Here is a 243,793-nt window from a genome sequence, read left to right on the forward strand (position 1 = left end):
ATAAAATCTAGCTCTATCTTCCTAGTGTCTGCTTCAGTTCAGTCAAAATACCTAAAGAGTTAAAAGCCAGCTGAACTCAGCATTTGTTCTACATTCAATGTCAATACAAATGTTGCTGGGATTACTGTTCAATTGCTTCTGGAGTGTTGGCTTGAGGGAGGAACCAATTCATACAATTCAAACACAGAATACAGCACGATCGCTCGGTCATATGTCTGTGTGGCGGTTCTCCTTTTGAATCTGGCTGACAGTTATTCAAATCCACAAGCCCCAGTAATTGTTCTCTGGGGTATTTATTAGCTTAGTCTGCACACAACAGGAAGCCGGTCTGGATTTGCCATAGAGACAAGGTCAGAACAGGTAGATCCTCAATAAGATGATAAAGGATTTAGAAAAAAGCAATATATATAGAAGTTAGCCATAAAATACAAATTATTTTAGAGATTGTGGACAATATTCATTGTTTATCAGCTTCCTTGATGGTAGCACAGTGTAACACTTCTGTTACATATATCAATGCTGTTATTATTACTGTTATTTATTGGCTTGTTTGCCCGTTGTTCAATAAATTGGTTTGACAGTAAAGGCCTAGAACAAGGTTTGGTGTTGTGCTGCTGCTCCTGAAGGTTTCAGAAGAGTCCTTTGAAGTTCCAGGGTTGATTCAGGGGCTGAAACAATCTGCGGAAAATGTCTCTGTTCATCCTTCTGGTCGAGCTGGTTATCAGGGCAAGTGAAAATAATCTTACAGCCATGTAAGACGACTCTGAGAGACTCGAGCGTAAATGGTGACGAGAGCAGGTCAGAGTCTGAGAATTCCGCAGTGAGTAACTCACCTCCTGACTGTCCATCTGCAAGGCACAAGTCAGGAGTGTGATGGAATACTCCCCACTTGCCTGGATGAGTGCAGCTCCCACAACACTCGAGAAGCTTGACACCGTCCAGGACAAAGCAGCCCACTTGATTGGCACCCCACCCACAAACATTCACTCCCCCCACCACCGACGCACAGTAGTAGCAGTAAGTTTTTAACTCATTCATGGAATGTGGGTGTCGCTGGCTAGGCCAGCATTCATTGCCCACCCCTAACTGCCCTTGTTTGGAAGGCATTTAAGAGTCAACCACATTACTGCGGGTCTGGAGTCACGTGTAGGCCAGGACCGGGTTAGGAGGACAGATTTCTTTCCCTAAAGGACATTAGTGAACCAGATGGGATTTTTACGACAATTGACAATGGTTTCATGGTCATCATCAAATTTTTAATTCCAGATTTTTAATTGAATTCAAATTTCACCATCTGCCGTGGTGGGATTCAAACCCAGATCCCCAGCGCATTAGCCTGGCTTTCTGGAATACTAGTCCAGTGACAATACCATCCCTAACACCGGCTCCCCCCAGTACATCTACAAGATGCACTGCTGCAAGTCACATGGCTCCTTCCAAAGCCACGACCTCTACCATCTAGAAGGACAAGGGCAGCAGACACATGGAACACCACCAGCTGGAAGTTCCCCTCCAAGCCACTCACCATCCTGACTTGGAAATATATCGGCCGTTCCTTCACTGTTGCTGGGTCACAATCCTGGAACTCCCTCCCTAACAGCGCTGTGGGTGTACCTACACCACATGGACTGCAGCGGTTCAAGAAGGCAGCTCACCACCACCTTCTCAAGGGGCAATGAGGGACAGGCAGTAAATGCTGGCCCAGCCAGCAATATTCAGGTCAGTGAACGGATAAATTAAAAAATCAAAAATGAAATTGTAAAGGAAATAAAGAAGGTACATTTCTGTAGAGCCTTTCACAATCTCTTGATGTCTCAAACCAGGTAATTGAAATGGGAAGGGCACTAGGACCTGATGGCTGCATCTAAGAATGCTCAGAGCAGTAAAAGAGAGGCTGGAGGAGGTTCTGATCACAATCTTTCAAACAACCTTAGTACTGGTAGTTGTGCCAGATAACTGAAGGGTTTCCCTTCGTTCAGCAAAGGAACAAGCCCCAGGTATCTACAGAACCATGAGTCTAACGCTAGTCTTATATGTAACATGTCTCAGGGCCAGTTGTAGCAAGAGGTTTCAGTGGATTGTGTGTGAATTGCATACACAGGGTTCTCCTCCAGATTCTTATCTCAGATCAATTGGGTGTTGAGTCCAGTCATATTTGCCTTGCCAGTGGGGGAAGGACATATCAGTGCGTTACACTGAAGTATTTCTACTTCTACATTCTGTGATGGGAGGTCATGGAGATGGGATGCAGGATGTTGCTTCTCCACAATGCATGGGCAAGGAATGACCAGATGTGCATTTGCAGGTGTGGTTCTCAAATGTTGAAATCCCTACTTCCTAAAGTTCTTCAGAAGACAGACAGGATTTTGAACAGGAAAAAAAGGAATAGCAGGAAGAAAATATACTCTTTAAAAAATATCCAGTTAAGCACCGATGTTTTTCTCTATATAAAAAAACTCACACTCACACCCGTCACACGCTCACACTCCTCATACGCACACACTCCTCACACTCACTCCTCACACGCACACCCTCACACACTCACACCCCTCACACTCAAACCCCTCACACTCACACCCCTCACACTCACAATCCTCACACTCACACCCCTCACACACTCACACTCCTTACACGCACACCCTCACACGCTCGCACCTGTCACATGCTCACTCTCCTCATACTCACACTCCTCACACGCACACCCTCACATACTCACACCCCTCACACCCTCAAACTCCTCACACACACACCCTCACACACTCACACCTGTCACACGCTCCCACTCCTCACACGCACCCACTCCTCACACACTCACACCCCTCACACACACTCACACCCCTCATACTCACTCCTCACACGCACACCCTTACACACTCACACCCCTCACACGCACACCTTCACACACTCACACCCCTCACATGCACACCCTTACACACTCACACCCCTCAAACGCACACCCTCATACACTCACACCCCTCACACACAAACCCCTCAGACACACACCACTCACACACACTCCCCTCACACTCACACTCCTCACATGCACACCCTCACACACTCACACCTGTCACACGCTCCCACTCCTCACACACTCACACCCTTCACCTACTCACACCCCTCACACACTCACACCCCTCACACACACCCCTCACAGACACACCCCTCACACACACACACCCCTCACACACACATCTCTCACACACACACACCCCTCACAGACACAACCCTCACACACACACACCCCTTACACACTCACACCCCTTACTAACTCACACACACACACCCCTCACACTCACAACCCTCACACTTACAGTCATCACACACTAACACCCCTCATACACACACCCCTCACACACAGACCACTCACACACACATCCCTCACACACTCACAGCCCCTACACACTCAAACCCCTCACAATCATACCCCTCACACACACCCCTCACACACTCACACCCCTCACACACACACTCCTCACACACACACTCCTCACACATGCTCCCTTCACACACTCACACTCCTCACACACTCACAGTCCTCACACATACACCCCTCACACACTCACACACTCACAGCCCTCACACACTCACACACTCACACCCCTCATACACTCACACCCCTCACACACTCACACCCCTCACACACACCCCTCACACACTCACACCCCTTGCACACTCACACTCCACAAACACTCACACCCCTCACTCACACACACACACACCCCTCACATACACACCACTCATACCTCACACCCCTCACACACACACACCTCACACACTCACACCCCTCACACACACACCCCTCACACACACCCCTCACACACTCACACCCCTCACACACACACACACCCCTCACACATGCACCCTTCACACACTCACACACCTCACACACTCACACTCCTCACACACACACCCCTCACACACACTCATACCCCTCACACACTCACACACCTCACACTCACACCTCTCACACACTCACACCCCTCACACACTCACACTCCTCACACTCACACCTCTCACACACTCACACCCCTCACACACTCACACTCCTCACACTCACACCCCTCACACACACACACCCCTCACATTCACACCTCACACACTCACTACTCACACACACACCCCTCACACACACTCACACCCCTCACACACTCACACCCCTCACACTCACACCCCTCACACTCACACCCCTCATACACTCACACCCTGCACACACTCACACCCCTCACACTCACACCCCTCACACACTCACACCCCTCACACACTCACACCCCTCACACTCACACCCCTCACACACTCACACCCCTCACACATACACACCCCACATTCACACCTCACACACTCACTCCTCACACACACACCCCTCACACACACTCACACCCCTCACACACTCACACCCCTCACACACACACCCCTCACACTCACACCCCTCACACACTCACACCCCTCACACTCACACCCCTCACACTCACACCCCTCATACACTCACACCCCGCACACACTCACACCCCTCACACTCACACCCCTCACACTCACACCCCTCGCACTCACACCCCTCATACACTCACACCCCGCACACACTCACACCCCTCACACACACACACACCCCTGACACTCACACCCCACACGCGCACACCCTCACACACGCACACCCTCACACACTCAAACCCCTCAAACGCACACCCTCACACACTCATACCCCTCACACACACATCCCTCACACACACACCCCTCACACACTCACACCCCTCACACTCACACTCCTTATACGTACACCCTCACACACTCACACCTGTCACACGCTCCCACTCCTCACACACTCACACCCCTCACACACTCACACCCCTCACACTCACAACCCTCACACTTACATCCCTCACACACTAACACCCCTCACATTCACACCCCTCACACACACACCCTTCACGCACACACACTCCCCACATACAACTATATCCCTCCCCTGTAACAGGGAATATGATGACTCTGGCTTTTTGAGATGACTCCAGGGAGTTCCTGAGCAAGACGATGCACTGTCGGAAAGAACAGATGCTGTTTCCATGGCAACTCATAGACCTTGTTGGCTTCCAATTGCCACGTTCAAGAAAATTTCTCTAAATCTTTGACATTTTTTGTTTGTGAAGAAGTGACCTATAGGAATATTATAAGCTTACAACTCCAAGTTGAGAGAAACCTGTTGTTTTTACAAAAGACAGACAACCCCAATGCAGGGTTTCTTCACCTTTTGCTTTTCTGGTGATTGCAACGCTGTGGGAAATGGTGAACAGAGGGAAAAGGCCAGGACAGGAGGCTGATCCCAAGCATCAGAAGGACTGAAGCAAACTGGAAATCCAGAAAAAAAAAACCCTGGACTCCCCAGCCTCAAAGGAGCTTATCGCAAAAAAAAAGTCCATTCAGCCTATCATGCCTGTGCCAGATCCAATTAGTCTCACTCCGCCCTCTTTCTCCGGAGACTTGATTTTTTTCTTTTCTTTTTTCAATCATCGATCCAATACTCTTTTGAAATTTTACTGTTGAATCTGCTACCCCTGACCTTCCCTACAATTCTCTCCGAATAGCAGAACCCTTCATAGGGCCAATTACATCAGGTGTAAATATTCATCCTGAGCATGGTTTTGAGCTAAATCATGACTGCAGGACTAGGTGTCGGGGGGGGTGGGGGGGGCGGAGAAGTGCGCAGATTAGGGACAAGCTGACATCAGGAGGATAAAAGCAAAAAACTGCGGATGCTGGAAATCCAAAACAAAAACAGAGACAGACACAGCGGGAAAAGCTCAGCTAGTCTGGCAGCATTGGCGGGGAGGAACACAGTTGACGTCTCGAGTCCTGGTGACTCGAAATGACGAGTTCTGTTGAAGGGTCACGAGGACTCGAAACGTCAACTGTGCTCCTCCCCGCCGATGCTGCCAGACCAGCTGACCTTTTCCGGCTGTTTCTGTCTCTGTTGTTGCTTTGACATCAGGGACCCCCTATACAAAGTGAGGAGTGAGCGATATCTGAAACGGGCCTTGACAGCGGGAGGCAAAATAGTCGAGAGACGGTCAAGATGGGCAATCTGCAGGTTTGCACAGAACGATGGGTTGAATGGTCCCCCCTTTCCTTGCAAATTTTATTAGTGAGTTTTATTCCACCACCCGCTGCACACATGTAAAAACATTTCCTGAAAACATCTGGCGAGCAGCCATTGATTTCCTCACAGCACAGCTTTATTTACAGGACATTCTGACTTCAGATGGTTAGGCAGCTGGCTGGCTGCTCCAGAGGTGTGAACATTAGCATCGTCACAGGCGCCACACAAATTATCCATGGGCTCCATCCAACTTGTGAAGAACAAATTGAATAAAGCAGATTCGAATGCCACCTGTCAGCTCGGTGAGAGTGTGCAGCTAAGAGCTTGAATTTAGGCAGCAACTTCCACGCCCTCGGTCCCGAAGCACTTTACAGCCAATGAAACACTATTGATGGGTGGTCACCGGTGAAATGCAGCAACCAATTTGCACGCAGCAATGGGGCTATTTATTTAGCGACTGCAAATCCCGGAACCACGCGATAGCCTTCCCCGTTTGCTGAATTTAAGGTGATTCATCCGCCCTTCAGTCTGCAGCTGGGTGGGTGGGTGGAGGGGGGAACACGCCTCGGTAATGGGCAGCATTGCATGCGCTTCTCCGCAAGTGCACCAGGGTTTTGCACTGTGGAACCCCCCCCAGCAATGGAGGTAGGCTGTGCAGGGGCCCTGGCCTGTCCTGTAGCTGTTTAGCAATACCCACCGTGCCGATAGTAGCTCAAAACCTTGCCATTCGACAGGTGGGGCTTGTCACAAGGAACCGGTGAGTGGCTTCCCATGTTTCCCACTCCTTGATCCAGAAGGATGTCTGTGGGTAGATCTTGCTCGGGAAAGGCTGCTCCGTTCGGGACACCAAGATCGAAGGTAGACAACGAGGTGATAACCAGATGTTCTGAAGTCGGCTGAGGCATAAACATTGGCCGGGACACCGGGGAGAATTCCCCAGCTCCCCTTCGAAAATTTTTACCCTGGGATCTTTTCCCATCCACCTGAGAGGGCGGAGCGTGCCCTAATTCGAAAGATGGGTGATAGTTACAAACAGGAGCCAGTGCGCTGAGTAGTAACTCTGAGATCTGGGCCTTGTGTGAAGATTAACACACTAACGCCCCAGACTCGCACAAGCCACTTTCCCAGACATTGAACGGAATCGGCCGTGCCCACCAGCATCGGGCCTGCTCAGTGGCGCCAGGGGGCGACATGGTGAAAATCGGCCTCACCACGTGTGAAAGCTGCTTGCGATCGTATGCTCAGCTCGTCAACAGGCCGGGTTTCCTGCCATTGACGTTAGGAACCTCATTGTAATACATCTGCATGTCACATTGACGCGAGGAACCTCATTGTAATACATCTGCATGTCACATTGATGCGAGGAACCTCATTGTAATACATCTGCATGTCACATTGACGCGAGGAACCTCATTGTAATACATCTGCATGTCACATTGATGCAAGGAACCTCATTGTAATACATCTGCATGTCACATTGATGCGAGGAACCTCATTGTAATACATCTGCATGTCACATTGACGTGAGGAACCTCATTATAATACATCTGCATGTCATATTGACGTGAGGAACCTCATTGTAATACATCTGCATGTCACATTGAAGTGAGGAACCTCATTATAATACATCTGCATGTCACATTGACGTTAGGAACCTCATTGTAATACATCTGCATGTCATATTGACGTGAGGAACCTCATTGTAATACATCTGCATGTCACATTGGCGTGAGGAACCTCATTGTAATACATCTGCATGTCACATTGACGTTAGGAACCTCATTGTAATACATCTGCATGTCACATTGACGTTAGGAACCTCATTGTAATACATCTGAATGTCACATTGGCGTCAGGAATCTCATTGTAATACATCTGCATGTCACATTGACGTGAGGAACCTCATTGTAATACATCTGCATGTCACATTGACGTGAGGAACCTCATTGTAATACATCTGCATGTCACATTGGCGTCAGGAATCTCATTGTAATACATCTGCATGTCACATTGACGTTAGGAACCTCATTGTAATACATCTGCATGTCACATTGACGTGAGGAACCTCATTGTAATACATCTGCATGTCACATTGGCGTCAGGAACCTCATTGTAATACATCTGCATGTCACATTGGCGTCAGGAATCTCATTGTAATACATCTGCATGTCACATTGGCGTCAGGAATCTCATTGTAATACATCTGCATGTCACATTGGCGTCAGGAATCTCATTGTAATACATCTGCATGTCACATTGACGTTAGGAACCTCATTGTAATACATCTGCATGTCACATTGACATTAGGAACCTCATTGTAATACATCTGCATGTCACATTGACGTGAGGAACCTCATTGTAATACATCTGCATGTCACATTGATGCAAGGAACCTCATTGTAATACATCTGCATGTCACATTGGCGTCAGGAATCTCATTGTAATACATCTGCATGTCACATTGACGTGAGGAACCTCATTGTAATACATCTGCATGTCACATTGACGTTAGGAACCTCATTGTAATACATCTGCATGTCACATTGACGTTAGGAACCTCATTGTAATACATCTGCATGTCACATTGACGTTAGGAACCTCATTGTAATACATCTGCATGTCACATTGACGTGAGGAACCTCATTGTAATACATCTGCATGTCACATTGACGTGAGGAACCTCATTGTAATACATCTGCATGTCAAATTGACGCGAGGAACCTCATTGTAATACATCTGCATGTCACATTGACGTGAGGAACCTCATTGTAATACATCTGCATGTCACATTGACGCGAGGAACCTCATTGTAATACATCTGCATGTCACATTGACGCGAGGAACCTCATTGTAATACATCTGCATGTCACATTGGCGTCAGGAATCTCATTGTAATACATCTGCATGTCACATTGACGTTAGGAACCTCATTGTAATACATCTGCATGTCACATTGACGTGAGGAACCTCATTGTAATACATCTGCATGTCACATTGACGCGAGGAACCTCATTGTAATACATCTGCATGTCACATTGACGTGAGGAACCTCATTGTAATACATCTGCATGTCACATTGACGCGAGGAACCTCATTGTAATACATCTGCATGTCACATTGACGCGAGGAACCTCATTGTAATACATCTGCATGTCACATTGGCGTCAGGAATCTCATTGTAATACATCTGCATGTCACATTGACGTTAGGAACCTCATTGTAATACATCTGCATGTCACATTGACGTGAGGAACCTCATTGTAATACATCTGCATGTCACATTGACGTTAGGAGCCTCACTGTAATACATCTGCATGTCACATTGACGTGAGGAACCTCATTGTAATACATCTGCATGTCACATTGACGTTAGGAGCCTCACTGTAATACATCTGCATGTCACATTGACGCGAGGAACCTCATTGTAATACATCTGCATGTCACATTGACGTTAGGAACCTCATTGTAAAACATCTGCATGTCATTATAAGGCCAGCCCGCCCGAATCATTCCCCCCCTACACTGGATCGTCCGCCCACATCGGCGTGATTTCACCACAGTGTATAAAAGGACAGGCACTCGGCAGGCTGCACTTTGAGGGGATCTCTGGGGTGGTGGGGGGGGTGTGGGTGAGCGCACAGTAACGTTGTGCAGCACTTGCCCGGGTTGCCTGTTCTACTTCAAGGTGGAGACATGTTGGAGGCAGGGGAGGCAAGGCCTGCCCTGTGGGTGTGGCACATTGGGGGCATGAGGTACAAGGGATGCCCTGCAGCTGAAGGTAGTGCACAAGCACATGCTGGGTGGTGGGGGGGGGGAGTGGCCACGCATTAGGGAAACCTTGTATAAAGTGACCATCCCTTCACAGCTGAGACCGTTCGGACCCAGCTACATTGACATGTGTGGAGTTGGTCCTCTATCTTATCTGCCCCCTCAAACAACACAGAGGCATAAAAGTGCCACCAAGTGCTCCAGAGCTTCTCACCCCTCAGACACTGACTGCAAAGTCATTAGTATTTTAGTGAACTGCAGATCAGCCGGGTGACTAGGCACATTGTACAATCTCCGTGCTAAAGCTGGACATGGAGCAGTCACTGCTGGAGGCGCTCACAGGCCCTTGCCATGTCAGCATCCCGGTTTGGAACAGTCTCCCCCAGGGTTCAAGCTAACACAGCAGCCTTGCAGTGCGGGTTAGGAGAATGCCTGCACCTGAGCTGAGAGCACAGCCTGCAGTCCAGTGGGCAAAGCTGTCACCAATCGGTCGGGTGGAGTGGGGCGGAGGTGGGTGGGTGGGGTTTCGGGCAGTCATGCAGCGCACTGAACTCTGACCGTCCCAGTGGTGACCGGCAGCCATTGTGGGCTGCTGAGAGGGTGCGTTAAGGGGCCTTCAGACTTAACCAAGAGAGGTTCTGAGAACACCAAACTAACACAGGCGTCTCTCTCTTTCATTCTGCAGGGGGAGTACATCAGGAGCATGGAGCCTGGTGAACTAGCCGTGTGCCTCGTGGCGTACAGAGAGCGGACACGACGGGAAAGAGCGTGGCAGAGACGCCTGGCAGTCCAGGGGGAGGAGCAGCACCCTGAGGAAGATGGGGCAGCTGGGGCTCCCGCACACACCGCTGAAGAGCCATAGCGAGCTGTTGCTGGTCTGAGCCTAGCGACACCCAGGGTCTATAGACGCCACCTTTCATTCCTGCAGATGACCAAAAACCAATGTCACCAAAGACTGAGCATGTCCAGGGAACTGGTCAGTCACATCTGCCACCTGCTGTAGGACTTGGCGCCACAGGGACAAGGAGGGCATCCACTGCCAGTGGCTGTGAAAGTGACCGTGGTGCTCAATTTCGATGCCAGTGGCTCCTTTCAGAACTCCACAGGTGACCTCTGTGGGGTATTGCAAGCCTCCACCCGCAAACACATCCATGAGGTCATGGATGCCATCTTTACAAGGGTACATAGCTTTGTGCTTTTCACCCGGGGCCAGGAATGCCTGGATTCAGGAGCGCTAGGATTTTCCCAGATTGCAGGCTACAATCGACTGCCCTCACGTGGTGCTCAGATCTCGAGTGCAGCAATGGATCAACAATGTCAACCGCAAGGAGTTCCAGTCACCGAATGTGCAGCTGGTGTGCGACCACCACACACACACATCCTGCAGGTCTGCACACGGTTTCCAGGGAGTGTCCACGGCTCCTACTTTCACAGTCGGTCACAGATTCCTGACGTCTTCCAGGGTCCACAGAGGCTGCAGGGATGAGTCCTCAGAGACAAGGGTTACCCACAGAGCCACCCGTGTGGCTGCCTCAGACTGCAGCAGAGCGACGCTATAAAAAGGCTCTTGATGCAACTCTCAACTTGGTGGAGCAGACCATCGGGATGCTGAAGATGAGGTTCCGGTGCCTGTACCAGTCTGGTGGAGCCCTGCAATATACTCCACAGAGGGTATCACACATCATCGTCACCTGCTGCGCCCTTTACAACCTGGTGCTGCAACAGGGAGAGGACCTGGCTGAGGAGGAGATGAAGGATGGAGGTCTCCTCCAATAAGGAGGAAGTTAGCAATGATGAGGGAGATGAGGCCTTCGAAGGTGGCATGGTGATGAGGCCCTCACACTGGCCAGATGAGGCAGATGCACTTGGGAGGCCCTCATTGCTTCTAGATTTGTGGAGGATGATGACGACATGCAGTGAGGAGACTCCATAGATCTTCACATTGCATCTGAGAATGTCTGACTCCTGTCTGGCCGAGGGCAGCTCACTTGCGCTCTGTGGTTAGGGTCATGTCATAGAGACGCAGCCATGAAACCTTAGAAGCATCTGATCCTTTGTCCGCCTTCAGCACCTGAGCACTTCAGGAGCACAGCATCACTGGTCACAGATGCTGTAGAGATGGGGGGGCCAGCCCCACCTTAAAGGCACTGAGAGCACACAGGGAGAATGATGGAACTCTGTGATACCTGCCCGCTATATTCTGGCAGCAATATCCAGCACCATCAAGGTACAGGCATCAGTAATGTTTCCAGGGAGTGTGAGGCTGGACCATCACTTTGGTCTGAAGGTTACACACTGCACAGGGAAGAGGCCCTGGACTGAGACACCTGCCTTTATCTTGTGCAGAAAGGTTTCACGTCTGAGTGACAAGGACACTGCTCATCAGAACAAGGAGCCATAGGCAGGGAGATATCTGGGAGACCTGCAGTGGGCTCTGGGAGTTTATTGACAATAGTAAACATTATGCACAAGTGATTAACACCCATGCCCAGGCTGTGCAACTACATCTTCTTAACACCCGGTGCGGAAGGGGGTCGGCAAGGAGGAGGACCTCCTCGTGAACCTACTCCTGGGCCTGGCCAAGTTGGCCATTAACAGGTCCAGGCAGCGGGCGATCGACGGGGGAGTCCCGCCCGATTGTTTGTCCCTCTTCCGCGGCTACGTTCACGGCCGGATGTCCCTGGAGAGGGAGCACACGGTGTCTGCTGGCACTCTCGAGGCCTTCCGTGCTCGGTGGGCACCGTGGGGACTGGAGTGCTTTATCGACCCCTTTAATCACATTTTGGTTTAAAGTTTGTAAGTTTCCTTTAAACTTTGTTCTTGGTTTTACAGCTGACCTGACTTAGGGGCTGTGCTTGATTTATCCTAATTTTGTTAATTTAGTATAATTGTTTGAACTCGAAAGAGTTACATCTTCTTAAGCTTCCTAACCCTGCTGCTATGTCTTGGTGCTCCCCGGACATCCACAGTGCAGGTGGAGACAACGTGCTGACCGTAACACCCTGTCTGTGATGAACTTAGTCCTCTAGAGGGCTGAGACCTGGAGGGCTCCGGCCTGCGTTTGGGGTCTGGCTGTGTGGCAGTGGCACCCTCCTCGGCCTGTGGAGCTGGAGCTGCTGGGGACAAAGGAAGAGGGGATTTGGATGGGCCGGGCACTCCCAGAGTCACCTGGATGGATGGGCCCAGGGGGTACACCTGCTGATCCTCTTCCCTATGGGTGCCCAAGGGCTCCTGGGAGATTCCTTGAAGAGAGGGGGAAGCTGGAGTGAGATTGGGCTGCCCCACACCCCTCTCGCATTGACATTGTTGGAGGCCAACTATGATGTCGGTGATAGAGTTCAGTCCATGCTGCTGGGCAGGGACAACGTCCTGGACCTAGGCTCTATTGCAGCTGCCAACCTGCCAGTGTTGACCTCAGTGCATTGGCATGCTGGCGCTATCTCCTCAGCCTGAAGACAGATGGACTCGTCCATCGTGCTTTGCAATCTGAGGAGTGCAGCGGACATCCCTTCCTGATGTTCCCGAGCTTGCCTTTACAGCTCCAGCAACTGAGGTATGACCGAGTCCAGAGGATCGTCATCTGACTCAGACTCAGCAAATATCTGGCCTCCAGCAGCCCTTCGAGCGCCGGACACCTGGGAAGTCCCTGCTGCCGCCTGCTGTGGATCAGGCATTGCACTGTGCTCACCAGATTGTGATCCTGAGGCTACTCCAAAGCTAGGTTCCACCCGAGGTGTGTGTCTCTGTGCTGGTGGAGGGTGTGGGTGACGCTGTGATAGGACTTCAGGGCGGGTTTCAGAGGATTCCTCTTCTGAGCTTCCCTCAGGGTTTGACTGGAGGCCCTGGGTCATGGACTCTCTTGGCTGTTTCCCAGATGTGCCTGAGGAAGCAAGGGGAGATAATTAGTGCATGGCAGTGATCTGTGAAAGAGGACACACCACTCATGGCATGGTTGTTTGATGGATGTTGCACTGCTGGACCCTCACTTGGTAGAGCAGCACTGATCTCACTGTCAGCACAGGACTGGTCCAGATTGTCTCTGGCCAGCTGGATGGCTCTGTTTTCAAAGTCCGTGAGGACCTTGATTTCAGGCATTCCTCCTCCGGTCTACGACCTCTCTCTCTTGTGTGTGCCAGCTTGTTCTGCATGAATAGAAATGGAGAGAGTGTAAGCAGAATGCCAGTCAGGCCAGATGATAAGTATGCCTGGCATGTGTGGGTGGTGAGTGGTCCCATGGATGGGATGAGGACAATGAAGGTATATGTGAGAGAGTGAATAGTGATGTCCCTTGAACTGGCAGTGAGTGAGGTCCCTGTGAATGTGTGATGGGTTTGTGAGTGTGTGAGTTGAGAGTGATGAGAAGAGTGACTTACCTTACCCTAGCAGAATGGAGGAGATCATTCATCCTCTTTCAGCACTGGGTGGCTGTCCTCTTTGGCAGGGTGTTGGTGCTGACCACCACTGCCATCTCCTCCCATGCTGGATTGATGTAGCTGCCCAAACTACGGCCAGAGCGGGGGTAGGGGACATCATGGGAGCCTCCTCTGCATCCAATAGGCGCTTGAGGGACATGTCATTGAACCTGGGGTCTGCAGTCTTCTTGCCTTTTGGAGCCATCCTGTCTTCTGTGCAGCAGTCCTGGGCTGGAAGCACTGAGAGGTGTGCGTGCGGCTGCACTTTAAATGTGGCACCCAGCCTGATGAAGCAGTGGGGTGATGGTGCAGTGGGCGAATGAGAGCTCACCCACCATGGACGGGACGTATTTCCCGGGAATGCATAATTAACACGGGGGGGTGAGAAGTAGCCGTTGCAGCTACCACACTTAGTGCAAATCTGGGTCGATTCCGCCCAGTGTGTTGGGCTTGTGTCTAGAAGTGTCCTTCAGCACTGGCTCTACCTGAATAGACTGTGCAGAGAGCAAGGAGATGGGCCAGCCTGCTCCAGGGGTGTCTCAGTTACTCACCTAGCCCACGCTTGCTGTAAAATTCAGTATCCCTATCTGTTTGCAGTGGGCGATGGTGGGTTGAATCCCCTCAAAAATGGCCTCCAGTGGGCTGCGGTCAGAAAAGAAAACAGTACTTACAATGATAATGAGAGTTATAATGGTTGGGAGTCTAGCTCTCTGACTCTTTATCCTGAGATGGTGCAGATCCATTTGGGCGGCCAGTACACCTCCTCTCACTTGGAGCATCAGCCTCCAAACTTACAGCATGGAGAGATACCCCAACCCCCACCTCCCCACCCTCTCTCTTGATGGGCAGGGGATTTCTGGCGGGTAAAAGTTCCAACACAGGGAGGTTTCTCCCTTCCTTTACCCCACCCAAACACTCTAATTGAAGGCAGGGGCTAATGTATCTAGGACTTAGATTATTCGCCATGGCATCTGTACACTGCCACCAGAGTTACAGTGGGACTGGGCGATGCCTGAAGCCTAGAGCACTTTTGAATAGTTTAAATGGGTTAATGTCTCTGTTAAAATAACATAGGAATTACTTATGAATCCATCAGGCATTCATTTCCTTAATATGAGACTGCCTTAATTTTTAAAGCACCTTACTTCTCCATGGAAACTCCACCTCATTGCGACCGGACCCCATTTATTTAGTTAGTTCATGGGGTGTGGGCATTGCCGGCCAAGCCAGCATTTATTGCCCATCCCTAATTGCTTGGAGGGGAACCTGCAGGCGACGGTGTTCCCATTGTATCTACTGCCTTCGCCCTGCTAGGCGGTAAGGGGTCGTGTGTTTGGAAGGTGCTGTCGAAAGAGCCTCGGCCTGCTTGCCATAGAACTGTAGAAAAGATACGGTGCAGAAAGAGGCCATTCGGCCCATCATGTCTGTGCCAGCCAGAAAAAGATGACAAAGAAACTAGCCGCTCATTTTAATCCCACTTTCTAGCATCTGGTCTGTAGCCTTGCAGGTTACAGCACTTTAGGTGCAGATCCAGGTACCTTTTAAATGAGTTGAGCATTTCAGCCTCAACCAGCAAGTTAGGCCGTGAATTCCAGGTGCCCACCAAATGTTTTTCCTCGTGCCACCTCCAATCTTTCTACTAATCATCTTAAATCTATTCCCCATGGTAATTGACCCCTCAGCTAGGGGGAAACAAGAGTTTCCTGTCTACCATGTCTAGGCTCCTCATAATTTTGCACACATCAGTTGGGTCACTTTTTAGCCTCCTCTATTCTAAGGAAAACGACCCCAGCCTATCCAATCTTTCCTGATAGATACAAGTGTATCTTGGACTGCTGTCACTGTGCGCCAATGGTGGAGGGAATGAATGCTTAAGGTGGTGGATGGGGTGCCAATCAAGTGTGGGCTGCTTTGTCCTGGATGGAGTCAGGCTTCTTGAGTGTTGTTGGAGCTGCACTGGGTGGGGGTTTGTGGCGGGAGAGGGTTAGTGGGGAAGCCCCTTTATAGGGCAACATGATGCTACCTCAGCACCCAAGCAGGCAGATAGGGGCCTCTAAGCCTCACTGGAGCACTGGCACCCCAGCCTGCTGTCGGGTGCCCACTTCCAGACAGTTAAACTGCCCCCATCGCATTGGGAAACTGGAAAACGATTGGGGAATTCCAGTTGGCGTCATTTAATTGGCCTCAATTAGGCTGTGATGAGCCTGATTGGCTACCTCGCCTGCCTGTGGTCACAGCAAGGCTCCTTAGGCAGCACCTCCCAAACCCACGACTGCTACCATCTAGAAGGACAAGGGCAGCAGATAGATTGGGAGCACCACCATCTGGGACGTTCCCCCTCCAAATCACTCACCATCCCTACATGGAAATATATCGGCCGTTCCTTCACTGTCGCTGGGTAAAAATCCTGGAACTCCCTCACTAACAGCGCTGTAGATGTACCTACACCACATGGGCCACAGCGGTTCAAGCAGGCAGCTCACCCACCACCTTCTCAAGGGCAGTTAGGGATGGGCAATAAATGCTGGGCCCAGCCAGTGATGCTCAAAGTCCAAGAATGAATAAAAATAAGGCAGCTGATCAGACTTATCCTCAACCCCCAATCTCCCAAACCCCAGGCAAAGCTCAGCAGAATTGGCTGACTGCAGCCAACAGTCCAACCCGTTAACTCTGTTTCTCTCTCTGGGTGCTGCGAGGCCTGCTGGGTATGTGCAGTCTTTTCTATTTTTATTTCTTATGCTCTTATGTTTATGCAAACAGCAGTGCGACAATTGCGAAAATCTTGAAAAGATTCAAAAGAAATAAAATGTTTACATTATTCAAGCTGCAAGTTGTTCTTGGAATCCCAATGGCTGTTAACTTAGTGATTGTCATTTACCACTCCTCCCCCACTGAGTGTCTTCCTGTCATTGTTTGTTCATAGACTAGCAGCATGTTGTAGATATTTTTTGTTTTCAAATTTAATTTGCCCAGAGTTTTCTGTAACCAATGTTCCTGTTTCCCAATTGATTTGCGTTGAATGGAAGTTCCTCTGACTTGTCTCCTCTTTTGAGAACCAGAGTATAACAAGAGACTTACATTTCTATAAATAGGAACATAGGAACAGGCGGAGGTCATTCAGCCCCTTGAGACTATTCCGCCATTCAACAAGATCATGGCTGATCTGTAACCCGACTCCATAAACCCACCTTTGCTCCATTTTCTTTGATATCTTTGGCTGATCTTCTACCTCGATCTCAGTTTTAGAATGAGCAATTGATCAAGCATCAATTGCCATTTGCAAAAGTGAATTCCAAACATATACCACCCATTGTGTATAGAAGTGTTTCCTAATTTCACTCCATAAGGGTCTGGCTCTAATTTTTAGCCTATGCCCCTTAGTCTTGGACTTCTCAACCAACGGAAGTAGTTTCTCTCTATCTAAATGTTTCCCTTAATATCTTGAAAACTTCAACCAAATTGCCCCTCAGCCTTCTAAATTCCAGGGAATACAAACATACTTTGTGGGATCTCTCGTCGTAATTTACCCTTGGAGTTCAGGTATATCATTCTAGTAAATCTACATTGCACTCCTTCTGAGGCCAATGTATCTTTCCTAAGGTGTGGTGCCAGGACTGCTCGCACTAACTCTAGGTGTGGTCTAACCAGGGCTTTGTATAGCTGCAACATCACTCCTACCCCCTTGTACTCTGGTCCTCTAGATGCAAAGGCCAGAATTCCATGAGCCTTTCTGATTATTTTCTGTCCTTCTTTAAGATATCTTCACAATCTGCTGTGGACTCTTTGGACTTCAATGTTTCTAACTTTTCACTGGTCCATTCTGTCATTTTTAGGTCAGAATGTGAGTATGACCTCACATTCGTCCATATTGAAATCCATTTGCCATAGTTTTTGCACTTTCATTTCAACCATCAATATGTTTTTGTAATTTTACCTTTCCATCTACTCCATTTACAATGCTGCCTATCTTTATGCCATCAACAAATTTGGATATGTAGCTTTCTATCCCATCATCTAAGTCACTAATAAATGTGTAATTAGCAGAGCCCCTAGTACAATTCCTTGCTGGGCAGCACTAATTACATCATGCAACTGGGTTACTTTTCCATTATCCCTACCCTCTGTCTACTTCCACTCAGCCAATTTCCTTACATATCAAAAATCTGCCTTCAATTCCATGAGTTTCAATTTTACTGAGCAATCTCTTATCAGGGAACTTTATCATATGCCTTTTGGAAGTCCGTATAATAACATTTATAGACATTACCCTGCCCATTACTTTGGTCGCCTCTTCAAAAAGTTCAATCTGATTCATCACCTGACCTACCCTATACAAATCCAAAACAAAAACAGAATTACTTGGAAAAACTCAGCAGGTCTGGCAGCATCGGCGGAGAAGAGCAAAGTTGATGTTTCGAGTCCTCATGACCCTTCAGCAGAACCACATTGGCTCTCTTTAACGCTTTCAATGTCCGTTAAATGTCCCAAAGCTTTTCACAGGGGCGTAAAGAGGGCAAAATTTGACAGCGAACTACACCAGGGATTTTGGGGTGGGGGGGGGTGGGTGGCGGGTTGGGGTGGTATGAGGACAGGTGATAAAAAGCTTGGTCGAAAGGTTAGATTTTTAAGCAGAAGAGAGAGGTGGAAAAAATCCCAAATTTAGGTGCAGGGCAGCTGAAGGCAGCTGTGTCTTACATGGTCAGCAGCCAGCAGGTTGGAGAAATATGGATTCAGATCTGTGGCTGCTTATCCTGTTTCCACTTTAATTAGGCAGTAATGGGCAGACTTGTCTGCTGTCTCGTGTGACTCAGGGGTCAGCTGCACGATGAAAGGATGAGAATGAAGGCCAGTTCTGATTGCCCTTCAGCTTCTTGCCAGCAAGGCTGGATGGAGCCAATCACTCCTTTCATTTAGTTGCAGAGAGACAACCACAGTTAGGCTTGGGTGAAAGGTAACTGAATTCATTCTGTTCTGAGGCACCTGAATCGTTTCTTCCCCCACGATCCCAAACGCTATTTGAAGATACAGCATATGGGTTACTTGAGAAACTGCCTATGATAATTATAGCATACCTGCAAGGGAAAAGTCTCCACAGCTGGGGATCTTCCTCACCTCACATCTAGGTTTATTACACAACAACACAAGCATTTATAAAGCACCTTTAGTGTAGTAAAACTTCCCAAGGGCACTTAAATTTTGAAACCAAGCCTCTAGGAGAGAAATGATGAAAGAATTAGGTTTTAATTATCTTTTGGAGGAAAGAGAGTTAGCGAGGCTGAGAGGTTTGGGGCCCAGGCAGCTGAAGGCATGGCCACCAGTTGTGGAGTGATTAAAATCAGGAATGCACAAGAGGTCAACATTAGAGGAGCACAGGTAGCCTGGAGGGTTGTGGGGCTGGAGGAGGTTACAGAGATAGGGAGGTGTGAGGCCATGGAGGAGTTTGAAAGCAAGGATGAGATTTTTAAAATTGATGAGTTTCTCTGACCAGCTGCCAATGTAAGTCAGCGAGCGCAGAGCCGATAGGTGAATGGGACTTCATGTGAGTTTGGACATGGGCAGCAGAGTATGGGGTTGATGCCCCAACTACAAAGGGACTGCAGTGGTTCAAGGAGGCAGCTCACCGAGGACAATTAGGAATGGGCAACTTTGCCAGCAACACCCATATCCTATAAATGAATAAAAAAAATGTTTTAGAATTTTCAAAATGGTACCATGGGATCTTTTATAATTTATATGCACCTGAGGGGGTAGATAGTGCCTCAGTTTAATGCCTTATTTGAAAGACAGCACCTCTGACAGTGCAGCAATCCCTCAGTGCTGCAGGGAGAGAGTCAACATTGACTCCTGGAGCAGGGGTTGGGTATCAACTGCTAAAGCTATTTCTTTGACTGGATCTCAGAATGCCTGGTGACATAAATAATTAATTGCATACTTGATACTCCTGTCAATGCAGCTTAAAAAGCAAAAGCCAGCCATTCTAGAAATGGAGGAGATATGGTTGGACATGTTTAATTTTCTAAACTATAACTTGCAGTGCTGTGAAAGCTATCTTTCAGTGTTTGTAGACTTGAGGTCAGTCACAACGTAGCAGCAATCAACAAAGCAAATAATATGTTATGAATTTTCAGAGTATAAGTCAGGATGTCTTTCTGATTCTGTACAGACCACAGCAGTTTTTGTCTCCTAAGGGGGGGGGGCAGGATTTTTACCTTGTCAGTTGGGCTGGTGTAGCAGATGGACCCAGGAGCAGCCATGAAACTGACAGCCACCTGCGGCTGGGCCCCGATTTCACACTGGCTGGCCAACTGACAGCCAGCAGCGTGAAAAGCGCACTCAGAGCCTCAGCGCTGACGGGTTGGGGGAGGGAGGGGCACGAGCGGCTGAAGTGTGCACATACATGGGGTACACTCAGTGAAAGCCCCCTGAAAGGGAGAATTAACAAGGGGAAGAAATAACAAGGGGAAGAAGCCAGTGGTGGGAGTAGTCTAAAGGCCCCCTAACAGTAGGGCAGAGAATAAGTCAGGAGATAATGAGGGCACGGAAAAAGGCAGTACGTTAATCATGGGTGACTTTAATCTTCATGTAGATTGGGAAAATCAAACTGGCAGAGGTAGACACGAGCAAGAATTCATAGAGTGTGTTTGGGACAGTTTCCTAGAACAATATGTTGTGAATCCAACCAGGGATCAGGCTATTTTGGATCTGGTAATGTGTAATGAAGCAGGTTTAATAAATGATCCCAGAGTAAAAGATCCCCTAGGAAACAGTGACCATAACATGGTAGAATTTAGCATTCAGTTTGAGTGAGATAAACTTGCATCAGAAACAACTGTGCTAACCTTAAATAAGGGTAATTACAATGGAACGAGGGCAGAGTTGGTTGTAGTGGACTGGGGAAAGGAGTTTAGCAAAAAAGACAGTTGATGAACAATGGCAGAGGTTTAAGAAAATAGTTTATGACTCACAACAAAGATATATCCCAGTGAGGAAGAAGGATACTAGGAAGTGGGTAAACAAACCATGGTTAATTAAGGAAGTTCAGGATAGTATCAAATTGAATGAAAAAATGTACAATGGGGCAAAAATTAGTGGTAACCCAAAGGATTGGGAAAGTTTTAAAAACCAACAAAGGATGACCAAGAAACAATAAAGAGGAAGAAAATAAACTCATAGAGTCATAGAGGTCTACAGCACAAAAAAGGCCCTTTGGCCCATCGAGTCTGCGCCAGTCAAACAAGTACCTAACTATTCTAGTCCCATTTTCCAGCACAAGGCCCACAGCCTTGTATGCCATGGCAGCTTTGAGGGTAAACCAGCAAGTAATATAAAAATGGTCAGTAACAGCTTCTTTAAATATACAAAAAGGAAGAGAGAGGCCAAAGTGAACATAGGCCTCTTAGAGAATGAGGCTGGGGAAATAATAATGGGGAACCAGGAAATGGCAGAGGAGTTGGATAAATACTTTGCATCAGCCTTCACGGTAGAGGACACCAATAGCATTCCAAAAATATAAATAATCAAGGGGCAAAAGGCGGGGAGGAAATAAATACAATAACTATTGCTAGAGAAAAAGTATTAGGAAAACTGATGGGGTTAAAGGCCGATAAGTCCCCTGGACCTGATGGGTTGCATCCTAAGATATTAAAGGAAGACTCAGAGATAATGGACGCACTGGTAGTAATCTTCCAAGAACCCTTTCAAGAATCTGGGATTCTGGAAAAGTCCCAGAGGATTGAAAACTGCCAATTTTAACACCCTTATTTAAAAGGGAGGAGACAAAAAACAGGTAACTATAGGCCAGTTAGCTTAACATCCATATTACAAAGGATGTAATAGCAGAGCATTTGGAAATGCATAATATGAACAAGCAGAGTCAGCATGGCTTCAATGGAGGGGAAATCATGGGGAGGTAACAAGCAGGATAGATAAAGGGGAACCAGTAGATGCAATATATTTGGATTTCCAAAAGGCATTCGATAAGGTACTGCACATAAGGCTACTTAATAAGCTAAGAGCCCATGGTGTTGGGGGTAGTTTATTATCATGAATAGAGGATTGGCTAACTAATAGAAGACAGAGAGCTGGAAGAAGGGGGGCATTTTCAGGATGCCAACCTGTACCATGTGGAATGTCACAGGGATCACAATTATTTACAAATATATATTAATGACTTGGATGAGGGAAGTCAATATACTATCACCAAACTTGCATCTGACACAAAGATAGATAGGAAGGTGGTGAGGTTGGTAAGGATGGCACAAAGAGTCTACAGGGGGATATAGGCAGGTTAAGTGAGCGGGCAAAAACTTGGCAAATGGAATATAATGTGGGAAAATATGAGTTTATGCACTTTGGCAGGAAGAATAGAGGAGCTGAACATTATTTACATGGAGAAAGATTGCAGAGAGCCGCAGCACCGAGGGATTTGGGGGGTCCTCTTGCATGAATCCCAGAAGGCTAACGTACAATTTCAGCAGGTAATAGGGAAGGCAGATAGAATATTGGCCTTTATTTCAAAGGGAATTGAGTATAAAAATAGGGAAGTCTTGCTAAAACTCCACAAAGCACTAGTTAGACCACACCTGGAATAATGTGAACTGTTCTGGTCCCCTTATCTAAGGAAAGATGTACTGGCATTGGAGGCAGTCCAGAATCCCGGGTATGGTTCTAGGAACACCTTCGGTCTGTCCACAAGCATGACCCAGACCTCCCTGTCGCTTGCCATTTCAACACACCACCCTGCTCTCATGCCCACATGTCCGTCCTTGGCCTGTTGCAATGTTCCAGTGAAGCTCAGCGCAAACTGGAGGAACAGCACCTCATCTTCCGACTAGGCACTTTACAGCCTTCCGGACTGAATATTGAGTTCAGCAACTTCAGACCATGAACTCTCTCCTCTATCCTCTCCCCTTTTTTACCCATTTTTTTCAATATTAATTTTAATTTTTTAATGTTTTTTTTTATTTTTTATCCACTTATTTTTATTATTATTTATTTTCATTTTTATTCATTTATTCTTTGTTTTATCCCCACCTTTTATCCTATTTTCGACCTTTTTTCCCCACCACTGTCCCCTACCCCCCTACCCCACCTTCACAATGGCCATCTGTCTCTTGTTCATGTTGTACTTTTCAGAGTGCTTACCCTTATCCTGCTATTATCACATTCTGCTTTCTTACATTAACGCCACTATCAGCACATCCTTTAGCCCTTTCCACTACTATTAACACTCCCTTTGTTCTTTTGTTCATGACATCTTTGTCAATCTCTCCTTTGCCTCCACCTATCACTGGCCTTCTATCCAGCTTCACCTGCTCCACCTCCCTTAAACAATATATATTTCATCACATTTTTATTTCTCATTAGCTCTGAAGAAGAGTCATACACACCTGAAACGTTAGCTCTGTTTTTCTCTCCACAGATGCTGTCAGACCTGCTGAGTTTTTCCAGCATTTTCCTGTTTTTGAAACACAGGCTGTTCCCTTGTAAAGTTAAAAAAAAAACTGTCAAAAATCTGATTAATGTTAAATATGCAGAATGTTATTTTGCAAGCAACAGCTTTCATTACTAATGGATGCGATTTGTACCAGTATCAAAGTCTAAATTCCCCTCATTTCCAAACGAGAATGACTCATATCAGAAACCTGGAAGGCAGCACAAATTTACAACACATGGATCAGGAAAGCCCATTCAGAAACATATACATTGGCCAACTACCACATCGTGCTACTGCCTCTTGAATAATTCGAAATGTTTTACATCCACTACCTGAACTAAAGAGTTGTGTTTTAATTATCTCAAAGGAGGAAAGAGAGGCTGAGAGGTTTTAGAGCAGCTGAAGGCATGGCCGCCGGTGGTGGAGGGGTTAAAATCAGGAAAGCACAAGGGACCAAAATTAGAGGAATGAAGATATCGTGGAGGGTTGTGGGGCTGCAGGAGGTTACGGAGATAAGGAGGTGCAAGACCCTGGAGGGATCTGAAAACAATGGTGAGAATTTTAAAATTGATATCTCAGGTGTTATATTAATTTTTTAAATCCTTTCTGTAATGTGGAGACCAGAAATGTGCACGTTAAGTGCAGTCTAACCAAGGTTCTTTACAAGTTTAACTCAATTTTTCAGTTCCATTCCTTTGGAAATGCATTGTTTGCCATTTTTATAGCCTTGTTAACTTCTGTTGCTACTTTTAATGATAGGTAAATCTCTACCCACATTCCATGTGAAGATTCGAAATCTTGTATCGTTTTCAGATGAAACAGAGTTGGAGAGCAGTTAACAAGTGAGCCATGTAATCTCACTTTGAGATCACACATTCTGTCTTTATTTTTGTATTCTCCAACACATATTTCATATAGCAATGAGTCAAATGACCTCCTTCTGCACTCAAGCGACTCTATTTCTATGTACATATTTATAATGGAAATTGCCCATGTAAACACTGCAATTACACCTTCCCATCAGTGGTGGCATGACAGCATTTCAATTGGAAGGAGATTATAAATGTGGACAGAAATTTATAATGATAAAAAATTGACTGGGCACACGCACAGACATAACTATTTTACATATTACTTAGCTGTCATGGATAAAGGAAGATTTCTTTAGTGAATTATAAACTTACAGGAATTTATTTTGTCTGTGAGTTATTTTTCCACTTCATAAAAGGGCTTTTCAGCATTCAAACTGTTAAAATTGCAGCACCATCAAATGCAAAATCTGTTCATTTGTACTGGAGCCTTAGATTCTGAAGTGTGTAAATACGAGAAATTGTTTCAATCACAGGCTGTCATTTCCAGAAATTAATTCTGTTGCCATTTCAAAGGATAAAATATTCTTTTATTCCCATCTTCTTCACATTTACTGCATTTTATTTCCAAGTTATGAAAGCACCATGTTGCCATGGCAATGGAGTGAATGTGCTATTTTGTTTAAAAGATCCAGCAATTTTAGCTTTGGTGAATGCAAACGCAAATACCCATCTCTAATCTCAATTTAATGTCAGTTTGGCTCAGTTGGTAGCGATTCTGGACTTGAGGCCACCTGTGGATTAGGCCAACATTCCATTGCAAGATCAGTTGTTCTCTTCACTGGGTGAGATGTTAAACCAGGGTCTCAGTTTGTCAGGTCCAGTAGCTGCATTTGAAGAACAATAGGGGGATCTACTGTCCCCCGGCTAAGTTTCTAACCCAAAGACGAGCAGGGGGTTTTCCCAATGTCCCGGCCAACGTTCCTATTTGAAAGGACATTACTTAGCCATAGTCCATAAAGGATAGTAGGTTCTCTTAGCTAGAGAGAGATAATTGGGGGGGCATCCTTCCACAAGTGTGGGCCATGCTGAGGAGGCATGCCTTCATGAACACAGCAAGATAAGAAATAGGAGCAGGAGTAGACCATACGACCTATCGAGCCTGCTCTGACAATCATGGCTGATCTTGGGCTTCAACTCCACTTCCTGCCTGCTCCCCATATCCCTGAATTCCCTGAGAGGCCAAAAATCTGTCAATCCCAGCCTTAAATGTATTCAACGATGGGGCATGTGGAACCCTCTGGGATAAAGAAGTTTAAAAGTTCACAAGCATTTGATTGAAGTAATTTCTCCTCCTCTCAGCCCTAAATGAACTCCTAGAGGGATTGAACCAGCACACTTGACATCATTCCTACATCACACTTGAGCTAACTGACCTATTTGAGAACAATCACAGAATGCTCCTAGCATTCTGATAGCTGTAGCCTACATCGCCTAATCAAAAAGCTGAAAGAGAGATTGCAGGAAAACTGAAGGGGGAAAATAGTCCTGGGACTCTCCAGCTCCACCTTTTTCAACTTTTCAACATTGTTTGAATTCCATTTCTCCCCTCTTCAAATATTAGTTGTTCACTGCTATTTTTAATTATTTTTTCGTAAACGTACAGCCGTTCTGGTTTGAACCACAATTCGACTGGTTATATTCTTAGTCGGAGAATATGGACACTCTCAATTTTGAGGCTGGAAATTGTCAAGAACAAAAATGAGTCCCTAATCAAAAGCAAAATAACTAATGGGAATAACTTCATCTTGAACATTCTTTAGTAGGGAATACAAACTTTTTTTAAGAAAAGCTTGCATGAAAAAGCACATTTAATCTAGTAAAACTGTTCACAAGAGTGATCAGCAAACAAAATTTGCCACCGAGCCCCATAAGGGGATATTAGGTCAGATGATAAAAAGCTTGTTCAAAGAGGTAGGTTTTAAGGAATGTCCCAGGAGAGAGAGAGGTACGAAATGCAGAGGTTTAGGGAGGAAATTCCAGAGTTTAGGGCCCAGGTAGGTTAAGACATGGCTGCCAATGGTGGAGTGATTAAAATGAGGGATGTGCAAAAGGCCACGTTTGGAAGAATACAGAGACCTCAGAGGCTTGTAGGGCTGGAGCAGATTACAGAGGTAGAGAGGGGAGAGGCTAGGGACCAATTTGAAAACAAGAATGAGAACTTTAATATCGAGGCTTCACTGGACCGTGAGCCAAGGTAGGTCAGCTAGCACAGGGCTAATGGGTGAATAGAATATGGTGCAAGTTAGGATATGGGCAATAGAGTTTTGGATGAGCTCAAGAAGATTGAAGACTGGCCAGGAGAGCTTTGGCATGGTCAAGTCGGGACGTAACAAATGCATGGATAAGGGGCAGCTGAGGCAGGAGTGAAGTCAGGCGATGTCATAAGGGGTGGCAGTAGGCAGCCTTGGTGATGAAACCCATGTATGGCTGGAAACATATCTCAGGGTCAAACATGGTTCTAAGGTTAGGAACAGTTTTGATCAGCCTCAGACAGTTGCCAGTGAACAGGATGGAATCTGTAGCTGAGCAGCTGAGTTTGTGCTGGGGATCAGGTACATTGGCTTCAGTCTTCCTAGTATTCAGTTAGAGCAAGTTTCTGCTCATCCAATACTGGGTGTCAGACAGGAATGAGACAGGCAGAGTGGATGGTGTTTTGTCATGTGTTCAGGGTCTACATGGGGTCCTTTGGGATTTGTCTACTTTCCCAAAGTAATCTACTCAAGATTCTAGTCTGTTAAAACCATTATCATTCATTTACAATTCTATGGGAACTTCTCCTCCCTCCAGATCTCTATTACTTAGTCATGTGTTATTACATCATAGTTACATCAGTATCACGTGCTTCTCATGTTAACCCTTTACTCTACAGAGAGGTTGTGGGAAGTGATGGTGAGGCAGAGTTGGGTGGCATTAGCATACGTTTAAAAAAAGAGGCTGGATTTTACATATGCCCGCCGGGCGTATTTTCAGGGGGGTGGGGCCCGTAAAATAGAGCGGGTGCCCAGCCCACCACCTTCCCACCCACCCCCAAGTTCACCCCCATAGGCGCAAATATCGGCAGCCCCCCTGCTATATGTAAATAAATAATCAAGGATCAACAGGCCAATTGATCCTGATAATATGCTTCCCATGCCATCATATGGTTGGCGTGGGTAGTCAAGCCGGAGTGAAAATGATTTTAAAAGGGCCGGAAGGAGAGGGGGTTCTATCTTCAGGATGTACCCTTTATGCATCGGGGGGAGGGAGCAGCCCCCCATAAGATAGTACTCCCACTTTTTTCCGACCCATCTACTCTCCAAAAGCCACCACCCTCAAACCCCCTGCCGTCCTCGCTAAGCTGGCCAAATCCTCCGCTCCCAACACCCTGGACTTAGCTCACCCCGGGATCCACTGGGCCTTCGCCTTGGGACTGGTTGCAGTCCCGGCAGTGCCCACTGCCGAGCTCTTGGCGCTGTCGGGGCAGCTGGAGCTGCCGGCCAATCCGATCGGCCGGCACCTCCCCGAGGCAGGACCTCCTCCCCAGTGAGGAGTGAAAGTCCCACTGTGAGACAGCTTAGCCCAGCCGCAGTGTGTGATGGCTGCGGACCGCACTGGCTCGGAGCGAGTCTGCTTCAAGCTGACTCTCCTTCCGGGAGGTGGGAGGTGGGGGTACATATGGGCGAGCCATCCACACACTCTCATAATTGCAGCTGTGTGTTGTGTCAAGCAAGTGGTATAGGGGTATTGTCACTGGACTGGTCATCCTGAGATTTAGGGTAATCCTCTAAGGATCTGGGTTCAAATCCCACCACTATAGATGGTGGAATTTGAATTCAATAAAAATCTCAATTTTTGCAAAAGCCCATCTGGTTCACTAATGCCTCTTAGGGAAGGAAATCTGCCACCCTTACTGGTGGTTGACTCTTAAATGGCCTCTGAGCAAGGGCAATAAATGCTAGCCAGCGAAGCCCACATCCCATGAACGAATAAAAACATAATGACAGATACCGCTGAGGGGAATGGTGTGGATGAGTGACAGGGAGGAGCCTAGGATAACTCCAGAGGTAACTGGAAGCCATTTCAGGTGATTCTCTGGCTACAACTGGACAGATAAAAAAAATGGCATGCCTCTCTCTTTCAAAGAGCAGTAACCACCCATCATGTTTAGTTTGGAGTGTTGGAGGATCAAAATTAAAGGGCCAAACACGTAGTTGGACTATGTTGCAGCTGCCAGAAATCTAAAAATGCTCAGCAGGTTGGCACCTGTATATAGAGTTTCGAGGGAATGAATGACCTACTCCTGTTGCTGTGTTCCTCTGTGAGAGGAGAAAGGACAGCAACAGAGCTCGAGTCAGGGAGGATGATCTGAATTGTGTTCGTACTTTGCCTTTAGCCCTGACTTGGGCACAGAGTGAGTGGCGATGGGAGGCTGAGGGCAAAAATCCTGGAACTCCCTTTCCAACCGCACTGCGGGAGTAGCTACACCACAAGGACTGCAGCGGTTCAAGAAGGCAGCTCACCACCGCCTTCTCAAGGGCAATTAGGGATGGGCAATAAATAGCCCAGTGACGCCTACATCCCATGAATGAATAAAAAACAAATAATGTGATAATGGGGAAGTCACCTTGGTTGAATCCAGTGTGCCATCACGGTCAATTACAGCCTTACTGACTCCAGCCGCCATCAAATAGGAGGGGCTTGGCCTAAATAGCCAAGTGGTTATGGTACTGGGTTTGTAAACCCAAGATCAAGAGTTCAAATCTCACAATGGCAAACTATGAAACAATGCAACTTCATCTGAAACAGATGGAAATGGGTTTGTGCTCGAAAGAGTTACAATATCATCAAATAGGAGGGCAAAGATGGATTTTAAATGCCCTTCCCTGTGGTGAGATTGGCAGAAGGCGGTATTTAAGTAGGCAGGAGGGTATTGGGTGGGGACCTGCCAACTTCCTGACTCCGCCCTAATTAAGTCAGTGGCAGGAAGGCCTGTGGATGGCTTTCCTGCCTCTCTGCCAATTGAAACTGGAGCAACCCAACATCAGGCAGGTTGCTGGTGGGCTCCCGGGGGTGGCAGTGGTGGGGGGGGGTGGTTTGCGGGTCTTGTTCAAAGGCACTCAGAACCTGACCGAGGGACCTGGCATTGGGAAGTTGGGGTGGGGTGGGGTGCTGAGATCGACCTCCTGCCCTTACTGCCGATGCTCCTCCCCCGGTCCCCTGCCTTCCCACAACCCCACACCGTGAAATGAGAGATGGTGGCCCTGACGGCAACGTCCACACCCTGCGAATGAATAAAAAACAAAGCACTCGGATTACTCGTGTGGGTCTTAACATTAGAACAAGAACTGATTTGTGAAGGTGAAAACTGACCCATGAACTGTTCAGTAGCTCCTAGCACTCAGTGTGGTGATCGGCAATGAATGCAGAGTTTGCCAGAGTTGTCCTCAACCTGAGATCAAATGATAGCAAAAAGGCTTTGCCATCTACAGCAGTGGGATTTGAACCCAGGCCCTTAGACCATTACTCAATATCTCAGGATGATCAGACCAGTGACAATACCACTATGCCACTTGCTAGATACAACCTTCAAACACACTGGTGGAGGGGGGGAGTGGGGTGATAAAATTCCTCCCATAGTTACTTTACTACATTACCCGATATTCATTCAATTAACCAGTTAATCCTCTCTCTCTCTCTCTCTCTCTCTTTCTTCATGGTGACAGCTGTTACTCCCTGATTTTCTTTGTAAGAGTGTATATTTCTCTTTATTCTTCTTTATTCCCCTGTGTTTGTTCATGTAATGTTTCCATTTATCATTGTATTAAGCACTCTGTTCTATTCTGGTTTTCTTTCACTCATTAGAGAAATTACATGGTTTAATTATTCATTAATGCTGATAATTATCTTTGCTGACTCTGTTTTATTCTGCCTTCCTCCCACCTCTGTCTCCTCTATTCACCGTTCCCTCTCACGCTCTTTGACATGTTAATTCCCCTGCCAACCTAATCTTTTGCTCTTTTGACTCTTGCCTGTTTTATCTCTCCCTCTCCCCCTCTCTGTCTCTCTCTCTCTCTCTCTCTCTCCAACCTTATAGCCTCAAAAATGGATGAGCAAGAATATGGGGCATCAAAGCCGAGACTGGCACCACAGGTGTTTTAAAGGGAAGTCTAGGAGAACAGAGTTTCTGCATTGAATCACCGGGTACTTGTGTGCAGGAGGGAGGGCAGTGTGAATGGGATGAAAGAAGAGGTGGTTTGAGGAGGTGAGTAACCCAACTGCTTTTACTGGGCAAGCTGGTGTCGGGCAAGAGGGGTAGGGCCTCCTTTGGGGGTCCTCTGCGCCCATTGGAGGCACACACTCTGACGGGGTCATTCTCCTCCCTTTAACCCTACGAACGAGATTGTACCTGTCCCTGCTGCAGAAGAATTGGATGTTGACTTTGAGGGCCAAGAAGAAAGCATGACAGGCATTCACTAGGAAATGCTTGGCAGCGCTGGCAAATGAGCTTGTGGCCAATTGTCCTGAGCGTGGGGGAGTTCAGCGCCAACTTGTGCCAGAGCTTAGCACCGTCAACCTTCAGCCAGTAGGCAGCTTCATGAACCACTGCAATGGAGCTGTCTGCTGAAAGCTCACTGCTATGTAAGATCACACCGCTGCTCCCTTGGCTCTGGGGGCCCACCATTGACAGGGTCTTGCAGAGGGTCACATTGCCCCTGCCCAGAGGGGGAGGAGGACCAGCAGAGTGGCCTCAGACACTTGGGAGCGGGCGTCTGCTGTCCCCCTTCACGGGGCACACCTGCTTTCCGCCACTGTCCACTCTGCCAGGGGACTCGTCAGTGCCAGGCATGAGACTGACACGGTCTAGAATCCAACCGGTGGTGGAATACCACAGTCTAGAGTTGGGCACTCAAGGCCCAGAGCTTCCAGAGGTCACCTGCCATTGGAAGCATCCCCGCCAGCAACATCACTCCCCCCAAGCTGCATCCTCTATGAAAGTACTAGAACAGCTAAACAAGAGAGGGGCTAAAGGTTTCTCACAAACATGATTCTTAATTCTGCAAGTTGACTGGCGCTCAGTAATGAAGTGAGTTTGCAGCCAATATGTTTTTTTGTCTATATTTGGTGTTGACGTTAATATCTTTTTCATTGAAAGCGACAAAATGCCCATGAGACTAGTGCAAAAACCAAACAGATGGTAATTGTGAAGGGAAACAGAAAATGCTAGAGTTACCTGAGCAGCCTCTGTGGGCAGAAGCGGAGTTAAGGGGTGGGGTTTTCAGACCCCACCCACTGCCGGGATCGTCCAGTCCCGCCAAAGGTCAAAGGTCTCTGGGGGGGCGGGGGGGGGGGGTGCGTTCCCTCCCACTCTGGAGCCGGAAAATCCCGGGCGACGTTTCAGGTTTATCACCTCTCGTCGGAAGTTAGAAGTGAAATAGGTTTTGAGCAAGCAAAAGGGTGAATGGCGGGGAAGAAGGACTAAAGGGAAAAGTCTGCAATGGGATGGAAGGCAGGAGAGATTAAAGGACAAAACGTTTCGTGGTACAAAGTCAAAGGGAGTGGCAAATGGAGCAAGGAACAAAAGATGCGCCCAGAGGAGGTGTGAATGGCGGGGTAGCTGCTGTCTGAACGCAAAGTAAAGGAAATAGGAGAGAGCCGAGAGGGAAAAGGGGAAGCAAACCGGCAAGCAAACATGAGACAAAATGGGGCAGGAGTTATGCTCTAATATTGTTGAACACAATAGATAAAAACAAAAAAACTGCGGATGCTGGAAATCCAAAACAAAAACAGAATTACCTGGATAAACTCAGCAGGTCTGGCAGCATCAGCGGAGAAGAAAAGAGTTGACATTTCGAGTCCTCATGACCCTTCAGCAGAACTGGGTGAATCCAAGGAGAGGGGTGAAATATAAGCTGGTTTAATGTTGTGGGGGGGGGGGGGGAGTGGTTGGGTGGGGGGAGAGAAGTGGAGGGGGGGGGGCGGTGTGGTTGTAGGGACAAGCAAGCAGTAATAGGAGCAGATCATCAAAAGATGTCACAGACAAAAGAACAAAAGAACACAGAGGTGTTGAAGTTGGTGATATTATCTAAACGAATGTGCTAATTAAGAATGGATGGCAGGGCACTCAAGGTATAGCTCTAGTGGGGGTGGGGGGCATAAAAGATTTTTAAATAATGGAAATAGGTGGGAAAAGAAAAATCTATATAAATTATTGGAAAAAACAAAAGGAAGGGGGAAGAAACAGAAAGGGGCTGGGGATGGAGGAGGGAGTTCAAGATCTAAAGTTGTTGAATTCAATATTCAGTCCGGAAGGCTGTAAAGTGCCTAGTCGGAAGATGAGGTGCTGTTCCTCCAGTGCTGCATTGTTCCAGTGAAGCCCAACTCAAACTGGAGGAACAGCACCTCATCTTCTGACTAGGCACTTTACAGCCTTCCGGACTGAATACTGAATTCAACAACTTTAGATCTTGAACACCCTCCTCCATCCCCACCCCTTTTCCGTTTCTTCCCCCTTCCTTTTGTTTTTTCCAATAATTTATATAGATTTTTCTTTTCCCACCTATTTCCATTATTTAAAAATCTTTTATGCCCCCCCACCCCACTAGAGCTATACCTTGAGTGCCCTACCATCCATTCTTAATTAGCACATTCGTTTAGATAATATCACCAACTTCAACACCTCTGTGTTCTTTTGTTCTTTTGTCTGTGACATCTTTTGATGATCTGCTCCTATCACTGCTTGCTTGTCCCTACAACCACACCACCCCCCTCCACTTCTCTCCCCCTACCCAACCCCTGCCCCCACCCACCCCCACCACCGCGCCCCCCCCCCCCCCACCCAACAACATTAAACCAGCTTATGTTTCACCCCTCTCCTTGGATTCACCCAGTTCTGCTAAAGGGTCATGAGGACTCGAAACGTCAAATCTTTTCTTCTCCGCCGATGCTGCCAGACCTGCTGAGTTTTTCCAGGTAATTCTGTTTTTGTTGAACACAGTGCCGAGTCCAGAAGGCCATGAAGTGCTCACTTGAAAGATGAGCTGCTGTTCCTCAAGCTTCTTTGGAACACTGTAGCAGACCAAGGACAGAAAGGTTAGAGAGCAGGGTGGAGAATTAAAATGGTAGGTGACTGGTGGTTGTGAAGAGGTAGCTAGAAGGACAGTATGATTGCTGGAGTACTGGGGAGTGGAGTGATGGTTCAGGTGAAACTCCACGGGATCAATTGTTCTCTGATAGTTCTGGCAGTGATGGGCGCTGGGTGCTGCTCCTGCTCCTCATAGCCTGATACAGCACAGAGGGAGGCCATTCAGCCCACCATGCCTGTGCCAGTCCTTTGAAAGAGTTATCCAATTAGTCCCACTCCCCTACACTTTCCACAATTTTCCCTGCAATTTTTCACTCACGCACACATACCCACTTTCTGCCCATCTCTCACACATATTCTCACACTGTCTGTCCCCCTTTCACACACCTTATGCTCATTGTTGTCACCTGTCTCCCTCACTGTTGCCGTCTTATCTCCCTCTCATTCTCTCATGACTGGATTTGTATTCTTTCTCTAGGCTTCACACACTTAATTCCAGTACTGCATGTGTTGGATGCAGAGTAAAGATTACCCTATTCTGTTCCAGTGAGGTGTCTTAACATCTCCAGTGTCTTTAAGAGAACACTCTATCCTGTCCCAGAATGGTACTTGCTATTCCCACATCCCTCTGGTCTCTCTGGCTTGCTTTGATTGAGATTGCCAATTAAAAATCAATTAGTACCTAATTATTTCCCTTAGTATCCTTACATCTGTTATAAGCAGGATGCTTTCAACCTATCATTCTGGGCTGGAATCCAATTCTACTCCCCAAGGTAAAAGAGCAACATGCTAATCGCCTGTTCGACCCAGTTCCATGTTTGTCATCTTCTTGATCTCAAGCCTTGTTCAAGCTGCTAAATCCAATCCTAAGTGGATCAGGAATGACAGGGTTGAACGTACTGTCATCTGGTTATGATGCCCTCAACTTTAGTGGAGGCAATACTATGAAAGACTTGCATTTCTATAGTGCCTTTCACAAACTCAGGGCTTCCCAACATGGTTTACAGACATTGAAGCGCTTTTGAAGAGTAGTCACTGTTGTAATTTAGCAAACATGGCCGCCAATTTTCACACAGCAAGATCCCACAAACAGAAATGACCAGATAATCTGTTTTAGTGATATTGGTTGAGGGGTTAACTATTGGCCGGGGCACCAGGGAGAACCCACCTGCTCGAAATAGTGCCACGCAGCCTGTTACATCCACTTGACAGGGCTGGTGAGGCCTTGGCTTAATGTCTGATCAGAAAGACTGCACCTCTGACTCCCTCAGCACTGCACTGGAGTGCCAGATCAGATTCAGCACTCTCGTCTCTAGAATGCGACAGTGGCTGAACAGGGCTAAATTGGCCAAGTTGTATCCACCAGAGAATGGGAGGGGGGCAAGAGGATGGGGATGGGAGGAACTGATCAAGGATGTGCTCCGTTATATTCCAGACACTTGCTGGGTAACCCAAACCCCTCAATATCACTGCCACAACCATCGCTTCCTGTTACCGAGAACATGCATAATTCATTAAACCTTCCTGTATCCCGGTGGGCATATTGAAAAGGTATCCAAATAAGGGATAGAGCCCTTCCTCTGAAGCACTCCCCTCTCTTGGTGGTGTTTGAATCCTAGATGCGAAAACAGCCTGTTAGACTCAGCCACCTCAGGGGAAGAAGAGACCCAGAAACATACACAGAACAGGAGGTCTTGTGCAATATCAACAACAACTTGCATTTATATAGTGTCTTTGATGTTAAATCCCGAGGTGCCTTCTAGGAACATTATGTGACTAATTTGGCACCAAGTTACGTAAGGAGATATAAGGGCAGATGACCAAATACTTGGTTGAGGAAGTTGGTTTTAGAGGGTGTCTTAAAGAAGATGAAAGAGGTGGAGTTGTGTAGGGAGGGAATTCCAGAGACTGGGGTCCAGGCAGCTAAAGGCATGGCCATCAATGGTAGGACGTTTAAAATCAGGGATGTGCAAGAGGTCAGAGTTGAAGGAATGCATATATCTCAGAGGGTTGTAAAATTGAAGGAAGCCACAGAGATTGACTACCTCCACCCTGACAACCTGCAATCCTCCTCCTAGGTCCGCCAAAGCCAAGCATTGGCCTCATTTCTTCAGGATTCCCCAGTGACGCCTGTGGGACCAGCTCTGGTACTTAGATTAGCCCTGAGGCCAGAAGGCCATTGATGAACGGGGGCGCATACACTGCCAAGGACTGGAGCTCACCCTTCTCTCATAGAGGCAGAAAATCCAGGCCACTGGGGGTGTTTTTTTTTTACACCAAGTAACTTCTTGAAGAGGACAATTGATCAATTACAAACATTTCCCCAGGCATAGATGGTTTATGTTATTCACTGACAATATTCGATGACCCTTTATGGTTCGTATTGCTATTGAATTGTAAATAGCTACCACTGAAACAGCAAAAACACTTCCATAAAACTCCAAAATTGCATAGCCAGCAGGTGCCAAAACAGACCACAAGACTTTCCATCTTGTTTGTCATGTTGGATTGACCAATTGGATTAGCCGTGGCCAGTTGTTAGCTCTTCTGAGTCACAAGGTGAGTTCACGTCCCACTCCAGGGGCCTGAGGACACAAATCGAGGCTCACATTCCGATGCAGTACTGAGGGAACGCCACACTGTCGGGAGGGCTTTGATTTGGACGAGTTGTTAAACCGAGGTTCCGTCTTCCCTCTCGGGTGGATGTAAAAGATCCTGTGCCACAGTTTTGAAGAAGAGCGGAGGAGTTTTCCCCTGGCGTCTTGGACAATGTGTATCCCTCAATCCACGTCACAACAATAAATGATTGTAATCACATCACAATTTATGGGAGCTTGCTGTGCTCAATTGCCTGCTGCTACAAGTGCCCTGGAGTGGGGCATCAATGCAGTTTCCTACCTTGCAGCAGTGGTCACACTTCAGAAGCACTTCATTAGCTGTAGAATGCTTTCAGACAGTTGATGGTTGTGAAAGGCGTCATATAAATGCAAGTCTTTCTCTTTATAAGTAACTCAAGGCTTTGATTGAAACACTGACCTTTCACCTCAGCAATTCATTTGGAATTCCCTACACACACAGAAAATCATGGAGGGATATCCTGCTCCCGTCAAAGGAGGGAAGCCCATTGAGTGGAAATGGTGGGAATTGAAGAGTCACTGCCTATCGATGCCTATTCTCAGATTTAATGAGATGGATTTTCACTGGGATTGAACTAATACTTGGGCTGAGCACTGAAGAGAAAAGTCAACTGAGGGAAAAAGCCATCCATCAAAATTAAATTTGATTAATGTGAATAAAAACAGGATAGTTTGCTCCATGACTGGCATTGGGTCCTGGTCCCAAAGCCTGAAAGTTAAAATCCTCATCCCCGTGTTCAAATTCTTCCATGGCCTCTCCCCCACTCGTCCCTTTCTCTGTCACCGTGTCCAGCCCTACAACCCTCCCAGAATTGTGTGTTCCTCCAATCCTGGCTTCTTGTACACCCTCACCTTCCTTCTCCCCACCATTGGCAACCATGTCTTCATTTGTCTAACCCCTGAATTGTAGAATTTCCTCATCAGCCTCTCTCCTTCTTTCTGTTGTCTATTTTATATATTAGATCCATACAGAGGTGACACTAGTGTTCTTATAATGATATAAGTCCTTGAGTTTATTTGCTATACAAGACACACGGCACCAATCACTCCTAAGAAATTGGGTAAACATGTTGTTGATTCATTTATTAAGACTAGGCACAAGAGAACATTTATACATAGGTATAAAGCTTGAAGACATTAGAGCTGTGTGAGTGTGCTCTGCTCATAGCAAAAGTGGAACTAAGACTGGATCACAGAACACATTTTCCTTCTAGTGATATCATACTACTATCTCATAAAAGCACATTACAACATCCCCCTTTCTTTTTAAAGATACTTTCCCCCTTCCAATGAAGTATAACTATTTATAACACATGTTCATGTTAAGTTATCACTACATGAGTGCATTGAATTGATGAATCTATGAGTCTCTAAAGCATAGCAGTAATCTGCTGGTACCCCCAGATCTTGTAATGGTAACCTTGTCTGGAGATGTCTTTAATTACTCACAGTGATCTGTGGGATTGTCATTCTTGGATGTTGTTCCTGGTTGCATTTGGATCTTGTCCTTGATGCCATAGGGCTGCACGGTGGTTGAGGATCTGGATTGGATCATCTTCTATTTTTACTGGCTTAGGCAATCTGCTAAGTTTTTTAATTCATTCACAGGATGTGGACATCACTGGCTAAGACAGCATTTATTGCCCATCCCTATCAGAGGGGCATTTAAGAGTCAACCACATTGCTGCCTGGAGTCATATGTAGGCCAGACCAGGTAAAGACATCAGATTTCCTTCCCTAAAGGGCATTAGTGAACCAGATTTTTTTTTACAACAATCAACAATGGTCATTAGACTTTTAAAGCCAGGTTTTTATTGGACTCAATTTCCACCATCGGCCATGGTGGGATTTGAATCCAGGTGCCCAGAACAGTCTCTGGGTTCCTGGTCCACAGACAATACCACGATGTCAACACCTCCCCCGAAGTATATCTGATGTGATAATCAAGTTACTTGGCTTGTACCTGATCTTACAGTCGTAACCTTGAATCTTTATTAAGAGACGTTGCAATCTTGGTGGTACAATGGTCCATGGTTTTCACCAAATCATCTCCAGTGGCTTGTGGTCGGTCTCTACCACAAATCTTTTGCCAAATAGATAGGTATGGAAAACACATGATTCCAAAGACTAAAGCTAATGATTCCTGCTCAATATTGAAGTAGTTGGATTATGTTACGGACAGAGATTTTGAAGCAACTACGAGTATTCACCTCTTGATTCCCCAAAGCCTGTCCACCATCTACAAGGCACAAGTCAGGAGTATGATGGAATACTCCCCACTTGCCTGGATGAGTGCAACTCCCACAACACTCAAGAAACTGGACATCATCCAAGATAAAGCAGCCCACTTGATTGGCACCCCATCCACAAACATTCACTCCCTCCACCACCAACACACAGCAGCAGCAGTATGTACCATCTACAAGATGCGCTGCAGGAATTCACCAAGTCTCCTTCGACAGCACCTTCCAAACCCACGACCACTACCATCTAGAAGGACAAGGGCAGCAGATAGATGGGAACACCACCACCTGGAACTTCCCCTCCAAGTCACTCACCATCCTGACTTGGAAATATATCGCCGTTCCTTCACTGTCGCTGGGTGAAAACCCTGGAACTCCCTCCCTAACAGCACTGTGGGTGTACCTACACCACATGGGCTGTAGCAGTTCCAAGAAGGCAGCTCACCACCATCTTCTCAAGGGCAACTAGGCATGGGTAATAAATGCTGGCCTAGCCAGCGAAGTCCACATCCCATGTCGTATGCGTGCTCCCAGACCTTCCTGTGAGGTATCTATCTCCAGGGAGGTTGTCTCCGTAGGATTATAAAATTGCAGTGTCAATGTTTCTGACAATGACTGTTTCAGAGCTTAGAAGGGGTATTGGTGGCCTTCGTGCTGCAAGAAAGGCTCATCCTTTCTCAACGATTCCCTTGGCGATGAAGATTTTTGAGCATAATTGGGAATGTATGGAGACGAGAAATTAAAGAGACCTAGACACCTTCAAAGATCATCGTTAGCTTGAGGATGGCCTTTATATCCTCCCTTTCATTTGGATCGGGACATATGTCAGCACAGGAGTTAATAGAACTGAAGAAATTGATCTGCTGCATGTTGATGTCGCGTTTCAGACAGCTGAACACCAATCCTTCATTACATGCTGCTTGTATCAATAAATACACATTATGGTCGTGTTATTGCCTTGTTCATCCTACAATAGCTATGTCTTTAGAGATGCAGATACATCCTGGTACAGTGCATGTAATGCGGTCCATGTGGGTTTGAAAGAGATCCTGGCCAACAGATAGCCCGAAGGGAAGTTGTTGAAAACAGTATCGTCCAAATGGGGTACAAAGTGTGGTAAGCTCTTGGGACATCTCCACGGGATGTGCTGGCCAGTAACTATGCTTGGCATCAAGTTTCAAGAAGAATTTTGCAGCTGCAAATCTCAGATTTAACCCTTCTAATGTGGGTATTTTGTCAAGACAATGTTTCAAAGCTGTGTATAAGAGTTGTGGATCAAGGCATACACTCAGTAATCCATCCTTCCAAATGGCACGTGATTCAGCTGCAATCTATATGCTCTTGTAGTTTGCTAATGATTCCATCTTTCTCCATTTTGTCTAATTCAACCTTCAATTTGTCTTGTAAGTGGATACTGCGCTTATGTGGTGGATCACTTGACCAAATTTCCTGCAATTGTAATGTCGCAGCTCCCTTGAAATTCCAATTTTAGAACCATAGAACAATAGAAACGTAAGAGCACAGAAGGAGGCCATTCGGCCCATCTCGTCCATGCCAGCCCGAGGACACCCAGATGCCCTTTCTAATCCCACCTTCCTGTACCCGGCCCATAACCCTGCAGCTTACAGCACTTTAGGTGCAGATCCAGGTACTTTTTAAAAGAATTTAAAGTTTTTGCCTCTACTCTACCACCAACTTGGGCAGCGACTTCCAGACATCCACTTCCCTCTGTGTAAACAAGTTCTTCCTCATGTCCCCCCTACACCTTCTGCCACTTATCTTGAATCTATGTCCCCTGGTTATAGAATTCTCCATCAAGGGAAACAATTTTATCCTGTCCACTCTATTTACCTCATAATTTTGTACACCTCAATCAAGTCACCTCTCAGCCTTCTTTGCTCTAAGGAAAATAACCCCAACCTATCCAATCTCTCCTCGTAGCTACACTTTTCTAACCCTGGCAACATTCTTGTAAACCTCCTCTGCACTCTCTCCAGAGCTATTACGTCCTTCCTGTAATTTGGTGACCAGAACCGCACACAATATTCCAGTTGTGGCCTCACCAGTGTTTTATACAATTCCAACATTATATCCTTAATTTTATATTTTATACCTCTGCCAGTGAAGGAGAGCATTCCATATGCCTTCTTTACAACCTTGTCCACTTGAACTGCTGCCTTCAGGGACCTGTGTACTTGTACGCCAAGATCTCTCACTTCATCTACCCCTCTTAGTATATTCCCATTTATTTTGTAATCCCTGTAACTGTTTGACCTCCCTAAATGTATGACCTTACACTTCTCTATGTTAAAATCCATCTGTTGAAACATTCTGGATATTTTGATGTTAGGTTGTGAAGTGAGGTGATAAGAGTAGTTTCTGAGATTGATTCGCCTTGAGATGTCCGACTGGTTCCACGAACTGTTTCTAGTGTGAGGTCACGACAGGCCAGTAGACCTACAATTGCTAGGCCTTTAGTTTCCACACTGTAGAGCCTCTGTGACACCCAGGGCTATAGATCCTGCACGTGGAATTAATGAACGATTGTACTCTGTAAGTTTCTCAGCAGTAGGTTTCGCCATGTCCCTCCACGTCTGTGGATACAGTCTTTTAGAATTCACAGGAGTGGTATGTTGGCACTTGCCCCTGTGTCAATCTTGGCCAATAATGAATAGTTACCAACTTTTTTAGGGCAGATAATTTGAAACTTGGCAAACACTCCACTCAGTGTGGTGGCATCTATGTTTTCTATGAAATTGACGGCATGAAACATTTATCTCTCGTCATGCACAACATCATCATTTTAGTGTCATAGGGTCATAGAAGTCTACAGCACAGAAAAAGGCCCTTTGGCCCATCGAGCCTGCACCAGACAAACAAGTACCTAACTATTCTAATCCCATTTTCCAGCACTTGGCCCATAGTCTTGTATGCCATGGCATCGCAAGTGCACATCCAAATACTTCTTAAATGTTATGAGGGTTTCTGCCTCTACCATCCTTTCAGGCAGTGAGTTCCAGGTTCTCACCACCCTCTGGGTGAAAATATTCTTCTTCACATCCCCTCTAAACCTTCTGCCCCTTACCTTAAGTCTATGCCCCCTGGTTATTGATCCTTCCGCCAAGGGGAAAAGTTCTTTCCTGTCTACCCTATCTATGCCCCTCATAATTTTATACACTTCAATCATGTCCCCTCTCAATCTCCTCTGCTCCAGGGAAAATAACCCCAGTCTATCCAATCTCTCCTCATAATTAAAACTCTCCAGCCCAGGCAACATCCTGGTAAATCTCCTCTGCACTCTCTCTAGTGCAATCACATCCTTCCTATAATGTAGATTCCAGAACTACATGCAATACTCTAGCTGTGGCCTAACCAGCGTTTTATATAGTTCCAGCATAACCTCCCTGCTCTTACATTCTATGCCTTGGCTAATAAAGGCAAGTATCCCATATGCCTACTTAACCACCTTATCTACCTGTCCCACTACCTTAAGGGACTGGTGGACATGCACACCAAGGTGCTTCCGACCCTCAGTACTTCCCAGGGTCCTACCATTCATCGTGTATTCCCCTGCCTTGTTTGTCCTGCCCAAATGCATCATCTCACACTTATCTGGATTAAATTCCATTTGCCAGCCCATCTGACCAGCCCGTCTATATCCTCCTGTAATCTAAGGCTATCCTCCTCACTATTTACCACCCCACCAATTTTCATGTCATCCGCAAACTTACTGATCAACCCTCCTAAATTCAAGTCTAAATCATTTATATATACCACAAACAGCAAGGGACCCAATACTGATCCCTGTGGAACCTCACTGGACACGGGCATTCAGTCACAGAAACACCCCTCGACCATTATCCTCTGCTTCCTGCCACTCAGCCAATTCTGAATCCAATTTGCCAAATTGCCTTGGACCCCATGGGCTCTTACCTTTGTTATCAGTCTCACATGCGGGACCTTATCAAAAGCCCTGTTGAAGTCCAAGTAGACTTAGACTTGATTTTTCAGTCCCTTCATGTATATGTTTCCGTTTGTCATTCTTATTGCTTGAAGGCACCTGTTGTGTATGGTCTGTTTGGATCAGTCCACGGCTCTTTGTAGCTGCATCAGCCTTTGCTCTAGTGTCAATGGTCCTTTCTGCCATTGGGCATTTCCTTGCTGCATGTGGAAGATCACATCTTCCACTTGTCTTGGTAGATTGGGCTTTCTATCGAGTGCATCGGCAGCTCAGGTTGTACTTAAGACGTGTAAGCTTTGTCAATACGTAAGGATCGCATCGTCAATAGGTCCATCCTTGAGTAGCTCTTTATGTTTTGGGTTCGCCTAGTAAGTATTTGTGGAGCACTTCGATGGGAATGGATGTGGTTGCCAACTCAACAATTCTGTCTGTTTGCTCTGCATTTGAAAAATCATAGTACGTGATGAATCTGCTGACGATGTGGTCTATGGATTCAGCTGTTGTCGAAATGACATGAACTCCAATTAGTGAATACATAAGTTTAACCTGATTCTGAACTGGTTTTCCAATGGGATCATCTTCCAACTCGGCACTTTACAGACTTCCGGACTGAATATTGAGTTCAACAATTTTAGATTATGAGCTCTCTCCTCCATCCCCACTCCCTTTCCAATCCCCCTTTTTTCCAATAATTTATATAGATTTTTCTTTTCCCACCTATTTCCATTATTTTTAAATGTATTTCCATCCATTGTTTTATCTCTACCTTTTAGCCTATTTTGATCCCTTCCCCCAACCCCACCCCCCATTAGGGCTATCTGTACCTTGCTCCTCCTGCTTTCTACCCTTAACGTCACCTATTAGCATATTTCTTAGCTAATATCACCACCTTCGACACCTCTTTGTCCTTTTGTCTATGACATCTTTTGTCAATTTCCACCAATCACTGACCCTCTACTTGTCCCACCAACCCCCCACCCCCTTAAACCAGTTTACATTTCACCTCTTTTCTATTTTTCCTTAGTTCTGTTGAAGAGTCATACAGACTTGAAACGTTAACTGTGTTCCTCTCCGCAGATGCTGTCAGACCTGCTGTGTTTTTCCAGGTATTTTTATTTTTGTTTTTGTTTTAGATTTCCAGCATCTGCAGTATTTTTGCTTTCATGCTCATATCTTTTGGGGATCCTTTAGCTCTTTTTCTGTTAACCCTGATGTTTTCAGCATGTATAGATCTTCATTCCTAATTGCTAGGTGAATTTTTATGGCTTGCTTGTCTGGTTCAGACACACCTGAATCGAGAAACCAGAGCTCTGTATGTTGTTTAAACATTTTGAATTTGGATGGTGGGTCAGCTGCATCCCAATTCAAACTGGGGAATTTTGTGGACATTTTGACAATATCCCTTTGACCTCCCTTCTCCTATAATAGCTGGGATGAATGTCGCTGTAGCTGCTTTCACGCGCTTTTCAGAATATAATCACAATCTTCTCTGGCCTGATCTTAATGGCAGTTTATTTTTAGTTTGACAGCCCCTCGCTCACTAATGGTCTGGCCGACATGTGGGTCACTTGCCTTTCCTGACTGAGCTAACCCAGTGCTAGTCGTCTCGGTGCGCTGTCTCACTCACTGAACCAACAGGCTATGATCTGCAATCTCACCACGAGAGATCCTTCTACTTACCAGCTCTCTACTTGTCCGCTAGCTGCCACCTGCCTCTCACCACTGCTGATCACCATGTCGAGTTATTATAATGATATATAATGCTTTCAGCTTATTTACTGTACAAGACACAAGGCATCAATCGCTCATAAGGGATTGGGTAAACACGTTGTGGGTTCATTTATTAAGTCTAAGCACATGGGAACAGTTAGACATAGGTATAAAGCTTGAAGGCATCAGAGCTGTGTGTGTGTGCTCTGCTCATAGCAAAAGTGAAACTAAGACTGGATCACATGACACATTTCCCTTCTGGCAATGTCATTCCACTATCCCTTAAAGGCATATTACAACAGTTTCGAAGTGTGTAACATAGTGCTTTAAAATGTCTATTCCATGCCTCTAGCTCTGGCTCCCAGCTCTTTCTGCAGCTTTTCTTAGTTTTCTCTGAGTCCACACCCAGGTTTAACTAATCAAGAACAGCAAGCATCAATAGTAAACAGATTCAGATAATCAAGAACAGAACAATTAAACACTACACCCTCCTTCTTTATGTTGCTCCACTTCGGCCAAGTTTATGGTCACTTGTCCTAAGACCTCTTCATGTGACTCAGTAACACTCCTGGGAAATGGCTAGGAATGTTTTACTGTGTTAATGTTGCTATATAGGTGCTGTGAACATGCTGTCCATCTCCCCAATTATATTCTATGTTACTTTAATACCCAGGTGATATGTTCACAAGCCTGTAGTCAGTTTGGGTGAAGACAACGTGAGTGAGTTGAGGCCTGGGTGTTCAAGGAAGTGTCACGTACAAAGTGAGATACACAGAGCCTTCTCTGCTTATTGTTGCTTTAATTGTAGCCTCTTAAGCATCCTTGATTTTAACCATTCCACCATGGATGGACTTGTCTTTGGCTGCTTAGGCTCTAAGCGATTGAGTTTTCTTCTTAAACCTCTCCACCTCTCTACATCTCTTGCTTTTTTAAGATGCTCCTTAAAATTGACCATTTTAACTCAGCTTGTGGTCACCTGTCCTTATATGGCTTGACGTCTTTTCTAACATTCCTGTGAAGCACCTTGTGATGTTTCATTACATTAAAGTCACTATAGAAATGCCAGTTGTAGTTGTTGTTATTACACATGCTCCAGGTCCAGGTTTAACCCCCACTCGCACTGAGGGCGAACAGTTCTTTGATATGGTTATTATTTTTAATTGTTTTCCTTTAGGCTTTCTCGACAACACAACAGAGGTAACAAAGGGAATGACCGCCATTGCGAAAGACTAAAGCAATAAGAAGAGGGGGGAGAAGAGAAAGAAAACCAAACATTCACAATGAAAGCTGGAGCAGAGTCCAGAAGCACAACACACCAATCATAGCAAACTGAAACTAGCGGTGTTCCCCCTAAAGTCATAAAAAGGATGCACGGTGGGATGGTAAAGCATAGGAACTATACATATGTAAGTCAGGTGTTTTGTAGAGGTCACCATGTCGCACTTGGGGCTCAGCAACCTGGCTGCTTCTCAAAGCCTATCTGTGAATGCCCAGTGTCCATGGTACAGGCCACAGTGTAAACAGACAGCTGGGTAATTCTACAAGTAGTGATTCGGTGACGCTGAGATTTGATTTGAAGAGGCTGTAGCCGGGACAGACATGAGGGGCTAAATTTTCCTGCTTTGTGGTGGTGGTCCGAGGGGTGGAGGGGTCAGGAAAGTGGTGGGGAGCCGTGTCAGGATTGTAGCCGGAACTTTCCCGGGATGGGGAGAGCGGGCACCTGGATTAGCAGCCTGCTCCACAGAGGAGGACAGACAATTTACATAGTTCAGACCTCAATTAGGGGCAACTTTACAGCGCCACTGGAATTTTGCAGGGGCTGCAAGCTCAATGGAAGTGGCTCTCCCTGCAGTAGCAGAGCAGGAGTCCCCTCTTCCACAAATATGGGGCTGCATTCATGAAAGGATGTAACTGTGGCCAAGACTGATCCAGCAAAAAGGTTTCCCTCCACCCCGATTCATCTACTTTTCTACACCCCAGTTACTTGATGACTACAGTGCAGCTCAGTGAGGGCGCCTCCTCCATGTTGAGATGCCCTCAGGGTCCCCAACCTGCTCCATCAGCGCCCACGTCTCCTGGTGGAGCTGCCAAGGCTCCAGAGCTATCGGCTCTCTTTTTAGGTTGGCAGCTTCACTATCCTACCCAGCGTCCTTAATAGGACAGCTAGCTCCAAAGCAGCCAATTAGGAAGCCCCATCCCGGAAGATTGGAATGCCAGCCTCGCTACCAGCAAGCGTGGACTCAAGATCCCAGCATGGGCCTGATATCAGGAATCCGAAACCAGTGGAAAAATTATGCCCGATGGGCCAAATTGTTTTCCAGGAAAAGAGGGGGGTGGGGATTAATAAAGAGGCCTGCAGTTTTGAAGTTGAGAGAAAGAATGAGTTGGAGTTGGAGTTAGAGTTAGAGTTAGAGTTAGAGTTAGAGTTAGAGTTAGAGTTGGAGTGAGTGAGAGTTAGAGTTGGAGTGAGTTGGAGTTGGAGTTGGAGTTGGAGTTGGAGTTGGAGTTGGAGTTGGAGGGGCAGAGCAGGGAACCAGAAAGGGGAACATTGTGCTGAATAATGAGTATTGGTGAAGTAGGTTAAAAAAAAATAGTGACGGACAGAGACAGATTGGAAGGGAACTACTTTAGATTAGCTCTGAAGAAGAGTCATACGGACTGGAAACGTTAACTCTGCTTCTCTCTCCACAGATGCTGCCAGACCTGCTGAGTTTTTCCAGCATTTTTTGTTTTTGTTTCAGATTTCCAGCATCCGCAGTATTTTGCCCTTATCTACTTTAGATCACTGGTTTCTTCCTGCAACTTGGGCTGGCTTAATGTCCTGTGGCTCAGATATGTGTAACAGCTCAAACCAAAACCGATTTCAACCCCAATTCCACTAATGCTGACTTGATTCCCCCCAAAAGGAGAGTTAAACAAGCATTTGGGAATTGGTGGTGATGATGGAGAGGTTGGATGCAGGCTAGTCTCAGTAGGAGTTTTTGGAACAGGATCTTGTTTTAAGGAGGTTTTAACATGATGTGGTCAAAGGCCGGTGAGATCAATAAGACCCCCACACCTGCTATCTGCGCATCCAGATCACATAAACCCCATCATTTGTAACCCACCTTCTGTGGGCATAGAAGAACAGTCCCTATTTTACATTACTGGTCAGAGCTAGTATTTTTTAAAGAAAGACTTGCATTTATATAGCACCTTCCACAGCCTCAGGACATCCCATAACATCTTACGACTAAGTAATTTTGAAGTACAGTGACTGTTGTAATGTTTGAAACGCAGCAGCCAGTTTGCGCAAAGCAGGATCCCACAAATAGCAATGTGATAATGACCGGGTTATTGCTTCAGTGGTTTTGGTTGAGGAATAAATATTGGCCAGGACACAGGGGAGTACTCCTCTGCTCTTCACTGAAATAGTGGCCGTGGGATCTTTTACCTCCACCTGAAAGGGCGGGCAGGGCCTTTGTTTAACGTCTCATCCAAAAGGCAGCAACACTGACAGTGCAACACTGCCTCGGTATTGCAGTGGAGTGGGACTTCGCCCCACAACCTTCTGACTCAGAGGTGAGGGTGCTGCCCACTGATCACTGATCCACAGCTGGACAAAGTGGAAAAATAGTGTGCCCAATATTGATTTGGATCCTGGACCCTCAACAAAAGAGCATTCTTTGGAGAAAACTCACATTAAGGCAAATGACAAACTCAAGGCAGACTGGGATCAAACATAAGAACATAAAAAATAGGAGCAGGAGCAGGACTTTCAGCCCCTCGAGCCTGCTCTGCCATTCAATAAGGTCATGGCTGATCTGTTTGTGGCCTTAACTCCACTTTCCTGTCTGGCCCCCACAACTCCTATCTCCCTTATCAATCAAACATCTGTCTAACTCAGCCTTGAATATATTCAATGAGCCGTTCTCCACTGCTCTCTGGGAATGAAAATTCCAAAAATTAATGATCCTCTGAGAGAAGAAATTCCTCCTCATCTCTGTCTTAAATGGGAGGCTCCCTATTTTAGAACTATGCCCCCTAGTTCTAGATCCCCCAACTGCGATTTGTGGTTTAAGAGCCCAAAGTCTTGCAGCTTGACCACCGTACCTTCCTCCAAGAAGTTTCAAAGGGGATTTGTGTACATATTTGGAAAGGAGAATTTTGCAAAGGCTATGGGCAATGAATGAGGGTGCAAGACTAATTGGATAGCTCTGTCAAAGACATGCGATGGGCTGAATCACCTCCAACCATACTCTATGAGCCTAATTAACCAGCCCCCTAAGAGTCAATGGACCCTCTTCCTCACCCAGGGCCCAGCTGGACTTCAAGCTGGTTGTTGCATCCTGGGTGTCAATTTGTACAATCAACCTTTTATCCCAAAGGTGACAATGAAGGAAAACGAACTCAATGGCAAACTATGAAGGAGCCTCTCCGTGTTTTAACATTTCACCTGTTTCACACTCTCCCTTATCTGCTTGAGCCCATTTATCCACAAGGAACCATCTCGCCAGTGGTGGTGAATGTTTTAGCTTTGACCTCCCGAGTCTCAATTAATGCCTTGCCTCTGCTGCAGGGGTGAAAGACACAGAAAACTGGAGCAATCAGACTTATTAATTGCACTGCAACTATGTGATGAAGTATAATTTCACAACCTTTAAATTGTGTCATCCATCTTTCTGAAAGCATTTAATTATTGAAGAGCCAACTGTGCACTGTTCCAATTTTCCTTTACACAATTAGGTAGCTTTGAAACTGGATTTGGGGTTTGCTGGGCAATGAAGGAGCAGTGAGTGGTGATGCAGTAGGGTGGTGAAGCTGTTACTATTAATAGAGTTTACCTGCAGACACTTCTTGGGTGGAAACATTAGATTTATTTACAACACACTCAGTGCTTTCAACTCCAACTCTATCTCTACACTCACTGCTGAGGTAGCCCACGCTACTCTCCTATTGGTTACTACAGGTCATGTGATCTACCTTAACACGTGTTATTCTTAAAGGTACATTGCACACTAAATAAACCCATAATTGCTACATTCCTCCCTCTTTAACTCGGCTATATATATCACATTTACAAGTACATATTTTTCAAGATAACAAAATATTTACACTAGGTAAGGAATTTACAATTTCAGTCTTTCAGGTGGTTTCGTGATACCTGTGGAACATCACAGCTCCACAACTTCAGATTTTTTCTCAGGAACCTCCTTTTCCGGAGTTGCTTGAAGATCAGGTGCAGTTCCGTATCCTCAACTCTTACAGGAACATCAGATGTGGCTGTGCTGGGTTGAGAATCCTCAATAGGAAACACAGACCCAGTCATGATCGCTGGTGGAACCAAATCTTGATGATTTGACTCTCTCTTCCTTAAATGGTCCACATGTTTCCAGATGATCCATCCTTCCACCTCCACGTGGTAAGACAGAGGTCCAGTCACTGCACTTATTTCACCTGGCAACCACTCTCGTCCTTCTCCAAAGTTCTGCACATGTACTGTCTCTCCCACGGTAAATTTCCTCTCACGACTGTGCCAGTCATGTCTAGTTTTCTGGCTTCCCTGACTCCTTTCCAGCTTTCCCTCTAAATTTGGCATTATTAAGCTAAACCTTGTCTTGAGACAGCATTTCAACAATAACTCCACAGGTGTGACACATGTTGTTGTGTGAGGGGTAGTCCCGTAATGAAAAAGAAAGCGTGCTAGCTTGGTTGCCAAGGAATTGCCAGTTAGATTTTTCATGCCTGCCTTGAATGTTTGAACTGCCCTTTCGACCAGTCTGTTTGAGGAAGGGGGGTACGGTGCAGTTTTTACATGAGTGATACCGTTGATAAACCGTTGAAACTCAGCACTCCTAAATGCCATGCCATTATCGGAAACGATTACTTCCGGTAGTCTGTGAATGGCAAAACTTTGAAGTAGTTTCAGCTTTTCCTTGTCTTTATTATATTTGTTTGCTGCCTCCTGGAAAATTAGGCATTGTTGTGTATTCTCTGCCAATTCATTCTTCGGTTTATTCAGAGAAGTGCTCAGTTCTTCCTGTTTCTCTTCATACTTTCCGAGAGGTACAAACTCTGACTTGAGGGAATCTTTTAGCATGTGAAGGTCTTTCAACAGATTTTCTTTTTCACTGCAAAGATTTCTCACTTCATCTCAAACTCTGTCACCAAGCAGGGTCTTCTTGAGTTTCTTCTGCTGTTCTTCCAGGTTTTGGATTAAGACAGGTTGATGAGTCCTTACACACTCCTTTCCCAGAACAGGAATGCTTCCAGGTTCATTTTGGAATCCCAGTGCCAATCAAGGTTGATTTCCCTCAGCCAATTTCGCCCTAGAAGGCTTGGTCCTCTGCCCCTCAATACCAACACTGGCAGCTTTACCAATTGGCTTCCATAATGGACAGTTACTCTGCTTATGCCTTTTACTTGAATGTCACCACCTGTATGTGCTTTGGTCTTGACAGTCATTTCTTCTAAACTTAATTGATGTTCCCCATTATTCAGATATCTGAAGGTATGTTCCCCAATTACTGTAGTGGAAGCTCCTGTGTCCACTTCCATTCTAATAGGTTTGCCATTTACTTTCACTGTGACAATTATTGGTTCTGTCTTTCCAACTTTCAGATTAAACAATGAGTAAATGTCAGAATTTGTTGTTTCAGGCTCTTCTACAGTGTAGATTTCATTGGGCTTCTTCTTATGTTTACAAGCCTGCTTGAATCATCCTCATTAGATGTCCATTTCTGTGACAATAGAAGCATTCGATTTTTTTAAACTGCTAATCACTAAAAGACTGCTTGTTTCTACCTCTATTGAAATTATTCGTCGATCTTGCTGCTATGTTAGTTTGCTTTATTCCTCGGCTAGCGGGGGCTGTTTCCCGCTTTGCGGCAGAGTCTTGAGTTTTCACACCCTTTTCGGCTGGGGTTTCCCGCCCGATGTGGAGGATAGCGCATTTTGCCCACCCTGTATGGCTTGTGAATCTCTTCCAGTGCTTTCCATGGCCAGCGCTATCTCTAGCGCCTTCTTGAAATCCAGTTCCACTTCGGACAATAACCTTTTCTGAATAGTGTCCTCCTTCTCACCACACACTAAACCATCTCTGAGCATGTCGTTCAGAAGCGTGCCAAACTCTCAAATGTTCCATTAGCTGCTTCGGATTTGCCAGGTAGCATGCAATTGTCTCACCCGGGGCTCTATTTCACGAATTCAATCTGAACCTCTGCATCGTGACTGAGGGCTTGGGGTGAAAATGACCCTCCACAAGGCCGACCCATTCATAGACGTTCTTCGATTCTGGGACACTGGGTGCCTCAAACTTCAAATCAGACTGTAGGTTTTTCTCCCGCAAGTACTCAAGAGGATTGCTGGCCTCTTCCCTTCCCCTCTATTCTTGTTCGCTTGAAAAAAGAACGTGAGGCGTTCTACGTAATGAGACCAATCGTCTGTGGCTGGTTCAAAAGGGTCAATTCTCCCAAATTGCGGCATTTTGAGAGAGGCTAACTTCTTCAATTCTTATGGATCTTGCTGCTTAGAATCACTGGATGAGGTACAGTGCCAATTTCTTTTTAACTTCATTTGTTCTGTTCAATCCTGTTTTATCCTTGTCGCCAGTTTGTTGTAAGGGTGGCCAAGTTGCTACTGTTATTGATAGAGTTGATCTGCAGACAATTCTTGGGTGGAAACATTAAGTTTATTTACAATATACTCAGCGGCAACTACACATGTGCTTTCAACCCCAACTCTATCTCTACACTCACTGCTGAGGTAGCCTGCGCTACTCTCCTATTGGTTACTACAGATTATGTGATCTTCCTTAACAAGGATTATTCTGAAAGGTACATTACACACTAAATAAAACCAAAATTACTACAGGTAGCCAAAAAAGTGCAGGAGTCACAATAATGAAGTCACAAGGTTAAATGTGAAGTTTTGCTCTGACCCCTGGAGAACTCAGGCACAAGCGGGACCTATAAGCCTCATGTGACTCATCGCACCTGTCAGGAATGACATTGTGCGAGTGCTTTCCCACGGCAATAGGGGTAGGCCATTCAGCCTCTCGAGCCTGTTCCACTATTCAGTTAGAGCGTGGATAACCTGTATATTAACCAATGGATATTGGTTCCATCAATACCTTTACCTAACAATAATCTATCCATCCCAATTTGAAAATTTTCAATTGAAACCCCCCACCCCCAGACTCAACAGCTTTTTGGGGCAGAGAGTTCCAGATATCCACTACCCTTTGTGTGTTTCCTGACATCAGCCTCCAAACAGTTTTTTAAATCCCCTTTGTTTTGGAATCCCCTCCCAAGGAAATAATCTCTTCCTATATACCCTATCATATTTTTTAATCATGTTAAACACCTCAATAGCCTGGGTGAGTGCAGCTCCAACAACACTCAAGAAGCTCGACATCATCCAGGACAAAGCAGCCTGCTTGATTGGCACCCCATCTGCAAACATTCACTCCCTCCACCACCAATGGACAGTGGCAGCAGTGTGTACCATCTACAAGGTGCACTGCAGGAATTCACCAAGGCTCCTTAAACAGCACCTTCCAAACCCACGATCGCTACCATCTGGAAGGACAAGGGCAACAGCCACATGGGAACACCACCGCCTGCAATTTCCCCTCCAAGTCACTCACCATCCTGACTTGGAAATATATCACCGTTCCTTCACTGTCGTTGGGTCAAAATCCTGGAACTCCCTCCCTAACAGCACTGTGGGTGTACCTACACCACAGGGACTGCAGCGGTTCAAGAAGGCAGCTCACCACCACCTTCTCAAGAGCAATTCGGGATGTGCAATAAATGCTGGCCCAGCCAGCGAAACCCACATCCTATAAGTGAATTTTTAAAAGTTAGATCAGCCCCTTATCTGTTATACTTGTGGGAATATGCCTGCAACCTGCCCTCGTAATTTAATCATTTTAGCCCAGATTTCATTCTTCCTTTGTTTTCTGAAGGGGCTGCTTGACAATATGGTATAGTTCAACTTGGTGTCTGACCATACTTTGGTATCTCACATATCTAACCATTAACATAGGAACAGGAATTCAGCCCTTCTGGCCTGCTCCACCATTCAATTAGATCATGGCTGACCTGAAACTTGACTTCATTTCACCCATCTTTGCTCCATATTCTCTTGACTCCCTCACCAAACAGAAAATCTATCGACCTCAGTCCTGAAGGCTCCAACTGTCCTTCAGAGATTTTATGAAGTGGTCGTGCAGCCTGTTTAATGTTATGAATGAAAGAAAGGACTCGCACTCCCATCGCTCACTATCTCTGGATGTCCCAAAGCACTTGTGAAGTAGCTCTGAAGCATAGTCACTGTTGAAAGGTAGGAAAGAAAACGCAGTCTCTTAATGTGCCACCCTCGGCAGCAGGTAAGTAAGCACAGATGGCAGATAGAGAGCTGTTGGCAGAATGCAGTACAACACTGGTGCTGTTAATCGAGAACACTCCCTTAATTCCAAAGCACCGATACAATACATAACAGGAGGCTTGGTGTCAGAGCAGAGAGATTCCCACTGCAGGGGGCGAAACAAACACCTTTCCCAACTTTTTATTTTCTTCCCCCCCACTCCCCACCCCAGTTTAACCCTTGACCCCCTCGTCTTGCCCTGACACTGTTGGTGCAGCTGGTATCACCCCACCCGTCTTCACGCCATGGTCAAGTAGCTGCCTTCTCTTTACACATCTCGCAGCCTCGCACTGATGACCTGGTCAAGGTGCCCACTCATTCTCAACTCTTGCCGAATCAAGCAATCGCCTCGCATTGCAACCAGGCAAGAAATGAACTGAAAGGCTCATTGTTCAAAACCTGTAATTGCTTTACTTAATGAATCAATGTGTGTCAATGTGATGGGCAATGAAATAGTTGCTTGTGTAATAAATTAGCCCTGTGCTTATCTTAAAGGGGCACCGTGCCCTCAGCAGACAGTTTCATGTTTCTCCCCAGGTCCTTCCTTGCACTGACTGGGAACCTCCTGAATGAAGCTACAGCAATACCTCACCGATCTCTGTGCCGCCTCAGTGCCGATTAGTGGTCATCAGAGTTCTCTATCCCAACCGCAGACCCTTTTTTTCACTTTTTCATGGCAATGTGGGCTAGCAATTGTTGCCTATCCCTAATTGCCCTTGAACTGAATGGCTTGCTAGGCCATTTCAGAGAGAAGTTAAGAGTCAAGCAAATTGCTGTGGATCTGCAGTCACATCTATTGGCCAGACCAAGTTAGATGAGGGCAGGTTTCCTTCCCTAAAAGAGGCATTAGTGAACCAGTTGTGTTTTATGATAATTGATGATAGTTGTCATGGTCAATGCCGCTGAGACATTCAGTTCTAGATTTAATTAATTGAATTTAAATTCCGCCAGCTGCCCTGGTGGGATTTGAACTCATGTCGCCAGAGAATTAGCCTGGGCCTCTGGATTACTAATTCAATGATATCGCTACTACATGACTGTTTTAGGGTATAGTCTAGTGGGGTCCCTTAACCCATTCTCCCCCGACCCTCCCACCCATCCTCTCACCAACCCTCTTCCTCCTCTGGGGTCTCCATCAGCCAATCATTCAACAAGAACGATTTACATTCCTATAGCACCTGCAGACTAATAAAACATCCCTGAGCGCTGGACAGGCACGTTCAAAAATAAAATGACACCGAGCCGCACTAAGAAGGTAAAAGGTCAGATGACCACCAGCTTGGCCAAAGAGATAGGTGTGAATGTCTAGCTCACTAGGATTGGTCAACTATTTGACAACAGGGTACATCACAGTTGATTGGCAGCCAGACAGGGCTTCCCAATAGGCTTTTTCCTACTCCCTTGTGGTTCAGGGGTATAAGTCCATGTCAAGTGCCTCCTGTTTCATCCCCAGCTGAGATCAGTTAGCTCAATAGAAGCCAAGGGATGAGAGCTATTTTGTTCTAATACTTTACATATATCTCTGTCTATGAAAGCCATTCACAACACATGAGAGAATGAATTAACATCTGCAGAGATACAGTCATTAACCCCCAGGGTGCATCAACAATCGCAGTGCTCTGACTGTGAATGTTAATTCAGTTTCATCTCACTGTCAGCTTCTGAAGCTCCTTCCAGCTAGTTCCTTCCATGATGTCCTCATCACTCTCTTTTAATGAAAATGTTTTTTTAAGAAAGTTAACATAGGGAAAAAAAATACCATAAAAATATTCAGAATTAATTTAAGCTCTTTCCTCCCTCAGCATATTGCTGAGTCTTGCTGGGTAGGCATTGATTTGGACACTGCCTATCATAGCTCAGTTGGTATCACACTTGCCTACCAAGTCAGGAGGTGGTGGGTGCTATTCCCGAATCCAATATCTCGGCTGATGATTAATCCCGGTGTGATATTCCAGGGGGTGCTGCACTGTTGGAGGTGCCATTTTATTTTAAATGAGGCATTAAGCCAAGGTCCCACCTGCCCTTCCAGGTTTACCTGGCCAATTTCTAACCAGAAACCAGCACCTACAAACAGATTATCTAGCCAAATCAAACTCTTCTTGTGGGAGAATCTAGAACTAAGGGTCACTGTTTAAAAATAAGGGGTCGCTCATTTAAAACAGAGATGAGGAGACATTTTTTTTTTCTCTCAGAGGGTTGTCAGTCTTTGGAACTCTCTTCCTCAAAAGGTGGTGGAAGCAGAGTCTTTGAATATTTTTAAGGCAGAGGTAGATAGATTCTTGATAAGCAAGGGGGTGAAAGGTTATCGGGGGTAGGCAGGAATGTAGAGTTGAGGTCACAATTAGGTCTGCCATGATCATGCGGAATGGTGGAGCAGGCTCGAGGGGCTGAGTGGCCTACTCCTGCTCCTAATTTATATGTGCAAATGTAATGTTGTTAGCAGACAATTGCTAGGAGGTCTTGTGGCTCAATGGGTAGTGCCCCCTCCCTTTGTGCAAGAAGCTCCGGGTTCAAGTCGTACTCCCGAACTGGATGGCCAAAGAAACATCCATAACGCAGCCAGACAAGTTGAGTTCCAATCAGTAAACCCTTCCAACACATACCAATAGCAGGCGGTAAAAGTGGGAGAGGTTTGCCAACCATGTGATGGAAAGAAAATTCGAGCCTCTAGCATCACTATCCATAGCTCCGGACTACAACATGCGTGTAAAAGTGCCTGTTGCCACAGCAACTTGGACCACAGGGGCAGAGGGGACTGGTCGGCTCAGTTGGCTGGACAGCCAGTGTTGATCAGACTGGTGCCAACAGCACGTGGCTGAATCCCCATTCCAGCTGGGGTTGATTTGGGACCTGGCTCCTTGCCCGGCCTTTGATAAAGGTCGTGGCGCTCCGGGTCTTTGGGCAGAGAACTGGAGAAGGAGCTGGCTGTGTGCAAATTGACTGTTGACCTGCCTACCTTACAACAGTGGCTGCACTTCATAAAAACATTTGGTTGGCCATAAAGTGCTTCGTGACTTCCTGAAGCCATGAAAGATGCTATGTAAATGCAAACGCTTCTTTCTTCCTCCCAAGTGCTTTGCCTGTGAATTCAAAGTATGAATGCCACCGGGCAATCCTTACCGTATTCCAGATTTCCAGCATCCGCAGTGTTTTGCTTTTAGTTCTTGTTGTAGCCCAGTCTGATCCTTTCTGGCAGGACTTAACTTGAAGGTGATCAGCAGCACAAACCCTGACACCCAGGCCAACTCCTTGCCCGGTTAAGGTCAGTCCACGCTAGAGACAATCTGGTTTCTGTAGCTTAAGACAACCTGGGCAATGCGTTTGCCCAAAAAAGCTTTAGGGAGCATGTGCCATGGTGTTTAAAAGTGCTCTGGATGGTTAACATTCCTCAGCCTTTAGATAGAACTTTTCCCTCAGCACATTTTCTAATTAAATTTATCTTTTAATATCCTGATTTTTGGAATATTTTACTTAAGTTGAGTGCATTGACAATGCCAGCAAGAGCTGCCTGAGGGGATGATATCAACTTAAGCAAATATGCACAACTGAAATTATAGTATTGTTGCTGCACTTGATTGAAGTATATAAGATCCTGAACATCCACAGTGGACGTGGAAAGGATGTTTCCTCTTGTGGGTGAGTCCAGAACTAGGGGGCACTGTTTTAAAACTAGTGGTCACCTTTTTAGGACAGAGATGAGGAGAAATTTTTCCGAGGGTTGTGCAACTTTGGAATTCTCCACCTCAGAAGGCAGTGGAGTTGGGAGGGTCATTGAATATTTTTAAGGCAGAGGTAGATAGATTCTTATTAAGCAAGCAACTCAAAGGTTATCGGGGATAGATGGAATGTGGAACTCGAAACACAAGAAGATCAGCCATGATCTTATCAGATGGCGAAGCAGGCTCGAGGGGCTGAAAGGCCTACTCCTGCTCCTATTTCGTACGTACATATGTTCGCTTGTATGTACTTCCAGGTTCATGGAATTCAACAGAATGGGATCTTTCTCTCTGGAGTTTAGGAAAATGAGAGGTGATCACAGTGAGACATATAAAATTCTTAGAGGGTTTGAGAGGGTAGATGCTGAGAGGCTGTTTCCCTAGAAGTAGGGGTCATAGTTTTAAGGTAGAGGTTCAGCCATTTAGGACTGAGATGAGGAGAGATCTCTTCACTCAAAGGATTGCGAATCTTTGGAATCCTCTGCACCAGAGAGCTGTGGATGCTCAGGCCGGGGATTTCTGGCCCCGGTCACCACCGGGATCTTCCAGTCCTGCCGAAAGTCAACGGAATTTTGGCTGGCCCTCTGTATTCCTCACGGCAGAGCCTGGCATGGTAGGCCGGAAAATCCTGGCCTCAGTCATTGAATAGATTCCAAGAATGAAATCATTAGATTTTTGAACTGAAAGGGAATCAAGGGGATATAAAAGCAAAATACCACGGATGCTGGAAACCTGAAATAAAAGCAAAAAAAACAAAATGCAGGAAGAACTGAGCAGGTCAGGCAACCTTTGTGGAGAGAGAAACCAAATTAATGGGCTGAATAATAGAGGGTGGGGGGGTTGGGGTGGGGGGGGAGCATGGCTCAACCCCAACCCTGGAAGTAAAGTCAGGATGGAGACAACTCTTTCCACGCGGGCCTGCCCCACAGCCATAATGCACTGGAGGCAGGTTTAAGAAGTGCCAGGGGGCGATTGGCATGTGATACTAAGCTGTTTGGCTGCAACATGAACCTGCCTTCCTTGGCCATGAAGTCCTGAGGTGGGAGTCGAACACAGAGATGATGGCTCAGAGGCATCAATACTAACCAGAAAGGTGTCCACTTAAATAACACATTAAATGCCTCGAAGCTCTTCACATGCAACAAATCGTCTACTGGCTATTGTAACTTTGCCAGTGTCTCCCTCTCCCCTGTGACCTCAACCAGCGAGAAGGATAAGGGCAGAAATGTTATGTTGGAGCCCAACACCATCGCTTCCAAATCACCCTGGCTTGGGCATATATCACTGTGCCCTCATTGGGAGAAGCATTGACACAGTGGTATTATCACTGGACTAATGTTCCAGAGACCCAGGGTAATTCTCTGGGGACCTGTGTTTGAATCCCACCAGGGCAGATGGTGAAATTTGAATTCAATAAAAATCTGGAATTATAAGTCTGATAACGACCGTGAAACCATTGTTGTTAAAAACCCACCTGGTTCACTGATGCCCTCTAGGGAAGGAAATCTGCTGCCCTTACTTGGGTCTGGCCTACATATAGATCCAGATCCACGGCAATATGATTAGTTCTTAAATGGCCCCTGAATAAGGACAATTGGGGATGGGCAATAAATGCTGGCCTAGCCAGCGACACCCGCATCTCATGAATGAGTGAAAGAGTAGGATCAACACCCTAGAATGTCTTAGCTTGGCCCCTTAGCAGATGAGTGGTTCAGGGAGAGGGCCTGCTTTCCTAAGGCAATAAAAGCCAACCTTGCCAGTGATGCCTGCAACCAAAAAAAAACATCAATTTTGCAGAACAAATTTAAAAATTAAACCTCTCAGTTCAAATCAGATTGGTGATACCTAGAGGAATTCTAAATGAATTGTTTGGTATTATTAAATTTAAATTAAAATTGGATTAGGAAACTTTACTTTCTACACTTTCACTAAAACTCAGGGTTTCTGTTTTATCGTCTGCGTGGAGAACACAACCTCTGATTTTACGACCTCCACTTTATTAATTTCTGCTTGAAGCTCCAGAATCTGTTATTCCTAAATGTGAGTTCTGTCATATTTTTTGTGTGATTGGGTATTAATGTAAATAGCGTACTTCTTTTCTTAATTCATTGAAGAAATGTAATTGCGACTAAGCTCATTTCTGTATGCAAATGAGTCCTGACCGTTCTAATTTTCATTTTCAGACAGATAAGCTTAATTACAATTTCTGATACAGTGCTTTCCCTAAGGGGGTGTCTAAAAAATTCATGAAACAACCCCAAACGTACAATACTCGCTACAGCATTGGAAGGCCTATCCTCCCAGAGGCTAGTGACTTTGTCAAGTCAGAGCGTAGCGAGCGGCTGCACCGTTTGTGTGGGAATACAGTGCTTTTCAAACGCGTTGGTCATTGTAGGGGATGGACAGTAAATGCTAGCCTGGTCAGCGAGCCCCGCATCCCGTAAACGATATACCCACATCGCAATTATTTCCTTTATGTCAAAGAAGCCCATTGATAATCTCCAGCCAATCCCTCACTTCATAGGGCAATCACCCAATCATTTTTAAAATTCTATCATGGGGCGTGGGCATCGTTGGTTGGGCCAGCATTTATTGCCCCTCCTTAATTGCCCTTAAGGAGGTGGTGGCGAGCTGCCTTCTTGAACTGCTGCAGTCGATCATCAACAATAACTTGCATTTATATAGCATCTTTAATGCAATAAAATGTCCCAAGGTGCTTCACGGCAGATACATCAGATAACATTTGACTGGGAACTACAGAATCATAGAATGGTTACAACACAAGAGGAGGCCATTCAGTCCATTGATCCCATGCCAGCTCTCTACAAGAGAAATTCAGCTGATCCCACTGAGTCTTCCTTTCCCCATAGCCCTGCAGATATTTTTCTCTTCATGTGTTTTGTTAATTCCTTTTTGAAAGGCAAAATTGAATCTGCCTCCAACACCCTCTCAGGCCACGCATTCCAGACATTAAGATAGGTGTGTTCATAGAGATAGTTTTAAAATAGCATCAGGGAGCAAAGTGCGAAAGCAGAAGGGTTCTAGCAAGGGAATTGCGGAGTTTAGAGCCCAGGCAGTCAAAGGCATAGCCATCAGTGGTGGAGTGATTAAAATCGGAGATGGGCAAGAGGCCAGAATTGGAGGAGCTCGGATATCTCGGAAAAGATCACAAAGATAGGGAGGTGTGAGGGCAGGGAGAGATTTGTATGTGAGCTTTAATGTATTTTCTTCCCTAAATTGTCATTTGTGTGTGTAGTCCAGCACTTGAGAGTCAAAAGCTCCATATTAGATTAAAGGAAAAGTGTACTCAGACATTCCAAATTTTTGAGTATAAGGTTTGAGTTGAGATTTCTGGCAAAAATTGGTGACCACAAGGGTGATGGATGAAATGGATTTGGCTTCTCCAAGGTCTCAGAAAGTTTGTTGAGTGTGAAGAGGAGATGTTACACTCTCCGATCTCACAATGACCACAGAGACTAGGCTTCTTTTTAACCGGTTTTATTCAAGCATATGCAAGGGAGCAGCAATCATTCCTAAGAATGAAGACCCAGCTCCCGGATTGATTACCTTTCACTACTTTTGTACCTTTTCTTATCATAACACATTTGAGTACATTTGAATACATCCAATCGGTAATCGACACACCAGTTCCATACTAACTTTATCCTGTTGAGTACATAAACATGTGATTTTGCCAACCAATTATTCTAAAGGATATATACATTATTATATTATCCAATCAAAGTTAAAACACGTACGCAAAGACCTTGGTTCTTACAACTCAAGACTGTTCGTGTTTCATCAAAGCCCCCTCTTTGTCCATTGTTCATATCTAAGCTAAAACTATCTGCCCCTTCCCTATCTGAGAGAGGAGTACACTTAATCTAATTTATGTCATACTTTTGTCTCCAGTCTGACTCTCAAGGCTATGCAATGTTCATCTGGTAATCTTCAACCCTTAATATGTTTAGCAGCCATGTCAGCCTGGAGATATTAAGGGGTTTTCAGTAAATTCTTACCATATTCTCTTTTAGCATTTTTAATTTCCCCCTAACAAATGGATGAAACATCATAGATGAGGAGGATTCCACATCTCGATTTGGAGTTAGTGCTGAATTAACTGATCAGAACTCGGGCTGGGAAGGTTCAATTAGACTCAGAGCCCCAGGTTAAGGAGACAAAAATGACCAGGGTTCTCACCCCTGATCATTATCCACTGATGCCTGCCATTTCTCATCCTCCTTTCAACTTTGTTGCTGTCCTGGAGCTCCACACAGGTTTTCCAAACAAAAACAAAGTCTGTGCCCATGTAGCTACTTTGGCTCCTGACCCAACACCATTGCTTCAATTTTAAAATTCTTGTCCCTGTGTTCAAATCCTTCCCTGGCCTCTCACCCCTCCCTTTCCCAGGAAATTCCTTCAGCCCCACAACCCTCCACGATCTGCGAGTTCCTCTAATTCTGGTCTCTTGTGCATCCCCCATTTTAATCACTCTGTTGTAGGGTGTTGGTTACAGTTCGCTATGTCTGAAAAAATCTTCATAGGCATAAATAGGTTAACTGTAAGTCTTTATTAACTCTTAGAGTTATTTACAAATGCAAGCTAGGAGCTAGCTCCATGCTTGCCGGTGCACACGGCTCTGTCCAACACTCAACTGACCCTGGATGCAGGTCATGAGCTCCCTTACATGACTGTGTGGTTGGTACTGTACTCAGTGCCACATTAACTCTATATGTGCCAGACCCTTATACTACACCTTCCCCAAGTCGTTATCCAATTTATTTTAAGAAATTACAGTTTATCTTATGTCGTATATTGTTATTACTATCGTGTATTTACATTGTCATTACTACATTATCACTGCCCCATCTCCCCCCCCTTCAAGCCCTTGAATTCAATGGTTCAATGATCTGGAGACCTTATAACCCTTTCATATCTCATTCATATTACTGTTGGAGGAATGGTAGGCTCTGTCACTGCTGGTTCTTCCTGTAGGTTCGGAGGCTGTTCTGCACCTTAGGTATATTTTCATCCTTTTCTTCCATTCTTTCAGGTTGAAACTCATTTGGTTGGTTCAACTGTTGCCTTGGTCAGCGGTTGCTACACTAACTTGTTCCTTGCAGGGTGGACGCACATTGTGCTCGTCTCCTTTTGATTCTTTCACTTCTTCCATCGTCGTGTGGGCTGTTGCGATAGATGTGAAGGTTTATGTTTCAAAAATGGAACCCTCATTTCCAACTTGTTTCACAATTTGACCCAAATTTTTGGGTGTTTTCTTCTTTTCCAGTTGTTTCTCGAGCTTATGAACCTTTCCATTCAGCTCAACAACAACTCTGTGTAAGTGGAGTTCTTTTTGTTTCAGCAACTGTGGAACTCTAATATAAGTTTAACAGCCTTGTCTGGGAATTCAGTTCTGCTCATGGTCACTGACTGCTTCTTGGACTTTTTCAATTCGCTCGCTAGATCTCCAATCCGTTTCGTAGAATTTTTCATATCTGCTTTCAAAGTCTGGATTGTTCTTCCATATTGTGTATATTAACCTTCATGTTGTTCAGATTGGACCAAAGTTCAAGGTGTTGATCAGTTTTGGTTGCTAGTCCTGCTTTCAGGCAACTGTTCTGATGCATCAGCAATTCTTTCTCCTGTTCTCAGCATCTTGCACGATGCTTTCTAGAGACTTCCGATGCTTGGGGTTCATCAAGTTTTAGTTGAAGATCTATCTTTGTTGAAATTGCCTCTCCAAGTTTGTCATCTAAATGTTTCAAGTCCTCTTTCGGGTGTTCTGCTTCCTGGGAGCGACTTCCTGTGTTCTCATCAATTCTCATTTTCCCTTTACAAACTCACCTTCCATACTTGTAAGTTGGTTCTCTGTGCTGATCAGTTTTTCGTTAGCAGAGCATAATTCCCCTGCGTTATCCTTCACGCTCACATTCTGCAATTGCACTTCTGCTAATTTTTCTGAGGGTCCTTACACTCTTTTGTGAGACGTTCTACCTGCTCTTGCCCTTCTGGGTTATTAATTTTCATCTCTTCAGCTATATCTTTGGAAATGTAATGCTTCCCCAAATGTCCAACCATTTCCTTTAGCTCTGCAGTCTCTCTCTTGTACATTTTGGCTTCTTGCTGGAATATAAAACATTTCTGAGTCTTCCCTGCCAACTGGTTCTTCAGTTCTTTCAAGGCCTTTTGCACTCCTTTGAGTGCAAAGCTTCTTTGAGTGATTTTTCTGCCTGCTGCTGTGCCTGGCTGTATTTCTGGTTGATGGTCTCCCTAAATCACATTTTGATTTGCCAGCAATGAAATTCAGAGTCGTTAGTTCCTCCTGGTATCTTCGTGATGCCTCAGAAATTTGTTTCTTCAGATCTGAACAGTTTGGTTCATTGAAGACTTTAGTCTATCATGCATTTTCAAAGGTATATACTCAGCTTGATTTTTGTGTTTCAAATCTTCCAATTCAGCTTTGATGCAAACATTTTCCAACCATACTTCATTTCCCTTTTGCAAAGTTTGTGTATTTTGGACTTCACCAGATAGCTTTCCTTCATTCATAGTCAGCTTCTTGCTCCACACTGCCACCTGCTGTTGAAGTTCAGGGAACATTTCAGGCTTTCCAAAAAAAAAATATATATATATATACCTCTATGGCTCGTTCGTGTGGTTTGCTTGGCTAAAGTCTTTCCACTTTTGTAGCATTACTGGGGGTTGTCTGTCCCTCTTTTTAAGCTCTGTACACTCCACAACTTGATGATTAAAATATTCGTCAAAGGCTTTTAGTATTGCATTGAAGCTGGTTGAAGATTCATCAGTGCGTTGCATTAGGATTACTTCTTCCGCAAATACACCAAACAGGCATAAGAACATTTTAATTTGTACCTTTTCTGACTTCTGACTTAATCCTGATGTACTCCTGTAATCTAAGCATTCTCTTCTCCAAGACACTCAACTTTGGGTCTGGTTTGGACTTTGCCTTAGCCTAAATTGGTCTGGTAGTTTTAATTTACAATCCATGGCCATTTTCATAAATGGGGAGTAAATCTGTAATTTTGTTCCTTCCAAGCTGGCTCCACAGCAACATTTTTTGTCTCCTCTTTCGCCTTCACGTGCTGGTCGGGTTTCAGCGGGTTCCCGTTGCACTGATATAACCTACAGGAAATTTTTCAAACAAGAGTCCTGGGCCAGCTAGTGGATTTTTAAATCAGAGAAAATATACCGCACGGTGACCTTCAAGCTCCGCCTTCAGTTTTAAAACTATTTCCCCAGGCGGTTAAGGTCAGCCACCATGTGTTATGTGCCGGTTGTGGAGCCCTTGCCACAGCTTTCTGAATTTCATGGTGCCGTTCCCGGTCACTTGGGGCAGAGTTTTCTCCCTTGGCGTGATGGGGGGGGTGGGACCCACACGCCATTGCGCGGTGATGTCGGGTGAGTGTCCCGACGTCGCTGAGCACCATCGCGATATTTTGCTGGGCGTTTGCGTGATGATATCTGCTGTGCGCCTGCCGTTAATTAACGGGCCACTTAAGGCCCTTGACTCACCAATCGACCCTGACTTTTCGGTGCCCGTGCAACCTTCGGGTCAGCGCACGGGCACAATGGGCAGGCGGGTAGGACACATTTGTATAAACCTCATCCACAGGTGGGATAAGAGGGCTCAGTGGGGTGGCAAGTGTGCTCTCTCAACTATTTTGATTTTTCAAAGTTACTGATACTTGCCTGTGTGTGATCTGCAATACTTCAAAACGCATCCCAGCTGCTCGGTCTGGACTCTCAACCTTCAGGTCCGCACTCTGTAATGAGGAATCTTTTCTGGGCTTTTTTTGGTTTCTGGAAGCCTTCCCTTAGCCTGGGAATGGGAGCTGAACTCTCCACTGGAGGCACATCCTCTGAGGAGGAAGGGAGGGCTAGAAGGTGGAGGAGGCCAGGAGTCCACATTCAGCCTCCAGGGGAGCCACCTTTGGGAGGCCAGGCGCAGGCCCAAGGGGCACAGTTCCAAGAGGTTGTCCAAGGTGCAAGGGGCTGCAGAAGACACCGCTATCCTGCTGCCAGGGTATACAGGCGGCGAAGCAGCTACCTCAATATGTCTGAGGTGCAGTACCGAAGGAGGCTCCGTCTCTCAAGGGAGACAGTCAACTATATCTGTCAGATGATTGGGCCTGAGATCTCCGCTGTGCGGGTGGACATCCCATGCCAGTGGCTCTGAAGGTTACAGCTGCCCTCAGCATCTATGCCTTTGACTCCTTCCAGGGCTCGGTGGGTGATCTTTGCGGTGTCTTCCAATCAGCTGTCCACACTTGTGTTAAGCAGGTTACAGACGTTCTGTTCAGGCGGGCATTGAACTTCATCCACTTCCGTTGGGACCAGGCAGGTCAGACACAACGAGCCAGAGGCTTTGCGGCCATTGCTGGCTTCCCCCGTGTCCAGGGTGCTATAGACTGTACACATGTGGCCATCAAGACGCCAGCAGGTGAGCCCGGTGCCTTCGTCAACAGGAAGGGCTTCCACTCTATGAATGTGCAGATAGTGTGTGACCACAGGATGCTGATTCTACAAGTCTGTGCACGGTACCCAGGCAGCTCCCACGACACCTACATCCTCAGACACTCCCAGGTGCCGGGGCTCTTCAGTGCTCCAGCCCGGCTGGATGGATGGCTGCTGAGTGACAAGGGCTGTCCCCTCAGAAGGTGGCTCATGACACCTCTCTGCCATCCAAGAACAGAAGCTGATCAGCGGTACAATAGGAGCCACAGCTCCACAAGGGTTGGGGTGGAGAGAGCCATCGGTCTTCTCAAGATGCGCTCCCGATGCCTGGACCGCTCAGGGGGCGCACTCCAGTACCCTCCAGATCGTGTCTCAGTGATAGTGGTTGCATGCTGCCCTCACCACAATCTGGCGCTGGAAAGGGGGGACACAGTGGACGATGAAGTTGTCGACACAGTGGCTGCGGCTGAACACAATGAGTCCAGCAGTGAGTCCGAGGATGAGCACGCACAGGGAAATGCTGAGGGGGTAGACGCAGACCCGGGCATACTCCAGGGAGACAGGGACCCTCAGGAGGCTTTAATCCAATGAACCTTCAGCTAGCCCAACACATATGGACCTCCAGGACAAGCCTGGGTTGTAGGCTCCATACTCGACACCTAGGTGCAAAATCCGCCAGGTTAGGAACAGTAACTAAGGGCTTTGTTAATAAAGCTGAATGTCCAACAAAGCACTCATTACAGTTTTGGAAACCATCCATATGCAGAAGAAAAGAGGCACTCTCAGCCATAGTCACATGCCTGAATTTAATATCACAAGCAAAGAAACTTAATGAAACAAAATAACAATGGTGTTCCAATTCAAAGCAAATCATAAGGACCTCATCTCGGGCCAACGCAAAAGCACCTGTGAGAAACCCGTGGTGTACCTAAGGTGCCTTTTATTTACGTTTCCGGGCGCTATGTGTTGATGCTGCCCCATCGGTCGGAGTGGTATCTGAGACAGCCTGCTAACTCTGCTGTCCTGTTGGCCTCAATGACCTTGGTGGTCGTCTTCTGGCCCATGGAGCCTGTGCTGGCCCCGCCTGGGAGGGAGCTGCCAGTTCCACAGCTGGCATCTCCCCAGTCGTCGCAGCCTCACCGGATGCTATGGTCACTGGGAGAGGGGTAGAGGAGCTGCTGCCCTCATCCAGAGCGCCCTGAAAGGTGCCCAGAGATGACAGGCTGTTGCTGCACCAACGTGAGATCGCTTTGGACCTCCCTGCTCACCATGGATGGATGGGCACCGAGCTGGGAAACTTGGTGCCCGCAGCATATCCCACACTGGCACTAACCAGCCGAGGTCAATGCCAATGTGAGGGCTTGCTGGTCCGAGCGTGTCCCCAGGAAGCCCTGATGGGTCTTCTGGAGGAGCCTCTCCAAGAGAGTCGCCACTCTCTCCATGGAGAATGCATGGCGCTCGGACATGTGGCTCATTGCTTCGGCGATCGTCCGTGTAGACTCCTCCACCATGGAGACCAAGCTAAGCATAGCCTCATGTATCTCCCCCAGATGCTCCCACACACCCGGCCACATTTCCTGCCCCTGCTGCACTATGGACAACTCCAGAGGCACATCATCAGGCACCGACTGAGCATGTGCCTGGTCCCCTGCAGTTCTCCTGCTGCTGGCGCCATGGGCACTCTCTGTCTCTGCCAGCTCCTCCAGTGACTGTGAAGTGCCCTCACCACTGTGCCCTAGGACACTAGCCAATGTTCTAATTCCCAATGTGTCAATGTCGTTTTGAAGTTCCACAATGTCCTCCTCACAGTTTACAATTCTCCCAAGTTTTGTGTCATCTGCAAACTTTGAAATTGTCCCCTGCACACAAAGATATTGATCATTTAGAAATATCAGGAAAAGCAAAGGCCCCAATGCCAATCCCTGGGGAACTCCACTATAAACCTTTTCCAGCCTGAAAAATACCCATTAACCATCACTGTCTGTTTCCTATCCCTCAGCCAATTTTGTATCCATGTTGCTACTGTCCCTTTTATTTCATTACCTATTACTTTCCTCACAAGTCTGTTGTGTGGCACTGTATTGAACACCTTTTGGAAGTCCATGTACACCACATCAACAGCCTTGCCCTCATCGACCATCTCTGTTATCTCTTCACACAGCTCCAGCAAGTTATTTAGACATGATTTTCCTTTAATAAATCCATGCTGACTCCTTCGAATCAATCCAGATTTTTCCATGTGACTAATAATTCTAACCTGAATAATTGTTTCTAGAAGTTTCCCCACTACCAAAGTTAAACTGACTGGTCTGTAATTGTAGGGCAGATCTTTACAACCTTTTTTAAACAAGGGCGTAATGTTTGCAATTCTCCAGTCTTCCGGCACCTCCCCCAAATCCAAGGAACATTGAAAGATTATGGCCAGTGCTTCTAAAATTTCCACTCTCACTTCCTTCAATATTCTTGGATGCAGTTCATCCGATCCCAGTGCCTTATCAACTTTAAGTACCGACAGCTTATCCAATACGTCCTCCTTATCAATTTTAAACCCTTCTAGTGACTGAGTTCCCTCCTCTATCACGATGGCCCGGGCAACAATTACCTCATAGGTAAAGACAGATGCAAAGTATTCACTTAACTCCTCCGCCATGCCTCTTCCCTCTCTGTGTAAATCCCCTTTTTGGTCCCTAATCAGCCCTACTCCTCATTTTATCAGCCTTTTACTATTGATGTGCTTATAGAATACTTTGGGATTTCCTTTTATGTTAGCTGCCAGTCTTTTTTCATAATCCCTCTTTGCTTCTTGTATTTGCTTTTTCACTTCCCTTCTGAACCTTCTGTATTCAGCTTGGTTCTCAATTGTATTTGCTACCCAATACCTGTCGTAAACACACTTTTTCTTCTTTAACTTCATTTCCATCTCCTTTGTCATCCAGGGAGCTCTAGATTTGTTTGTCCTACCCTTCCCTTTTGAGGGAACCTACATTGAAGGTAGCCCATTGTTTAGCTTCTGTTTTCCCAGACAACCAGTCGATCTGGCCCAGCTCCGTTCTTGCCCCATTGAAGTCCGCTCTCTGCCAGTTGATTATTCTTACTCTGGAATGACCAATGTCATTTTCTACTATCATCCCATATCTTATGATACAATGATCACTGTCCCCTAAATGTTCTCCCACCATCACTTGATCTACTTGGCCCATCTCATTCCCAATAACCAGGTCTAGCAGTGCCTCCTTTCTTGTTGGACTGGACACATACCGCTGTAGGAAATTCTCCTGAACACAATCTAGGAACGCTTGTCCCTCACTGCCCCTTGCACTACCACTATCCCAGTTTTTATATGGGTAATTAAAGCTACTCTATGATGTTTACACTCTCTGTAATTTCCTTGCAGATTTGTTCCTCTATATCCTTCCCATTAGCTGGTGGTCTATATATTACACTGAGCAATGTAATTTCACCCTCCTTATTCCTTAGCTCTAGCCAAATCGATTCTGTCCTTGAATCCTCTGACACATCCTCTTTCTCCAGTACTACAGTACTCTCCTTAATCAAAAATGCCACCTCTTCTTCTGTTTTCCATTTCCTATCTTTTCTGAACACCTTATAACCACGAATATTTAACACCCAGATCTACCCTTCCTTAAACCAGGTCTCTGTTATCGCCACAACATCATAATCCCACAAGACAATCTGTGCCTGTAACTCCCCAATGTTATTAACTGTACTCTGTGCATTCAAATATATGCAGTGTGTAACCTTGATTTAGACTTCATTACTTGCTCTCTTACTCCAACTCCATCCATTAACTTACTATTCTCTATTTTAGTGCTATCTGCCTCTCCCAGCATTCTGTGCACGCTGGTATTATTTTCTAATATTCTCTCCAGGTTCCCACACCCCTGCTGAGTTAGTTTAAGCCCTCCCCAACAGCACTAGCAAAACGACCCACAAGAAACTGAGTCCCAGCTCTGTTCAGATGCAACTCATCCAGGTTGTATAGGTACCATCTCCCCCAGAGCCAGTCCCAGTGACCCAGGAATGTAAAGCCCTCTTTCCAGCCACACATTTACCTCCTTATCCTCCTATTTCTGTTCTCACTGGCATGTGGTACTGGGGGTAATCCCTGGCGATTACTACTTTCGAGGCCCTGCTTGCTCATTTTCGACCTAGCTCCCTGAATTCCGATTGCAGGGCCACATCCCCCTTCCTACTTATGTCGTTAGTATCAATGTGGACCATGCCTTCTAGCTGTTCGTCCTCCTCCACAAGAATGTCCTGCAGCTGCTCTGTGACATCCTTAACCCAAGCACCAGGGAGGCAACAAACCATCCCGGAGTTCCATTGACAGCTGCAGAAATGCCTGTCTGCTCCCCTAACTAAAGAATCCCCTAACAGTGCTGCCCTTCCACTCTTCTTCCCCCCCACCCTGTATAGCTGGGCCACCCATGGTGCCATAGGCTTAGCTCTTGCTGCACTCCTCCAAGGATTCATCACCCTCACCGATATCCAGAATGGAAAACCGGTTAGAGAGCGGGACCTCTGGGGGCTCCTGCGCTACCTGCCTGTTACTCTCGGGCTGCCTGGTGGTCGCCCGTTCCTTATCTGCCCGTTTGCCCCTAACTTGCGGTGTGACCATCTCTCTGAACATGCTACCCACATGGTACTCTGCCTCACAGATGCACCTCAGTGACTCCAGTCGCTGCTCAAGCTCTGAAACACAGATCCCAAACTTGTGCAGCGGCTGACACTTTGGTCATGACTCCCCACAGGCCATACGACAGACATTCTACTTGGCTGAGCTATCCTGCCATGTCTTAACTTTAAACTTTTAAATCACTTTCTTGCTTAAACTTTAGTTACTTTTACTTACTTTAACCTTACTCTTGAACTATTAATTATAAACTGGAGATTAATAGAAAGTAGAAATTCTTCATCCTTACTCACAAATCTGCTCCCTCTCCTGTGCCTATAAATTCTTACTTTCAGTGTGTTTGTTTAGAAACTTACATTTCTGTACCCATGTTGTTTTCAATTCCCAACTGTTTCTCTACTCAGCTGCTTTATCTCCCGAACTCTCGCTGTTTTATTTCCTGAACTCTCCCTGCTTTATCTCCTGAACTCTCGCTGTTTTATCTCCTGAACTCTCGCTGATTTATTTCCTGAACTCTCGCTGATTTATTTCTTGAACTCTTGCTGTTTTATCTCCTGAACTCTCACTGTTTTATCTCCTGAACTGTCCCTGTTTTATCTCCCAAACTGTCCATTTTATCTCCCGAACTCTCACTGTTATATCCCCTGAACTCTCGCTGTTTTATCTTCTAAACTCTCACAGTTTATCTTCTAATCTCTCACTGTTTTATCTTCTAAACTCTCACACTTTTATCTCCTGAACTCTCACTGTTTTATCTCCTGAACTCTCGCTGATTTATTTCCTGAACTCTCGCTGATTTATTTCTTGAACTCTTGCTGTTTTATCTCCTGAACTCTCGCTGTTTTATCTCCTGAACTGTCCCTGTTTTATCTCCCAAACTGTCCATTTTATCTCCCGAACTCTCACTGTTATATCCCCTGAACTCTCGCTGTTTTATCTTCTAAACTCTCACAGTTTATCTTCTAATCTCTCACTGTTTTATCTTCTAAACTCTCACACTTTTATCTCCTGAACTCTCACTGTTTTATCTCCTGAACTCTCACTGTTTTATCTCCCAAACTGTCCCTGTTTTATCTCCCAAACTGTCCCTGTTTTATCTCCCGAACTCTCACTGTTTTATCCCCTGAACTCTCACTGTTTTATCTCCTGAACTGTCACTGTTTTATCTTCTGAATTTTCACTTTTTTATCCCCTGAACTCTCGCTGTTTTATCTTCTGAATTTTCACTTTTTTATCCCCTGAACTCTCGCTGTTTTATCTTCTGAATTTTCACTTTTTTATCCCCTGAACTCTCGCTGTTTTATCTTCTGAATTTTCACTTTTTTATCCCCTGAACTCTCGCTGTTTTAGCCCCTGAACTCTCACTGTTTTATCTCCTGAACTCTCACTGTTTTATCTTCTAATCTCTCACTGTTTTATCTTCTAATCTCTCACTGTTTTATCTTCTAAACTCTCATACTTTTATCTCCTGAACTCTCGCTGTTTTATCCCCTGAACTCTCGCTGTTTTATCTCCTGAACTCTCACTGTTTTATCTCCTGAACTCTCACTGTTTTATCCCCTGAACTCTCGCTGTTTTATCTCCTGAACTCTCACTGTTTTATCTCCTGAACTCTCACTGTTTTATCTCCTGAACTCTCACTGTTTTATCCCCTGAACTTTCACTGTTTTATCCCCTGAACTCTCACTGTTTTATCCCCTGAACTCTCACTGTTTTATCCAAGTAGAAAATTATTTTAGTTGGCCCTACTTAATAAACCTTACCAAAAGGTACTTTATTCGAAACCTTAGGAATAGAATTTCTTCTTATGGTGTCCATGGACAGTCTATGGCCCAGCCAGAACTGGACACATTTTTGCACCTTGTTGTTGAATTTGGCAAGATCTGCAACAGTGCAGGGTTCCTCTAGCGATAGGCATTGCAGGAGATGTTGCATAGTCTGTGGCTCAGTTCCACATTCACAAGTTGTCGGACAGGTTGTATATCCCCATTTGCTTAGTGACACCTTTGCACGACCTACACCAGTCCTAAGTCTGTTAAGGCACTTCCAGGTTGCCCAGTTGCAATTAGCTCCTGGGGGGAGGCTTTCATCCTGTAGAATTTCCATCACTGGGGGTTGTTCGAGACTGGTGAGCCGGTCTTTCCACAAGGCAATGCGGGCTTCAGATGGGGTTGATTGTAATGGAACAACAATGTTTATGAAGCTCTTCCTTGACTTTAGGCGGCTGGGTGTAGGTGTATGACCATGTAAAGGGTGCGTCTCATCTGATGTTTGATGGAGTCGTTCTTTCTTGCTGGCTACTGTTCTTCTTATATCAGGGGGACCGATACCCACCAGAATATATAGGCTGTTGGTGTTTGTTGGTTTTAAAAAACCTGTGATAAGTCGGCAGATTGCATTCAGAATGGCATCCATCTTCTTAGCATTAAATCATTACCTGAGCGCTACAACCTGTTTGCAAAATCTGTCCAGAAAACAGCCAGAAGGAAGATCCCCCGAGGTTGTAGAGCACACTACATCTCTGGTCTCACCAAGGAGAATGCTGAACTCTACTGGGAGTAATGTCTCAATGTTTGAATCTGACCCCTTCTCAGAGGAAACAATATCTACCGGTGAGAGGGTGATGTTAAGTATCTCTCAAGAGCATCAAAACACCTGGGACACCTTGTTAGAGACAACAGATCTTACAAAAAACAGCAAGAAGGCATGGTCTCTCATATCCAAACTTGGAGGCGATCCCAAGAAAGCTGCCCAACATCCAAATGTGTCTGCAAACCAAGTTGCACACCAGTTGCTCCTAAATGGAAAAACGAACAAGAAACAACCAAGAGCACAACTAGATAGGAAGAGGTACAGAGATGACCCTGGCTTCATTGGACCATGCACCATGGAACAGCTGGAAACTGGTATATCTAGTCTAAAACACGGGAAAGCAATTGGTCTTGACAACATAGCAATGGAGCAGATAAAGCATTTTGGACAGCAAGCAAAGAAATGGCTCCTACAATTGTTCAACCACTGCCTGGCAACACACAAGCTACCTAATATTTGGCAGAAGGCACATGTAATCGCATTATTAAAGCCCGGAAAAGATCCCTCAGATCCTAAGAGTTTTCAGTCAATTTCACTGCTTTGCCACACCAATAAGATGTTTGAATGCCTGATACTCAATAGGATAGCACCAACTGTAGGTGGGAAGATCACTCCAGAGCAAGCAGGTTTCCGCCCCGGCAAATCAACAACAAGCCAACTGCTCAACCTCACACAACGTATCGAAGATGGTTTTGAGCAAGGAATAGAATAAACCTTAAACGCTGACCAGATACTCACCAGATACTCACCAAGCAACTAGCTTCTTCTCCACCCAATCAAATTGCTTCTTTCCTGTGAAGTCTTCTTTCCTGTGTTTTCACTCTCCTTTTGAACTCAGCGCGGGCCAGTTCCGATCAGCTGACAGGTCTGCCTCTCCGACGGCTCTTCCCAAAGTTTGGTGATCTAGGCCGCACTCCCTGGGCTGTATTTATTCTCTTCCCGTCCTGTGTACCTCCCGCAGGTCCGCTCCTCCGACCGGTCTTCCCCCCTTTAAGATACTTTGACCAAGATTTTGGTCATCTGTGTCCTAATAGCTCTTTATGTGGTTAAATGTCAAGTTTTATTTGCTAGCATCCCTGTGAAGCGGCTTGGTGTGTTTTACTGTGTTAAAGATGCTACATAAACCTAAGCTTTTGTTGTCTCTGCAGCCTCAGTCCTGTGCCATCATTTTATGTTTATTTAACAATTATTTTCTTACCTGATCCCCAACATCAATTTCCTCCCATTATTTCTAGAAGATTACGAATCCATGGTTACAGTCCTCCTTCAATTCAGTACCTCTCCCGAAGTGACCATTAATGACGCGAGACTGCACACTCCATGCCAGCAGATTATCCGACTGTGGAGTGCATCACAGAAAATCCTGATTTATTTTGTTTCTTCAACTGGCCTGTGCATGTCCGTTAGGAGCTGCGAAACAGTCAGAAGTGGAGCTCCTCTCAGTGACGCTGAAGTCTATTGCAACTCCCCTACCATCCCAACTATGGTGAGATAACTCAGCACAGGACAAATATCAAAGTTGAGATCTTACCGAGTATCAGGACTCAGCTGCTCTGAACCATTAGGGAGCCCAAGCCAATATTTAAGTGTCGATCAGTTCACATGACTGTCAGTAAGCTGGGTCACAGATGGACACAGTTTGGTTCAAGCCATTGCCCTAAGGGGTGAAGGTAGGGGGAAATGCAACATGAGCACTTAGCCACAGGGAGGGAAAATTAAAAGCAGAATTGGCTTCATCAACCTTACTCACTTACTCTGAGGAGCACCAGTCAAAGTTTGATGTGGTTCAATTTGTGGCACTTCTTCCCCTGAGTCACATAGTTGTGTGTTCAAGTCACACTCCAGGGAGCTCCATGGTTGTGTAATCTAGCTTGATGTTCCCACTGAAGTATTAATTACATATTAATTGACCATTTAATTGTGTGCAGGCTGTGGGTATTAACTAGGGACCCAGTCTGTTCACCGGCGCATTGTGTGCACCCTTTTAAAGGGAATTTTTGCGTTAGGGAAAAAAAATATTAATAAAGAGCTGCATATTTGGAGTCAAGAGAAAGAAATAAACAGGAGCTGACTGAAATGGTGGTTATTGGGCTTGTGGTGCACGTTTGCAATGTGTATCTCTGCAAATAAAAGTGTGTGTAAAGATTGGGCTGCTTCTGGATAAACATGCACTACTGAGATAATGCTACACTGTTGGAAGTGCCACTTTGGGATGAAACATTAAACCGGGGTCCTGTCTGCTCACTCAGTTGGATATAAAAGATCCTGTGGAACTATTTTAAAGAAGAGCAGGGGAGTTCTCCCCAATGTCCTGGGCCAATATTTATCCCTCAACCAACAAAACAGATTATCTGATTATTATCACATTGCTTGTTTGTAGGACTTGCTGTTTAAAAAAATTGGCTGCCACAATTCCTACATTACAACAGTGACTACGCTTCAAAAAGTACATAGTTGGCTATCAAGCACTTTGGGGCATCCTGAGGTTGTAAAACGTGTGATATAAATGTAAGTCTTTATTACCAGTACTATGCCAAAGCGACATCTTTCGATTTCCCACACGCGCCTCTCAGTCTGAATATGCCAGTTTTAGTACCAATTAGGACTACATTTGGCCCATTCTCAGATGGAGTTTCACTTTCTAAGTACATTTCTCATAGTTATCAGGCAGAGGGAATGAACAAATCAGTCTGGGCTTCATTTCAACCCAGATACCAGGGGTGAAAGATCAGAGTCTAGCACATTGCACACTCAGTACTCCTTCCTTCATAAAGACAAATTACCAGTTATATGATGTAGTAAAGCCATTTGAGTTGTAAATTCAATCATCCCAGCACTGGGTTACTAGCTTTGTGCCAATTAATGCAATTAATTAAAATGCTTTTCCCTGAAAGATCTTTACTCTTAACTACTGTTATTTCTGAACCAATTTAACCTTCCCATGTGCTATAGTCACAGTGAGATACTCCCTTTCAGCATATCTAAGCGTATAAATGTTACACAGAGCTCTGATGGAATTAAGAACAGAACGTAACAATTGTTTCATTAGGACATGGAAATCCTTCTAATTGCAGTAATGAATCCTGGTAATCTCTTCAACCACTGCAGTGTACACTTCAATTATACTGTCATCCTGGTAATACTAGTGCAAGAAAACCTTCCACTAATATTATTCTTAAATAAAGACTTAATCCCAGGTAATTAACCGGTCCTGCACCGGTCTTTATCACCATTCCTGCCTGGGGTCACCACCATCTGCTTGTCTTCCTTTAACCTTCCCTAAGTGTGTCAGCCATGGTTTAGGGGGGAGCACTCTCTTCTCTGTGTCAGAAAGTTGTGGGGTCACACTCACACTACAGCAACTTGAGTGGATGAGACGTTAAACCAAGAATCCACCTGGTCAAAAACCCATGGCACTAATTCAAAGAAGAGCAGGGGATTTCTCCCCGGTGTTCCTGTCAATATTTATACCCCAATCAACTAGGGTTGCCAACCCTCCAGGATTGGCCTGGACTCTCCAGGAATTGAAGATCAACCTCCAGGACACTGCTGTGTGCAACCTTGGAGAAGAATCATCGGGACATCAAAAAAGATTTTTTTTTGTCATTTACTTTGAACATTTCTTTTTTACTAGGTACAAATATATTGACAGGGGTGGGGGGGGGGAGGGGGGGGTGGGGGGTGGATGGGGGGAGAGGCGGGAAACCTGTTTGGCTGACAGTCAAGCACCATCAGATTAATTAATGAGTTGTTATGATCCCAACTGATGTTACTACTGGACAAGTCAGATCCCAGGGTGGAACCTGGCATGATAAATCCTAACTTTTATTTTTTGTTTAGAATTGTGGAGAGTGGCTACTGAACAAAGTCAGAGGAGTCAGCTGATGAACTTTTAACAAAGAATAAAACATTTATTAAGCAACAAAAGATGAACTATATGACAATATTCCTTCACCCACAACTATACCTTTACAGATATATACAGATACATTAGGATAGCACAAGTTACAAAAGCTATCTTATACTCTAATGTTCACAGTAAGTACACAGTCCATGTGAACCAATCGGCAACTTGTGGCCAGACACACCATGCTCTGAAACCAAGTGACAGACACCACCCCAAACAGATGACCCCTCATCAACTCCGCCCAGATATTTGTTACACCATCAGCCAACTAGTCTCACTGAACTTGTCTTTCACACAAGGGTTTCCAATCTCCACTCTTGAAGAACTTGCTTGGAATCTTTTCCCAAACAATGCTTTCTCTCAGATGCCTTCCACAAGGGTCCACCTCTAGGGTCCAATGTTCCTCTCTCCTGGATCGCCACGTGCTTACAAGTTTAGCCTTCCACGTAATCTCTCTGAGATACTCAGCTGTGCCAGCAGAACACCACTGCTTCACATGCCCATAGTAAGGAGTCACCAACCTTTGGCTCTCTCCTTGGATCTTCTGCCTTTTCGCAAGCCTAGTTTGCCTTGAGTCTGGTTCCTGCAGCTTTCTCTCTCTAAACTTGGAGCCTTCCTCTCTGCTCCATGCTTTCATTTCCACTGAACAGGGTCTTGTTCCAGATTTCTGTCCTTGACCTTTGACTTAAATTATAGGGCTTCTTGGGACCTTTCTCTTTTTCCCTTAGGACCTGCTCCCTGCCAAAGTTGGCAACTCTAAATTCATCAGTGGACTGCTGACAACTTGGTATCTCCCTTGAAATCCAGAACTCACTCGACATTCACTGTTTCTTTAATTTTAGAGCAACTCACCTAAGATTCTTTGACTTATTTTCTTCAGAAATCTGCTAGTATATCAGCTAGAGAGAAACTTAAACTGATTCCTCCACCTTAGATAGATAATCACCAACTGAACTCAAACTGCTTCTGGTTTCTATGTGTCTGTGGGTCCTTTTCTCTGGACCCCTGTTGCTAGGCAGCAGCATGGTTTTTCCACCTTGTGTTCTTGTGTTTGTTTTAACTTACTTTCAAGAGTCGAATTGTCCAGGTAAGCTTTTTAAAATTTTACTCAATTAAAATTGATGCATGGAACATTATAAAAATGTCCAGTTTTTGGACAGCTGGATTTGAGGTATTGTATTGCTTTCACTGTTCATGTTGTGGTCTCCTCTACATTGCGTATATTGGGATTCCAAATCTAGATTGGGTGATTGCTCTGTGGAACACCTGCGTTCAATTCCAAATGTGATCCTGAGCTTCTGGTCACCTGTCATTTTAACCTTCCATTCCACTCCAACCCTGACCTCTCTGTCCTTGGCCTTGGCCTGTTACAATGAAACACAACGTAAGCTCAAGGAACAATGTTGTGTTGTTATAATGATATAAAGGCACCAGTCACTCATAAGGAATTGGGTAAAGACATTGTGGGTTCACTTATTGAGACTAGGCACATGAGAACATTTATACATAGGTGGAAAGCTTGAAGCCATCAGCAACAGAGCTGTGTGTCTGTGTGCTCAGCTCAAAAACCAAACTTAAACTAAGACAGGATTGCATGACACACGTCCCTTCTATTGATGTCATGCTGCTATCCATTAAATGCAAATTACAACATCCCCCTTTCTTTTTAAAGATACTTCCCCCCTCCGCCTCCCAAAGAAGTATAACTATTTACAACACATGTTCCTGTTCAGTTACCATTACATAAATGTGTGGGACTGATGAATCTATAAGTCTCTAAAGCGTAGAGGTAATCTCCTGGCATGTCCAGGTCTTGTAACAGTAACCATGACTGAGGTTTCTTTAATTGCGCAGTGATCTGTGGGACTGTCACACTCAGATGTTGTTCCTGGTTCCTTGTACTCAATGTGATAGGACTGCATGGTGGCTGAAGAGCTGGATTGGATCTGATTTGTCCTTAGTTATGCTTCATTGTTGCACCTTCATGTGTAATGACTTCATTGGGCCTTGGTTCTCGGCTGGTTGCTGCCTACCCTCTGCGGGATTCTGGATGCAAGCATATTGTCCCAACTGTAAACTTAGCAATTCTGTACCTGCGTGTCGGTCATCTTCCCTTGCAGTTTGAAAAGTTATTCTCTAGAGAATAGAATGCGTAAGAGTCAGTAAATTGGTATGCACTGGTCTGCCAAACATGAGCTCTGCAGGGGATGAAATAGTTGCTCTCAGATGTAACACTGCAATGTGTAGATCTTACCTGGTCTGTCTGCATTTGAGAATTGGGGACTTTACCATGAGTCATTCATTCAACTAGGCTGTTAGATCCAGAGTAATGAGGAGATAAGTAGTGTGATCAATATTCCACTTCTCACACATACCCCGAAATGGCTCACCAATAAATTGCTGTTATCCATAATGGTCTCTCCAGGGTTATGATCCCAGCTGAGGTTACTACTGGACAGGCCTGATCCCAGAGTGGATCACAGATTGACAGATCCTAATCGTTATTTGTTTGTTTAAATATGTGAATAGTAGCTACTGAACAAAGTCACAGGAGTCAGCTGATGAACTTTGAACAAAAGGTAAAACATTTATTAAACAACAAAAGATGAACTATATTACAATGCTCCTTCACCCACAACTATACCGTTACAGATATATACAGATTTGTAAGGATAACACAAGTTATAAAAGCTTTGTTATACTCTAATGTTCACAGTGAGTACACAGTCCATGTAAGCCAATAGGAGACTTGTGGTCAGACACACCACACTCTGAAACCAAGTGACAGATGCCACTCCAGACAGATGCTATGGATCTCTCATCAACTCCCCCCAGATGCTTGTCCCATCATGAGCCAACCGGTCTCACTGAACTCCATCCTTCACACGAGGGTTTCCAATCTCCACTCTTCAAGAACTCCCAAACTGACACTTTCTCTCAGACGCCTTCCACAAGGGTTCACCTCCAGGGTTTCGAACGCTCCTTCTGATATTCCCATCCCCTGGGTCACCACATGTATTCAAGCTGTCATCCACGCACTGACTCTCACCGACTCAGCCATCAACAGTACACCATTACTTCACATGCCCATAGCAAAGAGTTACAGACCTTCAGTTGTCTATTTGGACCTTCTTATCGTTTATAAGCTGTTCTCACATTAAATCTGCTTTCTGCAGCTTGAAGCTTTCAACTTGAATCTTAGAGTCTTTCTCTGCCCTCACTCTTAACTTCACTTAACACTTTTTCCAGGTTCCTGTCCTTCCTTGACTAGAATGTTTGCTCAAGACTTTCTCCTGTTCCCCTCCCCTGGATTCTGGGGTCTTTTCTTTAGCTTGGGACTTGTTATCTGTCCCTTTTGCTCCAGTTTCTCCTGGTAACTACTTTCAAAACCAACTGAACTCAAACAGCTTCCATAATCAAACTGCTGTTTCTCTTCTGTGTGTATGTCTGTGGGAGGGGCCTGCCTCTCTGGACCTCTGTTGCTAGGCAACAGCCCAATTCTTCTACTCTTGTTTGTTTAACCTAGCTGCAACAGTTGTAAAAACCTCTTTAGAAATGCAGGCACCTTTTTAAAGTGAAACTAAATCTCAATTTGACCTTCCTTAACACACAAATACAGAAATACGAATCAAACTTAAACTTTAAAGCTAAAACGCATTCCGAATACCCACAAATCTGAATATAACTTACTTAGGCTGTCTCTATTTCCTAACACTAGGCACATCAAATAAATTGAAAATAACACTTAGAGTGTATGCAACAGTTATGCCTGATGTATTGTGCAACTGTTGAATAATGGGTTACTTGGTAAAGTAGTCAGCAATGACGATGAAGTCAATGCCATGAACATGAAAGAGGCTGGATGTGATTTTGGATCAAGGATGGGTAGGGACTTCATGTGGAATCAATGGTTCTTTGTGCTGACTTGGCATATGCTCTTGATATGCCTTGCATTTCTTGATGATGACTTCAATGGAATTGTTCATACCCAGCCAGCAGACTGTTTCTCATATGAGTCTTCTCATCTGGTTTACGCCCATGTGTGAGTGATGGAGTTGTTGAAGAATATCAGGTCACAAAGATTCTGGTATGATGACCTGCCAGCTTTTAAAAATGACTCCCTAGGAGATGCCTAGCTCATCCCAGTAAGGCCCAAATGGTCTCAAACAGTTGTTGACAAGCTGAATTGAATCAGGCCATCCTTCAATGATAGTTATCCACAGTTTCTGTAGCGTGGAATCATTGACCGTTTCTTCCAGCAGATGCTGGAATTTGTGTTGTGCAAAATCTACCAGATCAGTTGATGGACTTGTGTAATGTTGCAGCTCCCTTGAAACTGCCAATTTTATTGAAACATTCTGGATATTTTGATGCTAAGTCATGAGCTGAGATGATAGGGATAGTTTTTTAAGGTTGCCTTGTGAGATCTGACTGATTCCATGGATTGTCACTAGACCTACAAATGCTGGCTCTTTAGCATCCATGATGTAGAACATCTGTGACACCCAGGAGGATTGATTGCACTTGCACTCCAGAACTATGGATCCTGCGCATGGGATTAGTAAACCATTGTACGCTGAAAATTGCTTAGTAGTCGGTTTCGCCATGGCCTTCCACACCTGTGGGATACATGCCTTTTAGAATCCGCAGGGCAAGTTGGCATTTGCCCCTATTTCAATCTTGGCCAATAACAAATAGTTGCCAACTTTGTTAGGGGTGGTAATTTGAACCTTGGCAAACACTTCGGACAGTGTAATGGTATTTATGTTTTCCTCGATATTGATGGTGCGAAACGTGTTTACTGCTCTTCCTCTCATCGTGCACATCATCCTCCTTTTCTGGTTTGTCGATCACCTCATACATATGTTTCTGATGCGACACCGGATGGTCATTCTTATTGCTTGAAGGTACCCATTGTATGCAGTCTGTTTGGATCAGTGCACAGTTCTTTGTAGCTGCATCAGTCTTTGCTCTAGTGCACTGCCACTGCCAAGGGCCCTTTCTGCCTCATGCCTTGCAGAATTGATGGAAAGCTGGGCATTTCCTTGGTGCATGCAGAAGGCCACAACTTTCACATGTCTTGCTAGGTTTGGGTGTTCTAGTAAGAGCGTAAACAATTAGGGTGGTACTTAGAACCTATAAGCTTCATCAACCTATGAAGATCGTTTTGTACTTACATCCATCCTTGAGCAGTTCTTCGATGCTATATGTTTTTAGCTGGTCTGGTAGATCTTTCTGGAATGCTGTCATGGGAGTGGATGCAATCACCAACTCAACAATTCGGTCTGTTATTTCTGCATTTGAAAAATCATAGTACATACTCCTTTCTCTGCATCTGCTGATAAAGTGGTCTATAAATTCTGTAGGCTGTTGTCAAAATAACATGAACTCTAGTCGATGGATATGGAGGTTTAACCTGATTCTGAACTGGTTTTCCAATGTAGTTTATAACTTTTGGGGGCCCTTAAGCTCTTCTGCTGTTAATCCTGACGTGTTCAGCCTGTGTAGACCTTCATTCCTAATTGCTAGGTGAATTTTTATGGCTTGCTTGTCTGGTTCAGAGACACCTGAATCAAGAAACCAGAGCTCTGTATGTTGTTTAAGCATTTTGAATTTGGATGGTAGGTCAGCCGCGTCCCAATTCAAACTGGGGAATTTTTTGGACATTTTGACAATATCCCTTTGACCTCCCTTCTCCTATAATAGCTGGGATGAGTGTTGTTGTGGCTATTTCTGTGCGCTGTACCAAAGCTCCACTCGATAAATCACAACCATCTCTGGCCCGATTTTTATGACATTTTTGGTTTTTTTTTTGTTTGACTGTCCCTCGCTCACTATCAACCTGGCCCACACCCTGATCACTCACCTTTCCCGACTGAGCTAACCCAGTGCTGGTCTTCTTGACACGCTGTCTCTCTCATTGAACTGACAGGCTGGGTGCTGTAATCTCACCGCGAGGAGGTTTCTGCCTGCTTACCAGCTCTTTATTTGAGCGCTGTCCCGGCACTGTCTCTTCAAAGCTTTTCTGTGCAGTCACCACGCTGCGATTTCAGCACTCTCTGACGTTACAAATTCCTTGTGGCTTGACCAAAACATCGAGGGCATCTCATGCCATGTAGCATGATCATCATGTCGCGCCTATACTTAATCTTGCTGCCAGGCTGTTTGACCACCACTGAGCACCACGTTGCAGCATTATCATCATATAAAGGCACCAATCACTCATAAGGAATTGGGGAAACACGTTGTGGGTTCGTTTGTTGAGACGAGGCACATGAGAAGATTTATACATGGGTAGAAATCTTGAAGACATCAGCAGCAGAACTGTGTGTGCTCTGCTAAAAATCATAAGTGAAACTAAGGGGTGGAATCGTCCCAGGTTTGCACTTAAATGCGGTAGCCGGCGGGTAAAATTACATTTTACATGTCAGCCGCAATGGCAGCTTTTCATGCTGTATTGTCCCAAAACCACCGCATTAAGGTCTGGAATGCACTGCCCGGAAGTGTGGAGGAGGCAGGTTTAACTGAGGCATTCAAGAGGGCAATAGATGATTATTTGAATACAAACAATGTGCACGGGTATGGGGAAAAGGCATGGCAATGGCATTAGGTCATGATGCTCCTTTGAAGAGACAGTGCAGACATGATGGGTCGAATGACCTTCTTCTGTGCTGTTAAAATTCTGTGATTCTGTGAACTTTTTTCCAATTTTGCTGAAAGGTCATTGACCTGAACTCTGTTTTCCTCTCTATAGATGCTGCCTGGCGTGCTGAGTATTTCCAGCATTTTCTGTTTTTATTCCTGTTTACCCTTCTATTCCTTTCTCCTTCAAGTAATTATCCAGCCTCCACTTAAATGCATCTAAAGTAGTCAACAACAACAACTTGAGCCCTTAACATAGTAAAAACTCACCAAGGCTTTTCACAGGAGCGTTCTTGGACCACATAAGGAGACATTAGGACATCGAGCAAAAGCTTGACAAAGATGTAGGTTTAAGCAGCATCTTAAGGAAGAAAAGAAAGAGGTGGAGGGGTTTGGGGAGGGCATTCCAGAGCCTAGGGCCCAGACAGCTGAAGCGACCGATGGTGAAGTGAAGTGACGGAAATCGGGACTCGCCTCCATTACTCCACGTTCTAAATACTCAAATAAAGAATTTATTTTGAATCCCTATTTGATTTACTGGCAGCTACCTAATATTTGTGGCCTCTAGTTTTGAGCAACGCCCACTAGTGAGAACATGTTCTGTCACTTTAAAAAGCCTCTGTACAGTCACTCTTCAGTCTTCTCTCTACAGGAAAGAGCTCCAGCCTGTGATTCACTTTATGAGTTGCTGCAGTCGGCTCCAGACCTGTTTGTCTTCAACTGGCGCCACTATCTTGGGGCTTTTAATGCTTTATAACAGCAGTGGCCGGCTCCTTTACAGCTCTGGTTCATCTGCCGGGCTGCGGTGATTAATTATTTACCTTACTCTATCTGTTGTGCCATGCCTTCTGGGCAACACTGTACTGTCACGTTGGGCCCGATTTTAAAAGGGGTTTTGGTGGGAACGATGCCGGGGAGTTTCCGAAAGTGGGCTACACTCCCGGAGAGTTCGATCAGGTGGGGGCCTCGGGGTTCGCAAACATCTCCGTTCAGATGAAGAAATCCTTTTGGATGATTTGATCTCCAGTGTACTATACCCACCCTCTTTCCATGACAGCATTGAACTGTTTCTTAAACGTGCCCAGTTATCCTAAGCTCAACCACCCATCCTGACTACTTGTGGCTCAGCTGGTTACACTCTCGTCTCAGAGTCGGAAGATTGCGGGTATCACGTTCCATGCCAGGAATCTGAGCTCACAATCACTGCTCCGGTCCGGTACTGAGGAAGGGCTGCACCGCGAGATGCGTTACCTTTTGGATAAAATGCTAAACTGAAATTTTGTCTGCTCTCTCAGGCTTAAGTAAAGGATATTTGTGGCGACTGTCACTTTAAGGTCAGCCCAACTGAGTAGGGGGGGGGGGTCACGTGATTTGTTCAACCAATGTGTGGATAGCGCAGGGGAATAAATTACATGATCCCTACTCAGTTAAGCTGATCTTAAAGTGACAGTCATCACAATACTGTGGCACTAATTTGGAGCTGGACTGTATTTCCTCGTGTCCTGGTCAAGTTTTATCCCTTAAACAGCTCATCAGGTCATTATTTTATTTCTGTTTGTGGGACCTTGCTGTGCACAAATTGGCTGCCATGTTTCACTGACATATGAACCCTCCAAATGTACTACAAGGAGGTATTGACACCTCTAATATTTGTGGCCTCTAGTTTTGAGCAACCCCCATGAGTGAAAACATTTTCTGTCATTTTAAAAAACCTCTGTGAAGTCACCCTTCAGGACTTGATGATCGTAGAAGGAAGGTGTGCTCATAATGTGGCCAAACTGGTGGATTATCAGCCTGTAGATCCTTCCAAAACACCTGATGGCAGGCGGTAGGAATTGGAGAGTCTCCTGGTCGGCCATGCTTGATGTGGAGTGATGGCCCTCAAGCTACAGCCTCTGGTTTCAGGCTCGCGATCTATTCCGGAAAAAACAAGCTATGCGGATGTAAACATGTGCTTTGTCTGCCTCATGCATCCCTAGATGTGGATAGTCAAAGGAGAAATGTACTTCCTTGGCTGTCATGTGGTTTGGCACATCCTGAGGTTGTGAAATCACTTTTCGATGGGGGCTGGGGGTGGTGTTGGGTGGTCTGATTACTTGACAACTGCTAAATCTACAGAAGACGACAATTTATTTTAGATCCAGACCAGGAGGAAGCTGGAGATGAGAACTTAATTTTTTTTTAAAAAACTCACGTCTCTTACTAAGCCTTGAGTGACTGGCACCACCGACAAAGACTGAAATATCATAGAGTAAGAAGAAAGAATTGGAAGAGCGAGAGTTGTGCCAGTGAAGGAACTAATTGATAAGTTATGTGTGGTGAATTGTTGCTGGGAATAAATATGTCACACCAGAAGTATCTTAATGGAAAATAAAACAGCTAATAGTTTCTTAGTGATCTTTTGGGAACGAGTGGTGCTGAGTTAGGTATCTTCATGCTGTGGAGTTGACTTTGTCACCATACCCACACATAAAGATTGTGCATTTATATAGCACCTCAGGACCTCCCAAAGCACTTCGCAACCAATTAGTTACTTTTAAAATGCAACATCTATTGATATGTAAGCAGATGAAGCAACTAATTTGAATACAGCAAGGTAGCAATGAGAAAAATTATTAGTTATTCATGTCTTTCGGGTGAGGCTTTAAAGTGAGACCCCCATCTACCTACTTGGATGGGTGTAAAGGTCCCAATGCACTATTGCAAAGAAGGGCAGGGGAGTCCTCCCCAGCGTCCTGACCAATATTTATTCCTCGGTCAACATCGCAAAAACAGATTGGCTGATCATTACCCCATTGCTGCTTTTGGGATCTTGCTGTGTGCGATTTAACTGCCGTGTTTCCTACATTACAACAGAGACTACACTTCATTGGCTGTAAAGCACTTTGAGACATCCAACGGTTGTGAAAAGTGCTATATAAATGCAGCTCTTTCTCTTCTGTTTTGTTACCATGTTGGCTGAGGGTTAAATGCCGGCCAGGACACTGACTCTGTTCTCCTTCAACCACTGGACCTTTTACACCTCGACAGTAGACACCAAAACACTCAGTCCAGTGGCAATGCAGAAATCCCTGAGTGCTGCAGTGATGTGTCAACAAAGATTATTTGTTCAACCATGAAGCAACACTTTGAGCCTGTAAACCCTTCCAACATACTAAAGGCAGGTGATAGGAATTGGAGAGATTCCTGGTCGGCCATGCTTGATGTGGATGTGATGATTGATGTGATGGCCCTCAGGCTATAGCCTGTGACTTCAGGCTCACGGCCTATTCCAGGAAAAGAACAAGCTATGCAGATGTAAACATGTGCTTTGTCTGCCTCATGCATCCCTAGACATGGGTAGTCGAAGGAGAAATGTACTTCCTTGGCACTCTGAGCAGAAAACCTTCAATTCATTCAGGCGGCAGATACAGCACGGGTTTCCAAGGTAAACTAATGAAGTTGTAAAAGGAGAGGTAAAATGGAACAGTGCCAAAGGGGGATTTGAAGATGTTAATGAGCATTTGGAGTCAGTACACAGAGAGGCAGTAAAGCTAGGTTCACAACAGGGCTGATGTGTGTGCATGGCTTTGTGGCTGACTGGGTACAAGCCCCAGAGCACTGCACGAGTTAGAATTTGTGTAGGATGGAGGCCAGAGACTATTGGAGAAATGAAGTCTTAAACAAAGTGTGAATGATAATTTTATTAGTGGTTGGCTGAAGTGGGGGGTGTACAGGTGGTTCTGGAGGTACCAGGAGTTGATCTTGGAAGTGGACCAGAAGAGGTGTTTAATAGGATCCACACCAGCTGATGAAGTCAAAACTAAGATACAGAGACCAAAAATTCTGGAAAATCTCAGCAGGTCTGACAGCATCTGTGCTGACTCAAAATGTTAACTCTATTTCTCTGACTATAGATGCTGTCAGACCAACTGAGCTTTTTCCAGTATTTTCTGTTTTTATTTCATATTTCCAGCCTCTGCAGTATTTTGCTTTTAACTAAGATACAGAGCCTTTCTTTGCTAAGAGAGTTTATTGACTTTGTTCAGTGTCAACACTCCTCACACCCACCCAGTGTCCCAGCTATCCTCTATTTATATGTTTCTTTTTATCCATTTGCGGGATGTATTCTTCACTGGCTGGGCCAGCATTTATTGCCCATCCCTAATTGCCCTTGAGAAGGTGGTGGTGAGCTGCCTTCTTAAATCGCTGCAGTCCATGCGCTACAGTCCATGTAGGTACACCCACAGTGCTGTTAGGGAGAGAGTTCCAGGATTTTGACCCAGCAACAGTGAAGGAACGGCAAAATATTTCCAAGTCAGGATGTTGAGTGGCTTGGAGGGGAACTTGCAGGTGGTGGTGTTCCCATCTATCTGCTGCCCTTGTCCTTCTAGATGGTAGCGGCCGTGGGTTTGGAACTTGCTGTCGAAGGAGTGAATTCCTGCAGTACATCTTGTGCATCACTGCTGCTACAGGCGTCAGTGGTGGAGGGAGTGAATGTTTGTGGATGTGGTGCCAATCAAGTGGGCTGTTTAGTCTTGGATGGTGTCAAGCCTCTTGAGTGTTGTGGGAGCTGCACTCATCCAAGCAAGCGGGGAGTATTCCATCACACTCCTGACTTGTGTCTTGTAGATGGTGGACAGGCTTTGGGGAGTCAGGAGGTGAGTTACTCATTGCACTATTCCTAGCCTCTGACCTGCTCTTGTAGCCACAGTATTTATATGGTTAGTCCAGTTCAGTTTCTGGTCAATGGTAACTCCCAGGATGTTGGTGGTGGGGGTTTCAGTGATCACCTGTTTCCCTTAACAATGTAATTGGAATTAACAAACATTAACAATGTAACTGACAGTAACAAAGCTTAACAATGTAATTGATAAGACATTAACAAGAGGGATTTATAGATTAATTTATCAAGGTTGTGTACCTTCAGATGCAATCTTGGAGCACTCAGGATAGAAATGGAATTGGCACCTGAAATGTTTTTTTCCCAGCTGAATCTGAACAGGGTCTTGCCAATGCTGAAGAGAGTTCTGACACATGGAGGACATCACAGAGATTATAAAGATAGGGCCCTCGTGGAAGCCTAACTTATCCATCACAGCCCCGAATTACCTAATGAGCTATTTTAAGACTTTTGCATTCATTGCTTTATCTGAAGGTTCACAGCCTTTATGTGAGGATGGGCTTTTTGACATCAATCCTGTCTTTGTATTATTTTCGATCTGTTCCCTTGCTTTATAATCAATGGTTTGATGTGAAATAACCTCCCAGGTTCAATCTCTTTATCTTATTTACAGGATCCCTTTCTATTCCTCATGCTTTGTGGCTGAAGTGTCCAAGTTTTTCAAACCTTCAGCCATCACTCAGTGCCCCTGGCCCAAGGGTCTAACCTTGTTACCCTTCTCTGTGCTGCACTAAAGGATCAACATGTTCTATATGCCTCAATTTCTCAACAAAACTCGAGACGGATCATTCTGGCATTAAATGGAAGTGTGAGGTGGGTGGACAAAAGAACACAAGAAATAGAAGCAGGAGTAGACCATTCGGTCCATTGAACCTGCTCCACCATTCAATACAATCATGGCTGATCTCGGTCTTCAACTCTACTTTCCTGCCTGCTCCCCATATCCTTTCATTCACTGAGAGACCAGAAACCTGTCTGTCCCAGCCTTAAATGTATGCAAATCAGATTCCCCTCATATATCTTTTTCAGTTTTCATTTCAATTGACTTCCGATGGATAGCGAGCAGCTGATCCAATATCACCCATATCGCTCAAAATTACCTCCGAGATTACTTTGGGATCCCAACAACCTGCTTAATTAGAACATAACAACATCAGATAAAGGAACAGGAATAGGCCATACAACCCTCAAGCCTGCTTTGTCATCTAATAAGATCATGGCTGACCTTTGACTTCAACACCACCATCTGGAAGTTCCCCTCCAAGCCGCTCACCATCCTGACTTGGAAATATATTGCTGTTCCTTCACTGTCGCTGGGTCAAAATCCTGGAACATCCTCCCAAACAACACTGTGGGTGTACCTACGCCACAGGGACTGCAGTGGTTCAAGGTGGCAGCTCACCACCACCTTCTCAAGGGCAGTTATAGCTAAGAAATAAATGTCGGCCTAGCCAGCGACGCTCATAACCCATGAGTGAATTTTTAAAAACTCCACTTTACGGGTCCTGGACCCTATATCCTTTGATTCCCTTACAGTCCAAAAATCTATCAACCTCAGTCTTGAATATACTCAATGACTGAATATCCACAGCTCTCTGGGGTAGCGAATTCCAAAGATTCACAGCCCTCTGAGTGAAGAAATTTCTCCTGATCTCAGTCCGAAATGGCCGACTCCTTATTCCGAGATAGTGCCCCTGGTACTAGTTTCCCTGCCCAGGGGAAACAGCCTCTCAGCATCTACCCTGTCAAGGCTGCTAAGAGTTTTATATATTTTAATGAGATCACCTCTCATTCTTCTAAACCCCAGAGAATGTAAGACCAATCTACTCAATCTTTCCTCATGGAATAACCTTCTCAGCCCAGTCACCAATCGACTGATCATTTGTTGCATGGCCTCTAAGGCAATTACATCCCTCCTTTGGTATGGGAACCAGAAAATGTACACACGGACTCTTGCCTTAAATCAGTATGGCAACAAATCTTGAGCTTATGAAAAGAATTGAACATGAAAGTAAGGATGTTATGCTTCAGGGTATTGGTGAGACCATATCTTGAATACTGTGTGCAGTTTTGGTCTCCTTATTTAAAGAAGGGTGTAAATGCATTGGAAGTGGTTCAGAGGAGGTTTACTAGTTTGAAACCTGGAATGAGTGGGTTGTCTTATGAGGAAAGGTTGGACAGACTGGCTTTGTTTCTACTGGAGTTTAGAAGAGTGAGGGGTGACTTAGTTGAAGTATATGAGATTCTGAGCGGCTTTGACAAGGTGGACGTGGGAAGGATGTTTCCTCTTGTGGGTGAGTCCAGAACTAGGGGGCACTGTTTTAAAATTAGGGGTCGCCCCTTTAGGACAGAGATGAGAAGAAATTTTTTCTCTCAGAGGGTTGTGCAACTTTGGAACTCTCTGCCGCTTCTGCTCCTATTTCGTATGTTCGTATGGCCAATGACCAAGGCCAGCTACCCGAGGTGTAACCTCTCCCTCTCTGTTACTTTCCCTTGAGGTCACCTTTCACCTGAGCGCCACTTGTTAACTTCTGCCAGACACAAACAGTACAAGACTCAAGCTTCTCAGCTCAGGAATGTCGAAATGGAAACCCTGTACCAGGAGACCTCAACATGAAGCCCCTGAGAACACCATTCTCCTTGGCTCTTATCTTTGTTTTACCTCAGTCCCCGGCTGCTAAGAACTGTTTCTGTGTCTTTACTGAGAGAGAGAGAGAGAGAGAGAGAGGGAGAGAGAGAAAAGAAAACAGCTTTTCTGTCAGGTGGTCTCATACTATGCCTGCTAATTCTATACCATTTCTTACAATGCTACTGCTTATGTTATTCTTAAACCTCCTCATTTAACTCTATCAGCGTAACCCTCTATTTCCTTCATCCTCAAATGCTAATCTAGCATCCCCTTAGATGCATTGATGGTCTTTACTTCAACCACTCTCCCGTGGTATCAAGTTCCACGTTCTCACCGCATTGAGCTAAGCAGTTTCTCCTGAATTTCTATTGGATTTCTTGGCGATTGGCTTATATTGTTATCTCTGTGCCGGTAAGAATTAAGAACATCACACCTTTGTTTTCCACCACCCCCCATCCCCCCCACCTCTTCACTTCCCATCACTTGCAGGAGTCAGTGTTCTGTGCAGAGCACCGATTTGGAAAAGAGCCCAGTAGCTTTAACGTACTTGTTCCAATAGGCACTGGGCTCAGAACAATGCAGCCCCACTGGCATCTGTCATATTACATCTGGCCCACTGCTCAATACTACTGTCCCACAGCCAAAGCTCTAACCTGCTCCATCACAACAGATGTATTTGCACAACAGTGACTGTGGCGACTGCAGCTAAATTTATTAATTACAGTTTGGCCCACAGTAAATGCTTTATTCAAAGCTTCAATCATACGAAGTGACCTTCCATTGCCCCCTTCAAGTAAACTGAGAAAAACATTTTTTTTCTTCACAATAACTAAAGATAAAGAAACAAATTCCGGGCATGGCTCTAAAAAATATTATTTTTTTGAGTCTTCCTCTAAGGGCCGGTATTTTCTTAAAGAGCCATGTGGTGAGGGAGAATGGAGGGAAAACTATCTGTGTGAAGATATTTACTGATGTTGACCTGAACAACAGCAACAACTTGCATTTATATAGAGCCTTTAATGTGGAAAAATCCCCCAGTCGCTTCACATAATCATGAACAGACAGAAAAAAATCAATGGTGAGTCAAAGATAGGCATAATAGGATGCTAACTAAAATCTGGGTCTGATCGACAGTACTGAGACAGCTGACTTTCAGTTTGGGGATGATATTAGATGGATGAGAGGCTGAATTGTTTGTTGAACAAATGGAAAAATAGCCTCAGTGATACTAAGCGGGTTTTGTGACAGACAATTGCAGCTCTAATGGTCTTCCTGGCTTTATCACAAGGGTGTCATTTTGGGGCTGACACATGTTCAATTCCCGTGACAAACCCTCTGCGGAGTTCGGCTATTTTTCTAAGCAGCTAAAATCCACACCAGGGTGAGCCACACAAATACCTCAGGGAGATGAGGAACACATCGGGCGCATGAGGAAGTGACATCCAGACGTCAGGCAATCTCAGTTTAAAATGTAAGAGCTGAAGGCTGGCCTAACTTCTTCCTCAAAGGATGAATCCATCCAGAGCAATGGTTGGGACCAACATAAAGCCACAGCCCCTCCACCTTGCACAACTAGAAGCTCTTAAAGACAAAAGAACCACCATTGTTGCCTCGGATGAGATTGGCAAAGATGAAGGTTGCCCACCTAGGATTGGACGTATTCCATTCACAGCCAACCACTCCGTCCAGTCAACCCGCCTTTCTCCCCATTCCTGATATCATTTTAACAACAACTTGGTAGTACAGAACGTGAGTACTGCTGATAAAAGAGACATGTCTAACCTTTTCTTCTTAGACTCATCAGGACACTCACAAGAATGCCAATGTAAGGGGAAAACAACGGGCGGAGTCATTCCAGGTTTGCACCAAGTGCGGTAGCGGGCAGGTAAAACGATGTTTTACCCGCAGGCTGCGATGGTGGGTTTTCACGCCGGATCGCCCCAAATCCGCCACATTACTTATGCATTCCCGGGAAACACGCTGTTTCCATGGCGGGCGGGCTGTCATTCCCCTGTCTGCCTGCCATCACCCCCACTTCATCACGCAGGGCGTCATAGTTAAAGTCCAGGTGCTCACACACATCTCAATGTGGGTGCCTCCAGCCCACGACTGCTGCAGGGAAGATGTCCACAAAAGACAAGAAATTTGCAGCCCCTAGGATTAGTGACACATCAGTGTCTTTGGACTTTGGACTTGCAGTGAATGAAAGGATATGAGGAGCAGGCAGGAAAGTGGAGTTGAAGACCGAGATCAGCCATGATTGTATTGAATGGTGGAGCAGGTTCAATGGACCGAATGGTCTACCCCTGCTCCTATTTCTTGTGTTCTCTTGTCCACCCATCTCACACTTTCATTTAATGCCAGAATGATCCGTCTCGTGTTTTGTTGAGAAATTGAGGCGTATAGAACACGTTGATCCTTTGGAGCAGCACAGAGAAGGGTAACAAGGTTAGACCCTTGGGCCAGGGGCACTGGGTGATGGCTGAAGGTTTGAAAAACTTGGACACTTCAGCCACAAAGCATGAGGAATAGAAAGGGATCCAGTAAATAAGATAAAGAGATTGAACCTGGGAGGCGATTTCACGTCAAACCATTGATTATAAAGCAAGGGAACAGATCGAAAATAATACAAAGACAGGATTGATGTCAAAAAGCCCATCTTCACATAAAGGCTGTGAACCTTCAGATAAAGCAATGAAAGCAAAAGTCTTAAAATAGCTCATTAGGTAATTCAGGGCTGTGATGGATAATTTAGGCTTCCATGAGGGCCCTATCTTTATAATCTCTGTGATGTCCTCCATGTGTCAGAACTCTCTTCAGCATTGGCAAGACCCTGTTCAGATTCAGCTGGGAAAAAAACATTTCAGGTGCCAATTCCATTTCTATCCTGAGTGCTCCAAGATTGCATCTGAAGGTACACAACCTTGATAAATTAATCTATAAATCCCTCTTGTTAATGTCTTATCAATTACATTGTTAAGCTTTGTTACTGTCAGTTACATTGTTAATGTTTGTTAATTCCAATTACATTGTTAAGGGAAACAGGTGATCACTGAATCCCCCACCACCAACATCCTGGGACCAAAAATTTGGACCCTTTGGACTCGGTGGAGGCCCATTGCGATGTCCTCTGTCCTTGCTCTTGCTGCAGGATGGGCAGCGGCATCGCCAACCAGGCTTGGGGAGGTGGTGGTCAATGCCAACGCCCTCCAAAAGAGGACAGCCACCCAGTGCCAGAAGAGGACGAATGATCTCCTCTGTTCCACCAGGGTAAGTCACTCTTCTCATCACTCTCAACTCACACACTCACAAACCCATCACACATCCACAGGGATCTCACTCACTGCCAGTTCAAGGGACATCACCATTCACTCTCTCACACTCATCATCATTGTCCTCATCCCATCCATGGGACCACTCACCACCCACACATGCCAGGCATACATATCATCTGATATAAAAACAAAAAAACTGCGGATGCTGGAAATCCAAAACAAAAACAGAATTACCTGGAAAAACTCAGCAGGTCTGGCAGCATCGGCGGAGAAGAAAAGAGTTGACGTTTCGAGTCCTCATGACCCTTCGATATCATCTGGCCTGGCAGGCGTCCTGCTTACACTCTCTCCATCTCTATTTATGCAGGACAAGCTGGCACACAACAAGAAGGAGAGGTCGCTGACCGGTGGAGGAATGCCTGATATCAAACTGCTCACAGACTTTGAAAACAGAGCCATCCAGTTGGCCAGAAACTATCTAGAACTGTCCTGTGCTGACAGCGAGGTAGGCACTGCTCTACCAAGTGCGGGTCCAGCAGTGCAACATCCATCAGACAACCATGCTGTGAGTGATGTGTCCTGTTTCACAGGCCATGCACTAATTATCTCCCCTTGCTTCCATAGACACAACTGGGAAACAGCTGACAGAGTCCATGACCCAGGGCCTTCAATCAAACCCTGAAGAAACCTCTGAAGAGGAAGCTGGAGGCTCCTTGAAGCCCCATCACAGCGCTCACCCATACCCTACACCAGCACAAAGACACATATCTCGGTGGAACTTAGCTTTAGAGTAACCTCAGGGTCACAATCTGGTGAGCACAGTGCGCTGTATGATCCACAGCAGGCGGTGGCTGGGACCTCCCAGGTGTCTGGCATGCGGAGGGCTGCTGGAGGCCAGAAATTGGCTGAGTCCGAGTCAGATGACGATCCTCTGGACTCGGTCATGTCACAGTTGCTGGAGCTATAAAGGCAAACTTGGGAATATCAGGAAGGGATGTCCGCTACAATTCTCAGACTGCAAGGGACGATGGAGGAGTCCGTCCGTCTTCAGGCTGAGGTAATAGTGCGGGCATTGCAATGCACCGAGGTCAACACTGGCAGGATGGCAGCTGCCATGGAGACCTTGGTCTAGGAAGTCGCTCCAGCACTGCTGCGCCGGCTGAACTCCATCACTGACGTCATAGCTGGCCTCCAACAGTGTGTATGCAAAAGTGATGCCGGGCAACTCGATCCCACTCCAGCTACCCCTTCCCTTCATGGAGCCAGCCAGGGGCCCTCAGCCACCTATAGGGAGGAGGATCAGTAAGTATAAACTCCAGGGCCATCCATCCAGGTGACTCCAGGAGTGTCCGGCCCATCTGAATCCACTCTTCCTGTGACCTCAGCAGTCCAGCTCCACAGGCCGAGGAGGGTGCCACTGCCACACAGCAGGACCCCAAAAGCAGTCCAGGACCCACCAGGTCTCGGTCATCCAGGGGACACCTGCCAAGGTCATCACAGACAGGACGTAGCAGTCAGTAGGCTGCCTCCACCTCCGCTGTAGATTTCCGGGAGCACCATGTAACAGCAGGGCTAGGAAAGTTAAGAAGAATTAGTTGCACAGCCTGGGCACGGGTGTTGATCACTTGTACATAATGTTCGCTATTGTCAATAAGCTCCCAAGAATGTCTCCCTGCCTATGGCTCCCCGTTCTGATGAGCAGTGTTCATGTCACTCAGATGTGAAACCTTTCTGCACAAGATAAAGGCAGGTGTCTCAGTCCAGAGCCTCTTCCCTGTGCTTTCTGCAGCCTTCAGACCAAAGTGATGGTCCAGCCTCACACTCCCTGGACTCATTACTGATGCCAGCACCTCAACAGTGCTCGTCATTGCTGCCAGAATGTAGTGGGCAGGCATCACAGAGTTCCATCATTCTCTCTCTGTGCTCTCAACAACTTTAAGATGGGGCTGGCCCCCCATCTCTACAGCATCTGTGACCAGTGATGCTGTGATCCTGAAGGGGTCAGGTGCTGAAGGCAGACAAAGGATCAGGTGCATCTGAAGTTTCATGGCTGCATCTCTATGACATGACCCTAACCACAGAGTGCAAATGAGCTGCCCTCAGCCAGACAGGAGTTAGACATTCTCAGAGGCTATGTGAAGATCTATGGAGTCTCCTCACTGCATGTCGTCATCATCCTCCACAAATCTAGCAGCTAGGAGGGCCTCCCGAGCACGTCTGCCTCATTTGGCCAGTGCGGGAGCCTCATCCCCATCATCACCGCCTCCGAGGGTCTCCTCACCCTCAGCCCCATCGGCATCCTCCTGATCAGAGGAGACGTGTAGCTCCTCCAGGTCTTCCTCAGCCAGTTCCTCAGCCCATTGCAATGCCAGGTTGTAAAGGGCTCAGCAGGTGATGATGATGTGTGACACCCTCTGTGGGCTGTATTGCAGGGCTCCACCAGACCGGTCCAGGCACTGGAACCTCATCTTCAGTATCCTGATGGTTTGCTCCACCAAGTTGCAAGTTCCAGCCTGAGCCTCATTATAGCATCGCTCTGCTGCAGTCTGAGGCAGCCACACGGGTGTCATCAGCCACAGCCTCTGTGGGTAACCCTTGTCCCCGAGGAGTCCTCCCTGCAGCTTCTGTGGACCTTGGAAGGCTTCAGGGACCTGTGATCGACTGGGGATGTCGGAGTTGTGGACACTCCCCGGAAGCCATGTGCAGACCTGCAGGATGCGTTCGTGGTGGTCACACACCAGCTGCACATTCAGCGTGTGGAACTCCTTGCGATTGATATAGTTCACCATGAGTTGCACAGGAGATCTGAGCGCCATGTGAGTGCAGCCCATCACACCCTGTGCCTGTGGGAAACCTGAGATCTGGGCGAATCTAATCGTTCTTGCATCCAGGCTGTCCTGGTCCTGGGCGGAATACAGAAAGTTGTGTGCCCTCGCCAAGATGGCATCCGTGACCTCATGGATGCATTTGTGGGTGGAGGCTTGTGAGATCCCACAGAGGTCACCTGTGGAGCCCAGAAAGGAGCCACTGGCATCGAAATTGAGTGCCACGATCACTTTCACAGCCACTGGCAGTGGATGCCCTCCATGTCCTCGTGGTGCCAAATCCTGCAGCAGGTGGCAGATGTGAGTGAACAGTTCCCTAGACATGCGCAGTCTCCAGTGTTACTGGTTCTCAGTCATCTGCAGGAATGAAAGACGGCCATGGGTGTTGCTAAGCACTCTGACTCTTTGGCCCCTTCTTCCTGAGAGTGCTGCTCCTCCCTCTGCGCAGCCAGGCACCTCCGTCACTCTCTCTTCTGTCATCTTCACTCTCTGTAGGCTATCAGGCATACAGCTAGTTCACCAGGCTTCATGATCCCTGATGTCTCCTCCAGCTGGCTGAAAGAGAGAGACACATGGGTTAGCATATGGGTGTACTAAGAACCTGTCCTGGTTAAGTGTGAAGGCCTTTTAATTCCCAGAGGGTGCTGGACACCACTTGGATGGCCAGAGATCAGTACACTGCATGACTGCCTGAAACCCCACCCACCTCCGCTCACCTCCGCCCCACTCCACCTGACCGATTGGTGACAGCTTTGCCCACTGGACTGCATGCTGTGCTCTCAGCTCAGGCGCAGACATTCTCCTAACCCACACTGCAAGGCTGCACTGTTAGCTTCAACCATGGGGGAGACTGTTCCAAACCGGGATGCTGACATTGCAAGGGGCTGTAAGTGCCTCCAGCAGTGACTGCTCCAGGCCAACTTTAGCACAGAGATTGTACAACGTGCACAGTGCCCAGTTGATCTGCAGTTCACTAAAATACTAATGACTTTGCAGTCAGTGTCTGAGGGGCGAAAAGCTCTGGAGCACTTGGTAGTCTTGGCCTCTGCATTGCCTGAGTGGACAGATAAGCTAGAAGCCCGACTCCAATCATATCAATATGGCTGCGCCTGAACTGTCCCTGCTGCAAAGGAATGGTCACTTTATACAGGTTTCCCTAATGCCTGGCCATTTCCCTCACCCACCCCAAAGGCTTATGCGCTATATTCAATGGCAAGGCTGCCTTTGGCCTCTCCCACAAGTTGCCTCAACGGTAGGGCTGCCCTTGACCTCCCCGCGCCAACGGTCCTCAAGTTTGAAGTCCAACAGGCGACCCTGGCAAGCACTGTACATGGTTGCTGTGTACTCACCTCCGAGTTCCCTTCAAAGTGCAGCCTGCCAAATGCATAACTTTTATATGCTGTTGTGAAACAGGTCAGCGTGCTTCCTCACCAACGTGGACAGATGATCCGGTGGGGGAGGGGGTGGATGATTCCGGCGGGCTGGCCTGGTAATGATATGCAGATGTATTTCAATGAGGTTCCCGACATCTGATGGCAGGAAACGTGGCCTGCCATTGGTGGGCTGAGTGGACGATCGTGAAAGGGTTTCAAGCCATCGTGAGACCGATCACACCATGTTGTCCACTCACGCCACCGGACATGCCCGACACCAGCGGGCACGGAAAACCTCAGCCAACAATTTATACTGTATGTGAAGAGAGTGCACCGCCACTTGCCAGCTAATCAGCACTCTCTTCACATTAAGTATAAATTGTTGTTTTCCCCTTATATTGGTATTCTTACGGGGTGTTCTGATGAGTGCAAGACGAAAAGCTTAGACGTGTCTCTTTCTTCAGCAACAACTTGTATTTATTTAGTGCCTTTAATGTAGTAAAAAAATCTCAGGGTGCTCCACTGCTGAGATGTCAAACAAAATTTAACACAAAGCACCATAGACGAGATCAGGGCAGATGGCCAAAAGCTCGGTCAAAGATATAGATTTTAAGGAGCATCGTAAAGGAGGAAAGAGAGGTAGAGGGGTGGAGAAATTTCGGGAGGGAATTCCAGAGCTAAGGGCTAAGGTTGCGAATTGACTTGTTCAGTCTCAGACAGTTGCTAGGAAGAGAGATGGAGCCGGTGGCTAAAGGATGAATGAAATTTGCGGTGAAGGCTGAAGACCAAAAGTTTGGTCTTCCTGATATTTATTGGGGGAAATACCTGCTCACCCAGTACTGGATGTTGGAAAAGCAGCCTGACAATTTGGAGACAGTGGAGAGAGGTGGCAATGAAACGGAGCTGGGTGTCATTAACACGCACGTGGACAGTAACTGATGCTTTGCTTCTGATGATATTTGAAGAGGGGCAGCAAGTAGACGAGAAATAGGTGGGGGTCAAGAATAAACAAATGTTTTCAAAGAAAATGAAACAAAACATACCCTTTTTTTAAACCCCTGTGATTTTTCTCTTGGGTTTTGCTTGCAACACTTAGATCAATTTTTAATTTCTAGAGACTCCAGGACAATCCCGGAGGGTCGACGACATTAAGAAAGACCAGCGAACCAACTGTAGACAGCACTGGTTTATATGGTTTGGTTCCATGCACTGTATTTACCCCACAAGACAAGAGGAGTTCTAACAAATACTTTTCTTTAATAAGAACAACAGCATTTTAAGAGGTTCAGCTGGGCACAATAACTGAAGAACTGGAAGAACAAAAAAGAAGAGTCCTCACTTTACATCTTAATCTCCATAATTAATCCTGTCATTATTGAGAATTGCAATGGGAACAACTTGTACTGAACACAATGACACTTAACAAAAGGGAAAAAAAGATATGTGACAGGACCTATATAGTATATTTCGGTGAGAAATGTAACTGAAGCCTTCATCAACTTTGAAGAGAGTGAAGTGTAACACAACAGTTGCTCACCAATAACCAGCCAATTACATTGGCAGCCTGTGACAGCTTGACATGATACTCTTGAGAATGCGATTTTGTTAGCAATTCACCAATTATGGATGAAAGAAACAGAGACTTTGTTCCACATGTTCATTATTGTTGAATTCATGCTTTTTATCCTTTGACAATACCTGGTGTATAATTAACAGATGAAGATTTGAGCTCAGAGGATGTCTGCATTAACATTATTAGAGGACTCCAGTGGATACCTGTATAGCATATTGTGTACTAACAATAGATCTATACTGGTAGGAGATTTTAGACATCCATAAGTAAACTGTGATAGGGAAAATTTTTGTGGGGAGAAAGGGGAGGTTTTTCTCTGCGATGTGTTTAGGACTGTTTTCTCACTCAATAACAAGGGAGAAAGCATTACTTAACTTGGTTATGGGAATTGAGATACTGAATGTGGTAGCTTGAAATTAGGGGAACATTTGGGAAGCAGTGGCCACAGTATAGTTCAGTTCCTTTTAAGAGTAGAAAAGGGAAAAGACTGAGAGGCAGAGTAAACAAGGCTACTCAACTAGTCAGAAATAAGTGATGGTAAATACGAAAAGGGACCATGAATAGATTAAATAAAAGCAAAAAATGCAAATGGAGCTACGGATTTAAAAAAGGGAAATAGTTAAACTGGAGGCAACAAAAGTACAAATCAAATATATTTCAAGGCAGCAAAGGTGGCAGTATAAAGAATTAAGGGAATAAAAAGACAAACAGAGTCTATGGTTTTGTATCTAAAGACATATATTAAAGCGGTGTAGTTATGTTAAATTTATACAAAACCTTAGTAAGATGTCAAGTGCAGCATTACAAACAATTTTGGACACCCATTGTAGGTAGAAATTAAGAGAGATGAGCAAAGGGTGATATATGGAGTTAGGTCATTGATCAGCCATGATACCAACAAATAGTGGAACAGGCTTGAAAGGCTAAATGGCCTCCTCCCCTTCCTACGTTCCCATTTTCTTAAAGGTGTAAAAGCAATGGAGAGGGACCAGGTTCAAATAGCTGCAATTATGTAGAGAGATCCAAGAATACTTTTACTCAGAATATTTTTGGGATGTGCAATCTTGGCGATGTGTCTGAGAGGCAGCAGCTCTAGCAAGTGACAAGAAATGGACAAAATATTGAACAATTCCATAAACAGACTGCAATAAACCTTGGTGGAAGTAAGATACAAAACCTTCCCAGAGTTGTAAACCATTGTATTTACTGTTGTAGAGATACTTAAGTCAAGTGGATAATTGCCAATATTGTACCTAGAAAATAATGATGGGGGCAGAATGGGAAGGTCAATGGAGCCTATCATAAACACTGGTTTCAGCAGAACAATAAATGATTACTTCTAAAAGGGAAGAAAATAAATATTTGAAAAATTAAGGGTAAGTGCAGGGGATGGGGCTCAGTTTTTCAGAGTTAGGGCAAGTGCAGTATGCTGAATGGTTTCTTCTTGTGCTGTTACATTCAAAGATTCCATTTGATAATTGAGGCTTTTAACTAGCCTGTGATTTTCATTTCCTGATGCTTTACAAATGACAGTCCATTATTACCATTTAAACATAGACTTTAACAAAAGCTTGCAGTAATTTTCCTTTGAATATTTGAAAACTCACCAGCTAGTACAAAATAGCATCAGAGGGTTCTCGATTGGTGTTAATGCAACAAAGGAGAGGTTTGCTCACTAGTCTGTCACATCTTATTATTCTCTGCTATTAACCTGATGAAAAAAAGAATTATTTGCATTTCTATAGTGCCTTTCATGGTCTCAGACTATTCCAAACCAGAGAAGTACTTTTGAAGCGTAGCCAACATCAAAACACTGTTGTAATGTAGGACATGAGGCAGCCAATTTGTGCACAGCAAGGTCTCACAAGCAGCGATTTGATAATACAAGATATTCTGTTTTCAGTGATAGTCATTGAGGGATAACTATCAGCCAGGATACCAAGTGCTCGAAATACTGTCATGGAATCTTTTACATCAACCTCAAAGAGCAGGCAGAGCATTGCCTGAACATCACATTCGAAAGGCAGCATCTCTAACAGTACAGCACTCCCTGAGTACTGGCACTCGAGTGTCAGTCTAGAGTTTGTGTGATGGAGTTGGGCTTGAACACATAACATTCTGACCACCCCCCCACCACACCCCCACCAGCCCCCCCTGCCCCAGGCAAGAATGCTGCCTGCTGAGACATGGTTGATGACTAACTTCACTCAATCAAATTTAATATTCCTGAACACTATGATTAAAAGAGTATCCTAGGGAGAGAGGGTGGCATGGTGGTAATGACACTGGGCTAGTAATCCAGACGCCCAGGCTAATGTCCTGCAGGACAAGGGTTCAAATCCCACCATGGCATCCGGTGGAATTTGAATTCAAACAGTAATCGGGAATTGAAAAGCTGGTCTCACTAATGGTGACCATGAAACCATTGTCGATTGTTGTACAAACCCATCTGGTTCACTAATGTCCTTAGGGGAGGAAATCTGCCATCCTTACCTGGTCTGGCCTACATCTGATTCCAGACCTACAGCAATGTGGTTGACCATTAAATACCCTCTGAAATGGTGAGCCAAGCCACTAAGTTCAAGGGCAATAGGGATGGATAACAAGTGCTGGCCTTTTCAGTGACACCCATATCCCATGAAAGAATAAATTTTAAAAATTGAAGAGATGTCAGAGTTGCCAAAAAACCTCTCCTTAAATAACTATATAAAAGATGTTGGGAGCAAGGAAATGCTGTTTTCCCAACAAACCTGTCTTTGGCCTCTAAACAATTCTGCTTAATTGCTGTCTCACCATCTTCCTAAATTCCCAACTCCCTGTAAATGCATCAATTGTCTCCTGAATCCATTACACCTTCTGCTTCAACATCTTTCTCCAATAAGCATTACCCTTCAGTGAAAAAATTCTCTCCAGCACTCATTCCTAATTTAAACACCCTAATTTGTTTACCTGCAATTTGAACCCTTCCCAGGGTTAACATCAATTCAGCCAATCTGACTTCTTCAACGAACAAATTAAAACCAGTAACAGACTATCACATATGCCAGACCCCAGAGCAGAGGCGAGGTGGCCATTTGGATTGCCCCATTTCCCCAGTTCAGGTGGCCAGAAGTTGAGGACCTGCCCCTCGAAATAACGAACCAGGAGCTGCAACTTCTCCCACTCACTAAAACTGTGGAGCGTGGACTCATCCAAGCTGCAGCCATTGCCAGAGCCTTAAAAAGCTGTTGGTTAGAACTCCTCCGTGCAACTCTCTCCACCCCTCCACCCCAGACCCCCAGTGCTGCAGGGGATGATTCCCATGTATCACAGCGGGGGATGGTGGGGGGAGTTTGGGAATGGGGGAATACCAGCAGATCAAATCAGAGAAATGGAGAGTTGGGAGGGGGTTGCGGTGGTGGAGGAGATAATAACGATTATAGGGAGGGGAAAGATGATGAAGGGATTGAAAAAAAGTGGAAGAGAATTTTAAATTTGCTAGGTGGGGAGCCAATATAAGTCAGGGAGTATAGGGGTGACAGGGATCTGTGACTGATAGCACTCCGGCAAGAGAATTCTGCTTGAGCTGAAGTTTAGCAAGAATGAAGGATGGCAGGTTGGCCAACAGAGCTCTGCATAGTAAGGTCTGGGAGTGACAAAGATAGAATGAGAGTTTCAGTGGCAAATGTGTTAAGGTTGGGTTGTAGGTGGGCCCATGTGACAAAGGTAGAAGTGGACCGGCGTGTGACGAAAGAGCACATATGGATTCTGAAACTCAGCTCTGACTCAAAAAGGGCATCAAAGTTTTCAATAGCCCACTTCAACCTGAGACAAATTCATACTTAAAAAAAATTAAAAATGTACAACTCAATGTAATTTCAATTTTGCCGGGGGATCATTGGCACATAGGTCTGAGATTTGAAAATAACCATCAGAATTGAAAGGCTTTGCAATGCGCTTGTTCCATTTTAATGTTATTTTATTCTTGGTAACATTGAGGTAGCAATGAACTAGGTTTGAACCTGTGAAACACCTCGGGATGTTTTAACAATTCACTAAAATGTTACACATTTGTGTTGCTTTATCTATAGCATTGTAGCTAAGAATGCTCATTTCTGTTCCTGCACTGCATCATTCATCAAGTCACAGCAACATGTTTGAGTGTGCTAGGGGCGACTGACTGTCTCATCAGAATGGGATTTCCAGTAACAGCTTCTTTGCTTTGGGCTGATAGCAGTTGGGTTGACAGAGAAGGCTGCCACTATGAATGTTGTTGAGTTGCTCAGGATAACAATACAGGTATTACCATCAGATATTGCTCTGCTGTAAGTGAAGGGACCAGAGTGAGATTAGTGCAAAGTTCCCTCAGGTTAGATGAAATCAGAGACAGTCAGGAAGATGTTAGTTGAATTTCAAACACCCTCGAATTGCTGGGGTGACATGTGCACTTTTATTTAGGGAGGCCAGTACTGGAGTGATACATTGAGTTTGCTCAAACATAAAGTGCAGAAATAACCAATCAAACCATACTGGTGTTTATGCTCCATACAAGCCTCCTGTTATCCTTTACCCCCAACCACCATCCCCCCTGCCCCCTGCCCCCTGCCCCTCAACAGGGCTATCTGTCACTTGTTCAATCTGTTCTTTCACAGAGCGCTGACCCTTGTTCTGCCATTAACACATTCTGCTTTCTCATCTTTATGCTACTATCAGCACCTTCTTTAGTCTTCACCACTACCATTAACATTCCCTTTGTCTTGTGTCAATCTCTCCTTAGCTCTCACCTTCCATTCTGCTTTACCTACACCCCCCCCGCAACAGTATAAATTTCTTCATATTTCTACGTCTCTTTAACTCTGAAGAAGAGTCACACGGACTCAAAACGTTAACTCTGTTTTTCTCTCTCCACAGATGCAGTCAGACCTGCTGAGTTTTTCTAGCATTTTCTGTTTTTACTCCTCGCACCCTATTTCCTCTTACCCAACCAGCATATTTCCTCTTACCCAACCAGCATATTTTGCAATTCCTTTCTCCTTCACCTCAACTACTCCTTGTGGTAGTGAATACTCTCACGATAAAGGAATTTCTCCTGAATTCTCTATTGGATTTATTAGTGGTTAACTACTAGTTGTGACATTAGTTTTGGACTTCCACATGAATATTTCCTCTCCATCTATCCTATCGAGCCCCTTCATTATCTCAAATACCTCTATAGGGTCGCCCCTCAGTCTTTTGTTTTCAAGAGAAAGGAGCCCCAGCCTGTTCTGCCTTTCCTACGTGAGTTGCTCCGACTGCATGCCTCTCTTCTATGGTCTTTTCCAACCCTTGGGCAGCCCTGCAGAAGGAGATCACAGCGTTCACCAGTATGCTTCCAGCCTCTGCGACTAGTGGGCATGGCAGGGTGACAATGGTTGGTGGATAATGTGAATAATATTGTTATTTAAAGTTCAAAACTTTCCTTTGCTTGATTTTTTTTTACTGATTTTCTTTATTAGTTGTTCCCCTTAAAAAGTCGGGGCGGGGGGGGGGGGTGTGTGGGTGGGGTGGAGGGGAGGTGAGAAACCACTTCTGTTTGGTAATTTTTTTGTTTGATGGCCTTGAAGCAATCTGCTACCTTCTTATAGTTTTTTTCTATTCATTCACAGGATGTGGGCATCACTGGCTGGGACAGCATTTATTGCCCTTCCCTAATTGCCCGTGAGAAGGTGGTGGTGAGCTGCCTTCTTGAACCGCTGCAGTCCATGTGATGTAGGTACAGATACAGTGCTGTTAGGGGGGGAGTTCCAGGATTTTGACCCAGCTAGTGAAGGAACGGTGATATATTTCCAAGTCAGGATGGTGAGTGACTTGGAGGGGAGCTTCCAGGTGGTGGTGTTCCCATCTATCTGGTGCCCTTGTCCTTGTAGATGGTAGCGGCCATGGGTTTGGAAGGTGCTGTCAAAGGAGCCTTGGTGAATTCCTGGAGTGCATCTTGTAGATGGTACACACTGCTGCTACTATGCATCGGTGTGGAGGGAGTGAACGTTTGTGGACATGGTGCCAATCAAGCGGGCTGCTTTGTCCTGGATGGCATTAAACTTCTTGAGTGTTGTGGGAGCTGCACTCATCCAGGTAAGTGGGGAGCATTCCATCTCACTCCTGACTTGCGCCTTGTAGATGGTGGACAGGCTTTGGAGAGTCAGGAGGTGAGTTTGCTAAAACATTCTTGGTCATTATCTCGTTACTCTTTGTGGGAGCTTGCTGCTGTAGATTGGTGACATTCACTATGGTGCAATAGTTTCTCCATTCAAAAGTAGTTCCTTGGCTGTAAAGGAGACATCCTGAGGTATAGAAATTAATGTGGGAAAGGCAGCAACTAATTTTCACACAGCAAGCTCCCACAAGCAGCAGTGTGATAATAACCAGATAATGTTTTGCTGATGTTAGCTGAGGGTTAAATATTGGTCACAGGGGAGAAACTCCCCTGCTCTTTTTCAAATAATGCCATGGGATCTTTTACCTCCACCTGAGTTACAGAGAACCAGAAATTTAAAAAAAAACAGAAAGTGCTGGAAATACTAAGCAGGTCCAGCAGCATCTGTGGAAAGGGAAATAGGGTTAACATTTTGAAATGAATATGAATCTTCAACAGAACGCTCCACACCAAGGTACTTCAGCATTATCCCCCTCCACCGCAGGATGCTACAATACTGTACCCCCTCTCACCCCAAGGTGTTCCAGCATTGTGCCCCCTGCCCCAGGGTGCTCATGTCCTATACGCCTTCACCCCAGGTTGCTCCAGCACTACCCTCCTACACCCCAGTATACTCCAAGCACTGCCCCACCCCCCCACCCCCACCCCCACCCTAGGGTGCCCCAGTACTGTCCCACTGCCCAGGGTACTCCATCACTGTTCTCCCACTTCAGGATGCTCCAATACTGTTGACCCCACCCCAGGGTGCTCCAATACTGTTGACCCCACCCCTGGGTGCTAGAGTGAAGAGGAGTCATATTCCACTCGAAACGTTAATTCTGCTTCTCTTTCAGCAGATGCTGCCTGCTCCCAGCACCAGAGAGGCGGAACCGGACTACAGCTCCCAGCAGCCTCCGGTGCCGGCGCGTAGAACGGCATGACGTCACAGGCGCGGGTGTACACCTGCGCCAGCGCGATGACGTCAGGTTGTCATTGCTCGAGCTGCTGCCTGGAGACGGGAGGCCGGAGGGAGCCTGAGGGGGAAGGTAATGGAGGATCGGCCCATCCGCGGCCTCACTCTTATTTACCCCGGGTGAAGCTGAGGCCTGATGTGTGTAGAGCCCGACTGACCCACTGGGTCTGGGTGGGGAGGAGCGACATCAACACCCTGGGGTGGCAGGGTGTCAGTGTTGGAGCACCCTGGGGTGGCAGGGTGTCAGTGTTGGAGCACCCTGGGGTGGCAGGGTGTGAGTGTTGGAGCACCCTGGGGTGGCAGGGTGTCAGTGTTGGAGCACCCTGGGGTGGCAGGGTGTCAGTGTTGGAGCACCCTGGGGTGGCAGGGTGTGAGTGTTGGAGCACCCTGGGGTGGCAGGGTGTCAGTGTTGGAGCACCCTGGGGTGGCAGGGTGTCAGTGTTGGAGCACCCTGGGGTGGCAGGGTGTGAGTGTTGGAGCACCCTGGGGTGGCAGGGTGTCAGTGTTGGAGCACCCTGGGGTGGCAGGGTGTCAGTGTTGGAGCACCCTGGGGTGGCAGGGTGTCAGTGTTGGAGCACCCTGGGGTGGCAGGGTGTGAGTGTTGGAGCACCCTGGGGTGGCAGGGTGTCAGTGTTGGAGCACCCTGGGGTGGCAGGGTGTCAGTGTTGGAGCACCCTGGGGTGGCAGGGTGTCAGTGTTGGAGCACCCTGGGGTGGCAGGGTGTCAGTGTTGGAGCATCCTAGGGTGGCAGGGTGTCAGTGTTGGAGCACCCTGGGGTGGCAGGGTGTCAGTGTCGGAGCACCCTGGGGTGGCAGGGTGTCAGTGTCTGAGCACCCTAGGGTGGCAGGGTATCAGTGTCGGAGCACCCTGGGGTGGCAGGGTGTCTGAGCACCCTGGGGTGGCAGGTTGGCAGTGTTTGAGCACCCTGGGGTGGCAGGGTGTCAGTGTCGGAGCACCCTGGGGTGGCAGGGTGTCAGTGTTTGAGCACCCTGGGGTGGCAGGGTGTCTGTATCGGAGCACCCTAGGGTTGGAGGGGTCAGTGTCGGAGCATCCTGGAGTGGGAAGGTGACAGTGTCGGAGCACCCTGGGGTGGCAGGGTGACAGTGTCGGAGCACCCTGGGGTGGGAGGGTGTCAGTGTCGGAGCACCCTGGGGTGGGAGGGTGTCAGTGTCGGAGCACCCTGGGGTGGGAGGGTGGCAGTGTCAGAGCACCCTGGGGTGGCAGGGGTCAGTGTCGGAGCATCCTGGAGTGGGAAGGTGACAGTGTCGGAGCACCTTGGGGTGGGAAGGGTGACAGTGTCGGAGCACCCTGGGGTGGCAGGGTGACAGTGTCGGAGCACCCTGGGGTGGCAGGGTGTCAGTGTCGGAGCACCCTGGGGTGGCAGGGTGTCAGTGTCTGAGCACCCTAGGGTGGCAGGGTATCAGTGTCGGAGCACCCTGGGGTGGCAGGGTGTCTGAGCACCCTGGGGTGGCAGGTTGGCAGTGTTTGAGCACCCTGGGGTGGCAGGGTGTCAGTGTCGGAGCACCCTGGGGTGGCAGGGTGTCAGTGTTTGAGCACCCTGGGGTGGCAGGGTGTCTGTATCGGAGCACCCTAGGGTTGGAGGGGTCAGTGTCGGAGCATCCTGGAGTGGGAAGGTGACAGTGTCGGAGCACCCTGGGGTGGCAGGGTGACAGTGTCGGAGCACCCTGGGGTGGGAGGGTGTCAGTGTCGGAGCACCCTGGGGTGGGAGGGTGTCAGTGTCGGAGCACCCTGGGGTGGGAGGGTGGCAGTGTCAGAGCACCCTGGGGTGGCAGGGGTCAGTGTCGGAGCATCCTGGAGTGGGAAGGTGACAGTGTCGGAGCACCTTGGGGTGGGAAGGGTGACAGTGTCGGAGCACCCTGGGGTGGCAGGGTGACAGTGTCGGAGCACCCTGGGATGGCAGGGTGACAGTGTCGGAGCACCCTGGGGTGGCAGGGTGACAGTGTCGGATCACCCTGGGTGGGAGGGTGACAGTATTGGAGCACCCTGGGGTGGGAGGGTGTCAGTGTCGGAGCACCTTGGGGTGGGAGGGTGACAGTATTGGAGCACCCTGTGGTGGGAACGTGTCAGTGTTGGAGCACCTTGTGGTGGGAGCGTGTCAGTGTTGGAGCACCTTGGGGTGGGAGCGTGTCAGTGTCAGAGCACCCTGGGGTGGGAGAGTGTCGGTGTCGGAGCACCCTGGGGTGGGAGGATGTCAGTGTCGGAGCACCCTGGGGTGGGAGGATGTCAGTGTTGGAGCACCCTGGGATGGGAGGGTGTCAGTGTTGGAGCACCCTGGGGTGGGGTGGCAGGGTGACAGTGTTGGAGCACCCTGGGGTGGCAGGGTGACAGTGTTGGAGCACCCTGGGGTGGCAGGTTGACAGTGTTGGAGCCCCCTGGGATGGCAGGGTGTCTGTGTTGGAGCAGCCCTGGGGTGGGTTGGTGAAAGTGTTGGAGCACCCTGGGGTGGAATGGGGAAAATGGTCGGAATGGGGAGGGAGGGGGGGGGGACAGTGTCGGAGCACCTGGGGGCACCATGGGCAGAAGATGTTTGTATCTGGGAGGCATCTTTGGAATTGATGATTTCACTGTCGAGGCATGGATTTCAGCATCTGGTTGTCAGCCTGGAGTGGGGACTTTGAGTCTGAGGAAACCTCTGGGAATCCTGTAGCAGCAGATACCTACGTTAATCTCTGTGGAAGGAGATAATGCCTGGGACATGAATGAGGATGGAAGGATATACCTGGGGCAGACATGGACAGACAGTTTTGGGGCGTGTCTATGATCAGAGAGTTCACAATCCTTGAATTAGTCAGGAAGGGGTTGCTTGGGTGGAGGTGATGAGAGGACTCTGGGGAGTTATTTCTTTTCTATTGTCAGATTGGAGGTCAACTGGTTTTGCTTGAAAGGAATTGGTGAAACTTAATTTTGCAGGAAAGTATGTCATGTGTTTGTCGTTGAAATCTGAAAGAAACTCTTGTCAACATGTATAAAGCAATGTTCATATTTTGTCTGGAAACTTTACCAGAACCTGACAAAGTATCTCTTTGAAAAAATAATCCGCCTTTTCCTTATAAATTTAGATGGGCCTGTTGTGATTTTATAGCCTTTGCAGGTTTTTGTACTTTCTCCCTTTGTTGTTGTCATTGGTTTTTCAGTAAAGTGTAATGTGTGTGGGGGATTGTGAAAATACTCCCAACAGTTTGATAGATTTTGTCTTTACAAACTTGAGTCTGAAGAGAGCAATTTATTGTAATGAAGTACCAGTGAGAACAATTTGAGTTATGTAAGTTGAGAATATTGAACAATAAATGCATTGCCTTTAAAGCTGGTTAATGTTAAGTGTGTTCTATGCTTAGTAACAACAAGAGGCAGACTGTGGTCCTGATCCAGCTCTCTTTAACACTGAATCAAAATAAACCTTAAAGAGGTGTAATGTTATTGTGATGAAGGTTTTGTTTTGATTTTGTTTGTGCATACATGAAACAATGGCTAATTGTGTCCACCACATTATCAGGCTGGGACCCTTCCAACACCTCTCCTTTCTCAAGATGTTTGCAACAGGCCAGTGACTTCAAGTGAAGTTTTTTCAGTACTAAATAATTGACAGCTTCTCTCACCTTTGGGATTTTTTTTTGACATATCAAAATGGAAAGATCTGGTCTAGTGGCACACATGCATTGTTGACTAAGGCCTGTTTAGGTTTTGTTTTTACATTTGTTTTTGGGGTGTGAGCATCTCTGGCAAGGCCAGCATTTATTGCCCACCCCTAAATGCTGTTGAGAAGGTGGTGGTTGAGACGCTGCCTTGAACTGCTGCAGTCTGCGTGGCGTAGAGACACATAAACGTGCATTTTTTTCTGTAGTGGTTTGATACAGCTGAATGACAATGAATGGTAGGACCCTGGGAAGTACCAAGGGTCAGAGGGACCTTGGTGTGCATGTCCACTGGTCCCTTAAGGTAGCAGGACAGGTAGATAAGGTGGTTAAGAAGGCATATGGGATACTTGCCTTTATTAGCCAAGGCATAGAATATAAGAACAGGGAGGTTATGCTGGAACTGTATAAAATGCTGGTTAGGCCACAGCTATAGTATTGCGTGCAGTTCTGGAATCCACATTATAGGAAGGATGTGCTTGCACTCGAGAGAGTGCAGAGGAGATTTACCAGGATGTTGCCTGGGCTGGAGAGTTTTAGTTATCAGGAGAGATTGGATAGACTGGGGTTATTTTCCCTGGAGCAGAGGAGATTGAGAGGGGACATGATTGAGGTGTATAAAATTATGAGGGGCATAGGGTAGACAGGAAGGAACTTTTCCCTTGGTGGAGGGATTAATAACCAGGGCGCATAGATCTAAAGTAAGGGGCAGGATGTTTAGAGGGGTTTTGAGGAGCAATTTTTTTCACCCAGAGGGCGGGAGGAATCTGGAACTCACTGCCTGAAAGGGTGGTAGAGCAGAACCCCTCATAACATTTAAGAAGTATTTGGATGTGCACTTGCGATGCCATGGCATACAAGGCTGTGGGCCTAGTGCTGGAAAATGGGATTAGAATAGCTAGGTATTTGTTTGACCGGGGCAGACTCGATGGGCCGAAGGGCCTTTCTTTGTGCTGTAGACCTCTCTGACTCTATGGTTATTTCAGAGGGTAGTTAAGAGTCTGCGGGTCTAATTACTGTGGACCCGGAGTCACGTGTAGGCCAGACTGGGTAAGGACTGCAGATTTTCTCCTTTTGAAGGGTATTAGTGAACCAGATGGGTTTTTTAAGCAATCCTGTAGTTTCATGTCCATTATTAACAAGACTAACATTTTTATTCCAGATTTATTAGTTAATTGAATTTAAATTCCTCCAGCAGCAATGGTGCAACTTGACGTACTGTTTCTGGAACATTAGCCTGGGCTACTAGATTACTATTCCAGTAACATTACATGGATAGATATAGGGATGGGAGAGGTCTGGAAGGTTATGGACTGGGTGCAGGTCAGTGGGACTAGCGGAATAATATTTTGGCACAGACTAGAAGGGCCGAATGGCCTGGTTTTCTGTGCTGTAGTGTTCTATGGTTCTATTACCTTTTTGGTACCATCCCCTCATGCTTAGAGAGAGGGCTTTTAGACCTTAAGGGGCAAATAGTTTACCTTGGGATAAATTTGCCCTGCATTATAACTAACTCATCATAGATTACATTATCAGTACAGTGTAGCTCACCTACTTCTGGATACATTAATGCACAGGAAGCTTGCCTATGTTAGGATGCATTCACATAGCAACTGTAACCGGCTTATGGTTGGATGAGTTAGACTTAACTACGAGGTTGCTTGGAGTCAGATGAAGTTTTTTTTATTCATTCATGGGATGTGGGTATCTTTGGCAAGGCCAGCATTTATTGCCCATCCCTAATTGCCCTTGAGAATGTGGTGGTGAGCCGCTTCCTTGAAACCTTGAGTTTTGTTAGTGGATTGGAGGGAAGTTCAGGGATTTTAACCCAGTGACAGTGAAAGAACAGTGATATAGTTTCAAGTCAGGATGGTGTGTGACTGGAAAGGAAACTTGTGGGTGGTGGTGTTCCCGTTCTCCTGTTAATCTTGTCTGTCTAGGTGGCAGAGATCACTGGTTTGGAAGGAACCATGGCAAGCTGCTGCAGTGCATCTTGTAGATGGAACACACTGAAGCTACGGTTTGCCAATGGTGGAGGGAGTGAATGTTTAAAAAAGTGGATGAGGTGCTAGTCAAGTGATCTGCTTTGCCTTGGATGGTGTTGAGCTTCTTGAATGTTGTTGGAGCTGATCTAGGCAAGTGGAGAGTATTCCATCACACTCCTACTTGTCTTGTCTGACAGGCTTTGGAGAGCCAGGCATTTGATTGGGGAAATCTGCTTCAATATTTTTTGTTCGACAAACCTCTGTGTTTGGAAGAGAGAAGGAGCTTGAAAAGTTGTTCAGTGTTCCAGTTGTAGGAAATAGGAAAATAGGAGCAGGAGTAGTCCATTTGGCTCATCCATGCTGCTCTGCCATTCAATTAGATCAACTATCTCAATGCCACTTTCCCTCACTATCTCCATATCCCTTGATGTCATGAGTACCCAGAAATCTATTGATTTCTGTTTTGAAGGTGCTCAATGATTGAGCTTCCACAGCCTTCTGAGGTAAAGAATTTCAAAGATTCACCACCTTCTGAGTGAAGAAATCCCTCCTCGTCTCAGTCTTAAATGGCCTACCTCTTATTCTGAGACTGTGTCACCTGGTTCTGGAATTACTATGCCAGGGAGCCATTGAATTCAAATACTTAAGATGCTGCAATTTATTCCACTAGTTTCATATCTTTTTGTGAACAAGATGGGGATAAAACTCAAACCAGACATCATTGCTGTGGAAACCAAGTCCACCATGTTGATTCACACTTGGACTGAAATTTGCACCACGTGTACCACAAGAGATAAACGAATACATTAGGAATATAGCTGAGCTGCATTCAGAAACTTTGCAAAAGAAAGGCCAGTTGTTATGAATTGACAGTACTACACAGCGCAGGTCATTTGGAAAAGTGCAGAATATGTTTAACGACCCATCTTTTCTACTGGTTAGGAACGTAGCTGAGCACACTAAATAAAATACAATTTTTGCTGATTTATGTGTGAGTGTAAGTTTTTTTACATGAAGCTATGAATGTATATAATATTATTGGAAAATATTTTTCTTTTAAAACAGAGGTTTAGCCTGTGGGTGTGTCTTAATTGGATTAAAGCCAGCTAGCCTAAGTGCTTTGATGTGTACTAGTTTTGAGATGTAAGAGAGGTAGAGTGTATTTGCATTTTGTTGAATAGAGCATTCAAGAAGTGGCACCTAGCTAGCAGAGATGAAGCAATATGTTTATATTACTAATAAAATTGGTATTACGAAAGGGGTTTTATTGTTAGAAAAGGTGGTGTTCAAAGGAGCTGGTGATGCAATGAGAATTTACATTCAGTGACATGTACTGGGTGTAACAGAGGGCAGTTTTTGTGTGTGCAGGGCAGAGGCAATGTAAAATCAAAACAGCTGTAAGCCTACAACTGTTTCCACATGAACCAAAGTGAAAGGAACCTCATTTTGAATTTGTAAGGTAAAAATGCTTTGCCTGTATCTGCTGAAAGTCTATGGGTTGCTGTTATCTTAATGGAGATCAGTCTTGGAATTTGTTAAAAGTTATGATAGTAGTAATTTGTAGCCATGTATATGTGTTTAATGTGTTGTAACTTAATAAAATGTTTCATTTAATTTAATATAAAAGCCTCTTGAGAATTGATGGTCTTATTCCTGGATTCAGAGTTGCATCTCAAACATACCACTTAAAAATATGGATTATGACAGTTTTTTTAAAGTTTCCCTCTGGGATTTTTAAATAACTCAGCTTTTCCAACTGCTGGGTCATAACACTTTTCATAAGGTTAGAAGGAATTGAAAAGCTTCAGAATTGGTGTGAGACGTCTTGATGTAACCAAATTGTTATATTATTTCAACCACATACATTTAATTCTGGTTGCTGTCCCATGGCAATGGCCACATTAACTTGGAGGACATGGTTGACGATTATGAAAGACTTAGTGAGTTGGTGAAGTGAAGAGGTATTTTCATTGCTCATGTCCAATACTCAGAAAGTCCAGGTAATTGCTGCATCTTCTAAACTCCCCTGGCGGAGAAGGCAGTTGCAGCTGCTTGTAAATTTTGAGCTGCTGATTAGAAGAAAATATTGAATATATAGTTCTCTTTTGTGGTTGTTTTGCAAATGGCTAATCTAGAGGTTATCCCAGTGCTGCACAATGTAGATGAATGCTTTTTGGTTAGCATCTGATAAAATTTTCCTATCTACAGGTAAGGAACTTGTACTTGGACCAGTACTTATCAGATCAATAGCTTAAGGAAGCTCAAACCTTGTGCTTTTAGAAGAATCATATTCATGATATCTGAAATATATTTTTATGCTCCCATAGTCCTAAAAGGTGCCACATCTATTAAGGAATTTTTCCTGGTCCCGTTGTTTTGGACATGTGATTCTCTCTGTGCCAGTCTCTACAGCAGAAGTTTCCAGCCTGTGGGAGCTGTGTTGTTACCTTGGGCAGCATCGTAACATATGTATTTTTATATAAAATATTATTCAGAAAAGTAAAATGTTAATTCTATGTAGTTACTGTGCAGTTTTGGTGCATGGTACAGGAGAAAACGTTAGCACTTTTGGAAATCTCTCACTCACTGGGAATGATATGCTGTTCCAAGGCCAAGATAATTTGGCAACTGACTCGGGTGTTTGGTTCAGGGATCTCAAAGATTTGTGTAGTGGGTCTTAAAGGATTGGGTTGCTTTCCTCTGTTGAACTTATGGATATTATCTAGCAGCTCCCACTCCTAGTTGAGGCGGTATGTGTCGTAGAAATTCAAGTTATGTTGATTCATAGCCAGTATTTGTCTGGTTACTGAAAGTCTGGTTGCTGAAAATGACAGATTCATCTATCGGAATTTTTAAGTTCTCACTTGCTTGAAGGCTTAGATGGTGAGTGCACAGCTTTGAATTGAGAGATAGAAATCAGGAAAATACCAACTGTCTTCTCTGTCTATGTTTTAAATGATCCAAATCTGGCTGGTATCAGGTACTCAACAGTTACCCTCGGTATCCTAACATGTAAGTGTAAAAAGCAGCAATGATTCCGAGTTCCACTTACTATCCGGTGAGTCCTGTGGGAAGTTGTTCATGTGAGGACAAGATTAAACTCAACCTTGATGGTTGTCATTGCAGAGCAATGAAGGATTCACTGCTCACACGAATGGAATGGTTCAAGTGAGGTACCAGCATGGGTTGAGGAGTGTAGGAAGAAAATGGTTTTGAGTAGGGAGGAGAGTGGGGAAAAAAGTAACATGCAGTTAATGTTTGCCCATATTTGAACCTTGATTGCAATACACATTTTCTTTTGCCTTTGGCACTTCACAGGGATTCATTAACATAGCTTCCTTGCCTATGCAGGTTCCTCAATCTGACATGCCAGCAGAGATTTTTAATAAATAGATTTTAATAATATTGCAATTTTAAGATCCTAAGAGACCTTGACAGGACAGATGCTGAGTGGTGTTTTCCCCTGCCTAGAGGGTCTCAAACTAGGGGGCAAAGCGTTAGCCAAAAGAAATAAATTCCCCCAGAAGCAGAGGGGAGAAAACAAACACAAACTATATTCTCTGTTACTATGGTGCAGTATACCTGCTCATTCTTTTCAAGTTTCAACAACTAGATGGGAGGCTGGCCATAAGAACATTGAAATATTTACATCTGGAGAGTGAGATAATCTGAGGCAAGGAGATGGGATGGAAGTAGGTAATATTAGTGATGAACTGGATATGGAATCAGGAGCTTGGCTAAGGGTTCAGAAAGAATACTGAGATTGCGAGCAGTCTGATTCAGCCCGTGACAGTCAGCAGAGAAAATGGCAGAATCAGTGTCGACGGAACAGAATTGATGATGGTGGTTGACAATAAAGGCTTCAGCCTTCCAATGTTTAATTGGAGGATTGGATGTCGAACAAGCAGTTTGACAATGCGGAGCCAGTGGAGGGATTGAGAGATGGCCATGAGGTACAGTTGGGTGTCATCTGCATTCATGTGGAACTTGGCAGCATGTCTTTAGATGGTGCTGCAGGCAGTTGAGAAATAAGAGGTAGCCAAGGATAGATTCTTGAGGATCAAGAGGCAACGGTGTTGAGGTGGGAAGAGAAGCCATTTTAGGAGATCCTCTGGCTACTACTGGATGTATAGGCACTATATAAATATAAACCGTAGTTGATAGGTAAGAATGGAAGCAGGCGAGGGCAGCCAGCCACATTTCAGCTGGAAAATGGAGGGGAGGTGTGTGGTTTACTGTTCCAAAGGCTGCATTTGGAATATAATTGTGTCTGCCTTCCTTTACAGTACTATAATATAAACACAGCACGTGCCAGCAATAAGGTTAGAATTAGCAGCAGAAATTATTCACACCTCAATGGGTATGGGATGGAGCCACAGCATTCAAAAACACTCCATATTTTAATAAAGGTTAGAATGGTGTAGATTTGATTTCTGTAGAGGCAGAAAATATAAAATCTATTTTTAGCAATCAGAGGACAGTAAAGCCAATAACGGCGAGATAATATTTGCTTATGAAAAGCAGTTATGTCTAACAAACTAACGGTGATTGTTTGACGATGTATCAAAGTTGCTAGAGAATGGTTAATTAATTACTGTAATTTATACATATTGCCTTTAAAGCTTGTCCACAAGAGAATTGTGGCTAAAGAGAGAGTCTTTAAGATAGAGGATGAAACTGTTGATTCACAAATCATCCAGATAATAAATAAAAGTAATAACCATTTATAGACTTCCAAGCCTTAAACTATTGCTGTTCAAAATGTTAAATACTAGTTGATCACCTGTGACACTGCTCACAGTAGGTCAGAAAATGCAGTCATTCAGAGAGTATTTTACCAAGTTGCACAGTGTTTTACTCTCCTGCAGAGCGTAGTTATGTGTAAATTTATGTAAGGCTACACAATGTAATTGCTGTTCCGTTCTTGGGTTGATTCGAAGCTGATTAATCTTAGCATATTCCCAGGTATATAGGGAGCTGGCTACCTTTCTTCATTTTGTGTAGAAGGAATTTGCATATGTGATACCTGAATTTTGATGGAAGTGCCTCAAAACATTGAAATATTTCAACCTACAGTCTTGAGCTTTGTGCCTCCTTAATAGGTAAAATCAGTCAGATGTCCTGAAGAATGAGAAGTTGCATTCCTTACATCTAGACATGTAAATGGCATATAGTATTCAGAACATGAGCTCAGAGGAAGTGAAGAAGTAATATTAATCTCAAAGACATTCTCAACACCCATTCTCCTCAATTTCCTGTGGAGGAAACAAGAAAGAAAGTCTTAATTTTGCTACCTTTTTAAAGCAGCATTGTGAAGGTCTGTCATGAAGATGAGTCTTCCAAACGGAAATCAATTCTTTTCTTGGATGGGTTGAATGACAGATCCAACCAGGCCTTGTTGGAATTGAGAGAAATAGAGATTTTTGACTGGATGTCAACCCTGTTGCCTGAATATAATTAGCCCGAGCTAGAGCTTGAGTTCCGACTAGTAATGAGGTTTTTAGTTGCACCTGATATTCTCTGGGTGGACTAAATGGACCCCTTCTTTAGGACCATAACAGAGAGAATAATGCAGATAATGGAGATTGTGTCAGTTCAGAAGTGATCCAATGCGTGGTTACACTAAGTCATCACCCTCTTGTAGAACCAGTATACTGAATTGGTTTTGTTTTTCTCTCAGTGGGGTTGTCATGGACTGCAGCGGTTCAAGAAGGAAGTTCACCACCACCTTCTCAAGGGCAACTAGGGATGGGCAATAAATACTGGCCCAGCCAGCGAAGCCCACATCCCGTGAATGAATTTTTAAAAAATCACCTGTTGTAGAATTCCACAGGCAGAGTTCTTAGCACTTGAGTAAAATGTAGTGGTGGAATGAGATTTACACACTACTTCTGTACCTCACATGGTGCTACTCTTGGTAAGCCAGAGGATATACTGGAAGTTTATGAAAGGTTATGAAGTAAGCGCATAATGACAATGTTTTTTGATCTGTCAAAACCATCTGGATATGTGGATGGTATAGTATTAACATTTTTAAATATACAGTTGGCATATTCAAGCAGAAGAACCAAAAACAGTTGATGAGAAAACCATGGATAGGGAAAGACATGTTGGAGGAAGAGGTGAAGGCCATGTGTTTGGAATAAATCGGGCGGATTGAATTGTGAAGGATACAAGTGATGGGTCAGTAATGACTCCAGGTTGGGGCCGGCTGGTATTAATCCCAGGCATGTTAATGCAAGTTAAACCATTTATTTGATCATGGACATAACAGGTGTCACACGTTTGTAAGGTGTGACATTGGCTAATTATAGGTAGAAAACGCTGGAAATACTCATCAGCTCTGACAGCATCTGCGGAGAACAGAGTTGTCTTGTTCTAGCATTTCCAGCATTTTCTGTTTTATTTCAGATTTCCAGCATCCACAGTATTTTCATTTTGTCTGATTAAAGATGTTTATTTGTACTGTGGGGGAGAAAACCCAATAACATAATCCTAGATTTTCATAATTCTTCCAAATTTGGGTTGCATTTGGGGAGAGAATATTGATCTTAATACTGGAATGAAATAGCAGTAATTGCATGTTTGTTGTTGTTGGTACCAGGGATGGAAGCAATTTAAGGTGATGAATTAAATGCATTAAGAAACCTCAAAGTGCCTTGTGTTAACTCTAGTGTATTGGTGTCAATATGCTAAATATTGTCAGAAATATTGGAGAATGTTTTCAGAGTGCCCTGAAGATTCAATCTCTGCCTCACTCCAATAGTTTCTCATGGGGGGAATAATGAATAATTAGCTGCTGCAGCATATTAAATCTAGACTTATGTTTCTGAGGCTGAAGTAATCATAAAATTAATTTTGCATCTGGCCAGGTATCGTTAATATTGGGTGCAGCTTGTGGCTAAATGAGATGCTAATAACTGCAGAGCTCATTTATCATTTGAGGTGAGGGTGCCAGCAAAAGATGGAGTCTCTTTATGGGGCCTTTAATATAAGATCCTTGACAGACCTTTGCACTATTGATTGATGATCCAGGTTAGCTGAAGCACAATGCGTTTGGATCCCATTGTTGTTGCTGTAAAAATTTGCCCTGTATAATTTAGGAGAAAAATGCCCAGACTTGGAAATCCTATCTTAGAGCAGTAAAAATTGACAGCACACAGCTTTATAGGCATGATCACTTACATAGCTAGTTCCTGATTTGTTTACATATGTGGAGTAGTGATGAATCATCTCTTTACAGATAAATGAGGAATTAATTGAAGTGCAAGTGAACCTGGAATACACAGATTTGTTTCTAAGCATCAGAGCATAGAATAGAATTTAGGCTTGCTTGCTTTGTCTCAATGAGTAAGTTTATCATGTGAAATGGCACAGAGCTATCTTTGCTTTCAAATCCTTCCATGGCCTCTCTACCCCTATATTTGTAACCTCCTTCATCCCAAAACCCTTCAAGACCCCTGTGCACCTCCAATTTTGGCCTTTTGTACATTCCTTATTTTGATAGCTCCACCATTGACGGCCAGGCTTCCAACTCCCTGGACCCTAAACTCTCGAATTTCATCCCTAAAACTCTGCACTTCCTTGCCTACCTCTTTGACCATCTGTCCTAAATGTCACCTTATGCGGTTCAGTGTCATATTTTGTTCAAAACGCCCTGGCATGCCTCACTATGTTAAAGACACTTTAAATCTGGGATCCACTTGTAGAAAACTAACAATTATAATCTCATAAAAAGGCAGGGGTGTTATCTCTTGTTACTGCCCAGTGTTTAGCTCTTAATCAACATCACTAAAAACAGATTACCTGGTTGTAGAAGTTTGTAAATTGGTTGCTGCATTTCTTAATTATCATAATGATTACATTTCAAAAGTACTCCATTGGCTATCACGCTTTGGGACATTCTGAGGTTGTGAACAGCACTGTAGGAAATGTAGGTCTATCTTCACGGCCTCTGAGTAGGCAGCGGTGTGGACACAGAATTATGGCCTCCATGTCCCTGCACTGATTCTTGATTTCTATTCAATGATTCCTTGAAACAACAAGTGCCTGATTGTTGGCCATGGGCTGCTTGAGGCTCATCATCCTCTGATTTTTGCCCTTTCCTCGGCCCCCAGAGTTGAATACCTTGCTGGCACTGAACATTTAAGCTCTTGCATGACAGAGGAGCACTAAGTGAAGGTGTTAGGGGTCAGCCAGCACCTATAGAGCTGTGGCCCAGTCACCATCAGCAACAGAACATTGAAAGTGATTATGAATGGTGCAGAGAGAAACATTAGCATTACTTCCACCTCCTAAATATTGCTGTTCTGCATCTCTGCTTCACCCAGCTGAAGCTGAGATGTTTAGTGGTTTGATACAACTGAGTGGCTTGCTAGGCCATTTCAGAGGGCATTAACAAGGACATTGATGTGGGTCTGGAGTCACATGTACGCCAGAACAGGTAAGGAAGGCAGATTTCCTTCCCGAAGGGACATTAGTGAACCAGATAGGTTTTTACAATAATCAACAATGGTAACATGATCATCATCAGACTTGTAATTCCAGATTTTTTTTACTGAATTCAAATTTCACCATCTGCCATGGTGGGATTCAAACCCACATGCCCAAAGCATTACCCTGGGAACATCACCACCTGGAAGTTCCCCTCCAAGCCCCTCACCATCCTGACTTGGAAATATATCGCATTTCCTTCACTGTCACTGGGTCAAAATCCTGGAGCTCCCTCCCTAACAGCACATGGACTGCAGCGGTTCAAGAAGGCAGCTCACCACCACCTTCTCAAGGGCAATTGGGCATGGGTAGTAAATACTGGTTTAACCAGCAATTCCCACATCCCACGAATGAATAAAAAAACTCTAATCGGGTGGAAAAGTTGTAAAAAGGGGTGGTGATGACGTACTGGTATTGTCGCTGGACTAGTATTCTGGGGACACGAGTTCGAATCCTGACACGGCAGATAAAAATCTGGAGTTTACAGTCTAGTGATGACCGTGAAACTATTGTTGATTGTTGTAAAGACCTACCTGGTTCACTAATGCCCTTTACGGAAGGAAATCTGTCGTCCTTACCTGGTCTGGCCTACATGTGAGTCCAGACCCACAGCAATGAGGTTGACTCTTAAATGGCCTAGCAAGCTACTCAGTTGTAGCAAACCACTACAAAAATGAAACAGGCAGACCACCTGGCATTGACCGAGGCACTGGAAAAGATGATGGCAAACTAAGCCCTGTCAACCCTGTAAAGTCCACCTCACTAACATCTGGGGGCTAGTGCTAAAATTGGGAGAGCTGTATCACAGACTAGTCAAGCAACAGCCTGACATAGTCAGCCTTACAGGATCATACTTAACAGATAATGTCCCAGACACCATCATCACCATCCCTGGGTATGTCCTGTCGCACCAGCAGGGCAGACCCAGAAGAATTGGTGGCACAGTGGTACACAGTCGGGAGGGAGTTGCCCTGGGAGTCCTCAACGTCGATTCCGGAACCCATGACGCCTCATAGCATCAGGTCAAACATGGGCAAGGAAACTGCCTGCTGATTACCATGTACTGCCCACCCCTTCAGCTGATGAATCAGTGCTCCTCCATGTTGAACACCATTTGGAGGAAGCACTGAGGGTGGCAAGGGCACAGAATGTACTCTGGGTGGGGACTTCAATGCCCATCACCAAGAGTGGCTCGGTATCACCACTACTGACCGAACTGGCTGAATCCTAAAGGACATATCTCCTAGACTGGGTCTGTGGCAGGTGGTGAGGGAACAATATACTTGACCTCATTCTCATCAACCTGCCTGCTGCAGATGCCTCTGTCCAAGACAGTATTGGTAGGAGTCGAGGAGAGACAAAGTCCTGCCTTCATATTGAGGCTAACCCCCGGTTGTGTTGTGTGGCACTATTGCTGTGTTAAGTGGGATAGATTTTTCAACTCAAGACTGGGCATCCATAAGGCACTGTGGGCCATCAGCAGCAGCAGAATTGTACTCGAACACAATCTGTAACCTCATGGCCCAGCATATCCCCCACTCTACCATTACTATCAAGCCAGGAGATCAACCCTGGTTCAATGAAGAGTATATGCCAGGAGCAACACCCAGGCATAGCTAAAAATGAGGTGTCAACCAGGTGAAGCTATAACACAGGACCACTTGTGTGCCAAACAACATAAGCAGCAAGTGATAGACAGAGCTAAGCGATCCCACAACCCATGGATCAGATCTAATTCTGCAGTCCTGCCACATCCAACCGTGAATGGTGGTGAACAATTAAACAACTCACTGGAGGAGGAGGCTCCTCAACTATCCCCATCCTTCTTGATGGAGGAGCCCAGCATATCAGTGCAAAAGATAAGGCTGAAGCAATTGCTACAATCTTCAGCCAGAAGTGCTGAGTGGATGATCCATCTCGGCCTTCTCTGGAGGTCCCCAGCAACACAGATGCCAGTCTTCAGCCAATTCAATTCACTCCACGTGATATCAAGAAATAGTTGAAAGCACTTGATGATGCAAGGGCGATGGGCCTTGACAATATTCCGGCAATAGTACTAAAGACTTGTGCTCCAGAACTTGCCACGCCCCCCTAGCCAAGCTATTCCAGTACTGCTACAACACTGGCATCTACCTGGCTAAATGGAAAATTGCCCAGGCATGTCCTGTACAAAATGCAGGACAAATCCAACCCGACCAGTTACTGCCCCATCAGTCTACTCAATCATCAGTAAAGTAATGGAAGGGGTCAACAGTGCTATCAAGCGGCACTTGCTTAGCAATAACCTGCTCACTGACTCCCAGTTTGGGTTCTGACAGGGCCACTCAGCTCCTGACCTCACTATAGCCTTGGTTCAAACATGGACAAAAGAGCTGAACTTCCGAGGTGAGGAGAGAGTTACTGCCCTTGACATCAAGGCCACATTTGACCATGTGTGGCATCAAAGACCCCTAGCAAAATTGGAGCCAATGAGAATCAGGGGGAAAGTTCTCTGTTGGAAGGAGGATAGATGTGGTTGTTGGGAGATCAACCATCTCAGCTCCAGGACATCACTGCAGGAGTTCCTCAGGCCTAACCATCTTCAGCTGCTTCATCAATGACCTTCCTTCAATCAAAAGGTCAGAAGAGAAGATGTTCGCCGATGATTGCATAATGTTCATCATTCATGATTCCTCAGACACTGAAGCAGCCCGTGTCCAAATGCAGCAAGACCTGGACAATATCCAGGCTTGGGCTGACAAGTGGCAAGTAACATTCACACCACACAAGAGCCAGGCAATGACCATCTTCAACAAGAGAGAGTCTAAGCATCGCCCCTTGACATTCAATAGCATTACATTGTTGAATCCCCACTATCAACATCCTGAGGGGGTCACCATTGACCAGAAACTGAACTGGTCTAGCCATTTAAGTACTGTGGTTCCAAGAGCAGGCCAGCGGCTAGGAACCCTGCGACTAGTAACTCACCTGACTCCCCAAAGCCTATCCACCATCTACAAGGCATAAGTCAAAAGTGTGATGGATTCTTGCCTGAATGAGTGCAGCTCGCTCAACACTAAAGAAGCTTGACACCATCCAGGACAAAACAGCCCGCTTGATTGGCACCACATCCACAAACATTCAGTCGCTCCACCACCGACGCACAGTAGCAGCAGCGCGTACCATCTACAAAATGCACTGAAGGAATTCACCAAGGCTCCTTCGACAGCACCTTCCAAACCCATGACCGCTACCATGTAGAAGGATGAGGGCAGCAGATAGATGGCAGCACCGTCACCTGGAAGTTCCCCTCCCAAGTCATTCAACCATCCTGACTTTGAAATGTATTGCCTGGAACTTCCTCCCGAACAGCACTGGGGGTGTGCTTACACCACACGGACTGCGATGTTTTAAGAAGGCAGCTCACCAGTGCCTTCTCAAGGGCAACTAGGTATGGGCAATAAATGCTGGCCCAGCCAGCGAAACCCACATCCCATGAATGAATCTTTTTTTTAAAAATGGCGTTATACTGCAACAGTTTGTTTAAAATTTATAATGCTTTTTTGGAGGTAGAACTGAGGATAAATTAACTTTACATATTAAAATATATACTTTAAATATTTGATGGCCTAGAATCTTTGTGAGATGTCACTTATAGCCCTCAGGCATATTGGTTCAACGGTTATTAGATTTATCTTGAATTGGTCTTTTCACTTATTTATTACATTGCTGACATTTTGACCTCTAAAAATGTAACTGGACACAACTTATTTTTTGAAAAATTCCCAATTATTTTAGAATTGTGCGGAAGAAAATTGCTGCTGTTAGATTAATTTCCTTCTTGTTGCTTTTTACCAACACCTCAATTAACCTTTTCTGCTGAAGTAATATTAATTCACTTAACTGAAACAACTTTAAAGAAATTGAAGAGATTCTGTTGTTTTGTCAGGCTTTCATTACAGTGAAGTTGTGTTGTTGTCATGTTCCTGCCTGAGCTGGGATGCTTCTGCTTCGCAGTAATGTAGAACCCAGAGTGTGAGTGGCCTGAGGTGCTTGATGTATCATGGAGCATAGGTCGAATGTGGTCTCAAACCTACTTTAAAAAGTCTGGTACCTACAATGAAACTGAGCTTTCAGTAATGGGATATTCAGTGCGAGTCATATAGCATCCACTCAAAATGTGCATGTCACCCTTAGTTGTGGCATAGTGTTTGCAAAGGTGAGAAAGGAAACTTTCCCATACATATGTGACAGCGATATAGGTTATGTTGAAATCCCTTGTGTTACAGAAGTGGCTTTGTAGTGAAAATGATGCCGGGATCTGGTTTCTTTCTGTCTGACATTAGCAATCATCCTTGAGTAAAACCTTTTCGCTATTGCTCACCATCCCCCTTGTCATCTTCCTCCTCGAGCAGGAAGCCAGTCGAGGAATATCAAATTTTCTTGACCTGGCCTGCCATGTAAACAATGAATAATTCATTTTGAAATGGCCACATCTGTCTCTTTGAATTCAGTTGTGAAAAATAATGGACCAGATTTTGCTGTGGCATGGTATCCAGCAGCATCTGCCACTAGTTAGAATTGTCTCTGCACGCTTCATCTTAAAAGAATGCCCACTAATTTGCTGAGCGTGTGAGTTGATAACAGTGCAGCGAGCAACATAGGTCACCTGGAACTTGAGTAAATAGCAACTAACCTTAACCAAAGAGACTTAATTGAGACATTAAAACAATGAAAGGACTGAGAAGGCGGGTGAATTCAAAGCCAAATCAGGTTCAAAAAGAGAAAGAGGGAAAAAAAAGAATGGACTAAAAGAGATATAAAATGATGGAGTAAAAGTAAGGTTTTTTTTTAATTATAAGTTTGACATTTTTAAATTCTCCTAAAACAATTCACAATCTGAAGGGATGTGCCTCTATAGCTTTTATAATTTTTGGTGCCAGAGAAGTTGACGGGCCGTTGCTAACACTTAACTATGTCATTAGAAGGTACCTGCACTTGTAGTTACTAATCCTAATATCTGCGGCTGGCTTAGTTCGTATCTACTATGCAAATACAGCAATTCCTCAATATTGAATGCCTGTTAATGATGAGACAGATAGCGAGACACCATTTTTGCAAAGCTGACGGCGGAGTGGTGCAACTTGGATAGTAGCTTTTAAATGTTGAATGTGTACCCACTCCTTGCCTGAACTTTGTGTAGCATCTATTCACAAATAACAGTAAGTGCGATTTACCTCACCATTGTTTTTGGCAGCAAAACCTAACCTGATAGTTACGTGTTTTCTCTTCCAGATTCAGAATCTGACCTGGTTGTTTTTGAGCTCTGGCACTGGGAGGACAGTACTTGGCAGAATCAGGAAAACATACCCTTTTAGGAAAAAAAGTTTTTTGTAATAAAAACAGAAAGTGCTGGAAAAACTCAGCAGGTCTGGTAGCATCTGTGCAGAGAGAAACAGAGTTAACATTTCGAGTCTGTGTGACTATTCAAAACCAAGGAGAAGTAGAATTGTGATGGATTTAATATTGTTTAAGGCTGGGTGGAGCAGTCGGAGCAAAATGGAAGGTCAGGGATAGGTGGGAGATGAGGAGAGATTGACAAATATGTCATGGGCATAGGACAAAGGGAGTGTTCATGATAGTGTTAAAGACTAAAGAAGGTGCTGAGAGTAGCATAAAGCTGAGATAGCAGAACAAGGGTCAATACTCTATGAAAGCAAAACATAGAAAAAAGTGGCCCTGTGGGAGTGGTGGTGGTGGTGTGTGAGTGTGGGGGTGGGGTGGGGGGGGGGGGGTGTGATGGTGGTGGGTGGAGTGTGATGGTGGTGGGTGGATGGGGGGGGTGGGGTTGGTGGAGGGGGTTGGAGGGAAAAGATTAAAAAAAGAGAAAATGAATAAATCAATAAATATAAAATTATAAATAAATAAAATTGTTAAAAAGGATTTTAAAAAGGGGTGAAGATGGAGGAGTGTCATCTTGGTCTGAAGTTGTTGAACTCAATGTTAGGCTGTAAAGTGCCTAATCGGAAGATGAGGTGCTGTTCCTCCAGTTTGTGTTGGACTTCACTGGAACATTGCAGCAGGCCAAGGACGGACATGTGGACATGACAGCAAGATGGCTGTTGAAATGGCAAGTGACAGGAAGGCCTGGGCCATGCTTGCAGCCTAAGTGAAGGTGTTCCGCAAAGTGGCCACCTAGTCTGCATTTAGTCTCCCCAGTATAAAGGAGACCGTTTTGGGAACGAGGAATACAGTTTGTTTTTCCCTATCTACTCTATCAAACCCTCACATCATCTTCACTTTCTCTGTTCCAAGGATTATTATAATTATCAGTTTGCTTTGTGAAAGGTGAAATGGAAAAAACAATGAATTAAAATGTAGTGTTGGATGAAACTCCTGTTTTAAGGGATTTTTCTGTTCCATTTTCTAGGTCTTACCACACTGACCAAAACTCAAAGGGGGTTTCATTAGAATCTCCCCTCCATGGAGAACATTGGCTGATGGGCAATACTTTGCTCAACACCTGCCTCCTACCTCCTTTTCCATTTCAAACATTGCATTTGCTGATATTTTACACGCCATGGTCATGGCGAGGATGAACCTTATTCCTTCTAAACTCCGAATATGTTCCCATCCTCCTCCTTGGATCCTTACTTTTCTTAAATCAAGCATCACTGTCACAGTGTTAACACTATGCAGCTCCCTCCTCCTCCTATTTGTAGTTGTAAAAACCCAAGCCTGATGTCCCCTAATTACTTGCCGATTAACCCTGCCCTTTTTAAAAATTCTGTCCAGTCCTGATAATATCCTGCACAATGAGCTCTTTATCTCAACTTCAAGACAAGTGCATCTATCCAATTGGTTGCAAGATTTCTGGGCTCCAACAGTGAAATTTGCTCTTCAGTAAATTCAAGTTCTGTCTAGATAGCACAGATCAGATGCTTTCACTTTGTGCATAATCTAAGGTTCTGGGAGCCTTGGATTAAATCAAAAGTTCTTATTAAATAAACTTTAGACATTGAAGATATTTAGATTTATTAAATACTATTGATCTCATGCTATTCTGAAACTAGGTTGCTGTGATTTTTTTTATTTAGCATTTTAACAATAAGATTGCAATTATAATTGTTTGCCCAACTCTCAAGCATTATTCTTATTTAGTGAGATAAAGCACTAATCAGGGGTATGGGCTTAGGATGGGTGCTGCCTAACAATGCAATGACTAATTTTAAAATAGTTAGATATTGTGAAGGTAAAATAATCTTTTATATAGCATCTTATATTGAAATACTGCAAGGTGAATTACTTTCGAAGTGAGGTAATTTGTGTAGAATAGTTGTTTTGTGTTGGCAGTGTTAAAGGCGCTATATAAATGCAAGCTGTTGTTGTTTCCCACCCTGAGCAGCTCGAGAACGAGCTGGCCCTATGGTTTTGTCCTTGGGATGATACCTCCATTAGTACAGAACACTCTCCTGTACTGCACTGGGGTGAGCATGAAGTCTTGAACTTTGATATAGAGGTGACATAAGCACTTCAGGTTAGGGTGGTATTTTGCAGCATTCTTTTAACACATCCTTGAAGCAGAAATAACCTGAGGTTAATAACTGTATTTAGCTCCGTCACTTTATCTAACTTCATACTTTCTGTAAGCCAGATTTCCCCATATCAAATTGAGATCTCACTTATTAAGACTTTTTAGAATGGCTTGTTAAGGAAGGTTTGCCGATGTTACCATTTAACACTGATGTTCTAGCTAAGTTTTTTTCCCTTTGGCATGCATTGAAATGCTGAAGCTATAGATATGCTTCCTGTCCCATTTATAACTTCTGCAAACCTTGGCACTACCATTTATAACTTCTGCAAACCTTGGCACCGTTAATGAATAGAGAGGGATTTTTTTTGTGCACATTACCAGTGCAATATCGATATTACTGAACTAGACTGATTCCAGCATTGTTTGAATAAGTTGGTAAATTTAATGCCTTCTGGTCAAAGGAAATTGCAGTTGATCTGGAAGGTTTTCCAGGAATTTTATTTTGTTTTTCACTCAGATTTTCACCTTATCTGGCAAGTCAGTAAAATCACTCTTCCGTTTCTGGAGAAAGCCTAGTTTTAAAATGTAGAAAGATTCTGAGTTCTGCCCCAAGATTTGCAGGTGGATGGTTTTAGACTATTGCAGGTTGTAAATTCTGTTGTATGACTGGTCAGCAGCTGAATTAAAGACGCATTATATTAAGTGCAACAACACAACATTGATGCAAATGCCTGGCAAGAACAAGCTCAGCATTGGGCAGGCTCACCCACATGCTTTGGAGAGACCATGGAGTTTGTCTCAAAACAAATATCAAAGTCTCTCTCATCGCTTCTGTATGGCTGTGGGGCATGGACAGCATCCTGGCATTACACAAAGCAACTGATTGCATTCCACCTTCGCTGCTCGAGATCTATCTGCAACATCAAGCGGCAGGACTATATCCCTAAGTCGGGGATGCTGAGCATTGGAACAAGCTCATCAGAGCTCAGTTTTGCCATGTCGTACATATGGTGAATTCTCACATTCCAAAGGGGGGTATTCCACGTCCAGCTGAGCAAGGGAACCCACAGCATTGGGTGTCCTAGACTCAGATTCTGAAAGCCAATCTCAGAGCCTGTAAGTTGGGCTCCATGACATGGGGGGGTGGGGGGTGATGGTGGGGGAAAAGCAACCCTGGATAGATCCAAATGGAGAAATCTTTGTCATCAAGCAATCTCAACATTCAAGGAGAACAGAGTCAAGCGAGCACAGTACAAAGCCAGTACCTACACTCACCCCTCCAACAATGAATTCAACCGTATGCAATCAGACCTGCAAATCAATATTTGGTTTAACATCACAAATCTAACATTACCAACCTAGATAGTGAACTGCTGGTCATCCTGACTTTGGTATGTGGGAATCTTTCATACGAATCCATGATCGACCCAGCCAAGCTGAGCTCTATTGAGAATACCCTCTATCAGGTATGTGGCACTTTGCATCCCCACGTTAGGGATTTTCTCCCGCCACCTGATGTTGCAGAAAAATCTTAAGCAGCAAAGGTGGAATGCATTCAGTTGCTCTGTGTGATGCCGAGAAGCTGTCCATGCCTCACGACCATGGAGAAGTGATGTGAGAACCACTGCCTGGAAAAAGAGTCATATTGGACTCAAAACATTAATTCGGTTTGTCTCTCCACGGATGCTGCCAGACCTGCTGAATTTTTCTAACATTTTCTGTTTTTATTTCAGACTTTGATCTTTGTTTTGAGACAAAGTCCATGTTCTCTCGAAGCCTGTGGGTGAACCTGCTGAATGCTGAGCTTGCTTTTGCCAGGCGATGGGCAATTTCATCAACTAATGTGTTTTTTTTATTTCTATAATTCATTGATTTACTATGAGACCCAATATGCAGAGGTAATCAGTATAGCAGAAGCCATGAGCCTAGAGGCAAATTTGCAATCAAGCCCATCTGTACTCAATTTCTTGCAAACACTTGGTCCATCCCTCTAGTCTCCCTCCAATTTTGAGGGGTGACCTTGCCAGTAGGAGAGACTGCATCGCAACATAACTCCAGACTGTAACACAGAATGCTAATCTTCTCAAAAGAATAGCATTTCCATACTTGTCATGAAAGCTAGGACCGATTTGGTGGTGAGCTTGTTTTGTTACAGTTTGACAAATACTCCGACCAGACAGGGAAAGTAGGCTCTTGGTCAAAGGCACCATCTCCGCTGTGTGCCTGTTTACCCTTCGGGGAAACCAAACCATCGCAGCAGGATTCGAACCTACAATCTTCCAATAACCTCCATAATGAAGCTTTATCCATTAGGCCATGCAACCACTATGATGCACTTAATTTGTTAATTCAGCTGCAAATGTTAATTAATTCTTTAATTCAGCTGCTGGCCAAACATACAGCAAAATTTACACCCTGCATTAATCTAATACCATTCACCTGTAGAAGTGATAGGAGAATCCATCGTATGTTCAGCCAACACCAAGTAACGCCATGCATGGTCTGTTGGGGCAATGTAGGAGCATAACAACATAGGAGGAGGGATTAGGCTATTCAGCTAGATCATGGTTGATCTGTAACATAACTCCATCCATCTGCCTTGGTTCCATATCCTTTTAACAGACTTGGTCTGAAGGCAACACAGACTTTCCTTGTGAGTTTTGTGAACAGTTGCTAGACTGATTGACTCGACCTTTGGCCGGTGTGTGAAGAATGGTGCCCAAGTTGGAAGGTGCAAACGGAAAGCATTGTTACAGTTCTACAAAGAGGGTGTCTTGGGAGCTAGCACTTTTGAACACATAGCAAATTGCAGTTAGTTTTGCCATTTGACTTTTGAGTTCTGGATTTGAGTTCTAGGGTTTTCCTGTAAAGAACTTGATGTTACTACAGCTGGTAAAAGGCACCATCACTCTCAGTAGATTAACCGTTAGTTGCTGTAAAATGTTTGCAGAATTTGGAGCAGAGTGAATTCCATGGTTGAACTATAAAAGAATCGTATCTGCAATCAATCTGTCATGACTCGACCTCTCCTGGTAGATGTCTCCTTCACTGGCTTTTCGTAGTTTGTGCTGTGCATGCTGCAGATTGTATAGAATGGCTGACCATCAACCAGCAAACCTGCCAATATTGTCAATAGGACTTTGGGAATGGTTTGCTTGTGAAATTTCATACAATATCCATTCGAACTATGGGGGAATGGGTTGCACATTCCCAGCAGCATCATTCTAGTTTTTATCTTTCCAAATTTGGCTTGTGCCTGAAGAAAATCGGTTGAGTTCCCAACCCAAGGGTGAGGCTTTGTAATTGACTGGTCTTGTCACTGTTACTGGTAGCGGCTGGAGGGAATGAACTAAGAGCATCCCATTGGTAGTGCAATAGATACTGCCGTGTTGGCATCTGCTCCCAGTGTGTGGGTATCTCATGCAGCCAGTGGCAGTGTTGAAGCAACCTTGCCAGATTTGCCAAATCTGGCAGCTTTACTCTAATGTTTGAGTCGTCCTCTGGCCATGTGCTGGGAGCTTGCCACACTGATGTAGCAAAGGCAGCTGTTAAAACCCATGTGCCTAAGTGTGTGTTTTGTTTTCCTTGTGGTCTGTTGTTACCATGATGCCTAGTGTCAACCCTGCTTAAGATTGCTTCAAAGGTCATCTTTAGATGCTACGCCAATAGGTCCTTATTGCAAAAGTCTCTTTTTAATGGGAAGCTACAGTGTTTGTTCCAGGATGTGTTAGAAATTCAGTCATTCAAGGACAGAGGCCATGTCCCAGCAATGCAATAAGTGGAGGTTGAAAGTGTTTTGCTTTGATCTGCTGCTGTTTTACTTTCTAGGTGCAAGGTTAATTCATTTTTATCGATACAACTATAGATTAGCTGTAATTTAAGGAAACATTTGAGACTAAAATGATTCCCTATTGCTAGGAAGAAAGTTATTTGTGGGAAATTATTTTACTGGCACTGTACTAAAATGCTGTAAGTGTCATTCAAAGAATTGTGTATTTTTATCCTTTAATTCTTGACAAAATTTGAAAAAATAGTTTTATGTAAATGCAAGGGACAAGCTTATTTCAATCCACACTCACATGCTATCAGCCTTTCAGTTTTTTCACATTTCCTGCAAACTTGTTGGAGGAAGGGAACCGCAGCAGGACTGCAGTACATGGCTGTCGGAATTATTTATGAGCCCATAAAAATTGTATTGCAACATTAAACGAAATTTGTCAAGAAACTGATGTACGTGAAGCATTATGCAAAAGTTGGAATGTGGTGACCTTATTTTTGCAGGAGTAGACCTTGAGTAAAACATAACCTGGTCAGGGCCAAAACCCTGTTTGTTTTTCTTTTGCCAGTTTTTTTCCCAGCATTCCTGAATGTGGTGAGTCCTCGCTGGAGCTGCAGTTCCACAAGTTCTTTAGCATTTTGATACGTTAACCGTGTTGACGTTGTTCCTGTGCTAGCATTGTCTGTGCTAATAAATTTGTTGACCATGGGAGACTTCATTGTTGATCTGTATGTTGTCACCAAATGATGTCAGTGCTTAACTCCTTAAGTAGGAATCGTTGGCGGTCAATCCTGCCTGATTCTTTCTTACTTTTTCATGGGATGTGGTGTTGCTGGCAAGTCCAGCATTTGCTCCCCATCCCTATTTGTCCTTGAACTGGCTTGCGAGGCCATTTCAGAGGGCAGTTAAAAGTCAACCACATTGATGTGGATCTGGAGCCACATGTAGGCCAGACCAGGTAAGGACGGCAGATTTCCTTCTCTAAATGACATTGGTGAACCAGATGTGTTTTCAAAGATAATCGATGATAGTTTTATGACACCATCACTGAGGCCAGCTTTCAACTCCAGATTTTTATTTATGAAATTGCATTTAAATTCCACCAGCATCGTGGTGGTATTTGACCCCACGTCCCCAGGATATTAGCTTGGAGCTCTAGATTATTAATCCAATGACATTGCCATTACCCCACAGTCTGTCCTAAAAATTAGGAACACAGGACTTAGGAGCAGGAGTAGACCAGTCAGCCCTGCGAGCCTGCTCTCCATTCAATAAAAGATCATGGCTGATCTGGTTGTGGTCTCAACTCCACTTTGCTGTCTCCCCCGATAATCTTTGCCCCTCCCTCCCCGTCCATCAAAAATCTCTGCCTTGAACAAAGTCAATGACCCAGGTTCTACTGCTTTCTGAGGAAGAGAATTCCACATACTAACAACCTTTTGAGAGAAAAAATGTCTCATAATCTCAGTAGACTTCATTCGTAAACTGCATCCCCTCGTTCTAGTCTCTCCAACAATTGGAACCGATCACCTGAAACTAGCACGACCATCTTTGAAGAAATGGCATGACATTTGGCAATGGCATCGAAGAAGGTTATTGGCAGGGTCAGTCTTGTTTTTATATATGTATTAGGTACTGGTACCCACTCCATCAAATCTCTTCAGGATCTTATATGTTTCAATAATATCACCTCATTCTTCTGTACCACTGAGTTCTGCAACCTCTCTCCATTTAAATAGTATACCACCCCCTGGTATATTGTCCCTTCTCCAACTTGAAGGCACTGAGACCAGTTAAAGTACTCCAGATGAGATGACTCTTTGCTGAGCAGGGATTGAACCCGAACCCTATATATTCTTTGTTTCATCATCCATGAAGCACTTGGAGGCAGTTCTCTGTGCCATGAGCTTTTCTGCTCATCACGGTAAGCGATGTCACTGCTAGGAACGGAATCCCTTTCCAATTCCTGTATCATTCCACCAGTTGCTGATGAATAAAGCTCTATGCTGAATTCTAACTTCATAAAGGCATGTGACAGACAGTCCCACTTTTCTGACATCAGCCATCTAGCTTTACTTTGCAGCCTTCTTTAAATGTGGTTGTGGATTTAATGCCAGCTTGTGGGAGTTGTTTTTTTTGCTATAGCCTGTAAGCACTGGGATTGAGGGCAAATAGCAGCTTGTACTTTGAACAACTTTCAAACTCAGTGATGGGGAATATAAATACAACTTATCCAAGTGCTTCATGGATGATGGAAGAAAGAATATACAGGGTTTGGGTTCAATCCCTGCTCAGTGCAGTCATCTCATCTGGAGTACTTTAACTGGTCTCAGTGCCTTCAATTTCGAGAAGGGACAATATACTAGGGGGTGGTATACTATTTAAATGGAGAGAGGCTGCAGAACTCAGTGGTACAGAAGAATGAGGTGATATCCAGTGGGAGATAATTTCATTCAAAGAAGATAATCTTATTTTTATTTTGGCAGTTTACGATATGTATCAACACAGGAAGGTTTACTATTACTGATCTGTGACGTTGTCCAGTACCTTTCCTACCAATTTGGGTGCTTTTGACAATTATTTTACTTCATTGCAGACTACATGGCCTCTTCTGTGTTGTGATCTTTCGTAGGGCTGTGCAATTCATGCTACAAGCCTTGAGATGCTCATCCAAATTGTCATTTCGGAAACAAGTCAGTGTCTGATTCATTGGTGGAATGAGCACTGTCTTCAGTAGCTGTTGGATATTTTTCAAAACTCATATCATAACTATTGAACCAAGCCCCTAAAGCTAGCACGACCATCTTTGAAGAAATGTCATGGCATCGAAGAAGGTTACTGGCAGGGGCAATCTTATTTGTATGTATGTATTAGGCACTGGTTTTTAGATAATTAATCAGGACACATTGCACACTGTGATTTCCCCTTGCCTCTCTGGGGATTGTATTATTGACAATCTTACTGCAGTTTTTGAATGCACTTGGAGAGGGCTGGGTTGTATGTTTCTGGGGTGATGTCAGGTGGTACAGTAACAAATCCTCCAACATTGCATCAAGTATGAAGGAAAAGTGAAATAAAAATACAAAATCTCTGCACTTTTTAGAGCTGAATGGTTTTAATTATATAATCACTCAGGACCTTAATGTGATAGGATTTTTATGATCCTTTTCCTATAAACTGCAAACCCAATAATGCAAATCCCCCTGGTTGGAAGGTTTTGCATCTTATTGAATCCTCCCTTTTAGGTTGTTAATCCCACATTTCCAGTCATCAGCAGTCGTTTACTAACATACAGCTGGTCTGCAACAGAAAGCTAAATGGTGTTTCATTTTCTTGGTGACTGATATCAAACTTCAGAGGAATTACACTTATGTGTTTGTGATAATTATTGACTCTGCTGCTTTTTTGTGTCCTGTATGCATTTATTGCATACAGATCAAAGCTCATAGTGCAGGGCATGAGCAAGTTAACAAAGAATAGAAAAGATGAGATTAATCAAAAGTTAAGTACTTGGGTCTTGGGCTTTATTAATAGCAGCTGTTTTGCACCAAGGCTATCAGAAGTGCAGTAAACCCCTGATGTGAAACCAACTTTTGGACTGGTATCTGACATTGGATGGGCTGAACAGAGTGCAATATAATTCCTGCCTTCAAGACTTGTAGACTATAGAAGGAGTGGTGGGGGTTGGGTGCAGGGAGTTGAGGGTGGGGTGGGTGCTGGAGTGTGACTGAGGTAAATAATTGCAGTTTTGAGATCCCGGGAAGGAAGAAGTTAAAGTGTAGGAAATGGCACAACAAAAACAGAATTACCTGGAAAAACTCAGCAGGTCTGGCAGCATCGGCGGAGAAGAAAAGAGTTGACGTTTCGAGTCCTCATGACCCTTCGACAGAACTTGAGTTCGAGTCCAAGAAAGAGTTGAAATATAAGCTGGTTTAAGGTGTGGCGGGGGGGGGGAAGAGAGAGAGAGAGAGAGAAGTGGAGGGGGGTGGTGTGGTTGTAGGCAAAAGCAGTGATAGAAGCAGATCATCAAAAGATGTCACAAACAACAGGACAAAAGGACACATAGGTGTTAAAGTTGGTGATATTATCTAAACGAATGTGCTAATTAAGAATGGATGGTAGGGCACTCAAGGTATAGCTCTAGTGGGGGTGGGGAGAGCATAAAAGATTTAAAAATATTTAAGAATAATGGAAATAGGTGGGAAAAGAAAAATCTATATAATTTATTGGAAAAAAACAAAAGGAAGGGGGAAACAGAATGGGGGTGGGGATGGAGGGGGGAGTTCAAGACCTAAAGTTGTTGAATTCAATATTCAGTCCGGAAGGCTGTAAAGTGCCTAGTCGGAAGATGAGGTGTTGTTCCTCCAGTTTGCGTTGGGCTTCACTGGAACAATGCAGCAAGCCAAGGACAGACATGTGGGCAAGAGAGCAGGGTGGAGTGTTAAAATGGCAAGCGACATGGAGGTTTGAGTCATTCTTGCGGACAGACCACAGGTGTTCTGCAAAGCGGTCGCCCAGTTTACGTTTGGTCTCTCCAATGTAGAGGAGACCACATTGGGAGCAACGAATGCAGTAGACTAAGTTGGGGGAAATGCAAGTGAAATGCTGCTTCACTTGAAAAGAGTGTTTGGGCCCTTGGACAGTGAGGAGAGAGGAAGTGAAGGGGCAGGTGTTGCATCTTTTGCGTGGGCATGGGGTGGTGCCATAGGAGGGGGTTGAGGAGTAGGGGGTGATAGAGGAGTGGACCAGGAGGGAGCGATCCCTATGGAATGCCGATGGGGGGGTGAAGGGAAGATGTGTTTGGTGGTGGCATCATGCTGGAGTTGGCGGAAATGGCGGAGGATGATCCTTGATCTCTGGTGATGGACTGTCCACCAATATCCATTACAAACCCACCGACTCCCACAGCTACCTCGACTACAGCTCTTCACACCCCGCCTCCTGTAAGGACTCCATCCCATTCTCTCAGTTCCTTCGCCTCCGTCGCATCTGTTCCGATGATGCTACCTTCAAAAACAGTTCCTCTGACATGTCCTCCTTCTTCCTTAACCGAGGTTTTCCACCCACGGTCGTTGACAGGGCCCCCAACCGTGTCCGGCCCATCTCCCGCGCATCCGCCCTCACGCCTTCTCCTCCCTCCCAGAAATATGATAGGGTCCCCCTTGTCCTCACTTATCACCCCACCAGCCTCCTCATTCAAAGGATCACCCTCCGCCATTTCCGCCAACTCCAGCATGATGCCACCACCAAACACATCTTCCCTTCACCCCCCCTATCGGCATTCCGTAGGGATCGCTTCCTCCGGGACACCCTGGTCCACTCCTCTATCACCCCCTACTCCTCAACCCTCTCCTATGGCACCACCCCATGCCCACGCAAAAGATGCAACACCTGCCCCTTCACTTCCTCTCTCCTCACTGTCCAAGGGCCCAAACACTCTTTTCAAGTGAAGCAGCATTTCACTTGCGTTTCCCCCAACTTAGTCTACTGCATTCGTTGCTCCCAATGCGGTCTCCTCTACATTGGAGAGACCAAACGTAAACTGGGCGACCGCTTTGCAGAACACCTGCGGTCTGTCCGTAAGAATGACCCAAACCTCCATGTCGCTTGCCATTTTAACACTCCACCCTGCTCTCTTGCCCACATGTCTGTCCTTGGCTTGCTGCATTGTTCCAGTGAAGCCCAACGCAAACTGGAGGAACAACACCTCATCTTCCGACTAGGCACTTTACAGCCTTCCGGACTGAATATTGAATTCAACAACTTTAGGTCTTGAACTCCCCCCTCCATCCCCACCCCCATTCTGTTTCCCCCTTCCTTTTGTTTTTTTCCAATAAATTATATAGATTTTTCTTTTCCCACCTATTTCCATTATTCTTAAATATTTTTAAATCTTTTATGCTCTCCCCACCCCCACTAGAGCTATACCTTGAGTGCCCTACCATCCATTCTTAATTAGCACATTCGTTTAGATAACATCACCAACTTTAACACCTATGTGTTCTTTTGTCCTGTTGTTTGTGACATCTTTTGATGATCTGCTTCTATCACTGCTTTTGCCTACAACCACACCACCCCCTCCACTTCTCTCTCTCACCCTCTCTCCCCCCCCCTCCCCCCCCAACCACACCTTAAACCAGCTTATATTTCAACTCTTTCTTGGACTCGAACTCAAGTTCTGTCGAAGGTCATGAGGACTTGAAACGTCAACTCTTTTCTTCTCCGCCGATGCTGCCAGACCTGCTGAGTTTTTCCAGCTAATTCTGTTTTTGTTTTGGATTTCCAGCATCCGCAGTTTTTTTGTTTTTATCTTTATGTAGGAAATGGCATGTTGAATCTTGATCGCAACACAAAATGGCGGGGGTGGGGTGGGCTAGGGAAGGTTATTTTGAAGGTTAGAGCAAGAGAAAAAATTTCACAGGAGCTATTACCATAGTCATCTTGGTGAAATAATGGTATTTTGTGATTAACTGTTTTGATCAAATGGAATGTGGTATAATGTCAGTGTAAGCATTTTTAATTTTACGTGTGTTGCAAATTTTAAAGTCATGCTGTGCATTGAATACTAACCTATAGCAGGTACATTGGATTTACTTGTACTTTCTCTCTGGGCCATCTGCCAACTGTGTCCCAGGCTTCTACCAATGTTGTTGTAAATGAGGAAGTTTACAGAAACAACCTGGGAATTACTGAGTGAAATGGTTTCCTTCCTTTCACACCCTGTAGGGAATTCCCTGCCCTGCAAGTGGCTCTTTGCCATTGTTAGGCACACAAGAACCACACCTCAACAGTAAGGATTTCAAGTGCCAACTGTTGTCCTGATACTCTGTGACAACACCTTGGGCTCGCTATTAAGCATCATAATTGTATTTTTTTAAAGTGTTCCTTGCATGTGCCTTGTGGGTCCAGAACCTGATAACCTCCCATCCAATTATAAAACCACAAAGGCTGTACCTTCTGGGGGTCAAATACTAGCTGAAAACTACATATTTTCAGTTTCTTTCTCATTTTTAGCTCAAGGATTTGACATTCAATCCCCAGTTGCCTCTGTCTACAGCTGCAGGAACTGAGAGGAGTCTAGTTTACTCTTAGTTCGAAGTTGCTTCATTCAAATTTTGATGAATTCGATATTTTATTTCAGCATTTAATTACAAATTTTGCTGTCTACTATGCTAAATTCAAAGCTTTCAGATAATCCAATTTCTTTAGAGCAAAAGGCTGAATTATCAGTGAACTATACTGTGGGCCAGAGCAGGTAAGGACGGCAGATTTCCTTCCCTAAAGGACATTAGTGAGCCAGATGGGTTTTTACAACAATCGACAATGGTTTCATGGCCATCGTTAGACTTTTAATTCCAGATTTTTATTGAATTCAGATTCCACTATCTGCCATGGCAGGACTTGAAATCAGGTCCCCAGAGCTCCTGGGCGTCTGGCTTACCAGTCCATCGGCAATACCACTATGCAGTCATTCATTGAAGATCTTTTATGTGTGAATGCTGTCTTTTTGAATTCTCATTCACAACTTTGTTGTTTAGCTCAGTAATTCTACTCGGTGTGAAAGAAAGAGCTTGTATTTAAATGCCCCTTTCAGGACCTCAGGATGTCCCAAAGCATTTTACAACTGATTAAGTACTTTGTTTTTTGAAGTGATGTCAGTGATGTTGTGTAAGAAATTGGGATGGTGTCCAGAGTATTGTTTCCAATTGATTATCATGTGCTGAATTTTCTGAGATACAGCCGCGGTAAAACTCTCCCACATGCCGATCCCTATTAAATTTGAAAGGGTAGAGCATTGCTATTCCAAAGTAACGAGCAAATCTGCCATTGGTATGTGGTCTAAATGTATCTTACAAGCTCCCAGTGAATCCTCAGGATGTCTTAAAGTGCTTTGCAGCCAATTGTGATCGCTGTTCTGATGCAGCAAACCCAGCAGCCAATTTGCACACAGCAAGTCCATTTTTAAATTGATCCCACCCTAAACAGGACTGTTCTGAGCCCCACTGCAACTGTGTGCTTTCTCCATCGGATTCCGTTCTCACCCTGAGAATCAGGCCTCGTATGTCTTTGTCCCTTTATCTTTAGCAGGCACCTCCTTTCTTCATTAGGGCTGGCTTGCTCCAAAAGCTGTTGTCCCAGTAACATAAACACAAAATGTTGCAAACACCTGACAGGTGAAGCAGCAGCTGTGGAGGTAGAAACAGCATTTCAAATACAATCAAATTGTCTTGATTAAAAATTGTTTAACTTGAATTATCTGTTAACATAAATTGTCCATTTGAAAACTTGTGCTGATTTTATTTCAATGATCTAATTCATGGGGGAGGCAGTGGCGTAGTGGTTTTGTCACTGGGCTAGTAATCTAGAGACCCAGAGTAATGCTCTGGGGACTTGAGTTCAAATCCCACCACAAATAATGGAATTTGAATTCAATAAAAATCTGGAATTTAAAAGTCTGATGATGATCATGAAACCATTCCTGAAAGTCATAAAAACCCATCTGGTTCTTTAGGGAAGGAAATCTGTTGTCTTTACCTGGTCTGGCCTACACATGACTCCAGACCCACAGCAATGTGGTTGACTCTTAAAAATGCCTTCTGAACAAGAGCAATTAGGGATGGGCAATAAATGCTGGCCTAGCCAGTGACACTGGCATCCCATGAACAAATAAAAAAATGTTTTTTTCTGTCCCTGTGTATTGCAGCAGCTGGGCACAATACATAGTCATATGTCAGACAGGAATGATCACACCTTATATGTGTGAGACACTGCATAATTATATTTTAACCAAATATTAAATCAAAGAAAATTTGAAATGTGAGCCTTTTCAAAAATGATCACTTTTACCAGTGCAGTGAAGCTTCCAGCTTTTAGCTGGTGGTTTAATTAAAAGCACTGACTTCAGCATGCACAGTGTTCATAACCTTTTCACAGACTCTGAACTGCACATCTGGTTATATGGATCCCTGTCGAACAGAGAGGCTGTATACCTACAGCATGCTTTCTGTATGGCTCCCTAGAGAGCATCTAATGTAGATCTGTAGCTGTAACTGAGACTGATAACGGTCGTAATGTCTCCCTTACGTGGATAAAATTCTGTGAATTTTTAGATAAATACAGATAAAATGTTCAAGTTGCAAAGAATTCTGACTTTGTGATTAGAATAGCTTCTGAGGTTGTTAGCATTTGCTTACATTGCTTTCCTACCACTTATCATGTTACAATCAGTAAGAGCTCCATCAGTTCCAAGGAGGGAGCCTTTATGACTGCATTCTCTTGCCAGTTGAAGACAGGCTGGTGCAGAGCTGTAAAGAATCATAAGCCATGTTAATCTTGGAACATATTTGTAATGTTAAAGAAGTAGAGTAACTGCTGAAAAGCTGGAAAATCCTCATTGTTGTACACATTGGAATTATCTGCTTCCTAAAGTTTAAAAAAAAACAAATAGCTAGGATTGATTACAAACTGGTAATCTGACTGAGGGGTTCAGATATATATATGTGTGTGTCTATATATCACACATAGATCAGACCAGGTAAGGATAGCTGAAGGACATTAATGAGCCCCTTGGGGTTTTTTTTAACAATCTGACAACTTCATGCTCACTTTTGCTGGGAGCAGCTTTTTGTTTTCAGACTTTAAACTAAATTCAAATCCTCAAATTGCTGAATTGGGATTTGAACTCTGTCTTCTGGAGTACTAGTCCAGACTTCTGGATTACTGAACTCGTGACATGATTATTATGCTGCTTGTACCCATATGTGCCCTCAACTCCAGAAGGGACTGACAGATGCTAGGGATGGTTTCTTGGCAGTGGTCATTTTTTATATAATAGATATTGGCAGGCTCTTTGATCATACAATTTGATGTTATTTTACAACAAAATCCCATTCATGTGGGAGTGTTGCTAACAGCACCTGAATTGTCATCAATGGTGATAATCCTGATTGTCTTTTATCTCCCACCCCTGAACCTGTATTTTTTTTTTCAAAATCTGCAGTGGTTGAGTTGGCAGATATGAATATGGATCATCAGAAGTTTCATTGGACCCATCAAGCTATCTTCAGCCAGCAGACCATCCATTTATTAAAAGTTTTCTGTAGGGCACGAACCTCAGTCTGCAAACTTTTCCATAATTTTTGTCACTTTTCTGTCAGCATTTACATTGTAAATTGCTATGTCAAAGTTTCCCATTCATTTTTTTGCTACATCAACCGTCACGCTGTAGTTCTGCACATTAAGTGGACATTTGAAATGAATTTATGCAATCTCCTAACTCCGTCATCTATTTTCTTCAACTGACTGTGGGCAACGCCGCAGGCATTTTACCAGCATACTACTTGGATTTTTTTATCATTTGATCTCCCGACCCAAGTGAATAACTCCAGATAAACGAGCAAGTGGAATTCTTTTCTTAACCTCCCAAATGTAATTGAATGCAAATTTAACATTGTTAACCCAACATAATTAAGTTCACTGATTTACAATTTTCACACAATAAATGGAAGGATTTGTAGAACACAATCCCCAAATTGTAGTAAAAATCCAGTAATTCACTTGTAATAAAAACAGCATTAAATTGAATAAATCACATTAACTCTTTAGCTCTAAATATAAATGGATACAATGAGGTGGATGGTGCCTTGGAATATTGACTAAAAATCCCAGATATCAATTTAATAGCATTTGATTTGGTCAAAAAGCAGGGTTTGATTTGATCAATCATCGTAAAAATGGTCCTAAGTATAAACTACATTTTTGAGCCCCAGTGGTACTGACAGCCTGGAGATGTAATGATTGAGAGGTTGACCATCAAATTTTACATGTATGAACATCATTACCCTCACAACAATTCTTAATCAGAAACACTAACAATATTTTTAATGCTTGTTTCCCTCCCCTCCCTAGTTTTCTCCTGTATTCTAAATGCAAAGAGAGACACTAGACATGCTTCCAGATAGGTGGTTTTTGATGGCTCCCTTGAGTGGCCGTTCTTCCTGTATAAGGCTTTCCAACATTGAACAGGCGAAGACTGAAATCAGCCTGCTCTGTGTGGTTTAGTATTGCACCAGGTGGTGTATTCAATGGGTAACCCACACTTGGGGACATTATTTCCAGGAAGGAATGTTTCATAAGTTACTGCATTGCACCTTGACTTTGCACTGCACCCCAGTATAGTCTTCACATTTCCATTGACTCTCCATGGGCTCCTTCCATTTGTTTAAAGACATTTTTATCAATACTCAGAGTATTCTTTTCATTGAATGCGCCAAACAATGGAAAGGTGAACTCTGTACTGCCAAAGCTATCTGAAACTTAGCTTTGTTTGTGTGTCGGAAGCATCAGGAGATAACACACCTCACCCTCTGGTTCCACAATCACTGGCACACTGGGTAAGCTTAGAAAAAGGGAGAGTGTAAATCTCTGCTTCGCTGCTCCCTTAAAGTGGATTAAGGTGCAATAAAAAGTTAGGCATTCTACTCATAAATTAAACCTACTGTAGTACTACCAGTATCTTTAAAGCAGAGTGCTGTGCTTTGATTATTAATCTAATCAATGCCACTACTGATTATTCTATTGATTTATCACTGAACAGTTTAGTCTTCATTTAAGGGATGAATGCTGATGGAAAATTGAAAATTTGGTGAAGAATTTAAAAATATGTTAATTTTTCACATGCTGTGACTGCTGCATGAACATTCACCTGTTTCATACGCACCCTCCAAGTGATCCTGCCAATAAATATGATCCATCATTAATGCCTTTCTGCAGGAAGTTAACTCAAGTGTTCAGCACTAGTTGGGAGTTGAGGGTTGCACAGAACAAAGTACAATTCATCGCCTTTCTCTGAATAAACCCAGAAAAATCAAAAAAGACCACTTTTTTGTTCCAGCTGTACTTCTTTCTTATCTTCCTTATGTGGGGCTACCTCAGTATTGTATGGCTAGCCACCCTGCTCCCTGCCATCAGTTTAATCTACAACAGTGGTATTCATACACTACATGACAACTATTGCAGTTCATTACTTCATTTCCCTATTACTTGTGACGCCGAGCGGACTTTTGTCTTCTGTGTCTTTGGGGTTCAATTTACAGCCAACTTTGCAGTACGATATTGCTAAAGCTAGGGCTTAATGGTGATGTCAACTCTCTGTCCCTGGCTGTCCAGTGAGACTGAACAAGGGGACACTTGTGAGAGATTGGGACTATCCCATGGCACGAACAAAATGGCTATTTAACAACTTCCACTGTGGTATAGATTGTAATCGAGAATTCATATACACGACATCATTTTTATACATTCTCATTCCATTTGTCTGTGCATGGTATAGCACGTTGAATTGTTCCTGAAAGTGATTCTTGAAAGTGGTCCATCTGAAAGACATTGCTTCCATTTTGCTGTAGCCAAAATTCCTTGTTGGTAATGCTGATCCATTCAGGTTAATTACAGCAAACTTCGTAGAATAAAACAACTGCAAAGCCTATAAGTATTCAGAATGTAATAGAATCAACATGTCTACTTTCCAAATGGCTGTATGGTTGCTAATATATTGATAAATTCCAGAATGGCTTTTTTAAACATTATTAGTCATATTTATGCACTGCTTTGCCAAAGTGTTACTTTGTTCTTCTACCTTGTTCTTTTGGCTCCCTGTTGCCTCTGTGCAATGCTGAATGCAGGTCCTCACTGAGCTGCTGTTCATCCTGTCTAGGTAAATTATATTTACCAGGGCATCAGAGAGCTAGATTATTAATAAAAGTTTAAGTGAGCTGGAAAATTGCTGAACAGTCATAACTGAAGCATATTCTCCAAACCCATTTGGGACAAAATATCTGTCATATCTGCAAAGGTTTAGTGTCTGTCCTTATTCACCAGTGCATACCTATTTGCATGGTACAGTAGATGTCCCTGCAGCCCTTTCTATTTATAGTTAGGGAAAGCTTCCCAGACCTCAGTTTAACAGCTTGCACTTGGATAGTATCTTTCATGTAACAAACATCCCAAGACCCTTGACAAGGATCAAGATTCAACAAGCAGCAAAGTGGGAGAGCGGTTAAGTGAGCTGACAGGAGCATGGCTTGAAGAGGTAGGTTTTGAGGAAACTTTTGAAGGTATGGAGAGAGGTGGGAGGGTTTAAAAAAGTTCCTGATATGTTTATTCAAGGTTCTTCCACTAAATGTTGAAGTGGGGTGAAAGATGTACTGGGGCATAAACTGGAAGAAAACAGCAGAGGCAGGGTGGAGCAAGACCATGGAGCATTTTTAACATATTCCAATTTTCAAAAGCCCAGCATTGGTTCCCACTCAGTACCTCTGTTCCAAAAGGCCTCTGCCCTCTCTACAGGGCATTTCTTGGATCCTTCCATTCCTCCCCGCTTTCTCCTCTAACCACTCGGCTTCTGCGAAATGTTTGTGTTGAGTGCAGCTTTGTTTCTCTGGAGGGTTATTGTCAGAATTTTTATTTCTAAAATGAATGTTAGTATTCGTACAGCATTTTACATCATTTAAAACACCTCAGTGCTTCAATTAATTATTTCTTGGAGTGCAGTATCTATTGTATAGGCAAACGCGTGGCCATTTTGTGCCAGGAGCATCCCACAAAGAGCAAGGAGATGAATGATCAGTTTGTCTGTGCTTTTCTACTGTTGGCTAAGGGAGGAATGTTGAGCAGGAGAACTCCTCACCCTTCAAGTAATGCTATGGGACCTCCAGCTGATCAGATGGAGGAGACTTTGGTTTAACATTTTGTCCAAAAAACGGTTGAGTGTGATCAAATGTGATTGAACGACCACCCAGCACAATTTTCTGCTTTATTATGCTACTTGTTACACTGTTTTTGCTCAGTTTTACACCAACACTGTCTAATGGCATCAGTTTGTGTGCCCGGGTAATCATTTAACATTGTGTCTGACGGGCTACACTTGAATCATGCTGGGACCAATGTCCTGGCAAATCGCATAACTAGGGTTGTAGATAGGACTTTAAACTAAATAGTGGGGGGGAGGGTTCAGTTGCATGGAAATATAAAAAATAAAAGTTTAAGGAGAGGGTAAGAGTGCAGGTTAGTGATTAGGCTGATTACTATCAAAAGGTGAAAGGAAGGGACAGATTGTGTGAACTCCATTTTGCACCAAAGAATCATATAAGAGTAGGGAAAATTGACAATAGGACAAACTTAAAGGCTTTGTATCTGAATGCATGTAGCATTTGGAATAAAACAGATGAGTTAACAGCGCAAATAGAGATAAATAGGTATGATTTGGTGGCGGTTACTGAAACATGGTTACAGGAAGAACAGGTTTGGGAGTTGAATATGCAAGGGTACTCAGTGTTTTGGAAGGATAGGCAGGAAAGAAAAGGAGTGATGTAGCTATGTTAGTAAAGGAAGAGATCAGTGCTATAGTGAGGAATGATATAGGCACTGGAGAGCAAGACGTATAGTCAGTCTGGGTAGGAATAAAAAAAAGCAAGGAAAAGAAGTCCGTGGTGGGAGTAATCTATAGGTCCCCAAACAGTAGTTTAGCAGTAGAGCACAGTATAAACCAGGAAATACTGGGAGCGTGTAAGAAAGGTGCAGCAATAATCATGGGTGATTTTAATATGCATATAGACTGGACTAATCAAATTGGCAAGGGTAGCCTTGAGGGAGAGTGTATTAGAGATTGTTTCTTGGAGCAATATGTTGTGGAACCAATCAGGGAGCAGGCTATTCTGGATTTGGCTTTGTGTAATGAGATGGGATTAATTAATAATCTCATAGTAAAGGATCCTCAAGGGAAGAGTGATCATAGCATTTAGAATTTCAATTTCAGTTTGAGAGTGAGAAACTTGAGTCCCACACTAGTGTTCTGGAGTTAAACAAAGGTAACTACATAGATATGAGGGCAGATTTGGCCCAAGTGGACTGGACAGGAAGACTACAAGGTAGGACAGTTGATGAACAGTGGCAGATATTTAAGGAAATATTCAATTTCTCCCAAGTAAAATATATCCCAATGAGGAAGAAAGATGGTAAGAGGGAGTAAAAGTATCCATGGCTAAGCAAGGAAGTTAAAGATAACTTAAAGGCAAAAACTAAGGCATACTAAATTGTGAAGGTCAGTGGCAGGCTGGAAGATTGGGAAACTTTTGAAGATCAACAAAGGGTTACTAAAAAAATAAAAAGAGCAAAGGTAAATTACGAAAGAAAATTAGTGCAAAATGTAAAAACTGATAGCAAAAATTTCTACAAGTATGTGAAAGGAAAGAGAGTAGCTAAAGTGAATGTTGGTCCCTTGGAGGATGAGACTGGGGAGTTAATAGTGGGGAACGCAGAAATGGCAGAGACGCTTAATCAATATTTTGCCTCAGTTTCCAGTGGATTGGAAAAATGCTAATATTCAAAAAGGAGGGGAGGCAGAAAGTAGGAAACTATAGACCAGTTAGTTTAACGTCTGTCGTTGGAGTAATTGTTGGAATCCATTATTAAGGAAGTATTAATGGGGCATTTGAAAAATCAAAATGCAATCAGAGTCAGCATGGTGTTTTGAAGAGTAAATTGTGTTTGACTAATTTGCTAGAGTTCTTTGAAGATGTGACAAGCAAAGTGGATAATGGGGATCCTGTAGATGTTGTATATCTGGAATTCCAGAAGGCCTTTGATAAGATGCCGCACAAAAGATTAAAGCACAAGATAAGATCTCACAGAGTTAGGGGTAATATATTAGCTTGGATATATGATTGGCTAACCACAGAAAGCAGAGAGTTGGGATAAATGGGTCTTTTTCTGAATGGCAAGCTGTAACTAGTGGAGTGCTACAGAGTTCGGTCCTTGGGCCCCAACCATTTACAATCCAAATTAATGACTTGGACTCAGGGATAGAAGGAACTATAGCTAAATTTGCAGATGACACCAAAATAGGTGGGAAAGTAAGTTGCAATGAAGAAATAAATTTACAAATGGATATGGACAGATTGGGTGAATGGGCCAAAATTTGGCAGATGGAGTTAAACTTGGATAAGTGAGAGGTTATCCATTTTGATCACAAGAATAAAAAGACAACTTATTATTTGAATAGAGAGAAACTTCAGAATGCTTCAGTGCAGAGGGATCTGGGTGTCCTCGTGTATGAACTGCTGAACGCTAGTATGCAGGTGCAGCAGGTAATAAGGAAGGCAAATGGAATTTTGGCATTTATTGTTAAAGAAATAGAGTATAAAAATAGGGAAGTGTTGTTGCAACTGTACAAGGCATTGGTGAGACTGCACCTCGTGTACTGTGCACAGCTTTGGTCCCATAACTTGAGGAAGGGTGTAGTTGAATTGGAGGTGGTTCTGAGGAGGTTCACTAAATTGATTCCAGAGATGCGGGGCTTGTCTTCTGAGGAGAGATTGAGCAGTTTAGGCCTATACTCACTAGAGTTTAGAAGGATGAGAGGAGATCTAATTGAGGTATATATGATGCTAAACGGGATAGACAAAGTAGATGTGAAGCGGATGTTCCTCCTTGTGGGACATTCTAGAACGAGAGGCCATAGTTTTAGATTAAGGGGTTGTAGATTTAAATCCAAGATGAGGAGGAATTACTTTTCTCAAAGGGTCGTGAATCTGTGGAATTTGCTACCTCAGAGTGCAGTGGATGCCAGGACGCTGAATAAACTTGAGGAGGAGATAGACAGATTTTTAATTAGTAACGGGTTGAAAGGTTTTGGGGAGAGGGCGGAAAATTGGAGTTGAGGCTGAAATAAGAACAGCCATGATCGTATTGAATGGTGGGGCAGGCTCGAGGGGCTGAATTGCCTAATCCTGCTCCTAGTTCTTATGTTCTTATGTTTCTTGCTGCATCTAACTATCGAAGAAGAGTTTCAAGTAGCTGTGAGCATTATGTTCATGGTTAGAACAGGTCAAGTGTTTGTCAAAGGCTGCAAGGCTGTATGACATTTTCTTCTTGGTCACAAAAATATTTTTTTTTGTTCCCCAACCAGCTGAACTTACTGAATTGCTATGCAATGAATGAGGCACCAAAACACAGTACCGTACCTTACTGTAAAAGCTGATGAGTTTGAAAACTATGCATTTGGCATACTGGAGTATCAGTAACTCCTGAGGCTTATCATTAAGTTGGAATAATGCAAAATATTGCATAACATTATCACTCCCGTAAAACTTTACCCACCTTCCTAATTCTAAATACAGGCATCATTATTAATCTATTTTCTCTGATAGTATCATGTTTGTGATAATTATCCTTGAATTACCCATAATCATCATCTTCATCAGGAATCCAATAAAATGTATGGATTTTTCATATGGTATGCAAGGCAGTTTTGCCCCTTGTTAATACTGCTGCAAATTCTATCTGTTTTAAAGCTGTGTATTCTAATATCAGAACTTGCAGATTGTGTAGCTATAATTGTACAGCTCTCCTTCGATGTTTCAGCTGCTCAGGTTACTATTGCTCATGCGACCACCCATTTTTTTCCTCCACAAACATGCAAAACCATTTGAATTGTTGCATTTATGGACATCTTGTTAGTTTTAGGCTTGTACATTGATCTGGATTCCTAAAACAAAGTTAGAAAGACTAAACCCCCACTCCTCAATCAGTAGTCTGCTCTCCTCTTGTGCTGTGCTATGCTTTCATAGTGATTGGCCACTTTCTGGTACATTGGTTATTTGGCCAAGCACAGTCAGGAATTGTTGGCAGGCTGTTCTTCAGTGGGACTGTCACAGCCAGGGTGGGCTCTCTTCAAACCCTTTGTCAGTGTGTGAGCATACTCCCAACACTGGGTTAGAGTGAGGAAGGGGAACACTCACCCAGTTTTCATTCATCACTGAAGCCAATTGTAGTGTTTTCAGTATTAAACAATTTAGACTGTCATAACTTTAACATAGAAAAACACCTCAAGGCACTTCATGGAAGCACAGTCAGTCAAAAATTGAGAATGAATCAAAGGAGGAGATGTTAGGGTGGGTAACTAAAAGTTTTGTCGAAGAGATGAGTTTTAAGGAGCATCTGAAAGGAGGTGAGGGAGATAAAAGAGGTGGAGAGGTTTAGGGAGGGACAATTGAAGACATATGTAGCATCTTCCTAAGTAAATGAATTTGTTGTGACATTGCTGCTGCTGCTTGTAGCTACTCCTGACAGGAGATCTTCTGTCAGGGTACGTCATGTTCACCTGTCTTGCGCCATTTTCTCACATCCAACTTGGTTCGTCTACAATCGCTCTGTGATGTCCGTTATCCAATCCAGGCCGAGCCCTCTTTCTGCTGCCCTCCACCTTGCCTTCGAGAAGAGATCACTGTAGTTTTTCAGGTCTGATCAAATGGTCGAAATACTGACGTTTTCTTTTCTGGATGTGACTTTTTAATTCTTTTTGTTCTTGTGATTTCAGGCATCTCTTCATTGGTCTTATGGTCTGTTTATGGAATTATTAACATATGATTCGATGATCCACATTCCAAAGGCCTCTATTTCCTTCCACAGATCTTTTTACTGATAGTCATTAGTTAGAGCAAATTCAAATGTTTGATATGTTATGGTTACATATTTTATATCTGTGCTACAAAATATATTTCCGGATAGTTATCTCAACATTTAGATGATGTTGATAAATACTAACGAATCACTCATTTCATGTCATCTGGCCCTTTTTTTTAAACACATTCCAACCTGAGCATTAGCACATTTCAGCATTCAATGCCCTGTTTGATTTTATTCTCCCAAGAACCATCGGCTGACCCAACTCTGTCCATTTCTACCCCGCAGGTTAGGTTAAAGTGGCCTGTGTCAGGCATGGTTCAGTGGGTAACACCCCCACTAGAGTTTAGAAGAATGAGAGAAGATCTAATTGAGGTATATAAGATGCTAAAGTAGATGACAAAGTAGATGTGGAGCGGATGTTTCCCCTTATTGGGCATTCTAGAACGAGAGGCCATAGTTTTAGGCTAAGGGGTGGTAGATTAAATCCGAGATGAGGAGGAATTACTTTTCTCAAAGGGTCGTGAATCTGTGGAAGTCACTAACCCAGAGTGCAGTGGATGCCGGGATGCTGAATAAACTTAAAGAGGAGATAGATAGATTTTTAATTAGTAACGGGTTGAAAGGTTATGGGGAGAGGGCGGGAAATTGGAGTTGAGGCCAAAATGAGATCAGCCATGATTGTATTGAATGACGGGGCAGGCTCGAGGGGCTGAATTGCCTAGTCCTGCTGCTAGCTTTTATGTTCTCACCTTTGAGTCAGAGGACTGTGGATTCAAGTCCTACTCAAGAGACTCAAATATAAAATCTGTCCGACACTAGTGCAGTACTGAGGGAACGCTGACAACTTACAATCTTTGTACTTTAAGACCTTTTATTTCTATTTTGTGAATTAAGGAACCCTGCATTTTGCAACATATTGTAATTAATGGTATGCTGAAATGATCATAATTGTGCAGTCTTTTTATTTCATACTTTGATTTTAATGACGGTCTATAACTATGTCATGAATTAGGATCATATTTTATTTGTACCGTCATCACAATTTGGCATCTGCTGCCATGATAATTTTTTAGTAAATCAATTATTCATCCATCTAACATAAACGTCCTGAGGTGATACGGGAGCGTTATGAAGCAAAATTTGCCACTTAACTATGAAAGGTGATATTAGGGCCGATAGCCAAAAGCTTGGTCAAAGAGAAAGGTTTTAAGGAGGCCCTTAAATGAAGGGAGATGGAGAGGTTTATGGAGGGAGTTCCAGAGCGTAGGGCTCAGGCAGCTAAAGGCATGGCTGCCATTGGTGGGGCAGTTAAAAATCAGGGATGCGCAAGAGGACAAAATTAGATGAGCGGAGAGATCTGAGTGGTGTGGGGCAGGAGAAGATTGCAGAGATAGGAAGAGGCAAGGCCCAGGGAGAGATTTGAAAACAATGATGATTTTAAAAACAAGGCTTTGCTTGTAGTGAACACAAGGATAGGTGAATAGGAATAAGTGTAAGAATATGGGCAACAAGAGTTTTGGATGATCTCGATTTACAGGGGCACGAATGTGAGAAACTAGCAAGGGGTAGGTAAGTCTGGAGGTAACAGAAGTAAAGATGAGGGCTTTAGCATCAAATGAGCTGAATCAGGGGTAGAGTCGGGTGATGTTATGGTAGAAATAGGCAACCTTAATGATGGCACTGAGTTGTGGATGGAAGCTCGTCTCTGGGTAAATTATGACAAGGTTGCGAACATGCTGGTGAGAGAGAGGGATGGAGTTGGTAGCTAGGGAACAGAGTTTGTAACTGGGCCAAAGATGGAGGGTTTGTTGCTCCCAGTGTTTAGTTAGAGGAAATTTCTGCTTATCCAGTAGTGGGTGCTGGACAAACAATCTGATAATTTAGCAAGAGTGAAGGAGTCGAGAGAGATGGTGATGAGGTGGAACTGGGTATCATCAAAATATCTGTGAAAACTGACAGTGTTTGTGGATGATGCAACAGGGGGCAGCATGTAGATGAGTAGGAAGGGACCAAGGATAGACCCTTGGGAACACAGAGGTAAGGGTGCAAGAGTGGGAAATGAATCCATTTCAAGTGATTCTCTGCCTGCGGTTAGGTAGATAAGAATGGAACCAGCTGAGAGCTGTCCCATTCAGCTAGATGACAGTGGAGAGGCGATGGAAGAGAATGATGATGCCATGATGTTAAAGGCTGCTGACAGGCTGAAAAGGACAAGGAGGATAGTTTACCTTTCACAGTCATATCGAATGTCATTTGTGATTTTGATTGTGTTGTTTCAGTATGAAACAAGTGTCAAAGAAAAGGTATGTATTAGCTTAGAGGGATCTATTTTCCTCAAACTGCGGAATAGTTTGAATTGTAAACACTAGTGTCAAAGTTGCCTTTTGATGCCTGCATCCTTGACTGGCGTCTTCCCATCTGTGAGAGATGATGAGGATGCAGCCTCAGAATTTTGGCACAATCAAATGAGATCATTTTAATGGTCGAACAAGCCGATTCTGGACAGGTAAAGTCTGCTACAAGCACCACACATGAAGTTGTCCTTTTCTGGTGGTGCGGGATGATCTCTGCTGACACCTTGTTTTCAAGGCTGGCATCAGCTTTGGAGCTTCTGGAACCACGTTGTCATGCACTATAGCCCACAGCTGGTGTCGCAGTTTGCATCGGTTGTCAGCTGGAGTCGTGATTCATGCTAAGGGCTTTCAAGTCCCTTTTGACAACATCCTTGAATCGGAGCTTTTGGCATCCTATTGGCCTCTTGGTATAGGCTCAACCCTCTATGGCATACCCTTGGAGATACGGCCATCCTGTGCATCTGCTTACTCTACTGTCCAAAAAAGCAATTAATCGTGTAAAGCATTTGAGATGCTTCAATATCATAAGCCTCTGTAAATATAATTTATATGTAGTTATGTATCGCAATGTATGAGGAATCTTTCATGATATAAATCTGCTATTTGTGTGCTTATTCAAATTTTTAAAAATCAAAATGCTGTATCGTTTCATAATAACAAAGCTCGCTCTTAAACCCCCTGGTTTTAACACACCCAGTGACAAGATCTGATTTTTAAAAATCAGTTGAAATCAGTCCTCCTAAATTGAACACTTGAGCAGGATCTGTTCGGGCCAATCCAGATACAAAAATGGAATTCAAACATAACAGTCATAAGATATTCTATTTTAGTGTGAATCCCGCAAGAACCCACCATCTGCCCACAAGTTGCAACGAGGCAGTAATTGCAATGAGGACATGGTATGAGTCAACTGCAGCCATGTATTTTTGCGGAACTTCAGTGAAGGGCTTAGCCCCACAGTACGGGGCAAGACCAGATTGAAATGAATGAGAGAAATAGGGTAGATCAACAGACATCATTAGGTATAGATGATGAGAGTAATAGATTCAGAGGTGGTTTATTCTTTGTGCCTCCCACCCAATAAATGAGGGTGAGGTAATTGAGGACCATATTCCTATAATGTGTTGAGTGGGGTGAAGTGGCCTTTAGGACAAGTAAGAAAAACAGCATAGTATGTGAGAAAACATTATCATGCTGTCCTAATGGCGCATTTTTGTCCATATATGCACTGGTTGTTCAGATATTGTTTGGGACATACAAGATTCATTCTGTACTAGTGCTGCTGCTGCATGTAGTAGATGCAAAGTGCAAAAAAAAGTCCAATTTCCTAGCAATGTTGTTCATCTCTTATCTCAATCAATTATAGGACTTTATAGCTTGCTGTCCTTTCACCTTGGGGACTTTGGTTTGAATCTGACCCAGACTGATGGGATGACTGTCTCCTCTCACTGATAATGAGTCTGGGGCAGTCTCAACCTACTTCCTATTAAACATGAGTCCAAAGCACAATGATGCTCATAATTCATAGTTAATTGACATTAAATTGACAATCTCACTTTGAGATGGTCATAAAGATGTCAGGTCTAGGAAGTGGAAATGTCATGGTGAAGCAATAACTGATGCTGGTGATGAGACAATAGTTATGACACGTTATTGGGACAGTTTAGATGGCACTTTACCTTATGTCTACCTTACATCATACTGACTGGACTTTAATGCAGAAAGCAAAATCTTATTACATTCTTGGTAATGTAGCTTGACCACTAACAGCTTGTATAGTGCCTTTAATGTAATAACATCCTTTAACATCCCAAAGTACCACACACAAGCGTTATCAAGTAAAATTTTACACCGAGATACAAGGAGCTATTAGGACTGGTGGCCGAAAGTTTCGCAAAGAGGTATGTTTTAAGGAGCAGTTTCAGGGAGAGAGACGGGTAGAGAGGTTGAGAGATTTAGTAAGAGAATTCTAGAACTTGGGGCCTAGGCAGCTGGAAGCATGCCCGCCAGTGGCGGAGCAATAAAAACCGAGGATTCAATATTACTGGGTTGGAGATAGGTAAAAATTAGTGTGAGTTCAACTTGCAATCAAAATCAGTGGTTCCTGCTAGAAAGTATGCATGTGTGGAATAGGGCAAGTTCAAGGATTGTGATGCATCCTTTGCTTCCCATCCCTCCAACCCCACTCAGGTGCCTCTTGTGGTGAATAAACCTACTGGCATTCATTCTCTGGGCCCACAGATGATGAATGGCCACTTGGATGAGAGTGGTCACCGTTTGTGGAGTTATACCCCAGCTTGAGTTGCCACATAGACAGGGGTTAAACAGAAATGTGCAGAACTCATTTCAAATAATTGACCGCAGCTCAACATTGCTCATTAATCTGGATTCATCTCAGTCATTACACTTTTCCATGATTTGAAGCTTATGTGTTGAGATTGTCCTGGGTAGGTAACGTATCATACTGAGTGGCCTCATTCACTTTTGTGGACTAGAACATTTATCAATGAACCAGTGAATGATCTCATCGCAAATTGTACTAATTTCTTCCTGCACACAGGAAATTTCCCTTAGAGGCTTTTTAATTTTACGAGCTGCCTTCAGCAGTACGCTATTAAGTAGAGTAACAGAATTTTGATTTTCTATTAAGCAAGTGGACCAGTGCATTTTATTGATGAGGAGTGGGTTTTGCCAGCTGTTGGATCTGCTGTCTGATGCCCCTGCAGCTTTGATTTCCAACCCCACTGAGTCTCACGGTTGATTACATCATTGAGGGTGCATGATGTATGTATTCAGGATTCATGTCTGAATCCAGTGTAATTTTTTATTCGTTCATGGGGTGTGGAGGTCGCTGGAACTGCCAGTGTTTGTTGCTCATCCCTAACTGCCCTTGGTTGTGAGTTGTCTTATGGGACTGCTGCAGTCCATGTGGTGTAGGTACATCCACAGTGCTGTTAGGAAGGGAGTTCCAGAATTTTGACCCAGTGACAGTGAAGGTACGGTGATATATTTAAAAATCAGGATGGTGGATGGCTTGGAGGGGAACTTCTAGTTGGTGCAAATCCCATTGTACCCTTCTAGATGGTAGTGGTCGTGGGTTTGAAAGGCACTGCCTAAGGAGGCTTGATGAATTCTCACAGTGCATCTTGTAGATAGTACACACTGCTGCCACTGTACATTGGTGGTGGAGGGAGTGAATATTTGTGGATGGGGTGCCAATCAAGCAGGCTGCTTTGTCCTGGATGGTGTCAAGCTCTTTGACTGTTGTTGGAGCTGCACTTATTCAGGCAAGTGGAGAGTATTCCATAAAACTCCTGAATTGTGCCTTTATAGATGGTGGACAGGCTTTGGGGAGTCAGGAGGTGAGTTACTCATCGCATAATTCCGAGTCTGGTCTTGTAACCACAGTATTTATGTGACTAGTCCAGTTCAGTTTCTCGTCAATGGTAACCCCCATGATGTTGATAGTGGGGGATTCAGTGATAGTAATGCCATTGAATGTCAAAGGGCAATGGTTCGATTCTCTCTTGTTGGAGATGGTCATTGCCTGGCATTGTGGTGGAGCAAATGTTACTTGCCACTTGTCAGCCTAAGCCTGGATATTGTCCAGGTCTTGCTGCATTTGGACATGGACTGCTTCAGTATCTGAGGAGTCACAAGTAGTGCTGAACATTGTGCAATCATCAGCAAACATCCCCACTTCTGATCTTATGATGGAAGGAAGGTCATTGATGAAGCAGCTAAAGATGTTTGGGCCGAGGACACTACCCTGAGGAAATCCTGCAGTGATGCCCTGGAATTGAGATGACTGACCTCCAACAATCATAACCATCTTCTGTTGCGCTAAGTATGACTCCAACCAGCGGAGAGTTTTCCCCCTGATTCCCATTGGCTCCAGTTTTATTAGGGCTTTTTGATGCCACACTCAGTCAAAAGTGGCCTTGATGTCAAGGGCATGTCACTTCCACCTCACCTCTGGGGTTCAGCACTTTTGTCCATGTTTGAACCAAGGCTGTAATGAGGTCAAGAGCTGAGTGGACCTGCCGGAACCCAAAATGGGCATCAGTGAACAGGTTATTGCTAAGAAAGTTTTGCTTGATAGCAATGTTGATGACCCCTTCCGTTACTTTACTGATGAGCAAGTGTAGACTGATTTGTGGTAATTGGCCAGGTTGGATTTTTGTGTACAGGACATACCTGGGTAATTTTCCACATTGCTGGGTAGATGCCAGTGTTGTAACTGTACTGAAACAGCTTGGCTAGGAGTAATGCAATTTCTGGAGCACAATTCTTCAGTACTACTATCGGAATATTGTCAGGGCCCATAGCTTTTGCAATATCCAGTGCCTTCAACCGCTTCTTGATATCAGATGGAGTGAATCGAATTGGCTGAAGACTTGCACCTTGTGATGCTGGGGACCTCTGGAGGAAGGTGCGATGGATCATCCACTCGGCACTTCTGGCTGAAGATTGTAGCAAATTCTTCAGCCTTATCTTTTGCACTGATGTGCCGGGCTCCTCCTCCATTGAGGATGGGGATATTTGTGGAGCCTGCTCCTCCAGTGAGTTGTTTAATTGTCCATCACCATTCACGACTGGATGTGGCAGGACTGCAGAGCTTAGATCTGATCCGTTGGTTGTGGAATTGCTTGGCAGTGTCTATCGCTTGTTGCTTATGCTGTTTGGCATGCAGGTAGTCCTGTGTTGTAGCTTCACCAGGTTGACACCTCATTTTTAGGTATGCCTGGTGCTGCTCCTGGCATGCCCTCCTACACTCTTATTGAACTAGGGTTGATCCCCTGGATTGGTGGTAATGGTAGAGTGGGGGATATACCAGGCCATGAGGTTACAGATTGTGTTCGAGTACCATTCTGCTGCTGCTGATGGCTGACAATGCCCCAAGGTGTGCAGTCTTAAGTTGTTAGATCTGTTCGAAATCTATCCCATTTAGCTCGTTGGTAGTGCCACACAACACGATGGCGGTTGTTCTCGATGTGAAGGTGGGACTTTGTCTCCACAAGGACTGTGTGGCAGGTGCTCGTACCGATACTTTCATGCACCTATAAACTCTGGATTAAGCATTTAGGCTGAGAACCTCCTGATGATACAGGAGGTGGAGGTCTGAATCACTGCTGTATTTGAACTGCTCCTCATAATGCCTGAGGATACAGTAACAAAATGTCAGAGAGCTGCATTATCTAGATTATTCCGTATAGGAATAGGCCATTCACTCCAGATGTCTAGGTGTTTATTCTCCACATGAATCTCCTCCCACCCTTTTCATCTAACCCTATCAGCATAAGCTTCCGTTTCATTCTCCCTTGTTATTTATTGAACTTCCTGTTAAATACACCTATAGTATTCAACAATAACAACTTATATTTATGTAGCGCCTTTAATGTAGTGACGGGAGCATTATAAAACAAAGTATGACACACAGCTGCATGAGGAGATATTAGGTCAGGTGACCAAAAGGTTCATCAAAGAGGTAGGTGTAAAGGAGGAAAGTGAGGCAGACAGGTGTAGGGAGGGAATTCCAGAGCTTGGAGCCTAGAGAGCTGAAGACACCGCCACCAGTCATGGAATACTTATGTTTGGGAATGCACAAGAGGCCAGAACTAGAGTGCAGATATCTCGGAGGGCTTTGGGCTAGAGGAGGTTACAGAGATAGGGAGGGGTGAGGATATGGAGGAATTTGAAAACAAGGATGAGAATTTTGAAATAAATACTTTGCTTGATTGGGACCCAGTGTAGGTGAGTGATTACGGGGGTGATAGGGAATATGACTTGCTGCGAGTTAAGACACAGGCGGCAGAGTTTTGGATGAGCTCAGATTTATAGAGTGTAGAATGTGGCAGACCAGCCAGGAGTACATTGGAATGGTCAAGTCTAGGGGTAACGAAGGCATGAATAAGGGTTTCAGCAGCAGATGAGCTGAGGGTGAAGGTTTGAGGCCGGGGTGGGGGGGGGGTGGGGGGGAAGGTTGAGCGAAGTTACGGTGGTGAGAAAAGGTGGTCTTAGTGATAGCACGAATATGAGGCCAGAAGTTCATCTCAGAATCAGATGTGACACCAAGGTTGCAAACAGATTGGCTTAATCTCACAGTTGCCAGGGAGAGGGATGGAGTTCGTAATTAGGGAAACAGATTTTGGAGCTGGGATCGAAAACAATGGCATCAGTCTTCCCAATATTTGAGGAAATTTCTGCACATCCAGTACTGGAAGTCAGAGAAGAAGTCTGATAATTTAGCAACAGCGGAGGAGCCGAGAAAGGTGGTGTGAGGTAGAGCTGGGTATCATAAGCATACATGTGAAAACTAATGCCGTGCCTTTGGATAATATTGCCAAGGGGCAGCATGTATATCAGAAATATTCGTCTCAACTACTCTGCGTAGCAAGTTCCACATTCACAGAATTGATGCAGCGCAGAAGGAGGCCATTTGGCCCATCATATCTGCACCGTCTCACCAAATGAGCAACTCAGCTAGTGCCATTCCCCTGCCTTCTCCCCGTAACCCTGTACATTCTTCCCTTTCAGATAACAGTCTAATTCCCTTTTGAATGCTCCAATTGAACCTCCCTCCATCATAGTCTCAGGCAGTGCCACTCGCTGCATGAACACGTTTTTACTCATCACTTTTGCTGTTTTTAAGAATTAATTTAAATCTGTGCCCTCTCATTCTCAATCCTTTCGCAAGTGGGATCAGTTTTTCCCTATCTGCCCTGTCCAGACCCCTCATGATTTTGAACCTCTATCAAATCTCCTCTCCACCACCTTTTCTCTATGGAAAGCAGTTACAACTTAAACAGTCTGTCTTCATGACTGAAGCTCCTCATGTCTAGAACCTTTCCCGTGAATCTTTTCTGCACAGTCTCTAATGCCTTCACATCCTTCCTGAAGTGCAGTGCCCAGAATTGGACATGGTACTCTAGCTGAGGCTGTACAAGTTCATCATAACCACCTTGCTCTTGTACTCTTTGCCCCATTAATAAAACACCACTCTGTGTAAAGAACTTTCTTCTGAATTCCCAATTGGATTTTTATTGACTATCTTATATTTATATATTGATTCTTCTCTCCATTTATCACAATGATGTCTAACAGATTCAATAAAGCTTAATAGCTGTAAATAACATTTTCCTACTATTATTTTAAACTGCCAGAAATGCCCAACAATGCAATCATAGCCCTCCTCCCACTCCACCTTACTGCCCAGCACCCCCATCACCTCCCCACTTTCAAAAACTTCAGTTGTCTGAAGAGAGCATTTAGCGTTGCAAAACTCTCAAATCAAAGTTACAGAGTTTTTCAGTCTTGGCGGAAGAAAGTTCAGGTGATGAATTAAGAGCGCTACCCAATATAACATTAAAACCTGTCAACTCAAATGCTGCTGTCCTACTGCATAACAATGCAAGCCGTTGCTCTAGGAATAACGTTGGAAAGGTCACTAAACAATTGAATTAAACCAATTAAGAAAATGAATTTGGGAATTTTTTTATGTCTATGGTGATATTGAAGATAATGAGCTCTTTCTCAAGGTGATTTTTTTTTGTTTTTAATTGTGCGATTGGGTCAACTTTCCCCTGGTTTATTTCAATTCCCTCCATTAATAAGTAAGGAATTTGAGCAAAGCTCTTTCCAAACTGCTGATGTGACGTATTAGAGGAGAGCTCAAATATATTTTGTCAGTGGGCTGTCAGCAAGAAATAGTTTTTGTGGAATCGGGTATCAGAGACTGTCAGCAGAGAAGATTTTCTTTTTTTTTAAATATTTCCCCTTCTTTATTGACCTCGGTAATGAAACTTGGATCAATAACTGGTTTGAGCAAGGTTGTGGCAGCCAATGCATCAAGTCTGATCATTGCTCCTAGTGTTACAGATTCTGACTGTTGCCCAATTATAGCCATGTAATTCCGGCACTTTGACAAGAAACAATGCTTCAGAAAAAAATGAAATGAGGTTTTGTTGTGAGCGACATAAAGTGAATCAATAATCATTATTGTTTTGTGGTATATAAATATGGCTGTCAGGCTATGTCTGTGGTTAACTGTGATACTGGTTTTATTTCTTGTGCTTTTAAATAAATCAAAAGTATCCATTTCTACTGAACCCTGCCACAGCAAGTTTGTGGTAATAAGTTTTAGATTTTGTTTTCTTCTCTCCTGAAAGGTGTTTGGGTAGGGGTAGTTTTGGATGAGATGCTGCAGTATGTCATGAACATTTTTCATGTATAACTGTTGGCAGGTATTCAACCATGGGAGGGGGAAGACAGACTCGCAGCTGAGTCCATCTCATCTCCACACGACATCTAAACAAGCATTCATTTTCCAGCAGGGGTCACCAAATGGTGATTAGGAGCAGGAATTCTGATTGTTCTCCCTCACCTCACCTCAAATCCTTAAAACCTCCCTCTCTAGCTGACTACACTTTAGTGCATTTATCTGAATATTAATTAAATCCTAATGCACGTTTGCTTAATTTACTTTAAGCTTTTATTTTATGTTCATTTCTTTCTTTGCAAATTACATGTTCTATTGTGTTTTCACTTGAAATGGAGCGCATATGCTTGTAATATGCATCTGTTTTAGTTAGCAATACGTTAAAGTGGTGTCAATCTTGCCTGTGCAGAGGGAGCTCCCTGAAAACATTGGCATGTTACCTCGCAAATAATAACACCATTGTCCCCTTCTCCCCCCACCCCCATTAACGTTGACATTCCAAGGAAAGCCCTGCAAATTTTTGTACACTGTAGGAAATGCTCCAATAAAAACAAAAAAACTGCGGATGCTGGAAATCCAAAACAAAAACAGAATTACCTGGAAAAACTCAGCAGGTTTGGCAGCATCGGCGGAGAAGAAAAGAGTTGACGTTTCGAGTCCTCATGACCCTTCAACAGAACTGAGTGAATATTAGGAGAGGGGTGAAATATAAGCTGGTTTAAGGTGGGGGGGTGGTGGGGAGAGAATCGGGGGGGTGGGGTGATATGGTTGTAGGGACAAGCAAGCAGTGATAGGAGCAGATAATCAAAAGATGTCACAGACAAAAGAACAAAGAGGTGTTGAAGGTGGTGATATTATCTAAACGAATGTGCTAATTAAGAATGGATGGCAGGGCACTCAAGGTACAGCTCTAGTGGGGGTGGGGTGGAAAGACTAGCAGGGCATAAAAGATTTAAAAATAATGGAAATAGGTGGGAAAAGAAAAATCTATATAAATTATTGGAAAAAAAAAGGAAGGGTGAAGAAACGGAAAGGGGGTAGGGATGGAGGAGAGAGTTCAAGAACTAAGGTTGTTGAATTCAATATTCAGTCCGGAAGGCTGTAAAGTGCCTAGTCGGAAGATGAGGTGCTGGAGCGGCACCTCATCTTCCGACTAGGCACTTTACAGCCTTCCGGACTAAATATTGAGTTCAACAACTTTAGATCTTGAACTCTCTCCTCCATCCCCACCCCCTTTCCGTTTCTTCCCCCTTCCTTTTGTTTTTTTCCAATAATTTATATAGATTTTTCTTTTCCCACCTATTTCCATTATTTTTAAATCTTTTATGCCCTGCTAGTCTTTCCACCCCACCCCCACTAGAGCTGTACCTTGAGTGCCCTGCCATCCATTCTTAATTAGCACATTCGTTTAGATAATATCACCACCTTCAACACCTCTTTGTTCTTTTGTCTGTGACATCTTTTGATTATCTGCTCCTTTCACTGCTTGCCTGTCCCTACAACCACACCACCACCCCCCCCCCACTTCTCTCCCCCCAAACCCCCCACCCCCCTACCTTAAACCAGCTTATATTTCACCCCTCTCCTAATATTCACTCAGTTCTGTTGAAAGGTCACGAGGACTCGAAACGTCAATTCTTTTCTTCTCCGCCGATGCTGCCAGACCTGCTGAGTTTTTCCAGGTAATTCTGTTTTTGTGTAGGAAATGCTCCCCTTGACGAATACTGATACATTCCCAGGGACTCTCTCCATATACTGTCACATTGCCAAGGATCCCTTGGTGCTTCTGAAACCCATGCAAATGCTTATATGCTCAGTCCTAATTTTCAAGAACAGTCAGCTACTCCAAGGAAAATTGTGGCAGTATTGCAAAAATATTATTTGAATGCAGCAACAGAAGTAACTTGCTACCTAGTCAATAAATGTTAATAATACAGAAAACTATACTTGACTACAATACAGATTACTTGAGCGTGTGGTGCACCCAATCCCAGATGAGGAGAACTCTGACCTTGTGACCCTTCCAGGGGCCTCCAGCAATCCAGCAAGGAGAACCTTTGGTCATTCACATTGCTGAGATTCTGTGGTTTCCTCTTCCCCTTCTCTGCCTCCTGCTCCTCTCTGCATTTTGGACATCAGTATTTGAAAGGGATCTTCCCACAGAAACGGTGACCATTAAGACTACCTTTATTAACTTCTTATGTCATTAGATACTGCATGATCTTTGACTTGGCTCAGCTCAGCTCAGCCTAGAACTTGCTGCCCAGGTTGATTCTAGACTGGGAAGGATCTATGGAATTGCAAGTTGTTTTTGTTGATGCTTCAGAGTAAACTGTGAACACATTGTAACCTTGTTTTTCTCCAATATCTAAAATGCTTCAGAAAATCAATTGGAAATTGGCTTCAAGGTTAAGAAAATTGTGTAGCTTTTATATTGATTATTTTTCAAAAGTTAACTTTCCAGTAAAACTTTTCTCGTGTTGACTTGCCTTTCTCTTGCCCTGAAATCCCACACAAAAAAAAAATCCCCTCTCATCCTCTTAGATAGGATGGTGCACAGCCAAATAACTAGTGGTTACTGGGTGATTGGAGAATAAAACTGCCTTTGCTGGTGGAATGCATGAATATCAACCGCCAAGCCCCACAAGTAGAAATATATAAGGTAAGTACTTGTGTAGTTCTCACTACTCATCATAAGAACATACAAAATAGGAGCAGAAGTAGACCATTTGGCCCCTAGAGCCTGCTCCGCCATTCAGTAAGATCATGGCTGATCATCTTGTTTTGATTTCCACAATCCCATCTAACCCCGATAACCTTAGATTCTCATTAGGCAAGGGAATCAATCTACCTCTGCCTTAAATATATTCAATGACCTCGCCTTCACCAACTTCTGAGGCAGTGTTCCAAAGTCACACAACACTCAGAAAAAAATTCTCCTCATCTCTGTCCTAAAAGGGCGGCCCCTAATTTTAAAATAGTGCCCCCTAGGTCTGGACTTACCCATGAGAGGAAACATCCTTTTTAAGTCCACCTTGTCAAGGTCGTTCAGGTTCTTGTATGCTTCGATCAAATCACCCCTCGCTCTTCTAAACTCCAATGGAAACAAGCCCATTCTATCCAACCTTCCTTCGTAAGACAACCCACTCATTCCAGGTATCAATCTCGTAAACCTTTGAATCACCGCCAATGCATTTACATCCTTTCTTAAATAAGGAGACGAAAACTGCACACAGTATTCGAGGTGCAAGTTTCACCAATGCTCAGTATAACTGAAACATCATGTCCTTACTTTTATGTTCAAGCCCTCTCACAATAAAGAATAGCATCCCATTAGCCTTCTTAATTACCTGCTGTACCTGCATACTAACTAATTAAATCAAAAGATTTAAATGTAGCATGACTTAAATGATAATGTTCAGCACTATTGGAGCTCTCATGGTCTGATGTCCTCAGTACACCTTAGTGCTAAAACCTGGAAGCCACTCTCTGCTGAGGTGTATTCTTTTGCATTGTGTATCTTGACATGCTGGAAATTTCACTGCTATTTTTGTTTCCTCACCCAATTTCATGTCTTGGAGTTTTTGATATTTTACAAATCAATTTAGGTTTGCTCAAGTCCTCAGTTCAGACTAGCTCCCTAAGGGGGCTCATATGCCCAATCATTTTGCTGTCGGGATAAGGAAGCCCCAATTTAACAGTGTCAACTCTGGAATCTGCTTTATTGTGCCAATCTCCCAGAATCTGAACCAACAGCAGACCGGTATAAAGATAGCTTAAAGAACCCTGAGGATGACACACTGCTCATGTCCCTGATCCATGCGTTCATCTTTTAATGTATTGGGTAAACTAATAAGTATACTGGTAACTGAATTCTACTGTAATAATAAACTGCTGGTAGACTGGGCAAAATAATCACTTTTTAAATGCAGAAAGTTGAAATTAATTTGATCCAGTATTTCACTCTGTCCATTGAATTGTCGACTTTTACTAGCAAGCTGCAACGTGTCAAAGCACATTGATGACAATCGAGTGCTTATCTGGGTAGATAGTATTAAAGCAGGTCAGGGATAGAAAGGATAGGAGTAAATAAGAGCAGTTTTTATCTTCACCTCACAGTAATAAAATTGGGCAGAGAAAAAGTACAGCACAAGGTAACTGTAAATCTGCCACAGCAGTCTGAAGATTATTCAGCAGCTCTGTGTTGACTGTTGTATAACCTTGCTTTTACTGTATGGTAATCAGCAGGGCAGAAGGGATCAGCAGAAATCCCTCTTGCCCACGCCCACAGCTATCATTGATACATGAAAGGAACATTGAAATTTTTTGGAATGGGAAAAAGCTGTTCTATTCAACAGGAACATCCTTTTTTGATAGATTTCCCAATTGGCTGGAACTTTAACCTTAAATTGTGCTGATAATATAAAAATCTACTGCGCCTATCAGCTCAGTCATTTTGATGTCAATGAGTTTTAGTACATTTCACTCCCTGTACTCAAAAGGGTTTATAATCGGTCTTACAGTTCTTGATCATAAATTCTGCTTTTAACTTTTCTATGATGTTGATATCAATGTGTTTTTAAGAGTTTGTACAAGATCACAGTGGTTGTACTCTATTCCTGTGAATTCCTTGTTACATTGGTCCCACAGCTCTGAAGCAGAATAATTGACTTGCTCTGGTCTTGTTTGTTTTCACAGTTGTAGGTAATTAATCTCCTCAGAAAGCAGAGGCAATGTTATTGATGAGTTATCATCTGCAGGGACAAAATGCCTTACCTTTTTTTCATTTTATATTTTTTTTCTTTTAATCCAGTCCTATTGATCTGCTCAATGTCCACATCCAAAGGCAACAAATGATGAAATTGGTGCATGTTTACAGGCCAGATTCTTCATTTCTGTTCAATTAATTTCAGTATGTCTTCTCTGATAGGTAGGATGGATTCAGGTTTCATATAATTTAAAAACAAAATTAAACGGTTTTCTTTTGCTCTGCATTGATGTTATTCGGAGCCAGCTGATACGAGTACACCACAGACACTTTATGCAGTTCCTCATCCCCGCATTTTCTCTGTAACTCCTCTCTGTTGAAGTTAAGATTTGGCATATTGACTCTTCCTCATAACTTACTCTTTTTCAGAACTTCATAACTGTTAAACCTTGTATGTTCCTTCTTTCTATCCTGCAACCAACCTTCCACATGGTTCGCAAAAACTCATTGCCACCTTGTGGCTCACTCCTCTTGTCTCATGCTCTTTTTAGCCCTGAATGTGGCTTTCCTTCTGGTCCTTGCCCCATCATCTAGCTCTCTAAATGAAAGAGAATAGTGTTAACAGTAGAATTACACTTAGCTATCTCTTACTTGTCAGTGGAAGTGAGAATGGAGAGAGAGAAGCTGAGTGCCAGCCAGAGAAATAAAATATAACTGGCAGTGCAGTCCCACATGCTCACACAATCGCAACAGTAAATGTTTACCAGGTTGAATCCAGAAAAGTTAATAGTCAAGGAAAGGATGAGACTGATTAGGGATTAAAAGGGAAATCTTCATGGAGGATTGCAGAATGACATACATAATAAATGAGTATATTGCATTGGGTTTAAGAGAAGCGTGTAATGCTGAAAACGAAAGGGGAAGGTGAAGCAGTTTAGGTGAGGTGACCAAAGCCAAGGGGATAGTTCCATCATTTTGCTTTCAGTACTATGTGGAAAAGTCACCAGGTCCTGATGGCTTGCATTCTAGAATGTCGAGGAAATACAGAAAGTTGACAGGAGAGGTGCTCTAATCACAGTTTTTGATTGTGGAAGGATGTGAGATGATATGTTTTAATAAGAAAATATAAACTGAACAGTAAGGCTTGAAAGGAGTAAAGCAGCAGAGTGTGCCAGAGGTTCAGTTATCTAAATCTTTAAAAGCAAGAGGAAGCTGTGTGGGTGGAGAGAAAGCATATATACCAGGAAGAGTGCACATGTATATGTTACTGGTCTAATAATCCAGAAGTTTGGACTAAGCATCCAAAGGCATGATTCAAATCCCACCCACAGTAGCTGGGGAATTTAAATTCAGTTGATTAAATAAATCTGTAAAAGCCAGTATCAGTAATGGTGACCATGAAACTGCTGGATTGTTGTAAAAACCTGCATGGTTCACAAAGTCCTTCTGGGAAAGAAACCTGCTGTCCTTCCTTGGTCTGGCCTACATGTGACTACAGACTCTTTAACTTCCATCTGAAGTAGTCTAGATACTTCTATTTAACCACGAGGAAAAAAAACTCTACCTAACAGCACAGTGTGTGTACCCACACCACATGGATTGCAGCAGTTCAAGGCAACGGCTCACCATCACCTTGTCAAGGGGCAGTTGGGGATGGGCAATAAATATTGGCCTTGCTGATGAGTCCCACATCCCTGAATGTATAAAACAGAAATAGAACCAAGACGACAACAGCTTATATTCACATAGCATCTTTAATTTGGTGAATCGTTCCAAGGAGCTTCACAGGAGCGTTGCCAAACAGAATTTGACACTAAGGACCAAAAATAAGTTTTGTAGAAGGGGACTTTGAATGTCAAAGCAAAGCACTAATGCTAACCCTAAACAAATGATTGACTAGGCCAGTTCGCCCAACTTTGAACAGCCTATTTTTAGAATGATGTCAAGGCCAATGAGAGGGTGTGGAGAGATTTATTAATGTGATACGAAGGATGAGAGGATTCAGCTATGAAGATAATCTAGAAAACTGGGGCTTTTTTTTATACCAGAACAGACATGGCTAAGAAGAGGTCTGATGATATAAGGTATCACTGAGGTAAAGAGAAACTAAATCCATTTCCACTGGTCAGTGAGTCAGTAGTTAGAAGTCATAAGGCTAAGATAATCACTAAAAGAATCCATAATAGTTTTTAAGGGGAAATTGGATACATATTTGAAAAAGAAAAGCTTAGGGTATGAAAAAATAGCCGGAGATAGCATAGTTCTTTCAGCGAGCAAACACATGCATGGTGGGTCAAATGACCACCTTCTTAAAGTCAATGATTCTTTTTAAAAGTGACCAGGGTGATTCTCAGCTGTGGAGACTAGTTATAAAGAATGGTTCAAGTGAGTAAATTTATTTTTGCTGGAGAGAAGGCTGAGAAAAGGCACGGTACAAGTCTTTAAAATAATGAACGATCAATTTAAGATATTACCTTTCAAAATGCAACCTATTTCATCTATTTCACTTGGACAATAAGTATAAGGCATGAGCACAAACTTCAAGAGCCTTCAGCAAAATTAAAATCTTATTTCCAATTGCTCCCATCCTGAAGAAGGGATTGAAAAGTTTTGGTTTGACAAAACACTACATAATGCAGATATTACTCCCTTCTTCAGATCTTGTCAATTCTGCTCTTGCTCAGACTATCTACTCCTAGAAGGTGAGTAGGATCAGTGAATGTCACTCTTCCATATATAGAATTTACAGCACAGAAACTAGACAGTTTTTCATTCCTTCATGTGAGAAAGTCCTGGTTACTGTTTGAAGCATTCCATCAGTTGGGAACTTGATTTTAAGGAATCACAGACCCAAATCTGTTAAATTATTACTTCTAGTATACAGTGTCAATATCTCCCAGTCTTAAAAAGAATTCCTCCTCTCAGTTCTTGACAAGACCAGGCAGTGTGTTCACAGGCATCCATTGATTGCACTTTAGGACGTGTGCAAGAGCACCTGGGACAGCTCAAACTCAATTGATCACTTTCTTTAATCCATCTGGCCAGTTTATCGATCAATCCATCTTTTATTACTTTTCTAACAGCACAGCCAGCCTCCATGCTATGCAGTGGACTGTTTATTACCAACAATCAGAAACACTGATTTTTGGTTAGCAAACTGTTTTTATGATCTGGGAGGCCAGTTTTTAATGTCTGATTTGGGAATTGTGTTCTCCATTTTTGTGTTTTGCCTTGAAAGCAGAAATCCAGTGTTCTGCCCTTTATATGGTAAACATTTTGCTTCCTAAATTACAAGTATAAACTCATTTCCTACCATTCTGAGGTAGTATTTTTGGGCACCACAATGCTGCCTGTATCAGCAGCTCTGGAGGGTAGTAATACCGATTATCTGATTAGTGGTCCCGTCACTGGTTCATATCTCCAAGTCCCCAGGTCCTTTCTGTCACATTTAATTAAATCTAAAAAATCTGCTACCTCAAATGTATGTATCTCAGCCGCTGCAATAGATTTTTAACAGAAGTTGTCACTGTCTAAGTTGATTAGCCCCGCTACTGCTGTGGGAATGATACCCTGATTTGTATTGAAAAATTAGGTTTTTAAAAAAAGAAGTTTCTAAATTCATGATGCACTGTCCATGATACTAAAATGTAGGAAAAATTATACCACCAGGTCCTGAGCCCTTAAAATTGTAAAGTTAATTGCAGTGAAGACAGAAGAAAATGGGATATATGTGAAAAAAGGCACAGAAAGAGACCAGCTGGATGATAGAACCTGTATTGTCCCAACAAGTTGTAGCTAACGCACATCATTAAGCCCATTGCGCACACACACACACACGCACGCATGCAATCTCTGGGGAAGAGAGTGGGGAAAAGAGAAAAAAATAATATGGCCAATTTGGGGAAAAGATACTTTGGAAAATTAATCCCCCACCACCACTCGGGCAAGTATCAGATGATCACAGTGACTGATATTTCATTCTTATGAACCCACCTGTCTGCTATAATTTGGGATCCGCTTGTGGAAACTTGTCAAACCCACTTTTGAACACTTGCAGTGCGTGTGGATTCACTCTGTGCACTGGCAACTTGTTGCAGAGGTCCATGACTTCTGTAAAAATTTGTTCTTCCTGACCTAACTTAACTTGATGCTTTTTGTAAGTTGTGTTGATGTCCTTTAGTCCTCCCATGTCTGTCTAGCTGAAATGACCTATTCATTTGGGCAGAATCAAATCTCTTCATTAGTTTATATGAACTTAGTCATATCCCCTTGAATACTATGCTTTTCCAAAGTGGAAAAAATGATTTCCTTGGTGTATCTCAATGAGTAAGGGATGTTAAATTGTATAGCAGTTAGGTGGCCCTCCTCTGAACCTTTTTCCACAGTCTTAACATCCCCTACTATGAAAAATAATCAAAGTTGGAACTAGTAGTCTAGATGTACAGGACCTTGATCTGGCTTGTACTTGTTTTGCTTAACAGCTTTGCAACACTGTTCATGAATCTTCAGTCATTCATGAGTGACAGTTCCCTAGGTCCTTTACCCACTCTGCAGCCTTGAATGGGCAACTGTTCATGGTCTACACGCCCTTAGAATTGCCCTAGCCCAAAAACATCATGCTACATTAAAAGGCATCTACCAGACACAGGTCCGTTCCACCATCGTGCCTAGATCCTCTTATAGCCTAGATTCCAGATGACGGTAAATTAAGCAGGAAAAAAAGGAACATAAACAGATTTAGCAAGTGGGAAAACTATGGTAAATAGAGTTCAGTGAGAAAATGTGAGGTCCATTCACTTTGGACCCAGGAAAGGTAAATTGAAGTTATTTGTTTTAATGCTCAAAAACACAAAACTGTAGATATCCAACGAGTATTGGGAGTTCAAGTACAAAATCATTAAACAAATCAATAAAAGCCAGTAGACCGGTTCAGAGAAGCTAATGGAAGAGTCGACCTATATCTCAAGGGGGTTGCAGCACAATGCTGAGGAAATCAGGCTACAACTATATGGTACATTGGTTAGTCCTTCCCATCTGGAGTATGACATACAGACTTGGGCATCGCACCTCGGGAAATATATATCGGTCTTGGAGTGGGTACAGCACAGAATAATATCAGTCTTTAAGAGGTTAACTTAAGAGGACAGGTTGCATAAACTTAACTTGCGTTCACTTGAGTGTAGAAGATTCGGGGAGATCTGATCGAGTGTTTGAAATGTTAAAAGGATTTGATGGGGTGGCTATAGAGAAACTGTTTCCTCTGCTGGGGGAATCAAAAACAAAAGGGGCTTAATCTTAACATCAGAATTAGGTCATTTAGGAGAGAAATCGGGAAGCACTTTTTCACATAAAGGGTGGGAGAAATCTGGGAATTTGCTCCAAAGGGTTGTGAATGTTAGGGTAATTGGAGCCTTCAAGACTGAGATTGATAATTTTTTTATTGAATGTACATGTCATGGATACAGAGCAAAGGCAAGTAAATGGAGTTGAGGTGAGACCAGCCATGATCTAACTAAATGGCAGAGCAGACCTGAGAAGCTGAATGGCCTACTACTGTTCATCCGAGGCCTTTACATCATTACATACCTTTGTGTCAGGCACAAACTTGCAGGCTGTTCCTCCAAGGTCTTCTGTCCGATTGTTAATAGAGGTGGTAAAGAGTAATGGGCCTCACAGCAATCTCTCTGGGACTCCAGTTGTCACCGGCCCTCAGGAGAGCGGCTGACATGAGTAATTGCCTTTTTTCTCCACTATTGTAACCAGCCCCACAAGACTGAGTCTTTTGTGCAACAATTTATCAAAGGCTTTTTGAAAGTTGTGATAGAGTAGTGAATAGTGCTTCCATCGTCTACCAACTTCATATCTTCGCAAAAGATCCAGTCAAGTTTGTTCCAGAAACCATGCTGTGGTCCTTAATAGTCCCCTGTTCTTTCAAGATCATGCAAGACATCTCTGCTATTTCCTTCTAGCGACTTCCCTACAACTGATGTTAAGCTATTGGCCTTAGTTTTCTAACTCTGGCTTATTGCCCTTTTGAAATATAAGCAGCACATGGAACTCTCTCTAGTCCAATCGAACAATCCCAAACCATCACTGAGCAATTAAATATTTGAGCCAATTGCGTGATGACACAAACTGCATTTCTTTAAGCACTCATGGTTGAATACATCATAGGGTCAGTAGCATGATCTACTTGGAGCTGTAATTCTTGCAATGTCTATTTACACCTCCACATTCACACCACTTTCACATCTAATTTGAGCAAAAACTGTCACCTTTAACTCTCAATTTTTTTTTCATTCGTTCATGGGATGTGAGCATTTCTGGAAAGGCCAGCGTTTGTTACTCATCTCTAGTTTCCCTTCAGCAAATGGTTGTAAGCCACCTTCTTGAACTGCTTCTCACCCTCAATGCTTTTAGGAAGGGAGTTCCAGGATTTTGATCCAGTGATAGTGAAGTAACTCTTTCGAGTACAAACACGTTTCCATCTGTTCCTATTCAGATGAAGTTACATTGTTTCATAGTTTGCCATGGTGAGATTTTGCACTCTTGATAATCTTTTAAATCTTTTGATCTGTTTGTTTCATAGTTTGCCATTGTAAGATTTGAACTCTTGATCTTGGGGTTGCAAACCCAGTACCATAACCACTTGGCTATTTAGGCCAAGCTTAATGTTTCTTGGTCACCTGTAACAGTTTTCAACCTTGTAACTCTTTCGAGTACAAACCCTTTTCCATCTGTTTCAGATGAAGTTACATTGTTTCATAGTTTGCCATTGTGAGATTTGAACTCCTGCTCTTGGGGTTACAAACCCAGTACCATAACCACTTGGCTATTTAGGCCAAGCAGTGATAGTGTAGTAACTCTTTTGAGTACAAACCCATTTCCATCTGTTTCAGATGAAGTTACATTGTTTCATAGTTTGCCATTGTGAGATTTGAACTCCTGATACTCTTTTGAGTAAACCTGTTTCCATCTGTTTCAGATGAAGTTACATTGTTTCATAGTTTGCCATTGTGAGATTTGAACTCTTGATACTCTTTCGAGTACAAACCTGTTTCCATCTGTTTCAGATGAAGTTACATGTTTCATAGTTTGCCATTGTGAGATTTGAACTCTTGATACTCTTTCGAGTTAACACGTTTCCATCTGTATTCAGATGAGGTTACATTATTTCATAGTTTGCCATTGTGAGATTTGAACACTTGACCTTGGGGTTACAAACCCAGGACCATAACCACTTGGCTATTTAGGCCAAGCCCAAAGTCATACTGAAGTAAATAAACTTCAATTGTGAAGGATAATGAAAAGCAGCTGTTAAAAATGTCAGCCTTATCTTGGCACTCTGCCCAAATTAGCCTTGCCACATTCTTCAATGACCCTATATTTTCCTTAATGACCTTCTGGCTTCCAGCATAGCTGAGAAAGGTCTTGTCTTCACTATCACACCTGTGCCCTTTTAGCCAAATTGGTAGCGGAGTTTGTTGCCTTCACTTGCCCAATTGGAATAGCGATCGGGTTTGAAGAAGAAAAATTGGGCACGTTGTTATAGTTTCAATGTTGGAGAAATGTGGATGAAGACAGGCAGAATAGCAACAGGGAACTGCTTACAGAGCCTAATGGTGTGATAAATGAATTGCTAATTTAGATAGAGGGCAAGAGTCATCACCAGTGCTGCCACCAGGTTTGTTTAGTAGTTAAAAACAAAAAAACTGCGGATGCTGGAAATCCAGAACAAAAACAGAATTACCTGGAAAAACTCAGCAGGTCTGGCAGCATCGGCGGAGAAGAAAAGAGTTGACGTTTCGAGTCCTCATGACCCTTCAACAGAATTACTTCTGTTGTTGTTTTTGTTTTGTTTAGTAGTTCATTGCTACCAATATCCTATATAGTGAAATTTTAAGCAAGTTCATGCTAAAGTGCAATGCATTTCTATTGTGATGCTCTCAGATCATCATTCCTAATTGCTTCAGTTGCTGCCACTACACGTGTCAGATCTGTAACCGCAAGTACTTCACCCTAAGTACTGAACGCTGTCTCCCAACACAACTGAGGTATAATTGTACTCCTGGGGACTTCTCAAATGGGGATAGTATAGAAACCCGGTGTAGAACTTTATAAGATCTAGTTACAACACTGATCATGATCCTTTTTCAAAAGTGTGGTAGCAAGAAAAACTGTATAAACTTTTTAACCTTTTCCCAAATTAGGAAGGTACAAAACAGCGCGTTCTCCCAATGTTGATGTACCATGAAGTACAATCTCATCCCTCATTCTTTTGAAAATCCCTCTCGATTTAATCACTGCTGTTGGGTTTGCCATTACTGCAGCAACCCATGCCTCTCTTTGTCTGAATTTTAAAGTTTAGTTTCTCGCAGTGCTTTACCTCTAAATCCCCATCCTCGCTGTTGTGAATCTCAGCTCGGCCTCTCCTGTGCTAGGCTGCCACATTCCTCCACCATAACAAAGTATTGTTGAGAACTAATAAAATCAAACTCGAAAGCTGGTTATATGAAATTGGAAAACCGCATCAGTGTCTGAAAGAAAAAGGTTGATGCTTCAGGCAAGTGCTTTCATCAGAGTTCTGATGTTTGGTAGTGTGAAGTGCCAGATGTGTATTTGAACTAGGGATTAGTTCAATGCTGTATCATTTTCTACAAATATTTAATACCATATAATACAAACATAGGAACAGGAGTAGGCCATTCATCCCCTTGAGCTTGCTCCGCCATTCAATTAGATCATGCTTAATCTATGCCTCAATTCCTTAACTCCATATCCCTTGATACTCTTACCTGAAAGTCTATCAATCAGAGTCTTGAAAGATCCAATTGACCCAACATCCATTGGGGCAGAGGATCTGAGATTTTCATTACCTTTTGTTTGAAAATGCTCTTCCTGATTTCCCTTCTTAGTAACCTGTATTTAATTGTAAGATTGTGCACCCTTTTTCTAGATACCTTCTTGGAGGAAATAGTATATTATCTACCCTGTCGAATCCGTTTACCATTTTAAGCACCTTGACCAGGACACCTCTCAATCACCTATATGCTGAAAATAAGACTAGCCAAATTTATGCAGTTAAGTACAAAACATGAAATATTGCATTTTTAAAAATCCTTATTTTTGATGTGTGCAAGCTGAGGCATCAGAAACACTTGTAAGAATGGAGCTATTAAAGTCATTCAGAAGAAGGGTGGAGAATAAGAGGAAAATTCGACATGTCCATACTAAATATAGGGCAATCATTACTAAATATAGGGCAATTGAGGATAACTGATGAGCTAGGAGTTGTATAGTAGTAATCCAGTCAGATGCTACTGGAGTCATAGACAAATAGTGAAACTTTAATTGCCTTAAGTTTTCTGTCACATGCTTGTTTCTTAGAATATACAATTCCTTTTCAGTCACAAATTTAACTGTTTTAAACTACAGGTATGATGGAACTACAATTGAAGATGTAATAAAGATGTAAAGATGTGGTATCATACACTACATCACAGGAGCAGATTATCAGCAGATGTGCACTGGATTAAATTACTTGAATATATAGGCAAGGTCTTAATTATCTGTATCTCATAGTTTTACATTGGTAAGGTCGTGTACTGGTCATGTTACTGGACCAGTAATCCAGAGGCCTGGATGAATGACCAGGAGACATGAGCTCAAATCCCATCATGGCAGTTCATTAAGTATATCTGGAATCTAATATCAGTAGTTGTGACCGAGAAACTACTGGGATTATTGTAAAAACCCATCTGGTTCACAAGCATCCATCAGGGAAGGAAATCTGCACCCTTACCTGACCTGGCCTATATGTGACTCCAGCCACACATCAGTATTCTCTGAAATGGCCTAGCAAACCAGTCAGTTGCACTAAACCTTCCAGTGGTTCAAGAAGGAGACTCACCACTTTTTAAGGGCAATTGGAGATTGACAATAAATGCTGGCTTTTAAAGTGGTATCCACATCCCAAGAATGAATTAAAAGAATGCCTTGTAACCAATAAACAATTGATTTTATTTTTTTTTTATGCGTGACGCTACTTTAGTAAATCTTTGACTGCCGATATATTCCTACTCTATTGAGGTGCAGAGTGAAGTTTCACAAGGTCAAGGGATGTCCAACATTTTGGGAGGCACATCCATGGACTCCAACGGTGGGTTGATCACATACACTTTAAATTTTTCATATGCCTCACCCAGCATTTAAGCCAAATGCTTTTTAAAGTATTACTGAATTGACTGTTGGCAGCACCTTTTGCACTGTTTCCCATTGACACTTCAATTAAAAAGAAGTTCAACACCCATCTGTTTTTTTTTTTAAAATTCCAAGAACCATATGGCTGGCTGACTCCTCACTTAAACTCCTGGCTTGTTGGTGATCCCCATACTTCAGCTGCTGTTCTCTACTTCCTTGAACTGTCATAGTCTGGCCTACCCTATTTTAGTTGCTTGCCCACAGTCCCCTGGTCTGGTCTCCTTGATTGTTCATGCAGCAAGAGTTGACAGATTAGCCACAACAAGGATTGGAGAACTACAATTGATCTCAATATCCTTGGCTGGAAAGGGAAAGGAACAAAACCAATTGAATCAATGTCATGCCCTGCCCTGCTTGCTGTTGTGCCCTCCACAATCTTACACTCCTCTTTTGCAGTTTTCTGTCTGAGGAGGGCATTATTTGTTCTACATAGTACAAAGTATTTGTAGCACAGAAACAGGCCATTCGACCCAACAGGTCCATGCCAATGTTTATGTGCCAAATGGAACTACTTCCACCCATTCACATTGAACCCCATCAACATAAATTTCTATTCCATTCCTTTTGTGTTTATAGCTTCCCCTTAAATGGCTCTGTGCTATTCACCTCATCTACTTTGGGTGGTAGCAAGTTCCGCATCCTCATTCTTTCTGGGTGAAGTACTGCCTCCTGAATTCCCTGTGGATTTCTTAGTGATTTTTATGAGTTCTGGCCTTTTGAGCAAGTAGAGATACTTTCTGTATTTCTAACCTATCAAACTCTTTCATAATTTTGAAAATCTCTTATCGAGTTTTTTTACATTGTTTGGAATGACCTGGACCTAAACAATTGGTAAAAACTTCATCCTGCTTAGCGGAAAAAGGCATTTCCCTCATTACTTTCAATCTGCCCTCTCCTTCACCCCCCCCCCCCCCCCCCCCCCACCCCGCCCCCCAAAATTCCCCATGCACAGAACACCCAAATGAGGAAGCAAATAGTGGAAGAAACTCCTGCACATAAATGGCAACAAATCTCAGGTTTTAAATACCGGAAAATCCTAGCTCCAGGATTGGATTTGGTCTGCAGACCACGTGTTTTATAGCCCTGCATTTAGCTAATACTCCCCTTATGATAATAATGCTGTATAGTACTAATATTGTTTAGGGAACACTGAAGATTCACTTGTGTTAGGCTATCACAATGCCAGTGAGGGAACAGTGCCAAAATTTAGTTCGGAAAGAATTTTGAAAAGTGTTTTGTTGAGCTTATAAAAGTGCAACAATGTTCTGACGTGGGTGCAGGTCTACCATCTATCTCTTTTCCTGGAGGAGATAACTCCTCTTGGGATATGTTTTCCACAAGTGTAGACAAGCTTTTGGTACCTTTTTAGACCTAGGCAGTGCATGTCAACAAATGATGCTCATGGGACATCAAATGTAAAGACAATAGCAAGGATACCAATCAGGAATGACTTCCCTGCTTAATTGAAATACCTGGAAAAACTCAGCAGGTCTGGCAGCATCAGCAGAGAAGAACAAAGTTGACATTTCGAGTCCTCATGACCCTTCAACAGAACTAAGTAGAAATAGGAAAGGGGTGAAATATAAGCTGGTTTAAGGGGGAGAGGGGGAAGAAGGGAGGTGGGGTGGGGGGGTTGGTTCTTGGGACAAGCAAGCAGTGATAGGAGCAGATAACCAAAAGATGTCACAGACAAAAGAACAAAGAGGTATTGAAGGTGGTGATATTATCTAAAAGAATGTGCTAATTAAGATTGGAGAGCAAGGTAGCTCTAGTGGGGGTGCGGTTTTCTCCACATTGGAGAGACCAAACACAGACTGGGCAACGCTTTGCAGAGCACCTTCAGTCTGTCCGCAAGAATGACCCAGACCTCTCTGTTGCTTGCCATTTTAACACTCCACCCTGCTCTCTTGCCCACGTGTTTGTCCTTGGCTTGCTGCATTGTTCCAGTGAAGCTCAACACAAACTGGAGGAACAGCACCTCATTTTCCGACTAGGCACTTTACAGCCTTCCGGGCTAAATATTGAGTTCAACAACTTTAGATCTTGAACTCTCTCCTCCATCCCCACCCCCTTTCTGTTTCTTCCCCCTCTCTTTTGTTTTTTCCAATAATTTATATAGATTTTTCTTTTCCCACCTATTTCCATTATTTTTAAATGTATTCCACCCATGGTTTATTTCATCCCACCCCCACTAGAGCTACCTTGCTCATACTGCTCTCCAATCTTAATTAGCACATTCTTTTAGATAATATCACCACCTTCAATACCTCTTTGTTCTTTTGTCTGTGACATCTTTTGGTTATCTGCTCCTATCACTGCTTGCTGGTCCCAACAACACCCCCCCCCCCCCCCCCCTCCCCCCCCCCACAACATCCCCCCCCCACCCCACCGCCTTAAATCAGCTTATATTTCACTCCTTTCCTATTTGTACTTAGTTCTGTTGAAAGGGTCATGAGGACTCGAAATGTCAACTTTGTTCTTCTCCGCCGATGCTGCCAGACCTGCTGAGTTTTTCCAGGTATTTCTGTTTTTGTTTTGGATTTCCAGCATCCGCAGTTTTTTCTTTTTATCCCTGCTTAATTGGTTTGGTTTCCATTCTTTCCTTGGTCCAGGCATGATGAGACCAATGTTCTGCAACTGTTATTGTTGCTGATCTGTTACCTTGTTATGGCTTTAATTCTGGCTCCTTGTGCATTCGCAATTTTCATCGCTCAACCGCTAGCAGTCATGTGTTCAGCTGCCTAGCCCTAGATCTCTGGAATTTCCTCCTGAAGCATCTCTCACCTTTGAGATGCTCTATGAGACCCTACTCCTCTGACCTGTCCTAATAACTTCTTTATGGAGCTCTGTTTGATAATGCTCCACTGAAGTGCCTTGGGGCATTGTACCATGTTAAAGGAGCTATGTAAATAAAATTTGTAACTGCTTCAGTTGATGATGCACTTAGTGTTGTAGGAGTTGTTTACCATCCTGAATTCTTTGTGCTTTCAGCACAAAAACACTTATCAAGTGGATTATTGGTGATGATATATTGATAATCAAGCTAACTCCACTCATTTATTACAGCCAATAGCACAAAGCTTGAAAGCTATTGAACACATTATGGTGGTGAGATGTGTATATTTTACGTGTGCCAACAAAACGGCAAAGAACCGGTGGTGACAAAAAAAAGCATTTAAAACAAAGTAAATTAGGGAATAGTGAAAGGATTAGAAAGCAATCTACACCAAATGCGATGAAGAAAGAGAACCCATACAACAGATCAGAAAGGAAAATGAGCGGCAGCTAAGCCATTTACACAACAAAATGTATTGCTGTGTTCAACATTGAGGCAGCAGGATGATAATGCCAGCAGGGGACAGTGGTGGAGTAGTAGTATTATCACCGGACTAGTAATCCAGAGACCCAGGGGTAATGCTCTGGGGACGCAGGTTCGAATCCCGCCATGGCAGAATTCAGTCAAAATCTGGAATTATAAGTCTAATGATGACCATGAAGCCATTGTTGGTTGTCAGAAAAACCCAACTGGTTCACTAATGTCCTTTAGGGAAGGAAGTCATCTGTCCTTCCCTGGCCTGGCCTACATGTGACTCCAGATCCACAGCAATGTGATTGACTCTTAAATGCCTTCTGAAGTGGTCTAGCAAGCCACTCAGTTGTATCAAACAGCTATAGAAAATTGGATAAGGAATGAAACAGCTGGATACTGCAAAAGCTATGGATCCTGACAATATTCCGGCAATAGCACTGACGACTTATACTCCAGAACTTGCGCCCCTAGTCAAGCTGTTCCAGTACAGCTACAGCATTGACATCTACTTGAAATTGTCTGGATATGTCTTGTGCACATAAAGCAGGACAAGTCCAACCCAGGCAATTACCGCCCCATCAGTTTACTCTCAATCATCAGTAAAGTGATGGAAGCATCAACAACAGTGCTGTCAAGCTTCTTATTAATAACTTGCTCACTGACGCTCTGTTTGGGTTCCGCCAGGGTCACTCAGCTCCTGTGCTCATTACAGCTTTTGTTCAAGCATGGACAAAAGAGCTGAACTCCAGAGGTGAGAGTCACTGTCCCTGACATAAAGGCTGAGTGTGGTGTCAAGGTTCCTTCGCAAAACTGGAGTCAATGGGAATCAGGGGGAAAACTCTCTGCTGGTTGGAGTCATACCTAGCACAAAGTAAGGTTGTTGGAGGTCAATCATCTCAGTCCCAGGACATCACTGCAGGGTAGTGTCATAGGCCCAACCACCTTCAGTTCCTTCATCAATGACCTTCCTTCCATCATAAGGTCAGAATTGGGGATGTTCGCTGATGATTGCACAATATTCAGCACCATTCGCAACTCCTCAGATACTGAAGCAATCCATGTCCAAATGCAGGCAATATCCAGGCTTAGTTGACAAGTGGCAAGTAACATTTCTGCCACAAAAGTGCCAGGCAATGCCTGTCTCCAACAAGAGGAAATCTAACCATCGCCCCTGACATTCAATGGCATTACCATTGCTGAATCTCCCACAATCAACATCGTGGGGGTTACCATTGACCAGAAACTGATCTGGACCAGCCATATAAATACTGTGGCTACAAGAGCAGGTCAGAGGGTAGGAACCCTGTGGCAAGTAACTCACCTCCTGACTCCCCAAAGTCTGTCCACAAGTCAGAAGTGTGATGGAATACTGACCACTTGCTTGGATGAGTGCAGTTCCATCAACACTCAAGAAACTTGACACCATTCAGGACAAAGCAGGCTGCTTGTTAGGCACCTCATCCACAAACATTCACTCCCTCCACCACCGACGCACAGTGGCAGCAGTGTGTACCATCTACAAGATGCGCTGCAGGAACTCACCAAGGCTCCTTAGGCAGCACCTTCCAAACCTACGACCTCTACCATCTAGGACAAGGACAGCAGACACATGGGAACACCACCACCTGGAAGTCCCCCTTCAAGCCACTTGTCATCCTGACTTGGAAATATATCGCCATTCCTTCAATGTCGCTGAGCCAAATCCTGGAGCTCCCTCCCTAACAGTGCTGTGGGTGTACCTACACCGCATGGACTGCAGTGATTCAAGAAAGCAGCTCACCACCACCTTCTCAAGGGCAATTAGGGATGAGCAATGAATGCTGGCCCAGCCAGTGACACCCACACGAATGAATTAAAAAAAAAACTGCATCTGGTCTAAATTCCACATGCCAAATTTAAAGCCAAACTTGGTTCTTGTAACCTAGAAGGGGTGGGAGGGAAGCTTGACTCTAGGAAACGTGATTTAGCTATTTTGTGAACATGGTGCCTCAATGGCCAGTGCACTGCTGACCCTTGGGTCCTCATTAAAACATGAAATCTGGGATTGAAAATATAAATCTGCCAGTCAGTTGTTGATGTTCAAAGGATGTATGTTTCCTGAAGAGTCCCAAGCACTGTAAGAGACTGGGTCCACAATCATCATTATACTTGTGACAAGTTTACAGTGAGTTGGGAACAGGTGGAAAGGAATTAAGCTTCAGACACTCTGTGCAATTAGTGCCAATCTGCTGTGTTGCTGAGCCACACACATTTGATTTACTGTCTGCGCTGTTAGGAGGAAGAATTCAGCCATTGTTCCTGTCCTGATCACAGCTAACAAGAAAATGTGTTGTGGATTTCAGACAAAGACGGGCTCAGGCTCGAGCCTGGCTGTGGTCCTGCTGCTTGTTGATTGGCCTGCTGTTTGTTGCCTATGAAGAAGAATGGATCCTTCAAAAAATTAGGAGAGAAAATTTTAAAGATGCAAAGATGCTGTTCCCCTCTTAACCTCTCTGTCATTTCCCTTCCCCACCCACGGTGGCAGAGAAAATTTGGGTGGGATTTATTCTTGCATCACCTGCAGTGTGTGCTATTTACGGAGAATAGTACAAAATTCCATTTGATTTAATGGAGGGAGATATTCATCGTGCCTTTCAGTGTTATCGGGCATCGAGCACTCTTGTCTCTGAGTCAGAGGTTCTGGGTTCAAGTCTCACTCCAGGGCTTGAGCACAAAATCTAGGCTGGCACTCCGAGTGCAGTACTGAAGGAGTGCTGCACTGTTTGAGGTTCTGTTCTTCAGATGACATATTAAATTGAGGCTCCATCTGCCCTTTCGGGGCATATAAGATCCAGTACTGCTATTCAAAAAGAGGTGTGATCTCTTGGTGACCTCCCAAATCTGGAACCCCTGGATGTCAAAGAGCATACAGAGTAAGATGAGGCAAAACAAGGAGGTTTATGGTAGATGTGAAAATGCTCCATACTACAGAAAACCTAGAGGAGTATAGAAAGTGCAGGGGTGAAAATAAAAAAAGGAGATTAGGAAGGTGAAGAGAGGACATGAAAAAATATTGGCAAGTAAAATCATCTGAGTTCGTAGATGCATGCCTTGTCAGTGATAACCATGTCCAAGGATTTTGGATTGAATAAGACTGCTGGTGAATGTGACTCGAGGGCCGAAGCTATTGAGTGGGAAATGAGAGACCTTACATAATGGAGGTCGCGTTGGAAAGATTCTGAGATTGCATGTACTTCTTGCGCAAATGTGGAACTAACACAAGTGCTTGTAACTGCATGAGGTGTATCTTTATATCAACTACTTAAAGTGAAATTTGCCCTTTTATTTGAAATATCCCTCACCTGTTAATTAATGTTTGAATTGTGATGATTTCAGTTGGTTTGTTACAGTAAAAGTTTGAAAAAATGACATCTTGTCCAGTGATCTTCTTTCCAATAGTGGCGTGAGTATTCCCTTTTTAAACAAGTTATCAGTCTCTGCATGGATTGTAACAAGAGGGCTAGATAATGTGGGTAGGAAGGACCTATTTCCATTAGCAGACAGGTCAATAACCAGGGGGCAGAGATTTAAAGTAATTGGAAGAAGGATTGCTAAGGGAGTTGAGTAATTTTTCACCAAGAGGTTGGTGGGAGTCTGGAACTCACTGCGTGAAAGGGTGATAGATGCAGAAAACTTAACCATATTTAAAAAGTACTTGGATATGCACTTGAAGTGTCGTAGCTTTCAGGACTACAGGCCAAGAGCTGGAAAGTCAGGTTAGACTAGATAACACTTTTTCGGCTGGCACAGACATGACAGGCCAAATAGCGTTCTTCTGTGCCGTAAATCATTGTGTTTCTATGTCCTGGACCTATCCCTCATTTATCCCTTAACTAACATTTCTAAAGTCGTTTATTTGGTTATCATATAGGTGGTTGTGGTCTCCTGCTGTGCCATGTTTCTTACATTACAACAGTGACTATATTTCAGAATTATTTGATAGGATGTAAAGTGCTTTGGGATGTCCCGAGGTGGTGTAAAGCCTATATAAATGCAATTTCTTTCATGTTCTCTGGATGTCCCAATGCAATTCACAACTGGTGAATTACTCCTCAAGGTATAGTGATTGTAGATAAATGTGGCAACCATTTTTCACGTAGCAAGGACCCATGAACAGCAATTGCATGACCTGTTGGTCTGTTTTAGTGATGTTGACTGAAGGATGAAATTTTGTCCATGATGCCGAAGAATTCGCTGCTTGCTGTATAAGTAACATGGAATTTTTTCTATACTCTTCAAGAAGCTCTCAGGTCCTTGATTTAAGATTTCATTGGAAAGATGGAACCTCTGACAATGTAGCACTCCCTCTGAAATATCAGTTTTAATCAATTTGCTCTCCTGGAATTGGGTTTGAACCCACAACCCTCTGACTCGACAGGGAAGAGTAACACCACTGATCCAAGCTGACACTTCAAAGAGCTTTTAAAAGGGGAGAAAATTACAGGAGGCATGTGCTGGGAGAAGAAACTGAACTGGACTAGCCATATAAATACCAGGGCTACAAGAGACTAGGAATAGTGTGATGAGTAACCCGCCTCCTGACTCCCCAGACCATGTCCATCATCTACAAGGCACAGGTCAGGAGTGTGATGGAATACTCTCCACTTGCCTGGATGAGTGCAGGTGCCACAGCACTCAAGAAACTTGACACCATCCAGGACAAAGCAGTCCGCTTAATTAGCACCACACCCACAAACATTTACTTCCCCCACCACCGACGCACAGTAGCAGCAGTGTGTACCATCTACAAGATGCACTGCAGCAACTCACCAAGGCTCCTTCGTCAGCACCTTCCAAACTCATGACACCACCATCTAGAAGGACAAGGGCAGCAGACACATGGGAACACCACCACCTAGAAGATCCCCTCCAAGTCATTCACCATCCTGACTTGGAAATATATCACCGTTCCTTCACTGTTGCCAGGTCAAAGTCCTGGAACTCCCTTCCTAACAGCACTGTGGGTGTACCTACACCACATGGACTGCGGTGTTTTAAGAAGGCAGCTCACCACCACCTTCTAAAGGGCAACTAGGGATGGGCAATAAATGCTGGCCCAGCCAGCAAAGCCCACATTCCATGAATGAATAAAAAAAGAGAAGTCTTTATGAGAATACATTAACTGACTTTTTGAAAGTCATGCGAAACCTGAATGAAGTGATCCATCAGGGCTGTGACTTAGATAAATGGTAAATTAATTAAGAAGCAAATGTGTGAAAACCAGTTAAGGAATTGAATTCGCATTACTCCATTACACCCTTCACTAAGCTAAACCTATGCACAAGTTGAACAGAACACTTTCAAGATAGCCTTATAAACTAATATTTGGGTCCATGTTATTGTTTGCTATCTTTGAGAAATCAAAAACTCTTTGCAACTATGTGAAATTCTGTAAGTGAAAATCACATGAAGCACTTGCAATTCAATTGAGATTTACTTTGTTTGAAAAAAATTGAATACTGCAACAAATGCAATTGAATTTGAGCCATGACTACAGTACAAACAGTGGGACAAAGGAAGTTGCTTACTACAGTCAACCCTTGCATTGATGTGATAGTTTCCAGCTTGGTACTGTTGCAGGAAATAAACTGCTCTGGGCTAGTCAGGGCTAAATTATAGTGCCATTATATTTTGCTATTACGGGGAGTCCTACTTATGGGGATGCTCACAGGTGATTGCACAGTGTTCAGTTACATTGCAACTCTTTAGAAGATGAAGTAGTCCATGTCTACATGCAGCAAGACTTGCGCAACATTCAGACTTGGGCTAGTAAGTAGCAAGTAACATTTATATCACACCCATGCCAGTCCAGGACCCTTTCCAACAAGAGAGATACCACATCCTTCCCCATGATACTCAATGGTATTACAATCACTGAATCCCCCACCATCAATATTTTTGAGGTCACAATCGACCAGAAACTTAACTGGGCCAGCCATATAAATACTGTGGCTACAAGAGCAGGTTCTGAGAATGGGAATTCTGTGGTAATTAACTCGCCTCTTGACTCCTCAAAGCCTGTCCACTATCTACAAGACACAAGCCAGGAGTGTGATGAAATACTCTCCACTTGCCTGGATGAGTGCAGCTCCAACAACGCTTGAGAAGTTCAATGCTTTCCAGGACAAAGCAGCCTGCTTGATTGGCAATCTGTCCACAAACTTAAGCATTCATTCCCTCCATCACTGACGCACCATGGCAACAGTGTGTATCATCTTCAAGATGCACTGCAGCAATTTGCCAAGGCTCCTTCGATAGCACTTTCCGAACCCACAACCTGAACCACCAAATGGACACGGTCAGCAGAGGCACAGGAACGTCACTAACTGCAAGTTTCCTCCAAGTCAGTTGACATTGAAGTGTATCACAGTTCCTTCATTGTCACTGGGTCAAAATCCTAGAACTCCCTCCCTAACAGCACTATGAGTGTACCTACACTACATGGAATTCAGTAGTGCAAGTTGGTAGCTCGCCACCACCTTCTCAAGAGCAATTAGGGATGGACAATAAATGTTGGTCTTGCCAGCGACACCCACATCCCTTGCACGAATAAAAGAAGCTCCAACATGCTGGTTAAGTAACACCACATACTGTGGAAAATTTCACCCCAGCTCCCAGCATTGTACTTCTGAAATCCTGACAGGCAATAATACTGAGCAATGTTGCTTTAATCTTAATTTCAACATAGCTGGAGGATTTGGTGGGAGAAGGATACAAATGGCAAAGAAGGAGCAGTGCCCATAGTATCAAAAAGTAACGAGATCAGAAAGATTGTGAAAGAGTCAATGAATGTTTTGGTATCCAGTGCAGGTGAGGTGCTGAAAGAACTTTCTCAGCTATGAAAGCAGTGTTCAAATATTGGATTCTATAAAGAATTTAAAAGCTTCTGTTTCCTTTGTAACTACAAAGTGTAAACAGAGTGGCTCAAAATTCAATGTTAATGTTTTGAGGAATGTGCTTAGCCCTATTTGAGGTGTACATAAAAAGGAGTCTTGAAACAGTGCTTTCCTCTAAGAAAGTTGCCCCATGTTTCAGTGTAGATTGAGAGTTCCACTACAACATTGACAGTGCAACAGGTGTTTTAAATCTCTTAGAAGCAGTTAGAAGCCAATGGAGATCTAGAGATAAGATGAGAAACCAGAGTACTGTGCTGCTATCTCGATCACTTCTCTCTCCTTTGTTCCCCATGTTGATTTATAAGAATTTCAACTGCATCATCTTCCATGCAGCACTCGTAATGTTGCAAAATGGCCTAAGGCATATTATAGATTGGAGTTGGAATTTGAACAGTAATAGGCAACATACTAGACAAGGCATTGTCTAAAAAATAGATGTAAAGAAGGTTTTGAAAGTGCTTAAGGAATAAGTTCCAAAGTGCGATGAATGGAAGGAAGAGTGATGGGAAAAGCAGAAGGTGCGAACAAGAACATGAGGCTCCAGAAGATTGCAAAGAATTAGAGATGAGGCCCAGGAGGGACTTTGAGATGGTGAGAAGGATTGTGCAATCTGATTTTCATTGGTCTTGCATTTTGCACAGAATTTACAACACACAAGCAGGCCATTTGACCCAACCGGTCTTTGCTGGCATTTATGCTCTTCATGAGCCTCTCCCATCCTGCTTCATCTCACCCTATCAGCTAATATTTCTGTTTTTTCTCCCTCATCTATTTGTCTAGTTTTCCCTTAATGGCATCTATGCCAAATGCTTCAACCTATTAATGCATGGTAGCAAATTCCACATTCTACACCTGTCTACCACAGTCTGCGTAGAAGAGTTTCTCCTGAATTCTTCTTTGGATTTTTTAACGACTATTTGTAATTTATGTCCCTTTTGTTTTGGTCTTTCCGACACATAGAAGCATCTTGTCTTGTTAATCATTAAGCATGGGTTTGATGCAGGATGAAGTCACCTGCATGCTGCCTAACAATTTACCTCAAAAAAGCACTCTCCACTGCACAAGCCTCAGCCCTAAATCCCATGTGACCCTTGCTCATCGTTGTCTCAAAGGTTATTTAGCATAGTTGTATCCATTACTATTGGAAAAAAAATCACACTTAACCAACACACTTACTAATTTTGTGTGATGCCCTTAATTCAACATCATTTCTCCCAACACATCATCTATCGGTGACAGACTTCCTCTCTTTATTACTTTACCCTGGAATTTGACCAGACAGAACTTGTAGTCTTTTCTGGTTCAAGTAGGTGCTGTTTAAGAGTTTCATGTTACGTTTTACAGAACTTCCAATGCCAAAAGATTGGGAAAATCAAATTGACAGAGGTAGCCGCAAGCAAGAATTCATAGTGTTTTCGGGATAGTTTCCTAGAACAATATGTTGTGGATCCAACCAGGGATCAGGCTATTTTGGATCTGGTAATGTATAATGAGGCAGGTTTAATAAATTATCTCAGAGTAAAAGATCCCCTAGGAAACAGTGACCATAACATGGTAGATTTTAGCATTCAGCTTGAGTGAGAAAAACTTGGGTCGCAAACAATTGGCTAAACTTAAATAAGGGTAATTACAAAGAAATGAGGGCAGAGTTGGCTGGAGTGGACTGGGAAAGGAGTTTAGCAGAAAAAATAGTTGAGGAGCAATAGCAGACGTTTAAGAAAATAGTTCATGACTCACAACAAGATCTCTTCCAATGAGGAAGAAGGATTCTAGGAAGGGGATAAACCAACCATGGTTAACCAAGGAATTTAAGGATAGTATCAAATAAAGAAAATAGAGAAAATAAACTTTGAGGCTAAACTAGCAAGTAATATGAAAATGTACAGTAAGAACTTCTTTAAATATATAAAAAGGAGATAGGCCAAAGTAAACATAGGCCTCTTAGAGAATGAGGCTGGGGAAATAATAATGGGGAGCCAGGAAATGACAGAGGAGTTGAATAAATACTTTGCATCAGTCTTCACGGTAGAAGACACTAATAGTATTCCAAAAATACTAAATAATCAAGGGGCAAAAGACAGAGGGGAAATAAATAGAATAACTATTCCTAGAGAAAAAAAAATACTAGGAAAACTAATGGGGCTAAAGGCTGATAAGTCCCTTGGACCTGATGGGTTGCATCCTAGGATATTAAAGGAAGTAGCTGCAAATATATTGGACATACTGGTAGTAATCTTCCAAGAATCCTTAGATTCTGGATAAGCCCCAGAAGATTGGAAAACTGCCAATGTAACACCTTTATTCAAAAAGGGAGGGAGTCAAGAAACAGGTAACTATAGGCCAGTTAACTTATCATCTGTCATTGGGAAAATGTTAGAGCCTATTATAAAGGATGTAATAGCAGAGCATTTCGAAATACACAATATAATCAAGCAGAGTCAGCATGGCTTCATGAAGGAGAAATCATGTCTGACAAATTTATTAGAACTCTTTGAGGAAGTAACAAGCAGGATATATAAAGGGGAACCAGTAGATGTAATATATTTGGATTTCCAAAAAGCGTTCGATAAGGTACCACGCATAAGGCTACTTAATAAGATAAGAGCCCATGGTTTGGGGGTAGTATATTAGCATGGATAGAGGCTTGGCTAACTATCAAAAGACAGAGTTGGGATAAGGGGGCCATTTTCAGGATGGCAATCTGTAACTAGCGGAGTACCACAGGGATCAGTGTTGGGGCCACAATTATTTGCAGTATATATTAATGACTTGGATGAGAGAAGTGAATATACTATCGCCAAGTTTGCGGATGACACAAAAATAGGTGGGAAGGCAAGTGGTGAGGATGACACAAGATGACAGAGGGATATAGGCAGGTTAAGTGAGTGGGCAAAAACTTGGCAGATGAAATTTAATGTGGGAAAATGTGAGGTTATGCACTTTGGCAGGAAGAATAGGGGAGCTGAATATTAAATGGAGAAAGACTGCAGAAAGCTGTGGCACAGAGGGTATTGGGGTCCTTGTGCATGAATCACAAAAAGCTAACATACAAGTTCATATACATATAGGGAATGCAAATGGATTGTTGACCTTTATTTCAAAGGGAAGTCTTGCTAAAACTCTACAAGGCACCAGATAGACCACACCTAGAATATTGTGACAGTTTTGATGCCCTTATCTGAGGAAAGATATACTGGAGGCAGTCCAGAGAGGGTTCACTAGGCTGATCCCAAGTATGGAGGGATTTTCTTATGAGGAGAGAATGAGTAGATTGGGTCTGTACTCATCGGAGTTTAGAAGAATGAGAGGCGGCCTTATTGAAACATATAAGATTCTCAGGGGGCTTGACAGGGTAGAGGTTGTTTTCCCTTGTGGGAGAATCTAGGACCAGAGAGCTTAATCTCAGAGTAAGGGGGTGCCCATTTAACACAGAAATGAGGAGGAATTTCTTCTCTCAGTGGGTAATGAATCTGTGGAATTCTTTACTGCAGAGGGCTGTAGAGACTGGGTCGTTAAGTATATTCAAGGCTGAGATGGACATATTTTTAATCAATAAGGGAATCAAGGGTTATGGTGAAAGGCAGGAAAGTGGAATTGAGGATTATTGGATCAGCCATGATCTCATTGAATGGCGGAGCAGACTCGATCGGCCGATTGGCCTACTTCTGCTCCTGCGTCTTATGATCTTATAAACTAAGATGTGTCTTTATGGTTGATTGACAGTAGGAAAGGCAGGCTATCCTTTTAGTGTGTTTGAATCATTTTTTTTCAGCTTTGCACATGATTTTCAAAAAAAAAATATTTTGACAAGATCCGCCTTTCAAGCTGAAGATCTAAAATTGTGTGTGCTGATCCTTCTGGGAGACCAGCATGAAAACATTAAAGAGAAATAACTACTCTACTGAAAGGAACCACTTCAATTTAGGCAAAGGTTGCCATATTTAACTATTGCATAAGGAGTGACAACATACCCTTTTGTTCAGCTTGACAAAACTTTTATTTTCAGAAGCTATTGCAGTCTATTGTTAATGGACAGCGGTGAAGTGGATTGAACATTTGACTTTATTTTGTTGTCTTCCAGATAAGAAAAACTCTATGGAGCAGGAACATGACAAGAGCAAACCACGGTCAAAGAGGCCAGACAAAGCTCTGTACGTTCCCAGAGCTCGACGGCATCTGAGCGTGGAGCAGCAGCTCGATTGTGGTCCCAAACAAGAGGGAGAAGTCCGAAAGGTGCTCACAAACACGATAAATGCGGTAGAAAAGAGTGAAGCAAGTGCTGTTCTAAAGGTATCTTCTTGCAATGGCTTGAGAGTCCCCCATGAGCAGATGCGTGCAGAAACCAACTTGCCTCAACAGGAAGAAAGCAAAGGAGAGTGCAACAACAAAGATTTTAAAAAGAGGCAAGCCATGAACTCTGTACGAGGGAGGAGATCAGGTGAAGGAACCAGATCGGAATCAAAGCACTTAAAAGGAAAGAAGGTGACCCAGCAAAAATGTAGAGCAGGATCAAACAGTAGTAAATTGCACAGTAGAGAGAAAGAACTGATGCATAAAGAGGCAATGTCAGAAAAATGTAATAATATTGATGTAGCAGCAAACGGTTTACTTCAAGTTACCAGTTCAATGGCTGAGAGTAATGCGGAAGGAATGAAATCCAGTTACACAGAAATCCCAGCCCCTGCTCAACAGATTACAGCAAATACATCTGATGGTGAACAGTCAGAACACGGAAATAACAACAGTCCCAATGATGTAGATTCAATAGCAAGAGAACTTGAGACTGATGTAAACAAATTTCTACATCCAAATGCTGCCTCTCTCTTGAACAGAAGTTGTGATTCTGACTATTTTCTTAAGACAAATGAACTGGTATCTTCTAAATTAACCATCTGCAAATGCTCAGATTCTGTGAAACATACTGTATTAGAATGCTCAAAAGGTGTAAATGAGGCACAGCAGATGGAAAGAAGCAGTAGACAATATTCATGCACTGAAGCAGCTGAAGTAAACAGTTCTTACAAGACCGTTGCTGTGAACAATGCAACAGAGCATGAAACTAGGATAGATAATGACTCTTTCTCACAGGGAACTGAGAGTACATTTCTAAGGGAGATCAGCGTTACTCCACCCAACACTTCATTTGGAAATGTACCATGCTCAGATTTCCCAAGTTCCACGTTTGTTGCCCTTACAGCCATGCAAGAAGTGCAGCGAGAAACTAAAGAGACTGGGCCCTTAAAAGAAGAAAGCAACATTACAGTGGACCTGACAGAAAATAAACCTGTCAGCACAGAGGGGGATGCTGAAATTGGTGGTGTTTTGCAAAGTGTTAACCAAATCTCACTGGATTTGGGCCAACTAACCACTGACACAGAAGATTCTGAGTGTGTTGAAACACCAATTCCTGAAGAAACTGAGGATGACTCTTGGGATGCCCTTTTCAATGATGATGGAGATTGCTTAGACCCTCATCTCCTAGAAGAGGTAAAGAATGCTTTTTTATATAAATTTTTTTTCCGAAATGTGATTAGTAAAATGATTTCCTAAGTTATATTTTATGCAGGAACGTTTGATTATATTTCCATATTCGCATCTGGAAATCTTAACTTTGACGGCAGGCCATATGATGCTATGTTCGTGGTTTTTAAAAAAAAATTTGCTCTTAGATGTGGGTAATGTTGGCAAGGTGTTATGGCACAGCTGATAGTAAATGCTGAGTTCAAATCCCAAAGGGAAACTTGAAACAACTGTCACAACTTGCTTTGCAATTTGTGTAAATTTTGAGATGCATGCCCTGAATTCAGTAGTAATAAGACCACCAAGTCATTTAGGTTTTTACAAAACTAGACTAAACGTTCATTAATAGAAGGAATGACTTCAAATACATACATAGATCTACAAATTACTGCTATGATAATTTCTAAATCCCCTAATCAACCTAACTCCCAGTTACACTTTTGTTAAGGCAACAGTAAGACATACAGATTTTAAAAGACCCGGGCAAAGAAACATGATACCCTGAACAAGTCGACTTCCAAATGAATTTTCTTAACTTCTGTCCTTTGAAGACAGCAGCTTGAGGCATAGATACTGAGGCTTTTTCACACACTTGTACGATCATAAAAATGCCTTCCCTTACACACAGCCCTTGCTCCTTCTTTATACATATCCTCCTCTTTGAATGCAAATACCCATTGTTTCACTATATCTTTGGACTTTCATCTCCCTGATAATAAAACCCTCTCATAGCACTAAGTTTTACCAGTAATCTTTGGGATAAATAAACAGACCATTTCTAAACTTCCCCATGTTTATCTAGTTAACATTGGGGAGGTGATAGCGCAGTGGTATTGCTACTGGACTAGTATTCCAGAGACCCAGGGTAATGCTCTGGGTTCAAATCCCACCATGGCAGATGGTGGAATTTGAATTCAATATAAATCTGGAATTAAAAGTCTAATGATGACCATGAAACCATCATACAAATCACTAATGTCCTTTAGGGAAGAAAACCTGCTGTCCTTACCTGGTTTGGCCTACATGTGACTCCAGACCCACAGCAATGTGGTTGACTGTAAATGCTCTCTGAACAAGGACAATTAGGGATGGGCAATAAATGCTGGCCTAGCATTTTAAACCCTAACCTCTCTTAGATCAAAGCACTAGCTGCCTCTAATTCAGTTAAATCTCACACACACATCCCACTATTAACTCTCTTTTACAATAAATTCCAATAACATTATGAGAATTATTATATCTTCCTGACACAAGGTCACATTTCTTTGTCCAACCTGGTTGCCCTAAAAAGTAATGGTGGGCTTTCATGAGCCATTTCAGACCGTTCCATGATGGTGCTAGGCAGAAAATTTGACCTATTGATAATGAAGGAACATCAGTATGTGTTAAACTCAGATATGTGTGATATTGCAGAGCTACTTGAAAGTTATGGTGTTCCCATGATCTCGCTGCTCTTGTCTTGGTGGTGGAGGTGATAGTGCTGAAATGTGTTGTAGTAAGCTTGGTGGGTTGCTGTGGAGAATCCAATAGACAGTACACCCTCCAGATGTGGTATAGTTTTGACAGAGGGAATGGATATTGAACTCTGTGGCAGGAGCAAACTGATTTGTCTTGAATGGTGTTAAATGTCTTCAGTGTTGTTGTAGTTTCACCTAACCAGCTGACTGGTGAGTATTCCATTACACTCATGAGTTGCATCTTGCAGACGGTGGAGTGGCTGTGTGGAGTACAGATTTGATTCACTGTTTGGCGTGCACTCAGTCCCTGGCCTGCTCTTGTAGCTAAACTGTCGATGGGGCTGATCCAGTTAACCTTCTAGTCCATGGTGAGCCACCAGGATATTGATGGAGTGAGGCATCAGCTAATGGTGGTATCATTGAAGGGCAGGGAAGGGTTTCTTGGGCCTGTTCTTCAAGATGGCCATTGTCTAACAGTTGTGAGGCTGGAATGTATCTGCTATTTGTCAGCCCAAGCCTGGCTTATCCACTTTCGATTGTAGGCTGGCATTGGGTGCTTCAAATTATGAACAATTTCTTTTTAAACTGGGAAGAAATGAAAAACATTTGGATCATCTGCAAAGATGATCTCTGAGGCAGTGAAATGGTATCCAAAGACCTAGAGGGTCAAACAAATAGCCCAGTAAGACAGGGAAAAGACAGGGGATGTTTTTAAGCTCCATAATGGGAAGGAATAAAATGAAAGGTACTTGGGATGTCACATTTGTGAACGCCATTTGATGAAGGGTAGTAACTGGAGCCGATCTTTACTCAGTACATTTACTTACAGGCTGAAATATTCTACACACCTTATAGCTAGACTACACTCCAGTTTGACTGCCTCTCTTTATACCTGCTCAAGTGAAACCCAAATTAATTCGCTTTATCTGCATTAAATTAAACACAATTAACAGAGAAATAGTTACAGAACTGGTGTGATATCGTTCAGATCAGTACTCAAAACAAAGGTCTTTAAAGAGCTCATGAGGAGGAAACATGGGATAATTATGGATGAGGAAGGTCATTCAGCACAAGTTCACCCCTCCAGAATGACACTAAATTGGCTCTATTGCAGCATCCAATTGGTGTTTAAATTAATCCCGGGTTTTTGCCTACACTATTCTTATCAGTCTGTTCCATTTGTTGGTAACTCTTTGTAAGGAGCTTCCCAATATCAATTCTCCATTTACTTTCGATTTACCTTCAGGTTCAGTTTGAACCTGTCATCCAGCTCCTATTCTTGCAAGTTAATTTGAAGGATCTACCTTTTCCATGTCATGCCTGATCGTGTATCCCTCCTTTTGGCCCTAAAAGGCCCTTAAGAATTCCCTTGTAGCTTAGACATGCTATGAAACAGTTTAAAGTGATAAATCCTAGCCCTTCATCACCCATCTCAAAATATGAATTAGATACAATCTAACAAAAAATGAATTCTAAAATGTACGGGTGGGGGGTTAGTAATAAGAAATACTCATGTTTTCCTACGAAAGCATGGCCAAATAGAAGAATCAGATTGTCCCTTACCACGAATTGGGGGAAGCATGCAGACTGCTAGCAGGTGGAGCTCAACTACTTCCAGGTTCCTGGTAAATTACAGCACAAGATTAAAAATTCAGCCAATCACAATGCACAATCCCGCCCGTTTTTTTTTAAAAAAGGTAATCCTGAAATTAACCTACTGAATTTTTTCTCAAGGTAGGCTGTTCACTGTCAATTTTAATATTTTGCTAATTGCAGCAAAACACCCATTTTAAGTTTTGCCCTCAGCTTTGCCTCCAGTTTGAGCATCAAGGCTTCCCCAGTTCAAAAGTAAAGTAGATTAGATACAGAGTAATGACCCTACTAATCATTCCTTCTGATGTGTTTAAGCTCCAACTTCAGGTGACTCCCCCCTCCATTTCCCCCGCTCCAGTCAAACTGAACCAATGTCAGCTTTCTTGCTTCCATTTTGCATACTATTATTATAATCTATCTGATGGATGTGAGTTGTTGTTTTAAACCCCACACATACTCGAGATTTGCATATGGACCCATATCCACTTGAAATAAAGATAGCATTCATTGAATGTAGACCCTTTGCAACCAAGAGCAAAAGGTTGCTTTCATTTCATAAGGCCAGGCTCAATCTAAATCCATGCCCCAGCATTATCTAAACCCGAAGCAACGGAACCTTCAACTCTAGAGAAGTTGTGCTGCCAATATGTGGAATATTTTGTGTACCCTTGGTTGGTTGTCTTCTGACCTTATGCATCAGACCTCCAGAAACATGTTACCGCATTTAATTGCAGTGCAACTCCCATGGCCTCCAGATGTGCCTCTTGCCTTTGTCTTTGACTTCACAGGTCCTTTGAAAATGAAATACTTGTCATTGTAACTGATTTCCCAGACTGACAGTTTTCAGTACTCTTATGTCTAGCCACTGTAGAGGTTCCCCAGAGAACTCAGCAACGTTCCCAAGGTCTTGTCAGCACGACTCTTGACGAGGGATAATTGACACTTCAAAAGGGTTGTGAATCTTTGGAATTCTCTACCCCAGAGAACTGTGGATGCATAGTCATTGAGTATATTCAAAACACGATGAATACGTTTTTGGATACTTGGATTTGAGATATGAGATTAGTGCAGGAAGGCGGAATTGAAGCAGATCAAAGGACTGAATGGCTCACTCTTCTATTTCTTATGTCCTAGGACCCAATGGTTTCACTGCTGCTGAAGCTGGGGAATCTTGAATAGTGAAATGGAAATGGATGCCTATTCTGCAGATTTTGTTAGTATTTGTTTTGAGGATAACTATTTATACGGAAAGTTCTCACTGGGGATTAAATGGTCTGTGGAAGACAGGTTTATAAGCTGGATAACCTTTGCTTGTTCAAGCCTTCTTATTTCTAAAACTAGGATTTTCAGACAATCTTTCCGCCATGATGCCATAAAAGCTCTTTACGATGTAAAGTGATAGTTGCTCAGGCTTGATGTTTCAATGATCCAATTATTTGCCCCTTCTCTGTTCGACTGTTGTTCCATCTGGCTGTATTGAGTATGTAGATTTGTTTTTAAAGCAAATAGGTAAATAGGCATGATAGGATTGAGTAAGCTGTTTGTTAGGTAAGAGGTAAAGGCATAATGCAAATGCAGCAACATGCCTTTCTATATTTCTCATTACATGGCGAATAATTAACAGTGCTGTCCAGGAATGTCCTGGAGTCTCCAGGAATTGCAGATTGATCTATATAGCTCTGCTGTGAGCATCTCAGAAGAAAAATCGAGGGGGCTTTAAAAAACAATTGAATGTTTTTTTTTTCATTTTCTTTGAACACTTTATTAGTTGGGTGGGGGGAAAGGTTGACAGTCAAGAATCATCCAGTTGTGTTAGGAAGTCTGTTTGTTTACTAATTGGCTGAGGAAAATGGTGAACCATGAGAATGAAAGTGTTGAGTGATCAATGGTGGGAGGATGGGGTTAGGGTGGGGCAGTGGGATATCATCTAAGAAAACCCCCAGGAATGCTTCCATCTAGAGTTGATGATCCTAGGACAGTGTCTTGGAAAGCTTTACAGGAGAGAGGTAGAGTGTGTGGCTGCAGTAGGGGTTGGCGGTTGTTGTGGTGAAGTGCAGAGGTCAAAGGCACAAAGGCAACGAGAGAGGTTTAAATTGGCTTTTAAAAATCACAGGGAAGATGTTGAGGTTGAGAAATTTGGGAGGGCACAAGAGCACAGTGGCTGAAAGTAAATCTGTCAGTAATGGAGGATGTATATGAGGAATAGCTGAATCTTGGCCGAGATTACAACAAGGAATTGCCTCTCCCACATTAAAACAATGGTGGCGACAGCCAATGTTCCCTTTAAGATTTAGTGCTTGTGTGCAACCAGTTTTTATCAGTGCACAGTCCCTTCAAATTTTTTGTATAGCTGCGTCTGCATATTATTTCTCACAGAACAAGGCCTACACGATACCTTCCAGGCTGCTGCTCATCTTAAAGGGAATGGTAGTGACAACATTGGGTTGCATATTTGTCATTTGTTTGCTGTGATGTGAGCAACTTTCATTCATATGGCTGCAACAAAGGTAGAATGTTCTATCGTGTCAAAATGATAGATATGTTTTATGATGCTCTTTACAAGCTCTTCCTGGCTGTAATTTTCTTTCTAGTGTATATATTCAAAGCCAAAACACAAGATAAAAGTGTGATAGTGAAATATTGAAGCTTTTCTCCTTCTTAGCTCTGTGAAACATTCTAAGACGACTTTCTGAAGTACAAGTTGTTGATCACATTGGGCAATATCAATAATTGTTTTATTTCCTGGTGAATCAGAAAGAACCATGCCTGCATGTTTATTCAGCAAACTCATGGTTGCAGGGCCATTATGTGAAACAAATATATCAGGCTTGAAGGCATGCACTGGGGAACATTTCAATCGGAAGATTGTTTAAGCACTACATTAAAACAGTGACTACACTTCAAAAGTATTTCACCAGCTGTAAAATGTTTTGAGACGTCCGGTGGTCACGAAAAGCAATATGCAAATATATCTTTTTTATTTTAACTGGACTTATGCACAGGAATGGTCATAATGGATGAGCAACTATTTCCAAAAAAGTATTTGATAAGGAACTTTGATGCAGTGCTGATTCTGAAGGAAGTGTGTGGAAAAAAGAGAAAGATAGGTTCTATGTAAATGTAAATTCTTTCATGACCCCCATCAGGTCCCAAAATACTGCGTAACCAATTAAGTACTTTTGAAATATAGTCTCTGTTGTAATGTAGAACTTAAAGAAGCCGTTTTTTTTTTGTTTAAAGTTTCAGTGATCTGTTTCAGGCCCAGTCTTTGGTCTCAAGTGCCATTGGAACATTTTTCCAACTGGTCTTCATAAATGTTGATCAAGGATCACTATCCTTCGGATGTGTTCACAGAACCTGGGCCTGGGTAGGCAGTTCAACCTTTGGGATTATCTTGTTCTAGAATTCACACATTTTCCAGAAAATGCTGCTCAAAATTATTCAGGTATGGGAACGCTTGGGTCAATTTTTCTCTTCCTCAGCCCTCTCCTAGACCCAGTGTACCATGCCTAAATTTAGATGCTTCCACTGCTCCAGCTAACTCTGTACAGATAGCATCACCACTAACTGAACAATTGGAGAAGTTCTCATATGAAAGATATGAAAATAACAGATAGGAAAAAAACCCTTTGGTCCATCTAACTCGTTCCACATAATTGTGATGTGTTGTGCATCATGATACAAGCACGCCTTACCCACCTTGAGTCATGGAATCTCTTAGGAGAGACAAAAAGCCACCTAAAACCCCAGGTCAATTGGGGAAAAACAATCTCAAAAATTCCTCTCTGACCGCCCTCCCCTTAGATGATTGACCCTCCCCCACCTTGGGCGATTGAAGCTAGTCCAGGCTACCATACTGACCCTGACTTGTATTACAGATATCTACCTCATAGGAGGCTCTCTGCATCCCAGTCAAAAACAGGTCCGGCTCTCCCTTGAAACAATTCTGTGGACACACACTGCACAAGCCAACTGCCTGCTCCAGAGCTCCACTATTCTTTGAGATGAAGAAAAACCAGTGGCAATGTCACTTGTCCAGTATTCCAGAGGCTCAGACACCCTGGGGACACGGGTTCAAATCCCACTATGGCAGCTTGTGGAATTTAAATACATATGAATTAGGATCTGGAATTGAAAGCTAGTCTCAGTAATGGTGCCATGAAACTATCATCAATTGTCCTAAAAACCTAGCTTGTTTATTAATACCCTTTCGAAAAGGAAATCTGCTATCCTTGCATTGTCTGGCATGCATGTAACTCCAGACCGAATTGATGTAGTTGTCTCTTAACTTCTCTCTGAAATGGCATAACAAGCCACTCAGTTCTAGGACAACAAATGCTGGCCTTGCCAATGACACCCACATCCCATGAAAGAATTTTAAAAAACCTTTGCATAACTTGTAAGGGTGACACCTGGTCCTCCCTAACATATCCAGTTGAAATAATTGTCCACATAAACACAATCTAATCTCTTTGTTATTTTATAAACCTCAATCGGATCTTCCCCGAGTCTGTTTTTCCAATGTATACTGGCCTAGAGTTTGAGTCTATCTGGGTAACTAAAATGTTGTAAACCAGACATTTAGTCTTGCAACCCTCCTCTCCACCCTTACCAAAGCCTCAATATCTCCCGCCATGTGATAGAAATCAAAATGGCTACAGTATTCTAATTGAGATCTAACCAAGGCCTTGTACAAGGACTAAATGGTGTGCTTTATTTTGTAGTGAATTGTCCTATGACTAAACCAAATACCCCAACTGTCCCAGCTATGGCTTCACACTATTGGTCATGAACCTTTAGAAAATGATGCACTGTAACATCCAGGTCTCTCTCATTCACCCCTGGCTTCCATTCTATTCCCTCAAGGGGTGCAAGAACTTTCTGAAATTCCTGATAGACAATCTTGCTGAGTTATCCTCATCCTCTAACCTGGTGACTCCTTCAACAGAGGTTCTGTTAAATTGCTAAGAGATAGCCTTCTCTCCCTGACTGTTAGAAGGCCTTCTTTGTCTAAGTGGCCATGTAGGACATCTCTCCTACCTTTGACCATCTTGCCTATTACTGAAGTACTCCCGAATTAGCACTTGGCTGTTTTCTTTTATTGAGGCCATAATAATAATTAGAATTGATGATAGAAAGTGAGGTAAAGGCCATAACTTATTTTTAAAGCTCAATTTCTATCCTTAAAAGCCATTTGTACTTTTTTGCCTCTGTGTTTCAAAACAGCCTGGAAACTTGTCGATGTAAGTCACAGTCACGTTGTTCCTGAATGTCCATTATTCTGCATTATCATGCTGCTTCAAACACTGGTGCTATTTGTTTTTGACAGGAGGGTAATGCAGCACCTCGACGTGACACGGTCAGTAAAGAAATCCAATTAGTACAAATGTTAACATGCCAGAATCTTTTTTTTTTCAGAGGAGATGAAGTACAGTAGTTAAAATAAACATTCTCTCCCCCCCCGCCCCCACCTTTGATTCGGGGACTTTTTGTAATTACAGTTGTTTGCTGTTAGATGAGTTACCTCTTGGTGATACAGTTTTGTTCTAATGTGTGCGACAGTTCTATTGATGAAGTCTGGATGCAGCTGGCAAACTAGGAACCAAGTAGGTTTTATTCTAAACGATCTGGAAAAATCCAGGTTTTAATTGCCACAGGCTGTTTTTCTATAAAATTAATATTTTTATTTGTGGTGCATCTTTTTAGGTTATGTTTCTTAGCAAGGTAAAGAGAGCCTCCGAAATGGGAGCCAGATTTCAGATCTCTGCTTCAGCTGGCATTTTGAACTTGTCACCTCTCCTTTGTGTTTTTTTGAGGGATGGCTTTTGGGGGAAAGGTGGGTTATGGATGGGTTTGGAAACTGACAGCACTTGGCTAGCTAGTTAAAAGAAATTTCCCTCATCAGTAGGTTTTTCACAACAGAATCAGAGAAGTCTTCAATATTCTGAAGAAAGAAGCAAGCTAGTGGGAGTTAGCAACTGGGAAGAGTGGAATACCAAATGAATTATAACCTCACATCTCCAGTCCACACCACCAAAAAAGTATATGAAATGTGTGTGTGGCATTGAATCAAACTTTTGGTATCCTGCTCCTTGAACTTGCTTTCTTTTCTTCTTTCAGCTAACCGTGGATAACAAGCCTAAGAAGAATATTCAGGATCCTTGCTTCAACTATTACAACTACCAGCCAGCAGAGCCAGACATAGATGATTCCGAATTTTCACACATTGTCGAGATTTATGATTTTCCTGCAGGATTTAAGACTGAAGATTTGCTGCGAGCTTTCTCCAGTTATCAGTATGTATCCAGTAAACTATCAATAGGGTGAAAACGGTTTGAAGTCCTTGGATGACTGCCAAGTTCACCAAAAAAAGGCCCTCGATTATTTACATGATTCACGTTTTCATTGTTTAGTGTTTCCATGATATTATTAGTGTGGCTCCACATCTCATGCGGATCACTGAGCATGTTGCAGTACACTATGTAAACAGCCTCCAGTAGCCTATTTGGTAAAAGAATTGCCCATTCTAATCCTGAGGCATCCAGACCAGAAGACCCCAAGTTCAATTCACGACCTAGATGAAGTCAGATGATTTCATTTGGACCACTATAAGTGGCCGTGGTGTCCCCAGGGTGAGGATGGGAAAGGCTGGCAGAGTTGAACACTACTAATAGCCTGTGTATGGGTATTTGATGAGGACGGTATTAGACTTAGCTGTGATTCCTTTTAAGTAGGTGCTCACTGCATTGACTCAAGTAGGAAAGACAGCTACATAGATGAGATACCAAAGAACTTACGGGGGCTAGCACAGCTTGACATCTTCAGGATAGACGGGAGACAAAATTAAGCTTGGATGGAGGTTGTGGTGGGGGGTGATGGTGTGTAGGAAAGAGTGATAAATTGAATATTATGTCTTTTGAGATGTGACTGCACAATAATTACCCACATCAAAAATGTAATTGTAGTGAAGTACAGAATCTTTTTCAATGGAATTGAAATGGTTCCATTACTCATACTGTACAAAAAGGATGATCTTCAGCCCCCTGTAGTGTTCCTGTACTCTATTCCTGCAGTCTTCTCCAGCCTTTAATTCAAGTACAGATCTTCTGCTCTCCCAATTCTGGTTAATTTTTCTCCTCTTCCTGTTCTATTAATGTTTGCAGAATTTTCATCTACATTCCGTTCCACCTTGATCTTTCTCTCACCCTCTCTCTCTAAACATCATTGACCTCTTTCTTTACTGTCAAAAATCTGCTCAAAGCTTACTCTTGGACTCCCAGCGGAATCTCTCCCAATACTGAGCTGAGATGTTGTGAGAGTAGGTTGTGATACCTGGCGTTCTGGCTTCACTCAATTATTTCCCGATCTTCTCTGAAAGCCCCTGATAACCATTCAGCACTCCTCCCTTTGGCACAACTGTAATCTGTCTTGTTGGATACTGAGATAACTTTCCTCTACGGTGTGCCAATTTGAAGGATCAATACCTTGTATTTCATTTTTGGTTAATGCATGTGATTTTCTTGCTTGTACCCCATTCAGTCACTCACTAAGTCTAATTGGGCGCATTCAAGGTACAGCATAGACATTCGATCTGAAATAATTGAATGGTATAGTTAGTAATTTGCACCAATTATTTTTTTTGTGTGAATCTGATTTGCATTTAGACTGTAGCCTTTAGGACCAGGAGGCAACACCTTTCATCAATGCACACTTGAAGCTCTATGAGATAGTTTGTTTTAATGAATGCAGTTTAGACTTGGAGGTGGATTCTTTTGAAGGTCTAGACAATTGATCCTGGTGGAAAGGCCCTCTCATTGCAGTCCCGCATTAATGTAGAATTCAACAGATATTAAATGTCTGACACTTTTAATACTTGAACTTAATTTTTGGCAAGTATAGTGTATGTTACAAAAAAAACTGATATTGACTTCATAAATCTACCATTCATCTCTTGAAGATGATTTATTATCCCATGTTTGGCTGAGCTTATTGCTGTGAGGAGAAAAATCTGAAATGCTAGGCTCATTAACTTGCATCCAAAGTGACACAAGTATTTCTGACCAATATATGGAATCCTAACCCTTGCCTGGCCACAGAAGCAGCAGCTCCAAATTATTAGGAAAACAGAGGGCCGGGACTAGAAGCTTGGATTCAATTCTTCTCCCTCGTACCCTTAAAAAAATGATTTGTTAACTCTTGACTTTCAAGCAGCAACAGGTTCAACTAAAATAAAAACAGAAAATGCTGGAAAAACTTAGCAGGTCTGGCAGCGTCGTGGAGAGAGAGAAACAGAGTGAACGTTTTGGGTCCAATATGACTCTTCTTCAGAACAGGTTCAACCACTTTGGTTGACACTTAAAAATGCATTATAAATTTGACAGTCATATTTGCGACATTGTTAATATTCAAGTTTAGAAACTCAATTGCAGCCATTTTAGGCAGTGTGTTTTCTTAAGGTTGCTTTTTCCTCTGGAATCGTGGCAGCTGGTTGGAAATCAGTGAAAAATTAAATTTAGGGTTGATTTAATGGAGTATACGGCATTTAGGCAGGGCAAGAGTAAAACTGAAGTCAAAGCAGAGAGGGAGAAGACTGAGAAAAGGGAACAGGATGGAAATTAGTAAAGTGCTTAGTTTTATTTCACGTTTATGTAAAATTGAGTGTTGCATGTTTCCTTTTAATGGTTTGAGTTCTTGCAGTTATATTCCTCCAGATTCAGGGATCATTTTGATTTTTTGTTTACATTATTACAAGTATATAAAGGTTGAACATTTCTCTTCCTCACTGGTCATTCTCATCCATTACAATTTGCATACGTGGCAAGAAAATCACTTGGAAATGGTTGATGGTTTTTCTGATTTATTTACTTCGGAATCTTCATGTCTAGAATTTCTGACAAGTCATAAATAAGACTTTCTTTGGTCTCCTCAGCCATTTGAGTTGCGTCATTTTTTTTAACCAAAATTCCAGAATACTTGCACTAATTTGACGGCTCTGTTCATTTTTTTTGTTCTATAAGTATTTTCTTTGCCTTGTTTTTATTTTTTAGTTGAAGCTCCCCCAGTGGCTCAGCAAATGTATCCTGCAAGCAGCTGCATTATTACAGGCCAAGCAAATTTAGTCTTTGATTCATTGCATTGAGCCGACTGATCCCAGAGAGGTTGGTAGTAGGGGAGCCAGCACTGGTCTCAATGTCCCCTGGTTCAGGAACAGCAGCCCCTTGAGCCTATTCCGCCCTTCAGTGAGCTCATGACTGACCTATATCCTAACTCCATCCCTCCTGCCTTGACTCCTAATCCTTTAATACCCTTGGCTGGCTTAGCTAGCAATCTCAGACGTAAAATGATTAAATTATCATCTACTGCTTTTTGTGAGAGTTCCACAATTCTGCCATCATTTACAATGAAGAAATGTTTCCCAGCCTTTCTTGAATTACACTGCTGCTTTTGATGCCATTCCAGCAACCTCTGCTGAAATTGTGCAAATCTGGTTGTCAGGTGAGGACAGAATTGAGCTTAGTGAAATCTAGAAGCTACCAGACTGATGTCGGGGTTGAAAGTGCTCCCTTATGAGCTCAGTTGACTGGTAGATTTATTAACTAACTTATGCGACTTGAGCTGATGGACCACTGAGCACATTCTATAACATAAATGTATATTTATTTGAGTCTGTTTGAAGATTCCCTTTTAAACTTGCCACTTTTAGGCACATCCGTGTGAAAAAAGTGAGGTTGGCATCACCAAGTTCAAGGAGTTTTTTTTTTAAATCACATCAGATTTTCACCTGTGACCATAGGGGATATTCTGTTTTTGAATGTTTACATTTACTGATCACCTTATCATATCAAAACCTTTCAAAACATTCCACACAATGAATTATTACTGGAACACAGCAACTGTTACCAGGGTGCAAACAGCTATTATTCTAGGCCAGGAGCTAGGTTGTTGAAACAAAGGCAGAAAATTTTGGGAATGCGCAGCAGTTCAGTTAACATTTATAAGGACAGCAACTTGTATTTATATAGAGCCTTTAACATAAAAGAAATATCCCTCTAACAACATCATTTTCACATGGTCCATTTCTGACACTTCCCTTCTCTTCCTTGACCTCTCTGTCTCAATTTCTGGTGATAGACTGTCCACCAATATCCATTACAAGCTTACCGACTCCGACAGCTACCTCAACTACAGCTCCTCACACCCCGCTTCCTGTAAGGACTCCATCCCATTCTCTCAGTTCCTTCGCCTCCGTCGCATCTGTTCTGATGATGCCACTTTCAAAAACAGTTCCTCTGACATTTCCTCCTTTTTCCTTAACCCACGGTGGTTGACAGGGCCCTTAACCGTGTCCGGCCCATCTCCCGCGCATCCGCCCTCACACCTTCTTCTCCCTCCCAGAAACATGATAGGGTCCCCCTTGTCCTCACTTATCACCCCACCAGCCACCGCATTCAAAGGATCATCCTCTGCCATTTCCGCCAACTCCAGCGTGATGCCACCACCAAGCACATCTTCCCTTAACACTCCCGGCTGCATTCCGCAGGGATTGTTCCCTCCAGGACACCCTGCTCCACTCCTTCATCACCCCCTACACCTCAACCCCCTCCCGTGGTACCTTCCCATGCAACCGCAGAAGGTGCAACACCTGCCTCTTTACTTCCCCTCTCTTCACCGTCCAAGGGCACAAACACTCCTTTCAAGGGAAGCAGCATTTTACTTGCACTTCCCTCAATTCAGTCTACTGCATTCGTTGCTCCCAATGCGGTTTCCTCTACATTGGAGAGACCAAACGCAGACTGGGTGACCGCTTTGCAGAACACCTTTGGTCTGTCTGCAAGCATTACTCAGACCTCCCTGTCACTTGCCATTTCAACACTCTACCCTGCTCTCATGCCCACTTGTCCGTCCTTGGCTTGCTGCATTGTTCCAGTGAAGCTCAACGCAAACTGGAGGAACAGCACCTCATCTTCGGATTAGGCACTTTACAGCCTTCCGGACTGAATATTGAGTTCAACAATTTTAGATCATGAACTCTCTCCTCCATCCCCACGCCCTTTCCGATTCCCCGGCCCCCTTTTTTTTCCAATAATTTATATAGATTTTTCTTTTCCCACCAATTTCCATTATTTTTAAATGTATTTCCATCCATTGTTTTATCTCTACCTTTTAGCCTTTTTTGATTCCTTCACCCCATCCCACCCCCACTAGGGCTATCTGTACCTTTCTTGTCCTGCTTTCTACCCTTAATTAGCACGTTCCTCAGATAATATCAACACCTCAACACCTCTTTGTCCTTTTGTCTGTGACATCTTTTGGTTATCTCCACCTATCACTGGTCCTCTATCCAGCTCTACCCACCGCACCCCCCCAAACCAGCTTATATTTCACCTCTTTTCTATTTTTACTTAGTTCTGTTGAAGGGTCATTCGGACTCGAAACATTAACTGTGCTCCTCTCCGCAGATGCTGCCAGACCTGCTGAGTTTTTCCAGGTATTTTTGTTTTTGTTTTTTGGATTTCCAGCATCTGCAGTTTTTTAGTTTTATCCCTCTAGCAAGCTTTGCAGGAATCATTGCTGGAGCCTCAACTTTTTACAATTTATATAAATAACTTGGATGAAGGAACCGAAGGAATGGTTGCTAAATTTGCTAACAACACAAAGATAGGTAGGAAAGTGAATTGTGAAAAGTATGTAAGGAGACTACAAAGTGACATAGATAGGTTAAGTGAGTGAGCAAAGATCTGGCAGATCGAGTATTATGTGGGCAAATGTGAAATGGTTCATTTTGTCAGGGAAAATAAAAAAAAGAAGCTTATTATCTAAATGGCGAGAGATTGCAGAGCTCTGAGATTCGGAGGGATCTGGGTGTCTTAGTGCGCGAATCACAAAAGGTTAATATGCAGGTACAGCAAGGAATTAGGAAAGCTAATAGAATGATATGATTTATTGTGAGGGGAATTGAATACAAAAGTAGGGAGGTTATGCTTCAGCTGTACAGGGCATTGGTGAGCCCATATCTGGAGCATTGTGCACAGTACTAGTCTCCTTATTTAAAGAAAGATGTAAATGAGTTAGAAGCAGTTCAGCGAAGGTTTACTAGACTAATACCAGGAATGGGCAGGTTGTCTTATGAGGAAAGGTTGGACAGGTTAAGCTTGGATCCACTGGAATTTAGAAGAGTAAGGGGCGGCTTGATTGAAACCTTTAAGATCCTGAAGGGTTTTGACAAGGTGGATGTGGAGAAGATGTTTCCTCTTGTGGGACAATCCAGAACTAAGAGTCACTGTTTAAGATAAGGGGTTGTTCATTTAAGGTAGAGATGAGGAGAATTTTTTCTCTGAGGGTTGAGAGTCTTTGGAACTCTCTTCCTCAAAAGGCAGTGGAAACAGAGTCTTTGAATATTTTTAAGGCAGAGCAAGATAGATTCTTGATTAGTAAGGGGGTGAAAGGTTATTGGGGATAGACAGGAATGTGGGATTGAGGTAAAATTCAGATCAGCCACGATCTTAGTGAATGGCAGAGCAGGCCTGCACCTAACTCGTATGTTCATATTATAAAACAAAATATGACACTGGGCCACATTGGGAGCTGTTGGGGGAGATGACTGAAAGCTTGGTCAAAGAGGTGAATTTAAAGAAGCATCTTAAAGAAGGAAAGCAAAGCAGAGACTCGGTTTGGGGAGGAAATTCCAGAGTTTAGGATCCAGGCAGCTATAAGCATGACTACCAGTGGTAAAGCAATTAAAATCAGGATGCTCAAGAGGCCAGAGTTGGAGGCGTGCAGATATTCAGAGAGTTGCAGGGCTGGAGGAGTATACAGAAATAGCTGGGGGCATATACAGAATTACTGGGGGCAAACCCATGGTGTGATTTGAAAACAAGGGACAATTTTCCATTTAACTGTAGCTTATCGTTAGAACTCTTAATGAGCAGTCGCTTTTTTAGGTGGCATTGTTTAAAGGAATGTGGCAGGGTGGTAAATCTCTGCTCCTCTTAGAGTCCTCCCTAAACAAGATCTTTAATGTCCATCTGAATGAAGGAACAGGGAGACAGTCCCCAAGTTTTAATACCGTATCCAAAGTACAGTGGAGCCCACTCTGAGTACTGCATTGCAGTGTCAGTCTAGGTTATGAGTTCAAACCTGGGATAGGGGCTCAGATGTACAACCAGTTGACGAAGGGCAGTAGATTTGCCAACTGTTTAAACTCTGAAGTGAGCTCCCGATGAGTTTGAATCTAAGCACAAAAGATCCATTAAGCTGCCATTTAATTGACAGTTTTTCCTCAACAAAGTCACAGGGATATTGGGAAATGCACATATTATACTGATGCAGTAGTGGATATTCCTTTGAATTTTAATTCCAAAAATAACAGCCATGTATTGTGGAACTGGAGTAAGGTATAAGCAGGATCAGGTAGGGAGTAGCAAATTCCTTTCATAGAAAGCCAGTTGGGTTTTTACAATAATCTGGCTGCTTTCATGGTGATTATTTTCCTGATACTAATCCACAAATTATCAGTATTATCGAATTCAACTCTCAATGTCTAGGCTGTTAGCCCTTTATTACACTCACTATGTAATTGTGCCCTAGGCACAAGGCAGGTTAGGGCAGATAAACCTCACTTGAACTGGTAAATTGTTGCTCCCTCGCAAGAATCTCCCCTGAATTTTCATACTGCTTAAATGACCTTTAAATTATTGTGTGTCTAAGGCTAAAAATACCCAACTGCTTGGAATTAAGTAAAACTTCACATTTTTGAAGTTAGCGTTGAGGGATACAATAGCTATGGTTTATTTTGTAGCCGACATTAAAGTACCTCAGGATATTTGCATGGAAGAAAATCCCTCCTGGTTTAAAATGGCATTTTACATTGACTATGCACAGGGCAAAGAGATGTGTAAAATTAAAGAAATTGGTTTATTAAGCTGTCACCGGCAGGCAGTTTAATGGAAGAATTTTTCTTCAACTTTACACATGAAAGAGAATTGCCCCCTTCCTGCCCTTTTCACTGTTTTTCCTGAGGTACAACAATTGCAATAAATTACTCATTTTCTTTCTGTGTACTTACTATAAATATTGGTAAAAGTACCCATGCACTTTGACTGGAACACTGTGGTCACCACAGTTGCTGTTCCATTTGGGTTTTTACCTGCCAAACAACAGGGGATATGTGATGTAGCTGAGGACCTGCACTTTAGTTCTAGCCTAAAGGTGATCACTTCTAGCCTGCTCTCGCCTTCCTCTACTCTAAAAACATCTGATTGGAATTTAATTCAATGGGGTGAACTTAGTGAGGCTGTTCCCTTGTGTCAGAGGAAATAGCAAAAGAAACTCAGGCTTGAAAGGTGGAAGGTGTTGGGGGATTTATATGTGGCTTACTAACAGTTAACCCAGGGCCCGTGTTCTAAGTTAACTCTCACAAATGTATTACAAGGGGACATGAAGGTAAACTAGTAAAAGGCAACAATACTAATGTCAGCAAGCACAAATCATGATTAATACCTGGACTGCCTGGTTGGGTACTGGAGGCAAAAGCTTTCAAAGCACTCAAGAGCTTGTTAGCTGCAATGATGGAAGGGAGAGCACAAGTTTAAATGTAAGAAGGATGTATATGGGTCGATTGGCATCCCTTATCAGTAATTACTGTCTGTCTATTGTGACCTACGAGGATTGTTGACGAACTTTGCAACTTTATGCACAAGCTTGGTCACTCTGCAGCGCTTAAAAAGGCTGCCTAGGAATTTGGGGATTTAGATCCCAGTGTGGTGAAGTATCAGCAAATGCAGTATTTGCAGCCCTGACACTCCAGTTCAGTGTTAATAGAAACATGCACTGTTCAAGATCCTGTTCTCATTTCCTTGTCCAGGTCAATGTTAACAGAGTCCATGATGCCATTCAAAGAAGAGCAAGGAATTCTCTTGATAACCTGGCCAGCATGCTTCCCTCAGCCCACTAAACCAAAAGTAGTTGTTTGTTTCATTGCTATTTTGTGGATCATTGCCGTACACAAAACAGCTGCTGCCATCAACAGTTGCCAACTGCAAAGTAATTCATTGTGAAGTGCTTTTGAGTGCTGATAAGGTGCTATATAAATGCAAGTCTGACTCTCTAATCAAGCTGTATTGTGTATTGCACGGCATAGCATGCCATTATGGTTGGGGGGTTACAAGTTCAGCGTTCAGTTGTGCAAAATTAATTTCTAAATGCCTTGTAATTATGCCATTACTTCAATAATCAGATTCATTGCTGTCGCAGTGTATCACTTGTTATATTTGTGCTAGGAGGAAGATAATCAGATTTGACAATTCCAGCTGTATTGCCATGCCTGTGAAGTTATCAATCTGTTGCTAATTTCTTCTTTTCACATCTTCAAGACTTATTAATTGTGATTTATTTTGTCGAAATTGTGTCTTTCTCTTTTTTCGTTTGTTTGCCATCTTGTGGAGTGCATTCTTTGCTGCTGAGCCAGATAAGTAGGTGATCAGTTGGCAAAGTGCTTCAGTATGACTCAGAAGATACACAAGCAACTTCTAACCTTACCCAATGATTCCCCCTGTGGGGACCTTGCTATGTGCTGAACAATGGCTAAATTCCAATTTGGCTCACTGTTTATGTCTCCAAATTTTCTCCCTCTTTCTTTTCCTGTCCTCCCCACACTGGGGTACAGTTTCACTGGCCCCAGTAACCTCCTATACTCCATCTAACTCGCCTCCCCTTGTGTGAGACAAGATGGTCAGTTCTGTGGAAGGGTCATGAGGACTCGAAACATCAACTCTTTTCTTCTCCGCCGATGCTGCCAGCCCTGCTGAGTTTTCCAGGTAATTCTGTTTTTGTTTTAGATGGTCAGTGTTGGTAATTACCTGGATCTGAGCCAATTCTGTCCTCACCAATACAACCTTGGCTGATTTCCCCTTCCCTAACCCAGGGCGCTGAAGCCAATTAGCTGCTAGCTTAGTTGAATTAAGTAAATTAATGTAAACCGAGACTAAAACCAGGCACTTTCAGTCTGGCTCAGCTGTAGGCTACCTTTGTTAACTGTGACACTGGAGAGCCTTGCCTTTTTGTCTGCATGGATTTGTATGACTCTTAACCGTTTTGATTCTAACAGCTATTTCATTTCTTTTGTAAATGATCTAACTTTGAGTGCTTTTTATTTGGTAGGAAGAAAGGATTCGATATCAAATGGGTGGATGACACACATGCTTTAGGCTTGTTTTCAAGTGCATTTGCAGGTATGTTTTGAATTTGCGTTGAATTATATTAAACTTATCCAAAAGTCACTTTTTTTCCTCTACAACACCAAGCAATCCTCTTTTGAATTTGCTATATTTACACTATTGTACACATGCTCAATGGCATCTTGACTATTTCATTTTGTTTAGTTCTTCCAGTTCTGATGGTAGCCCCATCTCTAATTCAAGGTAGCAGAGTAATGAATGCCACTACTTTTGTGTGGCAACCTTCTTAAAAATGGCTGCCCAGACTTCCCATTGCTGAGTAGTTCTGCCTACCTTATGTAGCTGCAGCTTCATTATTTTCTTTTCCTTCCATTCTCTTTGCATCAACATGTGACCCTTGCTTCTAATCAGTTCTGTTTTCTAGTCCTGTCCTTTCTCTCACACCCGAGGAGGGAGAGAGAGAGACATTGCAGGCTTGTGTCATGCAACCATCAGGGCCTTTTCCATTTCCTGACTCCCAGCATGTTGCCTGTCACTGGGAAGGAGAATGGGACCAGGACACTGTTTGACAGAGGGCACGTGATAGGGCAAGAGGGAATCAGGATGAGAGGCTTAGAACTGCTGGGGAAAAATGCCCAAAGCTTTGTGAAGGGAAAAGAAACCGAGGAAAGTCAGGTATCATGCCTTGAAGGATTTTTTTGAAAAAGCACTCCCGACAAAGATTAAACCAAAGGTCACATACAAAAGAACGGTGAAGTTATGAATATTTTCTTGTATTCCCTTAGTGGTTTTCCTTTTTGGATTTTGCAATTTTTTTTTAAACCACTCACTTGCCTGTTGTCCCCATTTTTGATGTGTGTAAGTTTGCATGCACGTTAAGCGTGTGTAAGTGTCTATATGTGTAGTACAAATATAAGGAAAGTACCCAAGAAGTAAGAAAAAAAACCTTTCCAGTCTGGTAAAATGTCTATTAATTTGTGAGTATTGCTGATTTCACAGAAGGTTAGTTGAACATTGCATTAGGCTCACCCAGCTGTTGTTTACTGATAACAAGAATGTGCCTGACATTTAAATAAATGTTTCTGATTCTTGTCGTCATCTATTTCTGCTCTTATTTTTTGCAAGCAACATGTGTAAAGTGACTAACGAGTCTTCACTTTATCATGTTTCCTTCAGAGAATTGTTTTGCACTTGTCAAGTTGAATGATGGCGGTGCTTTCCTTTTGTTTGTTCTATCAAAGGTGAATTTGTGTTAACGGAGTACCATAAGCAACAGCACTGCTTCCTTCAACAGCACCCATTACTATAAGTAGCCCATAAGCAACCCGCCCACGTTTTCATGAGTCTTAAGAACAAAGGTCAGATCATTGGACAATCATAAAAGTCAAGATTCGGATTCCTTCCCTGTTGGAAACCGGAATCATGCGTCTCTAGCCTTGATTAAAACAGTGGCAGAAAGGGAAGTAAATAAGAGAGAGCAGCATGCAGAGGTTATGGATTTCTGTCTGAATGCTGCTCCTTCAGACTAGTCCTAAAATGTTAGAAATGTTTCTAGGAACATAAGAACAGAAATAGGTCATTTAGCCCTTGGACCTGTTCCTCCATTCAGTTGGATCATGGTTAATCCTAGGTCTTAGCTCTGTTTAGCGGCCTTGGTTCCTTACTCCTTTAATACCCTTGCCTAACAAAATCTCAATTTTGAAATTTTCAGTTGATGTCCAGCCTCAACAACTTTATGGGGAAGAATCTTCCGGATTTCTCCAACCCTTTATGTGAACAAGTGGTTCCTGACATCACCCCTGAGTAGCTCTAATTTTAAGGCTATGTCCCCTCATTTTGAACTCCCCCACCAGAAAAATAGTTTTGTTCCATTAACCGTATCCGTGCTCCTTTAATCATTTTAAACATTTGAATTAGGTCTGCTACAGCTTGTCGCCGATGGAGTAAAGTTTCCTGTGCCCCCACCCGCACTCACCCATGTACTGAAATCCTAACCCTCAAGTTTTCTTCTTCTGTACCAATCATAATTTAACCAATTTCCATACCAGTCAGCCTTATTGTATTAATTAAAGTTGAACTGAAGTGGATCGAGGCTGTCTTTTTATGCAGTACCCACACAGGCAGCATACAGAGAGAGGAGACTTAGGTTCGTGTGCTGGCTGCAAAGTCAGGCTTCAGAACTAAATGAACGCCAAGGCACCCTGACTCTTGTCCTTCCTCCGGAGAAGCATTGCTCCAATTTGCAATATTGTGACAATGAATATAAGGTAACAGATGGCTGCCAGGGTTCTGAAAAACCATATTTCACTTGGGTGGGCATAAATTGTAACAACGCTATGTTTGTGTGGTTTATTAACAGGAGCAGACTGCAGGTTTTGTAACAGGCATACCTTTGCTCTTGCTCCACTGGCTGGCCTGAATAGTAAGTGCAGATGCACTGAGCCACTCCTCTGCCTGAAATCATCTGCATTATGGCAGTAAGATTAAGGCAATAATGAAAATATTAAAACAGGCCCAGCAGAAAATGCTGGAAATGCATAGCAGATCAGTCAGCATATGAAAGGAAAAGATGTGACAACATGACTGGATTTTAAACTATCCTTAACTATGAAAAGACTAAACAGGCTGAGTTCACGTCTCTAGAAAAAGAAGGTGTGGGGGGTGGGGGGGCAGGGTGGTGGCGGCAGCGGCTGACCTAATTGGAATCTTTAAAATTATGAAGGGTTTTGATAAGATTGACCTAGAAAAGATGCTTCCACTTTTGCGAAGGTCTAAAATTAGAACCCTAAATATAAGATTGCTGCGAATAAAGCCAGAGAATTCAGGGGAAACTTCTCCACCCAAAGAGACTTTTTTTTTGTACTCGTTCATGGAATATGGGTGTCGCTGTCTAGGCCAGCATTTATTGCCCATGCCTAATTGCCCTTGAGAAGGTGGTGGTGAGCTGCCACCTTGAACCGCTGTAGCCCATGTGTGGGAACATTGTTAGGGAGTTCCAGGATTTTGACCCAGCAATAGTGAAGGAACGGCGATATAGTTCCCAAGTCAGGATGGTGTGTGGCTTGGTGGTGGTGTCCCCATGCATCTACTGCCCTTATCCTTCTAGGTGATAGAGTTTGCAGCTTTGGAAGGTGCTGTTGAAGGAGCCTTGGTGTGTTACTGCACTGTGCGTCAGTGTTGGAGAGAGTGAATATTGAAGGTGGTAGATGAGGTGCCAATCAAGTGGTCTGCTTCGTGTTGTTCCTGTATCATGATGTTGGAGCTGCACTTACCCAGGCAAGTGAGTAGTATTCCATCACACTGCTAACTTGAGCCTTGTAGATGGTGGACAGGTTGTGGGGAATCAGGAGGCGAGTTACTCTATGCAGAATTCCCAGACTCTGACTTGCTCTTGTAGCCACAGTATTTTAATGGCTGGTCCAGTTCAGTTTCTGATCAATGTAACCCCCATGATATTAATAGTGGGGGATTCCATGATGGTAATACCATTGAATGTCAAGGGGAGATGGTTAGATTCTCTCGTTAGAGATAGTCATTGCCTGGCACTTGTGTGCCACAAATGTTACTTGCTACTTATCAGCCCAAGCCTGAATATTGTCTAGATCTTGCTGTATATGGACATGGATTGCTTCAGTTTCTGGAGTCGCGAATGGTGCTGAACATTGTGCAATCATCAGCAGACATCCCCACTTCTGACCTTATGATGGAGGGAAGATGAAATGGCTGAAGGCCCTGAATACGGCAAAGGCTATGGGCCCTGACATTATCTTGGCAATAGTATTCATGAATTTCATTGATGAAACAGCTGAAGATGGTTGGGCCTAGGACACTACCCCAAGGATGTCCTGGAACTGAGATGATTGACCTCCATCAATCACAGCCTTCTTTCTTTGTGCTGGGTATGACTCTAACGAGTGGAGAGTTTCCCCCTGATTCCCATTGACTTCAGTTTTGCTCGGGCTCCTTGATGTCACACTCGGCCAAATACCATCTTGATGTCAAGGGCAGTCACTCTCACCTCACCTCTGGAATTCTGCTGTTTTGTCCATGTTTAGTCTAAGGATGTAATGAGTTAGGAGCTGTGTGACCTTGGCGGAATCCAAACTGAGCATCAGTGAGCAGGTTATTGCTAAGCAAGTGCCATTTGATAGCACTGTCGATGACACTTGCCATCATTTTACTGATGATTGAGAGTAGACTAATAGGGCAGTAATTGTCCAGGTTGGATTAGTCCTGCTTTTTATGGACAGTACATACCTCGGCAATTTTCCACATTACTGAGTAGATGCCAGTGTTATAGCTGCACTGGAACAGTTTGACTAGGGCACGGCAAGTTCTCAAGCACAAGTCTTCAGTGCTATTGCCAGAATGTTGTCAGGGCCTTTGCAGCTATTTTTTAATATCCTGTGGAGTGAATCGAATTGACTGAAGGCTGACATCTGTGATGCTGGGGACCTCCAGAGGAGGCTGCAATGGATCATCCACTCAGCACTTCTGGCTGAAGATGGCTGCAAATGCTTCAGCTTTATCTTTTGCACTGATGTGCTGGCTCCCCCATCATTGAGGATGCAATATTTGTGGAGCCTCCTCCTCCAGCAAGTTGTTTAATTGTCTGCCACAGTTCACAACCTGGCAGGACTGCAGAGCTTGGGCCTGATCTGTTGGTTGTGGGATCACTTAGCCCTGTCTATCACTTGCTGTTTGTGCTGTTTGGCACGCAAGTAGTCCTGTGTTGTTGCTTCACCAGGTTAATACCTCATTTTTAGGTATGTCTGGTGCTGCTCCTGGCATGTCCTCCTGCACTCTTCATTGAACTAGGGTTGGTCGCCCAGCTTGGGTAATGGTAGATTGGGGAAATGCCTGGCATGATGTTACAGATTGTTGTTGGATACAATTCTGCTGCTGCTGATGGCCCACAGTGCCTCATCGATACCCAGTTTTGAGTTGGTAGATCTGTTCAAAATGTGAAGTCAGGACTTAATCTCCACAAAGACTGTGCAATGGTAACTGCTACTGATGCTGTCATGGACAGATGCATCTGCGACAGGTAGCTTGGTGAGGATGATGCCAAGTAGGTTTTTCCCACTTGTAGTTCTCTCACCACCTGCCAAAAACCCAGTCTAACAGCTATATTCTTTAGGACTCAGCAGCTTGGTCAGTTTTGGTGCTACCGAGTCATTCTTGGTGTGGACATCGAAGTCCCACACATAGAAGCACCCTCAGTGCTTCCTCCAAGTGGTGTTTTAAAATGGAGGAGCACTGATTTATCAGCTAAGGGGGAGCAGTAGGTGGTAATCAGGAAATTTCCTTGCCCATGTTTGACCTGATGCCATGAGACTTCATGGGGTCCAGAGTTGTTGATGAGGACTCCCAGGGCAACTCCCTCCCAAATGTAAACCACTGTGCTGCTAACTGTGTTGGGTTTGTCCTATCGATTGGGCAGGACATACCCAGGGATGGTGATGGCTGTGTCTGGGACATTATCTGTAAGATATGGTTCAGTGAGTATGAATCAGACTGTTGCTTGACTATTCTGTAGGGTAGCTCTCCAAATTTTGACACAAGCCCCTGGTTGTTAGTAAAGAGAGCTATGTAAGGTCGACAGAACTGGATGTGATGTTGTCATTTCTGGTGCCTAGGTCGATACCAGGTGGTCCATCCAGTTTCATTCCTTTTAGAGTTCACTCAGTTGTATCAAACCCTTACAGCTTGCTTGGCCATTTGAGGGCATTTAAGAGTCAACCACATTGCTGTGGGTCTGGAGTCACATGTTGGCCAGACCAGGTAAGGACAGCAGATTTCCTTCCCTAAAGGACATTAGTGAACCAGATGGGTTTTTACTGACAGTGGCTGATACGATGGGATGAAGTAGGATGGGAGGAGGCTCCTGCAGAGCAACAACATTGGCACAGAGCAGTATATCATTTCTGTGATATACAGTCTATGTAAAAACGCCAGCCAAAACAGAATCCTCCTTCTCTGTTAGACATGGACTGACCTGTTCCAGCACAGTATATCCCTCTCACTCCACCTTCCAACTCCCTGTGATATTCAGCAGTCATGTGTTTTCCTTTTGATCAGTAATAGCTACGCTCTGGCCATTTAGTGGGCAACAGATTGAAGAGCTTTTAATTCTGGGATCTTTATCTCAACTTTTGGAATTGAAAATGCATGTTCCCAGACTCATTGCTGATATAAATAATATTTGCATCTAAGGAGCTCCAAGAGTGTGGAATATATGATAAGGAACTACAGGAGGTGATTTCTAATCCCCCAAGTGACATTACCTGAGGGAGAATAATAGTCAGTGCCATTAGTAAGATTTTTAAAAATTCATTTTTCATGGTTCCTCAACATGCCTTCTGTTTATACAGCATATTGGCTAAATAATTAAAACTTCAAATTTTCTGTTTGTGTTCATTTTAAATGCCAACTACATTGATGTGGAAATTGTGCTCACTTACAAGGATCATTTCATATTCTTCAGGTGAGTCTTTTTTGGCTTGTCAGGCATTTCCCCCACCAACAATCCCTTCCAAAGACGAATGCTTGCCTCCAAAATCCAAAGTGCTACTTGGCATGCACAATATCTAGCAATGTAGTATTGTCAAAGATCAAATGGAATATTCCTGTTGCTGTAATTTGCTTGCTAGAAAAGTCATCAGCCCTCTTAAATTCTCCAAAACTAAAGCAGGTTTACTGAAAGTAAAAATTAAAGAGGAAAAGATCAAGATAGCAGATTTAACTTTCAACTTTGGTTCATAAAGTAATAAAACACTCAATGCTTTGCTAACACTTGTAATAAAACTGAATCTGGTTCACGATATGATATATATATATATATATTTGATTGCATTTACTCCTCTTTAGTTTTCATTCAAGTGCTTTCTAATTAATGGAATATAGAAACCTTGAGTGCAGGCTGCAGAATATATTTCCATCTGAATATGAAACTCTACGTTCATTCCTCCCTACAGGTAAAACTCGCAGAACACCTCTTCTCTGAGTGAAAGCTGCTTTAGAATTGCTCCACATCAGTCAAATTGAATTCATACACACATTAGATGCTAGGCACAAATTCCATTTTGACCAAGCTGTGAAACCCATTTAGATTTGATTGATAGAAAAAATATGTTAATTCACAGAACAAACCAAGCAGCTGGTTCCTACTTTAGGTGCACCCATTCTTAATGAGAGCCTTACAAACCAAATGTATTTGTACAAGAGGAATGCTTTGTCTCTATATAAACTGGACTCACAGTATTAGTCTGCTGGCTCCAGAGAGCGTGAAAGCCCATGGATGGTTCCTGGCGCTTGGGTATACTCTAGCAAATCAGCCTAGCCTGCAGCAATCAATTATTGCAGAAAATAAAAACTCATGGTATGGGGGATCAGCGCTGGGACCTCAACTGTTTACAATTTATGTAAATGACTTGGATGAAGGCATGGTTGCCAAATTTGTTGATGACACAAAGATAGGTAGGAAAGTAAGTTGTAAAGCGGACATAAGGAGGCTACAAAGTGACATAGATAGGTTAAGTGAGTGGGCAAAGATCTGGCAAATGGGGTATCATGTGGGAAAATGTGAAATTGTCCATTTGGCAGGAAGAATAAAAGAGAAGCATATTGTCTAAATAGTGAGAGATTGCGGAGCTCTGTGATGCAGAGGGACCTGAGTGTCCTGGTGCATGAATCACAAAAGGCTAGTATGCAGGTACAGCAAGTAATTAGGAAAGCTAATAGAATGCTGGATATGCCCATGGGTGAGAACAATAATTCATTCTGTGAGAAGTTTTGATGAAATGATAAGGGAGCTACATAATTACACGTATTTCTTTCCTTTCCCCAAAATCATCACATGGTTTCAATAAGTTTCTTCTCCATAAGTAGAGAAAGGGATCAATAATGATGTCACCAGATATGGTATAAATTTAGATTTTTACAGCACCTTTCCCAACCACAGGACATCCCAAAGCAGTTTACAGCCAATTAAGTACTTTTAAGCGTAGTCACTGTTGTAATGTAGGAAACGTGGCAGCCATTATGCACACTGCAAGTCCCCACAAACAGCAATGTCGAAATGGCCAGATACTTGCTTGTAATGATGTTGATTGAGGGATAAATTTCAGTTAGGACACCAAGACTTCTTTGAACTAGTGTAATGGGATCTTTGATGCCCACCTGGGAGGGCAGGTGGGGCGTCGGTTTAACACCTCTCCTGAAAGCACTCCCTCTGGTCAGGCCGCTGAAGTGGAACCTGAACCCACGACTTTCTGACTCAGGTGAGTGTGCTGCCAAATGAACCATGGCTGACTTTAATTACACTAATTTCAAGGGATTTTTATAATGGTTGTTTCTGGGAGAGTTGGTGTATGTGATCAAGTGGTTGCAAAGTTTCTCATGGTAAGGGGTGCTCCATTGGAATGAACAATAAAAGAAACTTAAGAAAAATTATGGAGGCTGAACACGTGGAATACGTCTTTTGCAGATAGAGCAGTTTCCTGTTGAGGCTAAACTGGTGGGATGAAAGTTGTCATCTATAAAAGTCCTACGTGAAATAAGTTTGGAATGACCCTATTAGATCTCCTCTTAGTCCTCTTTATTGTAATGAAAGACACCATATTTCTCTACTCTCTCATCCCTGAAATCACCTTTGTGAATCTCTTTTGCAGCCTCTCAATGATCTTGATTTCCTTCCTAAAGTAGCAAGGAAACTAACCCATTAAAAATAAATGACATAACGCTTGCACAAAGATATATCAAACTAATATGTTAAGCACGTGTCTGCTAATAACTGCCAGCAGCATTTGTCGGCTTATATCTCTGAAGAGGCCGAGAACTTGAGTTTGTGAGGATAACCATTTTGCATTGACTACCATTTTCATTTGGCTGCTATGTGGCCTCCCTGTATGCTGGATCCAAATGACTGGATCACATGCTAGCGTATCACAGGAACGTGTCCAGTGCTTCCTTCCTGAAGTGATGCTCAGTGCCTTCAGTCAGTCTAAATGTTTTACGCATGAGTACTCAAGCTGCATTTTATGATTTATATTCCTCCTCCTCCTTCTGAGTTTATGTCCCACACATGTTGGCAGGCATTTTGCACCAAAATAGGCGAACCTTTGCAGTGAGCATTTGCAGTTTGCAGCTAATTTTACCACAAAAGGGTCACAGCCGACCTCAATCCATTCCCAACCCAGCAGGTGCTCTTACCATCATGTGTCACTAGATTGAGATCAGGAATGAGAATCTTTTTTTCCCCTTAAACATGGGGACATCATGGCCAGTTTTAGTGTTGTTAAGGCTGAGTTTGTGGTAGAATTTCCTTGAGTGTGTTTATCTTTGGTCAGCCAATTGACGAAGGATAGCACTGGATCCAATATTTACTCAGTCTTGCATTTATTTACAATGTTAAATATTGCAAGCATATACCTCCTAACTCAGCCACACCACATTTTTCAACAAGTGCCTCTTTATTTATGCTCAAGTGAAACTCCCAGTTATTGCCCACCACAGGCATATAATTAAAAAAAATTAATATATAATTAACAGGGAGGGTGTGGCCTTCTCTCAGCTTCACCCTGTAACTTCAGTGGAAGATTGCTAGAAACCTTAGAAAAACAGATTACCTTTGGGACTTCTACAAAGTGTTGGAAGGTTAGAAAACTCCTGTGGAAATTCTGCTGTCAGTTCTTTAGCTTGCTTTATTCATGCCCTTTCCCCTTTTGTAATCTGGACACTCCATCCACGGGCAGGCTACGGACAGGGTTCTAAGCCTCTGTGATAATTGGAGATCAGGAACTAACCACAAAGAATTGTGGAAGCAGTCCTGTGCTGTAGCATGATTTATTAGAACTCCATATCTGGCATTGCTGTGCACGATGCACTTTTCAGTAGTAAATCATTTTTAAGACTGAATTAAATATGGATAATGAAACGCCTTTGCACACTCAGCAAATGGATTTGTCTCCCAGCCAGCAGGGTTTGATTGTTATCAGCATCTGTGTTGCAGAAGGCTCGAGAATGTAGGTGATCAACATCTTTCGTGGAAAGTGCCCTGACATCTATTGAAGGTTGAATCTCATCTCATTTAAACTACTATTAGTAAGTGAAGTGAAAAACATTAAAGGAAGTTGCCAGTGTTAGGGGACAGGAGAACTGTACAGGTCAGACAGATCATTTATTTGCCAAAGCGGAAAGTAAGTTTGAAGAATAAAGAAAGACTTGCATTTATATAGCACTTTTCACCACCACTGGATGACTCAAAGTGCTTTATAGCCAATGAAGTACTCCTTGAAGTGTAGTCATTGTTGTAAAATAAGGAACACAACAACTAACTGCTCATTTTATTCATTTGCTCACAAGATGCGTGTAATGCTGATGATCGCTGGTTGCCTTGAGAAGACAGTGACAGGCAGGATTGGGTGGTTTATTTTTTTTTACGATTGAGGGCTTTGCTAGGCTATTAAAAGTGAATCATAGATTGTGGGACTAAACTCATATGCAGGCCGGACCAGGCAAGGGGGTGGCAGGTTCCCTCTCCAGAATGGCATTAATGAACCACTTGGATTTTACAAAAATGCAGCTGCTTTCACTGTTATATTGTGGCACCATCCCACAAGCTGAAGTCATGGCTTCTGGGTCACTAAAACTGTACTATTACTACTACATACTGGGTGTGTATATGCTTTCTTTAGAGATGTAGGAGTATATTTCACTTTAGGATCATGTTTGTATTTTCCCTAACCTTGAAGAGATTTTAATTGTTAGGAAACTGTATAAAAGCTCTAACTTACATCATTTAAATCAGTGTGTATGGGTGATATTAAAGAATGAACTGGGAGGCGTTACTGAGCCAGACAGTACGATTTGATATCAGCAGCTGAAGATGTAGCACAATGGGGTTAATAACCATATCTGTTAATGTTGATTCAGCTGCATCACAATGCCTAATTCAGTGACTCCTCCCAGTCAGCTGCCCTAATGTCATCCACATTCTCCATTTAAACACAACCGTTCAAATCAATTTTGAGAACAACTTGCCCTTTTTATTGGAAAGGTTTTTTGTTCGTTCATGGGATGTGGGCTTTGCTGGCTAGGCCAGCATTTATTGCCCATCCCTAGTTGCCCTTGAGAAGGTGGTGGTGAGCTGTCTTCTTGAACCGCTGCAGTCCATGTGGTGAGGTTCATTTATCCTACCGTGCAGGGCTTTGGATATATCTGCTTGCATTGCATGCAGGATTGGGTGCCACTGAAGCATGCGTATTATGTACATAGTTATCTGGCAAACCCTTAAATACATATCTAAACTCCTGCAGCATAAAATACTGGAGCCAAAATTTTTGCAGTCTCTAAATTGACCTCTGAATTCATCCGGTATTTAAGCCTTGACTTTGTGGCCTTAAGAGAGAGAGAGCCTCATTTTGAGAACAGAATATCTCATTTATTATTGCATGGAATAATCTTCATTTTACAGAATCTTGTATTCTCTGAGTTCCAGGGAACAATGGTAGATCCAATATCCTATGCAAGATAACAACATTAAGCAGACTAACGTGAAGCTGCTTTGCTCCATTATAATCTCTGGGTTTGATTGGCTCTTCCAAAAAAAGTTCTGGGGAAATGTTGATCTGAGTAAAACTGCATATCCTTTCACCAGTCATTCGTTTAAAAAAAAAGCATAAATCCATTCAGGTCTGATCAATTTCTTGTCTGAGTTCAGAGATGTTTCAAACTCAAGAGTATTGAATCTCTCTCTCTATCTAGCTTTAAGCAATCTGCCACATATCAAGCTCTGTCTCTCTTTAACCCTCTCACCCCTCCCACCTCCCCCCACCCCAATTAGTCATTTTAATTTCAATTCGAGGGTTTTTCCCGCTCTTAATTTTATTTCTATTAATGCTTTCCCTTTGACACAAAAAATATTGTTTTTGAACAGCTAGAGCAATCCCCTCTTTGGTCTTGGTTGCATTTTGGTACAGGCTCATGAGGTCAAAGGAGGGCTCCTTCCTGGCAAGTGATGCCACTCAGTCCCACTCTCTCTGATTCCATTGCACTAGCCAGACAGTTACCTCCGCACTAAGGTGCTCTGAAAATAGCACATCATCCTTTGTTGATATTTCCCTGTGTGTGTTTGTTGACCTTGGGAATCTACTCGCCTCTGGGGGCTCAATAAAGTTAATTAGGATAGAAATGCTTTGCTGAGCTATATTTACTGCTGCTCCCCTAGACGCAATTAATCATGGCTGTTTTCTTGCATCTCTGTAGCACGTGACGCGATCAGTACCAAGCATCCCATGCTGAAGACTCGACCTTTGTCACAAGCATCTAGATCATCGAAGGTTAAGGCTAGAAGCTGTGCAGGTGAGAAAAGGACCGTAATTGCAGTCAATTAAGGCCTTCACAGTTTGTTGATTAAAGAGACGCTTTAATAATCTGACCCACATTTGTCAAAAAAAGCACGTAAAGCGAAGCTCATATTCTCTTGGCACAGATCTACGTGCAGTGGGAGTGACTTGTAGCTGATCAGGCTGTAGTTACCAGTCAGGTTAAGCAATTATCATACATGAGATTCGGTTTCTACTGCTTGTCTACATTTTTTTGGACTGTCACTAAATAACCCAAATGTGTGATCACCCCACAGCCAATTCTTCTAGCCCCTCCCGCAATCTTTGTTTTTCAGTTTTAACTAAATCATTTTGGTATTTGGTCACCATTGCATCCCTCCCCAGTAACAAAACAAAAAGGAATACTAGCAAGAACAAATGTTTTTTAGTTGGGAGGCTAGATTGGCCTCTGCCACAAGCTTAGCCACAAGGAGTTACAAGTCTCACGTAATGTTCCTGCTCTTATTGATTGGCGATTGGGATCTCTTCTCGAGCTGCCTCCCTCTCTCCCTGCAGGTCATCCTGGCTTGTGTTATCTTTCTGTATTTTATTAATGCTACTAATGTCAGTTGTCTTTTGAAATATTCCTGCCATGCTGCTCTGAAGCTCCAGCTATAATGCCCTACAAACTAGCTGTCTTGCAGACTCTTACACTTCTCTACTTTCCTTATCTATTGATGTCACAACTCGTGACAAAGATTCCAAGCCTTAACACATTAATTCCAAGGAACCCCTTAAAACTGTGAACTCTTTACCTTCTCCAGTCCTTCCTTCCCCTTTAGTTTTATTTTTAAAATGCAGAGTAACTAGACTCTGCCTTCTTTTTCACCTTTTTTTGTTTCAATAGATCTGATATCTGATAGCTTGCACAATAGGCCTTGACATCTCAGTAAGGTTAAGGTATAGGAGCACTGCTGAACAGAGCTCCATCAGAGTCAGTCAAGAGAAGAAACAAGAACAATAAAAGGGATGGGCTTACATAAACTTTTGCAATATTAAAAAAAGCAGGATATCCAGCCAATCAGAATCACGTAATTTTAACGGCACAGAAGGCCACTCAACCCATCGTATCTGCACCGGCTCTCCAAATGAGCATTATGACCTAGTGCCGTTGCCCTGCCTTTTCCCTGTACCCTTGCACATTGTTTCTATTCAAATACTCATCTCATGCCATCTTGAATGCCTCGATTGAACCTGCCTCCACCACACTTCCAACCAGTGCATTTCAGACCCGAACCAGGTCCACGCTGGTGTTTACGGTCCACTCCAGCCACCACCTACCTTACCCTATCAGCATTACATTCTCACATTATCAACTTAATCACAAGGGAAATGTTTTATGGGGCTGAGGGGAAAGAGCAGGGGAGTGGAATTTATTGGATTGCTCTACTAAACAGCCGACACAGGCTTGATGGGTTGAATGTCCTCTTTTTATGCTACATCATTCTCAGATTCTCATCAAGGTTGTTAACTATGAGCTGTATGTGTTAGCTTGGCTTCTTTCACTGGCAGGGTTGACAACCCAGACAGTTGGCAAGGGTCCATAATGGGCACACATTTAAACAAAGCAGAAAGTTCCTCAATGGTTCTTTAGTCCTGGTTTACTTTTTAAAACAATAGTAATGTCTGCATACATTAACATTCAAATGGGGGGGGAGGGGGGGAAGGTTGTCAGCTTCTGAAATATGCCCATGTTTTAGCAACTGACAGCTCAAAAATCATAGAATGCGGGAAACACTCAGCGTGCCAGTCAGCATCTGTGGAGAGAGGGGTAGGGATAACACTTCAAATCAATGATCTTTTATCAAAATCTGCTGAGTGTTTCAAATTGAATTTATATGGCACCTTTAATATAGAAATGCAATCTAAGGTGCTTCACAGGAACATTACCAAACAAAAGTTGGCACTGAGCTGCAAAGGAGATGTTCAGACAAAGAGGTGGGTTTTAAGGATCACCTTAAAGGAGGAGGAGAGAGAGGTTTTGGGGGAGGAAACTTTGGAGTTTAGGGCCTAGGCAGCTGAAAGAATGGTTGCAAATGTGGTGGAGATGTGCAGAAGCTAAGAATTAGAGGATAGGAATTTTAAAATTGAGGCACTGCTGCAGCAGCCAATGGAGGTCAGCAAGCATAGGAATGATGTGTGAACGGAGCTTGGTCCGAGATGGGATAGGGTCAGCAGAGTTTTAAATGAGCTGAAGGTAAGCACATAGGGTGTAAGGCGAGAGGCTAGCCAGGAGAACATTGCCAGCATTCCCTGTTTTTATTTCCGGTTTCAAGCAGCTGCAGCATTATGCTTCTTGGAGACAGATGGTCCTATGCACAGTGACACCCAGTGAATTTGGGACAGAAGTGCTATGAACTGTTTTCAGTCTAAGCAGTGACACCTAGTGATGAGGAACAACAGTGCTATAAACTCTGTATTCAGAAATGCATTACTTTTTGGCAGATAATCTCCCAGTAATAATATTTCTGTCACTTCTCAAGTGGTGCCTCTCAGGCTCCTGTCACAGAATTACATAATACCCATCACAAAACGCACTATTAATTTGCAGGTTGATTCACGTGGCTGTTGAGAGTAGGAACAGTATGCAGTTTATTTGAGCAAAAGGTTTGCTACCAGTCTTGTGATTAAGTGCATTAAACTGGTATTTCAAGTGAGTGAAAAAACCTGTACTGATAACTGTGCATAAACCCTCTATTGCTTATCTACCCACATTTCTCCACTGACATATGTCCAGTAATGAAATAACTTACATTTCTGTAGCCCCTTTGTGACCTCAGGATGTCCCAAAGCACTTCACAGTCAATAACATGCTTTTGAAACATAGTCACTGTTGTAATAACGAAAATAGGGCAACCAATTTGCACACATCACGCTCCCACGATCAAGTGGTGATGACCAGCTAATCCATTTTGTGATTTGGTTGAGGGCTAAACAATGGTCAAGAGAAGCAGTGGGGTGAACTCCCCTGCTCTTCTTCGAAATAGTGCCATGGAAGGTCTTAGGCCCGCTTGAGTAAGCAGGCACAGCATCAGTTTAATATCTCATCCAATCCACAGCGCTTCTGACAGTATCTCACTGCCTCAGTACTGGATTGGAGTGCCAACCTAAATTTTTGTGCTAAAGTCTCTGAAGTGGGACATGAGCCCGCTACCTTTTTCTGACTCAGATGAAGAATAAGCCACAGCTGACACATCAATGGATGAGAGAATTCTGCTGGATTAATTGTGTATGAACTTATACCTGACAGAAGCAATGAACTGGAAATACAATAATTTGGAAATATGTCTTCTGATCTGGTCATTCCTGTATCTGATTGTAAAGTAAGCTCTGTGGAGCCCAAGGCCCTGAACTTAGTCCAAACCAAGCATTCACTGCAGGGTAACCTGAAAGATAGGTTAACATTCCTGATAAAGAGTCAGCAAAGTTAACCTCATATTGCTTTTTCTCAGCGTTGGTAGATCGGATGTGCATTTCTTGCATGATGCTTTTATTGCAGATTTGCTGCCTTTGTGATTTCCCTTTTTTTTAAGAATATTTGATATATTAAGAAAGAATAGTTTCAGAATCAAGATAACTGCACTTTTCAAGACACAGCTGAAATCAGAGCTGCTGTGATTCCATTGGGTACGTTGTGCTATAATAATCCTGTCATTGAGCGGCACATTAGGATTCTCCAGCGTACTGGAACCACAAGGCAACAGCTGATCCTGAAAGACAGGTAGCTTACATATTACTCAGTGTCAGGAAATGATTTATTTCTTCATAATTCCACTGCTCCCAAATCAGTTCACATTTGTGCGAGGCATTAATAAAGAAGTACAATTTTGAGGTTAAAATGCAAGTGGCTGTCATAAACCCTCAGCTTTAATGTAGCATCCATTTGCTGCTGGTTAGAACTTAATAGTTGTAAATTTTATTTTTCCATTTGTTCCTGGGATGTGGGCACCATTGCATAACTATGTTCACTAGCAATCCCCGGGTGAGAAAGTGATGATGGACTGTCTTGAACTGTTCTGATCCTTTGCTCTCAGTGCGTTTAAGTAGGGAAATCCAGGATCTTGACCCAGCAAGATTGAGGGAATGCTAATAATATATACCTACACCAGGATTGTGAGAGAGTTGGAGTTGATTGTGTTCCCGCGACGTCACTGCCTTGCAATTCTCGGATAGTTCAGGTCACAGGGCTGAGATTTACTACCAAAGTAGGCTTTAATGTGCCGCAGTACATCCTGTAGATAATAAATGCATAAAGCAGCCAGAGTAAACAGGTGTGGAGGTGGATATTGAATCAGTACTATTGCAGACTACAGCAGAAAATAACAATTAGCAACTGGATATAAAGCCTCATTAAAACTGCTGTTTGCGACATTAAATTTTAAATCGCACGCCATATCCCACTCATAGATGTGCACACCATAGCCTGGTCCATTAGAGCTTTATTTTGTGAATGTGGGCTCACAGATAATTGTTCCAACCCTGTATTATTTGTGGCTGGTCTTTAAGGAGAGAAGTGCTGCAATGTTTCCATGATATTGTATTCAGAAGGTTATTTCTGATTTGGTCACTTGTAATTAATTGAACAACGTGCGACAGATGTATTTATCAAGGGCAGGTGAGAATAAATTTGTATGTGCCTGCCTGTGTTTTACCTATCCCAGAAATGTGAATAGTTATTTAAATAAATTAAAACGTTTTGCAACCTTCTGCAAAGCTGCACAAGACATGCAGTAGCAGACCATGTGATATAACACAACATCAAATGAGAAAAACCATAACTTGAAAAACAATGACAGCAGAAATAAATGTACAAAGATAATGCCCATGCTTTTTCAAATACGTTCTAGCCTATTAACATGACAGATTTAGTGACCTCTAAACAATAAAATATTGCTCTGTTACCAAAGAGATTATAAGATTGCATTTTCCAAAGTAATTCTCTTGCAGCTTTTATGAAATGATTTATAAAAACCATGTAATTGAAAAGGAATGTGATTGTTTTAATGTGGTCATAATTGATGTGTATACTAGTATTAAACGCACTGTTATCTATGAAGTTGCTGTTTGTTCCCCATCAATATGCTGCTTGTGTTGCCAGCCAGGGGAAAAAAAATCCATTTGGCTCATCTGGTTCTCAGCATGACATATGGTATGTTTTTGTTGAAAAAAATAAATAAATCTTCCTTTTCCCACCTCTTTTGGTTGTTTAGAATTTCTCCTACCTGCAAAGGAACGCCCTCAGACAAGTGCCATGCTTGCTAGAAGACTGGTCATTGGAGCACTAGGCGTAAGAAGCAATCAAACCAAAGCAGAACAAGAGGCTGAGCGTAAAAAGCTGAAGGATGCTAAGAGTGAGTTAGACATTTTGAGACTGTTGGGGTTTTCGGCATGTCTTGTAACTGCTAGGGGTGTGTGGCGTGTATGTACAAGAGAGGGAGAGGTAGGCAGCATTTCCCTCATCTTGATTCCACTAGATATTAGATCAGTTACAGTACTGAATCACTTTACATAAAGCTGATGTTTTCTCTATTTACTATGTAAAGTAACCCAGAGTCTTGTCACCTTCAATCCCATGAACCATACTTCCTATGAGCTAGTGCTCTACTCCTGTCTAGTGATCAAATGCTGAAAGGTTATTGCCAATATAACTGCTGGTATTGTTAAATTCATCAATCTTTGTGTACCATGTTAAATGGCTGCCTGTGAATTATTGCCTTGTGAATGCAGTGACAGATATTCTATGCCCTCAGTATAATATATATAGGGATGTTATAATATAGTGTAAGGCCTATCACTACTGCACAAGATTGTACATTTTATTTGCCAGGGAAATATCTTTGCCAAATGTCATATTTTGTTTTTTAATTAATCTTCCTATGTTATAAAGCAAAGATGCTCAGCCAAAATCAAGTGGTCATAATAATGTCATAAGTTAGACAACTGGCATTAATGGAATATAATGGACTTTCAAGAGCAATACCTTAAGACTGCAAAAAAAGAAAAATAGCATAAATAAAAAAAATACATACTTGATGCTTCACGCAGTCGAATAGTAACAATCTTCACTATCTCATTTCACACATGAAGAATAACCATTTGGGCATGTGACCAGATGGCACCCAGTGCACCAGAGATAGACTGCCATTCTGTCAGCATTTGAAAAGTGAAAGCATGATGGATTGTTGCTTGTGCATCCCCCACACTCTTTGCTCCTCCATTGATGGCTGTATTTTTAGCTGCCAAGGCCCTAAGCTCTGGAATTCCCTACCTAAACCTCTCCGCCACCCAGTCCTCCTTTTAGGACGTCCCTTAAAACTTACCTCTTTGAACAAGCTTTTGGGCACCTGTCCTAATATCCCCTTCTGTGGCTCAGTGTCAAATTTTATTTGAAAGCAAAAGCCTGTGAAGCGGCCTGGAATGTTTCTGCAACATTAGAGGCCCTATATAAATGCAAGTTGTTGTTGTTGGAGACCTTTTGTCATAAGTGGAATGGCGAAGTGGACCTTTCTTAGGACAGACCCAAACTGTATAGAGAGCAGGACATAGAGGGGAGCCAATCTTAGTTTCAGAATATAAAGCATCATGAATGGAGGTTGTGGGAGCTGCAACAGAAGAAAGGTGACTGGTAATTTTGGTTGGAGAGTTCACTGCACATACCCACACTGGGAGCATTTGTACAAGCCTCTTGGCTTTTTGCCCCTTCCACCACTCGTTGTGTTACTGGATATTTGAGACCAACAGGTGTAACATCCAGTGTTCAAAAATCACAAAATAACAGGAAGCAGGGTAGAAGATGCTTTTCTCTCAATTATAGGCATTCATCATTGTCCCACCCACAAAAGTCCAGCTTGCCCCAGTGTGCCTGGTTCCTGGAGTCTATTTTTTACCCCACCTTCCCAGCAGAGTCACTAACACGAGCTGTAATCTTTCACCAGTGTCCTAACTGAGATCAACGAAACTAGCGTGACTCAAGAATTGAAACTGAGTAAAACCTGGGCTGTATGGCTTGAAATCTAAATTCGGTAGCTCTCACTCATGTATCCTCCTCATGTTTAAATTAAGTCTCATGCTTCATATTGTCCTGATGTTGGTGTCCTGTAACAATAACGCAGCCTGCTCCATTTCTTGTTGATGATGTGTAAATTAAATTGTGTTCGATTTGTAGTGCTCGCATCGCAGTCATGCATTGGCTGAAAGGTTGATAATCAGAGGATTCAGATTTAAGGAGATCAACAAGACAACCAGAGGCACCGCAAGGAAAAAAATTTTTTGTGTGACAAGTGTTTAGGGTTTGGAATGCAATACCTGATAGGGTGGAGGTAACAGGTTCAGTGGCAGCCTTCAAAGGGGAGTTGGATACATACTTGAAAAAAGTTACAAGGAGAGTGGAGCTAACTGGATTGCATTTTGGAAGAGCCAGTGTAGACCCACAACCACTACCACCTAGAAGGACAAGGGCAGCAGATAGATGGGAACACCACCACCTGGAAGTTCCCCTCCAAGCCACTCACCATCCTGACTTGGAAATATATCACCGTTTCTTCGCTGCCGCTAGGTCAAAATCTTGGAACTCCCTTGTGGGTACCTACATCACATGGACTGCAACAGTTCAAGAAGCTAGCTCATCACCACCTTCTCAAGGGCAATGAGAGATGGGCAATAAATGCTGGCCCAGCCAGCGTAGCCCACACCCTGTGAATGAATTTTTAAAAACTCATTGGGCTAAATGGCCTCCTTTTGTGTTGGACTATCCTATGATTGCACAATTTAATCCTTTCACACGTCAACTACAAGAGTCTCCCAGCTGCTGATGTCCACCCCCACATCCCAAGGGCGAGGAGGAAGGGGAAATTGTCCCCAACAATTACATTGCCTGTCTAAATGATCCAATTCTGAGTACTTTGGAGTGTCTCCTCAACTGTAATCCCATCTCACAGTTCATATAACAGTAATAAACCACTTGATTGCTTTTGTGGTTTATTATATTGTCTAAAGCCCTCTTGTGAGATGACACGTAATCACTATCCTAGTATCCATTATCTCATAGCGTTACCTAAAAATTTCAATTCTGATAACTAAAGACAAGAATCAAGTCTATTTTTTATTTTAAAAAAGAATCAATTTCATGTTATTAATTGGCATGCATTTTGTTGGACTGGGTTATTTTCAATTCAAATCCTGATATTGAAAGCGTGAAATAAATGTGCTTTCACACAAGGTGACACATATCTGTACTCCATGTGCATATAAACAAACTTGAGCTAATTCATATCCTTTATACCCAAAAGGTCAGAAATTTTCCCTGAAGTTGCCAAGGGCAAAATAAATACTTCTAAAGTTTCTCTCAACTCCTGCACTGCTGTTCAAATCCGTGTCCTTGGCCTTTCACAATCATTTTTTTTCTGCAGTAGGAAATGTCTATAGCATCCTTCTGGTAAAAGGATGAGTAGCAGATTTTTTTGTTTAGAGACACAATGGAGGTTAGCAATAAAAGGAGCAAAAACAGAAGGTGCTGGAAAAACTTTTCCAGTACGTTCAGACTTGCAGCATCCACTGTACTTTGCTTTTATTTTAGTAACGCAAGAGTGGGGGCGGTGGGTGGTGAGATGGTGGTGGGGTGAGGGGGTGGCTTGGTCGGGGCAGGGGGTTGGTGAGGAGGGGGGGTGGGGCGGTGGGAGGTAGGTGGGATGGGATGGCGGGGGTCGGGAGGGTGGGGTGGTGAGGTGGGGCTGGGGTGCCGGGCAAGGTGGTGGTGAGGGGCGGGGTGGGGTGGCTGGGGTGCCAAGCAGGGTGGTGGTGAGGGGCTGGGGTGCCAGACAAGGTGGTGGTGAGGGGGTGCTGGGGTGCCGGGCGGGGTGGTGGTGAGTGGGGGACCTGGGGTGCCGGGCAGGGTGATGGTGAGGTTGGGGGGTGCTGGGGTGCCGGGCAGGGTGGTGGGGGGCAGAAGGTTGCGGTGGTGGTGAGGGGCAAGTGAGTGTGGTGGTGGATGGTGTGGTGCGGGGGCAGGGGGTGTTGGGGTGGTGGGGGGCAGGGGGTGGGGGAGTGTGGTGGTGAGGGGGCTGGGGGTCCGATGTTGGGGGCGGGGGGGGTTTCGGTGTTGGGGGGCAGGGGGTTGCGGTGGTGATGGACGGGGTGGTGGAGGGCAGGGGGTGGGGGAGTGGGATGGTGAAGGGCGGGGGGGGGCGATGTTGGGGGGCAGGGGGTTACGGTAGTGAGGGACGGGGTGGGGGAGTGGGATGGGCGGGGGGCGCAGGTGGTAGGGGGCAGGGGGTTGCGGTGGTGGGGCCGGGGGAAGCTGGCGTGTGAGGGTGCGATGGTGCTGTAATTATAAGCCAAGGAATCCAAGAACTAGATGCATTGTAAAGAATGTTTCACACTTGCAACTTCTGGATAGATTGTGAATAGGTGTGCTTAATGCAAACCCTGTTACGTGCAAAAGGGAAGATGTTTGGCTGGGAGAAAAGGAAAAGGGGCTTGGTGATCAGGTGAAAATAAAATGCTGGAAATCAGATGCAAAGGGAGAAAATTCTGGAAATACATAGTGCACAAACACCCAAAAAAGTGCACTTAGTAATGGGATTTAAGACAAAGACCAAAGTAATAAATTAGAAAAAAGCTGATTTTAAGGAGCTGAGAATGTGACTAGGGAAAAGAAACTGGAATAACTCATTGGCAAACTAAATAGTCTGGCAGCAAAAAAACATTCAAAACAGTAATCAGTAGAGTTCAGGAGAAATATATCGCACTGAAAAGCAAAAAGAAGCTAGCCAGAGATGACATATCCTGGATGAATAAAAAAAAAATAAGGGCTGAATTGGAACTAAAAGATAAAGTTATACTTTACATAGCAAAGGAGAGGAAATGAAAAGGAGTACAAAAAGATTAGGAAAGAAGCCAACAAAACAACTAGGGAAGGCAAAAGAGAAGCTACAAAATTAAATAATCAAGGAATATATAAAATACAAAAACATTCTACAGGTGTTTTTAAGAAAAATCAGGATGGGGCTGCTAAGGGATACACGTGATAAACTCAGGTAATGAAATAGCAGAAATATTAAATACTTATCAGGCACACATTGGTGAGCTAACATTGGATGAAATTAAAAAATATAAAGATGTTTAAAATAGAAAGGAGAGGTGATAATAAACTAATCAAACTCGGAAAAGATAAAACACAGTACCAGATGTAAAGAAAAGTCCAGCTGTATTGCATCCACGCACAGAAAAATTGGGACGAATATAGCAAAGGCATTCTTACATATTTAAAAAAAAATTGGAAAAGGGAATTGTGACAGAAGATGGAACAGCTAATGTGATTCCTTTGTGTAAAATGGAAATGGAACAAACCTAGGGATCTATTGATCAATTAGCTTAACATTTGTAATAAGAAAGATAATGGAACATTTCATCAAAGATGCAGTAAAAAAACATCCAGAAATTGCAAAGATAATAGGGAATAGTCTAAAGGGAAGATTATCCTCAACCAACCTTATTGAGTTATTTGAAGAAGCAACAGAAAAGCTAGATAAGGGTAACGCAGTAGACGTAATATATTTGGATTTCTAAAAAAGCCTTTGGTAAGAAACTGCATAGTAAGTTCATGACTAAGCTCAGAATATCTGGAATCAGAGGACAGGTAGCAGAATGAATAGCAAGCTGACTACAAAACAGAAAACAGAGTAAGGGTTAAAAGTGTTACTCAGATTGGAAAATGGTGAGAGTGGTGTTCCATGGGGATTTGTATTGGAGCCTCTGTTGTACGTAAACAATTTGGACTCGGGAGTCATAAGTACAGTTCCAAAATTAACTGATAACACCAAATTGGCGGGTGTACAAAGGAAGATTGTGACACATATAGGAAGACATTAACAAACTTGTAAAATGGGTGTGTGATTAACAAATGAACTTCAATATAGATAAGTGCGAGATTATACATTTTGCTGGAAGAATAAGGAAGTCACAGACCAGAAAATAAGTATCCAAATGGAGTAGAGCCACAGAATAATTGCATAGCATGTACAGAACAGAAACAGGCCATTCAGCCCAACATGTCCTTGCTGGTGTTTAGGCTCTACTTGAGCTTCTTCCCATCCTTTCTGATCTAAATCTACCAATGTACCATCCATTCTCTTCTCCCTCACATGCTAATCTAGTTTCCCACGCTATTCACTTCAACCACTCCCAGTGGTGGCAAGTTCCACATTCTCACCACTCTTCAGGTGAAGAAGTTTCTTCTGAATTCCCTTTTGGATTTCTTGGTGACTATCTTACATTGATGGCCTCTAATTATTCTCTTCCCCACAGAGGAAACATTACCTCTGCATCCACTCTATCAAAACCTTTCATAATTTTAAAGATCTCTGTTAGGTCACTTCTCAGCCTTTCTTCAAGAGAGGAGTCTGTGCTCTTTTGCAAGCTGCTCAGCTAGTCCCATTCCACTGTCTTCCCTGGAGCCCTGCAAATGTTTTAACTTAAGGCACTGATGGCCTTCGTATCTATCATGTATTGATGCAGCGATACAGGAGAGCAGTTCTCCAGCGGGGCCAGTGACCTCCAAGCACCATGTTCTTCGTTTTAATTTGCAAGTGTACTTGGGAAGTGTTTGTCGTATGTAGAAAGGAGGCAAACTTTCGTTCCTGCCTCTGACTATCAATCTTGGGGCGCAGGTAGCTCCCAAGACTTGTCAGGCCGGATTCATTAGCTTTATGTCATGAGGTGTTGTCAATGGTAGTACTGCTTTTCTGCCACCAGCTGCATATCATCATCAATACAGAAGCATTTTATTAAGAGCAGAAGGAAATACATTTCTATCGCACCTTTCACAACATCAGTACATCCCAAAGCACTTCATAGCCGATTAAGCACTTTTGAAGTGTAGTCACTGTTGTAGGAAATGAGGCCACCAATTTACACACAGCAAGCTCCAACACACAGCAATGTGATAATAGCCTGTTTTTAGTGATATTGGTTGAGAGGCAAACACTGGGAGGGCACAAAGAAGAACTCGCCTCTTCTTCGAATAGAGCCATGGGATTTTTTTGCACCCATCTGGGAGGGCAGATGGGGCTGCAGTTTAACATCTGCTCTGAAAGGTGGCACCTCTGACAATGCAGTATTACCTCAGTACTGCTCTGGAGTCTCAGACTGGATTGGGAGATCAAATTTCTAGAGTGGGGCTTGAACTCATGAGCTTCTGACTCAGTCAAAATACTGTGGATGTTAGAAACCTAAAATATAAACAGAAAATGCTAGAAAAACTCAGCAGGTCAAGCAGCATCTGCAAAGAGGTTGCGACCACTGAACCATGGCTGACATACAAAAAAGACAATTTGACTCTATTTAAACCTAAGTTTCTGCTGAATAATGTACAGCAATTATCCATTTTCAGTCTCCAGTTTGTTGAATGCCTCCTATTCCTCTGGGACCAGCAGAGCTTCATCCTGCCACCAGTGAGATGTGACATCCCCCCACAGCATTCTCTCTGCTGCAAACTGCAGCCTCGATTTACAGCTGCAGCCACTAGATGAGGCTGTGCAGTAAGATTTACCTTTGCTGGCAATGTCTACCCAATCTAGCACAGGCTTTTAGAAAAAAAGGAATCAAAATTAATCTTTGGAACTTGTGCGGATAATTTATTTTTTATATGTTTTATGTATAACTGAATTAGGCATTTATCTGTCTGACTTCCTCTCCCTAAAATAAAATCTTTATATTGCACAGTGAAAAACCTTTCGTCTTAGAAGTGCATATTCATTTCAAGCCCATGGTTGACTGATTTTTATGTTAAAATTTTATTTCTGTTTAGCTTTTATTATATTTGTTGCTTTTTGACATATAGGCAATATTATCTGTCAATAGGTTCTTTCATAATTTAATCCCTCATGCTTCCTACTAGCTTTTTTTTAACTTCCAAGATCTACATTTATAATACAAACTCTCTATGTAGATTTGTCCTGTTACAATTGAACCCTTCCGTGATGCAGAGCACCACCAGTTTAGCAGAGAGTATAATTACATTATGACAAAGTTTACATAGGCAGTTTCCATCATAAATATGAACATGGGAATTTATAGTGGAAATTAGGGAACAATAGCATCGTGGTTTGTTAGTGGCCTAGTAATCCAGAGGGCTGGACTAATGATCTGGTAATCATGCAGTTGACTCTTAACTGAGTGGCCTACTTGGTTATTTACATGGCTGTTGAGGGCAATTAGGGATTGGCCATAATACTGGCTTTGCCACCGATGTCCACATCCTGTGAATGAATAAAAAATAAATAAATGAGGACAGAATGGCTTTAAAATAGAGAGTGATCAAATTATCCCCAAACCCGCCCCCCTCCCCCAACACCTCAAACTGTGTCCTCCTCCCTCACCCTACCTGCAGTCCTTGTTTTTTAAACAATCTTATAGGCATTATTTTTTAATCAGTGCTCTATATCATATATTAAAATGGGTGCAAAAGTCACTCGCCCCCTTTGTGCTCAATCTCCAAATGTCTGCTGAAAACCTACATTATTGTCACCTCTGTATAGTGCTACCTATTGTCTATATATGCAGCTTTTTGCGATGCATAAGGATACAAGGAAATAAGATCACTTTTACTGTACCAGTTTGATATATTTCAACCACTGGGTTGATGTTGGCCAGGAGTGGGCCCTGGAGCAGACGCCACAGTTAATCGAACTGGACCTCCACCTCTCGCCCAATGCTCACGTAACTCTCAAAACACCATTGATTTCTAACTTTCAACCAATTTCTTATTTCTGGGTTCTCCCTAAAGCCACAGCTTTAAGTTTTAATCATTTGTGAGAAGCTTTTGGAAGCCAAGGTACAGCATGCCCAAAGGAGAGGTGATGGTAGTGGTATTGTCACTGGACTAATAATAATCCAGAGACCCAGTGTAAAGCTCTGGGGTCCAGGGATCAAATCCCACCACAGCAGATGGTGGAGTTTGAATTCAATAAAAATCTGGAATTACAAGTCTGATGATGACCATGAAACCATTGTTGATTATGAACCTATCTGGTTCACTAATGTCCTTTAGGGAAGGAAATCTGCTGTCCTTACCTGGTCTGGCCTACCTGTGACTCCAGACCCACAGCAATGTGGTTGACTCTTAAATGCCCTCTGAGCAAGAGCAATTAGGGATGGGCAATAAATGCAGGCCCAGCCAGCGATGCCCTCATTCCACGAATGAATTAAAAAAAAAAACAAGATGTTGCTTCTCCAAAGAGTTGAAGCAGATTGTGCAGGCAAGATCTCCATCTTCTGAATCTTTCTTGACTGCTGTTTTCAAATTTGTCCTGTTCTTCCTTCTTCTACAGATTTCAGGTGTAATGGGATAATGATGACCCAAAAGGATCAAAAATATCGATATATTACTATTGTTCTGTTTGGACTTGACATAACCTTTAGGTTTAAGCTGTGGAAAATAGAAATGTAAAAAAAGTTGTTTTAAGTTTGGACAAAGCGTTGGTGTATTCTTTACTCTAGTTGAATGACTAACTCACTGTTCTTCCAATATTCTATCTTTTCCGTGTTCATGCTGAATGTATTCAATTCACTGCCAAATTTCCAACCGGAGGCAATCAAATTGAGAAGCCTTAAAATTCCTGTGTTTGAGGAATGCTTTTGATCCCTGTTGAGGCTAAGTGGATGAATGGTCCAAAGATTTGCAAACAGATTACTTTTTATTTAAAGCTGTTAATCAATCTGTATCCAAGTATAAGATTTGGGAAATTTTGTGTTGATTAACATTCGATTGCATGTGACTCATAGCTGGGAGCTTTGCAGCTCAACCTGGGAGTAACATAAAAACAACATACTGCGGACACTGGAAACCTGAAATAAAAACAGAAAATGCTGGAAAAACTGCGGAGAGAGAAGCAGAGTTAATGTTTCAAGTCCTTATGACACTTTTTCAGAGCCATTGCAGTCACTCGCATTCCGGACACCATTTGTAAATTCCCTTTGCGCAGTAACATGCCTAACCCTGAATAAAATGCTTGACTAGATTTCCCCAAACTCAATAAAAGGGGGGAGCTGAATGGATTTCTAGTTAGAAAGGGAGGAGTGCACAATCAGAGGTGCCGACTTTTGGTTGAGACGCCCCCTCAAATGGGCGCAAGAGACCCTGTGACACTATTTCAAAGCAGAGCAGGGGCATTCTCCCAGTGCCTGAACTAACATTTATCTCTAATGAATCATCTGCTCATTATCTCTGTGCTGTTTGTGGGACCTAGCTCTGCACAAAATGCCTGATGGTTTTCTTCCATTACAATTGTGCATTGCAAAAGTACCTCATTAGTGGTAGAGCACTTAGAGACATCCTGAGATTCTGAAAGGTGTTATATAAATAAAAATAAGAAAGGTTTGGATTTCTGTTTTCCCTTTACAAATGCCTTTCCCAAGCAAGTTTTGCTGTTAAAATATGGTAAGAGTGACGTATATAGCAATTTAGAAATGTGAGGGTGTAATCAGAATAGTTTAGGGCTAGGGTGGCGTGAATAGGAATGTCAAATTAACGCTTTTAGAAAGCTATTGAAGTCAGTAGCATTCTGTACACCATTTATAAATTTTCCTTTGTGGATTTTATTTCACCGACTGAACTTTCAGACCCCATATCCCCTCCGTCACCAGATGGCTTACTTACACCTCTCTAAAATCATTCCTCTCTGCCCCTACCTTTGTTCGTCTGCAGTTGAAGCCGTCGGCGCTTAAAAACCTGTTTATGAAACAGGGTGGCTACTGAGTTGACCTGTGTGACAACTAAACCTTTCTCGGCAAGCTAACTGCACTCCAATCCGTGCTGATAGGTTTGAAAGCTGATGGAGTATTTTATGTGAATATCACTGCACTTATGACAGAAGTTCTTAAGCGAGCCAGCTGGCTCCTGTTCAGACTATTCGTCTGCCCAAAAAAATAACTTGTTTAAACTGGGGGAAACCATGAACACATGCGTTTAGTCTGTTTCATGCTGGCTGTTGATGGCCTTGATCAGAGAGCCTTAATATTTATGGTAGAGAAACCATTCAAAAAGAATCCAGTGGTTTTATAAAATATTGCATGCCAGATTGTTGCTTGATTTTAGAATTTGTTTGTTTAGACCTCATATCCCTTTCTAGTCTTAAGCAGCAGTGCCTGTTTTTCTGCTACTCCTAGCCTGTACTGTTGACAGCAGCTCATTTATCACTTGACTCAGAAACATTAGCATTTATGAAGGGTCATTTTATTGTAAATTCTTCAACATTTCTAAGTATTTCTCTGGTGCATCATCTCATGGTTGGTGCTTACATGATTAGAAAATTTCTAAATAGCCTTTTTGGGTGAAGATATGTCCCAGGGAGGGTAAGTATAAACCTTTATAAATCACTGGTTAGACTTCAGTTGGAAAATTGTGTCCAATTCTGGACATTGTGCTTTAGAAGGGATGTCAAGGACTTGGAGAGGGTACAGAGGAGATTTATCAGAAAGATACTAGGGAAGAGGGATTTCAGTTATGTGGTAAGATTAGAAAAGCTGGAATTATCCTCCTTAGAGCAAAGCAGGTTAAAGGGGGGGGGGGGGGGGGTATTTAATGGGGCTGTTCAAAATCTTGGTGGGTTTTAACAGAGTAAATAAAGAGAAACTGTTTTCACTGGCAGGAGAGTAGGTAACTAGAGGACACAGATTTAAGATAATTGACAAAAGCTCCAGGGAGGAAGTTATGATGGAGAATTCTCTGCCTGGAAGGATGGTGGAAGCAGGTAGCACCTTTCCTCTGTGAGCATTTGTCATGAAGGAGTCGAATAAATACTGCAAAAGGAGCCATTTGTAGGGCTATGGATTACGCCATCCTCACACATCCACTGTAGTTCATCTGCAAGCGCTCTGTGATGTCCACCATCCAACTTTACCCAGGCCGAGCTCTCTTTCTGCTGCCCTCCAATTGGCCCACTAGAAGAGTTCTCTGTAGCTTTCCAGCTCTGATCGAGTTGCCGAAATACTGACACTTTTTTTTTCTGGATGTCACCCTATAGTTCTTTTTGCTCTTGCAATTTCAGGCACCTCTTCTTGTGGATCGTATATGGAATTTTAAACATACATCTTAACAAATTTCAGAGGCCTCTATTTTCACAGACATCGTGACATAGCATGACAAGATCTCCTGGTAGGAGTAGCTAAAAGCAGCAGCAGAAACAGGGCTATGGAGGAAGAAGAAGAGAGGGATACCCAGTACAGGCATGATGGGCCCAATAGCTACCACTGGAGCTGCATAATTATATATGAAATGAAGTAATCAATTTCTTCTTTTCACTTGCAGAGCAGAAGCAGCTTGCAGCACAGCAAATAGAAGACGCTTGGGAAGGAAGGTAGCGCAAGAGAGCAGAGAGACATGCACTGAAGCGGACAACAGAAACCAACAGTGTTTTCCGCACGCTGACCTCCTCAGTGTGAAAGTGCCTCAGTCTGTAGCACTGGAGAGGGATTGAACACAACGTGTGCTCTAAGACACACACAGCTTGTGTTGCATTATCTGCACATGAGAGAGGCTGAGAAGACCCAGGAGAGAGAATCACCCAGTATATATAATACAAAATGAACTTGTAAAACTGCAAGATGTGTGCATTTATTGGTGAAGTCACTGTCCTGCCTTTGTATTGAAGATGCTTTTAAATCTGTTTTTAAAGCTGTTTCTTTAACTTATTGAGCAGCCACTGTAGACCGTTGGGTTCCAGCTAACAGATTCCAGTTGTTCCCCGAGTATTTTAAGTAGCAACTTTTATCCAACTCCTTGTTTTTTTTTTTCGCTGCACAGATTTAGTCAGTATGGATTGCTGCTTTGAATCAGACAGCTGGAATTATTTAAGGAGGGTTTGGATGGGAGATTTGCAGGTTGTTTCTGGATGGGTGGGCCAATTGGCCCTCCTCTCTAATAATCCTGAGAACTCTTGGACTATATTTCCTGTTTCCTTGCCTTCTATTTTGACTGCTACATGCAGCCTACATCTCTGTCCAATATGTTTTCATTGAGGCAGCAAGGAGAATGTAGCAGACTTGGCTGTTTTTGCTTTCCCCTCTCTGCATGTACTCTCCGTCCCCAGTATGAAATGATCCCATCTCTGTGAGATGTAGCCGTGGTGATCCCTACATTGGTATATATACTGCCTTTAAAAAACCTACAATGCCAGCCTCCTTTAACATGATTCTAGTCAGAAATTTTAAGTTTTTGCACAAGAGCCATTTAATCTGATTGCAGTTAGTCAGAAAATTGAGACCTTTGAAACCATAAACAAAAACAGAATTACCTGGAAAAACTCAGCAGGTCTGGCAGCATCGGCGGAGAAGAAAAGAGTTGACGTTTCGAGTCCTCATGACCCTTCGACATGTCGAAGGGTCATGAGGACTCGAAACGTCAACTCTTTTCTTCTCCGCCGATGCTGCCAGACCTGCTGAGTTTTTCCAGGTAATTCTGTTTTTGTTTTGGATTTCCAGCATCCGCAGTTTTTTTGTTTTTACCTTTGAAACCATTCCTGATGTATGACATTTTCACCTGAAGCTAAATGTTTGACTTCAACAAACTGTCGGGATGTTCAAGGAGGCAAAGTGCTGAGTTATTTTTGGGAGCTAATTTAATAATACTGGAGTTCATTTCTTGGTTAAACGCACAGTAATTTGGAAATTACCCCATGTGATTTAGTCGTACAGAACTTTGATGCAAAGGCCTTAAGCTCTGATAGATATTACTATAAATTTATCAATCTACATTTCTATTGGAGATGTACAGCTGACTCCAAGTTAAACCAGAGGGCTTGTAAGGATGTTGATCGTTTATAATGGCAGTATACAGCAGCTAATTCCCTGAGTACTGAGACAGTGCTAGCACAAGAGTAGGTCATACATGGGACCTTGAACATTTCCTGCCTCTCTCTCTCCCCCACCCCACAAACCCCTCAATAAAAAACAAACATATTACAAACTTTAACAATGTAGAGTAATATGACAACAATGAGCAACACTGAGGGGGAAGTGAAGTGATTTCAAGGCCATCCTTTGATTTCAGAATTTCGCTGACAATGTATCAGTGGTAACTCAGTGGGTAGCATTCTAAACCCTGAGTCACAAGTTTGTGAGTTCAAGTCCCACTCCAGGACCTGAGCAGAAAAATCAAGGCTGGCACTCCTGTGCAGTACTGAGGGAGCGCTGCACTGTTAGAGATGTACTCTTTCAGATGAGACAGTAAACTCATCTGCCCTCTCAGATGGGCGTAAAAGAACCCACAGCATTATTTTGAAGAAGAGCAGGGGATTTATCCTCGGTACCCTGGCCAACATTTGATTCTCAATTAACATCACCAAAAAAACATTATCTGGTCACTGTCGCATTGCTGTTTATGGGACCTTGTGTGCAAATTAGCTACTACATTACAACACTGTCTACAATTCAAAAGCACCTCATTGGCTGCAAAAGGTGCTGTGTATAATACAAGTCCTTAATTTAATCCATGTGTGTTTAAGTTTCAGTTTAGAGACTTTAAATTAGAAATAAATGGCTTAACGACTGGAGTTAGAACAGGGCGTATAAAGGGAATTAACCAATTCAACTTCAGCTGACTTCACCTGAACTCTCTGACTGATTTATCCACCCTTTCATTACACTGGGCTGCAACGTCCAGCTTATTTGTCACGTACATAATCATCCATGTACATAATTCAGTGAGCTGGGATTACAAGCTTGAGATGGTAATACTTTGAACCTGTGGTGCACACTCAAGACCACTAGTTTACAGTGACTGAATAAGTCAAATTTGGTTATTGTGTAGAAATTTTTTTATATCAGCATTTTGCTTCAGTGATTCTCTGTACTTTACTGTGAAACCCAAAAAAAGAGGCCTAGGACACGGTGTGTTACTCAAGACAAACCCAATCGTTCTTAATTTGGCGATGTGAGGATCCAAAGAGAGTTCCG

General features: G+C 43.5%; 1 protein-coding gene across 1 annotated transcript; it reads left to right on the forward strand.

The window, feature by feature from the left end:
• The first annotated feature begins 107,048 nt into the window (after positions 1-107,048).
• On the forward strand, positions 107,049-241,505 carry r3hcc1l (R3H domain and coiled-coil containing 1-like). The gene is made up of 7 exons (XM_041210300.1): positions 107,049-107,116; positions 190,794-192,199; positions 201,403-201,578; positions 211,441-211,511; positions 223,725-223,820; positions 229,054-229,194; positions 241,149-241,505. Exons 2-7 carry the CDS (start codon positions 190,808-190,810, stop codon positions 241,199-241,201), a joined length of 1,929 nt encoding a protein of 642 aa, XP_041066234.1. The 5' UTR covers positions 107,049-107,116; positions 190,794-190,807; the 3' UTR covers positions 241,202-241,505.
• Positions 241,506-243,793: the final 2,288 nt, after the last annotated feature.

Source organism: Carcharodon carcharias, chromosome 17, assembly GCF_017639515.1.
Source record: "Carcharodon carcharias isolate sCarCar2 chromosome 17, sCarCar2.pri, whole genome shotgun sequence".
Lineage (NCBI taxonomy): Eukaryota > Metazoa > Chordata > Chondrichthyes > Lamniformes > Lamnidae > Carcharodon > Carcharodon carcharias.

Coding starts and splice junctions, on each gene's coding strand:
- r3hcc1l (XM_041210300.1), top strand. CDS start 190,808: ATGGAGCAGGAACATGACAAGAGCAAACCACGGTCAAAGAGGCCAGAC. Junction 192,200..201,402: donor ACCCTCATCTCCTAGAAGAG/GTAAAGAATGCT, acceptor TTCTTCTTTCAG/CTAACCGTGGATAACAAGCC. Junction 229,195..241,148: donor AAAGCTGAAGGATGCTAAGA/GTGAGTTAGACA, acceptor TTTCACTTGCAG/AGCAGAAGCAGCTTGCAGCA.